Source organism: Leucoraja erinacea, chromosome 8 (assembly GCF_028641065.1).
Source record: "Leucoraja erinacea ecotype New England chromosome 8, Leri_hhj_1, whole genome shotgun sequence".
Lineage (NCBI taxonomy): Eukaryota > Metazoa > Chordata > Chondrichthyes > Rajiformes > Rajidae > Leucoraja > Leucoraja erinaceus.
In genome coordinates this window covers 36,317,543-36,591,450 of record NC_073384.1, presented here as the reverse complement: position 1 = coordinate 36,591,450, position 273,908 = coordinate 36,317,543, and the positions used below count along the sequence as shown (strand labels likewise).

The 273,908-nt window shown below is 43.8% G+C and overlaps 4 protein-coding genes and 1 non-coding gene across 9 annotated transcripts; 4 read left to right on the top strand and 1 right to left on the bottom strand.

Annotated features, from left to right (window-relative positions):
* The first annotated feature begins 5,119 nt into the window (after nucleotides 1-5,119).
* Nucleotides 5,120-26,050, top strand: LOC129699558 (zinc finger protein 664-like). Of its 3 annotated transcripts, none has more exons than XM_055639468.1 (2): nucleotides 5,120-5,340; nucleotides 21,833-26,050. In XM_055639468.1, exons 1-2 carry the CDS (start codon nucleotides 5,328-5,330, stop codon nucleotides 23,098-23,100), a joined length of 1,281 nt encoding a protein of 426 aa, XP_055495443.1. In that variant the 5' UTR covers nucleotides 5,120-5,327; the 3' UTR covers nucleotides 23,101-26,050. The 3 variants fall into 3 exon arrangements, with proteins under 3 accessions (XP_055495443.1, XP_055495442.1, XP_055495441.1); XM_055639467.1 differs by having other exon boundaries at nucleotides 5,168-5,379; XM_055639466.1 differs by lacking the exon at nucleotides 5,120-5,340 and adding an exon at nucleotides 15,425-15,689.
* A 23,782-nt stretch (nucleotides 26,051-49,832) lies between these two features.
* Nucleotides 49,833-187,790, top strand: LOC129699557 (filamin-A-interacting protein 1-like). Of its 3 annotated transcripts, none has more exons than XM_055639463.1 (7): nucleotides 49,833-50,374; nucleotides 91,761-92,024; nucleotides 116,413-116,586; nucleotides 122,994-123,172; nucleotides 156,445-159,043; nucleotides 167,833-168,056; nucleotides 175,978-187,790. In XM_055639463.1, exons 2-6 carry the CDS (start codon nucleotides 91,767-91,769, stop codon nucleotides 168,037-168,039), a joined length of 3,417 nt encoding a protein of 1,138 aa, XP_055495438.1. In that variant the 5' UTR covers nucleotides 49,833-50,374; nucleotides 91,761-91,766; the 3' UTR covers nucleotides 168,040-168,056; nucleotides 175,978-187,790. The 3 variants fall into 3 exon arrangements, with proteins under 3 accessions (XP_055495438.1, XP_055495439.1, XP_055495440.1); XM_055639464.1 differs by having other exon boundaries at nucleotides 49,834-50,374; nucleotides 167,833-167,890; XM_055639465.1 differs by lacking the exons at nucleotides 49,833-50,374; nucleotides 91,761-92,024; nucleotides 116,413-116,586; nucleotides 122,994-123,172 and adding an exon at nucleotides 141,100-141,471.
* Nucleotides 88,005-88,118, bottom strand: LOC129699910 (U5 spliceosomal RNA). The gene has a single exon (XR_008723950.1). It is a non-coding gene; the product is annotated as a U5 spliceosomal RNA (small nuclear RNA).
* A 6,790-nt stretch (nucleotides 187,791-194,580) lies between the features above and the next one.
* LOC129699556 (cell cycle control protein 50A-like) lies at nucleotides 194,581-216,910 on the top strand. Its single transcript, XM_055639461.1, has 7 exons — nucleotides 194,581-194,865; nucleotides 199,702-199,815; nucleotides 200,946-201,053; nucleotides 204,035-204,122; nucleotides 207,350-207,490; nucleotides 213,701-213,910; nucleotides 215,453-216,910. Exons 1-7 carry the CDS (start codon nucleotides 194,653-194,655, stop codon nucleotides 215,644-215,646), a joined length of 1,068 nt encoding a protein of 355 aa, XP_055495436.1. The 5' UTR covers nucleotides 194,581-194,652; the 3' UTR covers nucleotides 215,647-216,910.
* A 5,366-nt stretch (nucleotides 216,911-222,276) lies between these two features.
* cep43 (centrosomal protein 43) lies at nucleotides 222,277-271,959 on the top strand. Its single transcript, XM_055639460.1, is given in 18 exon segments — nucleotides 222,277-222,550; nucleotides 230,214-230,267; nucleotides 231,548-231,602; nucleotides 231,706-231,782; nucleotides 231,784-231,795; nucleotides 233,930-234,067; nucleotides 235,800-235,826; nucleotides 237,639-237,695; nucleotides 240,110-240,180; nucleotides 240,280-240,341; nucleotides 244,459-244,520; nucleotides 249,969-250,052; nucleotides 251,593-251,652; nucleotides 253,060-253,259; nucleotides 260,908-261,029; nucleotides 269,359-269,395; nucleotides 270,421-270,523; nucleotides 271,594-271,959. Coding segments are annotated over 18 exon segments (1,377 nt in total). The 5' UTR covers nucleotides 222,277-222,469; the 3' UTR covers nucleotides 271,669-271,959.
* The last annotated feature ends 1,949 nt before the right edge of the window (nucleotides 271,960-273,908 follow it).

The following is a 273,908-nucleotide window of genomic DNA, read 5'->3' as shown; positions in this document are numbered from 1 at the left end:
GGAGTGCTGGGGGATGAGGGGAAATGAGCCGTGCTTTCGCAGTTAGGGGCTATGGGTGAGTGCTGGAATATTGCCTTGGGGGAACGGGTTGCATTGGGGGAACAGGTGATTGATGGAATATTGCATTGGGGAATTGGGGGTTGCATTGGGGAACCAGGCCTCCTGTGTGACTGGGACCCAACTGGTCCCACTTAGTCTAGTATTTCTCCAAATCATTCCTTTCCATGTACCTATCCAATTGTCATTCAACTGCTTTCTCTGGCAGTTCAGTCCATATATCCACCACCCTCTGCGAGAAAAAGTTGTCCCTCAGGTTTGTATTAAATCTTGCTCCTCTCACCTGAAACCAATGCCATCTGGTCTTGTTTCCCCCACCCTGGGTAGAATACTCTGTGCGTCCACCATATCTATTCTTCTCATGATCTTATACACCTTGGTTTTATACACCAGGTTCTGAAAGTTTAGTTCAGTGTAGAAACAGGCACTGCGGGCTATCGGGTCTATGCTGACCACAATCACCCTTACTCCAGTTTTATCCTATACTAGACAAAGTGGGACCCGTTGGGTCCCATGTTCATACGGGAGGGCTGGTCCCCCGACACAATATTCCACCTCTCCACCAATTCCAATATTGGTGGCCAGTGGGGGGGGCTTTCTGGAGTGCTGGTATGGGTTCTTGGGGTGACATCTCAGTCCCTCAAGCCTGATCTGCTGGCAGCTCACTCACGGTTGGTGGGCTGGCAGTTGACTCATGGCTATTCCTTGAAATTCCATTTCAAGCAGGGTGCAAGGTCATCAAATTCAAATCCATTTTCCTACCATTTCAAGCAGAGTGCAAGGCCACCAAATTCAAGTGCAGTTTCTTACCACTTTGAGCAGGGTGCAAGGCCAAGACTGAGTAAGATGGCCAAAAATCACAACCGTAAGTAGTAGCGTTTTATCTAAAATCTATATACAGTGCAAACAGGAAATAAGTGCATTTGCAGTAGTGCCTTTTAACTTCAAGCCAACGCACCCAAACCACCATTTGCAGTAAGTAGTGCCTTTTAACTTCAAACCAAAGCACCCAAGCCACCATTTTCAGTAAGTAGTGCCTTTCAAGCCAAAGCACCCAAGCCACCATTTGCAGTAAGTAGTGCCTTTCAACTTCAAGCCAAAGCACCCAAGCCACCATTTGCAGTAAGTAGTGCCTTTCAACTTCAAGCCAAAGCACCCAAGCCACCATTTGCAGTAAGTAGTGCCTTTCAAATTCAAGCCAAAGCACCCAAGCCACCATTTGCAGTAAGTAGTGCCTTTCAACTTCAAGCTAAAGCACCCAAGCCACCATTTGCATTAAGTAGTGCCTATCAACTTCAAGCCAAAGCACCCAAGCCACCATTTGCAGTAAGTAATGCCTTTCAACTTCAAGCCAAAGCACCCAAGCCACCTTTTGCAGGTAGTGCCTTTCAACTTCAAGCCAAAGCACCCAAACAACCATTTGCAGGCAGTGCCTTTTTACTTCAAACAAACCATATTTTCATTTTCAAACCACATTAAGGGGACTCACAGTTGAGTAAACATGTGTTTAGTGTTATTCAGAGCACCCAAGCCACCATTTGCATTAAGTAGTGCCTATCAACTTCAAGCCAAAGCACCCAAGCCACCATTTGCAGTAAGTAATGCCTATCAACTTCAAGCCAAAGCACCCAAGCCACCATTTGCAGGTAGTGCCTTTCAACTTCAAGCCAAAGCACCCAAACAACCATTTGCAGGCAGTGCCTTTTTACTTCAAACAAACCATATTTTCATTTTCAAACCACATTAAGGGGACTCACAGTTGAGTAGACATGTGTTCAGTGTTATTCAGAGCTCAGAGAGACGTGACCCTTTGGCTTCATCCATCTTGCAGAGACTGAGTGAGGCACACCACTTCCTGGTTTTATAGTCCCTCCCCCTCCCTCCAGCAGGGGCAGCAGAGAGAATGGTGAATTTTAAAAAAACATTAATATCTCTCTGATTTGTCATCGATGGGAAAATCCTCTGGTCCAGGAAGGCAGAGGGGGCTCTGAGCGAGGTGGCCAAAAATGACGGCCGTAGGCGGCGGCGTTCTCTCGGAAATCGCAGCACAGTGGGCCAAAAGCAGTCAAGATCAGACTTTTAGTAATATAGACTCTAGGCACAATTTATAGAAGGCAATTAACCTACAAACCTCCACATCTTTGGAATGAGGGAGGAAACCGTAGCACCTGGAAAAAACCCATGCTGTCACAGGGAGAATGTACAATCTCCTTACGAACTGCACCCATAGTCAGGATTGAACCTGAGTCTTTGGTGCTGTAAGGCAGCAGCTCTACCGCTGCGCCCCTGTGCCGACCCAAGGGGATACTGAAATAGTGAGAGCAGGCAGTTGTCTTTGCAGCTGTAGGTATGATTCCAAGATGGTAAGAAAAACAGAAAATGCAGACGATCCAGAGCAGGTCAGGCGGCACATATGTTAAAAGAAACAGTGTTTAACATTTTAGGTCAAAATGAAAAACAAACTGCAGGAAGAACTCAATGGGTCAGAGCAGCATCATTTAAGTTTGGACTTTAAAGATACAGAATGGAAACAAGCCCTTCACCAAGTCCACACTGACCATCGATCACACTAGCTATCCCACTTTCTCATCCACTCCAACACATACTCGGGGCAATTTACAGAGGCCAATTAACCTACAAACTTGCATGTCTTTGAGATGTGGGAGGAAACTGAAGCACTTGGTAAAATCCACATGGTTACAGGGAGAACGTGCAAACTCCACTAGCTGCACCACTGTGCCACCCTGTGGAAGGAAATAGATAGGCAAAATTTTGGACCAGGACTCTTAGATAGATAGATAACCTTTTATTGTCATTCAGACCGAAGTCTGAACGAAATTGCAGCAGTCATACATATAATACAATACAATAAAACAACAATAAACACATATTAACATCCACCACAGTGAGTCCACCCAGCATCTCCTCACTGTGATGGAGGCAAAAGTCTTAGGTCTGCAGACTAAGAAAGTCCATGCTGGTATAATTTCACCAATGCCTCCTGACCCATCTTTTTCTGTATTAATTTCAAATTTTCAGCACCTGCAGTTGATTTTATTTCCGGGATGATATATTGCCTGGTAGACACAAAATGCTGGAGTAACTCAGCGGTGCAGGCAGCATCTCTGGAGAGAAGGCATGGGTGACGTTTCGGGTCGAGACCCTTCTTCAGACTGATATATTGCCTCACTGGTGCTAGACTTAAGGAACATTCTGCAGAAGAAAGTAAACAGTGATAGATCAATGTCCAGTGATATGTAGAAAAAGGCTTGAAGTGAGCATGGAAAGAAGCAAAGTGCTGGAATAACTCAGTGGATCAGGCCACCAGTATAATCAAGGACAAGTCGTACTGCAGCCACTCCTTTTTCTCCAATCTCCAATCAGGCAAAAGGTATAGATGTATGAAAATATACACCTCCAGATTCAGGGACAGTTGCTTCCCAGCTGTTATCAAGCAACTCAACCATTCTTCCGGCAACTAGAGAGCAGTCGTGAGCTACAATCTACCTCATTTGAAACCTTCGGATTATCTGATCGGAATTTACTAGACTTAATCTTGCTTAACGTTATTCATGTTATACCCTTTATCATATATCTGTGCAGTGGGGATGGCTTGATCGTAATCATGTATTATCTTTCCACTGACTGGTTATCATGCAACAAAGCGTTTCACAGTTCCTCAGTACACATGACAATAAACTAAACTCTAAACTCAGGCAGCATTTCTAGACTACATGGATAGGTGACAATTTGGGTTGGGACCCATCTTTTCAGTTGAGCATGAAGGTTTGAAGGAATGAAGGAGATTAAATATTATGACCTCAAAAGTAATAATTTCCAGGTTACTTTCAGGACCAAAAGTATAGAAATAAGGAGATAGTGCACATGAATTTATGGCAGAGAGATGGTGTAGGAGTAAGAGGTTTAGATCTAAGATCCTATGGTCTAGATATCTGGGGGAGTGGGATCAGTTCAGGGGATGATATAATTTATTCATGCTCAATGCCTTGCAAAATAATCGACCCCTTTATCCCCATTGTGGAACAAAAAACAGAACTTAGTGGGTCAATTGGTATCTGCAGAAGCAAAAGGTGTGAGTCAACATTTTGAGTTGAGAGCTTGCATCAGACGTTATATTTCTTTTTTCTAGGTCCCAGCATCTTCAGTCTCTTTTGTCTTCATCTTTTTGGATATATTTGTGAATGCTCAGGGAGGGACAGTTGCTGTTAAACACCAGTTGTCTAGCCCAGGATCTGCAAACCTCTCCAAGACAAACCTTGGGAGAATCCTCAGCTGGCTATCCAGTACTGCTTCAACAGATCTTCTGGTAGTCTATGGCACAGAGTTAAAATAATTGGCAGTATGATTAGAGGGGAGATAAAGAAAACGTTTCACCCAATACGTGGTAGGGATCTGAAACTCAGCTGAAAAGGCACAAGAGGCAGACATCATCACCATATTTGCTCAGTACTTTGGGGTGTACTTAAAAAGCCATGACCCTACAGTGCTACAACTAATGCTGAAAATTGAATTAGACAAGAGAGCTGGTATTCGAGCAACACAGACAAATTTTGAAAAATTAGTATACTTTAATATCACTCCTTGCTTTTGTTCTCTGTATTTCTGAAACTTGAATGTATTTGGTGGAAACTACATATAGTGTACCTGCAACAAATTAAATATACACTTGATGTAGTTTCTACCACATATATTGAAGTTTCAGAAATATGAAAAAAGAGCAAGGAAGTCCTGATATTAAAAAAACACAAATTTTGCTACGTTTGACCGTTTATGAGCCTTGTTGCAAAATTAATATGATTTTAATATCACGACTCGCCATCGCCATCATTCGTTCTATGGAAGTTTATAAACTCAGTCTTGAGCAGCATGACTGCGATCCGGGCCAGTATTGACATTTTGCTTGTCAACTTTGCCTTGCATGACAGTTGAAAATGGCGGAGATATTATCCGGAATGCACTGCGCGGCAGAAACCGGTCAGTCTGTTGCTGTCAGTGAGCGTCTGTGTGCGGCAAAGGTGACGACGTGAGGCGGGGACGCGGTGGTTGGGCCCAAAGATACTGGAGGAGCGCGAATATATCTTTGGTTGGGCCGGCGCAGTGCGCATGCGCGGGGTTCAGCAGCTGGGGGACGAGCGCCGGGGGTCGGCGGCTCTGAGGTTGTCAACAATGGCGGTTGCGCTGTCTGGAACAGCGGGCCCAGTCGCACGTCTGTGGACGTCGGTGCTTGCTGGTGCCGCGGAGAGAACGGGATGAGGGTTGACGGCAAGTAACGGACGTGGTTTGATGCTCGGCCGGGCTGTGGTGGGTGACATTGAGGCCGGGGGTGAGGGCAGCAGGCAGGCAACACTCGCTTCTCCATGACAGCGCCACTGTCCAGCCAGCCACCCCTCTCCTGCACTACTCACCCCCTGCACTACTCCACCACCCACCCTTTATAAAGCCACAGCATTACACCCCTGCTTTTATATTCTAGTCCTCTCGAAATAAATGTTATTCCCCCCTCCCCTTCTCCACTCCTCCCCAACCTCCACTCTCCCTACCCCACTGCCCCCACACCGCGCTCCCCTCATCTGCCTGTCAAGCCAGGACTGGAGGAGGGTTAATGAGAGAATCTGGTCCTGTGCAGCCGATGCTTTGAAGGGTATCTCCGACCCAGAAAATCTGATATAACGCCAAAACCTGCAGGAAACGGCAGTCTGTGACTTTGATGCGCCCTATCGCTTGCCAGGCTTTGTCCCGCTCACCCCTCTTTTCCAGCTTTCTTCCCCCCGCCCCCTACTACAATCAGTATAAAGAAGGGCCCCCCTCCCTCCCGAAACGTCACATATCCATGTCCTCCAGAGCTGCTGCCTGGCCTGCTGAGTTACTCCAGCAATTTGTACTCCATGATAGATTCCAGCACCTGCAGTTCCTTGTGTCACCCTTTCTGTTGCTGTTTTGATTCTGCTTTTTTGCACTTCTTTTCCCCCAGAGCTACGAGATATATCTTTACCCTCTTTCAGAAGCAATCTGCATTGCTGCATGTTCCCAAAATTTGCACAAAAAAAATAATCAAAATGCACATTGTTTTAGAAAAAAATACAGGTATTGGAAAGAGGGTTCTTAATTCAAAAAGAACAGAGTGCTGCAGTAACTCAGTGGGTCAGGTAACATCTCCGGAGGATATGGTAGGCAATACCTATCCATGTCCCTCAGCGATGCTGTCTGACCAGATGGATTACTCCAGCACTCTGTGTTCTATTCAAGCATTGGCAGTTGTTTGTGTTTCTACAGGTCCACCACTGATAATAAGCCTTGTCGTACTATCTGTTTTACCGGATCAAAGAGGTCACAGTGTGGGGGGGGGACGAGATACCAGCCCACAAGGTCGACCCCAGAATTCAGCTATGGGAATGGATCTGCCTGTTCCAGCCGGGCTGGAGTTCCAGAGCCCCAGCCGCAGGAGGCAAATTCAACCTGCCAATTGGTATGGAAGTCCCAATGAGGTCGAGTTCAGCCGCCTTACCCAGCCTAGGCCCCACATTTTCACAGGCTTCTGGGGAGGGGGGATTTCAAGTGTGCTGTTGTAATTTTGTCCAGATTAAAGGAGATGCTGGATCACCAGTAGCCGGAAATTCAGTGGTGGGCCAGCACTTATTTAAAAGCTGCTTGTGGTGTCAACCAGTGGTCCCCATGATGTAATTCATGAAGATTCTTAACTGGTTGAGGCAGTGGTTTTGAACATGTAGTTTAAATGCAGTTGTCCTTATTGGAAGAAAATGCTGACATGTGTTTTTCATTTTCCTGAATTCAACAGATAATTTGTTGTGAGCCTTTCCCAAATTTGGTTCAAGTGATAACATGAACAATTACAGTTTTATAAATGTTGATTACATAAGTTAAAAAGCATTTGAATGTTAGCTTTGTTGTGATCCAGTTGCACTACTGCAGCGTGTTAGCAGCAACTTTTCACACAGAGAGTGGTGGTATTTGGAACAAGCTGCCAGAGGAGGTAGTTGAGGCAAGTACTATAACAACTTTTAAAATGCAGTTGGACAGTCAATGGATAGGAAGATTTAGAGGTTCAATGGTTAATTGTATGGTACTTTATTGTCATCTAGGTACAGTGAAATTCCATTTGTGTACAGTTGAGTAAAGATCTTACTGTATGTAGACACAAATATACTTAAGTATAACAGTGTATTAAACATTACTAAAACTCTGATCTTGTGCTATCCCGGTTCGCACGTTCTTTTTCTATTTGCGCAGCAACGGTACGCGATAGCACTACGATTTTTCGCCAGGTCACTCACCATTCTCCTGTGCTGTGAGTGCAACAAGTTTTGTTCCGATCGGTGGTATATTGTAAAAGTTACGGAGCTTTAAAAATCTTAAAAAACACGCTTGTGCAGATTTCTTTTTTGTTTTAAATAATATTTTTATTAGAAGCAAACGCATTATGGTAAAAACATTTCATGTATATCAGTCGTACATTATTAATATTATCAATTGTGGATTGATTCTGCTTCTAGTTTTTGTTTTATAGATAGGGAGTAAGAAAGAAAGAGAAAAAAACCCACAAATGTCAAGATAAAAAAAGAATGGAATGATTTACTAATAATACATCATTGGAGATAGGTTTGTGGATTATAAAGTCTAACTTTTCATCTAATCCTGAGTTCAAGCTTCAGTTAGGTTTCCATGCTGAACCGATGTACCCCTTCAAATAGTCAATGAATGGAGACCATATTCTAACAAAAAGTTCTTGTTTGTCCAATAAGACAAGTCTGATTCTTTCCAGGTGTAGGTGCGTGCACAGATTTCTTCAGTCAGCGCCACGCATATTGGTCTCTCCTGTCAGTCAATGCCACGGCCGGGGTGGTGACACCCCTTCCTGTCCCACCTCACTCACAAATTCCTCTCTCTCCTCCTCACAGTAACTTGTCTATCGTCTCCCCCACCACTGGCAGCGACCCCGGGGTGGCTCAGTGGAGGCCCTGGTCCCGTCTCTCTCTCCCTCATCACTCAGCCCTCTTCCCTCGCCCACCCTCTGCGGCAATGGCGGTCCCGTCTACCCGTTCCCCCGGGTCTGTCTCCTCCGCCACCGCCGTTGCGGTAACACACCCTCACGGCCTTCTCCACGAAACTCGTGGTGGCCACCTTCTCCAACTCATCGAAACTTGAGGGTGAAGAGGAGAGGGTGGGAGTTCTGGGGGATGAGGGGAAATGAGCCGTGCCTGCGCAGTTGGGGGCTATGCGTGAGTGGTGCAATATTGCATTGGGGGACAGGTTGCATTGGGGGAACGGGTGAGTGGTGGAATATTGCGTTGGGGAACGTGTAACAGGGACCCAATGGGCCCCACTTAGTCTAGTAGTAGATTAAACTGAGACAGTACACAAGAATTGACACGTTTATGCCAAGGGATATGGGTCAAACCTGGGCAGGTGGGGCTTGCATAGATGGGTCATCTTGTTCGGCATGGACAAGTTGGGCTGAAGGGTCTTTTTTCATACATAGAATACGTATTATTACTCTTCCTTAATATCAGAATTATACGTGACAGAATTTGACAAGGAGTTCACCACAGGCTCCGAGCTCTTTTTTGTTTTCTGATATATTTAACAAATGGAATATAACATGGAGAGATGAGAAATTCTTCAGCAGGCAACTTAAAAAAATGTGCATATCATCTAAATGGTGAGAGGGAGCTGGGTATCCTAGCGAGAAACTAACGACAGATTTGGAAGTGGGTACAGTAAGTAATCATGAAAGCTGCAGATGTTGTTTATGGCTAGGAGAATTGAATACAAACGTGCGAGGTTAGGCTATTGGAGAACTGTGTATCACTCAATTCCTGTGTAGGAAGGAACTGCAGATGCTGATTTAAACCGAAGATAGACACAAAATGCTGGAGTAACTCAGCGGGACAGGCAGCATCTCTGGAGAGAAGGAATGGGTGACGTTTCGGGTTTAAACCCTTCTTCACGGGAAAGGGAAACGAGAGATGTAGACAATGATCTAGAAGTACATATAGAACAATAATGAAAGATATGCAAAAATGTAACAATGATAACAGAAGCAGGTCATTGTAGCTGTAGTGAGGTGAGAACAAAAAGTTGGTGTGATTTGGGTTGGGGAGGGATGGAGAGAGGGAATGCAGGGGTTACTTGAAGTTGGAGAAATCAATATTCATACCGCTGGGTTGTAAGCTGCCCAAGCAAAATATGAGATGCTGTTCCTTCAATTTGCGTTTGGCCTCACTCTGACAATGGAGGAGGCTGAGGACAGAAAGGTCAGTGTGGGAATGGGTAGGGAAATTAAAGTGTTTAGCAACCGGGAGATCAGGTACATCCAGGCAGATGTTCTGCAGTGTTCCGCAAAACGATCGCCAAGTCTACATTTGTTCTCGCCGATGTATAAGAGTCCACATCTAGAACAACGGATACAACGGTTGGAGAAGGTGCAAGTGAACCTCTGCTTAACCTGAAAGGACTGTCGGCTCGAGGGAGGAGGTATATAGTGACAGGTGTAGCATCTCTTGTGGCTGCAGGAGAAGGTACCTGGGGAGGGGGTGGTTTGGGTGGGAAGGGATGATTTAACCAGGGAGTTGCGGAGGGAACGGTGTCCGCGGAAGGCGGAAAGCGGTTGAGATGGAAAGATGTGACTGGTGGGATTCCGTTGTAGGTGGTAAAAATGTCGGAGGATTATATGTTGGATGCGATGGCTGATGGGTGAAAGGTAAGGACGAGGGGGACTCTCCTTGTGACGAAGGAGAGGGTGAGCAAGGGAGGTACAAGGGGTACCATGGAGACACACGTGACGGCCTCATCCATGATGCAAGAGGGGAACCTCCATTCCCCAAAGAATGAGGACATCTCGGATGTCCTGATATGGAACACCTCATCTTAGGCGCAGATGCGGCGTAGACGGAGGAATTGGGAGTATGGGATAGAGTCTTTGCAGGAAGCAGGGTGGGAAGAAGTGTAGTCGATAGTTGTGGACCAGTGGATTTCTAATAAACGTCCGTCCATAGTCTATCTCCTGTGATGTAGACAGTGAGATCAAGAAAGGGGAGGGAGATGCCAGAGATGGTCCAAGTGAATTTGGGTGCAGGATGGAAATAGGTGGTGAAGTTAATGAAGTCCATGAGTTCTGCATGGGTGCAGGAGGTAGCACCGATGCAGTCATCAATGTAACAGGGATAGAGTTCGGGGATAGGGCCAGTGTACGCCTGGAACACGGATTGTTCAACGTACCCTACAAAGAGGCAGGCATAGCTGGGGCCCATACAAGTGCTAATGGCTACGCCTTGGATTAGGAGGAAATGGGAGGAGACGAAGGAGACGTTGTTAAGGGTGAGGACCAGCTCTGCTAGGAGGAGGAGAGTGTTAGTAGAATGAAATTGGCTGGTCGTGGTCAAATCTGCGATCGAGGAGGAAACGGAGGGTTTCAAGACCTTCCTGCTGGGGGTTGGATGTGTAGAGTGACTGAACTTCCATGGTAAAGATGAGGGAGTGGCTCGGAAAGCGGGTCATTAAAAAGATGAAGGGTGTGTGAGTGTATTCCTGTAATTGATAGGTTGCCATCTGGACAGCTGGAGTTCAGAAGTGCAAATGAGGAACTTAATTGTGATATAAAGGATCCTGCAAAGTTTTGAAAGGGAGAAGATGTATTTCCTTTTGTCAGTGAATCACAGGGGTTCCAACAATGGGTCATTGTAAGGAGTCACCCGCTTAAAAGGATGAGATTCTTTGGAACTCTCTTCAGCATGGTTTGTTGGAAACAGTGCTGTTAAATATTTCTATATTTAAAAGGACATAAGATGAGAGAGGTAAAGTTTAAAGGAGATGTGGGGAGGGGAGCAGATACGACAGTAGTTATTGAGGCTTTAAATTAGACACATGCATATGCGGGGAATGGAGGGAAAAACAAGTTTCCTTGTATTTTATATCCCCCTATGATCATGTGTAGGCAGTGGAGATTAGTTTACCTTGGCATTATGATTGCCTTGATCCCACCCGAGCCTGTTATCACTCAACAGTTGTATCCCCATGGTACACAACCCTCCTATTAATGTGCTTTAAAATACTTTACAGCAGTTTTTATCATATTTATTTGAACAATGCTGAAAACAAAATATGCAATCATGGTTAATACTCTTTCCATCACATTTTTCCCCAGATTTCTTGCAGTGATGTCCAGGAAAATGTTTAATTAAAGAGACTCCAAGACATTTGCAGAGGACTAGTAAACTTTATTTTGTGCATTCAAAATGAACATGAGGAAATGTAAATTGTGGGGACATTTGTATGATAGGAATGCAATGAAATGTATAATGTGTGCAAATAGGGAGCAACGATGAATTAATGCCTTAACTGCAGGCTCTTGGATTCTGGCAGAATCAGGCAGCAACGTGAAGAGCTAACAAAGGAAGAAATCACTTCATGTGTTAAAAGAGAAAAGCTCAGCAGGAATTGGGGTCAGCTAACAAACCAGGCGTACAAAGTAATCACGAGGAAAATGTGATCTTCGGGTTCCCACAGGAAATTCAGTAGCAAAGGAGCACGAGGAAGAAAAAGGGAAGAGGGAAAGAAACTAGGAACAGAAAAGGCAGATATCCAACTAAATCTTTAGATTAGGCTAGATGCAAAGAGATTAGATAAATCAAAATAAAGAAGTGTTTGAGGTTGAGAGAGACGCAGATTGATAGAAGTTGTCAAGAGAACAAACTACATTGAATGTCAAAAGAAAATTGATATTTCCATTGTCTGAAGACTGCTATCATGCATTTAAAATGTAGAAACAAGGACTTTGTTTTGGTTTACAAAAAAGGCACAAAGTGCTGGAGTAACTCAGCGGGTTAGGCAGCATCTCTGGAGATCATGGGTAGGTGACGTTTTGGGTCTTTTTCGGACTCTCTTTAGTAGTTAAACATTTTCTGTAGACACAAAATGCTGGAGTAACACAGCGGGACAGGCAGCATCTCTGGAGAGAAGGAATGGGTGATGTTTCGGGTCTGGGGAGGGGGAGACAGAGACGAAGGATCTCGACCCAAAACGTCACCCATTCCTTCTCTCCAGAGATGCTGCCTATCCCACTGAGTTATTGTCCACCTTCGATTTAAACCAGCATCTGCAGTTCTTTCCTAAACATTTTCTGTGGCAAGTTTAGATGACCTCTGGGGGAAAAAAAGAGATAAAATTTAAGGAAAAGTCAGAAGAAAACAGTATTATAGTTGTATAGACAAAAATGCTGGAGAGACTCAGTGGGTGAGGCAGCATCTATGGAGCGAAGCAAATAGGCAACGTTTCGGGCCGAAACCCTTCTTGTGATGTGTGGGAAAGGAAATAGTCTGGACATGTGGGTGGGTGGCCTTCAGTGTTATTAATGTTTAAGATTATTCGATTAATGTGTTAAATTTGGATGCTCACTTCGGGAGTAGTTACTGTACTGTGAAGCTGTGAATAGAAATTCGATTGGGGTACGAAATGTTTGTACAAAAGAACAAGCAACTTGGAATTTAGAAAAATGAGTGAATCAGAGGAGTGATTAACAAATAGGATCCTGTAACATCTAATCTAATATTTTTAAAGGGGGGGGGGGAGGAATAGGTAACAATCTCTAACAATTATTTTATCTAAGTAAAAGACAGCTTCACGATTTAAAATGCTGTACAAAAATGACTTGGCATTAGAATGAAGGTTGTTTTGTAGAAATTGTAGTTACGAAGTATAACAAATATAAAGTGAAGGAGAATTCAAGATGGAACCAAGAAAGTAGTATGAGTGAATAACAGAAGTAAAGGGCCTGTCCCACTTTCACAACCTTATTCACGACCTCTGCCGAGTTTTCTCTTGACTCATACTTGCAGCATGGTCGTAGGAGGTCGTAGGCGGTCGTGATGCTAGTCGTAGGTACTCATGGCATCAAGTAGGCCGGGGCATTCTTCTAGCATGATGAAAAATGTCCACGAGTAAAAAAGGTCGTGAATTAGGTCGTGAAAGTGGGACAGGCCCTTAAGAATATAAAAGCATACAAAGATCTGTAACATATGATTGTTATATGTTGGACACTGTGGAGCAAAGGGAGATGATAATGGGAGGGGAAGGATTTAATAGGATCCTGAGGAGCAGCTTTTTCACATTGTGTGGTTATATTCTTGATCAGTAAGGATGCCAGGGGTTATGGAGAGCAGGCAAGAAAATGGGGTTGAGAGGCAAAGATAGATTGGCCATGATTGAATGGCGGAGTAGACATGCATTATTTCTCGAGTTATTAATGAAAATGTTCAAAAATCTCAAAAAACGTGGGGAAAAAAGAACTGTTTATTCCCTGTGCCTACAGGTGTGACGTCACAGTGGGATTGTAGCCCTGCTCGCAACATTGTTGCTATCCAAGTACACTGAGTCCTGCTAGCCCTAGCAAGTGCAAATGCATTTTTTTAAGTCATAGTACACTGAGTTCTGCTAGCTAGCAAGTGCAATTGCATTTTTTTTAAGTTTAAAAATGAGTGAGGGTGAATAAGGTGAAATGAGCAGCCTCTGCGCAGTTGTCTGCTATGGGTGAGTGGTGGAATATTGAGTTGGGGAACGGGTTGCATTGGGGGACCAGGCCTCCCGTGTGACAGGGACCCAACGGGTCCCCCTTGGTCTAGTAACCTTTAAAAAGAGTTATGATATAAATACTTTGTAGGCACTATAAGGCAATAAAAGCTGCAGAGTTGTGAGGAGTTGGGGAATGAAGGCATCACCTATTTAGTCTAGAATGATAAGGGATTTAAGGGTGTGTTCTCACTTCTGGAAGGGCAAGCTAGAAGAGAACTGCCTTGTTCATAGGGTGAGCTTCACCATTACGAATAAGCTACTTTGGCCTCTGGTTCACCTCATGGAATTCTGTGAAATCGGTTAAGGTGAGAGGGGAAGGATTTAACTGGAACTACGGAGCAACTTTTTCACACCGAGTGGGTATATGGAGCAAATTGCCAGCTTGAGGTGGTTGAGGCAGGTGCTATAACAACATTTGAAAGACATTTGGCCAGGTATATGGACAAGAAAGGCCCAGAGGGATATGGGACTAAAATTCTGTAGATGGGGTATCTTGGTTGGTGGGGCAAGTTGGGCAAAAGGGCTTGTTTCTGTGCTGTATAGCTCAATGCAATAGCTGTGTTGGTATGGAACATGAATGAGATGTTACTAAAAGAAATGCAAATCTACAGATTAGAGTTTTGATCTGTTTCTGAGTGACACAGATAAATATGAATGGTGGGGGGGGGGGGATGGAAGCATATGCTGATGTGAAAATATGAGAACATTCGATAAAGCAGGAATAAAGGAACAGAAAAAGATCAACAGAAAATTATTTTATAAATCTACCAACAATAAAAAAAAAACAAGAACTTCTGAGAAGAAAATAATGTGAAGAGGACAAGTAGAAATAACAAATATAGAATTTCCATATTTCCAGAAGGATTTGATTACTAGATTAATTAATGCTACGAGAGATGTGAAATGGAAAATAAATTGGAAAATGATGGAACTTCCTGAAATATTTCCATGAATTCTAAAGCACATTAAAGAAAAATAATGAAGAACCTGCAAATGTGTAGCACAATATTAATTAATTGCTAATAACTCACTTTTCAGAAGAAAGATAGCGAAACAGGATAATTATGGGACAGTTGGAATAACAAATCTAGCAATGTAAATTTTGGAAAATGTAATTAGGGGTTAAATTACCAAATGAGCAAATGAAGAAAAAATAACCAAAAACCAAGCATGTCGATTTTAAACAGAAAGATTATATTCACAGAATATTTGAGGTGGCGATAAATTTGGTGGATGTGCTTGACATATCAAAAATATGGTAGGGTTGAGAAAGGTGAATGGAATTAAAACGGGTAATGAATGAGAACAAATTAAATACTTTATTATCATATGCACAAGAATGGTAAGGCACAAGTTCAATGAAAATCTTGTTTGGAGCAGCATTACAATCACATAGATTCGGACAGCCACACAAAACCGTAAAATACGCACAAATCGAATGACGGATTAAAAAAAGAATGCAAAAAATAACACGTTAGTGCAAAATACAATTAGAAAACAAGTCCGTGATTGTGCCAAAGATGGTTGGTAGTGTTCTATTGTCAAGGTAAGATTACGGTTTTGCAGATCGGTTCAAGAACCTGATGGTTGTGAGAATGTGGCAATTTGTGAAACTGATGATGTAGTACTTCAAGCTTCTGTATCTCCTGTTCAATGCTGGCCGCCAGAAGAGAGCATGGCCCCCCGGATAGTGGGGATCCTTGATGATCGATACCACCACCTTAAGGCAGCACCTCAAACAGATGCTTTAAATGCATTTGATGGACTGGGCTGAGTCCACCACACCCTGCACCCTATTAGTTTGCTATGCATCAGAATTGCCATACTAGGCCATGTTGCAAACTGTTGTGATACATTCCACAGTACATGTTTGTTAGAGTATTTAGTGACGTGATCTCTTTAAACTTCCAAGAAAGTACAGGTAGACACAAAAAGCTGGAGTAACTCAGCGGGACAGGCAGCATCTCTGGAGAGAAGGAATGGGTGACGTTTTGGGTCAAGACCCTTCTTCAGGCAAGAAAGTACAGGTATGCCGCCTTTGCAATTACTGCAGCTGACACTAAAGTGGCATTGTAGACAGTGAAAATGATTATCAGAAATTACAGTAAGATCTTGGTCAGCTGTCCAAGTGGGCTGAGGAATGGCTAATGGAATTTAATGTGGACGTATGAGATGTTGCAGTATAGGGAGTCAAACCAGGGCTGGACCTTTGTGTTGAATGGTGGGTCCCTGTGGAGCAATGTATAGGAGAAGGATCTATGAGCACAGATATTTGGTTCTTTGAAAGTGGCGTTACAGGTGGATAGGGTGATTAAGAAAGCGTCTTCATATTGGCCTTCAGTCAAGGTATGAGTAAGAGACTGGGATGTTATGTTACGTTGTACAAGATGTTGGTGAGGCTGCATTTGGAATATTATGTTTGATCACCCTTCTCTAAGAAGAATGTCATTAAGCTGGAAAGAATGCAGAGAAAATTTATGGGGATGTTGCCAGGACTTGAAGACTATAGGAAGAGGTTGAACAGGCGAAGACTTTATTTCTTGGAGCGCAAGAGGATGAAGGCTGATCTTATAGAGGTGTATAAAATCAGGAGGGGAATGCAGTTACACAGAGTAGGGTAATCACTTGCCTGGTTTTGCCTTGAGTCTGATGACGAGTCAGACCCAAAAAGTTACCTGTTTGTTCCCTCCACAGATGCTATCTGACCAGCTGAATTCCTCCAGCACTTTATATTTGCTGAAAATTTCAGCATCTGCAGTTTTTTGTGTCTCAACTATATTTCGCAAAGCTGTTCACGATCCAGTCGACTTTTATCCATTTATAATCAGGTGGCCTCTCAGCAGAAGCTTAGTGATATTCTTAACAGCTACAATCCCTGTGAGAATGTTTAGAACATACTCAGCCTTAATGCTAAAATACCAAGATCGATTGTTGGTGAGAACTCACTTGGAGTACTGTGTACGATTCTGGAAACCCAGCTATAGGAAGAACTAGACTAAGTGGGACCCATTGGGTCACACGCACACACACACACACACACACACACACACACACACACACACACACACACACACACACACACACACACACGCAGACATACACACACACTCACTCGCGCACACACACATAGACTCACGCACATACACACACACACACACACACATACACACACACACAGTCACACATACACACACACAGACACACACATACGCTCACACACACACCATATATATGACAGTAAACCTTCTAGAATCTACTCGCATGGCTGAGCGGGGCCTCTCCACTGTGGGGCTTCCGTAGCCAGCGGCACTTCCGCAATCTGCGTGACCTCTGCACTTACCGGAAATTATGCAATCAGCTCGACCTCTGCACTCACCGGAAATTTACGCAATCAGCGTGACCTGTCCACTAAGCGGAAGTCACGAAATGAGCGGGACTTTTGGACTAAACGCAGTTGGACCTAATAAAGTATTTATTCCTTCTATACACAGTCGGACCTAATAAAGCATTTATTCATTCCCAACACAGTCGGACCTAATAAAGCATTTATTCCTTCCAAACACAGTCGGACCTAATAAAGCATTGCAGTTTCAAGCACAGGCAGGGCAGCAAGTCAAACAACTCACGGCATTGTCATTTAGTTTCATATAATTTCCAATTAAGCATTGCACTTTCAAGCACAGGCAGGGCAGCAGGCCAAACAACTCATGGCAATGTCATTAAGGGCTAACAAATCATTTATTGCAAGTACATTGCAGACTCACAGTTCAGTTGATTCACAGCGTAGAATGACAGTCGTGGCATCTTCCTTGCGATCTTGCAGAGTGACTGACACGTCCAGGCATCCGGGGTTTTATAGTCCAGCCCCCCCCCCACTGCCCCAGAAGGGAAGTTACCTTAATCGCAGTGATTGACAGGAGAGAGGACCAATCAGCTGATCTCAAAGTTTTTTCACTCCTAACCTTTTTATTTTTCAATGATGGGAAAATTCCTCAGGGCTGGCTCAGCGGAGGAGGACTGTGTAAGATGGCCAAAAATCACACTGATACAGGGTAGTGTTTTTTCTAAATTCATTAAACAGACAGGAAGTGGTCAAGATGAGACTTTTATTTATATAGATACTCGCGGGCACTTTTTAACATATTGAAAAAAAATGCTGCGACCTAGCTGAGGCCTCGAGTATGCGGAGACCACTCTCGAGCATGAAGGAGAGTTATGAAGACCTCCTACGACCTCGTGTCGACCGTGGTGCGAGTACGAATCGAGGGCAAACTCGCCAGAACTCGCGGATTAGGTCGCCCAAGTGGGACAGGCCCTCAACTTTTTGGGAATGCACCAGCACTCCCAAGTCAAGTCAAGTCAAGTTTATTTGTCACATACACATACGAGATGTGCAGTGAAATGAAAGTGGCAATGCTCGCGGACTTTTGTGCAAAAGACAAACAACCAAACAAACTATAAACACAATCATAACACACATATTATTTTACATATGTCCCTTTGCACCTACGATTTCTGGATTTAAACCCCATTTAGAAAATACGCCTTTATTCCTAAGATAGAAGGGTATTGAAATATATGGGCCAATTGCATGCAGCCCAGTTTACCAAATTGGTCATCATGAATAAGATAGACATAAAAAGCTGGAGTAACTCAGCGGGACAGGCAGCATCACTGGAGAGAAGGATTGGGTGACGTTTCGGGTCGAGACCCTTCTTCAGACTGGTTAGAGATAAGGGAAATGAGAGATTCCCACAACTATCTCGACTACAATTCTTACCACCCTGCTTCCTACAAAGACTCTATCCTCTACTCCCAATTCTTCCGTCTTCACCGCATCTGCACCCAAGATGAGGTGTTCTGTGCAAGATTTCCTCATTCTTTAGGGAACGGGGGTTCTTCTCTCCCATCATAAATGAGGCCCTGACTCGTGTCTCCTCGGTACCCCGCAGCTCCACCCTTGCTCCCCCATCTCCTTGTCGTAACAGAGACAGAATCCCCCTAGTCCTTACCTTCCACCCCATCAGCCGTCGCATACAACACATAATCCTTCAAAACTTCTGCCACCACCAACGGGATCCCACCACTAACCACATTTTCCCATCTCCACCCCTTTCCGTCTTCCGCAGAGACTGTTCCCCCCTCAACTCCCTGGTTAACTCATCCCTTCCCACCCAAACCATCCCCTCCCCAGGTACCTTCCCCAGCAACTGCAGAAGATGCAACACCTGTCGCTATACCTCCTCCCTCGATGTTGTCCAGGGACCCTGACAGTCATTTTAGGTTAGGCAGAGGTTCACTTGCATCTCCTCCAACCTCATCTACTGTATCCATTGTTCAAGATGTGGACTCTTATACATCGGCGAGACCAAACGCAGGCTGGGTGATTGTTTCGTGGAACACCTTCGCTCCGCCCGTGTGCACCAACCAGATCTCCCAGTGGCTGGACACTTTAATTCTCCTTCCCATTCTTACGCAGACATTTCTGTCCTCGGTCTACTCCATTGTCAGAGTGAGGCTAAACATAAATTAGAGGAACAGCATCTCATCTTTCGCTTGGGCCACTTAAAGCCCAGTGGTATGAAGATTGATAGAGGAAAAACATGTAAGCGGAATGAAATAAATAGTAGAGACATGACTAGTACACAAAGTAAAGACAGAATTCAATTCAAAACATAATATGAGGTAATTCAAGCACAGATGAAAAGGGAGGGGGACGTGGGGCTAAGGATAGGCAGAGGTGAAGAGATGGGTCTTGAGGCGGGACTGGAAGATGGTGAGGGACACAGAATTGCGGATCAGTTGGGGGAGGGAGTTCCAGAGCCTGGGAGCTGCCCTGGAGAAGGCGCTGTCCCCAAAACTGCGGAGGTTGGATTTGTGGATGGAGAGGAGACCAGCTGATGTGGATCTGAGGGACCGTGAGGGTTGGTAGGGGGAGAGGAGGTCAGTGAGATGTGGGGGGGCCAGATGGTGGAGGGCTTTGTAGGTGAGGACCAGGATTTTGTAGGTGATCCGGTGGGAGATGGGAAGCCAGTGAAGTTGTTTGAGGACTGGAGTGATGTGATGCCAGGATTTGGTGTGGGTGATGAGTTGGGCGGCTGCGTTCTGGACCAGTTGGAGTCGGTTGATGTAGGTGGAGCTGATGCCAAGGAGAAGTGAGTTGCAGTAGTCCAGTCGGGAGGAGATGAAGGCATGGATGAGTCTTTCAGCAGCGGGAGGTGTGAGAGAGGGTCTGATTTTGGCGATGTTGCGGAGGTGAAAGAAGGAGGTTTTAATGACATGGCGGATGTGAGGCTCAAGGGAGAGGGTGGAATCAAAGATCACGCCAAGGTTGCGGGCCTGGGGAGATGGGGAGACAGTGGTGCCATCGATGGTGAGAGTGGGGTTATTGATTTTAGAAACAGTAAGATTTTGTAAGAAACAGATAACAAAGAAGGAAGCCAATGTTAGGTATAGAAAGCTCAGATACTTCAAAACAAAAAGACCTGAGGTGAGAGACATTGAATGATGGAGCTTAAGAAGTGCAAAGCTAAAAAAAATAATCAAATTTTACAAAAGTAATAGAAGGCATCAGCGATTGTTAAAGTGAGGTCTAAATATACGATAGTCAGACAATGGTTATATGATGTGTTCAGCATCAGTGTGACGTAAATGGAGGCAATGTGATTAATGGTCTTCAACAGTTACACTGAGCCTTAAATATACAATAATCAGATCACGTTGTGGTGATATGATGCATTCAGTCTCATTGTGAAGTTTTAAGGAGGCAACGTGATACATTGTAAGATCCTGACCATTTGCAGAATATTCATGCAATCATTTTCTTCAGTGGGGAGGGGTATGAAACAACAGTGTGATGATGGATTTGCTGCAATTCCAGTGTTTTGATGCCTGTGTAGTGACCATTCTGTCATGGATTGGAACTGTACCTTCATATGCAAGATATCAATACCCAATATATATGACTGTTACTGCTTGTTCATCATTAAATGTTTATTTAACAAATGTAACATGAATATGACATTGTGCTCTGTTACTTAATTCCAATAAGCAAAAAAGATTGAGACACAAAGTGTCGAAGTAATTCAGTGGTACACAAAAATGCTGTAGAAACTCAGCGGGTGCAGCAGCATCTATGGAGCGAAGGAAATAGGTAACGTTTCGGGCCGAAACCCTTCTTCAGACTGATCGGGGGTGGCGGGGAGAAGGAAGGAGAAAGGAGGGAGAAAGGAGTCAGGCAGCATCTCTGGAGAACATGGATAGGTGACGTTTTGCGTCAGAAAGGGTCCCGACTCGAAATGTCATCTATCCATGTTCCCCAAAGATGCTGCCTAACCCGTTGAGTTAATCCAGCACTTTGTGTCCTTTTCTGCAAACCAGCATCTGCAGTTCCTTGTTTCTATAAGAAAAAATTATTGTTATTCTGGCTTTGTTACTCAACGTCCATTCAGAAATCAAGGCTTGTTTAAAAAAAATAATCTTGGACGGAGATGCAACTTGCCAATGAGCTGATTTAAAAATGAAATGGACAAAAAAGGTTGGAATACAGAGAGACAGGAACTGCAGATGCTGAGATCTCGAGCAAAACAAAGTTTTGGATTGGGTTAGGCAGCATCTGTGGAAGGAGTGGATAGGCAACATTTTAGGTCAGGTCTGAAGAAGGGTCCAGACCCGAGATGTCGGCTATTCATTCGTTCTGCAAATGCTGCCTGATCTGCTGAGTTACTCCAGCATTTTGTGTTTTCCAAGAGGTTGGAGTATAATGGGTGGGAAAGCTTTGGTGCAAATCTTGTTCGGCAAGGCAGATTGGAAATCCTAGTATTTTTTAAATGGAGTATTTCTTAAGGGATGTAAGAAAATAATCAAATTGTTCAGCTTTTGATTATTCTGAGGTGGTTGCTGTAGGATCTATGGCTGTGAGGATGATGCAGAAGAAAGGATATACGCCATTTGCTTGGCCTGCATATAAAAACAAAGAACTACGGATACTAGTTTATACCAAAGATGGACACAAAGTGCTGTGTCTCCGGAGATGTTACTTGACCCGCTGAGTTACTCCAGCACTCTGTGTCTATGCTTGGCCTGCAGACAGTTTCTATAGAACATATCCTAAAAAGAAATCAACACCTTATAGGAAACTGGGAGTAAACAAAATGATTTTATTTTCTAGGAGGATCATATTGCACAGAGCAGAGGGTGAGAATGGATGCCACGGTCAGAACAAAGTCATTCCCTGAAAAACAATTGTATGGTAGTAACTCGGGAATTATGACATCGATGACTGCCCAAAGTTACACTGAAAGTACTCGGGAAGATAAACCATATTCAATACATTTAAATGGTCAGCACACCAGTGCTACATCATCCGACCTTAACCCATTCAGCAGTGCTGAGAACTTCATCAGAAGGGGCATTTTGGAAGATGCAACTGCTGTAGGTTGTTCACGAGAGGAGATGCAAAGTCCTTCAATTGGTGTAGGTGGTGTGAACTTGGCCATAGACCGTGCCAGGAAGGAACAATTTAGATGTCCTCACTGTGGAAAGACCTTCGAAGAACTATCCTCCTTCACTGCTCATAAGCAGACCCACAGGGACGACAACCCATTGAAATGCAAGGTGTGCGATAAGATCTTCATGCACTTGTCCAGCCTCCTGAAGCACCACCGCATACACACTGGCGAGCGGCCCTTTAAGTGCGAGGTGTGCGGAAGGGCCTTCTCGGTTTCCTCCAGCCTCCTGCAACACCAGCGCATCCACACGGGGGAGAAGCCATTCAAATGCGACGTGTGTCAGAAGCGCTTCACCGAATCCACCTCCCTTAGGACGCACCAGCATATCCACACCGGCGAGAAGCCATTCAAGTGCACCGAGTGCGGCAAGGGCTACAGCAGGTCTTCGCAGCTACTGATCCACCATCTCACGCACACCGACGAGAAGCCATACCAATGCACCATCTGCCTGAAGGGCTTCATCCAGTTCACCCACCTGGCCAACCACCAGCGGGTACACACTGGGGAGAAGCCCTTCCAGTGCGACCTGTGCCAGAAGCGCTTTGTCTCCTTCTCCTCCCTCGCCTCGCACCAGCACATCCACACGGGCATGAAGCCCTTCAAGTGTGAGATGTGCGGCAAGACTTTCACGCAGTCGTCCAACCTCCTGAAGCACCGGCGTATCCACACGGGGGAGAAACCCTTCAAGTGCGAGGTCTGCGACAAGACCTTCACCGTGTCCTCCAGCCTTCTGAAGCACCAGCGCATCCACACAGGCGAGAAGCCGTTCAAATGCGACGTCTGCGCCAAGTGCTTCATTGAGTCCTCCTCCCTGACCAGGCACCAGCGCATCCACACAGGCGTGAAACCATTCAAATGTGAGGTATGCAATAAGGTGTTCACGCAGTCATCCAGCCTCCTAAAGCATCAATACATGCACACCAGGTAGAAGACCATGCACCATGACGCCTGGAAAAGCTTCACCTCCTCCTGTGGGGTCAGGTCCTGGAAGTACATCTACGCAGGACAAAGCCCTTCGCATTTCTGAAGGGCTCCAGTGTGTCGAGCTGATAAGTAATTCATCCCAGCACACCGGTTTAAATTATTTCACTGTCTCCTGGTGCAAGCAGCTCAGCTCAGAGATGTTATACGAGTGTGAGAGGTTAGCAATTAAGTTTTTATTTTGCACTCATAATTTCATCACAGTAAGCATGGAAACGGCTGAACTGTACATAAGGTCAGGCAGTGTTAAACTTGAGTTGTGACCAAAACGGTACACATTCATGCTTTTCACAATATTTTGTATCTAGCTTCATGATTCAGTAACCCAGGATCAAAACTTAATCCACCAATGCAATTATATGAAAGGACAGAAAGTACTGGATTAACTTGGCAGGTTCTCTGGAGAACATGGAAAGGTGCTGTTTCAGGTCGGGACCCTTCTTCAGACTCCAGTCACTTTGATTTGAAGAGACTGAAGTCTGAAGAAGGGTCCCGACCCGAAACGTTACCTATTCATGCCCTCCAGAGATGCTGCTTGGCCCATTAAGTTTGAAACATAGAAAATAGGTGCAGGAGTAGGCCATTCGGCCCTTCGATACAGCCAATCAATACGATCATGGCTGATCATCGAGAATCAGTATCCTGTTCCTGCGTTCTCCCCATATCCCTTGATTCTGTTAGCCCTAAGAGCTATATCTAACTCTCTTGAATGCATCTTGAATTGAGTTATTCCAGCACTTTGTGTCCTTTGTGTAAACCAGCATCTACACTTCCTTGTTTCCACTTCATGCTATTAAATGGTTGACTGTATACAGTGATAGAGAGCACAGCATGGAAATAAGCTCTTTGGCCTACTGAATTCACACCAACCATTGACCACCTATTTACTGTATACTAATGCTACATTAATCGCATTTTAAATTGATCCCCACATTCTTATCAACTTTATTTAGGAGATAGAGGAGTTGTGAATAAAATTACTTGGGGCATAGATAGGGTGAATATAGGGTGAATGCACACACTATTCCCCAGCACGATTGGGGAACCAAGAACTAAAGGGCAACGGTTAAGGTATCTATTAAATCTTTACAAACAGAAAGTTGCAAGTGGAAGGGGTTGAGACATTGTAGCCAAAATGAGAACATTTAAAAATAATTTGGATTGGTAAGTACACAGGAAAGGTTTAGAGGGATGTGAGCAAATTGCAGGCAAATGGGACAAATGGGCATCTTAGTTAGCATGGATGAGTTGGGTCAAAAAGCTTGTTTCAAAACTAGATGACTCTTGAACTCTGTAACTTATCTCAGATTCTACAATTCACCTTCAGAATAAGGGCAATTTTCAAAGATGGAAGCCACCCCATTACAGAAATGATATGGAGGCTTTGGAGAAGGTGCAGTAGAGGTTGACCAGATTGCTGCATCGATTAGAATGTATTAGTTATAAGGAGAGGTTAGACAACTTGGACATTGGAGTTTCAGGCAAGACCTGATAGAAGTATATACAATTATGAGAAGCATAGATAGGGTAGATCCCAGGGTGAAAAGGCATAGCTTTCTACTCATGCTGGCTCGAAAGGTCGAATGGCCTACTCCTACACCTATTGTCTTCAAGGTTAGTGGGGCAAAGTTTAAAGGAAATGTGCAGGGCAAGAGTGGTGGGTGCCTGGAATGTGCTGCCGAGGGTGGTAGTGGAGACTGATACGATAAGACATTTGAAATGCTTTTAGATAGGCACATAGATATCCAAAGAATGGAAGGATATGAATTTTGTGCAGGGAGAAGAGATTAGTTTAACCTGACATCGTAGTTGACATTGACATGTGGGTTGAAAGGCCAGTTCCTGTGATGTACTGGTCCATGTCCTTGGTATCAGGGGACAATTAATTTAAAATGTTTATTTTTACTGATCAATCTACTTTTAGCTGTATTAATGCAATTCCTGTCGCGTTAATGTGCAAGTCTTTTACACATAGATTGGCAGGTGGTAATAATGCACAGCCGAGAGAGGCAGTAGAAGCAGATATGTCTCGACTGGCACAAGAAAATGTAGGGGATAGAGACCATATGCAAGCAGATGGGACTAGTTAGATTAGTTGCCGTAAATCAGGTGGGCCAAATTCCCTGTGCTTGTATCGTGCTGTACTTTAGTTTAGAGATACAGCGTGGGAATAGGCCCTTCGAGCCACCAATTCCGCACTGACCAACGATCCCCACACACCAGCACTATTCTACGCACACAACGGACAATTTACAATTTTACCAAAGCCAATTAACCTACAAAGCAGTACGCCTTTGGAGGGTGGGAGGAAACCCGAATTCCCAGAGAAAACCCATGCAGGTCACGGGGAAAACGTACAAACGCCATACAGACAGAACCCAACGTCGGGATTGAACCCACGTCTCTGGCGCTATAATGCACCAGCGGTACCACTACCAGTAGGTACTTTTCCACATTTTTTTTAATCACTGAAAATTTCCCCTATTCTGTAGGTGAGTAGTAGAATGTTACTCTGCATTCTACAGTGCTGGTTTATCAAAACAAAAGACACAAAGCGCTTGAGTGATTTAGCGGGTCAGGCAGCATCTCTGGAGAACATGGATCGGTGATGTTTTAGGTCTGGACGCTTCAATCTGAAAAAGGTCACAACACAAAATATGACCTATTTAACCAGACTCTGGTGACCTTGAGAATTAGTGTGAGTGTCTTTAATTGATTTAGCCCATGTAAAAGATGGCCCACAATTTTGTAAAGGCAGAGAGTTCCGGGATTTCGATTTGGCAAGAATGAAGGATCAAGATTTTACTTTCAGCTGGAATGATATGACATGAAGGGAAATATGATGGTGGTGGCAGTCCCATGTACCTGCTACCTTCATGCTCCAAGACTGTAGAAACTGGGGATTTGAGCAGCATTTTTGAAGCTTTGACCTACAGAAGTGAAGGTTGTAGTTGGCACACACCTAAATATTAGTGTTCTAGCTAATGTGGTACAGCGTCACAACTGGTAGAGCTGTTCCCTTGCAGTGCCAGAGACCAGGGTTCGATCTTGACTTCAAGTGTTGTCTGAGTGGAGTTTGCACGTTCTCCCTGTGACCTGCATGGATTTTTTCCGGGTGCGCCGGTTTCCTCTCACATCCAAAAGATGTGCAGGCTTTGTAGGTTCATTGACTTCTGTAAAAATTGCCCCTAGTGTGTAGAGTGGATGAGAAAAAGGAATAGCATTGAATTAGTGTAAACGGGTGATCAATGATAGGAGGGGACTCTGGGTGTAAGGGCCAGTTTCAATGCCGAAATCTCTAAACAAAACTAAATGGGTAGCTTTCTCCTGTATATTCATAAGCATTTCCAGTGTTGCTGGGACTGCAGGTATCCAGGCAGGTGGAGAAGGATCCCTTATACGCCTAAGTTGTGTACACTGTTTGGTGGAAATTCAGGAAGTTTGTCATTTGCATTAAAATATACTGTGTGTTGTAGCTACATGTTTTCAAGCTTCACTCCCATACCTGACTCCTGAATGTTGATGTGGAATATAACAACAATAATTCCAATGAATGTTCAGAGTAAGTGATTAGCTGTTTTTTGTTGGGGAAGTCATAGCTGGGCCCTCTTGTGGATGAGTGTAACAGGTTTACAAAAGAGAGGTTATAGTTGGAGTCATACTGTATGAAAACAGGCCTTTTGGCCGAGCTCATCCATGCCGACCAAGATGCTCCATCTAAGCTAGATCTGCCCATGCCTGGCTGTTATCCCATCTCCCAATCCATAAACCTGTCCAAATGAACAATGACACTCCATCAAAAGTAGCTCTTAAGCTGGAAAGCACTTTGGAGCTTGTGAAAAACATTTCCTGAAAAACATTTTACGCAGTTGAAACTGAAAAAGGTGGGTAAACAGGATATGGGGATTTTAGTGACTTGTATGACAGTGGGGTGTTATTTTTTGTCATAGCTAAAATGAGAATGCTCCCACTTTTTAACCTGTGCCTGAATGTTGTCCAGGTCTAGCCGCATGAAGATATGGGTTGTTACGCTGTCAGTGGAATTGCAAATGGAGCTGAACCCTTCCATCATAAAACATGCCCACATCTACACTACTGTTGGAGCACAAGCCATAAAGTAGGCATAGGTAGTTGGGCATAGGGAACTAATTGGAGGAGCTCTTGGTGGGTCTGAGATTGGATCAGGTGCAGACAAAGGAGATTAGTTTATCTTGCCTGAAGAAGGGCCTCGACCCGAAACGTCACCCATTCCTTCTCTTCAGAGATGCTGCCTGTCCCGCTGAGTTACTCCAGCATTTTGTGTCTACCTTGGATTTAAACCAGCATCTGCAGTTTTTTCCTACATAGTTTATCTTGGCATTGTGTTGGGCATGGACATTGTGGGCCGAAGGCCTGTTTCCTGTGCTGTACTGTTCTAGGTTCTATGGTTGTGATTGTTATAATCCAACTATCTCCCTTTGTGCTGTCTATTACTCCGGCTGGCAGAGTGTTTCAACTTCAATTTCCATTGACAATTTTGCTGAGGCTCATTTGTAATTATGTTGAGGTCAAGGGCATACATGGCTCTCTTCAATGGCTCAAGCAATTAGAATTAGTTTTAGTTTGGATATACAGCATGGAAACATGCCCACTGGCCCACAGAGTCCAAGCTGACCATCAATCATCCATTCACATTAGTTCCATGTTATCCTACTCATCAGGGGCAATTTACAGAAGCTAATTAACATACAAACCTGATTGGAATGTGGGAGTCAAACGGAGCATCCCAAGAAAACCGACACGTCACAGGAAGAACGCCCAACTCCACAGAGACAACACCCGAGGTCAGAATTGAACCTGAATCTCTGGCGCTGTGAGGCAACAGCTCTACCAGCTGCGCTACTGTGCTACCACAGATCTTATAAGTATATCAGTATTATAATTTAGAGAACACTAAGCAATTAGCTCTACAAATAGTGATGAATACAAGTTAGAAACTCATCTGCTTTAGGATTGATTGAGCAATGAATAGATAGGCCTCGATAGAGTGGATGCAGAGAGGATGTTTCCAGTAGTGGGAGAGTCTCGGACCCGAGGGTACAACCTCAGAATAAAAGGACATACCTTTAGAATGGATAATAGGTTGTCAAGTCATGTTTTATTCGTCACTTGCACATAAAGTGCAGTGAAATGAATTTGCCTGCAGCGGTACAATAAAAAAAGAACAATCAAAGATATTCAACACAAACATCCACCACAGCATTCCTCACTGTGGTGGAAGGCACAAAGTTTGGTCAGTCCTCCATTTTCCCCCGTGGTCGGGACCACAACCCTCCGCAGTCTCTGCTGCCGGCGTCCAGATGTGCAGAGAAGGTAAGTCCAGGTAAGTCCCGAATCGGCGCCTCCCCACCGGAGACCGCGGCTTCAAGATGGTGTAGGCCGCAGGCCGGCGATCGAAGATCTAAAGTCCCCGCCGCAGCCAGAAGCACCGCAGACAACAGGGTCATCGGTCGGAGCTCCTCTCCAGGGATCCCCGTCGAGGGGTCCAGCTCCGGAAGGTAAGCCCCCGCCGCGCCCACCGAAGTTGGCGCCCGCGGTCGGAGCTCTTCTCCGGGGTCCCCAACGAGAGATCCCAGGCTCCGGACGCCACGGCAGCTGGAGCTCCCCAGACCATGGCTTCAGGCTGCCGCGGGTCAGCGAACGGAGCGCTTCCCTCCGGCAACCCCAGCATGGGCTCGCCCGCTCCGCGACGAAAGAGTCCTCGCTGCGCCCGCTGCTGAAGCCCCGGAGGAGGCGACCAAAGCGGTTTCCCCCTGAGCCCCCCCCACACCCCCCCCCCACACAAGACACACAGAGAAAACATTAAAAACACACATTATGACACACTAAAAAAACAAAAGTAGAAATAAATAACATGCTGCTGGCTGGGCTGCCAGCTCGCAGCGCCCCCACCCTCCACTGAGGAGTATTTTCTTTAGCCAGAGGGTGGCAAATCTGTGTAATTCATCTCCACGTACAGTGGTGGAGGCCAAGTCATTGGGTCTGTTTAAAGCAGAGCTTGATAGGTCCTTGATTAGTAAAGGCATCAATGGTTATGTTGAGAGGGCAGAAGAATGGGGTTGAGAGGAAAAAACAGTTCAACCATGATCGAATGACAGCAGATTCGATGGGCTGAATGGCCTAACTGTGCCAATGTCTTGTCATCTTCTGAATCTTGACGGGGAAGTTTACAAATCACTGAAGATAGACACAAAATGCTGGAGTAACTCAGAGGGACATGCAACATCCCTGGATAGAAGGATTGACTGATGTTTCTGATCAAGGCCCTTCTTCAGACTGAGAATCATGGGAGAGGGAGACACAGAGACAAGGAAGGATAAGCTGTGAAAACGAGATATCAAAGTGGATGAGAATAAAGAAAATGTAGAATAGACCATTGTTAGCGAGGAGAAGCTGACAACGAAGCATACAGAGATAAAATTTAATCGGGGACAGTCAGACTAGTTGGAGAACTATGAAGGGGAGGGATGGAGAGAGAGGAAAGCAAGGGTTACTTGAAGTTAGAGAAGTCAATATTCATACAGCTGGGGTGTAAGCTGCCCAAGCGAAATATGAGGTGCTGTTCCTACAATTTGTGTTGGGCCTCACTCTGACAGTGGAGGAGGCCCAGGACAGAAAGGTCAGCATGGGAATGGGAAGGGGAGTTAAAGTGTTAACTCATTGGCTGAACTTCTATACCTTTCTGTGCTAAGTAGTCCATGTAACTTTTTCTCTGTAACACATGACTTGTCAACACAGAGATATATAAGTGTATCTCCTAAGACCTGTACTTCATCAACAAATTGCCAGCTGCTGGTGTATTATAATTTAATTGTAGAATTTGTACGATGGAATTTCTAGAAGTAGGCCGAGTTCTCGCCAACATCCTGCTAAGATTCATATATGGAAACAGAAGAAATTGTGTTTCAGCACAGTCGGTGCTTTGGAGAAGATGATCGAGAAATTCCAATACAAACTTCATCACCAAGGACCTGAGCATTATGTTATGCGGAGAAGTGATGGCACGAAAAGTACTAGGTGATCAACTCTGTAGCTGATGCATGTCAAGTTCCTGAACCATTTGCTTGTTAGGAATAGAAAGTACATCTCTGAATTCTGATCAGATTACACTAAGTGAGGATGGCTGTGAATGAATGGAATGATATCTGATGCTAAAAAACTGTTTTGCTGATCAACTCTTGTATGTTATGAATTAAAGGAACAAAATGTGCTTAAGCTTCTTTCTGTTGTGGTGTTTTCTTTACCTGCATAAAATAAATCTATGAAATAATTGCCATGTGAAGTTGTTTCAGAAGAAGGATAAAGAGTTTATATTTTCGGAGAGGATCTTAGTATCTTTCTCCATTCACTGAACAGTAGAACCCCCCTCCCCTATACTTTTCCTAAACATGAGCAAATTGGTACAAATTTGTCATAGTAAAAAGATGGTTAGATTGAGTTAATTTGTGAAAAACAAGTATGCTGTTGAAACGGAGCCAAGCTTGAAATCAATACTTCAACGTAAGCCTCCCATCCCGGGTGAGTGCGTAGTTTAGAGTCCGACATTCATTGGCATAGTTAACTTGTTCTGGATAAAGCAATGGTGTGCACCGGCTTTAGCAGGATCCAAATGTTTCGATAGAATATAGATCCAAGCCAAGCTTGACCCAAGTAATCCAAGATCCAAGATCCAAGCAATGAGAATCCGAGCGCCGGGAAATGATGGCGGCCCATCTTACCCAGGATGCCGAGCGGTTGTGAAAGTTCCCTATTACTCAAGGCTGAACCAAAGATTATAGAGGAGCTCTGCTATAAGATCTTTGGACTGAACCATCTGCGCTTGGTGGGCGCGCGGTGCGGGTGGCGGTTGGCTGGGCAACGGCTGGAGAGGCCAGAGGCCGCTCGCCCTGACACACAGCGGCTCAATGTCGCTGCACCAACAAGGGTACTAACCACCTTCTCAACCTGTCTTCACGGACCACTCCCTCATCTGGGAATCAATCTAAAAGAACGGTATATTTGCCTTAAGAGAATTGGCAACAACTCTGTTGTCAAACTGGAAAAGGTGCAGAGGAGATTTACGAGGATAGACACGAAATGCTGGAGTAGCTCAGTGGGACTGGCAGCATCTATGGCGAGAAGGAATGGGCGACGTTTCAGGGTCGAGACCCTTCTTCAGACTGATGCCAGGGGTCGGGACAAAGATAAAATGTAGTCGGAGACCGGAAGACTAGTGGGAGAACTTTGAAGGGGATGGAGAGAGAAAGCAAGGGCTATCTGAAACATAGAAACATAGAAAATAGGTGCAGGAGTAGGCCATTCGGCCCTTCGAGCCTGCAGCATCATTCAATATGATCATGGCTGATCATCCAAGTCAGTATCCTGTACCTGCCTTCTCTCCATACCCCCTGATCCCTTTAGCCACAAGGGCCACATCTAACTCCCTCTTAAATATAGCCAATGAACTGGCCTCAACTACCCTCTGTGGCAGAGAATTCCAGAGATTCACCACTCTCTGTGTGAAGTTAGAGAAGTCAATGTTCATACCGCTGGGGTGTAAAATACCCAAGCGAAATATGAGGTGCTGTTCTTCCAATTTGCGCTGGGCATCACTCTGACAATGGAGGAGGCCCAGAACAAAAGGTCAGATTGGGGATGGGAGAAGTTGCAGTGCTGAGCCACCGAGTGATCAGGTACTGAGCGGAGTGTTCAGCAAAACGATCGCCGAGCCTGCGCTTGGTCCCGCCGATGTACGAGGATGTGGCGAGGACTCAAGGGCCTGAGCTATAGGGAGAGTTTGAGCAGGCTATGACTCTATGCCTTGGAGCGCAGAAAGATGAAGTGTGATCTTAAAGTGGAGTACAAAATCATGAGAGGAATAGATCGGGTAGATGCACAGAGTCTCTTGCTCAGAGTAGGGGAATCAAGAACCAGAGGAGGTTTAAGGTTTAATAGGAACCTGAAGGGTAACTTTTTCACACAAAGGGTGGTGGGTGTATGGAACGAGCTCCCAGAGGAGGTAGTTGAGGTCTGTACTATCGCACCATTTAAGAAACAGGCAGGTACATGGATAGAAGAGGTTTACAGGGATATGGGCCAAACGCAGGCAGGTATGACTACCATAGATGGGACATGTTGGTCGGAGTGGGCAAGTTAGGCCAAAAGGCCTGTTTCCACATTGTTTGACTCTATGACTGTAATAAGGGCTGATTACATTGATTCCTAGATGAGGGAGTGCACATTATTGGAACCTGATTTGGTGATGGAGTTGTAAATATGGTGGTGGCATAGAGCATAGAGCATCTGTTTTTCCCAAGGTTTTAATGTTCTGGCCCTTTTGGCCTGTTTGTAGCAGCTCCAGTTGTTTACAAATCCGGATGCAATAGTCAAGAGAGTTTATTGTCATATGTCCTGAAACAGCATCATGAAATTCTTACTTGTCAGTAAATTCTTACTTGTCAGTAAATGTCAGTATATTTATACTCTAAACTTTATGTATATATATACATAGAATATGTTATATATTTTGGTGAGATACTGAGGTTACTGTTAATTTATAAGGTTTCTACTCGGCAGTTCGCGCACAGTGCCTTTCCTCTTCAACTCTGTGCTGCCATCTACTGCAATGAAAACTAAGAACTTTAAACATTTCAGTGCATTTTTAGAACATAGAACAGTTGTTCAAAAACAGTATCAAATATGCAGAAAAACTTAAATGAAAAACAGAAAGTGCAAAAAAAACAGGTTTAGGCTGTGTTCATGTCCAGAGACACTGAGTTAGCACTGCGAGTCACTGCAGATGCTGGTTTATATCGATGATAGACGCAAAATGCTGGAATAATTCAGCGGATCGGCCAGCACCTTTGCAGAAAAGGAATAGATGACGTTTCAGGTCGAAATGAGTTGGATGATCAGCCATGATCATATTGAATGGCGGCGCAGGCTCGAAGGGCCGAATGGCCTACTCCTGCACCTATTTTCTATGTTTCTATGTTTCTATGAAACTCTTCTTCAGACTGAAAAATAGTAGGGGGGAGGGAGGGAGGTGTGACGGGGATGGGGGGGGGGGGGGGGGGGGCAGGACGACTGGAGGCAGGAAAGGCCAGAACAAATCAGGACCCGAAATAGTGACAGGAGCATCAAATATACTCTGCCATTTACTCATGGCTGATCTACCTCTCCCTCCGAACCCCATTCTCCTGCCTTCTCCCACTAACCCCTGACACTAATCAAAAATCTATCTTAAAACTTTAATGCCTTTAAAATACCCATTGACATGGCCAACACAGCCTTTTGTGGTAATGAATTCCACAGATTCACCAGCCAATTCCTCCTCATTTCCTTCCTAAAGGAACGTCCTTTAGTTCTGAGGCTATGACCATCGGTCCTAGACTCTCCGGTTAATGGAAACATCCTCTCCACATCACTCTATCCAGGCCTTTCACTATTCGGTAAGTTTCAATGAGGTTTCCCCCTCATCCTTGTAAATTCCTGTGAGTACAGGCCCAGTGCTGTCAAACGCTCATCTCATTCATTCCTGGAATAATTCTCGTAAATCTTCTCTGGACCCTCTCCGGAGCCAGCACATCCTTCCTCAGACATGGGGCCCAAAATTGCTCACAATACTCCAAATGCGGTCTGACCAGCATTTCGTGTCTATGTTCACTCATTAAATATATTTTTGTGGATAGACACAAAATGCTGAAGTAACTCAGTGGGACAGGGAGCATCTCTGGAGAGAAGGAATGAATGGGTGACGTTTTGTATCGAGATCTTTTGTCTGAGGAAGGGGTGACGTTTTGGGTCAAGACCCTTCGTCTGAAGAAGGGTCTCGACTCAAAACGTCACCCATTCCTTCTCTCCAGAGGTGCTGCCTATCCCGCTGAATTACTCCAGCATTTTGTGTCTATTTTCGGTTTAAACCAGCATCTGCAGTTCCTTTAGCGATATACACAAATATATTAATGTGATGTATCACTTTCCCGCAACACTGAGCAATAAGCAGAATCATTTTGCTCAGTAAGATGCAACTTGGCTGGTGAATGGAGATGAAACTCTTGTCATTTTTATAACTCCAGCATTTTTATAACTAAACAAGTTGAAATAAAATATTCCTAAAAAGTCAATTGTTTATTGGCCTATGACTTTTATCCTTAAATCATTTGCAGCGTTTACTTAGAGAATACTATTACATTCCTGACAATTCCAAGAGAACGGCGGAAAACTGGCAATCCAAAGTGGATCATTGTAAATCTAAATTATTATTTTTTTTAGTTCTTGTCAAATACTCTCCCATTTCTTAATGCCAGATTTATCCCTGCCCTCACTGTTCACATTTGATGATCTAGATATTGCACAAGCTTGATGTTCTTTTTAACTTTACGCTCCATTACTGGTAACTACAGAGACGCAGCTGGAAGAGCCAGAGACCCTGGTTCGATCCTGATATCAGGTGCTGTCTGTGTGGAGTTTGCACGTTCTCCCTGTGACCATGTGGGTTTTTCTCTGAGTGCTCCAGTTTCCTCCCACATCCCAAAGAGATGTGGGTTTGTTGGTTTATTGGCCTCTGTAAATTGCCCTCTAGTGTCTTCTTGTGTATGGCGTGCACAGCCTAAAGTTGTAGGACAACTTGTTCTATTTGATCTTATTTGATTGTGCACTTATTTGGTTGTTTGCATTCGTCGAAACACGTGAAGGTTGCAGTCTTCCGCCCCTCTAGTGTGTAGAGATTGGATGAGAAAATGGAATAAGATGGAAGTAGTGTGTATAGTTGATCAATGGTCAGCATGGACTTGGTCGGCCGAAGGGCCTGTTTCAATGCTGTATCTCTGCATTAAACTAAATTGATCATTGATGCTAGGTCACTTGTTGATTGTAAGCCTGTTAGTTTCTGATAACAAAAAGTCACAAGGGATGTGGTGAATATTGGTATGTGGAGTTAGGCCACACATCAGCTGTGGTCTCATTGAATGGTAGAAGTGTATAAATAAATGACTCCTAAACCAGAGTTCATGGATTTGCCCTGGAATTTGATTCCCCCCCCCCACCACCAACCCACCGCCAAACCTGATCTGTTTCTGCATTGCGCATCAGTTCTCATTATATCACGTTTGTCACAGACATTGCAGGCCGAAGGGCCTGTTATTGTGTTGTATTGTTCTATGTTCAATCATTTTAGTTTATGTGCAGCTCATTCCACAAATCTCATATTTGTGCCCATAATGATGGGGTGGCGCGCTGACACAGCGGTAGCGTTGCTGCCTTACAGTGCCAGTGACCCAGGTACGATCCTGACTACGGATGCGGTCTGTATGGAAATTGTACGTTCTCCCAATGACCGCGTGGGTTTTCCCCGGGTTCCCCGGTTTCTTCCGACAATCCAAAGACATATAGGTTTGTCGGTTAGTTGGCTTTGGTAAATTGATTGTAAATTGTTCCTAGTTTGTAGGATAGTGCTAGTGTATGGGGATCACTGGTCGGTGCGGACTTGGTGGACCAAAGGGCTTGTTTCACGCTGTATCTCTGAACAAAACTAAACATGCTCCTGGCCTCCTTGATGCGATCAGGTTATCCTGAGAGAATCTATCCTAGAGGATAGATGGCCACTAAATTCTATGCTGGCAAAGCACCAGGATAGATGTTAATAGTCAAATATCCTGGTGCATTGCCAGGATAGTTAGCCCCTAAAATGCACAGGGAAATGCCAAGCATTTCTTGAATGCAGATTTAACACCCACTGTAGTGGTTATGTATTGTCTTTGTGTACAACATCTATCACAGTTTTGCAGTATTTGGTTGGATACAGGTTCACCATTGAGTATCCTGCTGCAGGCGAGGTACCAGAGGACTGGAGAGTTGCTAATGTTGTTTATTTATTTGAGAAGAGAATTATTAAGTATCAAGGGAATCACAGGAGTTTGGTTTAGGCCACATTTGGGGTATTGTGTGCAGTTTTTAATCGCCCCATTGCAGGAAGGATGAGGAGGCTTTGGAAAGGGTGCAGAGGGATGATGCCTCTGGATTGGATGGTATTAGTTACGGGTGGGGTTGGGCAGATTTGAATTGTTTTTTCTGGAACGCTGGAGATTGTGGGGAAGACCTGATAGAAGTATATATAATTATGAGAGGCATAGAGAAGGCAAAGAGTCAGAACCTTTTTCCCAGGATGGAAAAATCAAACAGCAGAGGACCCAGCTTTAGGGTGAGAGGAGCAAAATGTAAAGATGTGTGGGGCAAGTTTTTTACACAGAGGGCGGTGAGTGCTTGGAACGCACTGCCGGGCGTGGTGATTGAGGCAGATATGATTTAGGAGACTTTTGGATAGACATATGGATATGCAGGGGTGGAAGAATATGGATTGTGTGCAGATGGTTTAAAATTTAGTCCTGGCATCATGTTCGGGTCAGCATAGTGGGCAATCATAATCACAATCACAATAATGCTTTATTAGCCAAGTATGTTTTTTCAACATATGAGGAATTTCATTTGCCAAGTCTGTCATACAAATAAAAAGCAATGGAACACACAAAATATAGATTAACATAAACATCCACCATAGTGACTCCTCCACATTCCTCACTGTGATGGAAGGCGAAAGAAGTTAAAATCTCTTCCCTTCTTTGCTCTCTCGTGGTCGGGGGCCTCGAGCCCTCCATTGACGGGACGATCTTGACTCCCATAGCCGGTGGCGTTTTGGCCCTCCGCATCGGGGCAATCAGCTCCTGCATCGGGGGGGATGTCAGCTCTCCGTGCCAGGCGATCGAACCCCGCGTCGGGGCTGGTCGAGCCTCTGCATCATTGGAGCTCCCGACTAGCCTCTCCGCAGTCTGCGAGCGCTCGATGTAAAGTCCGCAGGCCGCAGTTGGAGCGATCCCAGGCAATGGATCGACTCTGATGTTAAGTTCATGCCCCGCGGTGGGGCTCAAAGTCGGTTCGAGGAGGCCTCCAGCTTCATCGATGTTAGGCTGCAGAGCGACCAGAGATGCGACCTGGCTAGGTAAGAAACTGAAACAAAATTTTCCCCCGAACCCCTCCCACTCACCCCACATAAAACAAACTGGAGAACATGTACACAGACGCACTAAAAATGTAAAAACCGTTTAAAACGCACTAAAAATGTAAAATAAATATGAAAAAACAAACAGTTGGTGTGGTTGCCAACCATGTGGCACCCGGGATATGTTCTATTTAAAAAGATTTTTGTAATTGAAAATCCTGTAGGGAAAAATACCTTGGTTATTGTGAGTTTGTATCGCCCTGTCCCTACCCCACTTCCTCCATTGAAACGATTGGTTTTCTTATATATTTTCTATAACGTGGTCTTCTATAACCTGTCACGTTATAACAGACCTACCTATAGTTGAACCTTAAAATAGCTTTGACAACTGTTTAGTACAGCTGTAGACCATTTTGAATCACTTAGCTCCATAGCTGAGAGCTAGAATTTCATACTCCTTGATAGTCCTTTAATTTGGAAAATTTATTACGTTACACTGACAATAGATTGTGATATATCAGTGAATAAATAAGCAACATTGCATTCTAACTCACCAATTAGTCCATACAGCCATTCATTAGTTAAGGGTGACCTACTTTCCGTCAGTCAGGTATTTTTCTATCCACTTAAAGAGATCAGGAACACATGGTGGCATCTTATTATTTTTAGCACATTCCAATGGCTTGCTATCTCAGTTATTTAATGAATAGGAAGCTTGGGCTTAGTAATGGAAATTTGCTGGTGCCAAATTTCTAAGCTTTTGCTGCTGCTGATATTTTGCCTGCCAGCGTTGCTGCCTACATTTATTTTGCATGCAAAACCGCCTTCTGTCTGGCAAAACAATGGGAAATAATTAATGTTTAAGAAGGAACTGCAGAAGCTGGAAAATCGAAGGTAGACAAAAGTGCTGGAGAAACTCAGTGGGTGCGGCAGCATCTATGGAGCGAAGGAAATATGCAACGTTTCGGGCCGAAGAAGGGTTTCAGACTGAAGAAGGGTTTTGGCCCGAAACGTTGCCTATTTCCTTCACTACATAGATGCTGCCGCTCCCGCTGAGTTTCACCAGCACTTTTGTCTACCCAGGAAATAATTAACATTCAGTTTCTGCGTTTCCATTTGTTCAATGTCATCAACTAATTCATAATAAAAGCTAACTTTTTATTAAAAATGTTCTGTCATCTATGCTTGCTAAAATCCAACATAAAACAGTGCTCTAAACACCAACTTTGAGTTTAGTTTAGTTTAGTTTATCTTTGTCACGTATACAGTGAAAAAGTTTTTTGGTGCATGCTATCCAGTCAGCACGAAGGCTATACATGATTACAATTGAGCCGTCCACAGTGTACAGATACAGGAGAATATTGTTTTGAGTAACATAAGGTCTAATAAAGTCCAATTAAAGATAATCCGAAGGTCTCCAATGAGGTAGATGGTAGGTCAGGACTGCTCTCATGTTGGTGATAGGATGGTTCACTTGCCTAATAACAGCAGGGGAAAAACTGTCCCTGAATCTGGAGGCACACATTTTCAAACTTCTGTACCTCTTGCCTGATGGGAGAGGGGAGAAGAGGGAGTGACCGCGGTGAGACTCATCCTTGATTATGCTGTTAGCCTTGCTGAGGCAGCGTGATGTGTAGATGGAGTCAATGGAAGGGAGGTTGTTTTGCACAATGGTATGAGCTACATCCACAACTTTCTGCAATTTCTTGCGGTCTTGGATGGAGCTGTTCCTAAACCATGCTGCGATACATCCTGATAAAATGCTTTCTATGGCATATCTGCAGAAATTGGTGAGAGTTGGAGGGGGACATACCAAACTTCCTATAGAAGTAGAGGTGTTGGTGTGCTTTCTTGACCATTGCTTCGATATAGCTGGTCCTAAGAACTTGCAGCTTTCAACCATTTGGCACCATCAACCTATACCGGGTTATGTGAACCACTTCACTTCCTGAGGTTGATCACAATCTCCTTTGTCTTGCTGACATTGAGGGAAAGATTGTCTTTCTTTTGTAGTTTGAACATAGAATATGGAACAGTACACTGCAAGAACAGACCTTTCGGCCCACAATATCAATGCGGAGCATAATGCCACGACCATCTCTTACAGTATCTACCTACACATCACCCATATCCCTCCATTTCCTGCATTTCCATATGCCTATCCAAACGTTGTTTTAAATGTTTTGGTCTATGAGATACTTTGCATCAACTTGGTACAATACAAACTGTCTACTGCTGACAAATGGAAACTGTTACTTAAACAGAAATTACAAACTTCAACTCTCATCCCTTGTTTAGTTAATATTATAAACGGTATTTATTACATGGGAAACAAATTATTATTACAGTTATTGATTGTTCTTTATTTCATGTTATGTGTGGATATATTGAGATATAGATCATCTTCAGGCAGCTGAGATCAGTTCAGCACAAATATTGTGAGCCGAAGGACCTATATCTGTGCTGTACAGTTCTATGTTCTACGTGGGTGTTCTCTGAAACATCAGATGTTGAGGAGAGACTTGATCGAAGTAAAATTATCAGAGGCACAGAAAGGGTAGCCAGTAATAACCTTTTTCCCAGGGTAGAAATGCCTGACACCAGAGTGCATAGATATGAGGTGAGAGGGGGAAGGATTAACAAAGATGTGCATGGCAAGTTTTTGTACACTGGGAGTAGTAGGGGCCTGGAACATATTGCCAGGGTTGGCAGTGGAGGCTACGATGGTGACATTTAAGAAGCTTTTAGATAGGCACATGGAAGTGACAGGAATGGATGCATAGGCAGAGGGATCAGTTTAACTTGCATCATGTCCGGCACAAACATTGTGGGCCAAAGGGCCTTTTCCTATGCTGTATCGTTCTATGTTCTATGTGTGTTATTGTGTTTACAATCCCGTAAAGCTGCTCCAAGTACAAATGTCATTGTTCCATTGTCAGTACATAAAACATTCATGACTCTTGATATTTCTCTATAAATTTTGGTTGAAGAGAAATCTCAAAGTTATTTGAGAGAGTGGGTGTTTGTCATTGTGCAACATTCTCAAGTGTTTCTGTAAAGTTCTGGAGGTTGGCTGAAATGCTGCATCAGTGCGATGTGGGATTTTGAGAATACATCGACAAAGTCTGGGTTCAGAGCTGCTCACAGAAAGACGCTGACTGCGTTATGTTTCAATAACATTACGTTTCATAGCTTATGAGTTAGTATTAAGTACTTACCGTATTTCCCGGCAATGAAGACGCTATTTTCTTTCACAACGTGTGGGGAGTCTGGCCCGGGTCAGCACGGGCAGGAGCATTGAGAAGGAGGGGGTCGGGGATAATGCCAGCAACTCACTAACTCACAGGTGCCGCGACGCTCCGGGCACGGAGCCACCGTATTGTGGCCGGGGAGGGAAGTAGCTCGGGTGGCTGCGAGCGGCCACCGGGACCGGACAGTGGAACTGGCCGCCACCTCATGGCCATCTGCCAGCCAACCACGGTGTCCTTCGGCACAGGCGCAACCGGTGGAGGTGGTGGTTGGTGGGTAGCCATTGGACAGAAGGCTGGCTGTTCCATCCTGGGCTCGCTCTCTCTCTCTCTCTCTCTCTCTCTCTCTCTCTCTACACTAGTCCCAGGGCAGGCGACCTGGGCGCTACAGCCAGTCCTGAGGCTCGCAAGGGACCTGGGAACTGAAGCCAGTCCCGACGCACGCAGGTGATGTTGCCGACCCCTGGACTAAACCAAACCCTTGATCCTGTCCCGCCATCCTTTTCTCAAAATTTAGCAACTTAATTGGGGGTGCGTCTTTATTGCCAGGAAATACGGTATATAATACGTAGAAGAGTACAGCACAGGAACATTTCCTTGCACTTCATGTGCATATCGAAAAGTCTCTTAAATGCCACTATCGTAACAGCCTCCAACACTGCCCGTGACAATGCGTTCTAGGCCCCCATACTCTCTATGTAAAAAAACTTGCCCCGCACATCTCCATTAAACTTTCCCCCTCTCACCTTACAGCTATGCCCTGAGGTGTCAGACATTTCCTCCCAGCAAAATGTTCTGACTGTCTATCCTATCCATGCCTTTCATGATTTGATATACTTTATCAATCTCTGACATTTCAGAAAAAACAATCCAAGTCTATCCAACCTCTTCCTGTAGCTGAAACCCTCTAATCCAGGCAGCAGTCTGGTAAGCTTCCACTGCACCCTCTCCAAATTAAGTCTGAAAACGGGGTCTCAGTTGAAACGTCACATATTCATGTTCTCCAGAGACTTTGCCTGCCCCGCTGAATTACTCCAGCACAGCCTCAGAATAAAAGGTTGTGCTTTTAGAATGGAGATGAGGAGGAATTCCTTTAGCCAGAGGGTGGTGAATCTGTGGAATTCATTACCACAGATGGCTATGGAGGCCAAGTCATCGGGTATTTTTAAAGCGGAGATTGATAGGTTCTTGATTAGTGAGGGCATCAAAGGTTATGGGGAGAAGGCAGGAGAATGGGGTTGAGATGGTGAAATAAATCACCCATGATCGAATGACGGAGTGGACTCGATGGGCCAAATGGCGTAATTCTGCTCCTATGTCTTACCATCTTATACAGCATGGAAGCGGGCCCTTTGGCCCAACTTGCCTATGCAGATTAAGATGCCCCATCAAACCTACACATGTCCATGTACCTGTCTAAATGTCTTGTAAATATTGCTATAGTACCAGTCTCTCCACTGGCAGCTCATTCCATATACTCTAGCAGTGTCTTTCTTTGTAAACAAGCATCTGTAGTGAAAGGGATAGGTGACATTTTGGGTCGAGATTGATTCTTCAGACCGATTGTGGTGGAGAGGTAGAAAGGTGGAAGAGAGGTGCAGCAGGACAAAGCCTGGCTACGTGAGGATGGTTTTGATAGGCAGATGGTTGGACAAAGACCAGAAATGATATAAAACTAGAAGTTTGAGATAAGGATTGACGAAGTATGAATTGTGAAGCCAGAGGAAGGAATATAGCTGGAAGGGAAGGGGGAGGGGGAGAGGGTGAAATGGGTGTGAGTCCAGGTGGGATACAAGGAAGAGAGGGGAAGGAAAGGAAGGAAGGGAAAAAATAGTTTGTTTGTTGGTTAGTTACCTAAATTTGGAGAGAGAATATTCTTATACTTTTTTCCACCTTTTTCCTATATTTTCAGAATATTTAAAAATTTGTTCCAAAAGCAAAATAAGAATGTCTGAACCTCTAAAAGACTATTGTATGTATTGTTAAATGTGCTGTATCTATGCAATTGCATTTCAATGCTAAAAATATAAAGCGATATGTTTCTACTAAAGCTGTCGTTGAGTATGTCTTTCCTCATATTAGATTCATTCCACCGTAATATTACATCAAATCCACAAAGGAAAAGTCAGAAATACCACTATTAGCTTTCCCACAGACCTCCACGTTTTGAAACAACTGGTTTGCTCCATGGAATTTTTGTCCTTTACAATTACTGTTTTCTGGACAAAATGGTTTACAGGTGCAGTATATCTGCAAGTGAAAGAAAATATCTTGCTCATGCTCAAAATATTTTGTTGTAAATCATTGGCAATGTTTCCCACCACAGATTTCTTCAGAAATCTCTATGTTCTGTTGGAGATGTGGAGCATAGTATGTTTTGCAGTCTGTAATCTCCATTACAATATGTACTCTGCAGTAGATGTGCAGGGCATAGCTTTATGGTGAGAGGGGCAAACTAAAAAGGAGGTGTGCGGGCAAGTTTCTTTATACAGAGAGTGGTGAGTGCCTGGAACATGCTGCCGGGAGTGGTGGTTAAGGCAGATATGATAGTTTCATTTGAGAATTTTGGATAGGTACATGGTTATGAAGGGAACGGAGGGATATGTGCAGGCAGATAAGAGTTGGTCTTGGCATCCTTTTCGGCACAGACATTGTAGGATAAGTTCCTGTGCTGGACTGTTCTATGCTCTATTTAAGAGGGAGTTGGCCCTTGTGGCTAAAGGGATCAGGAGGTATGGAGGGAAGGCAGGTACAGGATACCGAGTTGGATGATCAGCCATGATCATATTGAATGGTGGTGCAGGCTCGAAGGGCTGAATGGCCTACTCCTGCACCTATTTTCTATGTTTCTAACCTTCCAAAACCAAAGGCTGTCCAATTAGCTGTTAATGGATTGACCCACCTACACCTTATCACCATCCTCTTCAAAAACCAAGACAGATCCAGCCAGGGGAGAGAAGGCGAAAACGAAAGCGGTCGAGAGACTGACTCCCCCACTAGCTGTGTTTCCCTTGTGCAGGCTTGGAGGAAGATGCTGTGAAAAGCTCTAAACAGCCAGCGTCTCCTTTGTGGCCAAGACTGAGCGACCAGGGCAATTTCAAGACTCCCAGTACCTCCTGGACACCTGCCCATAAACAACGAGGGACTATGCCCCATGTGGAGTGCAAAGACTGAACCACCAGGATGCCCGAGACTGCCAGCGTTTGTTTTGAGGCCAAGATCTAGCCATGGGGACAAACTCTATACAGCCAGCACCTCCTCTTCAAGGACAAGCCCGTATCTCTTATCAAGGCAAGGGAGAATGGTGGGGACAAGCCCGAGACTGCCTGTGCCCCCTTTTCGAGGTCAAGTCTGAGTTGTCGGGGCAAGCCTGAGACCGCCAGTGCCTACTCTTCAAGACCGAGACTGAGCTGCCAGGACAAGCCTGAGACCACCAGCGAGAGATCTCAAGGTAAGAGTGAGCTGCCGGGACAAACCCAAGATTGGCGGCAACTCCTCACATGCACACGGACGATGAGAGAACACCTCCCAATGTGGACCCCGACTCTCTTGTCACTATCGCCATTCACTCTAAATAAACCTTATCACGCGAGTTCACCCGTGAATGTCAACCCAGCATTTTCTCCAATGCCACATTAGATTAACGGCAGTTGTCGGAAAGATAATGAAAACACACGCACTCACAGGAAGAACGTACAAACTCTGTACTGACAACACCCGTAGTCAGGATTGAACCCGTGTCACTGGCGCTGTCAGGCAGCAACTCTACCATGGTGGCACTGTAGCTATTCCCCAGAAAGAAACTAGTAATACATTTTGCACTGAATGGGATCATTATAGCATTATATTTAGGGGGAGACCCTGAAATGACAACGTTGCTGTGTCGGGCGCCTGCTACAAAGCCTTGGCCTCTGCCCTTGAACCTGTGGTGGTATGTAGAGGCTGCCAATGAACGGTGATGTTGGAAGGGCTCAATGGGACCATGGTTCAATGGTATACTACAAACACCAACTACACTTCAAACTGTCTTGGTTGCACTAGGGACTCTGGGCTTTTGTTTTGCACTTATATTGGGGCTTTTTAAAAATTAATTGAACTTTCCTTTATTTATTGTGTTATCAATTAGTACGGTGTTTACGGACCTGTTATGCTGCTGTGAGTAAGAATTTCATTGTTCTGTTTTCAGTATATATGACAATTAAACACTCTTGACTTGACTCTTGAGACCGAATCTCCTCATTCTGAAGTAGTTCAAACTGCTGAAGCAATGCGCAGAGACACTGCACCAAATGTAGAGAAGATGGAAGAGGGCGTTGCTAGGATGAATGTGTAGGAAGGAACTGCGGATGCTGGCTTATACCAAGATGCTGGAGTGGTTGACCAAGCTGATTGCATTTTCTGAGGAGTAAAAGAGAAAGTAGATAATGGTAATGCAGTGAGGTAACATGTCTGCATTTTCCAATGGCAGTTGATAAGGTAGCCCACAATGGATTAAGTGGAGAATGCAGGGTCAGGGGACAGGTTACAGAATGCATTTCTGTTTGGCTTCAGGACAGAAAGTAGAGAGTGGAAGTGGAATGAAATATTTACAGTGGTAGAAGGTGGGTAATATTGTTCCACAGGGATTGGAGCGGAGACCAGAACTGCAAATCAATTCATGATTTAGATTCAGGAATCAAGTCATACAATATTTGTCAATTATGTCATATTGTGGGAATGATAATCAGTATTGAGGAAAGCTGCAACTAAAATCAGGAGGTATTTAATATCCTTGCAGCAGGGGCAAATAATTGGTAAATGAAGTCCAAAGAAGATAAACACAAAATGATGGTGTAACTCAGCGGGGCAGGCAGCATCTCTGGAGAGAAGGAAATGGGTGACTAGACCCTACTTCAGACTGAGAGTCATGGAGGAGGGAAACTAGAGATATGGAATGGTAAGATGTGAAAACGACAGATCAAAGCATACGATGATCAAGGAAATGTAGAATGGTTCATTGTTGGCCAAGGGGAAGCTGACAACGCGGCATACAAAATTAATCAGGAGGACAGTGAAACTGGTCTTGGATCTAGGGTGGGGGAGGGATATATCGGAGACCACACCTGGAACAGCGGATATAGTAGATGAAGTTGGAGAAGGTGCAAGTGAACCTCTGCCTCACCTGAAAGGACGGAGTCGAGGGAGGAAGTATAGGGACAGGTGTTGCATTTCTTGTAATTACAGAGGAAGGTACCTGGGGAGGGGGTGGTATGGATAGGAAGGGATGAGTCAACCAGGGAGTTACGGGGCAACGGTCTCTGTGGAAAGGGGTGGTGGTGGGAAGATGTGGATCTACTGATCTATGGTGAGATCTGTTGGAGTTGGCGAAAATGTCTGAGGATTATGTGCTGGAGGCGATGGCTGATGGGGTGAAAGGTGAGGACTAGGGGGACTCTGTCCCTGTTGCGACTGGGGAAATGGGGGAGAAAATACAGAACTGCGGGATGCCGAGGAGAACCATGTTAGGGCCTCATCTATGATGAAAGAGTGGACTCCGTTCCCTAAAGAATGAACACGTCAGATATCCTGGTATGGAACACATCATCTTGGGTGCAGATTTGGCATAGACGGAATTAGGAGTAGGGGATAGAGTCTTTGCAGGAGGCAGGGTGGAAAGAAGTGTAGTCTAGATAGTTGTGGGAGTCACTAGGTTTATAATAGATGAACATTTGACGGCACTAGGCCTGTACTCGCTGGAGCTTAGAAGAATGAGGGGTGACCTAATTGAAATGTACAGAATAGTGAAAGGCTTGGATAGCGTGGATGTGGACAGGATGTTTCTAATTGTGGGAGAGTCTAAGACTAGAAGTTACAGTGCATTCAGAAAGTATTCAGACCCCTTCACGTTTTCCATATTTTTTTACATTACAGCCTTATTTTAAAATGGATTAAATTCATTTTTTTAATCATCAATCTACACACAATACCCCAGAATGAAGAAGCGAAAACAGGTGTTTAGAAATTTTTGCAAAATAATTAAAAAGAAATAACTGAAATATCATATTTACATAAGTATTCAGACCCTTTGCAATGGCACTTAAAATTGAGCTTAGGTTCATTCTGTTTCCAGTGATTATCCTTGAGACGTTTCTACAACTTGATTGGAGTCCACCTGTGGCAAATTAAATTGATTGGACATGATTTGGAAAGGCACACACCTGTCAATATAAGGTCCCACAGTTGACAGTGCATGTCAGAGCAAAAACAAAGCATGAAGATGAAGGAATTGTCCGTAGACCTCCGAGATAGGATTGTGTCGAGACACAGATCTTGGGAAGGGTAGAAAACAATTTCTGCAGCATTGCAGGTCCCGAAGAGCACAGTGGCCTCCGTCATTCTTAAATGGAAGAACTTTGGAACCACCAAGACTCTTCATAGAGCTGGCCGCCCGGCCAACCTGAGCAATCGGGGGAGAAGGGCCTTGGTCAGGGAGGTGACCAAGAGCCTGATGGTCACTCTGACAGAGCTCCAGAGTTCCTCTGTGGAGATGGGAGAACCTTCCAGAAGGACAACTATATGTGCAGCACTCCACCAATCAGGCCTTTATGGTCGAGTGGCCAGACGGATGCCACTCCTCAGAAAAAGGCACATGACAGCCCGCTTGGGGTTTGCCAAAACGCATAAGAACCAAGATTATCTGGTCTGATGAAACCAAGATTGAACTCATTGGCCTGAATGCCAAGTGTTACGTCTGGAGGAAACCAGGCACCACTCATCACCTGGCCAATACCATACCTACGGTGAAGCATGGTGGTGGCAGCATCATGCCATGGGGATGTTTTTCAGTTGCAGGAACTGGGAGACTAGACAGGATCGAAAGAAAGATGAACGGAGCAAAGTACAGAGAGATCCTTGATGAAAACCTGCTCCAGGACCTCAGACTGGGGTGGAGGTTCACTTTCCAATAGGACAATGACCCTAGGCACACAGCCAAGACCACGCAGGAGTGGCTTCTTGACAAGTCTCTGATTGTCCTTGAGTTGCCCAGCCAGAGCCCGGACTGGAAACCGATCGAACATCTCTGGAGGGACCCCATCCAACCTGATGGAGCTTGAGAGGATCTGCAGAGAAGAATGGGAGAAATTACCCAAATACAGGTGTGCCAAGCTTGTAGCGTCATACCCAAGAAGACTTGAGGCTGTAATCGCTGCCAAAGTTGCCTCAACAAAGTACTGAGTAAATGGTCTGAATACTTATGTAAATGCGATATTTCAGTTATTTCTTTTTAATTACTTTGCAAAAATTTCTAAACACCCGTTTTCGTTTTTTTAATTATAGGGTATTGTGTGTAGATTGATGATAAAAAAAGAATGTAACCCATTTTAGAATAAGGCTGTAACATAGCAAAATGTGGAAAAGGTGAAGGGGTCTGAATACTTTCTGAATGCACTGTATAGCCTCAGAATTAAGGGACGTTCTTTTAGGAAGGAGATGAGGAGGAATTTCTTTAGTCAGAGGGTGATGAATCTGTGAAATTCTTTGCCACAGAAGGCTGTAGAGGCCAAGTCAGTGGATATATTTAAGACTTAGATGGATAGATTCTTGATTAGTACAGGTGTCGGAGGTTATGGGAAGAAGGCAGGAGAATGGGTTTAGGAGGGATGGCCATGATTGAATGGCTGAGGAGACTTGATGGGCCGAATGCACTAATTCTGCTCCAATCACTTATGTCAGTTGATAGTCTATTTCCTGTTATGGAGACGCTGAGATTAAGAAACAGAAGGGAAATGTCGGAAATAATCCAAGTGAATTTGCGTGCAGGATAGAAATTAGTAATGAAGTTCGTGAGTTCAGCTTGGGTGCAGGAGATTGCCCTGATGCAATCATCAATGTAGCGGAGATAGAGTTCGGGGATAGGGCCAGTGTACATCTGGAACAGGGATTGTTTGACGTACCTTACAAAGAGACAGGCATAGCTGGGGCCCATACGAGTGCTCATGGCTACGCCTTGGATTTGGAAGTGGGAGGAGTCAAAGGAGAAGTTGTTGAGAGTAAGGATTGAAAAATATGGAGAAGGAAAATATGTGGAAGAAAGAAGTACGAGTCTGAAAAAGAGTCCTGACCTGAAACATCACCTATCCATATGTTCGTAAAGGACATAAAATGCTGGAGTAACTCTTTCTTCTCCAGTCTCCAACATTCCCCCTCCTCTTGAATTCCTTCTGCCTACCCTCTCTAGTCTTCTTCCATCCCTATGGAAAGGAATCCAAGCCTACCGAGGTGTAGTGAAAAGCTTTAGTTGCATGCTAACCAGTCAGCGGAAAGACAATACATGATTACAATCCAGCCACCCACTGTATACAGATACAGGTACATGATAAAGGAAATAACGTGAATAATGTTTGGTGCAAGATAAAGTCCGATTAAAGATAATCCGAGGGTCCCCGATGAGGTAGATGGTAACTAAGAACTGCTCTCTGCTTGTTGGTAGGATGGTTCAGTTGCCTGATAACAGCTGTTCCTAAATCTGGAGGTGTGCATTTTCATACTGCTTTACCTCTTGCCTGATGGGGGGTGGCGAAGAGGGAGTGTCCAGGATGCGACTCGTCCATGATTATACTGGTGGCTTTGCCAAGGCAGCGTGAGATACAGCACAGAAACAGGCCGCTTGGCCCACCGAGTCCATGCCAACGATTGATCACTTGTCCACACTTGTTATCCCACTTCTGCATCCACTCCCTACACAGACGAGGGGCAATTTATAGAGGCCAGTTAACCTATAAACCTGCACTTCTTAGGGATGTGCCCAGAGGAAAGCCACGGAGAACGTACAAAACACAGGGAGAACATACAAACTCCACACATACAGCACCCGAGGTCAGGATCAAGCCCGGGTCTCTGGCGCTGCAAGGCAGCAGCTCTACCTCTACGCCATTGTATTTTGTGAACTAATCCTTAGTTGCCTAGATTAGTTGCCTTAAATAATAAAGAACCAACACCGCTTGAACGGTAGAACAAATACATAAAGTGGAAATAATTTGATCATTTCCTACTGAAAGCAGTCAAAAGTTCAGGGTGGGTAACTTTCAATGCTATTCATTTCTTTTGCTGTTTTTCTCTGTAGAAACGAGACACACGCAAGCGCACACACACACACACACACACACGCACACACACACACACACATACACACAGGCACACAAAAACACACACACATATACACGCACAAACACACATTGCACAGTGTCACTTGGTAAAAATGTTAATTCATTCAAATTGCTCAAACTTTATCCTTTTTGCTCAGATTTGTTACTGACTGTCAATTCCTCCTGCAATCATTTGTGGGCAGTGTGCATTTTTACTGATCAAATAGGTGCTGACATTAAAAGGAAGGCTGTGTAACCTAAAATAGTGCTTGTATGCAGATGAAATGTTTGGCAGAGGGCCACAGCAGGATTTGATAGTTTCGCTCATTCTTCCTCCAGCCTGTGTCCGTGGGTCTTCATAACTACAAACAGCTCAGCTGTTTGATGGCAAAGGGAACTGCTACAAAGTCTTCAGCTGTTGACAGACTTGACTTGCTGAGAACGCAGGATAAATATAACTCAGGGGAGCTGATTCTTACATAGCCACAACTGCCTGAGTATCCGAGAGCGGGACGTATTAGCATTGGCAGACACAGCAGTGAGACTTTACACAGGAGAGCAGCACATTTTATGCTCCAAACTCTGGCAGTGTGAAAGCGGGAGTCTGCGTGAACCTTTTATGGTAGTCAGCTTTATCTGAGCAAAGAAATACGCTCTCCTCTCTTCTCCACTACTTCCTGTATGATCTCAGCAGATGGACTAAGAGGAACGAGGAACTCATCTTCACTGGTTCTATACTGTGGGGGATGTTCGGCCAAACCAACTGTGGAACAACGACATTTCTCTCCACTGAGCCTTCCTACCCCGTTCTTGCCTTGATAACTCCAGTTCCAGGTAAGTGAGGCTTTTTCTCATCTCAGTAATCAAAACCAAAAATGAAACGATATGAAGCAACTTTTACATTATCTAGGTATGGATATCTTTTAAACCAGGAATGTTGATGCTGTTTTTCTCCCCAAATCCAAATGAGCAACAATAGATCTGTTTTTTCTTGTAGCGTTAATGAAAACTTTGTAAGCACACACAAACGATATCACGGTTTATCAGAGTCATTAGGCTGTTTGTTAGACTCAGTCTGTGTGAAAGTTTGGAATGGTTCTGATTATGACAAAAAAAAAGTCACAAAATAAGAATCATTATTTTCTATTTCTTAATGAGTTCCCAACACATTAAATTTATAGGTCACCTGTACTGCTGCAATATTTTCAGTAGTTTTGAGTGATTGCAATGTGTATTTCTGCCGGAAAGCCAAATAATGTAAACTAATTTGCAAATCTAGCCGAGTGAAATCTTCTTATGCCATCAAGCTCTTTGTAGTTTGGATATATCATGGTGTGTTATTGACATAATTGTGTTCTCCAGCTACCACCGTCTGTTGAATGTGTTATTTGCCTGGCAGTGAGTATGCAGGACAGAGGTTCTGGGTGTGATGGGCCACACAAGTTGCAGAAGTCTTTCTCCACAATCAAAGAGAAACACCAGCTTGAGCAGATTTAGCTTCCGTTAAAAGCTATCTCCCTAAGACCATCATTTTCAGCCTCAGAATTTATGTAAATTCGATCTGGAAAGAATCAACCTACATACATAGAAGTCATATTGCACAATTTAAAGTCAATTTATCATCTCAAAGATTCTTTCATGAGGCTGGGAATTGTTCATTATTCTGAAACAGTCAATGGCTCAGTATTCCCAGGATCCATTCTTTGCTTTCGACTGATTAATTTTTCTCTCTCTGTTGCTTACAAATATAATGCTGTGATGAATTGTGTCATTGTTGGCAATTTTGGAAAGTTGTTTGGCAGTAACATCTAATCTATTCTATTGAGATTTCTCTCATAAATATTAACCCTTATTAATGATCATTGCTCATTCACAGATATAGCTTGGAAACAGTCCATTCGGCCCACTGAGTCCACACCGTCCATCGATCATCCGTTTACACTAGTTCTGTTATCTGACTTTCTTATCCACTTCCTACACACTAGAGGCAATTTACAGAGGCCAGTTAAGATGAGGGCATGGTCATTGGATTCATATAGCAGGTTATGCAATGTTTCAGTAAATATGAAGCAACTGGTAAAAACTTAAAGCACAATGTGGGTGACTTATTGAAGCGTATATTCTCCAAATCTTTTTTGTTAAACCAAGTACATGTTAATTATCGAGACACAAGGAACTGCAGACGATGCAGTTACAAATGATGCAGGTCAGGCAGCATCTCTGAAGAAGATGGATAGGAGATCTTTCAGATCAGGGACCTTCTTCAGACTGAGTATTGAGTCTGAAGAAGGGTCCCGATCTGAAATGTCACCTACCATGTTCTTCAAAGATGCTGCCTGACCCGCTGAGATTTTCAGCTCTTTGTGTCGCATATCAATTATCCACTGGTTTGGTATTTAATCTGGCTACATACCAACATAAGTAGCATTATCAATAACCTACAATGTACGGATACACAGATCTCGCTGTGTTTTTAGTTTGGTTGATATCACAAATAAGGACCTGTTAAGGCGCATTTCCAATTCACCAAATGTATGAAAGTGATATTAAAGATGAAATGCAAACAACAGTTATCTGCGGAAAATAGATATTACGGTTGCAGCAGCAAAGCTTCTGCAGCATCAAAGAGATGTATGGGTGGTTCTGCCTCAAAGGCAGCCAGCATAATCAAGGACCCACACCTCCCTGGCCACGCTCTTATCTCGCTACTACCATCCAGAAGCAGGTACAGGAGCTGGAAAACAGTGGCCACCAGGTTCAAGAACAGCTTCAATATGATCAGCCATGACCATATTGAATGGCGGTGCAGGCTCGAAGGGCCGAATGGCCTACTCCTGCACCTATTTTCTATGTATTTATGTTTCTTCCTATTAACCATCAAGCTTTTGAACACTGTACAACACTAACCACAACCTTGCCTCAGCAACTATGCTCTACTATGGACTTTGAAATGAATAGTGCAATCAAAACTTAAGGGCCTGTCCAACTTGGCGATTTTTTCGGTGATTGCCGGCATCATTGACTGACGTTTCAGGTCACCAAAAATGACGTGGCGTGATAACATATTGACACGCGGTGTTTCCTCAGGTGTCTCAACATTTTTTTTGTCGCCGCTGGATTTTGAACATTTCAAAATCCAGCGGCGACTGCCGGCATCAATCAATGAAGCCGGCAGTCGCCGAAAAAATCGCCAAGTTGCACAGGCCCTTAAGTCCCTAGTGAATTGTATAATAAACTAGACTAAGTGGGACCCGTTGGGTCCCAGCATCACACGGGAGGGCTGGTCCCCCAACGCAATATTCCACCTCTCCACCAATTCCAATATTGGTGGCCAGTGTGGTGGCGGGGGGAGGAGGGGGGCTTTCTGGAGCGCTAGTATGGGTATTGTGGGCTGAATGGACTGGTTTCTAGAGGGCTACTATGGACGTGGGCCAAATGGATTCTTGGGCTGGCAGCTCAGTCACTCAAGCCTGTTGTGCTGGCAGCTCACTCACGGCTGGTGGGCTGGCAGTCGACTCATGGCTATTCCATTTCAAGCAGGGTGCAAGGCCACCAAATTCAAGTGCAGTTTCTTACGACTTCAAGCAGGGTGCAAGGCCACCAAATTCAAGTGCAACTTCATACCATTTCAAGCAGGGTGCAAGGTTACTAAAGACAGCGAGTCGTGACCTCTCCCTCCTCCATCTTGCAGAGACTGAGCCACGCCCACATTTCTGGGTTTTATAGCCCCTCCCCCTCGAAGAGGTGTGGCCTTCATGGCGTGATTGGCAGGAGACAGAATTTCAACATTTTTTAAACACTAATAACTCTTTTATTTGTCATTAATGGGAAAAATCCTTGGCATCTGGTGAGTGGAGGGGTAAGATGGCCAAAAATCACAGCCATACGTGGTAGCGTTTTTTCTAAAATAAATATAAATCGCAAACAGGAAGTGGTCAAAATTAGACTTTTAATTATATAGAAAGCAAGGCAACTTTCATTGGGCAAGGCAACTTTCATTGGGCAAGGCAACTTTCATTGGGCAAAGCAACTTTAATTAGGCAACACAGATTTAGCATTTCCAAACCAAAAGCTACACAGCTTTAGCATTTCAAAACCAAAGGCAACACAGCTTTAGCATTTCCAAACCAAAGGCAACACAGCTTTAGCATTTCCAAACTATATTTTCAAACCACATTAAGGGCACTGACAGGTCAGTAAAACCACTCACAGTTTAGTAGACATGTGTTCAGTGTTATTCACAGCGCAGACTAAGAGACTTGACCCTCTCACTCCCCCCATCTTGCAGAAACTGACTAAGGCACTCAACACTTCCGGGTTTTATAGTCCCTCCGGAAGGGGCGTGGCCTTCAGGAGAGAGAATCTCAACATTTTTTAAACACTAATAACCCTTTAATTTTTCATCAAGGGGAAAAATCCCCTTGTCCTGCGCAGCGGAGGGGGACTGAGTAAGATGACCAAAAATCACAGCCGTAAGTGGCAGCGTTTTTTCTAATATCATTATACAGGACAACAGGAAATGGTCAAGATCAGACTTTTAGTAATATAAGATTAGTAAACGGTAATACTCGGTAAACAGGCCGTCATAGTGCAAAACTGAAGTGTGGACATGCAATCAAAACAGTTTTGCACTAATATGGTCTGTTTATGGCGTACTACTGATTATTATTTTTTTGTATTATTGATTATTAGATAATTATTTGTATGTTATTGCATTAATTGACCAGTAAAGCTGCAGCAAGTAAGAATTTCATTGTTCTATTGCCGATACACATGACAATGAAACATTCAGATTCTCCACACAAAGTGCTGGAGTAACACGGGGGTCTGGCAGCACCTCTGGAAAAAAATGATGGCATCTCCAGAGATGCTGCCTGGCCCGCTGAGTTACTCCGGCACTTTGTGTCTATCCTTGTTATAAACCAGCATCTGCAGTTCCTTGTTTCTACATTGTCATGATTCAGTTGACTCCGATGGAGCAGGTCAAAAGGCAAAGCTAACTAGCCCCTTGATGGGCCTCCTGTTTATCAGTAATTGATCTTTACTCCGACTGGATCGTAAAGTCATAAATAGCAACAGCATCAGCTCTTTCGCATTCTTCTTGGTCAGTTTTTGGATACAAAACACATTGACCTGCATGCAGAGTTCCTGCTAGTATGACCTGCATAAATCTATGACCCTGAAACACATGTACATGTGTATCTATACGTATAGTGCAGTGTCCCAACCATGGGGTAGGGGTAAGTGAAGGTCAATTAGTTGAAATGCAAAGCTGTATAACCCATATTCTCAGCAAACTTATCGCATTCGAAAAAACTATCTTTTAGAGTTGAATTTATGGCTTGCCCATGAATAACAGGCTAAAAAAAACTTGCATTTAATTAGTACTTTCCATATCTTGTGGATGCCACAAAGCATAGGAAGGATGAGAAGAACTTTTTTCACGCAGAGAGTGGTGAATCTCTGGAACTCTCTGCCACAGAGGGTAGTTGAGGCCAGTTCATTGGCTATATTTAAGAGGGAGTTAGATGTGGCCCTTGTGGCTAAGGGGATCAGGGGGTATGGAGAGAAGGCAGGTACGGGATACTGAGTTGGATGATCAGCCATAATCATATTGAATGGCGGTGCAGGCTCGAAGGGCCGAATGGCCTACTCCTGCACCTAATTTATATGTTTCTATGATATGGAGGCGTTGGAAAGGGTATAGAGGAGCTTTTCAGGAATTATGTCTGGGTCAGAGGGAGAGATGGATTGCTTTCTCTATCTGAAATATTACCTCTGTTTCTCCCTCCACAGATGCAGCCAAATCTGATGAGTACCTTTAGCATTTTCTATTTTATTTCAGATTCTCAACATCTGCAGTTATTTTATTAGGGGTGCAGAGGAGGTTTACCAGAATGCTGCCTATAATTAGAGAGTATTGGTTAGAGGTTTGACAGACTTGGATTGTTTTCACATGAACTCCGGAGTATATGAACTAGAAGTATATAAAATGATGAGAGGTATCAACAGAATAGACAGCGAGAACCTTCTTCCCAGGAAAGAAAATTCTTTACTAGAGGGCATAACTTTAAGGTGAGTGGGGCAAAGTGTAAAGGAGACGTGCAGGGCAAGTGTTTACCCAGAGGGTGGTAAGTGCCTGGAATGTGCTGCTGGAGGTAATGATTGATGTAAATACGATAGTGGCATTTAAAAGACAGTGGGATAGGCACATGGATATGCAGGGAATGGAGGGATTTGGATTATGTGCAGGTAGATAAGAATGGTTCCTGGCATCAGGTTCAGCACTGACATTGCCGGCTGAAGGCCTGTTCATATGTTGTACTGTTCCATGTTCTATGTTTTGTGCAAATAGCTATTTTGAAATCTCATGTTTAATATTGCCAGTTAAAGCTTGTAAGTGTTTAGGAGTGATTGGCACTAAATTGGAAGTAGATCGATACCATTATACTAAATTTTAATCACTAAACCATTTTATTAATTCAATAAATAGGTTAAAACATTTGATCAGCACTTTACTGAATAATTAATTAGTTGCCTCACAGCGCCAGAGACCCAGGATTGAACTTGATCTCGGCTGCTGTCTTTGTGGAGTTTGCACTTTCTCTCTTCCACCGGGCGGGTTTCCCCACATCCCAAAGATGTGCAGGTTTGTAGGTTGTTTGACCTGTGTAAAATTGTCTGTAGTGTGTAGGGTGTGGATGAGACCGTGGGATTACATAGAACTAGCGTGATTGGTGGTTGGCACAGGCTGAAGGACCTATTCCCATGCTGTATCTCTAAATTAAACTACACTATGATAAATTTTAAAAATGGTGGGCAGGAATCGTGTACTTCAGTATGCAGTGGGTAACTTAAATCTACACGTATGTTGGTCAAATCAAGTTAACAATAGTATTATGAAGAATGAATTCCTGCAGTGTGAATATAATATTTTTTAAACTAGTGCATTGGGGGGGGGGGGGGGGGGGGGGGGGGGGGGAGATCATATGATAGAATTCAGATGGAAAGTGAAGCACTTCAAAACAAAACAAAGGAAACTTTGAAGGTACCAGGAGTGAGGACTGAGATGGTTATGACAGATTGGAGAACTTCACTGAAAGGCATGACCAACAATTAAGAAAGGAATGCAGGGATTGTAACTATTAGACATTTCGTTCTGGTGCAAAATCTCAAAAGGAAACATGACCCAAAGATTTATAGCAAAATAAGTTAAAGGAAATAAATTTAAAGGTAAGTAGTCAAAAAAGTAGGAAAATCTGAGGATTGAAAGCAGTTTGAAATTCTGTAAGGAAGACACAAAGTGCTGGAGTAATTCAGTGGGTCAAAGCAGCATCTCAAGAAACATAAAAACGTAGAAAAATAGGCGCAGGAGTAGGCCATTCGGCCCTTTGAGCCAGCACCGTCATTCAATATGATCATGGCTGATCATCTAACATCAGTACTCCGTTCCTGCTTTTTCCCCATATCCTATGATTCCTTTAGCCCTAAGAGGTAAATCTAACACTCTCTTGAAAACATCCAGTGATATGGTCGCCACTGCCTTCTGTGGCAGAGAATGCCACAGATTCACAACTCTCTGGGTGAAGAAGTTTTTCCTCATCTCAGCCATAAATGGCTTACCCTTATTCTTACACTTAAGAATTTTATATGTTTCTGTAAGATCCCCTCTGATCATTCTAAACTCCAGTGAATACAAGCCCAGTCTACCCATTCTTTCATCATATGTCAGACCCGCCTTCCCGGAAATTAACGTTGTGTACCTACACTGCACTCCCTCAATAGGAAGAATGTTCTTCCAAAATTGCACATTGCAATGAAGGCCAGCATGCCATTTGCTTTCTTCACTGCTTGCTGTACCTGCATGCTTACTTTCAGTGACTGATGTACAAGCACACCCAGGTCACATTGCACCTCCCCTTTTCCTAATCTGACACCATTCAGATAATAATCTGTTCTTGCCACCAAAGTTGATAACCTCACATTTATCCACATTATACTGGATCTGCCATGCATCTACCCACTCAACCAATCTATCCGTCACCCTGCAGCCTCATAGCATCCTCATCGCAGCTCACACTGCCTCCCAACTTTGTATCATCCGCAAACTTGGAGATGTCGCATTTAATTCCCTTGTGTAAATCGTTAATATACATTGTAAGTAACTGGGGTCCCAGCACCGAGCCTTGCGGCACCCCACTAGTCACTGCCTGCCATTTTGAAAAGGACCCATTATAAATTCACCTGTCTCTGATTGTAAGGGACGTACATTTGTCTTTGTTAATCTTTTCCTTTTTACATATCTAAAGAAGCTTTTAGAGTCCGTTTTTATATTCCCCGCAAGCTTTCTTTCATGCTCTTTTTTCCCCCCCTTTTAATAACCCCTTTGTCCTCCTCTGTTGAGTTCTAAATTTCTTCCAGTCCTCCAGTTTGCTGCTTCCTCTGGCCAATTTATATGCCTCTTCCTTGAATTTAACACTATCCTTGATTTCCTTCGTTAGCCACGGTTGAGCAGTCAAGAGAACAATGCTAGGTGACGTTTCGAGTCGAGAGCCTTCTTCAGACTCGAGACCCTTCTTCTGACTCACTTCAGACTTCTTCAATCTGATGAAGGGTCTCGACCCAAAACGTTACCCTTCTTTCCAGAGATGCTGCCTGTCCCGTTGAGACTCCAGCATTTTGTGTCTACCTTCGATTTAAACCAGCATCTGCAGTTCTTTCCCACACTGATAGGTGACGCATTGGGCCTCGACCTTTCTCCAGACTGAAGAAGTCTGAAGTGAGTAAGAAGAAGGGTCTCGAGTCTGAAGAAGTCTCCCTATCCAAAGCTTTAAGGGTAGAAGAGTAAAGTGTAAAGGAAATGTGCGGGGCAGGTATTTTAGCAGTTGACAGTGAATTCAGCGTAGTTCATGGCATCATGTTCAGCACAACCATTGTGGGCTGAAGGGCCTGCTCCTGTGTTGTACTGTTCTATGCTCTAAGAGAGTCTGGATAGGCTGAGAGTGGTTTCCCTTGCGCGTTTGTAAAATCATAACGGGCATAGATGTGATGGAGGTCACAGTCTGTTTCCCATTGTGGTTACAACTCAAGGGCATATATTTATGGAGAGAGAGAAATATTCAAAGGTGACGTGAGAAGTAAGAAGGGTGGTTTGCAGATAATTTGTCATGTGGGGGAAGGATGGCTGAAGATAGCGACTGAGATTGGGAGGTAGTAAGTGAAGAACAAAAGTTTGCTGCTTCTGGAGCTGCAGCCACCCATACATCCTTGATCCACTGCAATTTGTCTACTGCCTCCATAGGCCCACGGTCCATGGAGCCGCAAACTGAGAATAGACAACAAAACATCATCCAAGGAACTGCAGACGCTAGTTTACAAAAAGATAGACACATAGTGGTAGAATAATTCAGCAGGTCGGGCAGCATCTCTGGAGAAAATGGATAGATGACGATTCGGGTCGGGACCCTTCTTCAGACCTCCTCCATGATAATTCCCACCACCGGTGTGTAAAGTTTAGCTGAGAGGTACAGCATGGAAACAGGCCCTTCTGCCCGCAGAGTCCATGCCCACCAGTGATCATCCTGCATACTATGTTATCCCATTTTCATATCCCACACAATAGGGGCAATTTGTAGAAGCCAATTAACATACAAACCTGCACGTCTTTGGAATGTGGGAGGAAACCCGAGCACCCGGAGAAAACCCATGCGGTCACAGGGCGAATATACAATCACCGCACAGACAGCACCCAAAGTCAAGATCAAACCCGGGTGTCTGGCTCTGTGAGGCAGCAGTTCAATCAGCTGTGCACTGTGCCACCCAAAAGGTTGATGTATTTTAGTGAAAGTAAGGAGAGAGATTGTGACTGCTCAGATTAAGTTAGCCCATGCATTGGCAAACATATAGACATGTTATCATTCTGAGTTCCATTTAAACATCGTGTTCAAGTACGCTGAAAATGTTTCTCATTGCCAGAAGCCATTAGGTCATGTTTTTAAATAATGTTTTGAAACGTTTTGATGACGAAGTTAAATGCTTTGCAGAACAGGGAAGTAATTGCCAATCTTCCTAATTTGTCCCGAAGTTTCTCGAGAATAATCTGCATCCTACGCAACCCTTACATGCATTGCCAAATACTTCTTGCCCTTGCTTTCATCTCATTATTCTGGGCAGCGCTGCCATTACTTAGTGGAGATAGTGAAGTTCTGGTATCTAGCTTGCAGAGTGGAAAGGGGAACTGTAAAGAAAGCCTGTGCATTGTGATTGTTGAAACTTTTGTCCATGCTTCATGAAACAAAATGTGAGCTGGACAATTGCTGAGGGACATTACTCAATCTGTGTTATTTTGATTTTTAATAGATCAGCATAACCTTTTCTTACGTGCTCCTTAAACTAAATGGGCAGTGGCTGTGGGGTAATGGCGCAGTTGAGTGAACACTTGGAAAGAGGCATTAACATTGTATAGCACGGAGAGAGCTACGGCGGCAGGCGCGGGCACACCGCGACGCCCTGTGTCTCCCTTTCAAGGGAGATGCTAAAAATGCATTTCGTTGTCTCTGTACTGTACACTGACAATGACAATAAATTGAATCATTTCATTTCATTTCAGAGGCCCTTCAGCCCAACTCATCCATGCTGACAAAGTTGCCCCATTGAAACTCGACCATTTTGTCTATGTGGAAAGGAACTGCTGATGCTGCTTTGTACCAAGGATGGATGCAAGGTTCTGGAGTAGCACAGCGGGTCAGGCAGCGTCTCTGAAGAAACCTAAAACGTTGCCCATCCTTTTTTCTTCAGAGATACTGCCTGGCCCGCTGAGTTAATCCAGAACTTTATGTCTGTCTTCCCATTTGTCCATATTTGGATAGGAAACCATGCGCCTGTCCAAATGTCTTTTAAATGTTGATATTGCACTCAACTGGCATTGCGTTCCATTTACGTCTTGCTCTCTGTGTGAAAAGGCCGTCTCTTAGTTTCCAATTAAATCTTCCCCCTCCCTACCTTGGGAAAAGACAGGTGCATTCATCCTATCATAGTCATAGAGAGCCATAGAGTGTGGAAACGGGCCCTTTGGCCCAACTTGCCCACACCGGCCAACATGTCCCAGCAATACTAGTCACCCTGCCTGCTCTTGGTCCACATCCCTCCAAACCTGTCCTATCCATGTAGCTGTCGAACTGTTTCTTAAACGTTGGGATAGTCCCAGCCTCAACTACCTCCTCTAGCAGCTTGTTCCTTACACCCACCACCCTTTGTGTGGAAAAAGTTACCCCTCAGATTCCTATTAAATCTTTTCCCTTTCACCTTGAACCTATGTCCTCTAGTCCTGGATTCCCCTCATGAATTTATACATCTCTATAAGATCACCCCTCAGTTTATCGCACTTCAAGGAATAAAGTCCTAGCCTGCCAAACTTCTCCCTTTTGCTCAAGCACTTGAGTCCTGGCAACATCCCCGTAAATCGTCTCTGCACTCATGCCAATGAAATGACATCTTTTCTGTAGCAGGGTGACAAAAACTGAACACAAAACTCCATGTGTGGCCTCAGCAACGTCTTGTACAACTGGTGTTGCCTTGGTTTTAAATATTTTTGTAGTGTGTTATGTGCACATTAAAATCTATTGCAAAGTACGTAACATGGAAGCAGTATGGAAATTTACTTGGAAATATTTGTGGATTATCAACTTGAATTTGCCTTGAAGCTGTAACGATCTGTTTACATGAACATTGAATTGTGGGGGTTTTCCATTCTGACCCAACTCGATTGGTGAACATTTCTTGCTGGATGATGGATGGTGAGTCTGGCTTTTCTTTTGCTGAATCCAGTGCAGTCTAATGTGTTGTAGTACCTTTTGGTTGAAAAGATAGATAGGCATCATGTTCGGCATAGACATTGTGGGCTGTTCCTGTGTTGTGCCGTTCTATATTCTATGGTTTAATAAATTGTGGAAAGCAAAGAGATTTTTGTAATAGTAGTAGTGGTTAGTTTATTGTTACATGGAACTAGATACAATTAAATACATTTTTTGCATTTATTCCACTAAAATCATACCATACATAAACACAATCATATACAAGTAAAAGAGTGCAACGATTCCGTAAGTTTCTTCTGAGGCAATATTTCAGTTTAGTTTAATTTATTGTCACATGTGCCGAGGTGCAGTGAAAAGCTTTTGTTGCGTGCTAACCAATCAGCAGAAAGACTATACTGTATGTGATTAAAATCGAGCCATCCACAGTGCACAGATACATGATAAAGGGAATAACATTTAGTGCAAGATAAAGTCCAGTAAAAGTCCGGTTAAAGATAGTCCGAGGTCCTCCAGCGAAGTTGATAGTAGCTCTGGACCATTTGCTAGTTGTCTATAGGATGGTTTAGTTGCCTGATAACAACTGGGAAGAAAATACACAAAGAGTCGCCACTTTTCTAATGACATCTCATAGCTTTCAAGTATCAAATTCTTCAAAATATTGAGTCTTATCTTGACTCTAGAGGCCTATTGTCCTGGCTTTGGTGATGTAGGGACATTTTGTGCTTATGCAAAGTATTGGTGAATTGCCTGCAGTGCAGGGGGAGACTGAGGGTTGGTGTAATAAAGATGGTTGGAGGTGCAGTGTGTGTGACTGAAGAGATGGGAATGTGTGGAGCAGACTCCAAGGAACGTAGGATGGCTGTTTTGTAAGATGAGAGGTAAGGAGAATGAGATGGGAACACGCAGCACTCACAGGCAAGGTCCCTAGCTTGATAATAGCAGCTTGTATAATATAACTGCAAAATATCCCTGGATACTTCACGGCAGCATCTGACACAGAAGACGTTGGAGCAAGTACCCAGAAGCTTGATCCAAGTGAGATATAACTGGGGACGTGCGATGTGAAGCAAGGATGGGGACAGAGTCAATGCACAACTCAGGGCTTTGACTGTTGGTTCAGACAGGAAGCCAGAATTAAGGGAGGGCACAGGTTTTGGAGAGTTGTAGGGATTGATGCCAGTGGCGGCATGGTGGTGCAGTGGTAAAGTTGCTGCCTTACAGCGCCAGAGCCCGGGTTCAATCCTGACTACGGATGCTGTCTGTACGAAGTTTGTACGCTCTCTTCGTGATCCTGTGGATTTTCTCCAGGTGCTCCAATTTCCTCCCACATTCCAAAGACGTATAGGTTTGGAGATGAATTGGCTTGGTAAAAAAAAATGTCCCTGGTGTGTAGGATAGGACTAGTGTACTGGGACTGCTGGTCAGCATGGGCTGACGGGCCTGTTTCCGCATTGTATCTCTAAACTAAGGAGGTGCTTTCACAACATTTATATGACATTTGGACACATGGATAGGAAAGGTAGAGAAGGATATCGACCAAACGCAGGTAGGTGGGACTAGTGTCGGCCTGGGCAATTTGGACCGAAGGGCTTGTTTTCATACTGTATGATTCTATGAATAAATGACTATGACTTATCTTCAGATTGTCCTATTATTAATGTGCTATACAAGAACTGTGAATTACAAGTGCATTCATGCTGCTTAAAATAAAAGCTCCTTCATGTAGGAAAGTGGTTGTGTTTGCTAGCAACACGAAATAAAAATATTGGCTGACATTACACGAGTGCCTGTGGCTTCATGTGCAGTGTTATGACAGAGGCCTGCAGCTGCTGCCTCCCTGATCCTCAGCTGAAAGCTCCAGCTGTCAGGTTTAGTACTGGCTTCCTTTGAGACCAACGTTGTGTGTAAGTGGTACTTTGGAAGGCTTGATATATAGCTGGATCTGCTGCGCCATGCTGCTTGGTCTGCACTATACATACAACAATCAACAAAACAGCACACGGACAGTCTGAAGGCATTTGAACAGTCTGATGAGGGGTTCCAACCCGAAACATCACCCATCCATTTTCTCCAGTGATGCTGCCTGACCCGATGAATTACTGCAGAACTTTATGTTCATCTTCAGCACCGGAACAGACTCTTCGATCCTCAACGTCTGTGCCGATCTTGACGCCAAGTTCAAGTCTTATTTGCCCTCACATAATCCAATTCCTCCATTCCCTGCAAAACAAACTATGGACTTTAGAGGTACAGTGAGGAAACAGGCCCTATGGCACACTCCTCCACGCCCCCCCCCCCCCCCGGGTTATTCACGATCCCCCCCCCCCCCCCCCCCCCCCCCCCATCGGGGTTATTCACACCCCCCCCCCCCCCCCCCCCCCAAGTTATTCACACCTACCCACCCTCCCCCCCCCGCCGGCTGAATCCACCCCGCCCCCACTGCCAAAATCATCAAAGACCCACACCATCATGGCCACACACTAATTTCACCATTGCCATCAGGAAGAAGGTACAGATGCCTGAAAACTGTAACGTCCAGGTTCAGGAACAGCTTCTTCCCTACAGCCAAGCAAGCAAGAATGTCATTGTCATATCTGGGATATATGACAATAAAACACTCTTGACTCTTGACCCCTGCACCCCCCACCACCCCCCCCACCCCCTCCTCCCCCCTGACTCGCCTCCATAAATATGATTGCCTCCATAAATTCCATAATTTTCCTTGTGGGGGGGTGATTTGACTCCATGGGGCGCCTGTCTCTGGGTGAGTGCAGATGCCACGCCCCCCCCCCCCCCCCCCCCCCCCCCCCCACCTCTCCACATTGGGGGATGGGGCCTAACGGGTCCCACTTCATCTATCTATATTACTAAATATCTGATCTTGACCGCTTTTGGCCAACTGTGCTGCGATTTCCGAGAGAACGCCGCCACCTACGGCCGTCATATTTGGCCACCTCGCTCAGAGCCCCCCTCCGCCGTATGAGTGCGGAGGATTTTTTCCGTCGATGAAAAATTAGAGAGATATTAATGTTTTTACAAAATTCCCCATTCTCTCTGCTGCCCCCGCTGGCGGCAGGGGGAGGGACTATAAAACCAGGAGGTGTCGTGCCTCACTCAGTCTCTGCCAGACCAGGAAGCGAGAGGGTCACAGCTCTCAGAGCTGCGAATAACACTGAACGCACGTCTACTCCACGGTGAGTCCCCTCGATGCGGCTGTAAAGTGGCTGCAGCCCTTTTTAAAAAAGTTTGTGTTCACAAAATGAATTTTGGTTGTCGGGTGTCTGCAGCCCAATTGTTTGCCTCGCCCAAGCATCCATACGGCCCACAATGTCTATACTAGCCCTCTGGAAACCAGTACCTTCAGCCCGGAACACCCATACTAGCGCAACAGACAGCCCCCCCCCACTGGCGAGCAGTATTGGAATTGGTGGAGAGGTGGAATATTGTGTTGGTGACCAGCCCTCCCGTGTGATGCTGGGACCCAATGGGTCCCACTTAGTCTAGTATCTCTCTAAATCTCTCCTTGCCTCCCATGGGGGCTGTGAGTGAGTGGTGTAATATTGCGTTGGGGGGACCAGGCCTCCCGTGTGTGGGACCCAATGGGTCCCAGTTGGTCTAGTACGTATAAAAAGTCTCATCTTGTATGTGTGTATGTGTTATTCTACCTTCGTCAAAAGCGCCACTTTTCACAGATTATTAATCACATTAACCCCGTCTACAAAGTAAACTGCTCCCCGTCACATTTCATGTTATATTTCACAGGTTATAGCGTTTTATAAATAGCTAAAACCACGTTTTTAAATAGCAAACCTTCTTCAACCCGCTTCGAGTGACATTACAAAGAGGTGGTGGGCGGCCACCAAGGAGGAATGTGCAGCCACCAACTTTCAGTGACATCAGGGGGAGGGCTGCATTTAAATTAACATTCCGCTTTTTCCGACTCAGGCTTCTACCTGCTGGGGTTTTACGTTGCCATCAAGGAGGCATCGAGACCGCGGCGAAGGAGACATTGAGACCACAGCGGTGAGGCCTCGTGACGATGGGGCCACTGGGGAGGTCAGGAGGGAGAGTGGGGGGATTGAGTGAGAGGATGGGGTAAGGATCGTAGTTGTCACGTCTAGACTCCCCCTCTCGCCCCCTCCCTCTCTACCCTCACTCCCCCTCTCTACACCCTCCCTATCTACCCTCACTCCCACCCTCTTTACCCCCCTCCCTCTCTACCCCTCTTCTTTCCTCGCCCTCTTTCTCTCTTTACGCCCCCTCCCTCTGCCCCTCTCCCTCTCTACCCTCCCCTCCCTCTCCCTCTCTACCACCCCTCCCACTCTACCAGGGCCTCGAGATCTAGGGGGGCCTCCGGCCAAGGCGTTTTTTCCCAGAGTAAAAAAAAATCCAGAGAAAACAAAAATTGTAGCGCTATCAGCGTTTCCACTTTGACGGAAATTACCCGAAATTCTGGTTCCAGCCCGCTGGAAGTTTAGGGGAAAAGAATTGTGACCATCCACGCCTGCGCAGTTGGGGGAAGCCGGTGACGCAGTAGCGACGCAAAATGACACTGTCTCTCCACGTGTGCGCAGTGGGCTCGGGCGGGTTCAGATCTCCATTTGCACTCCACACAATCACTTCAATGCCTCGTGTCTACCAAAGATCCTAGGTGTCTACTCCAGTTAAGTAGTGGAATATTGCGTTGCGGGAATGCCTGTTTCTCCGGGCCGGGGGGGGGGGGGGGGGGGGGGGGGGGCTGCGGTGTCTGCGGCGTGGAGTTGGAGCCTTGCTGCATGGGAGGGAGGAGAGAGAGAGAGGGGGCGTTGAGGAGGGGAGGAGAGAGGGAGGGGAGGGGGTGAGAGAGGTGGAGGGAGAGAGGGAGAGAGGTGGAGGGAGAGGGAGGGGGAAGGAGGCGGGGGAGACAGAAAGGGGATTATCTTTAGTGATATTGCAAAATTAAGGTAGGTTTTAGAGCAATTATATTTTCTCCTCCATATGAATAATATCAAACAATTGGAACTGCTTTCTTTTCCTTGATAACAATACTGAAAAATATGTGTTCCATAGTTTGCAACTTTCATTTTGCATCATATTTCTAATGTGTACACATTAACACAGTCGAACAGTAACAGGCAATCAAATCAACACACAAAACATTTTCTTAAAAAATGTTTTATTTACTGCAAAAACGTACAGTATTTTTTTTTTTATTTACAATGTTTGCATGCTCCTTTATAACATTTTACATAACATTTTACAGTACAACTTGATTATTAAACAAGGACAGCTCCAATTCTTGATTTAAAAAAATGTACAACTTGATACAAGGACAGCTCCAATTCTTGATTTTAAAAAATGTATACAACAATGACTCCAATCATCCCATTCCAACCACTCATTATTCTTGACTCAACCAAAATTATTTCTGAAATATTGGTCTTAAATTTGGTGCAGAAATGCTCCAAAATAAGGCTCAGAATGCACCAGAGAGCATCTAAAGCTCCACAGCTTCCATGGTCCTTAAGCGGGCCCTGGACCCTGGCCCCCGGCCGCAAGGGTCTTTGAGCTTCGCGCTTGTGATATGCGCTGCGTGCACATATTTCACATAAAATTTTTGTAATCCTGCCATGCCACCCCCGTTTTGAAAAGCTTCGTAAGGGCCTGGTGTGTAATATTTTTGACACTGTCATAGGCCTTTCTTACATATGCTGTCACAACGCACTGTAGTCTCTAAACAACACTTCAGTAATTTTCCTTGCCCTCCGTTTCAGAATAATAGTGCTTTAAGCCGATAACTCAACACTAGCACTGGCAATAAATAAAAAGCGCAGCTTTCCAGCCCTTATCTCATTGGCCACGCTCGGCTGCACATCGGTGTCAATCTGGTGGACTTTTCCATCTTCCTCTCGTCGTGGGGGTGATGGATTGGGAGGGGCCTCACAAGTGGAATAGCCTAGGACCTCTCTTCGTCTAAATCTGGCCCTGCACTCTACCACCCCTCTCTCTCTACCACCCCTCTCTCTCTACCACCTCTCCCTCTCTACCTCCCTCTCTGCCTTCTCTACCTCCCTCCCTCTCTAGGGATGGAAGAGGAGGAGGAGGGAGTGCTGGGGATGAGGGGAAATGAGCCGTACCTGCGCAGTTGGGGGCTATGCATGAGTGGTGGAATATTGTGTTGGGGGAACGGGTTGCGTGGGAGGAGCAGGTGAGTGGTGGAATATTGCGTTGGGGAGCAGACCCAACGGGTCTGCACTTGGTCTAATATGACTATAAAACACTCTTGATTCATTGAGCGACAGCTTCAGTGAAGTTGAGGAAGCCCACATCATGTGGCTGATGCTGCTCCCTGTATTTCTTTTAGTTGTCCATCATGTAGTGTAGATCATGTCCACTGGTCGACCTCAAGATGTTCAGAATCCACTCTGAGATACAGGGAACACACCTTGGCTGCTGGTGGTTGAGAAGAAAATAAAGCAATGGCTTTCCCTGTGCTAACAGCAGGGGGACCCCAAAGTAATCTTCTTTCCTGAATGATCATGGTATCCCTGTGGTCCATTAGAATGTCCTTCTCTTTCCTGATGTAAATGATGATGTTGTGGACTGGCAAATGAAGTTCATCATCATTGGGTGTAAGACCTTTATCAGGTTAATTGCCTGCGCCCAAGCCCTTGTTATTTTTTGACTTGGTACATTACCCTTTTCAGTTTTGTTTCGGCCATGAATAGAAACACAGAAACATAGAAAATAGGTGCAGGAGAGGCCATTCGGCCCTTTGAGCCAGCACCACCATTCAATATGATCATGGCTGATCATCCAAAATCAGTACCCTGTTCTGGCTTTTCCCCCATATCCCTTGATTCCATTAGCCCTAAGAGCTAAATCTAACTCTCTCTTAGACGGGGCTATCCTGAATAACGTTGTAGGACTTAGTCAATGTTCAAGACAAGGACTGAGACATGGTTGAGGAGGTCTTCAAATTGTCTTCCTCCCTCTCCATGATGAGTTCACAACAGTTCTTGGTTCTCAGTTGGAGGAGGCTTTCGTGTTTGGGGCCATAGATAACATTTACAGCAGGGAAAACCCACATGAGCCATGGCCTTGATGTGTTTTGGAGCCTCCTGCTCTCTCTCCAGCCACAACCTGTTCTGTAGGTCGCTGGGTTTCATTGGACCTTTGCCTTCTGGTGACTGTCTAGTCGTTTCTTTTCACTTGATAAAAGGTAGAACTTCCAATTCACAAACACCATAGGTTTGTGGGTGATTAGCTCCTCAACCTACTTGTCAACTCAGTCCCACTTCTTCTTAAATAAAGAATTGCATTTACGTTAACTCAATGTGTTTTAAAACACTCACATGACTAGCAACCTGCATCTTCACCAAGGACCGATCCTCTTCATTGAACTGGATAGAGTTGCTGAATCTGTGCCACATCGAACATGCAGCAGCTTCAGTGGGCAAAACTACCCGTGTAACAGTTGGAACAACAAAGCTCTCAAACTGTGTTCTCCAATTCTGCGCTGGCATTTCCCATGTGTGTACCAGTGAGTTGAGACTTTTGGTCAGGCATGTCAAAAGGTGGCTGTTCCATACTTGCTCAGATGGGACCCCAGCACTTAGAAGTTGTTCTGAACTGCCATCATCAGGAATGGAATTCTCCTCACCTGACCTCACTGGAGAATATTGTGATTTGAATAAAATTGTCTTGGTATTCTTAGAGTTTTCCAGTTGCTTCAACTCGTAGAAATTGTTAAAACAGCAAAACACAAAGTAGGTGGCTCGGTGTCGCAGCGGCAGCGCCAGAGACCAGGGTTCAATCCTGACTGGTGCTGTTCTGCTTGTGACCGCATGTGTTTTCTCCAGATGCTGTGGTTTCCTCCCGCACTCCAAACACATACGGGTTTGTAGGCTAATTGACTTGATAACATGATTAATTGTCCCTAATGTGTGTAGGATAGTGTTAGTGTTCAGGGATCACTGGTCTTCACTCACTTCACCACCAGCAAACTGGGCAGCAGCTACAAAATGCATTTAACTTCCACGCCCCAGACCTGTGATTTCTACAACCTTAGAATGGTTCGGATTCTTGGCACTTGAAATCGTTAAGGCACTCCTTAAAGCCTCACACCATTCTGAGTTGGAAATATCTCACTGGTCCTTCAGTGACACCAGGTCCAACTCCTGGAACCCCCACCTCTTCAGCACTATGGGAAGACCTTCACTAAGTGGACTTCAGTGTTTCATTAAGGTGGCTCACCACTTACTTCTCGAGGGCAAATTGATTTCCAGTTCCTAGAAACATAGAACATACTGTCGATATGTATAGTACAGCAACAGTCCCAGCAGCATGGTGGTGCAGCGGTAGAGTTGCTGCCTTTACAGCGCTATAGATGCGGGTTCGAACCATGACTAAGGTGCTGTCTGTACGGAGTTTGTACATTCTCCCCATGACCATGTGCGTTTTCTCCGGGAGCTCCTGTTTTGTCAGACATTTCAAAGACGTACAGGTTTGTAGGTTAGTTGGCTAACGTAAGAATTGTAAATTATCCCTTGTGTGCAGGATATTGCAAATGTACGGGGATCACTGGTCAGCATGGACTCGGTGGGTCGAAGGGCCTGTTTCTGCGCTGCATCTCCAAACTAAACAAAAGTTCTTTAAGCCCACAACGTCCGTGCCGAACATGATGCCAAGATAAACTAGTCTCATCTGCTTGAATATGATCCATATCGCTCCATTCCCTGCATATCCATATGACTTTCTAAAAGCCTCTTAAATGCCACTATTATACCTGTCTCCACCATCACCCTTGGCAGTGCGTTCAAGGCACTCACCACCTTCTTTGCCGCTCTCACCTTAAAGTTAAGGAGATGAGGAGGAATTTATTTAGTCAGAGGGTGGTGAATCTGTGGAATTCTTTGCCACAGAAGGCTGTGGAGGCAAAGTCAGTGGATAAATTTAAAGCAGAGACAGGTGTCAGTGGCTCTGGGGAGAAGGCAGGAGAATGGGGTTAGGAGTGAGAGACAGATCAGCCATGATTGAATGGTTTGATGGGCCGAATGACCTAATTCTGCCCCCATCACATGATCTTATGATCATATGCCCTCCAGTCATTGACATTTCAACCCTTTTTAGTTTAGTTTACTTTCTGACTGTATACCCTCTCTTTGCTTCTCATAATTTTATATACTTCTATCAGGTTTCCCATCAGCCTCTGGCATTCCAGAGAAAACAAACCAAATCTGTCCAGCCTCTCCAGATACCTAACACCCTCCAATACAGTCAACATGATTTCTAAGAAAGATAATTCTGAACATGCCAATTGCAAAGCCACATTTTTTAGTGTTTTATAGCAGTTTCCAAAATTATATATTTCACTGGTTGGGCAGGCTAGGACTTTATTCCTTGGTGTGCAGAAGGCTGAAGGGTAATCTTAAAGAGCTGTATGAGGAGAAATCATGAGGGGAATAGATAGGGTGAATGCACACAATCTTTTACCCAGAGTAGGAGAATGAAATACCAGACGACTTGGTTTTAAGGTGAGAGGGAAAAGATTTAATTGGAACCTGAGGGACAACTTTCTCACACCGAGTGTGTGGATATACGGAACGAGCTGCCAGAGGAGGTAGTTGAGTCAGATACAATAACAATATTTCAAAGACATTTGTACAGGTACATGGATAGGAACGATTTAGAGGGATATGGGCCAAACGCGGGCAGGTGGGACCAGGATAGATGGGCATCTTGGTCGGCATGGACAAGTTGTGCAGAAGGACCTGTTTCCATGCTGTATGACTATTTGACTTCATCATCCTTAAGTCCAGGCCTCTGTTCCCACGTATCTATGCGCACATAGCATTTCAAAGCTCTCAAGCCAAAGCTATTTTTAACACTCCTCTTGACACTTAGTAATTACAGTTTTACTTGCAAATGATACACACTACCACTGAGAGAACAGACCTCCCATAACAATCCCTGAGGTACAACATCCAACTCTTTTGAAACATGAATATTGGCTTCCTATGATAGTCATGTAACACAATAGAAGGCATGTATATTTCTACAGCTGGATGTGTTCTAGACATTACTGTACTGGCTGAGCAGTGTGCCAATCAACTCATGGACCAGCCTCTTGACATTCCTAAGGAATGAAAGTTGTAATCCAAACCATACAAAACACTTCATTGGGTAGTAGATTGAATATCAGCTTCAGCAACAGGTTATGATGATCTTGCTTGTTTTAAAGTTGCATCATGTATTTGCAATTTATCATTGCCTTAGTTCCAGCTTTCTCACGCTGACCCTGTTTAGGTTTATTATTGTCACGAGTATCAAGGTACAGTGAAAAGCTCGGTACACATGACAATAATAAACATTAGACTTTCAAATTTAGATTTAAGAGATACTGTTTAGAAACGGGCTCTTCGGCCCATTGAGTCTGCACCAAGCAGTGATGACCCCATACACTAGCCTACTTACACACAAGACAATTTTACAACTTATCAAAGCCGATTAACCTACACACCTGTACATCTTTAGAGTGTGGGACGAAACCTGAGCACCCAGAGAAAACCCACAGGCCAAACCCGCCTTTCTGGCACCGTAAGGCAGCAAATCTACCGTTGCGCCACTGTGCCGCCCCAAACACTACAATAAAGTTAAAGCTAAACCTAAACCCTGGTAGCCTCCTTGCTGTAAGTGTTTGGCTGTAGATACTGAGGGGGGCCGTGGTCACCTTGCAGAAGGAACGTGTCTACTGTGGGCAATGCTCTTCACCAGCCTGTCCAGGTCTCTCTGACCACCCCTCCTTGGGAACACTCTCCCAATCCTCCCCTCCCCACCTTCCCCAACATTGCAGCACCCATTCTTAAACCAGTGTCACGTACAAGGGTTCTGGAAGGGTATCGTGCTCGTATTACTAGGCTGTGCCAACAGCTGTGCGAGCGTGCAATGGATGAGTGGAGTAGGTTGTGCTGTAATTGATACAGTGCATGTTATGCAGGGGAACCCAGTAACACTGCTCGGTGAACCATGCAAACAAAGTTCACAACATTTATGGGATGTTTAATGCACAATATTATTTTCACACCATTAAAAGTTAGTAAAGGAATTGCTGAGCCAAAATTTGCTCTCATTGACCTACATATGCTGAAGGTATTTGGTAAACCCACACGAGAGTTTGGAACAGAATACTTAGCTACCCAATGTTTTGTGATATGTTTAGCACTTTAACTCCCCTCCCTATTCTCACACTGGCCTCTCTGTCCTGGGCCTCCTCCATTGCCGCAGTGAGGCCACACACAAACTGGAGGATCAGCACCTCATATTCCGATTGGGTAGTTTTCAACTCAATGGTATGAATATTCGCCAATTTTGGGTACATTTCGGGTAAACCCCCCACCCCCCTCCCCCTTCCCTGTGCCCCACCTCAGTGCACACCTATTTCTCCTACTATCCTAATCACCTTTCCCCTTCCCCTCTCTCTATCCCCTTCCACCCATATCCCTCATTTACATTTACACTCTTCTTTCTCTCCTTCTCTGACACGCTTTTGTATCTTTTTCATCTCTAGCCTTTGTCCACCCATCTGCCAAGCATCCCTCTTCACACCTGTATCCACCTATCGCTTGTCAGGCTTTTTCCTGCTGCCCACCTCTCTTTTCTAGCTATCTCATGCCCCCCCCCCCCCCCACTACAATAATTATCAACCAACCAGAAACATCACCTATCCGTGTTAACCAGGTATGCTGCCTGACCTGCTGAGTTACTCCAGCACTGTTTTGTTTTTAACTTTACCATATGATGGGTTGTTCAGTTTTGTTTAGGGATATAGCATGGAAACAGGCCCGCCAGTTCTGGGCTGACCAAGGATTACCCATACACTAGTTCTATCCAACACACTGGGGACAATTTACGGAGGCCAATTAACCTAGAACCCTGCACGTCTTTAGAATGTGGGAGGAACCCGGAACACCCAGAGAAAGCCCACGTGGTCACAGGGAGAACGTGCAAACTCCGTAGTGATCCTCTGTGCTGCCCCCAGTGACAACAAAACAAAATCCCCCTGAAATAATTGTTACAACTAACAATAACATTTGGATGAAAAAATGTAAATTGTATGAAACTGTTTCAAACCTCCAAGAATTGCATCCACAAAGGCAGAAGTGAATTGTGTTCATTTGTCAGTTCCCCTTTGACAATAATTCAGGGAATGAGGACCAGCTATTTTCAAACTTGAGTAAAATTAGTTTACCTAATTGGTCAGGCTGCATATGTAACCAAGGTACTGCAATATGGTTTAAAATGATCACTTATATAGTAAATGGCCACCTTCAACATTGTTATAAAGCACTGTGGTGCAGCGGGTAGAGCTGCTGCCTCACAGCGCCAGAGACCTGGGTTTGATGCTAACCTGGTTGCTGTCTGCGTGGAGTTTGCATGTTCTTCCTGTGACCACGTGGGCTTTCTCCAAGTGCTCCAGTTTCCTCCCACATCCCAAAGGACATGTGGGCTTATAGATTAATTGGCCACTGTAAATTGCTCCTAATGTGTAGGGAATGAATAGGAAAGTAGGATAACGTGGAACTAGTGGGAACAGGTGATTGATAGTCAGCGTGGACTCAGTGGGCCAAAGGGCCTCTATTCTTTCAATCATTTCAAATTCAATCAACCATCTTTAGGTATTTGTCATAGACTAATATGACTTTTTGTTAAGTTTAGTTTAGAGATACCAAATGGAAACAAGCCTTTCAGCCCACCGAGCACGCCGACCAGCGATCCCCCGTACACTAACACTATCCTACACACCAGGTATGATTTACAATCTTTAGTAAAGCCAATTAACCTACAAACCTGTGTGTCTTTGGAGTGTGGAAAGAAATTGGTGTACCTGGGGAAAACCCACGCGGTCATTGGAAGATGTACAAACTCGTACAGACAGCACCCGTAGATAGGATTATACCCAGATCTCTGGTAGATAGATATAGATATGCCATTTATTGTCACTATACATGTACAGTGAAACTGAAAGCTGCTCGTACTCAGTGCATACATACAATTTTACACAAAAAACAAGAAACAGAAAAACAAAACAGAAGGGAGATGGGGGGGGGGAATAGGTGCACAAATTCTACGGCGCTACATACATATATACATATATACAGATGGAAGTCCGTGTTGGGCGGTGTAGTCTGTGCATGTGTGGATTTGAATTTATGGTAGATATAATTCTCGGGAAGCAGCTATTCCTGAGTGTTTGTCCTGGATTTGATGCACCTATAGCGCCTTCCAGAGGGCAGCAGGTCGAACAGTCCAAACGCAGGATGGGAGCTGTCTTTGGTGATCTTCTTTGCCCTGCTAAGGCAGCGGGAGGTGTAGATGTCCATCAGGGAGGGGAGAGGGCAACTGTAAGGCAGCAACTCTACCGCTGCACCTCCATTTGTTTCATCCTCCTCACAAGCTCTGATTTATCGAATAGTGCTCCATAGCAGACCTGGTACAAAGAATGTAGTTAGCACATGGAAGAGAGAGAGATTTGGGCTTCTTCCATTGCATGAAATTCTGCCTCTGCCTCACTGCCTCACCCGCCACCTCCCCTTCGATGATGTAATCATCATTGATTCACTGCTCAGGAATTAGGGTCACACAGCTAACATAGAATTACTTGTGGTTTATGATTCCTGTGGTTTGAAATCGTTTGCTTTAAATTATATCAGCGGTCCATTGGAAATACAAGATGAGTGTTTCAGGACTGCATGACATCATTGCAGCGGAGGTCCAGTTACTGAGCTTTCAGTAACTGCCTTGTTCCTCTTCAATGTCCCATCTCCCCGACATCCTCACTGTGTTGAAACTGAGAATTGGTGCATTGTCTCGTGTTTGAACCCAGAGCCCCAAACTCTGGTACTCATTACCATTTCTCCCTTCTGCAAATTGCTGCTTCTTAAAACTCAATCCTGCCGTCAACTACTCCAGTGGCCTCATGTTTTTTCTTTCTCTTTTCAATAATCGCTTTTATGTTTGCTTTTATTTCGAGAGGACTAGAATATAAAAACAGGGATGTAATGCTGAGGCTTTATAAGGTACAGGTCAGACTACATATGGAATTTTGTGAGCAGTTTTGGGCCCCAAATCTGAGGAAGGATGTGCTGGAGTGTGAGAGGGTCCAGGAGAGGTTTACGGGAATGATCCCAGGGATGATTGGGTTAACGAATGATGAGCATTTGACGGCACTGGACCTGCACTCGCTGGAAGAAGGATGAGGGGGTACCTCATTAAAACTTACCAAATAGTGAAAGGCTTGGATAGAGTGGAAGTGGAGAGGATCGCGGGAGAGTATAGGACCAGACACCATAGCCTCAGAATAGGACTACCTTTAGAAAGGAGATGGCGAGGAATTTCTTTAGATGGTGGTGAACCTGTGGAATTATTTGCCACAGAAGGCGGTGGAGGCCAAGTCAATATATATTTTTAATTGATGTGTAGGAAGGAACTGCAGATAGACACAAAATGCTGGAGTAACTCAGCGGGTGAGGCAGCATCTCTGGAGAGAAGGAATGGGCAACATTTTGGGTTGAGACCCTTCTTCAGACTGCTGCCTCACCCGCTGAGTTACTCCAGCATTTTGTGTCTACCTTCGATTTAAACCATCATCTGCATCTTCCTTACACAAAGGAACTGCAGATGCTGGTTTACACCACAGATCAGGCAGCATCTACGGAGCGAAGGCACGGGCGACATTTCGGGTTGAGACCCTTCTTCAGACTCAATGGATGGATGACACCACATGGATTGATGGCTGATTCTCCGCTTCAATCAATGCATCAGTGACAAAGACATGTTCCGCTTGGGTAGCTTACAACACAATGGAATGAACGTAACACCCCTCCCTCCCCCTCTCATTTCCTGGGCCCACCCCTCCTCCTACAGTGAGCTCACAACTGTGTTTTTTCTCTCTGTCTCTCTCTCACTCACGCGCTAACTGTAACTTTCAGTTTCTCACACTCAATCTTTCTCTCATTTCCCCTCTCTTATTGACTTTCTCTTCCTGTCTCTGTCCCTCTCCTTTCCTCTCTCATTTTCTCTGTACCATTTCTCTCACACTGGTTCAATCGCACGTGTGTGTGTGTGTGTGTGAGATCAGCAACCTCTAAAATAAACATCTGTGGTAGTTGTCACTCGGTGACCGCAGAGGCAGTGACTGAGGTCAGAGAATCCATCTTCCCCGTAATATTCCTTGAATTAAAAGAAAAAAAACATTGTGGCCAACTAATTTTCTTACCTCATCCGCCCTTGTTGCTTGGAGACATAAATGTTTCTCGGGTTGGTGTGACAGCACCAAAGACCTCTCAGGAAGTTTGGGAGAGCCACTCTTGCTTGAGCTAACTCTTAAATTTCCGAATCGTTAAGTGGGAAATATGGCTGGTGCTACATGCAGATCTGCCAGCTTTTCTAAACAAACAGGAGTCATTAACTTCCTCTAGTACAATGAGCCAGTTCAAGACCATTCGGAAGGCCAATGGAATGTTGGGCTTTCTTACAAAGAGCATGGAGAATAAGAGTGGAGAAGTTTTGATACTACTTTGCATGAAACTGGTGAGACCACACATGGAGCATTATGTATAGTTTTGATCTCCATGTTTAAGGAAAGATACACTGGCATTGAACATAATGCAGGCACGGTTCATCAGTCTGATTTCTGATTCCTGGATTGACACATATATAATCATAAGATCAAAATATATTATGATACAGAATTAGGTCATTCAGCCCATCGATTCTGCTCCATCATTTGATCATGGTCAATGTATGTTAATTTTAATGTAAAATAACATGGCAGTAGGAGTACCTTGAATGTGCTGTTAGGATGAACTATGAAACAGCTTTTTTACCCAAACGTAATAAGAACTACTTGTCCTGCACTGAACTAAAACCCTGCAAGTGTTGTGCCGTGAGATGATTAGAACTGAGACCAGAAGAAAAGAATGGCATCTTGCTTCACCCAACACCTGTTCCAATTTAGAAAAGTATGCAAAGGATGGACAATAGCTGAGACTTTATTTAAGGCCAGCGACATTCTTATGGCAGGCCCCTGCAGGGTATGTCGTTAACCCAGAAATAACTTCTGTCAAGTCACAAGCTTGTTCAAAATACCCAAAGCTTTTCCATTGTAACAGCTTATATACCGATGAGTAAGATAGACATGGAGCACTTTGATGCAAGATTAGCCAACTTCCCTTGATACTGCTCAATTTGTATCCCTTGGATCAGTACACCAGTTCACGCCACCATCCCGCTGAGTTACTCCAGCATTTTGTGTCTATCCTGCCTGATCCTTGGATTCCCCATAGTCCCCTCAGCCATGAATCGACAGTAATTCAACCTTCAGCTGAAGGGAAACAATCTCCAAGGACTCAATGCGCTGAGGGAAGGAATTCCTTCTCATCTCTGCATTCATGGGGGAGTTTTATTCAGAAGTTCACAAGTTATAGGAGCAGAATTAGGCCATTCGGCCCATCAAGTCTAATCCGCCATTCAATCATAGCTGATCTATCTTTCCCTCTCAGCCCCATTCTCCTGTCTTCTCCCCATAACCCCTAACACACTTACTAATCAAGAACCTATCAATCTCCGCCTTAAAAATATCCATTAACTTGGCCTCCATAGCTATCTGTAACAATTAATTCCATAGCTTCACCACCCTCTGACTAAAGAAATCCCTCCTTGTCTCCTTTCTAACGATACGTCCTTTTAGTCTGAGGCTGTGGCCTCTGGTCCTAGACTCTCCCACTAGTGGAGCCATCCTCTCCACATTCACTCTATCCAGGCCTTTGTTCTGAAACAAGGACAAGGGGTCACAGCTTAAGGATAAGGGGGAAATCCTTTAAAACCGAGATGAGGAGAACTTTTTTCACACAGAGAGTGGTGAATCTCTGGAACTCTCTGCCACAGAGGGTAGTTGAGGCCAGTTCATTGGCTATATTTAAGAGGGAGTTAGATGTGGCCCTTGTGGCCAAGGGGATCAGTGGGTATGGAGAGAAGGCAGGTACGGGATACTGAGTTGGATGATCAGCCATGATCATATTAAATGGCGGTGCAGGCTCGAAGGGCCGAATGTCCTACTCCTGCACCTAATTTCTATGTTTCTATGAAACTAGATTCCCTCATGCCAGACTCCCCCTGGGGGAAGGAATCATGTCAGCATTTACCCGGTCAAGCCCCCCCAGAATCTTGTATGCAATCATCTCTCATTCCTCTACACTCCAGAGAAGATAGACCAAACCTGCTCAACATATCCCCATCACAGGAATCAACCTCATGAACATTCATATCTCTGCACCAATTCCTTCCTCCAAATGTGATTTCACTAAAGTCCTGTTCTCATGTAATTTTTTTTATCATTTGGCACGCAGGCCAAGCTTCCATTTGCCTTCCTAATTGCTTTCTGCTTGCATGTTAACTATGTATGAAGGTATTTTATTTTATTTCATTATTGTCACATTATTGTATGGTGAAAAGCTTTTCTTTGCACGCTATCCGGTCAAGGAAAAGCCGATACGTGGACCGTTCTCTAGCTAGATTGCACTGAAGATATAGCACTCTTTAAGTTGAAAAGAGCGCAGAGAAGATTTACGAGGATGTTGCTAGGATTTGAGGGCCCGGGATAGATGAAGAGGTTGAGCAGACTAGGACTTTATTCCTTCGAGTGCAGGAGGCAGAGGGGTGATCTTATAGAAGTGTGTAAAACCGTGAGGGTGAAGAGATAGGGTGAATGCTCAGTCTTTTATCCAGATTACTCAGTCTTTTACCCAGATTAGTGAAATCAAAAACCAAAGGACATAGGTTTAAGGTGAGAGGGGAAAGATTTAATAGAAACCTGACAGGCAACTTTTGCACATACTGGGTAGTGGGTAGATGGAACGAGCTGCCAGAGGAGGTAGTGGAGGCAGGTACGATAACAACATTTGAAAGACATTTGGACAGGTACATGGATAGGAAAGGTTTAGTGGGATATGGGCCAAATGCAGGTTGGTGGGACTGGTGTAGATGGGCATCTTGGTAGATGTGGGCCCGGAAGAGGGGCAGACAGTCGGCCTAGGTGGTGATCTCGGCTTCTCTCACCACCCGTGGGGGACTGGCTCAACTGAAAGCAATTAACCCCAGTTCTTCCAGTGGTTTGCTGATGCTCTGGTTCATTTCCTTAGCCCTGTCCACACGTGGATACATTAGTTATCTAAAATTGGAGATATCAGTGTTCATACGGTGGAAACGGGGGTTCCTCTCTTCCATTATAGATGAGACTCTCACTAGGGTCTCCTCGATATCTCACAGCTCTGCTATTGCTCCCCCTCCCCCCATTCGTAACAAGGACAGAGTCCCCCTTGTTCTCACCTTCCGCCCCATCAGCCATCACATACAGTGTATAATCCCCCAACATTTTTGCCACCTCCAACGGGATCCCACTACTGGCCACGTCTACCCATCTCCACCCCTTTCTGCTTTCCGCAGAGACTGTTGCCTCCGCAACTCCCTGGTCAACTCGCCCCTTCCCACTCACACCACCCCCTCCCCAGGTACTTTCCCCTGCAACCGCAGGAGATGCAACACCTGTCCCTTTACCTCCCCCTCTTGACTCCATCCAAGGACCCCAACAGTCTTTCCAGGTGAGGTAGAGGTTCACTTGCACCTCCTCCAACCTCACCTACTGTATCCGCTGTTCCGGGTGTCAACTTGTGTACATCTGCGAGACCAAGCGCAGGCTCGGCGATCATTTCGCTGAACACCTCTGCTCAGTCCGCCTCAGTAAAGGGACTCTCCATCCTCTCCCCTTCCCAGTTCTCCCAGCAGTCTTACTGTTGCCGACTACATTCTATCTCTGTCCCACCCACTCCCCTGATATCAGTTTAAAGAAGTGTCTCGAGCGGAAACATCACCCATTCCTTCTCTCCAGAGATGCTGCCTGGCCCGCTGAGTCACTCCAGCATTTTGTGTCTACCTTCAGTGTTCATACCATTGGGTTGTAAGCTACCCAAGCGAAATATGAGGTGATGTTCCTCTGGTTTGCGAGTGGCTTCACTCTGGCAATAGAGGAGCCCAGGACAGAAAGGTCAGTATGGGAATGTGAAGGGGAGTTAAAATGCTTAGCAGCTGAGAGATGTTCAGTTGTCCTGTATGCAGTGTGATGGAGGTGAAGGCTCTTCTAACGCTTAAAATAATGTCCAGTCCAAGTTAATTGAAGCTAAATGGCAAAGGGATGGCAGTGCAGGTTACAAAAGGGTTCTGCTCCTGAGAACTGTTTGTGACCCAAACATTCAGATTTCGTCACAAGATGCAATGATATTACTGCAATGAACCGAGGTGGTGGACCACATGGCTATAAATGCCCGCACCTCAGCAAAGCCGGCAAATCCATCCTGCCGGTGTCCCCGGTGTTCATACGTAGCGGGCATTCATAAGTCGGGTGTTCATGAGCTGATGAGGACCTGTCCTGACATCAGCCTAAAGTAGTCAAAGACATCAAATAAATGTTTATTTCCAGGTTTTTTTTAAGAGGAAATGTATAAACAAGGATAGGCAAATGCTGGTTTACTGTATACCAAAGAAAGACACAAAGTGCTGGAGTAATTCAGCTGGTCAGGCAGTATCTCTGGAGGAAAAGGATGGGTGATGTTTTGGGGATGGACCCTTTCAGTCTGAAGAAGGGCCCTGGCTCGAAACATCACCCATTCTTTTCCTCCAGAGATGCTACCTGACCCGCTGAGTTCCTCCAGCACTCTGTGTCTTTCTTTCTTCTTAAGAGGATACTGGGACAAATGATCTGAAGGTTTGTCAAAAAGGTGTTGGAAAGAACATCTTGAAGAATGAAATAGAGGTGGCGATGGAGAGGTTTGGGAAATTTGGGAGACGAACATATTTTCTGTTGGGATGATTTTTAAAATATCAAGTAAAACATGCCAAGTCAGAGTTTCGGACAACACAAGAATAATGTTTGTAAGAAAATAATTACCTTGCGTTTGCACTTCGCCCATGTGACAATAAATCATTGAACCATAATGAGTAGGAATAACTCACTATAAGCAGGTGACAGAGACTATTTTAATACTGTGGTAAGAGATTTAAACAAAGTTGACCACATCAGGTTCCAGGATTGGGAGACTGGAGAGGGACCACAATTTGCAAAAGAGCAGCCGTCCTAAAATACTAAGCCCATAGCTTTCCCATGACAGCCACTGGTCTTGATGCCCTCCCCTCGTCACTTGTTGTCCACTGACAATCACATGATGTTCAAATAATTGGATGATGTGACCAGAATAGCTTCAGTGAGCCCATGTTGTCTAACTGAACTTTAACTTGGATCTGCCCAACTGCCGATGCCTTTTCATCAGACACCCGTGGAAGTTACCATTACCTGAGTAAGTAGCCAGAGCACGTTGGCAGTGAATCAGAGAGACCGCGTGACAGTGACACGTATGAATACGCACCTGTTGTTGTTCCAACCTCCAACTAAATCGTTGTCGGGATTTGTGTCAGGATATGGTCATCAGCATGTTCTCACAGCTAGGAACATTGTTTTCCTTACAAAAACATAATTACCTACAGTAATGCATTAGACTTTAGACTGCAGAGATACCGTGTAGAAACAGGCCCTTCGGCCCACCGTGTCAGCGCCAACCAGCGATCACCCCGCACACTAGCACTACCCCTACACACACTAGGGACAATTTACAATTTTACTAAACCAATCAACCTACAAATCCATACGTCTTTGGAATGTGGGTGGAAACCAGAGAAAACCCACGCGGTCAAAGGGAAAACGTCCAAACTCCGTACAGGCAGAACCCATTGTCGGGATCGAACCCAGGTCTCTGGCGCTGTAAGGCAGCAACTTTACGGCTGGGAGCCGGAGCACCTGGAAAAAACCCATGCGGCCACAGGGGAAGCATACAAACTCTGTACAGCTAGCACCCATAGTCAGGATCGAACCCGTGTCTCTAGCGCTGTAAGGCAGCAGCTCTACCGCTAAATCTCTTCGGCATTTCTTACTTTAGTTTAGATGAAGAGCCTCACCTGAAATGTCACCTGACCCACTGAGTTACTCCAGTACTGTGTGACCTTTTGTGTAAACCAACATCTGCATTTCCTTGTTTCTCCCTTAGTTTACTTTAGAGTTACAGCATGGAAACAGGCCCTTTGGCCCATCAGGATCACCTGTTAACACTAGTTCTATGTTGTCCCACTTTCGCATCCACTCCCTACTCACTAGGGGCAATTTACAGAGGGCTAATTAACCTGCAAACCCGCACGTCTTTGGAATGGGAAGAAACCGGAGCACCCGGAGGAAACCCACCCGGTCGCCGGGAGCACATGCAAACTTCACACTTCTGTCCAAAAACTTTGGAAGTAAAACAAAACAAACATCGCAAATGCTTGCGATCCAAAGCAGTAAAACATAGCAGTTTTGGTCAACATCTGCTACACATCATCAGCTCTGCTGAACACATCTGCTGCTGAAGATTTCCTCTTTCAGCCATTAACTTCCTTTTCTTTCTGTGCTGACAGGCAGCTATGCATTTACAAATAAAGTCCACTTCCACGTTAAGCTCTGCACTCCCTGATCACTGTTGGTGTGGCTGTCAATCTTAATCGGGAAATTAAGCTTGTGTGATCTTTGAGAGGGTTCTTCAGATATTTTTGCCATCTGTCTCCATTGTACCTTATTCAGATAATGAATCTGTGGGTGTAAAATGGTGCTTCTCACCAGCACTTGGTGATAGGTACTAATTTGTTTTCAGATTGTTTATTATCGTCATGTGTACCAAGATACAGTGAAACGCTTTGTTTGCCTGCTATCCAGTCAAATCATACTATACATGAGTATAATCAAGCCATACACGTACAGCAGGTAGTACAAAGATGTAAAAAAAATTAGAATGCAGAAGATAATGTTATAGCATTGCAGTTACAGAGAAAGTGCAGTTACGAAAAAATACAGGGGTAGAAATTAGGTAGGTTGGAAGATCATGACTATACCCCAGCTTGTGAGAGGACTGCTGAGCAATGTTATCACAGTGGGGAAGAAGTTGTTCCTGAATCTTGTGATTCATGCTTTTGAGCTTTTGTAGCTTCTGCTCGATGGGAGAAGTGACAAGAGGAAATGACCAGGGTGTGAGTGGTCCTTGAAAATGTTGCCAGTTTTTTCAATGTGTAGCTGCTGGTTTGACTTTAGATTTTGAGTTTGGGTTAAGTTTATTGGCACGTGTACTGAGGTACGATGAAAATATTTTGTTGCGTGATAACCAGTCAGCAGAAAGACTATACATGATTACAATCATGCCATCTGTAGTGTACAACTATATGATAAGATTCAGATTCAGATTCAATTTTAATTGTCATTGTCAGTGTACAGTACAGAGACAACGAAATGCATTTAGCATCTCCTTTGAAGAGCGACATAGATGAAAATTAAAAAAATAAATAATTGTCCGTGGGGGGGGGGGGGGGGTGATGGGCAGTCACCGAGGTACGTTGTTTAGTAGATTGACAGCGGCCGGAAAGAAGCTGTTCCTCGACCTGCTGGTTCGCAACGAAGAGACCTGTAGCGCCTCCCGGATGGTAGGAGGTAAACAGTCCACAGCAGTCCTTGCCATGCTGAGCGCCCTAGACAGCGCTTGCTTTGGACAGACTCATGGAGGGGAGCGTGGAAGTGATGCGTTGGGCAACACCCTCTAAAGACAGAGCAGTTTGCCATACCATACTGTGATGCAGTTGCAAGGATAAAGTCCACCAGGATCTGAGGAGACAGTCCGATCAGGAAGATGATGTCCAGAGTAGAGGTATCCAAGAGAGGTCATTGGATGTTGACTCCCAAACCTGAAGTAGAAACCCACCTCCGTCCCGTTAGTGGATGGGGGTGTGCGTGCCGCCTCTGGACTTCCTGAAGTCTACAATGAGCTCCTTGGTCTTCTTGGAGTTAAGTGAATAACGTAAAAAACGTTTAGTGCAATAAAGTCCAGTAAAGTCCGATCAAAGATAGTCCGAGTGTCTCCAATGTGGGTCTCCAAGTACCACTCCCTAGTTGTTGATCGAATGATTCAGTTGTCTGATAACAGCTGGGAAGAAACTGTCCCAGGATCTGATGAGTGCATTTTCACACTCCTGTACCTCTTGCCTGATGGGAGAGAGGAGAAGCGGGAGTAGCTGGGGTGCGACTTGTCCTTGATTATGCTGATGGCCTTGCCGAGGCAGTGTGTTGTGTAAATGGACTCAATGGAAGGGAGGTTCGTTTGTGTGATAATCTGGACTGTGTCCATAATTCTCTGCAAGAGACATTTAGACTAGAGATCAGTGCAGAAACAGGCACTCCGGCCCACCGAGTCCACGCCAACCAGTGATCACCCCATACACTAACACTATCCTACACACGAGGGGCAATTTACAATTCCTACTGAAGGTAATTAATCTACAAACCTGTACGTCATTGGATTGTGTGAGGAAACTGGAGAAAGCCCATGCGGTCAAAGGGAGAACGTACAAACTCTGTACAGGCAGAACCCATTGTCAGGATCAAACCCAGGTCTGTAAGGCAGCAACTCTACAGCTGCGCAATGCCTAATGATATTGAGAATGATATTGGTTAAAATAATTTAGAAACAATGGCTATTTCTCTCCGTTGATTTGATTGAAGTCAATGAATTTGCAGCAAGTCAAACTTGGCAGGCGTTTTTCCAGCTTAAGTGCTGAGATAATGGCAGCGGAATTAATCTAAGAGCTAACGAGTCTTCAAAATGAACACTCTGTTTCTCTATCAAAAATCTGAGCATCTTTTGCATGTGCTGATCGAAAAATGATCTCTCTATGCAGTTCCATCTGTAAACCATAGGTGGAGTCTGAGAGTAAAAGGCAGAAAGTTGTCCAAAGTTTTAACAGACCTGTTCCTTGAATGTGAGTGGAGGCAATTTTTAAAAGACACAACATTTTTCAACCATCGTTGCTGTTGTTTAGTTATTTGTAGGATTTTTTCCCCCAAAATAAACTTTGTTCAGAATATAAAATATATACTAAACAAAAACTGGGAGACCGACGTTTCGGAAAGACCAATAGACAATAGGTGCAAGAGTAGGGCATTTGGCCCTTCAAGTCAGCACCGCCATTCAATGTGATCATGGCTGATCATCCACAATCAGTACCCTGTTCCTGCCTTCTCCCCATAACCCTTGACTCCGCTATCTTTAAGAGCTCTATCTAACTCTCTCTTGAAAGAATCCAGAGAACTGGCCTCTGAGGCAGAGAATTCCACAAACCCACAACCCTGTGTGACAAAGTATTTCCACATTTCCGTTCAAAATGGCCTACCCCTCATTCTTAAACTGTGGCCCTGGTTCTGGACTTCCCCAACATTCCTGTCTCTGGCGTGTCAAAACCCTTAGTAATCATATATGTTTCAATAAGATCCCCTCTAATCCTTCTAAATTCTAGAATATACAAGCCCAGCCGCTCCATTCTATCAACATTTGGAGACCAAAACTACACACAATAATCCAGGTGTGGTGTCATTAGGGCCCTGTACAACTGCAGAAGGACCTCTTTGCTCCTATACTCAACTCCTCCTGTTATGAAGGCCAACATGCCATCAGCTTCCTTCACTGCCTGCTGCACCTGCATGCATCCTTTCAGTGACTGATGAACAAGGACCCCCAGATCACGTTGTACTTCCCCTTTTCCCACCTTGTCACCATTTAGATAATAATCTGCTTCCTGTTTTTGCCACCAAAGTGGATAATCCCAACATTTATCCACATTAATCTGCATCTGCCATGCATCTGCCCACTCACCCAACCTCTCCAAGTCACCCTGCATCCTCATAGCATTCTCCTCATAGTTCACACTGCCACCCAGCTTTGTGTCATTTGCAAATTTGCTAATGTTACTTTTAATCCCTTCATCTAAATCATTAATATATATCTATACATAACTAAAACTCTGATCTTGTGCTCTTGCGATTTGCGGGGTTTTTCTATTTGCGCAAAAACAGTATGCGATAGTGCTACAATTTTTCGCCAGGTTACTCACCATTCTCCTGCGCTGCAAGTGTAACAAGATTTGTTCCGATCGGTGGTATATTGTAAAAGTTCTCGAGGTTTAAAAATCATAAAAACCGCGCATGCGCAGATTCCTTCAGTCAGTGCCATGCAAATCGGTCTCTTCTCCTGTCAGTCAATGATAATAATAATAATAATACTTTATTGTCATTGTGAATACATACAACGAAACTTCACGTGTACTGTCCGAGCGGAGCTCCAACGTATCAGATAAATAATAAACAAATAACGAATAACAAAAACGGCAAGAAAATGTCAAGTCATAATGTGCAATATTTCACAGTATAGTGTTGTGGCGGTACAAAATATTGGCTATGGGGGCTGTGTGTTCAGTGCAGAGTTCAGAGTGGTGATGGTCTTGGGGTAGAAACTGTTCGTTAATCTTGTGGTGTGTGATTTGATGGACCTGTGACACTTTCCTGAGGTTTTATGATGGTGTTCGTGCAGAAGGGCAAACAAGTGATGTGGGGGATGAGATGAGTCCTTTAGTATGTGTGATGCCTTCCGAAGGCAACAAGAGCTATAGATCTCTTCCAGGGCAGGCAGGTGTGTGTTGGTGATCTTCTGGGCTGTATTGATAACTCTCTGCAGAGCCTTCTTGTCAGCCATAGAACTGTTGCCATACCATACCATGTGGCAGGACACTCTCTATGGAGCAACGGTAGAATGACACTAGCAGCTGTTGACTTTCCTGAGTGATCTTAGGAAGTAAAGCCGTTGTTGTGCCTTCTTTACCAGGGAGTTTGTGTTAGTCGACCACCTGAGATGTGGATGCCCAGGAAACTGAAACTGGAGACACTGCCCATTCTTTCTCCGTTTATGTTCGTTATCTCCGTTAAGTGGGGGATGGTCACCCTGTTCTTCCTGAAGTCAATGATGAGCTCTTTTGTTTTTTTTTGTATTGAGTTCGGTAGTTCTCTGAACACCAGCCTATTAACGTCTATACCTCCTCCCTGTAAACTGACTCATCGCCCTCAGTGATCAGCCCTGCCACTGTCATGTCGTCTGCAACTTTTATGATGGTGTTCGTGCTGTGGGTCGGTATGCAGTCATAGGTATAGAGGGAGTAGAGGAGGGGGCTCAGCACACAGCCTTGTGCTGAGTGTCAGAATGAGGGAGTGGTGGGGTCCCTATAGCGAGCAAGATAGTCCACTCGACAAAAAAGACGTAGTACAGTCATGGACAGATTCATGGGTAATTTCCGTAACCGGCTTCCGTCTCCGCACCAAAGATCCCATAGGATAATAGTGCAGAGACGGAAGCCCGTTACGAAAACATCCTCGTAAAAATAGAAGTTATTTGGTAAAAATCTCCTCATTTTCACAAATTGTTCCCCCGCAACGTTGATTACACTGCGAGTCGGGTCCGGTTACGGAAATGGAGAAAAAAAGGCCCACATTCTGCTCCGTTGCTACACGGCAGCCCATTGCATTTAGCAGGAGTGGTCTTCGATCCGCCTGCTGATTTACTGCAGCACTTTGCACCAAAGATCCAACAGTTCAATACTTAATGTAAAATTCAGTATCTGCGATCTTTGCAAGTTCATTGAATAATTTTTCTATTCTTTGTTTAATGACAAGCCCCACAAACGCAGGGCATCAAAAAATTAGTGAAAACTCTGAGTGTTCCTCTCCACGGAAATCTTTAGTAAAAGGCGAAAGATTTATACGATCTGAAGAGAAACCAGAGTGTACTGAATATGTCGCGTCCACAGCTCTCACCTCACTCTGAACCTACCCTCCTTCGGCAACGGTGAGCTGACTCATTAATAATCAAAACCCCAATAGCGACAATAACCCTCTTTCATTTAATTAGTTTAATGGTAAAAGGTTAATCTCCACTTCCTAACGTGGATGGACCACAGAAAAAGGAATTACAATTAATAGCCATCTGCGCAAAGCATTCTGGTATGTTAATGAATGGGCGGGGATGCGTTTGCAGCACCAACCAAATGCAAGCACTGACGTTGTGACTTTTAATACCAAAATAAACTTATTAACAATAACAAAAAGCTGAAATAGGGCACAGTGTAAAGCTTAATATTCTGTATATTCAGTGTTGGTGCTTTTTTCTACCCAGTAATGTTAGCACCTCCCTTTTTCGCAGCACATCGCATCCTGGCCACACATGTTGCCCCCTGGGGTGATCTCCCTACCCTTGTTTCAGGTAGGGAGATCACTCCGCTGGTAGGGACATTGAGGAGCAGTCTGTCCCTACCAGACTCTGCTCCTCAATGTCAGTCCAGCAGAGGAAGGACCCTGGTCTGCAGTTCTCCCCCACAGAGCCGCGTTTGCTGCACCGAGCTTCAGTGCTTCCCTCAGCACGTACTCCTGCAGTCTGTGATATGAGCCAGTCGGCAACATTCCTTGACGGATATCTCGCTCTGCTGGGAGACCGATAAGTTTCAGGAAGACCAACGAGCTTCGGATTACATATCTAATACCTGTTTCACAACATGGCAGAGATTAAGGGAAATCTACGTGAGACATTTCAGCAAGGAATGTATCTTGGTTGGCAAAGATGACACAGTGGTGCAGTGGTAGAGTTGCTGCCTTACAGCACCAGAGACCTGGGTTTGATCCAGACTAAGGGTGATGTCTGTACGGAGTTTGTACATTCTCCATGTGAACGCATGGGTTTTCTCCGGGTGCTCCAGTTCCCTCCCACACTGCAAAGTAGGTTGATTGGCTTCTGTAAATTGTAAGTTGTCCCTAGTGTGTAGGATAGTGCTGGTGTATGGGGCGATACCGATTTGTGTTCGTCGCGGACTCGGTGGGCCAAAGAGACAGTTTCCCATTCCTTCTCTCCAGAGATGCTGCCTCACCTGCTGAGTTACTCCACCATTTTGTGACTACCTTTGATTTAAATCAGCTTCTGCAGTTCTTTCATACACACTGTTTCCACACTGTATCTCTAAAGTCTAAAGGACGAATTGGGTTGAGGGGCCTATTTCCGCGCTGGCCAGTAAATCTTTGCAATAACGGACCATTGGGGGGGTGCGGGGTTATTGCCGATTGTCTGCTATAACTGAAGGGATAAAATTTAAATCAAGGCTGAGAGGGAAAGAACACAGCATTGGGGTGGGGGGTTAAACCAGGGTGAATTCACAGACCGGTGAGCATCAGAAGCCCCAGCACCACACACAGTGTGCCGGAGATGGGCCCGGTACCCTTGCCACGTTCATGCTGCTTGCTCTCTCCGCTACCACAACTGGAACCCCCACCACTCAGTGGGGAACCGGCGGATGTGGGGTGGGCGGTGCAATGATGAACTGGGCAGGCAGGACTAGCAGGTATGTAGTGAACTGAAAGAGGCATTGCAGGTAGATGAAGAAAGTTTTTGACATGCTGGCCTTCATCAGTCAGGGAATTGAGTATAGAAGTCGTGTCATGTAGGAAGGAACATCAGATGCTGGGCTACACAAAAGATAGACACAAAATGTTGGAATAACTCAGCAGGTCAGACAGCATCTCTGGAGGAAAAGGATGGGTAACGTTTCGGATCGGAACCCTTCTTCAGACTAAAGTGGAGGTGGGTGGGGGGTGGGTGTGGGGGGTGGGGGGGGGGGGGGAGTAAGAAAAGGCCAAAGCAAATCAGGAGCAGCATTAAATGACCAAGGAATGGGTGGAGTCCATAACGGTCCATTGTTGGCTGGGGAATTTACATATAATAAAGGTATACTGGGATGTGAACTGTGGCCGATAATGTGGTGGCGGTGGGGGGGGAGGGGTGAGGGGGGGGGGGGGGGGGGGGGGGGGGGAGGAAGTACAGGGATTACTTGATATTAGAGAAATCATAATTCATAATGCTGGGTTATAAACTGCCCAAGCAAAATATGTGGTGCTGTTCCTCCAATTTGCCAAGTTGGTACGTTTTATTACAGTTGTGTAAATCAGTTGGTGAAGCCACATTTGGAATGCTGTGTTTTGATCACCCTGCTAATGGGAAGATCCCAATAAGTTGGAAAGGGTAAAGAGAAGATTCACAACGACGTTGCCAGGACTCGAGGATTTGAGTTATAGGGAGAGGTTAAACAGGCTAGAACTTTATTCCTTGGACGGGGAGTGATCTTATAGGAGTGTATAAAATAATGAGGGAAATAGATAGGGTGAATGCGTAGTCTGGTTCCCAGGATAGGGGAATCAAGAACCAGAGGACATAGGTTTAAGGTGAGAGGAGAAAGATTTAATAGGAACCTGAAGGAACTTTCACTCAGAGGGTGGTGGGTTTATAGAACGAGCTGCCAGAGGAGGTAGTTGAGGAGTATAATAACACCATTTAAAAGACACTTGGACAGGTATGTGGATAGGAAAAGTTTGGAGGGATGTGGGTCAAACACAGGTAGTGTAGATGGGGCACCTTGGTTGGCAAGGGCAAGTTAGACCAAAGGGCGGTTTCAGTGCTGTTTGACTCTGGTGTTATATTTAATTTTTGCATATTTGATTTTGGTGAGTGGATTCATGGAGAAGAAAGATTATATTTGAAGTTTCAGTCTGCGGTAGAGTTGTCCAGGTTGGCCAAGGGCTGAAGTTACATCTTGTGAGTCAGTGCACTGAGCCATGTGCTTCTGTCTGTGCAGGAGGGAGGTAGCGAGATTGCGCCTGCTGTTTCTGGCCAGCGCACAAATTTAATGAAAAGAATAAATATAAACTCGCTGGCTTAACTAGTAGAAGCTTCACTTACCAAGGTGTACAAATATTGCAGCTACTACAGGGTCTGACTGAGTAAATGTCCTGTGATTAACACAATGAAGGCTTCTGTTGTATTTTCTTATTGTCCAAAGTAGAATTTGGGTCTGTATAGTTCCTGGAAATCTGGAAATCGTGAATCTTGATTCTGAAAATAGACACAATTTGGGCGGCATTGTGACGCAGCTGGTAGAGTTGCTGCCTTTCAGCGCCAGAGACCAGGGTTCATTTCCAACCTTGGATGCTGCCTGTGTTGAGTTTGCACGTCCTCCCTGTGACTGCATGGGATTCTTCTGGGTGCCCTGGTTTCTTCCCATATCCCAAAGATGTGCGGGTTTGTAGATTAATTGGACCTCTGTAAATTGCCCCCAGTGTGTAGGAAGTAGATTAGAAAGTGGGATAACATGGAAGTAGTGTGAACGGGTAGTCGATGGTTGGCGTAGACTCGGTAGGCTCAAGGGCCTGTGTCCATGCTGTATTTCTAAACTATTGTCTACTTATAAAATGTCACACAACCATTACTATAACATTTAAAAGGCATTTGGACAGATACATGGTTAAGAAAGGTTTGGTGGTAAAGGCCTGTTTCCATGGTGTATGACTCAAAGACTATAACACATATCCCCGTGTATTTCCTCCAACATAGGTCGGGATGAGATCCCGCAGCAGTGGTGGCGAATCCCCATCCCGCGGTCACACTTCCTGCAATAACAGCCATGAGGATGAGAAAGGCAGCAAAAAGAAGAACAAAACCCAACAGCAAAGTAATGGAGAAAAGACGTTGGGGTTGACAGGTCCTGCAAAGAAACCGCAGAAGCCTTTGGAAGAAGGTGAACGAAGGAAGAAGTTGCTGGAACTCTCCAAGGATGATCTTCTGCGCTTACTCAGTGTAATGGAAGGAGAAATAGAGGTGAGAAGCATGCACAGCACTCCTTTAATATTTGCAAACCCGTATAATAAATTGAGAACCGCTGTCAAATGAACTTGAACCAGCGTGTCCTGGTGTTGTGCTGCTGATTTCAACATGCTTGGTAGGACCATTGTGAGTTAATAGTAGAACACAAAGTGCTGGAGTATGTCAGCGGGTCAGACAGCATCTCTACACAACATGAACACATAGATACATAGAAAATAGGCCAGTCAGCACCGCCATTCAATGTGATCATGGCTGATCATCCACAATTAGTACCCCGTTCCTGCCTTCTCCCCATGTCCCTTGATTCCACAAATTCACAACTTTCTGGGTGAAAGTTTTTCCTCATCTAGGTTCTAAATGGCCTAACCCATATTCTCAAACTGTGGCCCCTGGTTCTGGACTCCCCCAACATCGGGAACATGTTTCCTGCATCTAGCGCAGGGATCGGCAACCTATGGGACCCGGGCCAAATGTGGTCCATAACCCAAAATCATCCGGCCCGCAGGTGTAATTTTTTTGCATAATCATCCGGCCCGCAGACGTCCGTCATCTCCAGTACCTCCCGGGCCCGAGGCTGCGGCTCCCAGGTGCTGTGATGCAAGGACGCAAGGAGGCCTGGGCTGGCGGTCGCAGTGGTGGAGCCACCGAGTGCTGAGCGGATGTTAATCTTAAATTGTGTTTCAGATTAACATAATTTAAGTGGAGTGGAGTTGGCCTAGCAATGTCACTCTTGTAGCTGCTCCACGGAACCTGCGATGCCTTTGACCCTGGAACTGTGTGAAGTGGGAAGCAGCTGTAAAAGGACAGCGACACTTGGGGGGGGAGAGTTCCTTTCCACAGTGTGTAGGGAGTCTGGCCTGGGTCAGCACAGCTTGGGCTGCACAAAGTAGCAAACTTGGCTGGGCCGCCAGGGGTAAAGTTGCGAGGAGGGCAGGAGCGTTGAGAAGGAGGGGGTCGGGGATCATGCCATCAACTCATTCACTCACTCAGTTGCTCGGGCGGGTGTTAGCGGCCGCCGGGACCAGACAGCGGAACAGGCCGCCACCGCAGCGCCTTCTGCCGGCCGGCCCGCCAGCCAGCCACGGGGTCCTTCGGCACAGGCGCAACCGGTGGAGGTGGTGGTTGGCGGGTAGCTACTGGGCGGAAGGCTGGCTGCTCCTTCCCGGGCTCTCTCTCTCTCTCTCTCTCCCCCTGTTATGTGACCTCCCTGAGCCAGGAAGTCCCTGTGACCAGAACCACACAGTGCATAGAGGGACAGGCAAAGATGGAGGCTGCCCGGTCCACATTGCCTCCTTGAAGGTGTTTCACATCTTCCTTTCTACTGACTAAACCAAACCCTTGATCCTGTCCCGCCAACCTTTTTTCAAAATTTAGCAACTCAAATTGGGGGTGCGTCTTCGACGCAGGGAAATCCGGAACTCAAATTTCACTGGTTAAGTGCAATAAACGCAAAGTTGATCTTGAGGGTTGTTTCAATACCAGTATCTCAAACTAATCCCTATGTTTAGTAGACATAATATTTCTTAAATATATAACTATGTCAAAGTTTATTAACTATGGCGATAGATGTGGCCCTCCAACCACTCACAGACATGGGACCCGGCTCCTATGCACAACAAGGTTGCCGACCCCTGATCTAGCGTGTCCAATCCCTTAAAAAATGTATATGTTTCTATAAGATCCCTCTCATCCTTCTAAATTCCAATGCATACATGCCCAGTCCCCCAATCCCGGGAATTAACCTCGTAAACCTGCGCTGCATTCCTTCAAAAGCAAGAATGTCCTTTCTCAAATTAGGAGACCAAAACTGCACACAATATTCAAGGTGTGGTCTCACCAGGGTGCTGTACAACTGCAGAAGGACCTCTTTACTCCTATACTCAAATCCTCTCATTATGAATGCCAACATGCCATTTGCTTTCTTCACTGCCTATTGTACCTGCACGCTTACTATCAGTGACTGATGCACAAGGATACCCAGGTCTCGTTGTACTTCCCCTTTTCCTAATCTGACGCCATTGAGATAATAATCTGCCTATTTGTTCTTGCCACCAAAGTGGATAACCTCACATTTATCCACATTATACTGCATCTGCCATGCATCTGCCCACTCACCCAACTTATTCAAATCACCCTGCATCCTCATAGCATCCTCTTCACAGTTCACACTGCCACCCAGCTTTGTGTCGTCTGCAAATTGCTAATGTTACTTTTAATTCCTTCATCTAAATCATTAATATATATTGTAAATAGCTGTGGTCCCAGCACCGAGCCTTGCGGCACCCCACTAGTCACTACCTGCTATTCAGAAAGGGAACCATTAATTCCTACATTTTGTTTCCTGTCTGCCAACCAATTTTCTATCCATGTCAATACCCTACCACCCAATACCATGTGCTCTAATTTTGTGCTCTAATCTTCTGTGTGGGACATTATCAAATACTTTCTGAAAGTCCAGATACACTACATCCACTGGCTCTCTCTTATCCATTTTAATTGTTACATCCTCAAAAAATCCCAGAAGATTAGTCAAGCAAGATTTCCCCTTCGTAAATCATTGCTGACTTGGACTGATCCTGTTACTGCTATCCAAATGCGCCGTTATTACATCTTTAATAATTGACTCCAGCATCTTCCCCACCACCGATGTCAGGCTAACTGGTCTATAATTCCCTGCTTTCTCTCTCTCTCCTTTCTTAAAAAGTGGGATAACATTAGCTACCCTCCAATCCACAGGAACTGATCCAGAATCTATAGAACTGGAAAATGATCACCAATACATCCATGATTTCTAGAGCCTCCTCCTTGAGTACCCTGGGATGCAGACCATCGGGCCCTGGAGATTTATCTGCCTTCAGTCCTATCAGTCTACCCAACAACATTTTCTGACTATTGTGAATTTCCTTCAGTTCCTCCATTCCCTAGTACATCAGGGAGATTGTTTGTGTCTTCCTTAGTGAATAACCTGTTCAACTCGTCTGCCATTTCCTAGTTTCCCATAATAAATTCACCTCTTTCTGTCCAAGGGGCCCACATTTGTCTTAACTAATCTTTTCTATCCTCCTTTATATTCTTTGGCTAGTACCACATCTTTCCTTCTCGTATTGCTTTTTTAGTTACCTTCTGTTGTTCTTTAAATGTTTCCAAATTCTCTGGCTTCCTGCTCATCTTTGCTATGTTATATGTCTTCTCTTTTCATTTTATACTGTCCTTGACTTTTCTTGTCAGACATGGGTGCCTCTTACTCCCCTTAGAACCTTTCCTTCTCTTTGGAATGAAATGATCCTAGATTATTCCCAGAAATACCTGCCATTGCTGTTCCACCGTCATCCCTGCTAGGGTCCCTTTCCAGTCAACTTTGGCCAGCTCTTCCCTCCTCCCTCCCACACGTGACGCTTCGGGTTGGGACCCTTCTTTAGACTACTGGAGATGGGGGAGAAAGCTGGAAAAGAGAGGTGGGGGCAGGATAAGGCATGGCAAGTACATGGCAGGTAAATGGATAGGAAAGGTTCAGAGGGATATGGGCCAAACGTGGGCAGATGAGACAATTGTAGATGGGGCATCTTGATCAGCGTGGGCAAGTTGGGCTGAAGGACCTGTTTCCATGCCATATAACTCTTTGATTCTATAACTCTAAGTGATAGGTGGATACTGTGGAGGGGGACTTTGATTGGCAGATGGGTGAAAGGCTAAAGATGATAAGAAGCCAAAAGGGTGACAGAGGGAGACAAAAAGGAGACAAAGAGACAAAAAGGAATCAGAGAAGAATCAGTGAAATGTAAAGTTAGAGGTAGGGATATGGATGGAAGGAGGTGGGGGAGGGAATGGAGGGGGGGGGGGGGGGGGGGGGGGGTTAGTGGGGGAAATGGTTGTGCATTGAAGTGGTGGGCACAGGAAAGAGAGGTGAAAAATAGAGTGCTACCTAAAGTTGGAGAATTCACTGTAGCTTATGCTGGGTTGTAAGACACCCAAGTGGAATATGAGGTGCTCATCCTCCAGTTTATGTGTGGCTTCACTCTGGCTATGGAGGAGGCCCAGGACAGGAAGGACTGTTCAAATGATTTGCAATCGGGAGATCCAGCAGCCTTGACGAACAGGGCGCATATGTTGGATGAAACGGTCGCCTCGACTCAGTTTAACCGTGCTGGCTAGATCCTGCATGTTCTAACAGCCACTTTGGGAAGCTCGGGAATACTGAGCCATCTGTTTCCTCTGGAGGCGATGAGTGGCTTGGATTCAGAAGACTGGAAAAGTGTGAAGGAGAAAATAATTTGGAACAAAAGAGAAAGATATGCCCTCACTGGCAAACAAGCTGCAATTGATTCAGTTTACCATAAAAAAATCTTTCCCATTACCGTGCTGAAAGCAAATCTCAGCCAAGAGAGTAAAAGTGTGAAAGGCTTGTGTTTACATTGACTGAAGTATGGTGAGTTCCCTCTGAGAGATTTGAACAGGACTCTGGTCACAGATGGAGATTCACAGTTGAGGTAGGTGTTCCACTGGGTCCATTTTGACTAAAACACAGTGGATTTGTTAACAGTCCCACAGTGGCTTAGTTTAGAGATACAGCGTTCGATTCTGACTGCGGGTACTGTCTGTACAGAGTTGGTACGTTCTCGCTATGACCGCGTGGGTGTCCTCTGGGTGCTCCGGTTTCCTCCCACACTTCAAAGATGTACAGGTTTGTAGATTGATTGGCTTCCGTATATTGTCCCAGTGTTTAGGATGGTGCTAGAGTGTGGGGATATCGCTGGTTGACGTGGACTTGGTGGGTGAAAGGGCCTGTTTTCACGCTGTAGCTCTAAAGTCTAAAGTAAAGTCTTAGATGGAGCATCTTGGTCGGCATGGATATGGTGCTATGACATTTGTACAGGTGCATGGAGAAAAAAGATTTAGATGGATATAGGCCAAATGAACCATCCTACCGCAACTAGAGAGCTGTCCTGAACTACTATCTATCTCATTGGTGACCCACGGACTATCTTTCAACAGACTTTACTGGCTTTATCTTGCACTAAACGTAATTCCCTTATCGTGTATCTGTACACTGTGAATTGGCTCGATTGTAATCATATATTGTCTATCTGCTGACTGGTTAGCACGCAACAAAAGGTTTTGACTGTACTTCGGTACACATGACAATAAACTAAACTAAAACTGGGCGAGCTTAGAGGGGGCTTCTTGGTCGGCATTCCGTGCTCTATGACTATGTCATTGCTCTTGAAGTTGCCAGCAAAGCAATTATGGATGAATGATTAAAATCTTTCTGTGTTATTGACTAGTTTATGAAATAACTAGGCTTAGAATTATTCCATTTCAGTCAGGGAGCCAGTTGAGGGACAATTTAATTTTTGTGAAAGATCTTATCTTGATAACGGCGTTGGCCAAGTCATGCTATAACTAAATATGTGACCAGCTATAAAATGCCAAGAGGATTTGTTTTCAGTGAAGAAGAATGATAGGGATGTAATGATGAGGCATTATAAGGCACAGGTCAGACCCGTTTTTGGTGTATTTTGAGCAGTTTTGGGCCCCATATCTGAGGAAGGTTGTACTGGCATTGGAGAGGTTCCAGAGGAGGTTGATGAGTATGATCCCAGGAATGATTGGGTTAACATTTGATGAGTGTTTGATGGCACTGGGCCTGTACTCGCTGGAGTTTAGAAGGGTGAGGGGGGACCTCATTGAAACTTACCGAATAGTGAGAGGCCTGGATAGAGAGGATGTGGAGAGGATGCTTACACTAGTGGGAGAGTCTAGGACCAGAGACCATAGCCTCAGAATAAAAGGACATACATTTAGAAAAGAGATGATGAGGAATTTCTTTAGTCAGATGGTGGCAAATTTTGGAATTCATTGCCACAGAAGGCTGTGGAGGCCAGGTCATTGGGTATTTTTACGGCAGAGATTGGCAGGATTAGTACAGATGTTATGGCCTATGGGGAGAAGGCAGGAGAATGGGGTTGAGAGGAAACGATAGTCAGCCATGATTGAATGGCGGAATAGACTTGATGGGCCGAATGGTCTAAATTCTGCTCCTATAACATGAATTTATGAGAGTACCACAAAATCCGATTGGAACCAAACTCTATCTACAGTTTCATGTTTTAATGTTCCCAGTGAAATGTGGGATTGGACTGGCCAGCCTCAGTTTGAAGAGAACTCTGAGAGATTGCAGGAACAGCAGATTTTCATTTTGATTTGTCTGAATTGAGCCCAGGGGTGAAAGAATAAAATGAAGTGGAATGATTTATTGTGTCATTAAGTTAAATGTTGCAGACTAGCTCCCCAACTGTGAAAAGCTCATCCAGTAATCTGAAAGTCAGCCTGCTGCCAACATTTTCAGCCCATTAAGTTTAGTGCACAGGAAACCCTGTGGGAACTGCTGCTTTCCACAGGAAAAGACCTTCAGCCCAGACCACCAGACACTTTAGACTTTAGAGCTCCAGTCTAGAAACAGGCCCTTCGGCCCACCAAGTCCTTGCCATCCTGCGATCACCTCGTACACTAACCTACACACACTAGGGATAATTTTACAACTTACCAAAGCCAATTAACCTACAAACCTGTATGTCCTTGGAGTATGGGAGGAAGCCTGAGCACCCACATGGTCACAAGGAGAACGTACAAACTCCATACATCCGTAGTCAGGATGAAACGCAGGTCTCTGGCGCTGTAAGGGAGCAACTCCACCGCTGCGCCACTGTGCCGACACATCGAGCAAATAGCGTGGAATGCATTCAGCGTTGCACTGTTTGTTAGGTTCAGGTTTATTATTGTCACGAGCACTGAGGAACAGTGAAAAGCTTTGCCTTGTATGCTATCTAAACAGATCAGATAATACTATACATCAATTCAATCAAGCCTAACTCAAGTACAATAGGTAGAGCAAAGGAAAAAATCCAGAGTGCAGAATATAGTTCTCAGCATTGTAGCACAACAGGTCCAGAGACAAAATCCAATGTCCTCAATGGGGTAGAGGTTAATTGGAACAGTTCCCTAGCTTATACAATGACCATTCAGAAGCATAACTCAGAGAGTCAGGCAGCATCTTTGGTGAACATCGATAATGATGCTTCAGATCGGAACTCTTCTTCAGATGAAGGGTCCAGAACCAACATTTCACCTATCCATGTTCACCAGGGATGCTGCCTGACCTGCTGTGTTACTCCAGCACTTTGGGCCTGTTTGGGATGCTGCATCTATAAACTAACTTAAACAGATTGGTTATTTCATGCAGGAATGCACGTGGCTACTCCCACAAACTGTTCGACTGTCATTATCCTTCCAAGAGGAGGGAAGGATCTTTAGTATAGTTTATAGGTAGACACAAAATGCTGGAGTCACTCAGCGGGACAGGCAGCATCTCTGGAGAGAAGGAATGGGTGACATTTTGGGTGGAGACCCTTCTTCGGACTGATGTTTGAATTAGTTTAGTTTATTGTCATGTGTACTGAGGTAGTGAAAAGCTTTTTGTTGCGAGCTAACATGCAGTGGAAAGTCTATACATGATTACAATCAAGCCATGCACAGTGTACAGATACAGGATAAAGGGAATAATGTTTAGTGCAAGGTGAAGTCCAGTAAAGTCCGATTAAAGATAGTCCGAGGGACTCCAATGAGGTAGATGGGAGGTCAGGACAGCTCTCTCATTGGTGATAGGATGGTTCAGGTGGCAGAGCATAAGCTTTAGGCCACCAGTCCCCTTGTTGACATGACAGTCTGGTCTCAGCCTTGAATCTTTTCCGTGAAGGTCACACACTATCAGCAGATCACAGGCCCAAGGCCGACAAAATATATGCTTTCGTTGGCAAGGAAACTATCCTAATCAGATCCACAAACAACAGACATTAATCCACAGAAATACCGGCACTAATCTTAAACATTTCCTGATCTGAGGCCTGAACGGAAACAGGAAGAAATGTGTAACAATTACACCAGACCCGTCTGACACTTATTGTTTGGAATGGAGGGTCAATTGCAATCACTCGCCTTCCCTGAGAAATGAGCCTTTATCATGCTGTATTGTACCATGCTATCGCTGGCAGAGTCCGAGTGAAGATCACTGGAAGTGTCCACTTCATAATCACCACCTTTAGACTTTCAAATGCATCGATGCCAGAGATAAATGATGGTGACATGCTGGAGTCACTCGGGGAGACAGGCAGCATCTCTGGAGAGAAGGAATGGGTGACGTTTCGGGTCGAGACCTTTCTTCGGACTGATGTAGATGCTGGAACCTTGCGTAGAACTCAAGAGTGCTGGAGTAACTTAGCAGGTCAGGCAGCACCTCTGGAAGATGTGAATAAGCGATCATTTGGGTCTGAAGAAGAGTCCCAACTCGAAACATCCTAAGGCTGGGATTATTCCTCCCACATTCCAAAGACATGCAGGTTTGTTGATTAATTGGCTTCTGTAAATTGTCCCTAGTGTGTAGGTTAGAACTAGTGTGTGGGTGATCCTTGGTCGGCATGGACTCAGTGGGCCGAAGGCCTGTTTCCACGCTGTATCTCTAAACTAAATTAAACACCAAACTTAGGAAAGGTTTCACCCTCTCTATGTTATTGTAGGCCTTGGTCTTCTTCTCTGTAACTGTGATGCCACAGTGCTGACAATTACATTCTGCACTCTGGTATTTTTCTCTTTGCTCTACCTATTTCACCAGTGCATGGCTTGATTGTTTTTATTTATAGTAAGTGATTTAATTGAATAGCATGCAAACAAAAGCTTTTCACTGTATCTTGTTAGGCGTGACATTGATAAACAAATAACCAATACCAATTATTCAAATTAGATTTAGAAACATAGAAACATAAAAAATAGGTGCAGGAGCAGGCCATTTGGCCCTTCGAGCCAGTACTGCCATTCATTTCGCCTACAGAGCCAACAGAAGTACAGATGATGCAGTGTCCCTCTGTGCGCACTCCGTCCTCCAACACCTGGAATCCAGATCCACATATGCTCGCATTCTTTTTGTGGATTTCAGCTCCGCTTTCAATACCATCGTTCCTGTAAAGTTGATACACACTTTACAGGAACTGGGGGTCAACTCATCTCTATGTAAATGGATCTATAGCTTTCTATGTGACAGGAAACAGGTGGTAAAAATTGGTAACCATGTCTCACTGGCTAGGTTCCTGAACATTGGCGCCCCCCAGGGTTGCATTTTATCACCTCTTCTGTACTCTGTATACACACATTTTTGCTGTTCACACTCTGACTCTGTCTTGTTATTTAAGTTTGCAGATGACACATCTGTGGCAGGTCTTATTACTAATAACATCAAAACCGTTTACCGTAGTGAAGTGGAGGAGCTAGTAAGGTGGTGTGAGAACAACAACCTCATACTTAACATCTCAAAAACTAAGGAGCTGGTTGTTGATTTCCGAAAGAGGGCCACCCCCCGACCCCCTCTCTTCATCAATGGAGAGGTGGTTGAGAGGGTCACCTCCTTTAAGTTCCTCGGGACCACCATGCATCAATCCCTATCATGGGAGCTCAACACCAGTCTCATAATCAGTAAGTGCCATCAGCGACTCTACTTCCTGCGGCAGCTTAAAAAATTCAGGGTCGGTCGACCAGCCATGACCCACTTCTATAGGTCTACCATAGAAAGCATACTCACATTCTCTATGCTTGTCTGGTATGGCCACACAACCTCGCAGGATAAGATTCGGCTGGAGAGAATAGTGCGCCGAGCTTCTAAGATCATCGGTTGCAGCAGACTTCCCTCAGTGACATCACTTTACTTAACAAGACTCACCAGAAAGGCCAGGAAAATCATAGCAGATCACTTTCACCCAGCACATTACCTCTTTAATCTCCTCCCATCAGGAGGGAGATATAGAAGCATTAAAAGTAAAACATCTCGCTTCAGAGACAGCACCTACCTCCAAGCCATCAGATATTTGAATTTGCACTAATCACTTTGCACTTTCTTTTGCACTTGCACTTACGCTTAGTATGACGCTGCTGGGTACTGTCCTTCCTGTATATATTGTCCTTTGTACGGTATTGTCTGTATTATTTAGTGGTGTATGTGGTGGTTGTATTGCTCTGTATTGTGTTTGTCTGAGAGCGAACACATTCCTATCAACTTGTTGACATGGCAATAAAATGTCTTGAATCTTGAATCTTGAATATGATCATGGCTGATTATACAAATATCCTGCTTTCTCCCCATATCCCTTGATTACGTTAGCCCTAAGAGTTATATTTAACTCTCTCTTGAAAACATTTGTCCTGCATTTTGTGAACACGACGTATCTGGGCAATCTTCCTCATTGTCAGTTAGATCCCAGTGTTGTTGTTGTTCCTGTCACAGCTCATCTGGTTCTGAAGCATATATCCCAGTGTAGCATTTGCACAGCCCCCCATTAGCACACTGACCTTTCTGTCCTGGGCCTTCTCCATTGCCAGAGTGAGGCCACATGCAAAGTGGAGAAACAGCACCTCATATTCTGCTTGGGCAATTTGAGCCGTCAAATTGATTGTACGATACAGCATGAAATTAGGCCCTTTGGCCCATCGAGTCTATATCGACCATCGATCACCCATTCACACTAGTTCTTTGTTATCCCACTTTTGCACCCACGCCTACAGTAGGTCAATTAACCTGCAAACTCACACGTCTTTTGGGATGTGCCCCGGTAAAACAGCAAACTTAATCAAAGGTAATCCCTTCTTCTCTCTGCTCCCAGCATGCAGAAATTTGAAAGTACGCACCACCAGACTCAGGAATAGTCTCTCCCGCTCTATTATCAGGCCCTTTGGCCCACCGAGTCCATGCCGACCATCGATCACCCATTCACAGTAGTTCTATGTTAAACCATGTTCCTGAGTCTGGTGTTGCACACTTTCAAGCCTCTGCACCTTCCCATAAATGAGGGCACTGTCCGACTTACATCTGCACCTTTGCAGTCATTGGACTTTGTCAATGGAACTGATGCACTGCAATGCTCAGCTTTATATTCTTCACTCAGTATCTTCCCCTTTGCTCTACCTTGTGCAAACTCCACACAGACAGCATATGAGGTCAGAATTCAACTTGGGTCTCTGACATTGTGAGGAAGCTTATTGTACCAACGCCAATACCACAGGACTTTCTTTGTACTACCTGAGTCCCAGCCTAGACTAGGTAATTAGTTCTTCTGGTTTGCATCTTGAGTCCACAACCTTCAGACTCAGAGGAGGGAGAGTTGCCAGACTGAGCCACCCGCACATCTCCTTATCTACTGATGTCGAATCACTTTCACATATGGTCAGTCACGCACTGAGGCAGACCATGTAAATTAGTCTTTGATGTCAGTTGTGTGCTCAGCATGTGGTATATTTACTGGGAAGTAAGGTCTGTAGTTTAGTTTATTGTCATGTGTACTGAGGTACAGCTTATAGTGAAAAGCTGCTGTTGCGTGCTAACCAGTCAATGGAAAGACAATGTATGATTACAATCGAGCCATCCACAGTGTACAGATACATGATAAAGGGAATAACTTGAATAACGTTTAGTGCAAGACAAAGTCCAGTAAAGTTCGTTCGCCAGTAGTCGTTGCGGAAGGTCTTCTGGTCCCGGGAGTCGGAGAATGGATAGATGTGAGAGGAGATTTAGAAGAGTATAGTTAAAGTAAGTCGGTGTAGAGAGCAAGTGAGAGCGGAGCGATTGTAATGAGTGATCGCAGATCCACTTCTGTGACTTTCACACGAAGAGTCGCCTGGCTTGGGCACAATCTTAGATCTGATGAAGGACTCCAGATTACCATTTTATCCCAGTCCTATTAAAATCAAAGAAATATTCCAAGGAATTTTAAATTCTATGCAAAGTTTCAGCAGATATTGTGAGAGGTGAGAGTCTGAACCTTTTTCCCCGGGTGGAAATGTTGAACACTAGAGGGCATAGCTATTAGGTGAGAGGAGTAAAGTTTAATGGAGACATATGCCAGGCAGGTTTTTTTACAGAGTGGTGGGGGCCTGCAACGCATTGCCGGGGGTGGTGGCGGAAGCAGAACGATGGGGGCATTTAAGAGGCTTTTAGATAGGCACAGTGAATACTGATCATGCATAGGCAGATGAGATCAGTTTAACTTGGCATCATCTTTGGCACAAAGTTTTATTTTTAGTTTTAGAGATACAGCAAGAAAACATCAGGTCCTTTGGCCCATGAGGGCTATGCCAATCATCGATCACCTGTACACTGGTTTTATGGCCTACATATGTAGAGTAATTTACAGAAGCCAATTAACCTACAAACCTGCACGTCTTTGGAATGTGGGAGGAAACTGGAGCACCCGTAGAAAATATATGTGGTCGCAGGTAGAACTACAATCTCTGCACAGACAGCACCCACAATCAGGATTGAACCCGGATCTCTGGCGGTGTGAAGCAGCAACTCTACCATTGCCCCACTGTGCTGCCCCCTCATTGTGGGCCAAAGGGCCAGTTCCTATGCTGTACCGTTCTATGTTCTATGTTTTATGTAGCTTTCAAAGTTTGTTACTGAGAAATATTTCCCCCATTACTATGAATGTCATAATCTATATTTACTGGAGAATGTTAACCTTTGTTGATTCAGTGATTCTTTGCCGATTGGTTTAATAACTAGCTGTTTCAGTAATGTTCCCAGGCCACTATTCTTGCTGGGGTGATCTCATTCGTTCAAGAATGCACTGGGCTGATTCAATAATAACTCCCTTGAGAATAACAGAAGCGCCTCTCTTTCAAAACAGAAGAAGATTGAAACCACACTGTGACAGATTAGTAACGAATATGTCACCACAATTCACTTCCACTTACGCTAATAGATCAGCTCTTCATTAAACAATTGAAGAAGGAATTTTGTTCCGACTGGGTAGCACTTTTCAATCCTTCCCTGCTCGTGAGGATTGTGGATATGAATGTATTTGTGTGTGAGGTAGATCTGTATCCGACAAACAACAGCAACTTTTATCGATGAACCTTCATAGTCTGCATGTGCTACATTGATGTACATAGGGATCTTGGGGTCCAAGTCCATAGCTCCCTGACAGTGACAACATGTAGAAAGAGAAGGCATGTGGTATGTGTGCCCTCATTGATCAGGGCATCAGGTAGTTATGGTGCAGCTTTAGAGGATGGTTAGACCGCAATTGATGTATTGTGTGCAGTTCCGGCCGCCCCTTTACAAGATGGATGTGGAGGCTTTGGAGAGGGTGCAGCCAGGTTTTACAAGAATGCTGCCAATAGTGGAGGGTATTCGTTATAAGGAGAGGTTGGACAAACTTGGGTTATTTTCTTGGGGACATCGGAGGCTGGGGGAAGACCTGATAGAAGTACAGTTCTACCACTGATTTTCTGGCAACCTTTGTTCCAGAGCCTTTCTGGATGATCTGTTTAGCCAGACCAACAAAGGTCACGGCCTGGGGGGGGGAGGGGGGGTTAAGGTTAGATTAGTTTAGTTCAGCCTATCACTTCCCATTTTCTATCTCATTTCTTTGTTCCCTCATGTTTCATGGGATCATGTTTTGCCCAATGATTTTTTCTGTGAAGTATCTTGACTCATAACAAAACTCCAATAATCCAGCGTCCAATGATTTGGAAATCCTGATGATCACACTTCTATAGGAAAAATGACGTTAAGCTGGATAGAGTGCAGAGATTTATGAGGATATTGCCAGGACTTGAGGGCCTGAGCTCCAGGGAGAGGTTAGGCAGGCCAAGACTATATTCCTTGGAGTGCAGGAGACTAATCCTATAGAGGCGTTTAAATTCATGAGGGAAATAGACAGAGTGAATGCACAGTCTTTAACACAGGGTAGGGGAATCAAGAACCAGAGGACATAGGTTTAAGTTGAAAAGGGAGAGATTTAGTAGCAACCAGGGGGCAACATTTCCACCCAGAAGGTGGTGGGTCTATGGAATGAGTTCCCAGAGGAGGTAATTGAGGCAAGTACTATAACAACATTTTTGGACAGGTACATGGTTAGGAAAGGTTCAGGGGGATATGGGCCAAATGCAGGCAGGCAGGACTAGTGTAGGGCAGCTTGGTCTTTAGACTTCAGATTTTAGGCTTTAGAGATTCAGCCCTTTGTCCCACCAAGTCCGAAGCCAATTAACCTACAAACCTGTACATCTTTGGAGTGTGGAAGGAAACTGGAGCACCCAGGGGAAAACCCATGCCGTCACAGGGGGAATGTACAAACTCTGTACAGGCAGCACCCATAGCCAGGATCAAACCCGGGTGTCTGGCTCTGTAAGGCAGCAACTCTACTGCTGTGCCGCTGTGCACCATCCATGGTCAGCACGGATGGGGTGGGCCATGGGACCTGTTTCCGTGCTGCATGACGCCGTGACTGCCGCATCCTCCAACCGCTCCCGTATCACAGTCAGAATGAGTAGTACAGTGGTCGGCCCTGTAGAGGAATGTCATTTTCTCTTAGCCCTGCCTCTACATAATCCTTGTGGATCAGTTGGATTCGACGCGGATTTGAGCAATTTTCACACCTGTCTGTAATTTGCTGAGAAGCACCGTTTAGCAAAACGGCACAGAGAGGAAGGAGGTGAATGATTTACAGCTGAGCCACTACTGACCAGGAAACTGTCAGGCTGAGAAAGACCAAGCAGAGGCCAGCTAAGAATTTGAAGTCATAAAATTAAGATCGTATATTGTTCAAAACATCTGCCTGTTACGGATGTAAGTGGCAGGCTGGATATTAAAGGAACAATTGCATCTCAGTCTGGTGCCAGCAAGTAACATATCTTTCTGCTACTTCTCCTAGTCTGGGCCATGTTGATCCTGTCCCCGTGTGTGGACACTGCCTATGGCCCAGACACTTACCTGGGCCAGATGTGAAGGGGCTTTATCATTTACAGTGGTCTGCAGACAAACAGAGCTTTTGGTGGATAGACACAAATGCTGGAGTAACTCAGCCAGTCAAGCAGGATTCTTGGAGAAAAGGAATAGGTGACGTTTTGGGTCGGAACCCTTCTTCACACTCAGCTTTTGGTGGAATAGTCAGCTGGCCTAGAAAAACCTTACAGCCTTCGACAGCTGGTAAAGCTGGGAACAAGGCTTTGTTGGCTGTCAGTGGATAATTAAAAACACATAGACAAAAATCAAAACTGAACAAAACTAAGTAATTGAAGTCTTAAGTCACTTACCTCCCCCATTGTGCCCAAAATGTTTGCCCAGAGATCTTCTCTAGTAACAAGGGGGATTCAGATCGGCTCTGGGTAGTGTACGTGAACCTTGTTCTTTTTCTTTCCCTTGCTCTCCCATTCTCTCTTTAGCCCTCTCTCTTTCTCTCATTCCACAATCTCCTCTCTCTTTTTCTTTCTTTCACCCTCACTCCTCTCTCTTTTCTAGCTTTGTCCCTCTCCCCTTCTTTTTCCCCTTCTCTCTCTTTCTCTCTCCTGCACTTCCTGTATCGCAATCTTCTCTCCTCCTTTCTTTTTTCTCTTTCTCCTCCCTCCTCTCTCTTCCTCTCACATTCTTTTTCCCCTTCTCTCTCTCTCTCTCTCTTTCTCTCTCCTGCTGTCACTATTTCTCTCTTTCTCTCCCCTCTCTGTTTCCCGTTGTTTCTATCTTTCTCTCTTCTCTCCTTTCTCTCTTTTGCTCTCACTTTCTTTCTCCCTTTCTTTCCCTCTCTTTTTCTCCTGCTCTCTTTTTCTCTCTCACCTCCCTCCTTTCTCCCTCTCTCCATCCATCCTTTGTTCTCTCTCCTACAGAAGTCTCCTTCATCAAACCCAAAATACTTCCATACCTGTGTTAGAGTGTATCAGCAAAAAGGAGAGGTTGGACAAACTTGGATTCTTTTCTCTGGCGTGTAGGAGGTTGAGAGGAGACCTGATAGAGGTATAGCACAGGAACAGGTCCCTCAGCCCAGCATGACTATGCCGAGCATGATGCCAAGCTATAATATTCTCACCTGCCTGCACATGACCCATATCCCTCAAAAATTATGGGAGGTAGACAGTGAGAAGCTTTCACCCAGGGTGGAAATGTCAAAACTAGAGGGCATAGTTTTAAGGTGAAGGGGCAAAGTTTAAAGAAGATGTGTGGGGCAAGTTTTTTTGCACAGAGAATGCTGGGTATGGATCATGCTAGCAGGGGAGGTGGTGGAAGCGGATGCAATAGGGGGTTTTATGAGACTTTTAGATGGGCGCATGGATATGCAGGAAATGGAGGGATATGGATCATGTGCAAGCGGATGAGATTAATTTATCTTGACATCATGTTTGTTTGGCACAGACATTGTGGGCTGAAAGGCCTGTTCCTGTGCTGTACTGTTCTATGTTCTAGGTTTTGTGTTTAGACATGCAAGGACTTATGAAAAAAAAATCTAAAAATCGAGCGAGGAAATGGACGCTAGAGCGGAGGGAAGAAACGTGTGGTGCGTGGGATCCAAGAGACCCACAGAGCATTTCACTTGGTTTCAGCTTCTGGGGCCAAGCACATGTTCATGCCCCTTGTGCTTCATGCAAAGCTTTCAGCCAATTCGATAAAATTAGTGAACAATCTGAATGATATATTTCCTCAATAATTGAATCTGATGCAGAGATTTTGCAATGAATATTTTCTTACAGCTTCACATTTGCTATTTGTTAAATTGTCCTGAAAGGTTATTTTTTATAAAAATTACACCCGGTCTGCATTTTCCACACGGTCACTGGCTGCTCCCCAACTGATGGTGACATGAATGTTTGTGGTGTATTATTGTCACGTGCATCGAGGTACAGTGAAAAGCTTTGTTTTGCATGCTATCCAAACAGATCAGATAATACTACACATAAATTCAATCTGGTCTGAAGTTCGAGTCTTCACCCGAAACGTCAGCAATTCCTTTTCTCCAGAGATGCTGCCTGACCCGCTGAGTTACTCCAGCATTTTGTGTCTATCTTCCAACTCTTATTGACAATAGACAATATGTGCAGGAATAGGCCATTCGGCCCTTCGAGCCAGCACCGCCATTCACTGTGGTCATGGCTGATCATCCACAATCAGTAACCCGTTCCTGCCTTCTCCTCATATTCCATGACTCCGTTATCTTTAAGAGCTCTATCTAACTCTCTCTTGAAAGCATCCAGAGAATTAGCCTCCACTGCCTTCTGAGGCAGAAAATTCCACAGATTCACAACTCTCTGGGTGAAAAAGTTTTTCCTCATCTCTGTTCTAAATGGCCTACCCCTTATTCTTAAACTGTGGCCCCTGGTTCTGGACTCCCCCAACATTGGGAACATGTTTCCTGCCTCTGGCGTGTCCAATCCCTTAAGAATCTTATATGTTTCAGTAAGATTCCCTCTCATCCTTCTAAATTCCAGTGTATACAAGCCCAGTCGCTCCATTCTATCAACATATGATAGTCCTGCCATTCCGGGAATTAACCTTGTGAACCTACACTGCATTCCCTCGATAGCAAGACTGTCCTTCCTCAAATTTGGAGACCAAAATTGCACACAAAACTCCAGGTGTGGTCTCACTAGAGCCCTGTGCAACTGCAGAAGGACCTCTTTGCTCCTATACTCAACTCATTGTTATGAAGGCCAACATGCCATTCGCTTTCTTCACTGCCTGCTGTACCTGCATGCTTACTTTCATAGACTGATGAACAAGGACATCCAGATCTCATTGTACGTCCCCTTTTCCCAACTTGACACCATTTAGATTATAATCTGCCTTCCTGTTCTTGCCACTAAAGTGGATAACCTCACATTTATACACACTAAACTGCATCTGCCATGAATCTGCCCACTTACCCAACCTGTCCAAGTCACCCTGCATCCTCATAGCATCCTCCTCACAGTTCACACTGCCACCCAGATTTGTGCCATCTGCAAATTTGCTAATGTTACTTTGAATCCCTTCATCAAATCATTAATGTATATTGTAAATAACTGCGGTCCCAGCACCGAACATTGCGGTACCCCACTAGTCACTGCCTGACATTCTGAAAGGAACCCTTTAATCCCTACTCTTTGTTTCCTGTCTGCCAACCAATTTTCTATCCATGTCAGTATCTAGTTTTGGTAGTTTAGTTCAGTTTATTATTGTCACGTGTACCGAGGTACAGTGAAAAGCTTTTATGTTGCATGCTATTCGGTCAGTGGAGAGACACTACATGATTACAATCAAGCCGTCCACAGAGTACAGGTACAGGATGAAGGCAATAATGTTTAGTGGAAGATAAAATCCAGTAAAGTCTGATTAAAGATAGTCCGAGGGTCTCCAATGACGTAGATGAGAAATTAGGACTGCTCTCTAGTTGGTGATAGGATAATCCATATCCCTCCATGCCCTGCATGTCCGTGTGCCTCTCAAAAGGTATGCATATCCAATAGATCTGTGAGAATACAAGGTATCCTGGGAACTTCCATCATTGCTCACGTCAGGTGGAAAGTGCTAAATGACTCTTGATAACACACAGCATGCAAACAGATTGTTGTGTTCAATGGACAGCTCTCATCTCTTTAACTTCTACAAGTGTGCAGTAGAAAGCATATTGGCTGGTTACATCACAGCCTGGTTTGTCAATATGAGCGCTCAGGAGCGAAGAAGATTGCAAAAAGTGGTAAACACTACCCCGTCCATCACAGGTACTGACCCCCTTCCCACCATCGAAGAGATCTACAAGAGTCGCTGCCTCAAAAAGACAGTCAGCATCAGCAGAGACCCACACCATCCTGGTCACATATTCAATTCACTCCTGCTTTCGGGAAGAAGGTACAGGAGCCTAAAACTGTAACATCTAGGTTCAGAAGTAGCTTCTTTCCTATAACCATCAGGCTATTAAACACTAGAACCATCAAATAAACACTGAACTACATAGACATGGAGGCATTGGTATTGTCTTTTTGCACTTTTATTGTTTGTTTATTTGTTTTATGTGTGTGTGTGTATATGCATACACACCTATATATATATACCTATATATATATATGGGTGTGTATGGATATATATAAACATTTATTATGTTTATGATATGGTTTACAGGGTACTATGTTTACATGTTCTGTGGTGCTGCTGCAAGTAAGAATGTCATTGTTCTGTTTGGAACATATGCTAGAACACTCTTGACTCGCGACTCTCATCGTGTCGATAAAGCAAGTGGTACTGTTGACCTTGTGTAGATCGGACCATTGTGATTGCTTACCAGACAAGTTCTATTTGTCAGTCATTTGGAAACGCCACATTGTTAGGGTTAATGTTCAGAGACCTGCACCGCAGTAGACTTTGGCTGAAAGCCTGTGTGGAGATAATTAATTACGTAAGCACCAAACTCCCTGCCTGACTGCTCTGTTCTCAGAAAAGTGACATCATCCCGTTGAATGTTTTGGCATTGGAGCAGAACAGGCTTGCGTGGGCAGGGTTTAAAAAAAATTAAACATCTCCGACTGCTTAACTGGAACCATGTGAAAAGGACAAAGCCATTAGTAGTCCAGCAGAAGTTTGACGGTGTTGTAAAGTTGTGAGGGAGTTGTGTTGTGGAGTGTCTGGTCTTTAAAATAAATTCTGGTCTACAGATTAGAAAAATGGATTCACTCTCCAATAAGTAACTACCATGCAGATTATCCTGGGTCGTTTAAGAGCCAGCACATGTGCACCGTGGGGCTTTTGATCTGTGAAGCCCCACAGCCCCAGCCACACAAGAAATAAAAATCCAAAAACCTTGAAGAGTTTTACTTTTAGTTTTCGAGATACAGCATGGAAACAGGCCGAGTCCACGCCGGCCATCGATCACCTGTTCACACTAGTTCTATCGACAATCAACACATCAGGGGCAATTTACAGAGGCCAGTTAACCTACAAACCCACACGTCTTTGAGATGTGGGAGGAAACCCACACGGTCACAGAGAATGTGCAAACTCCACACAGACAGCAGCTGAGGTCAAGATCGAACTCCATGCCACTGGTGCTATGCAGCAGCAGTTCTACCAGCTGCACCACTGTGCCACTCTGAAACGTTAAACTATTTCGCTGAACCCACTGGTGTTGCTTGACCTGCTGAGTTCTTCAAAGCACCAAGGCCCCTTATAAGAGTGTAGAAACAAGGAACTGCTGATGCGGGTTTACAAAAAAAGACATGAAATGCAGGAGTAATTCAGCGGGTCAGGCAGCATCTCTGGAGAATATGGATAGGTCACATCATGACCTGAAACATCAGTTATCCATGTTCTCCGAGGGATGCTGCCTGATCCACTATTCCAGCACTTTATGCATTTTTTCCATAATAAGAGTGTAATGTTTCACTTGCTCACAGGTTTAGGTTTGTCTTTGTCAAGTCTACTGAGGTACAGCAAAAACTTTTTTTTTCGTGCTATCCTGTCAAGTCAGATAGAACTACACATGAAAACAATCATGCCATACACAAGTACAAAAGGAACCTCTGGCAAATCTCATCTGGAGCCTCCCTGATGCCTCCACATCTTTCCTACAATGTGGCAGGCAGAATTGAACACAATCCTCAAGCTGAGGCCAAACCAGTATCTTATAAAGGTTCATCAAGTCTACTCCGCCATCCAATCATGGCTGATCCATCTCTCCCTCATAACCTCATTCTCCTGCCTCCTCCCCCTAACCCCTGACACCTGTTCAGCATGACTTCCTTGCTTTAACACTCTGTCTCTTCACTGATATAACCCAGAACTGTGTGTGTCATATGAACCATGCTTTCACCCTGCCTTGCTGCCTTCAGTGGTTAGATCACCAACTCTCCCAGGCCCCTTTGCTACGTCACCCCATTTAGAAGGGTATATTTTATAGAAGCAGAGACAAAATGCTGCAGTAACTCTGATGGACAGGCAGCATCTCTGGAGAACATAACTCCGGAGATCCTGCCTGACTGGCTGAGTTATTCGTGCAGCTTGTGTCCTTTTTGTAAACCAGCATCTGCAGTTACTTGTTTCTACACACTTATAATGGGTCTTGTTTGCTTTGGTGAACTCAGCAGATCGGGCAACACCAGTGGGTTCAGAGAAACAGTTTAATGTTTCAGGGTGTGTCTTCTGTAATTTCCTTGTTTCTCCTATCTTTTATAGGCTCATTCTTCCCATCAAAATGCATGACTAACATAATGGTGGTCAGCATGGACTCAGTGGGCTGAAGGGCCTGCTGCCATGCTATATCTCTAAACTAAATGAAAACTTATTAAAATCACAACCAAGTTTCCTTTTAGATACAGGATCTCCTGTACAATCCAGGATTGTTGCTAACCCTACTTTCCATGGGCATCTCATTTGAACTCATAGAGCTTGCACTGACTGCCAGGGCTAAAAACAAATATTCAGAGAGGAGATATAAACCTGTATAGCAAGAACATATGAATTTAAAGATACTAAATGGAAAGCTCAGTGAAAGGCATATTGTTAAAAACCGGCACAGTGGCATAGCTGCTGGCAGCTGGTAGAGCTGCTACCTCACAGCGCCAGAGACCCGGGTTCGATCCTGACTTTGGGTGCTATGGAGTTTGCAAGTTCTCCCTGTGACCGCATGGTTTTCTCTGGTTGCTCCGGTTTTCTCCCACACTCCAAAGATGTACTGGTTTTTAGGTTAATTGGTTTTGGTAAAATTGTAAATTATCCCTAGTATGTAGGATGATGTAGTGTACGGGGTGATCGTGGACCCGATGGGCCGAAGGGCCTGTTTCTGCGTGTATCTCTAAAGTCTTAAGCAAAGTCTAAGGACAACATTTAGCTTAAAGATTAGAAATGATTTTTGCTATCCCCCCCCGACTTTCCTTCCTCTGGCTTCACAATCTGCAACTCTTCAAACCTGTCCCACACCTTCTGTTCTTAACCCTGGCCTTTGTTGCAACCATTTGCCTTTCAAAATTCCCCGCCCCCTATCCTGTGTTGACCTATTACCTGCCAGGCTTTGTCCTGCCACTCCCCTTTTCCATCTTTCTTCTATCCCACCACCCCCCCTTCTCCCCACCCACCAATCTGTCAGAAGGAGGTTTTCGACCCGAAACGTCACTGATCTACATTCTCCAGAGAGAATGTGCCTGTCTTCTCTCTGGAGAATGTGGATAGGGGACGTTTTAGGTCGAGAACTTTTTTCGGACTCAGAGAGGCTGCCTGCCCCATTGAGTTACTGTAGCACTTTGTGTCCTTTTGAGGATTTTACTAACAGCCATTGGCCATGTTGAATTTGGTATCATAGGGACCACTGGCGTTGTCTTTGCCCAATAACTCCTTGTCATCCTGTTCCCTCATTGTGCAAGTGCAAAGTGCAACTTGGATTCCAAAGCTGAATGGGCTACTGTAAATAAACCCACAAATGACATACTTCCTGATCTCCCTCTGTTTATTTTTCAATACATCACCGCTCCCTTACACTTAGCCTTTATATAAACTCGAAAGAAGGGAGTATGGGAGGTAGAGACACATGAACAAGGGATGCTGTGACACTAACTCAACAGACGGCCATTCGAGTCTACGTGAAGACATTCCCATTTTTCCAATGATCTCATTTCAGCTCTGTTTTTAGTTGACACAAGGATTTCATACTGTAGACCACATAGTCTCCACGTGTGTTTAAAAAGTCTGGAAAGGAACGTCTTTGTCTGGTCTGCTTTGAGTTAAAATGAGAATTGATTTTTTCAACCACACAATCATTTACAGCTGCTCTAGTTTAGGTTCTTTACCCAGAACATGGAAGTTGTACAGAACAGTGTCGAAAGTTGGGTTTGGAAATGAAAACAATGGGAGCATCAAATGAAGCAGAGCAACTGTGGGAAATATCCGAGACTGTTGCAAAGAGCTATAGTAACTCACACATCTCTCGTGTCATTTCTTGTGAACCAGCATCTCCAGTTCCTTGTGTTCCAGATTCAGGGACAGTTTCTTCCCAGCTGTTATCAGGCAACTGAATCGTCCTATCACCAATTAGAGAGCGGTCCTGACCTACCAAATACCTCATTGGAGACCATTGATCCATCTTTAATCAGACTTTATTGGACTTTATCTTGCAATTAATGTTATTCTTTTTATCCTGTATCTGTACATAGAAACATAGAAAATAGGTGCAGGAGTAGGCCATTCGGCCCTTCGAGCCTGCACCGCCATTCAATATGATCATGGCTGATCATCCAACTCAGTATCCTGTACACTGTGGACGGCTTGATTGTATTTATGTATAAGATAGACACAAAAAGCTTGAATAACTCGGCAGGACGGGCAGCATCTCTAGAGAGAAGGAATGGGTGACAATTTGGGTCGAGACTCTTCTAACGTATTGCCTTTTTACTAACTGGATAGCAAGCAACATAAAAGCCTTTCACTGTTCCTCGGTGCACGTAACATAATAATAAAGTAAACTAAACTACAAATATCCAAGATGTTGGTCAAGGTTTTCAAGTCCACAACTAATTGCATCCTCTATATTATTTCACCTCTGGGACCTAGATATGTAATCAGCTCAAATACTGTCACAAAAGAATGTGCCCTGTGGTGCGCTTGGTGAGATGGCTGCTTCTGAAGTGTAGGTTGTGGATTCAAGACTGAAGTGTAGGCCGGGCAGACACATCGATGATGTGCAGGGAAGTGATGATACTGGAGTCAGATACTGTTGCACCCAATCTGACTTAAACATATCCCATTCTAAATTGCCCTGTGTCGGCCCCATGGGGCAACTCCCTGCCCTTATTGAGGTGTACAAGATCACGAGGGGTGTGGGTTGAGTAAACGTTCACAGTCTTTTTCCCCAAGGTAGAAGATTCTACAGTTAAAGGGCATGGGCGTAAGATGAGTGAAGAGACATTTAAGATGGACGTCAGGAACAACTTTTTCATTCTGCGAGTAGTGCGTATCTGAAATAAGGACGGCACACACAACCCAACACACACGCACCCCAACACACACATACACACACAGATACACACACACACAAACTACACACACTCAATCGCGCACACACACACTACACACACACTCAATCACACACACACACACACACACACACACACACACACACACACACACACACACACACACACACACACACACACACACACACACACACACACACACACACACACACACACACACACACACACACACACAATCATGATTGTGCAGGCTGTCAGTTTTTGCCGTTAGATGAAGCACAGGATAGAGAACCCTTACTGTAAATTAACATGCTGGACTTCACAAGAGTTGTATTATCTCATTAGATATCTCATTTAGATAGGAACATGGATAGGTTAGGTTTAGAGGGATATGAATAAACACAGGCAGGTGGGACAAGTGTAGATGGGACATGTTGGTCGGTGTGGGCAGGTTGGGCTGATGGGCCTGTTTCCATGCTGGATGACTCTATAACACATGACATTGGGTTACTTTGTTTTCATTTATCTTCATATCAAGTGTTAGCTTTGGAATTCAACGTAAGCATGTTTTAATCGATCTTTGCAGGCCCGGGAGGATGTCATTCTGCTGCTGAAGTCAGATAATATTAAGCCGGAGTCCCTTGAAGCTTATTATGGCCTGGCCGTTCCTGAGAAGATTTTGCGGACTTTATCCAGAGATGCCAGTCACTTCCAGGAGAAGTCTCCGGGGGAGGATGTATATGAGAAGCCCATGGCAGAGGTATGGATTCATCCCTACATCATATACCCACCTTACATGAAGTTAATGTCTTGAAGCTTGCCTCGTAAACCCTTGGTGCTGGGTGTGGCTGGCGGTGGGAGCTGGCAGGGACAATGGGTCAGATTGCAATGTTTTCCCGGGTGTTATATTGGCAGTGAAAATGCACTCTTAGCATCCCAGTGAACGGCAAGAGACAGACATCTCAAGAGTTTCCACCCTCACTCCAAAGACGTACAGGTTTGTAGGTTAATTGGCTTTGGTAAAGATTGCAAATTGTCTGTGGTGTGTAGGATGTGCTGGGTGATCGCAGGTTGGCATGGACCCAGTGGGCCGAAGAGCCTGTTTCCGCGCTATATCTCTAAACTCTAAATTATTTAAATTGCTCACTTGTTTCAGCTTTACGGGCCCATTAATGCAACAGGGTGGCAGAGACCAGCAGAGGCAGCAGCTGGGAGTGGTGCTGGGACGAGGATGCCCAGAGCCCGCTGCAGCCCACACCCATGAATGGTTGCAAGTACGTTTGTTGGGGGTTGGGGAGCGTTTGTCACAGTCCACAGTGAGGACAAAGACACAGTGTTGGCCCCTTACGCAGCACAGTTTCATTGGAACTGAGATTAGTAAAGCTTAGCAAAAAAAAATGCTGAAGTAACTGAGCAAGCAGGCAGCATCTGTAGAGGCAATGGACAGATGATGTGCTGAATTACAATTGGCCCCTAGAGCAGCACAGTTACAACGCTCCCCAACCCCCAACAAACATAGTTGTAACCAATGCATGTGCTGAACATGATGCCAAGACCAACTCTTAACTGTAGAAACAAGTACCTGCAGATGCTGGATGCATATAATCTGCCTGCACATGACCCATATCCCTCCATTCCCCTCATATCCATGTGCCTATCCAAAAGCCTCTTAAACGCCACTATCATATCTGCTTCCCCCGCCACCCCTGGCAGCGCGTTCCAGGTATTCAGTACCGTGTGTGTAATAAAATTGCCCCGTGCATCTCTTTTAAACTGAATGAATTGTTAGGCCAGTGTATGGAACACCAGGATTAAATTGGGAAAATGGGCGGCACGGTGGCACAGCGGTAAAGTTGCTGCCTTACAGCGCTTGCAGCACCGGAGACCCAGGTTCGATCCTGACTGGGTGCTGTCTGTATGGAATTTGTACGTTCTCCCCGTGATTGCGTGGGTTTTCTCAGAGATCTTTGGTTTCTTCCCACACTCCAAAGACATACAGGTTTGTAGGTTGTTTAACTGCAGATGCTGGAAAACTGAAGAAGGGTTTCGGCCCGAAATGTTGCCTATTTCCTTCGCTCCATAGATGCTGCTGCACCCGCTGAGTTTCTCCAGCGCTTTTGTCTAACAGGTTCGTAGGTTAATTGGCGTGGTATGTGTAAATTGTCCCCAGTGTGTGTAGGGTAGTGTGTAGTGTTAATGTGCAGGGATCGCTGGTCGGTGCGGACTCGGTGGGCCGAAGGGCCTGTTTCCACTCTGTATCTCTAAAACTAAAACTAAAAATGGATGGGCGACGTTTTTGGTTGGGACCCTTCTTCACATTGATTACAGTAGGGGAGATAAAGCTGCAAAAGAGTAGAGGGGATAGACACAAAATGCTGGAGTAACTCAGTGTGACAGGCAGTATCTCTGGAGAGAAGGAATGGGTGACGTTTTGGGTCAAGACACCTCTTCAGAAGTGGGGCTTTGTCCAAAATGTCTTCTGTCTAGTTCCCTCTCCTGATGCTGCCTGACCCGCTGAGTTGTTCCAGCACTTGGTGTCTATCTTTGGTAAAAACCAGCATCTGCAGTTCCTTGTTTCTACCATGATTAAATCACGGATTTCAAATTAATTGTGAATGCACACACAACTCACACCGGTGAAGTGTTTGATTCCACAAATAGAAGCAGTTCTGCAGTGGTGGGAAATGGCGCTGTAGTCATTTGATTGGCAGTGACAGCCATTGAATGATATCACACCACCACGTTTCAGTTGCGATCAGCAGGGGTTGGCAAAGATGCATCATTTCAGAGCACAACAAGTGGCACCAGGAGCAGGCAGATTAAACCCCATCTGCTGATGGGCTCAACAGGCTGTGCTGTAGAGAGAGGTTGGACAGGCTAGGACTCTACTACCTGTACTTGGAGAGCAGGAGGCTGAGGGGTGATCGTACAGAGATGGACAAAATTACGAGGAGTGTAGATAAGGTGAATGCACCAAGTCTACGACATGTAATCAGTGTGGCACCCACTGTTCTGGTGTTGGATTGGGAAGAAGGTAAGCTGTCAGCCAGACGTGGGTGATCTCTGCCCATGTTACGAGGATGTTGCCATGTTTTAAGGATGTTGTCAGGGCTTGAAGACCTGAGCTATAGGGAAAGGTCGGCCAGGAGAGGACTTTATTCTTGGAGCACAGGAGGCTTAGACAATAGACAATAGACAATAGTGCAGGAGTAGGCCATTCGGCCCTTCGAGCCAGCACCCCCATTCAATGTGATCATGGCTGATCATCCCCAATCAGTATCCCGTTCCTGCCTTCTCCCCATATCCCCTGACTCCGCTATCTTTAAGAGCCCTATCCAGCTCTCTCTTGAAAGTATCCAGAGAACCGGTCTCCACCGCCCTCTGAGGCAGAGAATTCCACAGACTCACCACTCTCTGTGAGAAAAAGTGTTTCCTCGTCTCCGTTCTAAATGGCTTACCCCTTAGGGGTGATCGAGGCGTGTAAAACCATGAGGGGAGTAGATGAGATGAATGCAGTCTTTTACCCAGGGTTAGGGAATCAAGAACCGGTGGACATAGCTTTAATGTGAGAGTGGAAAGATTTAAAAGGAACCTGAGGGGCAATTTCTTCACACAGAGGGTGGCAGGTATATGGAACAAGCAGCCAGAGGAGGTAATTGAGGCAGGTACTATAACAATATTTCAAAGACATTTGGACATGTACATAGATAGGAAAGGTTTAGAGGGATATGGGCCAAATGCAGGCAGCCGGTTCTAGCGTAGATGGGGCATCTTGGTCAGCATGAGCATGACAGGCTGAAGGGCCTGTTTCCGTGCTGTATGATTTCATGACTTTATGGTTCTATGCTGTGGTTTGCCCAGTGTACAAAAGGGATGTGAGTGAGTTGAGGGGCACAGTTGGTGAGATCTCAATAATGCATGGTGGGCATCAGTAGTGTGGAATGCAGCTGCAGATTGCGTTGTGTCAGTGGTGTCAGGAAGTTGGAATCGCTGTTGTAAACTAGGTTCATACAAACAGATGAGCACATCAACCAAAGCTAGGCTAACACTCATATAGACATAGTCATAGAATCATAGAGAACGGAAACAGCCCCTTCAGCCCAACTTGCCCAAGCTGACCAAGATACCCCATCTACAATAGTCCCAACTGCCTGTATTTGGCTCATAGAAACATAGAAACATAGAAATTAGGTGTAGGAGTAGGCCATTCGGCCCTTCGAACATGCACCGCCATTCAATATGATCATGGCTGATCATCCGACTCAGTATCCAGTACCTGCCTTCTCTCAATACCGTCTGATCCCCTTAGCCACAATAGCCACATCATATAACTCCCTTAAAATATAGCCAATGAACTGGCCTCAACTACCCTCTGTGAAAGTGGCGAGAGTTTTAGAGATTCACCACTCTCTGTGTGAAAAAGGTTCCTCTCATCTCGGTTTTAGAGGATTTCCCCCTTATCCTTAAGCTGTGACCCCTTGTCCTGGACTTCCCAACATCGGGAACAATCTTCTTGCACCTAGCCTGTCCAACCCCTTAAGTATTTTGTAAGTTTCTATAAGATCCCCTCTCAATCTCCTAAATTCTAAAGAGTATAAACCAAGTCTATCCAGTCTTTCTTCATAGAGACAGTCCTGACATCCCAGGAATCAGTCTGGTGAACCTTCTCTGCACTCCCTCTATGGCAATAATGTCCTTCCTCAGATTTGGAGACCAAAACTGTACGCAATACTCCAGGTGTGGTCTCACCAAGACCCTGTACAACTGCAGTAGAACCTCCCTGCTCCTATACTATCCCTCTATAATCCTTTCCTGTCTATGTAACACTCCAAATGTCTTTTAAATCGTCGAATGCAATGTTACCTAAGTGTGTGAGGGTAATATTGGGACATAATAATATTAGATTAACAGAGATCCTTATTGACAGAGAGTACTACACTGGTATGCTCTAGTTACCCAGTATAACTGGTCATTTATTATATTATAGTTATTGTATATTTATTTCAAAACACATAGTGCTGGAGGAATTCAGCAAGCCAGACACCATCTGTGAAAGAAATGGACAGGCGACGTTTTAATTGTATATTTGTTGTGTCATTGCGATAATGTGCCTACAAAGCTGCAGCAAGTAAGAATTTCATTGTTCTGGTCCTGGTGCCTATGACAATTAAACTCTATTGACTTGACTCATTGTTAATTAATTGAACAGATATTTTGTGGTTCATGAAAGGATTGATATGGTGGTTGAGAAATATCGTGTGAAGATATCTTCACCAACGTTGACCATACATGTAAGATATTGAGATGTTTGTAACATAAATAGGTTACAAAGAAAATTACTGGCCAGGCTAGGACGTTATTCCCTGTAGCACAGGAGGCTGAGGCATGATATTGTAGAGATGTATAGAATCATGAGGGTAATAGATAGTATGAATGCACAATCTTTTTCCCAGTATCGGCGAACCGCAAAGAAGAGGACATATGTTTAAGGTGAGAGGAGCAGGGTTTTAATCGAAAAAGAACACACTAAGTGCTGAAGTGATTTAACGGTTCAGGCTGTATATCTGGAGAATATGCATAGGCCACGTTTTGGTCCGAAGACCCAAAATGTCACCTATCAATGTTCTCCCGAGATGCTGCTTGGCCTGTCAAGATACCCAGCACTTTGTGTCCTGCAAAGATGCAGCACCTCACACTTATCAGCATTAAACTCCCATCTGCCATCTTTCTGCCCACTCTTCCAACTGGCATAAATCTCTCTGTAGACTTTGAAAATCTACTTCATTATCCACAACCCCACCTATCTTAATATTATCTGCATACTTACTAATCCAATTTACCACACCATCATCCAGATCATTGATGTACATGACAAACAACAGTGGACCCAACACAGATCCCTGTGGCACCCCACTAGTCACTGGCCTCCAACCTGACAAACAACCATCCACCATTACTCTCTGGCATCTCCCATTCAGCCACTGTTGAATCCATCTTGCTACTCCACCATTAATACCCAACAATTGAACCTTCTTAACCAACCTTCCGTGAGGAACCTTGTCAAAGGCCTTACTGAAGTCCATATATACAACATCCACTGCTTTACCCTCATCAATTTCCCAAGTAACCTCTTCAAAAAATTCAAGAAGATTAGTCAAACATGACCTTCCAGGCACAAATCCATGTTGACTGTTCCTAATCAGACCCTGTTTATCCAGATGCTTATATATATTATCTCTAAGTATCCTTTCCATTAATTTGTTCACCACTGACGTCAAACTAACTGGTCTATAATTGCTAGGTTTACTCTTAGACCCCTTTTTAAACAATGGAACAACATGTGCAGTACGCCAATCCTCCGGGACTATTCCCGTTTCTAATGACATTTGAAATATTTCTGTCATAGTCCGTGCTATTTCTACACTAACTTCCCTCAATGTCCTAGGGAATATCCTGTCCGGACCTGGAGACTTATCCACTTTTATATTTCTCAAAAGTGTCAGTACTTCCTCTTCTTTGATAGTTGATAGTTTGATATTTAATAGGAACCTGAGGGGCAACTCTTTCACTCAGAACGTGTTGGATGTATGGATATATGGAACAAGCTGCCTGGTGGAAACAGGTACTATAACAGCATTTATAAGTTCATACGTTCATAACATATAGGAGCAGAATTAGGCCATTTGGCCCATCAAGTCTACTCTGCCATTCAATCATGGCTGATCTATCTTTCCTTCTCAGCCCCATTCTCCTACCTTTTTCCCATAACATCTGACACTCATACTAATGAAGAATCTGTCAATCTCCGCCATAAAAATATCATTGACTTGGCTTCAAAGCCGTGGCAATGAATTCCACAGATTCACCACCCCTGACTAAAAAAAGTCCACCTCATCTCCTTTCTAAAGGTACATTCTTTTATTCTAAGGCTATAGCCTCTGGTTCTAGACTCTCCCATGAGTGGAAACATCCTCTCTGCATCCACTCTATCCAGGCCTTTCACCATTAGGTACGTTTCAATGAGGTCCCCCTCACCTAAACGCCGGCAGGTACAAGCTCAGTGTCGTCAAACGCTCCTCACATGTTAACCCAATTGTTTGCAATTTCTTGCGGTCTTGGATGGAGCTGTTCCCAAACCAAAGTTGCTTTTCCTTTCCCCCGCCACAGTTGGAGATGTTGGTGGCGAAGCACAGGGAAACGTACCGGCGAATGCTGGAGCAGCTGCTCCTGGCTGAGAAGTGCCACCGGCGAACCGTGTACGAGCTGGAGAATGAGAAGCACAAGCACACCGACTACATGAACAAGAGTGACGATTTCACTAACCTCCTGGAGCAGGATCGAGAGAGGTAAGAGCATGGACAGACATGTCGCTTCACTGCGTTTGCTGACCGCAAATACAGTGGCGGCACAGTGGTGCAGCGGCAGAGCTGCTGCCTTACTGGTACAATAACAACATTTAAAGACATTTGTACAGGTGTGTGGATATAAAGGGCCTGTCCCATTTCGGCGATTGTTTTGGAGACTACCGGCGACTGTCACAGTCATATTAGGTTGCTGAAAAAGCGTCGACTGGGACCCCCCCCACGACAATGTCTATGACAAGCTACAACAACCTATCACCTAGTCGACGCCAAGCTACGGCAAGCTACCGACAACCGGCGACCCAATCATCGCGACTTAGGACGTCCACCTACGACCACACCTACGACAATCTACGACCACACAGGCGACAACCTACGACAACCGAAGTCATCTGACGTCCACCCGCAACAAGCTATGACAAGCGACGACCCTGTCAGCGACAACTGAAGGCAACTGAAGACAATTCTGTCGCTGGTTGACGTAGGTAGTCGCCAATGGAGTTCACCGGTCAACACCCCGCGACAACCAACGTCGCCTGGCGACAACCTCCATCATCCTGGCGACAACCCACGACAGCACCTACGACAGGAGAAGACAAGCTACATGAAGCCCACAGTCGCCGAAAAGTTTCAAATATTTCAAAATCCAGCGGCGACCAGAAAAACATTATGATTCTTTAGGCGACTTGAGGAGCCAACTCACGACCAGACAGGCATCACCCCGCAACCATGTGGCGGCAGCCTGGTCGCCTGTAGTTGCTGAAAATATCACCTAAATGGGACAAGGAGTTTAGTTCATAAGTACATAAATGATAGGAGAATTAGGCCATTCAGCACCAGTCTACTCCACCATTCATTCATGGCTGATAGAAACATAGAAACATAGAAATTAGGTGCAGGAGTAGGCCATTCGGCCCTTCGAGCCTGCACCGCCATTCAATATGATCATGGCTGATCATCTAACTCAGTATCCCGTACATGCCTTCTCTCATAAATTATCCCCTTAGCCCCACAACCCCTGACAACCCCTCTGTGGCTTAATCACCACTCTCTGCGTGAAAAAAGTCTATCAAAGGATTTCTTCTTAAGCCCCCTTGTCCTGGAAACATCGGGAACAATCTCATGTCCAACCCCTTAAGAATTCTATTCCTCTCAACCACATTCTCCTGCCTTCTCCCCACAACCCGTACTTAATCAAGAATCTATCAAACTCTGCCTTAAAAATATCCATTGATTTGGCCTCCATAGCCTTCTGGATAGGAAAGGTCCAGAGGATGTTGGTCAAACGCAGGCAAAGGGAGCTCAAATAGGGTGGCACGGTGGTGCAATGGTAGAGTTGCTGCCTTACAGCGCGAGAGACCCGGGTTCGATCCTGAGTACGGGTGCAGTCTGTACAGAGTTTGCACATTCGCCCTGTGACTGCGTGGGTTTTCTCCGGGTGCTCCGGTTTCCTCCCACATTCCAAAGACATGTGAGTTTGTAGGTTTATTTACTTCTGTAAATTGTTCCTAGTGAGTAGGAAAGAACATGTATAGGTGATCGCTGATCGGTGGGCCAAAGGGCCTGTTTCCACACTGCATCTCTAAAACTGAAACTAAATATAAAACACAATTCATTCGACTGATCTCAGTAATTAATAGTTGAAACTAAATAACATAACAAACTATTAATGATGTGAATGGATAGATTGCCAGAGAAACATCATAGGTTTATCACGGAACAAATTATTTAGTATGTGTGTAGGAAGGAGCTGCAGATGCTGGTTTAAACCAAAGATAGACACAAAATGCTGAACGTCACCCGAAACGTCACCCATTCTTTCTCTCCAGAGATGCTGCCTGTCCCGCTGAGTTACTCCAGCATTTTGTATCTATTAAAGGATTTAATACTATACCCTATGATGGTTCAACTGAAATAGTTTAGTTTAGAAAGACGTCATGGAAACAAGTCCTTCTGCCAGGCTGAGCATCCATCACCTGTTCACACTAGTTCAATGTAATCCCACTTTCTCATCCACTCCCTACACATTCAGGGCAATTTTACAGAGGGCCAATTAACCTACAAACCCGCAGTTCTTTGGAATGTGGGAGGAAACCGGAGCACCCAGGTTTGTAGGTTAATTGGCCTCTGTAAATTACCGAGAGTGACGGGAGTGGATCTGAAAGTGCGATAATATAGAACAAGTGTGAATGGGTGATCAAAGAGTTAACTCGATAGGCCGAAGGGCCTGTTTCCACACTGTATCTTTAAGTACTAAATGCATATTCTGTTAGTTCTATAGGCTGTATTGCATAAAACATAAATTCCTTCTGATGTGTGCAATTCCTTTGTGGTTTCTTTATGAACTTACTCATAAAGCTTCAACGTTACACTTTATGGGCCAATAAAAATGCTCTCACTCATTTATCCTGGTCACATTTTCTATGCAATAGCCAATAAAAAATAGCTAATAAAAAAAATAAACAAAAGATCAGAGGATGTTCACTATGGAAATATATATGACATGCATTTCATACCATTAAAAGCCCTATTTGTGCACAGTGTCCTTTCTGGTGGTTTTAGTGTGATTGCGTTAGGTTCTATTAGATGCTGTGGTTTAGTTTAGTTTAGAGATACAGTGTGGAAACAATCCTTTTGGCCCACCAAGTCCACGCCGACCAGGGATCCCTACACATTAACACTATCCTACACACTAGGGACAATTTGCAATTTTTACTGAAGCTAATTAACCTACGAACCTGTATGTCTTTGGAGTGTGGGAGGAAACCGGAGCACCCAGAGAATACCCATGCAGTCACGGGGAGAATTCCTTACAGACGGCACCCATTGTCAGGGTCGAACCCGTGTTTCTGCCACTGTGTGGCAGCAGCAGATCTATTGCTGCGTCACCGTGCCGCCCCTGAAGTTTGAATCCAAAACGATGTCTACTTGTGTTGAAAGTCCAGGACCACAGGCAGATGCTCTTTCCCCTCAGGAATGTACAAGCAATGCATGATTGCAAATTCCTTCTTGCTGTTGTCATTGTAGCTGCTCTCCTGATGGGGTAATGTTAGGACCCAATCCCTGTGACAGGAAATACTCCCCTGTAAGCAATAAAAGAAAGCTTCCCCTGCCCTTTCACGTCACACCTTTCTCAGTCATTAATCATCTCAAGCCTTTTTTTAAAACAAAGGGTTTATTCTGTAGTGTTTCCTGATGTACCAGGTATCATTTTTTTCTCTATCTATTTTTTAAATTCATACTGAGAGAAACTTGGCACGTTGTGGCAAAATAAAAGTCATGGGCCAAAATTTGTTTATAAAATAATGGCGCTCTTTGTGATTTATGCAGTAGTTTAGCAGCTACAAGTGACGAGTGGATAGGATATTAAATGTGAACACATCAAATTTTGAAAAGTACGGCACAAGAACAGGCCCTTTGTTCCACAATGTCGGTGCCGAACATTGATGCCAGATCCATGTTATCTATCTACCTGCACATAACCCATATCCCTCCATTCCCTGCATATCCATGTGCCTATCCAAAAGCCTCTTAAATGCCAATGTTGTATCTGCCTCAACCACAAACCCTGGCAGCACATTCTAGGCACTCACTATCATCCGTGTAATAATATTGCGCCGTGCATCTCTTTTAGACTTTACCCCTCTCACCTTAAAGCTATGCCATAGAATGTCTAAGAGTTATACAGATTTCGCATCCTTTGGGATAATTTTGAAAATCTTAGATAGTTACATTGAACAGCATATCCGCTCCTCTTAGATATAGGTGTTTCCGTAAATAAAGGCACCAACCTGTGACATGGATGGCCAAATTTGGAAGTTATTAAATCATAATGAAATACCACAGCATTAAACATGGGCCTAACTACGATCCCTTTGAGTTAATTTGTGATCAAAATCAACCAAAATTTGATCAAAATTTGATACTTTAAAAATTTGAAAGAAAGATTTTTTTTACTGATTTCTAAGCTCCCTTACAAAATGTCAGCACGTCAAAGTCAAAGTCAAAAGTCAAAGTCAAAGCTAATTTTATTCGTCACATACACCCGAAGGTGCAGTGAAATTAATTTGCCAGCAGCGATACAATTAAAAAGAACACACAATACACAATAAGATTTAACACAAACATCCACCACTTTGTAGGTTAACTTGTCTCTGTAAAATTGCCCCTAATGTGTAGGGAGTGGGTGAGGACAGTGGGATAACAGAACTTGTGTGAATGGGTAGACAAAAATGCTGGAGAAACTCAGCATGGTGAAGCAGCATCTATGGAGCGAAGGAAATAGGCGATGTTTCGGGTCGAGACCCTTCTTCAGACTGATGTGAGGGTGGGGTCGGATTTGGAATGGGAGGGGGAATTGAAGTGTTGAGCCACCGGGAGATCAGGTTGGTTATTGCGAACTGAGTGGAGGTGTTGTGCGAAGCGATCGCCAAGCCTGTGCTTGGTCTCACCGAGGTTGATCATACGCTGAATAATCCAACCACATTTTTGTTTGGAAGTGGAAAGAAATAATAGAAATTGCATTCATTGCAACGTGTAAAAAGAGTTGAGATACTGTATTATAATTTTGCTGCATGTCATTGTGGTATATATCATGTCTTGATTGGTGAATATGTTTAGTTTGTGACTTTAATTTGAAGCAGAAATAATATGTGAATGCTTCATTGAGCATAATTCCGACTGGTAACTACGCACTTCATCCAAGCACATTATCGCACGCGTCATGCAAGCCGTCTTAAATGATCACCTAAACTGCCATATGGCAGCCTACAAAACTGCCAAGGTTGACCGGCTGACAACAGAGAAAAAAAGTTAAGTGAGAGCCCTGCAAGGTGTATAATATTTTTGACACTGTAATAGGCCTTTCTTACATATGCTGTCACAACGCACTGTAGTCTCTAAACAACCCTTCAGTAATTTTCCTTGCCCTCCATTTCAGAATAATAGTGTTTTAAGCCGATAACTCGACACTAGCACTGGCAATAAATAAATAAATAAAAAGCGCGGCTTTCCAGCCCCTTATCTCATTGGCCACGCTCGGCTGCAAATCGGTATGAATCTGGTGGACCATCTTCCTCTAGTTGTGGGGGTGGGGGATTTGGAGGGGCTTCACAAGTGGAACAGCCTAGGGTCTCTCTTCATCTAAATCCGGCACTACCCGTAGATCATGCCAGGGTCATTATAATCGCGTTGTTTGAAAAAAAAATTTTAATCGCGACAAGTGCAAAAAAAACAATTATAGCATTGACGGCGTTCGACAATGGGTGGGACTATAGAATGAGACATCGATAAAATAGGTGAGCTAGATTTTTATTTCATGATTTTAAGTTCTATTCACTATTACGTATTTCAATGGAAAGCTTAAACACAAAATATTCACAATAAAAAAGAAACAATTATTATAAAAACGGTTACTCTGCTTTTAATTCACACATTTCACACGTGACCAAATGGACACTGCTAAACACGTGTGCCGCAAAAACCTGGGGCATCAGAAAACAATCCAATTGGGTGATAAAACATAAAAATCATAAGCATAATCAGAATTTGTCATATAGTTATTTACAGTAATTGCAAAATGACTGTACTCTTTCTGGTATAAATTAGCCGAAGGATTTGTAAGATCGTGCTTGAAAACACCGGGACATATCTGATATTTTTCATTGTAAAAACAAATGTATTTATTTTTGCTGCATCTCATTATTTTAGCTGTACACCGTGATCTACACTACTTAAAATACAGGATATGAAACAGTGGGAATATTACATAAAAAACAAGAAAATAACTTCTAAGTTTGGAGACTTTCAGTTTCACTACTGAGTGCTGTATTTACAGAAACACCCATATTCACATCTGCATCTCTTTGAAATTAGAAACGAGGAACTGCAGATGCTGGTTTACAACAAAAAAATACAAAGTGCTTGAGTCACAGGCAGAATCTCTGGAGAAAATGAATAGGTGAGGTTTGGGGTTGAGACCCTTCTTCAGTCTGATTGCACTTGGGAGGGAGAAGAAAACTGGAAGAGGGGTAGGATAAAGCTTGGCAAGTGATAGGTGGATACAGGTGAGGGGAGGGAGGTTGATAGGACGATTGTTGGACAAAGGCCATGGATGTGGAGAGGATGTTTCCACAAGTGGGAGAGTCTAAGACCAGAGGGCACAGCCTCAGAATAAAAAGACGTATCTTTAGAATGTAGATGAGGAATTTCTTTAGTCAGAAGGTGGCGAATCTATGGAATTCATTGCCACAGACGGCTATGGAGACAAAGTCATTGGGTATTTTTAAGGTGGAGATTGACAGGTTCAGGGAGTCGGGGAGTATGGGAAGAATGCAGGAGAATGGGATTGAGGTCCATGGGGACGAGGTTCTCTCCACATCCACTCTATCCTGGCCTTTCAATTTCAATTAATTGAATGTTTTGAGACAGGAGAAGATGGTGATGAGGTTTGATATAAAGTCAGAGTATTCCTCTAATTTACTCAAGACTCATAAAAGATAATCTGATTACAACCAGCAGGGGATTCCAGACATTGTATATAAACATATTGTGATTTGACAAAGGTAACTCGATGCTCTCTGATCCAAGAAATTGGTGCATTTTAGCACTCATTAAAATAATTAGATCCTTAGAGACCATGTTCTCAGAGAAAGAGGTTCAGATTGCAAACTGTACAATCCAAATTCAATTGTTTTTTTTTCTCAAAAACTAATCACGCTGTTCTGGTTGTGTGCTGCTGTGCCAAACATTACATCAGGTTGTGCGTTGTGTGTGCATATATGTATTTATAAGTTCCCACATGATCATGGGACATTTCTGCCTGTTGCAGCTTTAATTAAAGAGGTCTGAAGGATGTGGGGAGAATGGGCTGCGGAACAGTGTGTGATGGAGAAAGGTCACAAACGCTGAACAAAATGGAACCGAAGGGCCCATTACAGCACCAGGAAAATTATAATTCAAAAAAAACTTTTATTTGCTTGAGAGCAGAAACAGCATGCATCATCGGGTTATGGTTTTTTGTTAATATATATTTTCATCCCCGGAATGTGGCCGTTGTGAATAAAAGACACATTTATTATTGATCCCTAATCGCCCTACGAAGGTGAAGGAGGACAGCTGGAATCACTCGAATGTGTATAAAGTGTAGATGCAGGAACACCATTTAATGTAAAGGTATACCAGTGAAGTCCGATTAAAGATGGTTCAAAGAAGTAGATGGAAGGTCAGGACCACACTCTAGCTGATGAGAGGAGCGTTCAGATACCTGATAACAGCTGGGATGAAACTGTCCCTGAATCAGGAGGTATGCATTTTCATACATATGACATATAGACACATACGATTAATTTATTTATAAATATTGTTTATGACACTTTATAAATATTCTTGTTTTGTTTTTTTGTACGCTTTCATACTTGCTTTTTATTTTTTATTCTGTTCGAAATAAAGAATTAAATAAATAAATAAATAAATAAATAGATAAATAGATAAATAAATAGGCATTTGTGCCTCTTGCCTAATGGGGGAGGGGAGAAGAGTGAGACTGGTTCTTGATTATGTTAACAACTTTGCTGAAGCAGCATGAAGTGTAGATGGAGTCAATGGAAGGACGGTTAGTTTGTGTGATGGTCTGGTCTGCGGGTCTCACAATTCTCTGCTATTTCTTGCGGTCTTGGTTGGAGCTGTGATGCATCCCGATAAAAATGCTTTCTCCAGTGCATCTGTCGAAGTTGGTGAGGTTGTTGGGGACATGCCAAACTTCCTAAGCCTTCTGAGGAAGTAGAGGGGTTGGTATGCTTGCTGGGCTATGCTTCCATGTGGCTGGTCCAGGACAAATTGCGGGTGATATTTATTTCTAAGAACTGAATGCTTCAACCTGCAAAGAATAGTCGCTGCACCGTTCAGAGTCCACTCCGCTCAGTTTACACCGTCACTATGACCCGGCAGTATTCAGAATGTAATCATTGCTTCACAGATGCTGTTGGGTCCATACACGGTCAAAATTGTATCAATGAACAGTGTGTGTCAGTTAATTCACAAAATAATCTTACCCGGAAACTGTCTCCAGAGAATTTAATTACACTACAAGAATGATAATGATCTGTGAAAGGTATTCAGTGTTCCGCAGAGTGCAAGGATCGGAAATGGCAGGCACTCATCTCCACTCTGTCTGGCAGGTATTGGAATGTGTTGAAAAAGTCCTTTCATCCCTGACTTTTAAATCAAACACAGCCCATACTCAGGGATGAAGGCTCACTGCCTTCCCTCCTGCACTGCAAGAGTTTAATGATTGAACCTTCTAAAAACTCACAGCACTAGTGACCCGGGCTCGATCCTGACCTGCTGTCTGTGTGTGAAATTTGCACCTTCTCCCTGTGACCATATGGGTTTTCTCCAGGTGCTCCAGTTTCCGCCCTCTTCCCAAATACGTGCGGGTTTGAAGGTAAAATGTCCTCTGTTAATTGAATGGCTGAGAAACTGTAATTAGCTGTAAACATAGAACTATTGTGAATGGGTAATCGATAGTCGGTGTGGACTTGGTGGGGCGAAGGGCCTGTTTCCATATTGTATTTCTAAACTAAGCTAAATTGTGAGCATTTTCCGAGTGGAAAACTCAATGTTCAGTGGTTCAATGGTACTTTATTGTCATGTGTAACTAAGTACAATGAAATTCCTGTTTTGCACACAGTTCAGTGACAATCCTACTATGCACTAGGCACAGTCATACTATGTACAAGAGTGTAATGATTTAGATGAGAACATACAGGGCAAGATTAGCAAGTTTGCTGATGTTACAAAAGTTAGTGGTTTAGCAGATAGTGAAGATGGTTGTGAACGATTGCATTAGGATCTGGATCGATTGGCCTGGTGGGTGGAGGAATTGTTGATGGAATTTAATACAGAAAAGTGTGAGGTGTTGCATTTTGAGACGTCGAACAAGGGCAGGACCTACACAGAAAATGGTACGTCTCTAGGTAGTGTTGTAGAGCAGAGGGATCTAGGAGTACAGGTGCATGATTCCTAGAAGGTTGAGTCGCAGGTAGATAAGGTAGTCAAAAAAGCTTTTGGCACTATGGCCTTCATCAGTCAGAGTATTGAGTACAGAAGTTGGGAGGTCATGTTGTAGTTGTATAAGACATTGGTGAGACCGCATTTAGAATACTGTGTTCAGTTCTGGACAACATGTTATAGGAAAGATATTGTCAAGCTTGAAAGGGTTCAGAAAAGATTTAAGAGGATGTTACTAGGGCTAGAGGGTGTGAGCTATAGGGAGAGGTTGAGTAGGCTAGGTCTCTATTCCATGGAGCACAGGAGGATAGGGGGTGATCTTATAGAGGTGTATAAGATCATGAGAGGAATAGATCGGGTAGATGCACAGTTTTCTTCTCAGAGTCGAGGACCAGAGGACCTCAAAGGTGAAGGGGAAAAGATTTAATAGGAATCTGAAGGGTAACTTTTTCTTCTATGACATTCTTGCCATAGAGGGAGTGCAGAGAAGGTTCACCAGACTGATTCCTGGGATGTCAGGACATTCATATGAAGAAAGACTGGATAGACTCGGCTTGTGCTCGCTAGAATTTAGAAGATTGAGGGGGGATCTTATAGAAACTTACTAAATTCTTAAGGGGTTGGACAGGCTAGATGCAGGAAGATTGTTCCCAATGTTGTGGAAGTCCAGAACAAGGGGTCACAGTTTAAGGATAGAAGGGAAATCTTTCAGGACTGAGATGAGAAAAACATTTTTTACACAGAGAGTGGTGAATCTCTGGAATTCTCTGCCACAGAATGTAGTTAAGGCCAGTTCATTGGCTATATTTAAGAGGGAGTTAGATGTGGCCCTTGTGGCTAAAGGGATCAGGGGGTATGGAGAGAAGGCCGGTACAGGATACTGAGTTGGATGACCAGCATGATCATATTGAATGGCAGTGCAGGCTCGAAGGGCCGAATGGCCTACTCCTGCACATAATTTCTATGTTTCTATGTTTCACACAAAGGGTGGTGGGTGTATGGAACAAGCTGCCAGGGGAGGCAGTTGAGGCTGGGACTATCCCAATGTTCAAGAAACAGTTAGACAGGTACATGGATAGGACAGATTTGGAGGGATATGGACCAAGCGCAGGCAAGTGGGACTAGTGTAGCTGGGACATTGTTGGCTGGTTTGGGTGAGTTGGGCCAAAGGGCCTGTTTCCACACTGTATCACTCTATGAACACACTGAGTCAGTACATAAGAGTCGCCAAGATTTAGGTGCCATCTTGTACCCTTCGAGTCTGAAATAATAGTCTTAATTTGGCCATAAGGCCCGTTGTCCTGGCGACGGCACTGGGTTGGAGTTCAGGGGTCGGCTTGGCCAATCGATTTAGTCAATGTCCTCCATCGCAGCTCCGCAACTCTTTACCACTGCAGGCCACGTCCATTTTGTGTGCTTGGCCACTTGGAGTGGTGCCTGATCTAATGGAGCCCCAAGCTGCCGCCCATTCAACCCACTCCCACACCTCCCTCCTCGACATCGGCCCACGAACACGGCCCCCCCTCGCCTCCCATGGCCATTGCTCAGCCTCCGTGCCCTGGGGCGCCTCCTGCAGTCGACCCGGAGCGCCACCTAGGGTGTGGGAGGTGAGCCCCCAGTCTCTCACCAGTATCGATCTTTTCTTCCACCCACCACTGCCGCCATCTTGGACTCTCCAGAATCTGACCTTTTCTTCAGGAAGACAAGTGCGGGAAATAGCCCGTGAACTAATTCTGTTCTGAAGGTGGAAGGTTGTGAAATCTGTACAGATGGAGGTATAGAATTCCCAACATTCCATAAGCTTTGTCTCCAGGGAAGCTTTACCCATGTTTTCAGAACAATTTTATGGTTTGGGTCTTTAGTTTGCAAATGGCTTTTGAGTTCCAAAGGGATTACAACATTTAAAATTATTTTTGATGCCAGATAAGTACTCATTAATCTGGTTCATTTTCATATTAATTCTGCATTAAAATTGGTAGTTGGGTGACAAATCATCGACATTGTAAATTGTGGATTGTTGTCCAAGTACTGAAACCCAGCTGCGTGACAATGTTCTGTAGCCACGTTCAAAGGTGATCTGGCACGAAACAGCTCCACACCTGTAAAAGATCACAGACATAAAGGAAATTCCATATGTCACTCTCTCTCTACACAAGGAAGCATTATGTAACGTTATAGCCTAGACCGTGATTAAATGGAAGGTGTATTTCATTAAATTTATTGCAGATCAAATAATGAGGAAAATACAAAACATTTTCATTGAATCATAGAACCTTACAACGCAGAAGCAGACTCTTCGGCCCTTCATTGAATTGCCTGTTCTTATGCTGTGCTGTTTTATGTTTTATTTTCTATCCATGCCAACCTTATTTTGCCTATCCACACGAATCCCATTTGCCTAAATTATGTTTGTTTCCTTCACTGCTTTGCGAATATAAGTACCTGTCGAAATGCCTCTTAAATGTATTGATTGTTTAGAGATCAAAACAAGCCCTTTGTCCCGCCGAGTCCATGACAACCACCTCCTACACACCAGGGAGCCAATTCATCTATAAACCTGCATGTCTTTATAGTGTAGGAAGAACACGACACCCGGAGAAAACCCAAGCAGGTTACAGAGAGAACATGCGAACTCCACACAGACAGCACCCGAGGTCAGGTTTGAATTCAGGTCTCTGGCGCTGTGAGGCAGAGGCTGTATCCACCACATCCTCTGGCTGCTCATTCCAGATATCAACCACTCTCTGCGTAGAGAACTTACTCAATCAGGTCACTTTAAATCCCTACCTCCTGCCTTAGACCAATGCCCTCTTGTTTTATTATATCCCTGCAATGGGCAAATGATTTTGACTATCTACGCTATAATCTTGTATACCTCTAGGTCACTCCTCAACCTCCTTTGCTCCTGGGAAAACAAGCCAGCTTATCCAATCTCTCCCCATTATTAAAGGCCTCTGACCCAGGAAATATCCTGATGTATCTCCTCAGTATTTCCTGTGGAGCCACCACATTCTTCCTGTAGTGTGGTGACCAGAAATATACACAATACTCCAAGTGAAGCCTATCCCGTATTTAAAGTTGCAACATAACGTCCCAACTCCATGCCCCGACCTATGAAGGCAAGTGGCTCAAGCAGCATCTCTGGAGAACATGGATTGATGACGTTTTGGGTCGGGACCTTTAGAGAGGAGATAAGGAGGTATTTCTTTAGTCAGAGGTTGGTGAATATGTGGAATTTATTGCCACAGAAGGCTGAGGCCAAGTCAATTGATAATTTTATGGCAGAGATTGACAGATTCTTGATTAGTAAGGGTGTCATGGGTTATAGCGAGAAGGCAGGAGAATGGGGTTGAGAGGGAAAGATAGATCAGCCATGATTAAATGGTGTGGACTTGATGGGCTGAATAACATAATTCTGTTCCTATAACTTATGAACTTATGACTCTTCAGACCTTCCAAAGAAGATGGGTCCCAACCCAAAACATCACCTATCATTCTCCAGAGATGCTGCTTGACCTGCTGAATTACTTCAGCACATTGTGTCTTGTTTTTGTGAACCAGCAGATGCAGTTCTTTGTGTTTCAACAACAAATGGCTGAAGTCGGCTCACAGAAAGAAGTGGAGAATTGAATTTGTAGCGGGAGAGGATGTGGATTGTGCAGGTAGACAGGTGATAGTCTTGGCATCATGTTCAGCACAGGCACTGTGGGCCAAAGGGCCTGTTCCTACGCTGTACTGTTCTATGGTCTATGATTTAATAGATCCTTCTCTGCTTTATCTGGGGATCAGGGTGTGTAGCACAGTTAACAAAGCAAAGTCAAACCCAACGTGAGTACTGCCTGCACTGTTGAACCCTGACTACAGTAACATCAGTAACAATTGATCATTAAGTAGCTGGCAAAAGTTACATTTCCCAACAAATACTTCCTGAATATTTTTTTCTTAATCTTTGTGAGCGACTGGGGATAAAATGTACCCTGTGACAATGAGGGAGTGGTAATTTACACTCATGTCAGATCAAATATACCTCGGTGAAGATATGAATCACGCCGACACTGAATCTGACATCATTACCTCATTTCTCAGGTGTTTAAAAATGAAACGATTGTCTCCTTCCCAGAGCCAGCTTTTGATTTATTAGTGTATGAGGTAATGCTCTGTAAATATATAACATTGATGTCAGTTTGTTCAGCGCCTTGTTTCTATGATTGAGCTGCACCTTTTACAATATGCAACTAAACCCTTTACCTCATACAAATCCGCACTTAGAAAAATTAAAGAGACTTTTCTAAAACAAAACTAAAAGACCCATCTCCTCAGATGGTAATGTCCAGTTTCCTATTGAAATAATTTCCGCAATTTTTACACAACACTAGGTGCACTTTTACACAACACTAGGTACACTTGTGTGGAAAGGAACTGCAGATGGTGGTCTGGATCGACTCCATGTCTCTGGCACAGTGAGGCAGCATATCTACGGCTGCACCACTGTGCAGTTCTGAATTTGCTAGCTATCACTTTGCTTTCTAAGGTGCATCTGCAGAAATTTGTAGGAGTAATTGGAGACAGGCCAAATTTCCTCATTCTCCTCTAAACGACTCATCGACTGATGGAGCATTAAAATGGATGATGGAAACAAGGTGGACAAATGTAAGTAGAGCAACTGATTGGGAGATGATAGCCTAGTGTTCGTCTGTCAGGTCATGGTCAAGGGGTAGGTTTGAAGAGGTGTCCAAGAACTAGAAGACTGGCCTCTGAAGAAGGGGCCCGTCCAAAAACGTCCCGCGGAGTTACTCCAGCACTTTGTGTCTTTTTTTTTAAATTAAAAGAGAAGGAGCAAGAAAGAGAAAAAGTGAGATGTGGAAAGTTAGGACCCCTAGACTAACAAAGTAGTGGAGCCAAAGATTGGATAAAAGAATGAAAGAAGAGAGGAATAGAAAAAAAAGGACAAAAAGAAAAAGAGAAAGAAAAGTGGTGGTATACCTGCCTCTCGTCCCTCCCCACCCACCTCACCCTTTGTGCCTTTTTTTTGACATATGTGATTTCTCCTTCACAGTACCATGAAGTACCATGAGCTTCTTATTCAAAGTCACACCACAGATTTCAGGACAAACTGAATGAGTTAAGGAGAAACTCAACAGTCCTATCACATTACAGTCAAACATGAACAGTCTGCTTCCCTTTTCAGCTGGAAACATTTGGACAAACATCCCTTTCTTTTATTAATGTACTGTAATTTCTGGCTTCAACTGAACCATATTTCAGAAATGGAGTCCATAAGTAGCTTCCATCATGATGTCAGTTCAGCATACATGTGACATTAATATCACCAAACATCTGTCGTGGACCAACCACACTGATGCAACAGCCAGGAAGTAAAACCAATGTCTCTACTTCATGAGTCTGAGGAAATTCAGCATGTCTCCAATCCTCTTCTTATCGAGCCCACATCAAGATTATAAACTGTTCAGCCAGAGCTGAACACACTTCTCGGCATCAGCATACAATAGTGTTGGTCTTGCACTTGTGCGTGGTAGTGGAAAGATTGGTGGAAACAGGGCCGCGACGTGAAAGCTCTTTCCTTGACCCCATGTCTCCAATGACTCTTTCAAACTTCTACAGGTGCACCATAGAAAAGCACACTGTGGTTTCACAGCTGGGTTTGGGTACAGCTGGGTTTGGGACCAGCTCATCCCAAGACCACGAGAAATTGCAGAGTTGTGGATGTAGCCTAGTCCACTCGGAGAATAAGAAAAAATATCCAGGAAGTATTTGTTGGGAAATTCAGCCAACATAATCAAGGACTTGTCCCACCCTGGTCATTCCTTCTTCTCCTTGCTCCCATCAGCCAGAAGATACAGAAGCTTGAAAGCGCACACCACCAGACTCAGTAACAGCTTCTTCCCCTCCACTATCAGGCTTCTGAATGGCCCTTCCATAAGCTAGGATACTGTCCGATTCACAGCTACCGCATTCAAGACAGTGGTCTCTGTCTGTCCTGGGCATCCTCCACTGTCAGTGAGGCTACACTCAAATTGGAGGAACAGAATCTCACATTTCGCTTGTGCAGCTTACAAACACAGCGGTATAAACTGATTTTTCTAATTTCCTGCATTGCCTTCCCCCTTTCCCCACCCAAGTTGTCCAACTAGTTCCACTGTTCGCATCCTTGTATCCCTGTCGTTACCTATTTCTTTTCTTCAGATATGCTGCCTGATCCAAAATGTGGGTCTGTCTTCTTGTCTCAGGAAAAGATGCACTGCAATGCAGGAACAGCATGTTGAAGGAAGTATCTTATTTTGGATAAGATATTATAGCAAATCCCATCTGGCTGTTGTAATTAGAGGTGGGAGGTGGTGTGGAACTGTTGAAGGAGACTGTTCCAAGTATCCTTGTTGACCTTCCCCTCTCCACCGGCACTGTATAAACAAGTTAATCGGCCACTTGCTCAAGTAGCTGTTGGATTACATTGAAAGGTTTGCTTGCCCACAAAACACAGTAGTTATAATTGAAAAGCCCTGTTCAATCCTGACCTTGGGTGCTGTCCATGTGGAGTTTGCATGTTATCCCTATGACTGCATCGGTTTCCTCCGGGTGCTCCGGTTTCCTCCCCGACACCCCATAAACGTGTGGGGTTGTAGGTAAATTAGCCTCTGTAAATTGTCCCTAGTGTGTCCTCAACGTGAGTACTAGTGTGCCCCATGTCTTACACTGAACATTGCACCCATTATCCTGTATCTGTACACTGTGTAATCGTACTGTATTTAACTGTGCTTGATTTTAATCATGTATAGTCTTTTCGCTGACTGGACAGCATGCACCAAAAAAGCTTTTCACTGTATCACAGTACATGTGACAATAATAAACTAAACTAAGCTAAACTAAGGAGTGGATCAGAAAGTGGGGTAACACAAAACTAGTGAGAAGGGTCCCGACTCAACCTATCTATGTTCTCCAAAAATGCTGCCTAACCCGCTGAGTTACTCCAGCACTTTGTCTTTTTATGTAAACCGGCATTTGCAGATCTTTATTTCTAGAATTAGTGTGAACAAGTGATCAGTGGCTGGTGCCGACTCGGTGGGCCGAAGGGCCTGTTTCCATGTGGTATCGCTAAAACTAAATAATTAATTCATTAAAACTAAGCAATCGTTTTTTGAAAAAGCAAGTGCTAAAAATCTGAGATAAAATCAGGGAATGCTGGAAATACTCATCAGGTCGGGCGACGCCAGCGGAGAGAGGAACAGAGTTCACGTTTCCGATCGAGAACTTTGTTTTATCATTCACTCGTGCAATTTGAGCCTTTATTGCCTCTTCCTATCTGCTCGTGAGGTTTGTGGCAGGTCATTCATAGAGTCATACAGCGTGGAAACAAGCCCTTCGGCCCAACTTGCCCACACCGACCAAAACGTCCCATCTACACTAGTCCCACCTGCCTGCGTTTGGCCCATATCCCTCTAAACGTGTCCTATCAATGTACCTGTCTAAATGTTTCTTAAACATTGCAATAGTACCTGCCTCAACGACCTCTTCTGGAAGCTCTCCATACACCTATCACCCTTTATGTGACTAATTTCAGGAAATGTAGACCATACCCAGTAAAAACAGCAGAACCCCACCTGGAATAATTGGCCACTCAGTCTGGTTCTCTTGTAGTTTTATTGTCACTGTAAATAATTTACAATGGTCTGTAAATTATTTCTAATCTAAACACATAACTGCCACCTTACCATACCTTTTGCGCTCTTAAAAGGCTTATATTATGCTATTACTCTCATTGATTATAAACTACTTGTTTTTTTCCCCAAACCTAAACTTTATTCAGAATAAAATATATATATAAATACAAAACAAAAACTGTGCAAAACTGGTTCATACATTCTTAGTGTCTATACATTTAATAGTGTCATACTCAGTAGTGTTCGCACAATGGAGTTGCTGCCTTACAGCGCCAGAGACCCAGGTTCGATCCTGACTACGGGTGCTGTCTGTACAGAGTTTGTACATTCTCTCCATGACTGCGTGAGTTTTCTCCCGGTGCTCCAGTTTGCTTCTACATTCCAAAGATGTGCAGGTTTGCTTCTGTAAATGTTCCCTAGTGTGTAGGATACAAAAGTGGGATAACATGGAACTAGTATACAGGTGATCGTTGGTTGGCACAGACTCGGTGGGCTGAAAGGCCTGATTCCCCACTGTATCTCCAAACTAAATTAAAACTAATTACAACTAATTAACTAAATTGAAACTAATTACAAACTAGCTAAAACAAAACACCCTTGCTACTCATGTTGTCCCCGAGGGTATTATCCCTTCCCTTGTTTGAGGGGTGTTCCCACCGGACTCTGCCCCTCAATGTCCAGCAGCGGAAGTACCCGAGACTGTGGGCCTCCTCCCTTGCAGGTTTACAGTGGCATGGGATCCATGGTTTTAGTTTTGTGCTTTGAAATCTGAGTGAAACAACTATGACATAAGCTGTCCTTCGAAACATAGCATGGTGAGGTCAAGCAAACATTGGGATGAAAGCAGCAGCAGTGCCAAAGATTACACAACAGGTTCAATAAAGAGAAAAGTGGTGCTTGTTAACAATAATTAAACTACATCAAGCAGCTGAAACAGCTACTTTTGTCTGCACCAAGGCTTGTTTTGCTTTGTTTTAAGTATGCTTTCTTACACACACAGAACTGTACAGGAACGGATTATAGAAAGATAATGCTCACATTGAAAGGTCCACTCTCCCTCTCCCCCTCCTCCTCCTCCTCCCTCTCTCCCCTCCCCCTTCTCTCTCCCCCCTCCTCCTTCCCTCTCCTCCTCTCCTCTCCCCCCTCCCTCCCCCCTCTCTCCTCCCCCCCCTCCCTCCTCTCTTCCTTCCCTCTCTCCCCCACTCCCTCTCTCTCCCATCTCCCCTCTCCCTCCTATCTCCCCTCTCCCTCGAAAGCCTGTCTGCTTCTACAAGGGCAGCCTAGTCTGGGAGTTAAACTTGGTTCCAGCTGGATTCCTCTCTTAATTCAAGCTGCTTGCCCTCAGTTGAAAGCTCCGCCTTCTCACTGACCAAAGTTAATCTGCACAATGCTGCCCCATTTAAGGAAAGGATGACATCATTAGTTTTTGGTTCAGGACTTCTTCATGCTGTAAAATTCACCTTTCATTGTCTAATGACAGAGCTGGAATGTAATGGTTGATTCCCAGTGGGGTAGAAACCACTGCTTGCTTGTTCTGCAAACACAGTTGAAAGCAGCAGAGTTCTCTGACGTTCAATTAACTGTATCCTACCTCAAAAGGTAAGAAAGAGTTTTTTTCTCTCTCTCTACAATCAGCTGAGAGTTGTTCACAGATGAACCAATCTCACCCTCGATCTTATTTTAGAAAGTTGAGATGTTACAGATTGAAATGCTGTCTAAATAGAGCTTGTTGTTTGAGCTGAATGTGCTTGTGTTGTGCTTTGCTTAGAGAGATTAAATAAATGTCCTCAGCTGAGCTGCCGGTGTGTTCTGTGACTCTGGATATTCGCTTCCCTTCCTTCAGCTCTGTGTTCATACAAGCAAAGTGATTGTGACAACACATTTGTTTAATCTAAGTCTCCTTTGCTCTCTTATTTATTCCCTCCTTTTTGACACTGTGTTCTAATGTTTGCTGTTATTTTTTAGTTCTCTTCCGTTTGTTGTCTTGTTTGTATTGCCACCAAACCCATCCCCACAATTGTTGGCAGTTTATCCTTTGGGGTGGGGGTGGTGGTAGTCAGGAGCCGAGGTGGTGGGTACTGGTAATGTTGATAATCAAAGTGCTCCAAAGCTGGGACACTAACTGGAAACGTAAGGTTATGTGAACATGAATAGATGGAGCATTTATCTTGCACAATTCTTCTCTAGCATGTGGTTACGTGTTAATATATGATTGTGTGGGATTGCTTTCCCGGAGTGTGTGATGTAATTTCTAAATATTAGTATGAAGCATTAAAATATGGATTTGCTTGGCTTATCCGCAGAGATGAAATCAACTGCTCTCCTATTTAGATAGACACAAAGTGCTGGAGTAACTCAGCGGGTCAGGCAGCATCCCGACCCAAAACGTCACCCATCCTTTTCCTCCAGAGATGCAGCCTGACCCACTGAGTTACTCCAGCACTTTGTGTCTAAATTTGGTATATACCAGCATCTGCAGTTCTTTGTTTCTGCACTCCTCTCTTTAGTTTGGGGTGCTGACTGGACTAATTGTGGATAAATGTGAGATTATCCACTTTGGTGGCAAGAACAGGAAGGTAGATTTTGATCTGAATGGTGTCAAGTTGGGAAAAGGGGAAGTACAACGAGATCTGGGTGTCCTTGTACATCAGTCAATGAAAGTAAGCATGCAGGTACAGCAGGCAGTGAAGAAAGCTAATGGCCTTCATAACAAGAGGGAGTTGAGTATAGGAGCAAAGAGGTCCTTCTGCAGTTGTATAGGGCCCTGGTGAGACCATACCTGGAGTATTGTGTGCAGTTTTGGTCTCCAAATTTGAGGAAGGACATTCTTGCTATTGAGGTAGTGCAGCGTAGGTTCATGAGGTTAATTCCTGGGATGGTGGGACTGTCATATGTTGAAAGAATGGAGCGACTGGGCTTGTATACATTGGAATTTAGAAGGATGAGAAGAGATCTTATTGAAACATATAAGATTATTAAGGGATAGTGGCAGGAAACATGTTTACGATGTTGGGGGAGTCCAGAGCCAGGAGCCACAGTTTAAGATGAAGGGGTAGGCCATTTAGAACGGAGATGAGGAAAACCATTTTCACCTAGAGAGTTGTGAATCTGTGGAATTCGGCATAACATTGTGGGCCGAAGGGCCTGTTCCTGTGCTGTACTGTTCAAAGTTCTAATGTATCCATTAGGATGGGTGTTCAGGAAGGACTTTGTTTTAGTGGGACAATTCTACTTGCAGTTTAATCATCCAAGATACTCTTTCGGTTTAGGCTTTAGAGATATACGGTGCGGAAACATGCCCTTTAGCCTGCCGTCTGTGCTGACTATCGATCACCCTGTACATTAACAATATCCTACATGAGGACAATTTACATAATTTACAGGTCAATTAACACAAACCTAGCACTAGCACTATCCTAAACAATCGGGACAATTTACAATTTTACCAAAGCCGATTAACCAACAAACATCTTGGGAGTGGGAGGAAACCGGAGCAGTAAGGTCATGGAAAGTGCACAAACCCCGTACAGACAGCACCCATAGTCAGGATTTGTAATATGGGTGCAATGCTGATTGCCCCATTATAAGAAGGATGTGGAGGCTTTGGAAGGGGTGCAGAAGTGGTTTACCAGAATGCTGCTTGAATTAGAGGAGATTAATTATAAGGAGAGGTTGGACAGACTGTATTGTTTTCTCTATAATGCTGGAAGCTGAGGGGAAATTTGATAGAAGTATATCAAATTATGAGTGGTCTAGATAGGCCAGATGGTCAGGGGACTAGAGGCTATAGGCGTAAGATGAGAGGGCCAAAGTTAAAGGCGATGTGCGGGACACGTTTTTAAATTAATGAATGGTAAAAGCCTGGGACGTGCTGTCAGGGTAGGGGATTGGTGGTGGAGGCAGATATGATAGCGACATTTAAGAGGCTTTTAAAAAAGCACGTGGATATGCAGGGACTAGAGGGATATGGATCATGTACCGGCAAGGAGGGTAGTTCAAGTTAGCATCATGTTTAGCATGGATATTGTAGACTAAAGGGCCTGTTTCTCTAGTGTTCTGGTCTATGTTATAGAACCTAGAAATGGTTTAGTTCAAACTGTTTCCTTTCATCCATTCTTTCACCCCCTCTTTTTATCTGTATAGTCAGCTCTGCTGCATTAAATGGTTTTTATTAATAATAATAATAAGCTTTATTTCGGACACAAGGTCGAGACAAGGGACGACATTACATAAAAATACATTGCATATAAAAACATCATAAAATACATATAAAATCTTAGTATATCACATAAACGTATATCACATAATATGATAATATTATGGATCTTATAGAAACTTACAAAATGCTTAAGGGGGTGGACAGGCTAGATGCAGGAAGATTGTTCCCGATGTTGGGGAAGTCCAGGACAAGGGGTCACAGCTTAAGGATAAAGGGGAAATACTTTAAAACCGAGATGAGAAGAATTTTTTTTCACGCAGAGAGTGGTGAATCTCTGGAACTCTCTGCCACAGAGGGTAGTTGAGGCCAGTTCATTGGCTATATTTAAGAGGGAGTTAGATGTGGCCCTTGTGGCTAAGGGGATCAGGGGGTATGGAGAGAAGGCAGGTACGGGATACTGAGTTGGATGATCAGCCATGATCATATAGAATGGCGGTGCAGGCTCGAAGGGCCGAATGGCCTACCCCTGCACCTAATTTCTATGTTTCTATAATATTATATATTAAAAAAACACAATACATGAATTAAAATCCAGAATAAAGAAGAAAGTTAGTTATGCAATGCACGAAGGTGCCTCATTTGGTCATCCAGTCTCACCCTGCCAGAAACATTCCCTTACTCCATCAATTCATCTCTCCCATCTTGTACTTAAACTAACAGTGAGAGGTTGACTTTGTTCTTCTGCTGCTTTCTCAATCCTTTGTTGTAGAGCTACCTTCAATCCAAAAGTAAACGTGTCCCAGTAAGGACATTCTCATAGAAACTAACAAACTGCAGATGCTGGCTTACCCCAGCACTTTGTGAGTTGTTTTGTAATTCAGCGGGTCAAGCCATCTTTGGAGAACATGGATAGGTCACGTTTTGGGTTGGGACCATTTTTCAGATTGATTCTGCTGCTGTGTTTCATATTGTTGATTTCTGTCTTGATTAAGTTTTTTTGTCCAATCTATATTTGCATGAAATTAACATTGTGGAACAGTAGGGAGTTGCTATTTTTTTTTATGGGGCTGTCCCACTGTACGAGCCAATTCAGAGTTCTTCCTAGTTTCCTGATACGAACTCGGAGAATTACTGTAATAGCCGCTCGTAGGTACTCGGGGCTCTCGTGGACATTTTTCAACATGTTGAAAAACATGTTGAAAAACATGTTGAAAAATCTTCACGAGTCTTCATGAGATTCCCGAGTACCTGCCGTTAGTGTTACGAGCCGCTAAGAGACGTCCCGAGCTCCGACATACCCGCAACGTACATTCTACGTGCTTACCATGAGTTTGTTTTTTTTTAACTCGGGACAGCTCTTGAATTACCTCGTACAATGGGACAGGCCCTTTACTTTCCAGGCCATGAAACCCAGCTGAGCTGGCTCCAGCGCCTTATTCAACGGGAGACTTTCTGTCTTTCTGACTTTCTTGCCATCGTATTAAAACCCTTTCTAGTTGTTTGTTTAGATAACAGGTCTACCCTCCTACATTTTGATGATCAACTTGACTGGGTGAATTTGGGATGTTGGATTGCCATTGATGCTGGTACTTGCAATCTGTACATCAATGCTCAGTTCTAACCTGTCTTTTCCTGGATTCTACAGGGGCATCTGGAGGGGTGGGAAGGGGGGAACGTGATGATCTTGCTTTCCTTCCTCACGGTTACTGAGCCCTGTTCCCAACTCCTCTTTGCTGCCCAGTCCAAATTGGTACAGAGTGGAGGTTTGAACTTTCTGCACATATGAACTCTGTTCTATATTAATCATTGTTGGTACTAACTGAGGAATCATTCTGTTTATTGCTATCTTTTTGAAGGAGCTTGATTGCATTTCAAGTTAATACACAACTCGTTCCTGATAATTTAGTTAGTTTGATTAGTTTCATACTACCTAGAAAGCTGGAGTGAATGATGAGAACATGGAACATGCTCTTCAGCCTACAATGGTCTGTGCTCAATGTGATGTTAAACTAATCTCCTCCGTCTCGGGTCTGCTTCCACCACCAGCCCTGGCAGTGTGTTTCAGGCACCGTGTAAAAAGGACTTGCTCCACACATCTCTGTCTGTGTGCGGAGTTTGCACGTTCTCCCTGTGACCGCGTGGGTTTTCTCTGGGTGCTCTGGTTTTCTCCCACATCCCAAAGATGTGCGGGTTTGTAGGTTGATTGTCCTCTGTATATTTCCCTTCAGTATATAGGGAGTAGATGAGAAAGTGGGATAACATAGAACTAGTGTGAACAGGTGATGGATGGTCTGTGCAGACTCAGTGGGGCGAAGGGCCTGTTTCCATGTTGTATCTTTAAAAATAGGAACGTAGTGGACCAAGGCAGAGCACCCACGCCAAAATGTAGTCTGCAATCTCTGGAACCAATTATGTTATTGTGAGATAGTGAAGCAATACGGAAGGGAAAGGAAATGTGCCCTACACCACCCTCCCTCCCACTTCTACAAAGGCCTGAAGATGTTTAGTATTATGATTAAGCACTGGTCCCACTTATTGAGCAGAATTAAACACGTTGGACTTACTAGCTCCTGATTATCATTAACGTTTGTGATGCAGATGGGGATGTGTACTCTACCCGACTTCCTGAAGTCTATGACCAGTTCCTTTGCTTTGCTGACATTGAGGGAGAGGTTGATGGTTTGACACCATCCTGCTAAGCTCTCAATCTCCTTCCGTTAACGCCCGAAACGTTGCCTATTTCCTTCGCTCCATAGATGCTGCTGCACCCGCTGAGTTTCTCCAGCTTTTTTGTGTAACCTCCTTCCGTCATTGTTGTTCCAGATCAGGCTCACCACAGTGGTGTCATCTGCAAACTTGTAAATGGAGTTAGAGCTGAATTTGGCTGCACAGTCGTGAGTGTACAACGGGCTGAGAAAGCACCAGTGTCGAGAATTGTGGTGTAGGAAGGAACTGCAGATGCTGGTTTATACCAAATCAGTCTTGGAGAGCACCAATATCGAGAACCATGGTGGAGAATGTTTAGTTGCCTCTCCTTACTGATTAGCGTCTATAGGTCATGGACTATTGGAATTTGTGGATTTTGAATTGATCCTTTGGAATTATTTACACCAGGGTGATCATGTATTGCCTTGGTCCAACATCTCATCTGGGGGAAAAAGGCACCTCTAACTTCTGCTGCACTCCCTCAGTAGTGCAGTGAAGTGCCGTTGTAGATTCTGCCTTCATCTTCCATAATATTTGTATGATTGTCTCAGCAACTTTCTAAAACAAAAACGATTTTTCTAATCCGTGGCTGCTCCTCACTATTCCCTTGAAACTTGAATGTTCTACATTTCTTTGTACAACACAATCCATATTTTCCTGAATAAATATAAATATTGGAAAATAATGCTGATGTTGTTAAAATGAGTAATTCTAAAAGGGTACTCATAAATCTGTTTAGCACTGAAGGGAAGCAAATTACAAATTACATCAGCTCATCATGAGATACAAGTATGACAGTTAATATACTTTCAGCACAAAGACAGTAGTGTTTCCCTAAAAAGAGACTATACCTTTGCTAATGGCAATTTGATTCTCTCGCCTCATAATCTGGATGCTCTTTAAAACTTGCTCACTGCTTCAACAGAGGTAGAATTTAATGACAAGGAAATTAAATTTCTCTGCATATCTGACTCCCTTTGGTCTCTGTTTCATCTCCAACTTTTATCCACCCATCTGTCAATCAACCACCCCTTCTCGCCTTAATCCACCTATCACTTTCCAGGGTTTATACCACCTCAACTTCTTTCCCAGTTTTTTCCCTGCCTACTCCAATCAGTCTGAAGGGTCCCAACCCAAAACATCGCCTGTCCGTTCCTTCCACAGATGCTACCTGACCCGCTGAGTTACTCCAGCACTTTGTGTTTTGCTCAATTTGCATTTAACCTATATACAATTGTGTTTAGACCATTTTTGCCATACAGAATTCCGATCTTTCTGTTTTAGACAATAGACAATAGGTGCAGGAGTAGGCCATTCGGCCCTTCGAGCCGACCGCCATTCAATGTGATCATGGCTGATCATCCCCAAACAGTACCCTGTTCCTCCCTTCTCCCCATATCGCCCAGGAGCGGAAAGACTAAAAAAAGTAGTAAACACTGCCCAGTCCATCATTGGCTCTGACCTCCCTACCATCGAGGGGATCTATCGCAGTCGCTGCCTCAAAAAGGCTGGCAGCATCATCAAGGACCCACACCATCCTGGCCACACATTCATCTCCCCGCTACCTTCAGGTAGAAGGTACAGGAGCCTGAAGACTGCAATGTCCAGGTTCAGGAATAGCTACTTCCCCACAGCCATCAGCCTATTAAACTCAACTCAAACAAAACTCTGAACATTAATAGATCATTATCTGTTTATTTGCACTTTATCTGTTTATTTATTCATGTGTGTATACATTTATATAATGGTATATGGACACACTGATCTGTTCTGTATTCAAGCCTACTATATTCTGTTGTGCTGAAGAAAAATCAAGAATTCATTGTCCTATCTGGGACACATGACAATTAACTCTTGAATATCCCCTGACTCCGCTATCTTTAAGAGACCGATCTAGCTCTCTCTTGAAAGTATCCAGAGAACCAGCTACCACCGCCCTCTGAGGCAGAGAATTCCACAGACTCCCAACTCTCTGTGAGGAAAAAGTGTTTCCTCATCTCTGTTCTAAATGGCTACCCCTTATTCTTAAACGGTGGCCCCTGGTTCTGGACTCCACCAACATTGGGAACATGTTTCCTGCCTCTAGCGTGTCCAAGTCCTTAATAATCTTACATGTCTCAATATAACCACCTCTCATCCTTCTAAATTCCAGAGTATACAAGCCTAGCAGCTCCACTCTCTGAGCATATGATAGTCCCGCCATCCCGGGAATTAACCTTGTGAACACTCCCTCAATAGCAAGAATGTCCTTCCTCAAATTTGTGGACCAAAACTGCACACAATACTCCAGGTGAGGTCTCACTAGGGCCCTGTACAACTACAGAAGGAGCTCTTTGCTCCTATACTCGACTCCTCTTTATGAAGGCCTTTCGCTTTCTTCACTGCCTGCTGTACCTGCATGCTTACTTTAATTGACTTATGAACAAGGACCCTTGGGGTGGAAGATTGCAACCTTCACGTGGTCCGCCCTGTTTCGACGAATGCAATCAACCTGGCGTGCACAATCAAATAAGATCAAATGGAACAAGTTGTCCTACAACTTTAGGCTGTGCACGCTATATGCAAGAAGATGAACAAGGACCCCCAGATCCCGTTGTACTCCCCCTTTTCCCAACTTGACACCATTTAGATAATAATCTGCCTTCCTGTTTTTGCAACCAAAGTGGATAACCTCACATTTATCCAAATTAATTCATGCATCTGCCCACTCACCCAACCTGTCCAAGTCACCCTGCATTCTCATAGCATCCTCCTCACAGTTCACACTGCCACCCAGCTTTGTGTCATCTGCAAATTTGCTAATGTTACTTTGAATCCCTTCATCTAAATCATTGATGCATATTGTAAATAGTTGTGGTCCCAGCACTGAGTCTTGCGTTACCCCACTAGTCTCTGCCTGCCATTCTGAAAGGGACCCGTTTATCTCTAATCTTTGTTTCAGTCTGCCAACCACTTCTCTATCCATGTCAGCACTCTACCCCCAATACCTTGTGCCCTAATTATGCCCACTAATCTCCGATGTGGGACCATATCAAATGCTCAGGGCTCTTGCTTAACTTTTTTTCCCTGTTGCCAGCCGGGCAACCTTGGCAGCTTTTTAGGTTGCCAAATGACAGTTTAGGTGGTCATTTAAGATGGCTTGCATGACACGTGCGATAATGTGCTCGGACAAAGTGCGTAGTTACCAGTCGGAATTATACTCAATTAAGCATTCGCATATTATTTCTGCTTCAAATAAAGTCACAAACTAAACACTCACCAATCAAGACATGATATATCCCACAATGACATGCAGCAAAATTATAAGACAATATCTCAACTCTTTTTACACATTGCAATTAATGCAATTTCTATTAGTTCTTTCCACTTCTAAACAAAAATGTGGTTGGATTATGATCGCGTATGATCAACCTGTGTCAATAAATCGTGGGCCATGGTAACATATATGCGTACGTATAGTTGTGAATGTTGCTCATTAAATAACTACAGTGCTGATACATATAACGTGTCAATGGTAGCAGTGACAATTGAACACTATGGTTTTAATGTTTCACGTGTTCACAATTTAATTAAAACAACTAATAACATTGGGAATTAAAACACATTTGATTGCATTCCATTATCAAACATACTCAATATTCGCTCAGCGGGTGAGGTAGCATCTATGGAGCGAAGGAAATGGGCAACGTTTCAGGTCAAGACCCTTCTCCAGACTGTTCCCCCCCATTCTTCTTGAATGGGAGGATCAGTACAGGATGGATGAGGGGAAGGTGCAGGGTAAATGGAGGGTGGGTCAGTACGGGATGAATGCATGGATTTGTACAGGATGGATGTGGGAATCAGTACAGGATGGATGGAGGAGGTGCAGGATGGATGGGAAAGGGGTAAGTACAGGGTGAATTGGGGAACCAGTGTATGATGGATGGAGGGGGGGTATGGCGGCAGGAGAATTAATGCGAGGTGGATAGGGTGATCAGCGCAGGATGAATAGATTGGGGGAGGGGGGGGGGGGAGATGGGGAAGGGAGCACAGGGGATGTCAGTGAGGACTGAATAGAGGCGGGAATGGGTATCAGTGCGGGATGTAGAGGAGGGGGTCCCAGGATAAAGGGGGGGGGGGGGGGGGGAGGGGGGGGTGGAGGGGGCGTACAAGAGAGAAAGAGAGAAGGGGGGGGCGAGGTGGGGAGGAAGGAAGGTCAGCGCTCCTCGGACAACATCACCCGTTGCCTTGGCCGTTGGGAATTCCTCGCCACCGCCTCCCTCCTCCGCCAGCCAACGGGGCCGTGCGGTGCAGCTCAAAGATCCTATAGTTATAGTATCTTTGGTGCAGTTGCTTCAGAAGTGTCGGAGCGAATGACGGGTCCTGCACAGCAGCCGCAGCAGCCGCGCCAGCGGCTCCATCACCACCTCCTCCCTGATAGCGGCCGCTGCTTGCAAACCCGCTAACGGGATAACCGCTTTCAAAACAAACCCTCCCGCATGCCGAGGCCTCCCCCTCCCTCCCCCTCCCGGCCTCGGCGTGCGGGAGGGTTTTTTTTTAAGCGCCAGGTAGTGGATTTGCAGGCAGCGGCCCTTGTCAGGGCGGGCGAGGTGCGGGGGGAGGAGGAGATGGAGCCGCTTCCGCGGCCGCTGCTGCCGCTGTGCGGGACCAGTCATTCGCTGCGACCCTTCATCACCCCGCACCTAGTATCTTTCTCACGCAATACAGCCGTCACCGCCGACACAAAACGCCGCATTCCTTTTCTCCATAGATGCTGCCTGACCCGCGGAGTTACTCCAGTTTTTGTGTCTAGCTTCGGTACAAACCAGTATCTGGTTGCCAAGCCGGGCAAAATGACTCGGTGTTTAGTTGCCCGGCGGTGCTTTGAGTGGTCAATGGCACCCGGGCAACCGTTAATTTCGAGCCCTGATGTTTTCTGGAAGTCCAGGTACACTACATCCACTAGCTCCCCCTTGTCCATTTTCCTAGTTACATCCTCAAAAAATTCCAGAAGATTAGTCAAGCATGATTTCCTCTTCGTAAATCCATGCTCACTCAGACCGATCCTGTTACTGCTATCCAAATGTGCCACTATTTCATCTGTTATGATTGACTCCAGCATCTTCCCCACCACCGATGCCAGGCTAACTGGTCTATAATTCTCTCCCGCCTTTCTTAAAAAGTGGGATAACATTAGCTACCCTCCAATCCACAGGAACTGATCCTGAATATATAGAACATTGGAAAATTATCACCAATGTGTCCACGATTTCTAAAGCCATTTCCTTAAGAACCCTGGGATGCGGACCATCAGGCCGTGGGGATTTATCAGCCTTCAGTCCCATCAGTCTACCCAACACCATTTCCTGCCTAATGTGGATTTCCTTCAGTTCCTCCATCACCCTAGATCCTCTGGGCACTAGTACAATAGGAAGATTATTTGTGTCATCCTTAGTGAAGACAGATCCAAAGTACCTGTTCAACTCGTCTGCCATTTCCTTGTTCCCCATAATAAATTCACCCTTTTCAGTTTTCAAAGGTCCAACTTTGGTCTTAACTATTTTTTTTACCTCTTCACATACCTAAAGAAGCTTTTACTATCCTCCTTTATATTCTTGGCTAGCGTACCTTCGTACCTCATCTTTTCTCCCCATATTGCCTTTTAGCTATCATCTGTTGCTCTTTAAACATTGCCTAATCCTCCTGCTTCCCGCTCATCTTTGCTACATTGTATTTTTTTTTTAAATTCTGTCCCTGACTTCCCTTGTCATTCCCTTCCTTTGATTTCCCTTATTCCAAACATGTGAGGAAATTGAAGAAGAAACTGCAAAATATTAAGAATGATGATGTTGGAATGACTACAGAACATGGACTAATTTCTCCTCAAAAACTGGTGAGGCCAAGTGTAGGTGTGAAGGAAGCTGCCTCTGGGGGGAAACACGGCAATGTTCATTGTTTAGAAACCAGTGGCAAATCGTAATGTGGTTGCCAATCAATCCGATCGGGAATTTTAGCGAGACCCAGAGTGATTGGAAGTGTGAAACCTTTTACCACTACACTATTCTGGTAACTATCATCTGGTGGATTTAATATGAGGTATGAAAAATAAACATGAGAGGGAATTAGTTACAGGAAAGTAATGGGGACCAGAACTGTTAGAAATGCTCAGCTGGGAGCCGGCATGGACAATAGCTGAATTACCACTTCCTTCTGGGATGATTTCAGTAGAAAGCTGGAAAAGAGAAGTTGGGTTGGGACAAAGCCTGGCAAGTGATAGCCCCCCCCCCCCCCACCCCCGAAAACGCGAGCGGGTTGGACTAACAGAGATTGGGCATCTTGGTTAACACGGATAAATTGGGACAGACGGCCTGTTTCCTTGCTGTATGATTCTACTCCAATTGATCTGAAGAAGGGTCCTGACCTGAAATGTCACCTATTCATTTCTATACCTTTTCATACCCCTAGTTTCCCTCTCCCCAACTCTCAGTCTGAAGAAGGGTCTCGATCTGAAACATCACCTATTCCTACCCAGAGATGCTGCCTGTCTCGCTGAGTTACTCCAGCAATTTGTGTCTATCTTCTATACTCAATATTTTGACTGATGAAAGCCAATGTGCTGAAAACCTTCTTGACCACCCTATCTACCTGTGACGCCACTTTCATGGAATATGTACCTGCACTCCTATATCCCTCTGCTCAACATTTTCCCAGAGTTCTGCTATTCAAAGTATGTAGGGAGTAGATGTGAAAATGGGACAACATGGAACTCGAGTAAATAGATAGGTAGATAGACACAAAATGCTGGAGTAACTCAGCGGGACAGACAGCATCTCTGGGTAGAAAGAAGGAATGGGTGATGTTTTGGGTCTCGACCTGAAATGTCACCCATTCCTTTTATCCAGAGATGCTGCCTATCCCACTGAGTTACTCCAGCATTTTGTGTCTATCAACGGTGTAAACCAGCATTTGCAGTTCCTTCCTACACGTAGTGTAAAAGGGTAAGATTCGTCCCAAGGCATGTTTCCACGTATCTTTCAATCAATCAAAGTAAAAACTCCCTCCTTGTATTTTCTACCATCTCCAACCAATGAAAACATAATTGCATTTGTCGTGTGTAAATTTTATCTTGCATCAGTCCCCTTTTGTCCATGAGTTCATTTTGTCCTGTTTACTGGCTCAAGCAGCCCCAGTGAGGTAAACTCAACGACCTGTGGCTGCTGGGCTTGTTCTTGCTGCCTTTACTGAATTGTAAATGCATATAACCAGTATTTATCTGCTACGCAGTTGAAAGATCCAGATTTTGTGAAGAAATTATGTAGGTTACATTTTTACTAGGCGGTATCTTTCTAAAAAAAATTGGCTTAATATTTTTTCATACAATAAACATGCCTGTATCAAAGAGATGAAAATAATTCTTCAATTTTTCTCTTGGATTCTTTACTGCTATTTAAATTACTGCAACATTCAAACAATTCATATAGACTGAAAGGTTAAAACAGCATTTTCTTGGCAAATATTTGATGTTGATACCCTGAGCCTTTTTGTGTGTGCATGTCTGTGCGATGGCTGAGCTACAAAATAGATCGATGTCTGATCGTAGAGCAGATGGCATTTTCGAATATCTCCAATACAAGTTTTACCAAAGTGCAGACTTGTATTAGAGATATTCACAGTCATTAATCTGTTGTCTCCAAGATACTAGGCCTGAGATTCAATGATCTGGCAGAGATCAGATGAGATTTTGTTGGCAAAGTATTTGCATGATCTGTCAGCCTGCTATGAGCTGCCCACACATCATGATGCCTTTAACACTTCATAAAGAATCCAAAAGCCAAAAGTCGGAGTAATTCTTTTATTAACCCGGTTTTTCACTTTGGCTCTTACAAATATTCTCTTTAAAACCATATTCAGGAGACCTTTGGGAGTGAGTGTAAACTCATTTAAATGAAAACCTGTGTGTTTAAAAAGAGGAAAAAGTTTGACAGTTAATTTACACGTTTAATGTTAGTCTTGAATTTATTCTGTATGAACTACAATCTTCCAAGTGCATTGGGGTTGGTTAAAATTATTCAAACTTTTGAAAGTTGATTCATTTTGTGTGCTGGGGCGAATGTTTCAGTATGTTTGCGTTGGTTAGGTGTAAATATCCTGCTTCCCCTGTTAGTGAAATCCTTACCTTGGCCACACCACTTTAAGGAACTGAGTAGTTGAGACCAGATGCAGTTTCTCCTGCCTTGTACCCTGGCCCTGGGCAATGGCATACTTTACTCGTAATGCACAAAGGTATTTGAGAAGGGCCTGCACACCAATATTATGCATGGCCCAGAAACTGGAAGCGAAGGGTGAAAGAACAGTAAATTAATTCTCCAATCTGAAGAAGGGTCCCGACCTGAAATGTCGCCTATCCATGTCCTCCAGATATGCTACCTGACCCGCTGTGTTCTACGCAAGATTCCAGCATCTGCAGTTCTTAGTGTCTACATTCTTCAACTTCAATCTCCCTGCTGGGCAATGTATTTGCACTTTGCTGTAAGAGTTAACCCTGTAAGATGATAATTTCCACTATGTTTGCAGTAAGAATCCAGCAAGTTAAGTTTATATAATAACCATATAACCATATAACAATTACAGCACGGAAACAGGCCATCTCGACCCTTCTAGTCCGTGCCGAACACATAATTTAGGGTAGAAAAAAATCCAATAAATACCGAGGCAAAGTTGACTATTTTGATTTTTTAATCTATTTTAACCTAAAATGTTAGCTTTAACAACCAAATGAGTGAGATGTTAGTAACCTCCCCCCCCCCCCCCAGTGTAAGTACGTTGCAGCCATGGCAGTAATGGGTGGCATGAATTCTGTTGAGTTATTTGAAGAGGCAGCAGGGATGCATTAGAAAAGGGCTTTGATCTTTGGAAGTCTGTTTGCAGATTTTAAGACACTGTAACACTGTTATAGAGCTATACAGTCCAGGAACAAACCTTTCTGGATTAGCAAAAAACAAATGTTGGAGGACCTCCAGCTGAAGAATGGACCAAAATGCCATTATCCATTCTCTCCATAGTTGCTGCCTGACCCATTGAGTTCCTCCAACACTGTCTTTTGCTCAAGATCCCAGCATCTTCTGTCTTGCTTCTATCAGTAGTTGGTATAAAAATCATGAGGGGAATAGATAGGGTGAATGGATTTTTATTTTCTCCCCCGGGAAGGGGAAAACAAAAACTAGGGGATGTAGGTTTAGGGTGAGAGGGAAAAGAGAATCTGAGGGGCAACTTTTTCATATGTATGGAACAAGCAAACTGTCAGGAGATGTAGCTGAGGCAGGTCAAATTAAAAGGTTTAAAATACATTTGGATAGGTACCTGGATAAGGAAGGTTTAGAGGGACAAATGCTAGCAAACGGGACAAGGGTTTATGGGATATCTTGGTTGGCATGGACAAGTTGGGCTGAGAAGCCTGTTTCTACCCTGTATTACTCTTACTCTATGTTCACCAGCCACTGAGTGTAGGAATTTATCTTCCATTCAGTCCTGCATGTTTAATACTAAAGCGTGTTCAATTTGTACTTTCAACACCACAATGCTGTAGCAGGACTGTGACTTGGAGCAAACATCCAGATGACCTTGCTGCAATGTTAATCCTCTGGTCGCAATAGTCATCCTAAACTGCAAGAAGCCACAATCAATGTATTTTGATCCCTTTCTCATGAGACCTCTTATTCTGCCCCCAGGTTGAAGAAACTGCTGGAACAAGAAAAGTGCTACCAAGCTCGAAAGGAGAAGGAGAACAACAGACGGTTAGGCCGGGTGCGAGAGGAGCTGGTGAAGCTGAAGTCATTTGCACTCATGCTGGTGGATGAGAGGCAGATTCACATTGAGCAGCTCGGCCAACAAGCCCACAAAGTGCAGGAGCTCGGACAGAAGCTCCGGGAAGAGGAAGAGAAGGTGCAAAGCAGCGAGGAGAAGGCCAGGGAGGAGGCACAGAAGGTCTTTCGACTGGAGGCGGAACTCGAACACACATCTGCCAAGTCCGTGCAGGACCTCGACGAGATGACGACAAAACTATCCGATCAGGAGTGTCAGAACCGCCAGTTGCGCCAGAAGCTACCTGCTCTAGTCCACCGGGTTGAGGAGTTGGAGGAAGCCAATAGGGGTCTCCAAAAGGCTGAGGAAGAATTGCAGGAGCTGCGGGATAAAATCAGGCGGGGGGAGTGTGGCAACTCAAGCCTCATGACCGAGGTGGAGAGCCTACGCAAGCGGCTGCTGGAGATGGAGGGGAAAGACGAGGAGATCACCAAGGCGGAGGACCAGGGCAGGGAGCTGAAGAAGAAACTGCAGCATGAAGAGGTCCATAGCAGCAGCTTGAAGCTGGAGGTGGAGAAATTGCAGAAGAGGATGGTGGAGCTGGAGAAGCTGGAAGGTGCTTTTAACAAGAGCAAATCCGAATGCTCCCAATTGCACGTCAGCCTGGATAAAGAGAAGGCTCTAAGCAAGGATCTCTTCAATGAATTGGAAACGGTGAAAGCTCATGTGAAAGACCTGGAATCTTCAGAGACAAGGCTGGGAAAGAGCGAATTCAGCTTGAAAGACGATCTGACAAAGCTGAAATCCTTCACGGTGATGCTGGTGGACCAGAGGAGAGGAGTGGCCGAGAAGCTGAGTCAGGAAGAACAGAAAGTCAACGACCTCAACCATAAGCTCAAAGAGGAACAAAGCAAAACCACGGAGGTGACTGAGAAGCTGATTGAAGAGAGCAAGAAGCTTCTGAAATTGAAGTCGGAGATGGAAGAGAGGGTGTCCACCTTGCTGGGCGAGAGGCAGGAACTGGTGATGAAGCTCAAGGGTGAAGAGCAGAGATCCATCAAGCTGGATGTACAGATGGGCCTGTTGAAGAAGAGGCTTGAGCGAGTGGAGGAGGTTGAGAACGAGTGTCCTGAGGAAGCCCAGCTGGACGGTCCCAAAATGAAGGAGCTGGCGCTGGAAGTGGAGCGTTTGAGGTCCCGGCTTCAGCAGCTGGAGGTAGTGGAGGGCGACCTGCTGAAGACCGAGGACGAATATGACCAGCTGGAGCAGAGGTTCAGGAGCGAGCGGGACAAGGCCAACCTGCTGAGCCAGCAGCTAGATGAGACGAGGGAGCAGGTGGAGCAAGGCGAGGCCGAGTCCCGCAACCGGCTGCGCTTGGAGGAAGGCCGCAGCCGGGAACTGGTGGCTGAGGTACGGGCCCTGAATGAAAAGATCCAGGAGCTCATGGAGAAAGAGGACCAGTTGTCCCAGCTGCAGGCTGACTACGTCAGACTGAGGAAGAGGTTCCAGCAGGAGGAAGGCCGCAACCAAGACCTTTGCTTGGAAGTAGCCGGCATGGCCCGGGAACTGGAGCTGTCCAAGCGTTGCAGCCGGGCGCTGAGGCCCAGCATGGATGGCCGGCGGATGGTGGAGGTGCCGCTGACCTCCACGGCCGTGCAGACGGATGGAGGGATGGCGGCAGAGCAGGATAATGCGGCCGTCTTCATTCGTCAGTCGGTGCAGGAGGAGAACCACCTGATGAGCCACCTCCGGCAGGAGGGTGTCCTGAAGCGGCCCCCGGCTGTGCTGGAGCGTTACCCACCGGCTGCCGGTGAACTGGGAGGCCCGCGGCGCTCCTGGATCCCGTGGGCCAAGAGGAGGGAGGGAGGCCCGGTCTCTGACTCACCGCTGGTGGTCTCTGGTAAACAAGGGCAGCCGCTCCGCATCCGTGTCACCCCCGACCAGGCTGGCGGAGGCACGGCCACGCTGGAGATCAGCAGCCCGGCGGCTGACGAGTTTGTGCCCACCCTGGGGCCTCAGCAACCCCGCATTACCATCATCCCCACCTCCAAGGCCTCACCCGAACCCGTCACCCTCACCACCTTCTCTGGGCTTGGCACTCCGCCCGCCCGGCCCAAGCCTTGGCCTCAGGGCCCACCAGACGCTTGCTCGTCCCCCATCCAGATAGTCACGGTGAGTGCGGTGAGTGGCTCTGAGGCGCAGGAGCTGGCGGCCCGGGCCGTGTTCAGGGTGAGCCCGGACAAGCTGCAGGGAGTCGGGGCCGGAGCCGGGTCAGGCACGGCCGGCCGGCGCTACAGCCCCAACATCATCACCACCACCGAGGACAACAAGATCCACATCCACCTGGGTTCTCTGTACAAGCGACCCGCCGAGCCCCTAATCACCGTGCGCCCACTGCCCGGCCCGGCCGACGGCATGGCCACCGTGCTCCGCTCACCCCGCACCTGCGCTTCACCCAGCAAGATGACCAGCAGCATCGTGATCACCCCCGCCAGCACCTCGCCCACCAGGACCACACCAGCAGCGGTGAGTGGCAGCATCGCCTCTGCAACCTCAGGTCAACGGGGGGGGGGTGGGGATAGAGGGATGTAAAGCGAAATTCCCACCCGCTACAAGTCCCATAGTCCACTAAATTCTGACTCTCTCTCCACCAATTCCACCTGACCTATTGAATTTCTTATTTATCATACATTTTTTTTTATTTCATTGCAATTTACTTTTTTTCCGCAGTAGACTGCATTGCAGCAGCGGAGGCATTTTACACTTCTAAGTGTGAATTGTTCTTCCTACTGAACATGTAGACCACGTTCTCTTATACTGTTGTGTGCTCCAGCACTCGTCGTTTTTGTTCCTGAGTTTCTTGGGAAGAGCATAACATGGTGATCATAGATCATAGCATAGCAGCAGAATTACGCCATTTGGCCCATCGTGTGCTCCGTTCTTCGCTCATGGGATGGGGCAGAATAGTGAGAGAAATAGGTGCACACCTGGATGAGGTTTCAGGAAATAGGGGGTAATGGGGAGCTTGTTACCTAAAAATGGAGAATTCAATATTCATACCGTTGGGTTATGATACTCGAGGAATATGAGGTGCTGTTCTCCAGTTTGCGTGTTCCCTCACTCTGACAATGGAGAAGGCTCAGGACATAGATAGTTATGGGAATGGTTAGCAATCAGGAGATCCAGGCGTCCTGGTGTATCGAGCGCACGTGTTCAGCGAAACAATTGCCTAATCTATGCTTGGTCTCGCTGATGTAAAGGAAGCCACAGATAAGACACAAAATGCTGGAGTAACTCAGCGGGTCAGGCAGCATCTCTGGAGTAAAAAGGTAGGTGACGTTTTGGGTCGGAACCCTTCTTCAGACTGAAAGTAGAAGGAAGCCACATCGGGTTCACCGGATACAGTAGATGAGGTTAGAGAAGTTGCACTACGTGAACCTTAATCTCGCATGGAAGGGCAGCTGGGACAGGAGGTGTAAGGACAGGGGTTGCATCTCCTGCGGTTGCAGTGGAAAGTATCTGGAGAGGGAGCAGTTTGGGTGGGAAGAGATGAGTAACCAAAGGAGTTGCGGAAGGAGTGGTCCCCAGATAAGGGGGTAGGATGGGAAAGATGGGTGGTGGGGTGGGGAAGGGGGGAAATGTCAGGGAATAGTGTGTTAGATATGGTAGCTGCCGTAACATTTCACAGGCCAACCATCATCACTGCCACACCTTGTCCATACCTGGTCCGGCCACGCTCAGGTTACTTTTCACATTGCATATATCTGATCTTAAAACCGAGGTGCTGATAAAATTGCATTATCCTAATAAGCTAATATTGTTCTTCAACTAATCTAAATCTAAAATCTAATCTAATGCCCCAATCCTCTGATGTGGCGTCTAAGTAAGTAAGTAAGTTTATTGGCCAAGTATTCACATACAAGGAATTTGCCTTGGTGCTCCGCCCACAAGTAACAACATGACATACAGTGACAGTTACAAATGACTCAGAAAACAGTAAACATTAATAATAAAACATTAATGATAAAACACCATTGATCAAGCATGTGAACCAACAGAATACCAGATCAAAGGGAGGCTACAGATTTTTGGCTGTTGAGTAAAGCAACTACTCATGGATAAAAACTGTTTTTATGTCTGGCTGTGGCAGCTGTGACAATCCGGAGTCGCCTTCCAGAGGGAAGTGATTCAAAGAGTTTGTGGCCAGGGTGAGAGGGGTCAAAGATGATCTTGCCCGCTCGCTTCCTGGCCCTTGCAGTGTACAGTTCATCAATGGAGGGAAGGTTGCAGCCAATAACCTTCTCTGCTGATCGGACGATTCGCTGCAGCCTCTGGATGTCATGCTTGGTGGCTGAGCCAAACCAGACCATGATGGAAAAGGTGAGAACAGACTCTACGATGGCGGTGTAGAATTGGACCATCATTGCTTGTGGCAGATTGTGCTTCCTCAGCTGTCGTAGGAAGTACATCCTCTGTTGTGCCCCACTTAAGATCCTTGGAGATGATGGTTCCCAGGAACTTAAAAGACTCCACAGATGTGAATGTGGTGTTGTTGATGGTGAGGGGGAGCTCTCCTAAAGTCTACAATCAATTCCACTGTCTTAAGAGCATTGAGTTCTAGGTTGTTGCGACGTCACCAGGATGCCAGCTGTGACACTTCCTGTCTGTAGGCAGATTCCTTCCCATCCTGGATCAGCCCAATCGGGGTTGTGTCGTCCGCAAACTTGAGAAGCTTGACAGAGGTGTCTGTGGAGGTGCAGTCATTGGTGTAGAGAGAGTAGAGGAGAGGAGACAGTACGCAGCCTTGCGGTGCTCCTATGCTGAGCGTTTGCGGGTCCGAGATGTGCTTTCCCAGCCTCACATGCTGCTTCTTGTCTGTCAGGAAGCTGGTGATCCACCGACAGAAGGGTTCAGACACAGTCAACTCGGAAAGTTTGGAGTGTAGTAGCTCTGGCACAATGGTGTTGAATGCAGAGCTAAAATCAACAAACAAAATCCTCGCATAGGTCCCCTGGCGGTCTAGGTGCTGTAGGATGAAGTGCAGGCCCAGGTTGACTGCATCATCCACAGATCCATTGGCCCCGGTCTATCTAGGCCCCGGAATCAAACTTCCTGCCTCTCTAGTCATTGAAATTCCTATCAAAGCCTTTTCCATCTGGAACAACTAATTTACCATTATTATCTAGCACTCTTCCCATGCCAATATATTATTTGTTTTATTTCATAATTACATTTTTTTAATTTAACATCTGCATGCTGACATGAGAGTGGGCCCAGGTTATCACTGGCCTGTTTTTTTTTTGTTTTAAATCCCCCCCCCTCCTTATTGCGAAGGGGATATGGAACTCCAGCTTGGAGATCCATATTCATTTCAGACCACCATCTCTCACATGAGCAGAAACACTTCTTAATGCAACTCCTGAAAGCCTCATTTAACAAGGTATCTCGAGATCCTTGCTGAAGTAAATATTTAATTGCTCCATGTTTGTACATATCACAATGAAACACACCTGACTCTCTCTTGATTATTTATGGTAGAGAATATTAAAAACAAGCTGTATACCAATTTTTTCCTGATCTTGCCTTCAGTGAGTTCAGAGACCAACCCTCTAACTTTAGGTTAGATTTATTATTGTTGCATTTATTATTTATTCACATTTATTTTCATGTATTGAGGTACAGTGAAAAGCTTTGTTTTGCATGTTATTCACTCGTCAGATAATACTATACATAAATACAATCAAGCCAAATATGAGTACAATAGCTAGAGCCAAGGGAATGAAATATAGCTCTCGGCATTGAAGTGTCTAGAAACAGTGCTAGATTTACAGGTAGGAAAGAGATTTTAAAGATCATGGTGATTGTATCGGATGATAGTAGATCCTCCTCTGGCACAGCATGCAAAACATCGCCAAGCTCCAGCACCATCTTACACACCTTAACTATCCAGTCACCATTCATGCATCCTTCCTATACCCCGAAAATACTTTCAAAATTGTCCAGAGCAATAAAATTCAGTTCTTCACTGTTGATCAACTATTTCTTGATGGTATTGAAAATAAAAATCATAGTCCTTGATGTCATATAAAACACATGCCATTTTATTCCCATTAATCATAAGACCAGTCTTAAAATAACATTACTGAAAGAGCTTGAGTTTTGGCTTGACAGGAATCCAATTGAACTCCACGAGCCTTCCTTTCTTAAGAAAATAACATAACAAAGTGCTCATTCTATCTATCTCTCTCACTTTCTCTCTCTATATATATATATAGGTATATGTGTATATGTATATATGTGTATATATATATATATATATGAGTGTATATAAATGTGTGTGTGTGTGTATGTGTATATATATCATTGTTATATGTATATATTGTTTGTGCCTATAAGTAGCTATAAATATATATTTGTACCGATATTTGCACAAAAATGTCACACAATAGCGCAACAAATTTAGGCCAACCTTACTCAGCATGGTCCTGGGATGTGTAGTATCAATTTTCGTTCAGAATTTACAAGTTATTGATGATCAAGTAAAACTTAACAAAAATTACAACAGCACCCCCATTTGCCGTCTTTACTTGACTGCAGTCACAAAGAGCACCCAACGGGTCCTCAGCTGCGCCTGCGCAGGGTTGGGGCCTTTCCCCATTTTCAGATCGCCATCTTTTTTCTTCGCGTCTACTTGCCTGGCCTCACAATGGGTACCCAATGGCCTCAGGTGGTAAGCTTCTATTTTACAAATGCCTCCATGGGTCCTTTCTGCCCCCTGGGGTTGGAGCTGGTCAGGGGGCAGGGAAAGGCCACGCCGGTGACCCAGGACCAGGGCGCTGGGGCTGGGCTGGGGGCAGCGACGCTGCTGCTCCAGGCCTGTGCAGCGGGGTCCGGGGGTGAGTAGAGGCCACGCTGGGGTCTTGGGGCTGGGTCTGGGGGTGGCGGCACTGCTGCTCCGGGCCCTCGGAGAGGGAGAGGAGCGGGACCCGGGCAAAGACTAGGTCGTAGCCTCAGCCTCTCCCTCCCCCTCCCCCGGCTCCATGCCGCTCGCCCCCCCACCTCAAGTACAACTTCATCGCCGGCGTGGTGGAGAAAACGGGGCCGGCAGTTTTCCTGGGGAGGTCCTGGGGAGGTGAGTGGGGGGATTGAGGGAGAGGAGGGGGTAGGGAAGGAGAGGGAGGGGAAAGTGGGGGAGGAAGGGGGGGGGTGGAGTGAGGGAGGAAGGGGGGGGGGGGGAGGGAGAGGAGGGGGGGGGGGGAGGGGGGTGGGGAGGGGTGGGATAGGGATAGTGGGAGAGGATGCGGGGGGTAGGGAGGGGAGATGGAGTAGGTTGTTGAGGCAGGGACAATAATAACATTTAAAAGACATTTTGACAGGCACATGGATAGGAAAGGCTTAGAGGCATCTTGGATGGTGCGGAAAAGCTGGGCCATTTTGTGTAAGATTAATGTATGAGCATTGTGTGCTGGGCATGTGAGCCTTCCCAGCAGAATTGACCAGGTGTAATTTGTGCCTCGTTCTATGATGTTGACCTGGACATGGACCCACATTGTTTTGCACATCCTGCCAGTGATTGTGGAGGATTTTGAAGGTGGGTGGCATTTACCCGGTACCTTGTGGTGCCTGCAGTGGGTGGCCCACATTTCAGAAGCATTCAGAAGGGTGAGGATCATTGCTGCTCAATAGACTGAGTTTTGTGCTACTTTGAGGTCCTCCTTTTTCAGTACTCTTTGCCTCTGCTGGCTAACAGTAGTGATGGCACACTCGAAGTGGGTTCCATCATCAATGTCTGCCTTCAATAAGATGTGAAACATGCAATTTTAAAATATTACTAAAATTCTCATCTTGTTTGTGTGTGTGTGTGTGTGTGTGTTCTGGAAACTCTGCCAAAACGGTACACAATAGTGTTACAACTTTTGTCCCACCTTACCATTGTCCTGCGGTGTGCATTAGCCAAGTTTTGAACAGATTGATGGTATATTTTACGTTATTAATATTTTAAGCTTTATAAAATCACTTTTCCACTTGCCTTGCACGTCAATCGTGATTTTCATTTACATTGATTTTATTCTTAAATCTCAAATTTATTCTTCAATCAAATTCTTCCATTTTCATCAGCAGCTAACATTGTATTTAGGTTATTTTTAAGAAAAAACGTGATTTTTATTGAGAATTTTAAAAAAAAATCTTTGTGGGGGGTGGGATAAGGGGGAGGTGAGGAGTGGGGGGGAGCAGGTGGATAGAGGGAGAGGAGGGGGTAGGGAGGGGATAGGGGTTAGGGAGGGAGGGAGTAACCGGGTAGGGGGAAAGGGAGGGAGAGATGAGGGAGGCGGAGAGGGGAAAGAAGTGGGAGGGTGAAGAGGAGGGGGAGGGAGTGCTGGGGAATGGAGGAGGATAAGGGTAGGAAGAGGGATGGTGAGGTAATGGAGGGGGGGATAGGAGGGGGGGAGGGGGGGAGGGGCAGAAGCAGAGGACGGTTGGTGGAGGGTGGGGAGAGGGAGGATCATGGAGGGGGAGAATATGGGACTGAAGAGGGCGAGTGAGATGCGTTCACATCGATCTTGTATTTTACAGGTTATTGCCATTGTAAACTTTAAAAACATCGCAGTTGCGCTCCCACTTGCCGGCCGTTCCTGTGCAGTTTGGGGAGAGCTGCTGTGACTCGCGTCACAACGGGGATCTCTGGCGTCACAATGGGATCCCGTCAGCCGTGCCTGCGCAGTTGGGGGCTATGGGTCAGTGGTGGAATATTGCCTTGGGGGACGGCCCCAACGGGTCCACACCTGATCTAGTTGTTCCCTAAAGGGCTGTCCCACTTACGCAATTTTTTTCGGGGACTGCCGGCACCCGTCATAGTCGTAGCAGGTCACTGAAAATTTTCAACGTGTTGAAAATCCAACGGCGACCAGAAAAAGGTACGACTCTTTGGGCTACTCATGACCACACAGGGGTTACCCCACGACCATGTGGCGACAACCTAGATACCTGGATTAGCCAAATAAATTGTGTAAGTGGGACAGGCCCTTAACACTGTGGACTATCATTGTCACAGGCCAGTGCTGTGGAGGATCTTTGTGTTGCTTTTAACGCATTAGACCTTTCGATGAACCTCTTCTCATCCATATCATTCATTGGTGAGTTCGAAGTACAAGATAGTGCAAGTGCTGGCAGGAAAAGGATGAATCACAAGAAGTGCAAGTGCTGGCAGGAAAAGGATGAATCACATTATGTAGCAGCCAAGGGTTAGCTTGAGTGCTGAGCAGGGAAATCCCAATCCCTTTTGAAATAGTTATTTCTGCTTAGAAAATATTTTCACTGGGATTCTGTGCAATATACTATGTGCATGGAGCAATATTTCCTATAAACAGCAAACTGGAATACTTTCTGTGCCTTTCTATGGGGGAAAATGTATGCCTCGCGCATCTATAAATTTTGACCTGGATTTGCTCTGCTACCTTTTTCAATGTTCTTAGTTCTACTTGGGTATGGCTTGATTGTATTCGTGTAAAGTATTTGATTTAATTGTATAGCATGCAAACAAAAGCTCTTTACTGTATCTTGGTACTCATGACAATAATATACTTTAAACTTTAGCGATACAGCGTGGAATCAAGCCCTTCAGTCCACCCTTACCAACGATCACCCCACACACTAGCACTATCCCACAAACTAGGCACTATTTACACTTTACAGAAGCCAATTAAACTACAAACCTGTACGTCTTTGGAGTGTGGGAGCAAACCAGAGCGCCCAGAGAAAAACTATGCGATCACAGGGAGAACGTACAAACTGCGTACAGGTAGCACCCGTAGTCGGGATCTAACAGGGGTCTCTGGCGCTGTAAGGCAGTAACTTTACTGCTGCACCACTCTGCCACCCTGTAATGGCGATGATAGCCCAATACCAATGACAACACACCAGAACTAAGTTGCTGCTGTCTTTGCATGAACATCTACATGACAAAATCATTGAAATTCCTTGTACTCGATGCATAGGAACAGCAGTTTAAAGGCAAATCATTTACTGTCGTAAAAGGGCTCAGCACATTTTTGCAATATCTAATTTATCTTCCTTTAAAAAGTCATCAGCAACAGTGGTAAAAATATTGGTTTGATAATTCTCAAATGAAAGCAGACAGACGGAATGGTTTTGTGCTGTGAGGGTACACTATTCTGCACCCTGTATCTTTCTCTTTGCTCTACCTATTGCATTTGAAGGACACAAAGTGCTTGAGTAACCCAGTAGGTCAGGTAGCATTTCTGGAGAAAATGGAGTGGTGATGTTTAGGGTTGAGTCCCTCTTGACTATGAGTTACTCTGCTGCCTGACCTGTTGTGTCTCTCTCACACTTTGTGCTCTACAATCAGTCTGCAGAAGGGTCTTGACCTTAAACGTTACCTATCCATGTTCTCCTGAGATGGTGCCTAACCTGCTGAGTTATTCCAGCATTTTGTGTCCATTTGTGTATTAACCAGCATCTGCGTTCCTTGTTTCTGCAGTATTGCCTCATTCATATTGCCATAGAAGGATGCAATACCCTATCTATTCAGTTCATGATCTTGTACACCTCTATAAAATCACCCCTCATCCTCCTGTGCTCTGAGGAATAAAGTTCTACCTAGCCTGCCCTGCCTCTCCCTATAGTTAGCCTCTCAAGTCATATATTTTAGGTTTTAGAGGTATATCCTTTCTGGATGTTTTATACCTAATGGGTAACTGGTCCTGGAAAATTTGGTTTGAAGACTCTTATTTAAAACGATGAGAGCTAATTAAAGGAGATACAGGAACTGCAGATGCTGGTTTACAAAGTGCTGAAGTTTTCTCCCTCCACCCCTCGCAGAAGGGTGGCGCAGTGGTAGAGATGCTGTCTTACAGCGCCAGAGACCCAGGTTCGATCCTGACTACGGATGGGCTGTCTGTAGGGAGTTTATACGTTCTCCTCGTGACCTGCGTAAAGTTTCGCTGGGATCTCCGGTTTACTCCCACACTGCAAATACGTACAGGTAATTGTAGGTAATTAGCTTGGTAAAATTGTAAATTGTCCCTAGTGTATGTAAGATAATAGTGTGCGGGGATCACTGGTCGAAATAGACTCAGTCGCCTGAAGGGCCTGTTTCCACGCTGTATCTCTAAACTAAACTGAACAAGGGTTGCGAGCCGAAACATCACCTATCTGTGGTCTCCAGAGATGCTGCCTGACCCGCTGAGTTACTCCAGCAGTTTGTGACTTTTTAATGCTAATTAAAATTTTGCTTTGTAAAATAATTGATATGGACAGCATGTTTATATAATTGCTTTTTCTTCCTTTCCATACAGACAGCACAGGAGGGGTCAGCACCTCGACCTGCACCTACTCGCATCCCCATGTCAAAAGGTATGAAAGCAGGAAAACCGGTAGTGCCAGCCATGGCAGCAGGAGGTGTGGCAAAGTATGAATCTCGTGCTGAAAGCCAGTCAATGAGAATTGAACTGAAGAAGTCTCCAGTCAGCAGTTCTGCCCCTCAAGCTGTGGGGAAGGGCTGAGCACGGAGGCCTTAGGGGTAGGTGGAGGCGTTACTGCTCCCATGGAGATCACCCCTTGTTGGTAAACTTCGCCTTCCCTTGCACAAACTAACTTGCAAGTCTGCTCCGAGCTTGTCGAATAACATACTAACTTTGTGTTCAGTGATCATTAAAACTACTATTACCATAACACTGACATTGCATTGGCCCAGTGGTGAAAGTGAGAAAGTTATGCTTTTTTACACAGAGGGTGGTGAGTGATTGGAATGCGCTGCTGGGGATGTTGGTTGGAGCAGCTATGATAGTGGTATTTAAGAGACTTTTGCATAGGCATCTGGCGAGAAAAGTAAAACTGGGAAAGCGGCTCAACGTGGCTGACGAGGGAAGTCAAGGATTGTGTTAAATCCAAGGAAGAGGCCAGATTGGCCAGAAGAAGCAGCAAACTAGAGGACTGGGAGAAATTTAGAACTCAACAGAGGATGACAAAGGGGTTAATTAAGAGGGGGGGGGGGGAAAGAGTGTGAAAGAAAGCTTGCAAGGAACATAAAAACTGACTAAAAGTTTCTTAAGGTATATAAAAAGGAAAAGATTAGTGAAGACAAATTTAGGTCCCTTACAGTAAGAGACAGGTGAATTTATAATGGGGAAACAAGGAAATGGCAGAACAATTAAACGAGTACTTTGGTTCTGTCTTCACTAAGGAAGACAAAAATCTCCTGGAAATACTAGGACTGATTATGAAGTGGGAGGAACTGAAGGGAATTTACATTAGTCAGAAAATGATGTTAGGTAAACTATTTGGACTGGGTCAGATAAATCCCCAGGACCTGATGGTCTGCATCCCAGAGTACTCGAGGAGGAGGCTCTAGAAATCATGGATGCATTGGTGATCATTTTCCAATGTTCTCTTGACTCTGGATCGGTTCCTGTGGACTGGAGGGTAGCTAATGTAACCCCACTTTGTAAGAAAGGAGGGAGAGAGAAAACGGGGAATTTATGGACCAGTTAGCCATATATTGGTCGTGGGGAAGGTGCTGGAGTCGATTATTAAAGATGTTATAGCAGTCGCATTTGGAAAGCAGTGATGGGATTGGTCAAAGTCAGCATGGATTTATGATGAGGAAATCATGCTTGACTGATCGTTTGGAATTTTTTGAGGATGTAACAAGTAGAATAGATAAGGGAGAGCCAGTGGATGTGATGTATCTGAACTTTCAAAAAGCCTTTGACAAGGACCCACACAAGAGATTAGTGTGCAAAATTAGAGCACATGGTATTGGGGGTAGGGTATTGACATGGATAGAGAACTGGTTGGCAGATAGAAAGCAAAGAGTAGGAATTAACTGGTCCTTTTCAGAATGGCAGGCAGTGACTAGTGGGGCGCCGCAAGGCTCAGTGCTGGAATCCCAGATGTTTACAATATATTTTAACGATTTAGACAAGTTAAATATGACATCTCTAAGTTTGCGAATGACACAAAGCTGGATGGCAGTGTGAGCTACGAGGAGGATGCTATGAGGCTGCAAGGTGGCTTGGATAGGTTAGGTGAGTGGGCAGAAGCATGGCAGATGCAGAAGAATGTGGATAAATGTGAGGTTATCCACTTTGGTGGCAAGAACAGAAAGGCAGATTATTATCTGAATCGTGTCAGTTTAGTAGAAAGGGGAGGTGCAACGAGACCTGGATGTGCTTGTACATCAGTCACTGAAAGTAAACATGTAGGTCCAGCAGGCAGTGAAAAAAGCTTATGGCATATTGGCCTTCATTGCAAGAGGATTTGAGTTTAGGAGCAAGGAGTGCCCTGGTGCGACCACACCTGGAGTATTGTGTGCAATTTTGGTCTCCTGATTCGAGGAAGGACATTATTGCTATTGAGGGAGTCCAGCGTAAGTTTACCAGGTTAATTCCCGGGATGGCGGGACTGACACATAATGAAAGAATGGGTCGACTGGGCTTGTATTCGCTGGAATTTAGTAGGATGAGAGGGAAACTTATAGAAAAATATAAAATTATTCGAGGAATGGACATTCTTCGAGGTTTTGGCAGGGTAGATCCAGGAAATTTGTTCCCAATGTTGGGAGAGTCCAGAACCAGGGGGTCACAGCTTAAAAATAAGGGTAGGCCACTTAGGACTGAGATGAGGAAAAACGTTTTCACCCAGAGAGTTGTGAATCTGTGGAATTCTTTGCCACAAAAGGCAGTGGAGCCGAATTCACTGGATGTTTTCAAGAAACAGTTATATTTAGCTCTTGGGGCTAAGGGAATCGAGGGATGTGGGGGGGAAAGCCAGGACGGGGTACTGATGTTGGATGATCAGCCATGATCATATTGAATGGCGGTGCCGTCTCGAAGGACTGAATGGCCCACTCCTGCACCTATTTTCTATGTTTCTATGATATGCAAGGATATGGATTATGTGCAGGGAGATAAGAATTGGTCTTGGCATCATGTGTGGTGTAGATATTGTGGGCCAATGTGCCAGTTCTTGAGCTATACTGTTCTATGTAATACTTAAATCTAATTCTAAATTCAACCATAATCATTCTCACTGCTCTTTCAACATTGTCCTACATGTAAAAGGTTATTTAGAATTGCATTTGCAGAAGAGGATGGAAAGGGATGGGATATAATAAAAAGTATATATTAACTAAATTGGCTAAAGTGGTAATTTGAAGCACGCTATTGTGCTTTGTCTGTGTTGTGTTAATAGCAGGCCTGTTGGACATGACTTGTGGGCCAGGCTATTGTAGTAGTGTATTAGGTGCTGCTGGATGTTGGACTGACCATGTCTGAGCAGTAAAAGTCAAACTCTGGGAACTTGCTATAATATAAAGTTCTGTTTGAAGTGAAATTTTCAGTAATCTCGGTCACATCGCAAGTTAATGGAAAATGAAGGGGAATTCATCAAAATGTTACTGTTATAGAGCACATTGTCTTTCTGTCAGCTTGTGGTTTTGCTCCTATGCTTTTCTTTACATGAGAAATTTGGTTTTACATCTAATGTTTTAATCATGTTTCCATTATTGAAATTCTATCAACAGATTTAACTATGATGCCTGTGACCTGTCAAGTTGAGCATGACGTCTCTTTGGACATCATAACTCATTTTAGTGTTTGCATTAGAATTGGTTTTGATGAAATGAAATTTCTTTATAAGTTGTGCTTTATTCAAGTGAGCTGTTTTGTCACACTTTGAAAGCCGCTTTGAAAGAATGTTTTGGGTTGGGATTGAACCAGAACAACAACCTTGCTCTCAATGTTAGTAAAACCGAGGAGTTGATTGATCTCTTTATAAGAGGAAAGCCGAGGATCCACAGACCTGCCTTCATCGATGGGTCTGTGGTGGATAGAGTCAACAATTGGGTAGATGCTGTTGCACCCGCTGAGTTTCTCCAGCATTTTTGTGTACCTTTGATTTTCCAGCATCTGCAGTTTCTTCTTAAACACTTCTCTAAACCTATCCGGGAGTACAGTAGAGGGCATAATGATCAGTTGCATCACGGCCTGGTTCAGCAACCTGTACCCAGGAATTAAAAAGATTACAAAAAGTGGTGGACACTGCCCATCCATTGTGGTTACTGACATCCCCACCATCAAAGGGATCTATAGAAGGCGCTGCCTCAAAATGGCAGCTGGCAGCATCAAAGACCCACACCATCCTGGCGACGCTCCCATTTCATTCTTGCCAATGGGAAGAAGATATAAGAGTTTGAAAACTAACTGCCAGGTTCAGGAGCAGTTTCTTCCCATCTAACCATCAGACTCTTGAATAGTACAAACTCCAATTGAACTACAAACTATCTTGGTTGCACTAGGGACTTCAGGCATCTTTTTGCACTAATAATGCTTTGAATTTATTAAACTTTTAAAAATTGTTTTACATTATCTATGAGTACTGTTTACAGACCTGTTATGCTACTGCAAGTAAGAATTTCAATCTGTTTTATTTTTCGGTACATGTAACTCTTGACTTGACTCTTCAGAGTGATTGTAGTAGTGGGGAGAAAGCTGGAAGAGAGGTGGGGGCAAGACTAAGCCTGGCAAATGGTAGCTGGACACAGGTTAGGATTTTTTGATTGGCAGATGGTTGGACAAAGGCCAGAGATGAAAAGACAAAGTGTGAGGTAGAATAGACTAAAGGGCCTGTCCCACTTGGCGATTTTTGTTGGCGACCTCCGGCATCATTGACCGACTTATTAGGTCACTGAAAAATTTGCCGCGTGATGCACAGTGTTTTACCAAGTGTTGCACCAATATTGTTTTTTTCGCCGCTAGATTTTGAAATGTTCAAAATCTTTTGGTGACACTGATATGACGCCGGCAGTCACAGAAAAAATCGCCAAGTGGGACAAGCCGTTAATAGTTGCTCTCCATCTCAGAATGGAGGCAATGGTGCCTTATACACTGGCATCGGCTCAGATCCTTTCTGAAATCTATCTTTCTTTTAAATTACTTGGTCTACAACACAGGCTTGCTGTAAAATACTTCCAATTGTTTTTATGTTGAACACGAAATTGATCGAATAAATAGAATTTGTCGGAAATATCAGAACATTTGATTTGCCACACTGACATGTTGAACAGTTCAACAATTTGGGTGTACATTTTGAATCTCCAGCATCAATGCCAAACATTACTTTTCCTTTGGAACTTAAGTTTGAACCTGGCTTTAATTGGTTGATGTAACAAATGTACCACCTAGTGGCAGTTGGGCAATCATTCATCTTTAAGCAAGACCAGGAAATCATATTTTCCTGTTCTTTAGGGACATTCTGATGAGAAATTAATATCAAGGATTAAAAATGTACGGCTCTGTAGTCACAAGGAACTGCAGATGCTGGAATCTTGAGTAAAGCACAAAGTGCTGGAGTAACTCTGTGGGTCAGGCTGCCTGATCCACTGAGTTACTCCAGCACTTTGTGTCCTTTTGGATATTAACCAGCATCTGCAGTTCTTTGTTTCAATGCTATTTGGATGGCTCTGCCACAGGTACGAAGCTCCTTTTGTGCTCTAGGATTTCCTGATTAGGAAAGTCTATTTCAAAGTATTTTAATGTTAAAAAGTAAACCATCACATTGTTGCACTTTAGAACATTTTACATAAAAGTTTGCTTATGGCAAATCCCCTAATAATTGCTTATTTAGACATAAATAATTCACGGCAAATTTGAATTATTGTGCTTAAGAAGGAACTGCAGATGCCAGAGTGAGGCCCACCATGGCCAGAGTGAGGCCCACCATAAATTGGAGGAGCAGCACCTCATATTTCGCTTGGGCAGTTTGCACCCCAGCGGTATGAACATTGACTTCAGGTAGTCCCTACTTTCTCCTCGACTTCTCAGCTCTTCCTCAGCCCACTGGCTCCACCTCTTCCTTTCTTCTTCGGAACCCTCCACCCTCACATTAGTCTGAAGAAGGGTTTCGACCCGAAATGTTGCCTATTTCCTTCGCTCCATAGATGCTGCCTCACCCGCTGAGTTTCACCAGCATTTTTGTCCATCGTGAATTATTGTGCCCTGTGTTCTCAAATATTGACTCTTGGCTTGGGTATGTTACTACCTGGTGGCTGCTGCCACGGTGGTAGAGTTGCTGTCTTACAGTGGCAGAGACCCAGGTTTGATCCTGACTACCCATGACCTAAGTGTGTTTTCTCCAGGGTGCTCCAGTTTCCTCCCACATTCCAAAGACTTACAGCCTTTTGGCTAATTGTCTTGGTTAAATTGTCCCTAGTATGTGCAGGGTAGTGTTAGTGTGCAGGGATCATTGGTCGGTGGCTGAAGGGCCTGTTTCAGTGCTGTTTCTCTAACCCTTTGCCAAATGGTCATTCTTGTAGAACAAAGATATTTGTTCTACCTTTGATCATATAATTAGAAACAGATTGCACAAAGGTAGTGCAGTTAGCCCCTTCTGGCAGTGTCACCATTCATTGGGTTAGTGGCCAATTTGCGACCAAATTTAATTGACCATCGTATACTGCATTTTTTCCGGCACAAATCTATGAATCACTGATTAAAAATTAACAGTTAACCAAGCATCAATTGTTGTTTGCAGAAGAGTATACCAAATCTCCACAATCTTCTGCGCATAGAATTGTTTAGTTTGTTCTACAATGTGGAAACAGGTCCTTCGGCACACCAAGTCCATGCTGACCACGATCACCTGTACACTGGTTCTATCCTACATAAGTAATAGGAGCAGAATTAGGCTATTTGGACCATTACGTCTACTCTGCCATTCAATCATGGCTGATCTATCTTTCCCATCACAACCCCATCCCCTGCCTTCTCTCCATAACCCCTGACACTCTAGGGACAATTTACAGAGATCAAAATACTTACAGACATGCACGTCTTTTGAATATGGGAGAAAATCTAAATGGTGGCCAATTGGGAAAGGGGGAGATGCAGCGAGACCTGGGTGTCATGGTACACCAGTCACTGAAGGTAGGCATGCAGGTGCAGCAGGCAGTAAAGAAAGCGAATGGTATGTTAGCTTTCATTGCAAAAGGATTTGAGTATAGGAGCAGGGAGGTTCTACTGCAGTTGTACAGGGTCTTGGTGAGACCACACCTGGAGTATTGCGTACAGTTTTGGTCTCCAAATCTGAGGAAGGACATTATTGCCATAGAGGGAGTGCAGAGACTGTTCACCAGACTGATTCCTGGGATGTCAAGACTGTCTTATGAAGAAAGACTGGATAGACTTGGTTTATACTCTCTAGAATTTAGGAGATTGAGAGGGGATCTTATAGAAACTTACAAAATTCTTAAGGGGTTGGACAGGCTGCAGGAAGATTGTTCCCGATGTTAGGGAAGTCCAGGACAAGGGGTCACAGCTTAAGGATAAGGGGGAAATCCTTTAAAACCGAGATGAGAAGAACTTTTTTCACAGAGTGGTGAATCTCTGGAACTCTCTGCCACAGAGGGTCGTTGAGGCCAGTTCATTGGCTATATTTAAGAGGGAGTTAGATGTGGCCCTTGTGGCTAAGGGGATCAGGGGGTATGGAGAGAAAGGCAGGTACGGGATACTGAGTTGGATGATCAGCCATGATCATATTGAATGGCGGTGCAGGCTCGAAGGGCCGAATGGCCTACTCCTGCACCCAATTTCTATGTTTCTATGTTTCTAAAACTGGAACACTCCAAACAAACCAACGTGGTCGCAGGGTGAACATACAAACAGTACATAGTCAGGATCTAACCCAGATGTCTGGTGCTGTAAGGCAGCAACTCTACCGCTGTGCCGCTGTTCTCTAATTTTACAAAGATTTTAATAATTCAAAAGCCAAATGTTAAAAGTGTGCAAAATATTCAGTGATAATACAACATATTCCTTTTCAAATACTTGGAATTAAAAATAAATGTTGCAAAAGAATCTGTTCTTTAAGCGGGTGGCATGGTGGCGCAGTGGTAGAGTTGCTGCCTTGCAGCGCTTACAGGGACCCGGGTTTGATGCAGGCCACGGGTGTCTGTACTCGCCTAAATGGGTTTTCTCCGAGAACTTCGAGAACACTCCAGACGTACAGGTTTGTAGGTTAATTGGCTTGTTATAAATGTCCCTAGTTTAGGATAGTGTTAATGTGCGGGGATTGCTGGTCAATGTGGAAGGGCCTGTTTCCTCGCTCTAAACTAAAATAAATACAAACCGGATATAACTTTATAAAATCAATGTTCATATATTTATCAGTATCTTATTTGGAATGGATAGATTTTGATATGAGTATTGTTTACTTGTCAGTGAAGTGTGTTTCTGGTTTAGAATCTCGAGGCCTGCTGTACATTTTCAGTTATTGGCATTTACTTTTATGTGGTATGCCTGTGAAACAAAAATGTATTATGTTTTTCAGTTTGGGGCAATATTTACCTTTGCAATAGTTCTGTGTGATATAAAAAGGATACGCTGCATTTTTCCAGTTGCCACTTTTATGTTATTTTCAGACCTATTCCTCTTGTCCTTTTGCAGAGAGCATCGTCATTCATCAGGTGCGGATAACATCAACATGATGGACGTTCTAACTGGTGGAAGCCTCGCGCTGCTGCCTGGGATTTTTATTGCACTGTGTTACTACTGCTGGCTGAGTGAAACACCGCCCTGGGCTGCAGCCTCCAAGGTCTAGTTTTGTATGCTACTGATAACATTGGGAGTCACTGTAATCAAAACCTGTATTTTTTTTTTTTGAAGAAAATGTATTTTAGTTGATATTTAAACAAATAATCCATCATTACTCCCATGCTAGTAAGAAGAGCAATTGATGCACTGTGCCAGAATCTAGCTCTAGAAGTGATCCACCAAAGTGAAAGTGTATTTAAAAAATCTTTTAAATATTTGTCCATGGAAAATGATACCATGGCTTGAAATCAACATTGCACAATGTTCTCCTTTCACTGTGACAGGTTAGTATTGCTTTTAAACACAAAGATCTGTTATTCTAATATTATTTTACAATGGCCACGTAATGTGGTTTTTCACTTTCGACCAACCTTTATCTTCCAGGGCATCTTTTGCCAATTGATATGAATAACTTTGGTTCTGTAATGGCACCACAGCACCTTTTGTTTACTAAAACATTTGTCCACCTGCCCTGTAAATTCTGAAAGCCCTTTTGAATTTTTAATATGATGACAATCTATTGATTTTCATGAGCTTTATTTTTGTTTGAAGTGCACTTCCTAGTTGCAGTGATGTTTCTGGACTTGGAAGAGTGGTCAGATTGACTGGTTAACACTGTGCTGCCTGGTTTACTACTTGTAAAGTTATAATGTAAAATAATCTACAAGATGTGATTTTTATTTTGTAATTGGCTCCATCATGGCTAAAATATATCTTTCAATTACCAACCCATGGATGTGCCTTATCCTAAGGGATGGTTTTTAAATATGTTACCATCCTATCACTGTGGTTAAAAATCTGCAGTTAACTCTGTCTGACTCCAAGTGCAATTAATTTTAAACAATTAAAGTCTGTATATTTAATTGAGCACTTTCGCCTTTTTTCATGATTGTAGTTGGGTTTTGAATATAGAGCATTAATGGTTTTAATACATGCTTTCTTTCTCTCTTTTGTATTGTATCACGTGTCACTGCCAGGAAGATTTATACAAGTTTTATCAGCAGAAATGCAGGCCTTAATATGAAAGTATAATAGAACTAACTGTTTACACAATATCTGTTTGAGAAATAGGAGGGTAAAATAAATTCCAGTAAATTGATTAATTGGTTGGGTGGAAAATCCATAATTGTTGCCTTGCTGCTATGGTTCAGTTAAAATTAACGATTGGTTTAATTGGCTATTGACTAACTCTAGGCTACAGCCAGCCGGTGGTGCTTCTGTCTCACTGCCAGTGGTGCAGCTGGTAGAGCAGCTGGTTTACAGCACAAAAAAGGTTCCATCCTAACCTCAAGTGCTGTCTGTGTGAAGTTTGCACATTCTCTCTGTGACCACATGGGTTTCCTCCAGGTGCTCTGGTTTCCTTCTGCATCCCAAAGACTTTCGGGTTTGTAGGTTGTGTAGGAAAGAACTGCAGATGCTGGTTTAAATCCAAGGTAGACACAAAATGCTGGAGTAACTCAGTGGGACAGGCAGCATCTCTGGAGAGAAGGAATGGGGAAATGTTTCAATGGGGACATTCTGCTGCCTGTTCTGCTGAGTTACTCCAGCATTTTGTGTCCACCTTTGGGTTTGTAGGTTAATTGGCCTCTGTAAATTGCCCTTAATGCTGGAGTGGTGAATCTCTGGAACTCTCTGCCACAGAGGGTAGTTGAGGCCAGTTCATTGGCTATATTTAAGAGGGAGTTAGATGTGGCCCTTGTGGCTAAGGGGATCAGGGGGTATGGAGAGAAGGCAGGTACGGGATACTGAGTTGGATGATCAGCCATGATCATATTGAATGGCGGTGCAGGCTCGAAGGGCCGAATGGCCTACTCCTGCACCTAATTTCTATGTTTCTATGTTAATATGTAGGGAGTGGATGAGAGACTGGGCTAAGATAGTTAAAAAGGATAATTTATGGTCAGCATGGACTCGGTGACCGAAGGGCCTGGTTCTGTGCGGTATCTTTCAATCAAACAAAAGAGTCAACTTAACACCTACCTAATCATAAACATTGCATTGTAAAAATTGTGCAAAGTTTAAAAAAGCCAGATATTTTAACAATGGGGTATTGTTTAATCGTTAAGGCTTTCAATAACCTAGAGTAGGACCCTCTCACGGGTTTAATTTAGAGATGCAGCATGGAAACGGGCTCTTTGGACCAATGAGTCCACGTGAACTATTAATCACTCGCTCACACTAGTTCTGTTAACCCTCTTCCTCACCCACTCACTACACACTAGGGGAAATTTACAGAGGTAAATTAATCAACAAACCCACACATTTTTGGGATATGAAAGAAACCTACGCGATCACAGGGAGAACATGTAAATGACACAAATACGGCACCCGAGCTCAGGGTTAAAACTGGCTGTGAGGCAGCAGTTGCTAAACACAGAATGCTGCTGGGCCTTCATTTACCATTTTCCTAACCTTACCTACTGTGCGTATGGGATGTTGCTGAGAACTGTATGATTTTAAGCATTTTCTCTTGAGTAGTGGTAAGAAAGCTTTTGTAAAAATCTGTGGTGAGTTACTTCAGGCTTTAATGGAACAATTTTTATCAGGTCCCGGCTTTCACAATACTAATGGCAAAACAAGCAGTTGCCCCCCTTCTCATGGTGAGGGAAAACAACAACAACGGAAATGTGAACAGAACAAATGATAAGTTAGCGCACCATTTTCAAGGACATTCAATCTTAAATATTTTAGACTTTAGAGCTGCAGCCTGGAAGCAGGCCTTTTGGTTCACCGAGTCTGTGTCAACGAGCAATCACGCCGCACACTCGCACTATCCTACACACCAAGGACAATTTACATTTTCATCGAAGCCAATTAGTCTACAAACGTGCACGTCATTGGAGTGTGGAAGGAAACGGAATACTGGAGTAACCCACCCAGTCACAGGTAGAACTTACAAACTCCATACAGCCAGCACCCGTAGTCGGGATCGAACCTGGGTCTCTGGCACTGTAAAGCAGCAACTCTGCCGCTGTGCCACTTTGCTGCATGGTGCCGCCACTTCCTATTTTAACTGCCCACTTGCGCAGCTTTGCTTCCATTGTGTTTAAAATTGATATTCCTTATCTTTTTGCTAAAATGAGTAATTGACTGATGGAATAGGATCTGCAGAATGATGTAGACACAAGGAAATACAGTTTTACTAGTATAGTATAAAGATGATCCCTTTCTCTCGTGCACCTTCTCTCATTACTTCAGGCTTTTGTCTTCTTCCTATTTCTGGCCTTTGTCCATCCATCTGCCAATCAATTTGCCATCCATTTTCTTTCCCTTTCACCAATCAGTCTGAAGAAGGGTCTCCACCTAAAACATGTCCCCTGGAAATCATGGACGCATTGGTGATCATTGGAGCCAGGATTTTGCCATGTGCCTTTTCATGCCTTTTTTGATGATTTCACCAAGATAATGCCTTTTTCACGATCGAGTGCCTAAATCAGCCTTTTTTTGCCGTTTTGCTAAAATGTCGTGCTGTTTTCTCTAGTTGTATTGTGATTACAATGGTGTTTTCTATGTTAACACATTAATATTAATGTTATTATTAATGTGTTGACATGGTATAAATTACAATAAAATTTCCACAACCGGGGGCGCCACCGTCGGTCGTTCCATCGTTTGTGCAGCTGCCCGCTGGTTCAGTCTTCTCCAAAATCTATTTATTGCTTCCAATTTTGCAAACTTCCCACAAACTTCCCTTGAGAAATGTGGCGAAACATTAGTGAATAACTTGCAGGTTTTCAACAATGTAACTGACGATATTTGTAAAGTTCCTGGCGATGTAGGTAAAGACATACAAGGAAAATGTGTGAGAATGATTTTAGCTAACAAAGATCTTGAAGAAATACAAAACATAGCTAAAGTTCTCAAAGGTACAGGTACTTGTAATGCACAAGATATCGACATGAATATAGAGTCTGAAGCTTGTTTCAGGTATACACCAGTGACCTCAGCTGAGGTAGAAAGACGTTTTTCACAACTGAGGCATATTCTGTCTGGCCGACGGCATAGTTTAACACCAGATAATTTGAAAAAAATGCTATTAATTATGTGCAACCAGGCAACTTTGATCATTTAATGTAGTATACCTTTATATTGTAATTTCTAACCATATTTTGGTGGTGGAAATACATGCCTTTTTTGTCATTAAATGTCGTTTTCGTACCTTTTTGTAATTTTATTATGCCCTTTTGCCTGCCAATTTCAGAGTTGTTTAGTGCCTAAACATCCTGGCTCTAGTGATCATTTTCCAATGTTCTATAGATTCAGGATCAGTTCCTGCGGATTGGAGGGTAGCTAATGTTATCCCACTTTTTAAGAAAGGCAGGAGAAAGAAAACATGGAATCATAGACCAGTTTGCCTGACATCGGGGTGGGGAAGATACTGGAGTCAATTATAAAAGATGAATAACGGCACATTTGAATAGCAGTAACAGGATCGGTCCGAGTCAGCATGGATTTACGAAGGGGAAATCATGCTTGACTAATCTTCTGGAATTTTTTGAGGATGTAACTAGAAAAATGGACAAGGGAGAGCTAGTGGATGTAGTGTACCTGGATTTTCAGAAAACATTTGATAAGGTCCCACATAGGAGATTAGTGGGCAAAATTACAGCACATCTTTATTACAAAATTACAGCACAACACCTATTGGGTGTAGGGTACTGATATGGATAGAAAATTGGTTGGCAGACAGTAGGGATTAACTGGTCCCTTTCAGAATGGCAGGCAGTGACTAGTGGGGTATTGCAAGGCTTGGTGCTGGGACTGCAGCTATTTACAATATACCAATGATTTAGATGAAAGGATTCAAAGTAACATTAGCAAATTTGCAGATGACACAAAACTGGATGGCAGTGTGAACTGTGAGGAGGATGCTATGATGATGCAGGGTGACTTGGACAGGTTGGGTGAGTGGGCAGATACATGGTAGATACAGTTTAATGTGGATAAATGTGAGGTTATCCACTTTGGTGGCAAAAACAGGAAGGCAGATTATTACCTGAATGGTGTCCAGTTGGGGAAAAGGCGAAGTACAAAGAGATCTGGGGGTCCTTGTTCATCATTCACTGAAAGTAAGCATGCAGGTACAGCAGGTAGTTAATAAAGCTAATGGCATGTGGCCTTCATAACAAGAGGAGTTGAGTATAAGAGCAAAGAGGTCCTTCTGCAGTTGTACAGGGCCATAGTGAGACCACACCTGGAGTATTGTGTGCATTATGCATCACTAAATTTGAGGAAGGACATTCTTGCTATTGAGGGAGCGCAGCGTAGGTTCACAAGATTAATTTCCGGGATGGCAGGACTGTTGAAAGAATAGAGCGGCTGAGCTTGTATACACTGGAATTTAGAAGGATGAGAGGATATCTTATTGAAACATATAAAATTGTTAAGGAATTGGACACGCTAGAGGCAGGAAACATATCCCTGATGTTGGGGGAGTCTAGAACCAGGGGCCAGTTTAAGGATAAGGGGAAGGCCATTTAGAATGGAGATGAGGAAAAACTTTTTCACCCAAAGAGATATGAATCTGGAATTCTCTGCCTCGGAAGGCAGTGAAGGCCAAATCTCTGGATGCTTTCAAGAGAGAGTTAGATAGTGCTCTTAAAGACAGCGGAGCCAGGGGATATTGTGAGATGGCAGGAACGGGGTACTGAATGTGGATGATCAGTCATATTCACAGTGAATGGAGGTGCTGGCTCAAAGGGCCAAATGGCCTACTCCTGCACCTATTGTCTATTGTCTGCCTGCCTGCTGTTATTCCAACAGTATAATTGAAACCCAAGCACAACCACCATTTGTGACCAGTATATAGCTCACTCGTTTCTATTTAACAGTCCACTCATGCAGTTTGAAAAGTCTCTTTTGCCAGGTGAATGAGATTCTGTTGTTTTCCTATGAGGTTTTCCTGTTCCCCCAAAGAACAAGAATAGTGAAAGGGAAAGAAAAAAAAAAGTAAAATAAATTGGCGAAAGAAAGTGGAGAATGCAGAGATATGAGTGTATAGATGATAGAAACCTATGGGCAGCACAGTGGCGCAGCTTGTAGAGCTGCTGCCTCACAGTGCAGAGACCTGGGTTTGATCCTGACCTCGGGTGCTGTCTGTGCGGAATTCGCACATTCTCCTTGTAACCACATGGAATTCCTCTGGGTGTTCTGGTTTGCTCCCACATCCCAAATATGCACCAGGTTGTAGGTTAATTGCGCCAAGCGTGTTGCGAGTGGATGAGAAAGTGGGATCACGCAGAACTAGTGTGAATGAGTGATGGTCGGTATGGACTCGGTGGGCCGAAGGGTTTGTTTCCATTCCCTAAACTAAATTAAACTAAACTGCAATGGAAGTTTCTTGAACAGGATTAGTAGTACTTCTTTAAGTGGCTGAAGGATCTTGAGGAAAATAGATTGAGAAATGTAGAATTACAGTGGATAATTCTGACCAAACTTAGCCCAATTGAGCACTGAACATGTTGACAGGATGTATGTGTAGACAGTCCTTCTGGGTCCATTTCATCAGTTTCTCCTCAGAACAACTCTGGACTCGGATTCACTTTATATATTTGTGCAGACTGGCAGGTAGGCAAGTGACTGACTAATTTGAACAGTCTAGGTCCATCAGACAGGTTTATACACCTAAAAGAGAGATCCAAGCAAGTTAAGAGCAAGTAATTGCCTTAGTAGTAGAGATAATATAATTGTAGGTAGGAGGTAATCCAAGCAGGGTGACAAGTTTTAATTGGGGGCATGGGGGGGAATAAAACAGACAAGTGTAGTATTTTTATATTGTTGTCAATCAGCAATTCCAAAGGAATTAATCTGGAGGCTGGTGAGTTAGGGAGTGCATAGTGGATGATGATGTTACTGCAGGAGTGCATGCGGGGGTGAGAGGCGGTTCAGAAAGAGTTTTTGTTTCAGGCAGGGAGGGGAGTTCAGTTGTCACAAAGAACATATTCAGCATTAGCCCATTATCCACACTAAATACTGAAAGCTTTTAGTAGTAGAGTAAAACACAAACTGAGGGAGGAAGACAGCAGATCTGGCAACATTCATGGAGAGAATGGTTAGACAACATTTTGGTTCGAGACCCTTCTTCAGACTATGGGCTACGAGTCATTTAATGGGCTATTTGTCATCACGGGAATGAAAGAAGCTGCTTGTTTAACTCCCCAATTAAATATAAACCATTTAAGTAATAATGGTATGCTGAAATAATTAGGATCAGTTGAGTCTTATTGATCTTTTTTGACAATAAATGCATCTATTCAATTTGATGCTCGTAAACCATTGCCAGGCATATTAAAAATAATTAACCAACATTGACCAATGTCCCATGGAATGAAGCCACTGCAGGATTAAATGTTTTTCATATAAACAACCAAAATCCCAGCGATATCTCTGTACCTAATATAGTTCATTTTGAAATCTTCAAAACCTCTATTGGTTTGCGAAGGAATATATACCTTTTCATATATCATGAGAATTGGTCCTTTTTGGATCTTCTCATTTGAAGATAGACTACTTGAAGACAAAGTGAAACTGAGGTGCTCCATAGTTTGCATTGAATAAACCGGTCTCTGTAACACGGTTCCCCTGGTTCTTGGGTTGATTCACTGCTCTGATAATGTCATCAATTTGCAGTAAAGTTCAAGTAAAGGGCCTGTCCCACTTGGCGATTTTTTTTTTTTTGGTGACTGCTGGCTTTATATCAGTGTCGGCAAAAGATTTTAAACATTTCAAAATCCAGCCCGACAAAAAAAATGTTGCGACACTTGAAAAAACACCGCGCATCATATGTCATCACGCCATTGCGCCATACGTCATCACGCCTCATCACCCTACGTATTTTTCGGTGACCTGATATGTCTATCAATGATGCCGGCAGTCGCCAAAAAAATCGCCAAGTGCGACAGGCCATATAGGTGCCTGTACTCCCAGAAGTTTGGGATAGATCGCACAGATTAAATTTCACTTTTAAGCTGTGAAAAGTTCAAATCCTGAGAACTTCAAAGCTGCCTTGGTGTTAGCTTTTACAAAATTATATTGCCCTTTCAGCATCAAAATTCTAGTGCCTGGATGGTTTGCTAATGGTGCTTCACATTGTCAAATTCCATTAGTAGGACAAATAAAAGTTGGATAGAATTTCACTCTGTAATGTGTTAAGTTTAGATTTATTATTGTCACATGCACTGAGGTGCAATGAAAAGCTTTGTTTTTGCAGACTATCCAAACAGATCAGATATCATGCATAAATACACCTAATAATGCTTGGAACTTAATTTTATTAGCAGCATTTTAGTCTGCATACTTGCATACAAAAGATGGAGGATTTTCCTATGGGGTATTTTCCTTTGGGGTTTTTTTTACAATGAGGAATTATACTTTAACTCTGAAAACTGTTTCAGATCTGTTCAGAAGTCACAATTGGCATTATATAGGAGCATTACAGGAAAGATTGAAAAATATAGGTGGACAGAACTTTGAGAGAGAGAAAATATGTTTGAGAAGGGGGTATCTAACCTAGGTGACTCTTGTTCTTGCTAATGAAATTATAGAGGGAGGGAGGGAGGCTAATAAGTTGGATGGCATTTGTGTGCTGTTCCAATAGTTCAAACTTTGAATGTTAGCTCGGGTCAAAGTGATGCACCAGCTTACAAGTTTGAAAGTTCCAGAAGTAAGCAATGGAAAATGTTGATAACTGTGACAAAGATCCTAATACCCATTGCAACTGAAGTAAAGATACTATTCCCGGAAGACGGGAAGAAAGAGAGGAGGGTTCATTTTAACGAATATAGACAGAATAACAGTCATAAGAAAGAGGCATTGCCTATTTCCTTCGCTCCATAGATGCTGCTGCACCCACTGAGTTTCTCCAGCATTTTTGTATAGCGATGTAATACTTTGTTACTGTTTTTTAAAACGGAATTTTAAATGCTTTTGTTTATTCCTATTTCAATCTGATTTTAATATTTTGGAGTATAAAACTGAAAGAATCTTTTGGGAAACTAGCTTAAACATATTGCAAAACACTGCCTAATATCAGGTGGTAAATTGGCAGATGGAATTTTATCTGGTTAAGTGTGAAGTGATGCACTTTGGGAGGACTAATAAGGATAGGAAATGTACAAGGAATGGTAGGAGTTATTAAGGAATAGAAGGACTTTGGCATTCAATCCACAATTCCCCAAGGACCATAAGATACAGGAGCAGAATTAGGCCTTTTGGCCCATTGAGTCTGCTCTGCCATTTAATTATGGCTAATCTATTTTCCCCTGTCAATGAAGAGACAGCAAAGGTATATAGAGTGATGATGAAGGCTTATAGGATGTCTTTATTAGCCAGGGCATGATATGTAAGAGCAGAGAGATTCTGTTACGGCCTGTATTAAACATTGATCAGGCCACATCTGGAGTACTGTACCGTACGGTTCTGATCCTCGCATTATTGGAAGGATGTGATTACACTGGAAAGCTTGCAGAGGAGATTTGCCAAGATGTTGCCAGAGATGGAGATGGTGGTAGGATTGAAAAGACTGGGTTTATTTTCCTTGATGTGGAGGAGGCTGGGCGAAAGAAGATCTGATTTGAGGTGTCTTAATTTATTCATGGCATGTACAGGACAGATGGTTGGAAACATTTCCTCATAACAAAAATGCCAACAACTAGAGGCCTAGGTTTGGGGCAAGAGAGCATCTGATTTGGAGAGCATCTGAGGAAGAACTTTTCATCCAAATTATTGGAATCTGGAACAAATTGCCTGATGGGTGGTGGAAATAGGTACTCTTAATATTTAAAAAGTACCTGGATGAGCAATTGAACTATCAAGGCTTTGCACAAAGTGCTGGTCAATAGAAAAAGCATAAATAGATTATTGATGGTTGGTCTGGAGATGGTTGGCTGAAGGACCTGCTTCTGAGCTGTATCACTTTTATTAGCAAATACAATTTCTTATTCGTTAAAGGATGTGTGTGGCAGAGACATTGTTGTATATTCTTTGCATGAGGGAAATTGTGGGCATAATATTGCCCAACGATCTATTTCCACTCCTGGGAAGCCAATGACGGGTGGCCTTTGTGAATTGATGGTGGTCATGTGATGGTGTTTCATAGGAAGTTCTGTGAACTTTCTGTGTATTTCAGACAAAGTGGAAGAAACCAAGCATGGAGTGTAGGAGTTCTCACAGCCATGAGAGGTCAAGTTTGGGACAAAACCTTGGTCTTGTTAAGATGCCATAAAAATATTGAGATGTGGGTTAGTCAGAATAGTTGTTTTTTTTTGTCTGGCATGTATAAAATGGGCCAGTTACTAGCTCGGATCTGTTTGTCGATGGCCACTTCCAATATTCTTAATTAAATTTGTTCACAAACCTTAAAGTTTCAAGCTGCAAAATGTGTCCAAGATGAGAATTGTTGGCCGAGCATCATTGCCGAAGGATCAAAAGTTATTGAATAACTAATTAATCTCTAAACTAGTGCATGGTTATTGATAACAAGGGCTTTTTCTCTTAACTTGCTTTGTTTCCACTTGATGGGGTAATAGTGTTGCTACAGTCAACAAATAACTTCTGACCTTGGGTGCTGTCTGCGTGAAGTTTGCACGTTCTCCCTGCGACTGCGTGGGTTTCCTCTGGGTGCCCAAGTTTCATCCTACATCCCAAAGGCGTGTGAGTTTGTAGGCTAATTGTCCTCTGCTTATTGTCCTCTAGTGTGTAGAGAGTGGATGCAAAAGTGGAATAACATGGAACTAGTGTGAATGGGTGATGTTCGGTATGGACTTGGGTGACCGAAGGGCCTATTTCCATGCTGTACCTATAAACTAAACTAAATGTCTAAGTTGGAACAGTATAGAAGATTCACTTCACCCATCCCGAAACACTGCCTCTTTAAACCCTCTCCAAAGGTTCAGAAAATAGGCTTCTGTACTGGCTTTTACAGTATTTCATTTCTGCTGAGAAAAGAAACAAAATACATTGTAGTATTTTGAAACCCATGAAAAGAATGATGATGTAAACTTGTACTGATGTGTATAAATTTCATGTATTTACCATGTTGAATAAAACATTTCATTTGAATCTGAAAATATTGTAAGTAGATTTTATTAAAGCCATATGTATTTGACTATCTTTATCCTGTATAATATGAAAAAATGTTTTTGAAGTGATCTAATAGATAATACTACATCAAGGATACATTGTGATACAAACTTCCATTACAAACTGCCCTTGTAAATACACTTGTGAAATGGTTTAAGGACAGAATGCTTACAATATATATTCTCTAAGATGCTGCCTGGCCCGGTGTGTTCCTCCAGCAGCTCTCCTTTTTTTTTTGTACCAGATTCCAGCATTTGCACTCTTCTGTGATTCCATTGCATGGCTCCCTGACCCCTCCAGAGACCTTGGTGAAAGGCGCAGCATGGGTGAGGGTGATTGAGTAGAGAGTTGGTGCACTGTCCCAGTCTTGCTTGATCCCAGCTATTCTGGGATTTGCTCTGTCTGCATTTTCCACTGGCATCATTGCTACATTGTTGGACACAGGAAATAATCAATCAATGAAGCAATGAAGCAATGCTTTTCATCGAATAAGCCACGTTGGCACATTTTCCATTTAGGAAAATTATTCCATTTCATCGAATAAGCCACGTTGGCACATCACATTTTCCACATCCCTGTGGGGCGACAGATGGCACAATGGGCTAAGTGTTCCCGCTTGGAGTGCATACTGTCGTTGTGTCCTTGGGGCAAGACACTTCACCCACCTTTGCCTGTGTGTAATGTAATGTAATTGTGTGCAGCACTTTGGGGTCAATGCAAGTTGACTGAAAATGTGCTATATAAATAAGATTATTATTATTATTATTATTATTATTATGAGTGATAATGACCACAAATCATCTCTAGACTTTTCAGCAAATGATGTATCCTATCAGGTTATTGCATTCACATACCTGTCAACCTTTGAGCAGTCAAACTTGTATCGAGAACTTTCAAATCCATAAACTGCTTCTAATCCCTACACATAAGAGCAGAAAAAAATGTGATTTAAAAAAAAATTTAAATCAGCTATATTTACTAGCATTGTCTGAGTTGGCTTACATGGCAAATGCACACATCCCTGTAAATTTTGCAGATCTATTATACAGTAAATAACAGTATTCTTACAGTTCAATGCTATTAAATAACCTCACTCGGATGATGCAGATTTAATGTGGGGGGGGGGGGGGGGAGGAGGGGGGAGAGGCAGAGAAACGGAAACGATTACCTTATGAGCTAGGATTAGTTTAATGGAAGCACGTCTATGTTGATAATGGTGGGATTTTGTGTTAGCGGCTCATTGGGACAAAAATAAGAATTTAAGGCCACATCTTGCAGTTAAATATTAGCCCCCTCCCCTTCCCCCACCCCCTCTCAGCTGCTCCAGTTTCCTCCCACATCACACTAGTTAATTGGCTGCCTTAAATTACATTGCGTGTAAGTGGATGGGAAGTGAATCAGAGGGGAGCTAATGGGATCTGAAGGAGAATAGGCCACAGGAAAAATTGGACTGCTGAGAGCCAGCATGAACTCCCCCCAATTCAACCCCCCATGCCTGATGCTTTTTCCTCAGCCTCTCTGTACTAATCCCCCATCCCCCCAAAGTTCTGGAGTAACTCAGCAGGTTAAACTGCATCTCTGGAGAACTCAGTCTCCAATACATTCAAGGTCTGAGACTCCATGGTCGAATGAGATTCACTAACCCCTGGGTGTAAAAATGTCTTGCTCTGTCCGAAGCGAGCAAACCATTATTCTGAGAATGCGGGTCTAGCCGGAGGCTGCACCAACTCTGCATCCACCTGACTAACTCCAGTACTAATTTAGTACATTTTAAAATTATTATGGGGTTCTATGGTATGAAAATGCTTCAATACCTAGGAGACAAATACAGTAATAAATATGTGGATAGGAAAGGTTTAAAGGGTTGTGGGCCAAATGGGACTAGCATCGATGAGGCATCTTGGTCGCATGAATAAGTTAGACCAAAGGGCCTGTTTCCATACTTTGATTCCTTAAATACAGTGACAAATAAAAATGCGTTCAAGGTGAAATAAGATTAGCATTTAAGGACAAAATGAATTCAAGACTTTGATGATCCAGTTTTACGATGGTGACAAGATTGAAGCCAAGACACGTAGGTCTCCACCTAGATATGCACTTTTTATCTCATTCTACGAAGTCTGCACAGTTCTCTTGACCGGAGAATTCCAAAGGTACACTACTTTTAAGAAGGGTCATGACCCAAAACCGCATCTGTCCTTTCCCTCCACAGATGTTGCCTGCCCCTCTGTGTTCTTTCAACACTTTTGTCAATTGCTCAAGATTCTAGAATCCATAGTTTCTTGTGTCACCATTTTCTTGTACGTTTCAGCTTTGATTATTTTAATTTAGATTTATTATTATTGTCACATGTACTGAGGAACAGTGTAAAGCATTGGTTTGCATGCTATTCAAATAAATCAGATACTACTATAGATAAATACATGTACAGAAGGTAGAACAAAGGGGAGGATACAAAGTGCAGAATACGTAAAACCCGATGAGCACAAAAAGGAATAAATTTAAAGTTTTGCTTATCTAGTTTTATGATGGTGACAAGAGTGAAGCAAAGACACGTGGGGCAACCATCACAAGTGATAGAGAGTCAAGAGTCTAGTGAGTTTTATTGTCATGTCCTGAAAGGGAACAATGAAATTCTTACTTGCAGCAGCATAAGGGATGTAAACATAGTACTCTGTAAGCACCATGATAAACAACAAAAGAGTTCAGTATATAAAAAAATAAACAATAATGGTGCAAAGACAAAAACAATGCCCCCCAAGTCTATGTAGTTTGGCACTTAGTGGAGGGTGCAGTGTTTAATAACCTGATGGTTGTTGGAAAGAAGCTACTCCTGAACCTGGATTTTATAGTTTTCAGTCTCCTACAATATAAATCAATGATTTAGATGAAGGGATTACAAGTAACATTAGCAAATTTGCAGATGACACAAAGCTGGGTGGCAGTATGAACTGTGAGGAGGATGCTGCGAGAATGCAGGGTGACTTGGACAGGTTGGGTGGGCAGATGCATAGCAGATGCAGTTTAATGTGAATAAATGTGAGGTTATCCACTTTGGTAACAAAAACAGGAAGGCAGATTATTATATAACTGGTGTCAAGTTGGGAAAAGGGGTAGTACAACAGGATCTGGGGGTCCTTGTCCATCAGTCAATGAAAGTAAGCATGCAGGCAGTGAAGAAAGTGAATGGTATGTTAGCCTTCAAAGCAAGAGGAGTATAGGAGCAAAGAGGTCCTTCTGCAGTTGTACAGGGCCCTAGAGAGACCATACCTGGAATATTGTGTGCAGTTTTGGTCTCTGAGTTTGAGGAAGGACATTCTTGCTATTGAGGGAGTGCAGTGTAGGCTCACAAGGTTAATTCCCGGGATGGCGGGACTGTCATATGCTGAGAAAATAGAGCAGCTGGGCTTGTATATTCTGGAATTTAGAAGGATGAGAGGGGATCTTATTGAAACATATGAAGGGTTTAGACATGCTAGAGGCAGGAAACATGTTCCCGATGTTGTTTAAGAATAAGGTGCAAGCCAGTTAGAACGGAGATGAGGAAACAATTTTTCACACAGAGAGTTGTGAGTCTGTGGAATTCTCTGCCTCAAAGGGCGGTGGAGGCCGGTTCTCTGGGTACTTTCAAGAGAGCTATAAAGGGCTCTTAAAGATAGTGGCGTCAGGGGATATGGGGAGAAGCAGGAACAGAATACTGATTGTGGATGATCAGCCATGATCACATTGAATGGCAGTGCTGGCTCGAAGGGCCGAATGGCCTACTCCTGCACCTTTCTCCCAATAGCAGGAGTGAAATGAGAGCATAGTCAGACTGGTGTGGGTCTCGGATGCTGGTGGCCTTTTTGATGCAGCAACTCATGTAGATTCCTCCAATGGTGTGGGGTCAGCACCTTTGATGGACTGGGTAGTATTCATCACATTTTGCACTCTTCGCCGTTTCTGGTCATTTGAGTTGCTGAAACAGGCTGTGATGCAACCAGTCAATATGCTCTCAACTGCACATCTGTAGATGTCCACAAAGATATTTGTCGAAAGTAGAGGTGTTGATCTGCAATTTCAACTGTCATTCAACTGTCTATGTAGACTCTGGTGAGGCATTTCACATGGTCCGTCTTGGAAGACTGATCCAACGATGGTACCACAAACAGTTAGTTTAGTTTAGTTCAGGGGTCGGCAACCTTGTTCTGCATAGGGGCCAGGACGCATGTCTGTGAGCGGATGGCGGGTCACATCTATCACGTGTACATATGGATCCCGCCCCGGATAGCAGGCGACAAATCATGTGTCACATAGATCCCGCCCCTTTGAGGACGCCACCCGGAGAACTGGTCAAAGATCAACGAGCAAGATACTCCACTATGCAGTATATGCAGTATCAACAATGCCAACCATTTGCACGCATTTGTAACGGAAGGTGCTGGGTACAAAGGCAAGAAGGATGTGTTGAACTTTGTTAAAACATTGGTTTCATTAAGGCTGGGATATTGGGCACTGGACTATACAGTCGCAGACTACAGCACGTCGCAGAGCGCAGACAAGATTTACTAGAACAATGTAGAAAGGAACTGCAGATGCTGGTTTAAACCGAAGGTATACGCAAATTGCTGTAGTAACTCAGCGGGCCAGGCAGCATCTCTGGAGAGAAGGAATGGGTGACATTTCGGAATGAGCCCCTTCTTCGGTCTGAAGAAGGGTCTCGACCCGAAACATCACCCATTCCTTCTCTCCGGGGATGCTGCCTGCCCCACTGAATTACTCCAGCATTTTGTGTCTATTTCTTAGAAGAACCCTGCGACCTGGAACTTTGGTTACAATGCTGGAGAATGTCTTTAAGGAGGTGCGAAGGCTGAGAGGAGATTTGGTTCAAAATCATTGCGGGCAGAAGGATTAAGGTGGAACGGGTTGCACCAGAGTTTGGACTGTTTGATCTAATGTTTTGATTTCATTGCACAGTATTTTTCTTTTCACTGTCTTGTACAATTTATTTATAATTTATGTTTTGGTAAGCATCTGAACTGAAACAGGTTACGGGAGATACATGAACAATGGCAGTAAATCGACTGCTCTTACAGAATGCATATGACCAGCAGACACTCCACTTCTCCCATCCCACCATCTGTCCAAACCAGTTATATAATTCCATACAACGCCTCCACGGGGTTTATATTCCACAGAGATACAAAGAGTACTTGTGAATAGACACAAATTGCTGGAGTAACTCAGCGGGACTGGCAGCGACTCTGGAGAGAAGTAATGGGTGACGTTTCTGTCGGCGTTTGGCAGTGCTCGGCTCTCGGCGGCTCCTCCATTGCGGCCACCAGCGCAGGCCTCCTTGCGTCACCGCACGTGGGCGCCGTGGCCTCGGGCCCGGGAGGTACAGGAGACGAAGGAAGTCTGCGGGCTGGATGATCACGGGAAAAAAAATACGCCTGCGGGCCGGATGATTTCGGGTTACGGGCCGCATTCGGCCCGGGGGCCGTTGGTTGCCGACCCCTGGTTTAGTTTATTGTCACGTGTACAGTGAAAAGCTTTTATTGCTTGCTAAACAATCAGCGAAAACACAATACACAATTATAATTGGGCCATTCACAGTGTACAGATACATGATAAAGGGAATAACGTGAGGAGCCTTGAGGGGCCGGGCGCGGGATACTTTGTAATTTTGTCGGTGCCCTTTAGGGGGTGACTATTGCATTACCTTGGGTATGCAAGGTAATGTAATAGTCACTGTGACGTCACATGTGACAATAAAGCATTCATTCATAAAGCCAGTAAAGTCCAATCAAAGATAGACCGAGGGTCTCCAATGAAGTAGATAGTAGCTCAGAATTGCTCTCTCGTTATGGCAGTGTAGCAAGCCAAGCGAGTAGAGCAATATGGTTTTCATTGTCAAAACAACACATGAACTACACGAGCACTTAGTCGAGAGAAAACATTTTTAGCTCTTGTCGTTGTGAAGAGCACTAGCTACTGAACGCACGGAAAAGCCCGTGAACGAACCCTGTCACGTGACAGACCTGACCTATGACGAGGGTTCTACACTTACAGTTTAACCACTAGGTGCCACTACAGTAGGATGGTTCCGTTGCCTGATTGTAGCCTGGTCCGTCTTAACGCATGGGCACGCTGGGCAGTTGCCAGGGGCCCCACGAGCATAGAGGCCCCATGCTAATCTATGTATTGTAGAACATGAAAACAGAGAAGAAAATCGCAAGTGCATGAAGGCATATTTGATTCGGCATAAAAAAACTGGAAGTGTAAGGGCCCCAGTGCACTGCTTTGCCTGGGGGCCTATAATGCTGGTAAGACGGCCCTGATTGTAGCGATTCTTGTGTACTGTCTCAGTGTAATCTACTATTCTTACACACATGCTTAGGTATGATTGTGCTTATGTAGGGTACGATTTTACTGAATTGTATGCAAAAAAATAATAATTTCACTGTACATAAATATGTGTTACAAAAAGTACTGCTGAGTTTGAGTGTTTAAGAAGGAACTGCAGATGCTGGAAAATCGAAGGTGGACAAAAATGCTGGTGAAACTCAACGGGTGAGGGAGTTGAAGTGCTGAGCCACCGGGAGAACAGGTAGGTTAATGCGAACCGAGCGGAGGTGTTGGGCAAAGCGATCACCAAGCCTACGCTTGGTCTCACTGATATAGAGCAGCTGACTGCAGTGGATGCAGTAGATGAGGTTGGAGGAGATGCAGGTGAACCTCTGCCGCAGCTGGAAAGACTGTTTGGGTCCTTGAATGGAGTCAAAGGGGGAGGTAAAGCGACAAGTGTAGCATTTCCTGCCGTTGCAAGGGAAGGTGCTCGGAGAGGGGGTGGTTTGGGTGGGAAGGGACGAATTGACCAGAGTGTTACGGAGGGAGAGGTCTCTGCGGAAAGCAGACAGGGGAGGAGATGGGAAGATGTGGCCAGTGGTGGGATCCGTTGGCGGTGACGAAAATGACGGAGAATTAGTTGTTGTATGTGACGGCTGGTGGGGTGGAAGGTGAGGACTAGGGGGACTCTGCCCTTGTTACGAGTGGGGGGGATGGGGAGTGAGAGCGGAGTTACGAGGTATAGAAGAGACCCTGGTGAGAGCCTCATCTAAAGTAGAAGAGGGTTCCTTGAAGAATGAGTTTGAGTATGGTTCTCACCATTATAGCTCAATACTCACTTCAGTGTTAGATGTCGGTGTTTATTTGACCTGCTGAGTTACTGCAGCACTTTGTGTCCCTCTATCTGTGATTCCTGCCTGTAGCTTCCAAAGATCCGCTCTATGATCTTTAGTAGCATCTGCCTCGTCCCAACCTCGCCACCGTCGTCATGGTGACGATAGGGAACTCGCCACGGCGTGGATGTTGTGGCGGCGTGACGCAATTGGCAACGTCAGCGCGTCCCTGTGCGTGGGCTTGTGGGCTTCGCTTGTCGTCGCAGTCCCGGTAGCTGAGGGACGGAAAATGGCGACCAGTTACTCTCCGAAAGACGACGATGTGCACCAGCACCGGAGCCGGAAACCGGACAACACGGCGTTCAAACAGCAGCGCCTTCCCGCCTGGCAGCCCATCCTGACGGCCGGCACGGTGCTGCCCGCCTTCTTCATCATCGGCCTGGTCTTCATCCCCATCGGCATCGGCCTCTTCGTCACCTCCAACAACATCAAGGAGTTGGAGGTGAGGCCGCGGCCACGGTGGGCCTGGGACTGTGGGAGGAGGTGATTGGGCCTGGGAGCCGATACAGGGGGGCCCGTGGTCGGTGCCCGAGGCTTGGGGTGGGAAACGAAGGGCTTCAATTAGCTGTCATCCCAGGGCAACTCGCCACTCCCTGGGGTTGCCCAAGGGTAACTTGCCCTCGCTAGGCTTACTGGTCGGGGATGTCCAGAGAAGATGCAATGGATTGTTTAGGGTGTTTTGCTGCACCGTGCTTTTATCCAGTTCATGTCTGAATATGTTCAGGGAGATGCGCGCGATCCATTCGTGGTAAACTGCCGCATCCACGTCCTCCCACTCCTCATCCCCGTAAACGGCCCCAGGCGAAAAGGCGGCGACGCTTTGACAGACCAGAGCTGTCTTCATGCAAAGGCGGAACTGTCGTAGAGTTTCAAGAAGTCCCTTTGTTGTATGATCTAATAGTCCTGATGCAACAACCCAGCATCAAATCATTGAAATTTATTGTCTAATTAGTCCCATATTTTAACAGCGAATCATTTTAATCTATTGGGTTTTGTTTATGTAGAGTTTAAACTAAGTAGATTTTACAAAATATTGAAAGATTGTATGTAAATATTTGCACCCTGTATTAGGGAAGCTGCAAATTTCCGTTTATTTCAAGATGTTTGTATATCATTTAAGAAGACATTTCCCTTTTCTTGAATTTATTGACGTATAATTGGGCATCAGAAACGCTCATTCGCTCTCTCTGATCTGCAGTATTATGGACCCAGTTTGGAAGGTGTTTCAAATAGAACATGCATTGTGATAAATATAAGAACTCTGATACCTCTCACATGAAATATTAACATAGAGGTATCAATAACTTGTGGCATTGCTGATCTCTGCTATAACCCTGTATAGGCAAAGATTCCAGTCATATTAGTGTCATGATTGGGCGAAAACAATCCTGGCTCTGCCATGTATACCAGCAACTAGGACGCCTGTTTGCTTGGAATCATAGCAGCCATGAGTACAAAACAAACAGAGTGCAGAAAAAAATGTTACAGCTACAGAGAAAGTGCAGATTTAAAAAATGTGTAACGGTCGCAATGAGGTAGATTGAAATATGAGAGGTCAGTTCAAGAGATACCAATAGAAAAGAAACAGTTGTTGAATCTGGTGATACATGCTTTCAAGGTTTTGTATTTTCTGCCTGGTGGGAAAAGGGAATAACTGGTCTTTGATTGTGTTTGCTGCTTTCCCAAAGCAGTGTGAGATCAATGATGGGGAGGCTGGTTTGAGTGATAGACAAGGCTGCGTTCACAACCGTTTCTAGTGGTCTTGGGCGGAGCAGTTGCCGTATCTGTAGAAGTTTCTAATAATCATTAGATGTATGCCATATTTCCTTAGCCTTCTGAGGTGTTTGGTGCACTTTCTTGGGTGTATGGTGACATTTACAGTTGGTGATATTTATACCAAGGAGCTTGAAGCAGTTGACCACCTCCACTTCAGCACCACTGACACAGACTGGGGCATGTACTCCATTCTGCTTCCCGAAGTCGATGGCCAACTGCTTTCTATTGCTGATGTTGAAGGTTGTTGACTTGACATCAGGCTACTTAACTCTCTTTCCTTCCTGTACTCCGTTCAGTCATTGTTGTGACCCAGCTGACCACAGTGGTCCAATTGCTCTGGAGGATGTTTGTCACCTGTCCTTACTAATTGCGGTCTAAGGGTCAGGAAGTCAACATTTCAGTTGCAGTACTCTGTGCTGAGTGTTATGTCCAGTATTTGAAATGTTTTGGATCATTACACATCTTCATGGTAAGAGCTGCTTTCCAATAATTGTGTAAAATACCAAAGCTGTTTTTTAAAAATAATTTTCTCATCTTGTTTGTGTTGCACTATAGATTTTTCAGTATTGATTTATTTTCAAATATGTTAGGGACTAGTAAAGATTTCCATCTTGATTTATTTTTAAAATCAAATCGTGTGGTTCGGGCTTGGAATAATTCAGAAATGCAAATGAAAAGATTTTGTTTTTTGATTGTACTAAACAGAAGGCAAATACCTAAGTCAAAGACTTGACTTTCAGTCTTGACTTGACTAGAAAATAATCATCAAATTTATTTTCATGCAACAGGAAAGGGTAACTAAGAGGTCAGACAAGTAAATATTGGTAGGATGCAGAACAAATCCTTATATAGACACAAAATGCTGCAGTTACTCAGCGAGTCAGGCAGCATCTCTGAATAAAATAGAAGGGATCCTTCAGAAGAAATCCTTACCTGGATTGGTAAATTTCTCATCATACTAATAGAAAAATAAACGATAAACTAAACATGACATTAAACTCAACTCAAAGAACCATGACAAAAATAAATCCTGCAAATTATTATTTTCTCAAACAAGAGTGTCAATACACAAGGGTTTGTTTTTAAAAGTCACTAAACCATGAATGCCCATATGTTAAGTTGTAATTAAATGTAATTGCCACTTTAAAAAGAGATGCAGTGACCACAAGCCTAAAACTACTAATATGCTGCATGGCAGATGCTACATAAACCATCCAAACCTACCACTAAAAATAAAGGGACTGGATACGATTTGGAAGAACAAGGATACTTGTGTACAGTTGGTGGGGATTTAAAAAAATACATAATTAAAGGATTTTGGTGATTTTCAAAGCAGAGAATCAGTGTCCTAGACTTGTTGCCTTAATAAGAAGTTAATTAATGTTACTGTTACTGTAAAAACATCAGAGTTTAATTACTAGGGTGTGCAGATAAGCTAGGAATACTTTAATGACGAAATGCAACCGAATTTAAATACTACTTTAAAACAACTGAATGGTGTGTTTATTTTCAGGATCCAAGTCCATTCTATGATCGATTAACGTTAATAATTTTCTGATTTATTTAATCTCCCATGTAACTATTCTGTATATTTGCTTTTAGATGCACGCCTGGCACTTTGCATTCTGTACCATGCTCCAGGAACCTAACTTGTTTAACTTGTGCTGCATACCTATTGAATTTGTAGAAAAAGAATCTGAAGAAAATATCAGATTACTAGCCATTTGGCCGAGTTTAATGGAGTTGCTATTCATTTTTAATTGAATTTGCTGAAAATTTAGGGATTTCAAAGTTTGGATGCAAATGAATTTGCCATGAAAGAGAAACTATCAAAAACAGTCACATTTTATTTTGGATTTTTCACAACTGCTGATATGTTATTTGCAAATAAATCCCCTTTGTCAAATTCCCTTTGAAGCCTCCAAAATTTCATTTAGTGGCAACGTTTTTATTGGTAACAACAATTGGCTTGGCACACATTTTGGAAACATGGTGCTGTTGGAGGATAAACCACAATGATATTAATACCAGAAAAACAGATGGATTAACTGGTGTGCTGAAACTAGTTAACGGCTGCCAAAGCAACACAAACAACCAGTCAATAGGTGGACATAATAAGGGAAGCTCATTTGTCTGGGAAGTTGTACTTCCTCTTTAAGCTGTTCAATTTCAGAGAATAACATTTTGAATACAAGACTAAAGATATGCCATTTATTGTCACTATACATGTACAGTGAAACTGAAAGCTGCTCGTACTCAGTGCATACATACAATTTTACACAAAAAACAAGAAACAGAAAAACAAAACAGAAGGGAGATGGGTGGATAGGTGCACAGAAAACAAATTAGCTAAGAATGGGGATCAAACCCAGAACCTTGCTGCTGAAGGTTGCAGTTGTTACTACCATTTTCAATATCATGTTTCCATTGGAAATGTAATAAGGGAAGCTCATTTGGCTGGGAAGTTGTACTTCCTCTTTAAGCTGTTCAATTTCAGAGAATAACATTTTGAATACAAGACTAAAGCTTCCTAATGGAATTAAACCAATATAATACTGCATCAAGTTAAACAGCAAATAGGGGGGTTGCTTGTAAGGTCAAAGGGAGTGACGCACGGAGTAGCTCAAGCCTTTTGGAGTACAAGGCAGCACCAAAGTGTAAGCGGCCGAAGGAGAGGATCCCTCCGGACAGCCCCCACTCTACCCCCAGGGTCAGCGCAGTCCGTCCCACAACCGCCCTCCGTCCCTTCTCCCCTTGTGCGGCCGCACTGTCACTGATGGGCCTGCTGCACTGGCAGCCATAATAAGTGCTTACCTGACGTTCACTGCTTGTACTCCAGAAGGTATTGCTTGGCAACAGTAAGGGCAACAGTAAGGGTCACAGGTTGTGGCCTCCACTGCTGTGCAACCTCCCTATACAGTACAAGTAGATAACAGGACAAGTAGCCTTCATGGAAAAAGAAACAAAGTTAAAATTTCAGGTCAAAGAGATAAGTCTCAGAGAGTTTGTGACTTGAAATGGTATTTCAGTTTTTCTTTTCACAGATACTGCTGTTCGTAGCATTTTCTTTTTTATTTTGGATTTCAATCGCCTGGAGGTGTTTTTCTATTTTCATAACACTATATAATTTTCCGTATTATTCTATTAGATTACAGCTCTGTTAATAATTTGCTGAATGTTGTAACTTTAGGTCTGGTAATACATGTAAGTTTTTGTTCATTTAAAATGTGAATGTAATTATTCTGCCTTTGTGTGGTAATTTGCTTGACCGAAATACGATGTATAGCGTGACAATGATGGACGTTCAATAAGGCAATAAACATCAAGTTTCAAACGTCTCATTCAGTGAATCACTTGTTTTACCTGGTCAGTTTTGTAATCCTGATTTGGAGAGCACGTTTAATACAATTCATTTTGGAAATGTCCTCAATCTCTAAGTGGTATTTCAGACATTGTGTGTGGCCCTTCTTTACATTAACAAGCTTTCTTTAAATTTCATCAGATTGATTATACTGGCACCGAGACAGATTCCCCTTGTCATAAATGTGCAATGAATGGTACATGGAACATTACGTGTGAATGTGAAGTCCCATTCCAGCTGGAGCAACCATATGAGGTATGAATTTATTAATTGTGCATGGATGCTCACTTTTGAGAACATAGCTTACGCAGCAAAAATGTATTGTCTGCTATGATTAACTTATGGAGAGTCAATCGCTGCTGCATCTCACGACTGCTCCATGATGTGTGACCTCTGCATGAAGGTTTAGAACCAAGGCAGCATTACATGTGAGTTGTGTTGTTGTGCTATTTGGAGTGCCTCGCACTGACTAACCCTCGTATAAACTTCAACTTCCATTTGCCGGTAACAATTCCCACTCTTATTTCTCTGTAGCCTTACAATCTATTATCTCATGCATGTTCATCAATTCGTCTGCGATTATTTTTTTGCAATTAGCCTACACCAGTATTGTACAGTAGAGAATTGACCTGCCAGAGTCATACGGCACGGAAAAAGGCCCTTTGGCCCAACTTGTCCATGCTGACCAAGATGTTCCATCTAAACTAGTCCAATTTGCCCACTTTTGGTTCATATCCCTCTAAACCATATCCCTCTAAATGTCTTTAGGATATGGAGAGATAACCAGAGCACAGTCACTGGAATAACATGCAAACTGCCTACAGAAAGCACCCAAGGTCAGGATCAAAGTCAGGTCTCTACATCTGGGAGAGAGCAGTGCTAACTGCTGTGCCATAATGCCGCCATTTTAAGTAGCCTTCCAACTTTATTTGCAAGTGGCTCACATGGAGAGAATGAGCTTTTAATTGAGATATCCAAAGGACTGTAGCCTCCAACCGTGTCCAGCTACATCTAGCAAGATTTGGTGTCTTTGTGGCTGGAGAATGTTTGTAAATTAGGAGGATTATTTAGAAAGTAAATAAGGTCGTCCTTGTGCCTTTGTGACATCAATAATGCTAGATTTAGAAGGCAGATGGAAGAAGTCAGCACTTCCCTCGTCAGCATTGATTGTGGCCTGAGCACAAAGCTAACATAAGTGCAAAGTTGATTTTCGTATTAATTGAAATGGAGACATGAGTCATTAATGATGTAGAATACATGTACACTATTTAAATTAAATCTGAAGCGCAGATTAGACATAGCTAATATTACAGCATGTCTTTGTTAAATATTTTATTTTTGAAAAAATAAAGTATAGCAATTTTTTCATTTATTATATTTTGCAGGGAAATGTTTTCATGTATTATGGATTATCAAATTTCTACCAGAATCACAGGCGATACGTCAAATCAAGAGATGACAGTCAGCTTAATGGAGATAAAAGCTCCCTAACTGTACGTAATGTGGAATAGTCATTGTAAGATATTCAGATGTGTATATTTCATTCTCTACCAATCATTTACATGAGGCTGTAGCAACTTTGTCAGCACACAGGCAGGAAATGGAATGAACCTATTTTGCGGCATTGTCTTTTTAATTAAGATATTTTTTAACCTTTGCCAACAAATATTATTTTACCCAATGGATTTGTGATGTGACTTTGGAGTGAATACATTATACTTCGTTCATTTCGGTCTCTGTGCAAAACTGTTAACAACTGAAATTTCTGTCTTGTCATTCGCAGTCCACCAATTATTTTATGAAGTAGATTGAAATTATTAGGATTTTTATGGGGGTTTTTGGTCAATTGTCACTTAAATATAATGGCACTAATATAATAGCCACATTTTAGATTTTAGTTTTTTACCTGTTCACTCATTTTTTTTAAAAGAGATAACCATTTAAGATTAGGAATGGGATGTTTTCTCGGAGCCAACAAAATGCACAATGGATTCCACTGCTTAATGGATGTCTGTACTCCCAACCTTCCTTCCACTCTTAGAAACATAGAAAATAGGTGCAGGAGTAGGCCCTTCGAGCCTGCACCGCCATTCAATATGATCATGGCTGATCATCCAACTCAATATCCCGTACCTGCCTCTCTCCATACCCCCTGATCGCCTTAGCCACAAGGGCCACATCTAACTCCCTCTTGAATATAGCCAATTAACTGGTCTAAACTACCATCTGTGGCAGAGAATTTCAGAGATTCACCACTCTCTGTGAAAAATGTTTTTCTCATCTCGGTCCTAAAAGGCTTCCCGCTTATCCTTAAACTGTGACCCCATGTTCTGGACTCCCCAACCTCAGGAACAATCTTCCTGCATCTAGCCTGTCCAACCCCTTAAGAATTTTGTAAGTTTGTGGATTCCAATGGAATCCCACCACTTATAAGTTTCTATAAGACATCAATCATCTAAATTCTAGCGAGTACGAGCTGAGTCTACCCAGTCTTTCTTCATATGAAAGTCCTGCCATCCCAGGAATCAGTCTGGTGAACCTTCTCTGTACTCCCTCTATGGCAAGAATGTCTTTCCTCAGATTAGGAGACCAAAACAGCTAACACTGCCCGCCAGCTTCGTGTCATCCGCAAACTTGGAGATGTTGCATTCAATTCCCTCGTCCAAATCATTAATATATATTGTAAATAGCTGGGGTCCCAGCACCGAGCCTTGCGGTACCCCACTAGTCACTGCTCAACCCATTCCATGAGACAAAAAAAACTCTTAGCTGATCTCGTTTCAAAATTTTTATCCTTTCCCTCACCAGCCAAGGATCTATCAAAATGGTGTAAATGTTGAACTTCTCCTTTTCATTGCCTCAAGGAAATTATTTTCATAATTAAAGGATATTTAAACACAATAATGGAACTAATAGTTTACAACAGTTATTTGCAATGGTGGTTGTTGACTGTTAGCATGGAGACATCTCTAGGCTGGGTGAGATGTGCAGGAAAACAATGGTCAGCAGCTTCTATTAAAATCGACAAAGTGACGAAACTGTCTACAGATTTCAGGCAGTCTGTCAACATGTGCAGGTGTTGCCACCCCCATCAATGGCTGCACTCGCTGTGCCATCCAGGGAGCAACTCTTCTCTTCCAGCTTTCACCCCACCCTCACCATCACAATCAGTGTGACGAAGACTCATGTCCAATCGATGTTCTCCAGTGATGCTGCCTGATCTCCCATCTTCTACTTTAGATGAGGCTCTCACCAGGGTCTCTTCTATACCTCGTAACTCTGCTCTCACTCTCCATCCCCCCACTCGTAACAAGGCAGAGTCCCACTGGCCCTCACCTTTTACCCTACCAGCCTTCACATACAACAAATAATCCTCCGACATTTTCGCCGCCTCCAACGGAATCCGACCACTGGCCACATCTTCCCATCTCCTCCTCTTTCGGCTTTCCGCAGATACCCCTCCCTCCGTAACTCCCTGGTCAATTTGTCCCTTCCCACCCAAACCACCCCCTCTCATAGAAACATAGAAAATAGCTGCAGGAGGAGGCCATTCAGCCCTTCGAGCCAGCACCGCCATTCATTGTGATCATGGCTGATCGTCCCCTATCAATAACCCGTGCCTGCCTTCTCCCCATGTCCCTTGACTCCACTAGCCCCTAGAGCTCTATCTAACTCTCTCTTAATTCCATCCGGTGACTTAGCCTCCTGGCACTTTCCCTTGCAACTGCAGGAAATGCTACACTTGTTGCTTTACCTTCCCCCTTGACTCCATCCAAGGACCCAAACAGTCTTTCCAGGTGTGGCAGAGGATCACTTGCACCTCCTCCAACCTCCTCTATTGCATCCACTGCACTAGATGTCAGCTGCTCTACATCGGTGAGACCAAGCATAGGCTTGGCGATCGCTGCACCCAACACCTGTGCTCGGTTCGCAATAACCAACCTGATCTCCCGGTGGCTCAGCACTTCAACTCCCCCTCCGATTCTGAATCCGACCTTTCTGTCCTGGGCCTCCTCCATGACCAGAGTGAGGCCCACCGTAAATTGGAGGAGCAGCACCTCGTATTTCACTTGGGTGGTTTACACCCCAGCAGTGTGAACATTGACTTCTCCAATTTCAGGTAGTCCGTGCTTTCTCCTTCTTTCCTCTCCCCTTCCCAGCTCTCCCACTGCCCATTGTCTCCGCCTCTTCCTTTCTTCTTCCCCTCCCCCCACCCCCACATCAGTCTGAAGACGGGTCTCGACCCGAAACGTCACTTATTTCCTTCGCTCCATAGATGTTGCCTCTCCCGGTGAGTTTCTCCAGCATTTTTGTCTACTGAGTTACTCCTGTACTTTGTGTCTTTTTTTGTAACCAGGATCTATAGTTTCTTATTTCTCCAAAATAAATTTATTCTGGGTTATCAATTTATAGTTTAATTTGTGCTGAGATCTACAGTTCTATAAACTTAAATTGCACTTTCTCCTCGCCACAGAATCCCAGTAAGGAATGTGAACCATACCGCACATCTGACGGACTACCTATTGCCCCCTGTGGAGCTATTGCAAACAGTCTTTTTAATGGTACGTACAATCAGAGTACAGTAAAGCGTTGCTATAATATAGAAAAAGGAAGTTCCCCAGATTGTATCTAATAGGGTTAGTATTAATGAAATTGGTAATGTACTTCATTTTATTGCGTTATCTATCTATCTATAAACGTTATTTTTATTTTATATATATTTTAGGTTAGTCTGCAGTCTTACCTTGTCAATAAATATTATTCACATAACGTGTGAGTTTTTTAAAATGAAATCAATGTTGCAGACTGCCTTAGTTCTTCTGAAATGTTTCAATATGCAGTGTATTTCAGCAGTTTGTTTTGTGTTCCTGTGCACTCCAGGCCTCCCCTCTGGCAGATACCTAACCTCTAATTTCTTCTATTTTCAATACATATTGTTTCAAAAGATAATGGATATGAATATTCAGATAGACACAAAAAGCTGGAGTAACTCTGCTGGACAGGCAGCATCTCTTGAGAGAAGGAATGGGTGATGTTTCGGGTCGAGACTCTTCTTCAGACTGGTTAGGGATAAGGGAAACGAGATATAGACGGTGATGTGCAGAGGTAAAGAACAATTAATGAAAGATATGCAAAAAAGTTAAGATGGTAAACAGGCTATTGTAAGCTATTTGTAGGGTGAAAATGATAAGCTAGTGCGACTTGGATGGGGGAGGGATGGAGGGAGAGGAAATGCCGGGGTTACCTCAAGTGAGAGAAATCAATATTCATACCACTGGGCTGCAAGTTACCCAAGCGAAATATGAGATGCTGTTCCTCCAATTTGCGTTTAGCCTCACTCTGACAATGGAGGAGACGAAGGACAGAAAAGTCTGTGTAGGAATGGGAAGGAGAGTTAAGTGAGGATAGATGCCATTTGGGAGTTGCATGTTGCAACATGCAAAGATGCAAGACCACCTGGACTAAAATGTGATTTGGTTCGTGGTAGAAATGGACTAAGCACATTGCAGTGGGATGTCGGGCCCTTGTGGTAGAATATAGCCCTTGGACAGAATATGGAGGAAATAGCAAAGTAGATATCTTGTGGAACAAGATGAATTAGAACTGGCACACTTGGGTAAGCCTGGAAGGTTGAAGCAATTATATGGAGAGTTCTGAAAATGGTTTGCAAAAGAGAATCCAGCAATGAATGAACAACTGTATAGAGTACGAATAACAGGCACAGAGAAACTACCATGGTAGTTAGAAATTATGAGAAAGCTATCTGATGTAATCATTACTGAATGTGATTAGTCTGCATATCAGAGTGCAAAATTCCACACTAAACAGATTTAAACATTGGTCTAATTTGATTACTGCCATACTGAAAATGCTCCTCCTTCCTAGTATGTTGATGGATTGTTTAATTTATTTTTATTGATTCGTGAGGCAAAAAATGTTTGAAAAGCAACTTCGCAATAAGTCCAATCTTTACATTAATCCAATTGACCAACCTCCAGGGAGAGTTACATTGAAATGCCGCTAATCCTTAGCCAATTTATTCTTAATGCCTGGGGCAAAATCATAATGTTCCCAGCCACTGCCAATCCCTGAACCTCTGAATGACCCTGGTTGGCTGGTGTATTATAGAAAATAAGTGCAGGAGTAGGCCATTTGACCCTTCGAGCCAGCACCGCCATTCAATATGATCATGGCTGATCATCCAAAATTAGTACCCAGTTTCTGCTTTTTCCCCATATCCCTTGATTCCGTTAGCCCTAAGAGCTATATCTAACTCTCTCTTGAATTCATCCAGTGAATTGGCCTCGAATGTGGACAATAGACAATAGGTGCAGGAGTAGGCCATTTGGCCCTTCGAGCCAGCACCTCCACTCAATGTGATCATGGCTGATCATCCCCAATCAGTACCCTGTTCCTGCCTTCTCCCCATATCCCCTGACTCCGCTATTTTTAAGAGCCCTATCTAGCTCTCTCTTGAAAGCATCCATGAAAAGCTTTTGTGACAGAAAATTCCACAGATTCACAACTTTCTGGGTGGAAAAGTTTTTCCTCATCTCAGTCCTAAATGACCTACCTCTTATTCTTAAATTGTGACTCCTCGTTCTGGTCTCCCCCAACATCGGGAACATTTTTCTTGCATCTAGTCTGTTCAATCTCATCAGAATTTTAAAATATTTCTATAAGATATCCTCTCATCCTTCAAAATTCCAGTGAATATAAGCCTAGTCAATCCATTCTTTCATCATCAAAAATGCTGGAGAAACTCAGAGGGTGCAGCAGCAGCATCTATGGAGCGAAGGAAATAGGCAACGATTCGGGCCGAAACCCTTCTTCAGACTGATGGGTGGTGGGGGGGGGGGGGGAGAAAAAGGAAAAAGGAGGAGCCCGAGGGCTGAGGGAGAGATAGGAAGGGGAGGAGACAGCAAGGGCTAACAAAATTGGGAGAATTCAATGTTCATGCCACCAGGATGCAGACTCCCCTGGTGTCTATGAGGTGCGCTCATATTCAGCAGGACCTTTCATCATATGTCTGTCCCGCCATTCCGGGAATTAACCTAGTGAACCTTTGCTGCACTCCCTCAATAGCAAAAATGTAATTCCTCAAACTAGGAGACAAGGACATCCAGATTTAGTTGCACCTCCCCTTTTCATATAATCTGCCTTCTTGTTCTTGCCACCGAATTGGATAACCTCACATTTATCCACATTATACTGTATCTGCCATGCATCTGCCCACTCACCCAGCCAATCCAAGTCACTCTGCAGCCTCATAGCATCCTCCTCGCAGCTCACACTGCCACCCAGCTTTGTGTTATCCGCAAACTTGATGTTACATTTAATTTGTTCATCTAAATTGTTAATAGAAATTGAAAATAACTGGGGTCCCAGCACTGAGCCTTGCAGCACCCCACTGGTCACTGCCTGCCATTCTGAAAAGAACCCGTTAATTCCTACTCTTTGCTTCCTCTCTGCCAAACTGTTCTCTATCCATGTGAATACCCTATTCCCAATAATTTTGCACACTAATCTCTCATGAGATAAATTAGATATTGAGTGGCAAGTTATTTTACCCAGTTTCGATTCATGTTTTCCAAATTTCTTATCAATTAAATCCCAAAGCTAGGTATTTGCATTTGGTCTCCTCGCTAGATTGCATGGTTTAACTTGTTGCTAAAATTCTTTGATGCTTTTATGCTTGTCTTGATACTCTAAGCCAAAATAATAGCATTGGTAATCATGTGCTAGTTTTTCCTATATAATTCTCAGATCTTTGATTTTTCATTCTTAGATACTTTAAAGCTATACTACATGGACAATGGCACTAAAACAGAGATTATTTTGATCAAAAAAGGCATTGCGTGGTGGACAGACAAGAATGTTAAGTTCAGGAACCCAACTGGAGATTACAATTTATCTTATATCTTTACAGGTAATCAAACTTCAATGAATAATTTAAATGTGTTTATTATCCCTTGAACTCCTTCTACACTACCTTTCTCTCATGATCCTTGAATCCCATCCCTTTCCCTTATGTCTTCACTTCCTAAACACTTCCCTGATTCACAAACCTTGCATGTCAGAGAAAATGCCTCGTAGGTGAAGGATGTGGTCATGCTGCATTCTGAGACATATATTCACATCCTTGGACTGACGAGAGCACAGCAAAAGAGGGACAAGCTATGACTGTCAACCTCTGCCGTTACATCTAAATGTAATGTAATCTGTAATGCAGAGATCACCAGTAATTTAAAAATTACTCATGGAATTGAATGTTACAATGGGAAATCATGTTCAGTTGCCTTCAGAAAATATGAATGCTAAAATCCAACAATATGAGAAAAGTATGTCAGGCAGTATCAGTGGAAGAAGAAAAAGCTATTTAAGGTAACCACCTTGAGACAAATTATGTTTTTTAAGTGTGGTTAATATGTGAAACTAAACTTTCTATTCAAAAAAGACACGAAAATCTTTTTTCAAAAAAAGATACGAAAATAAATATAACAAAACCTATGCAATTTTTCAAAATGGAATAATTTAGATATTAGAAGGATTTCTTCAATGACGGGTATCATCTGCTATATAATTCAATATTTTCCTCATAAATGTGAAAATATTTTTCTATTTTGTTAGTATAAATCATATTTAGCATGGCACAATAGTGTAGCTGGTAGTGCAACTACCTCACAGCCCCAAACACCCGGGATCGATCCTGACTTCGGGTGGTGTCTGTGGAATTTGTACATTCTCCCTGTGACCACCTGGGTTTCCTCCAGGTGCTCAGGTTTCCTTCTACATCCCAAAAACCTGCAGGTTTGTTGGGTAATTGGCTTCTTAGGTGCCCCGACTGTGGAAGGAATGGATGCGGAAGTGAGATGATGTTGAACTCTGGTCAAATCTGTGGAGCCACAGCAAATGGGCTAGGTACTTAATGGAGAAAGAGAGGAGGACGGGGAAGCCTGTGGTAGTCACTAGAAGTGTCTTGGGAGCAGTCAGTATTATGATCGCAGATGTGCTGAATGCCCTGACGCATATGAAGTTAGACAAATCTCCCAGGACTGATCAGATATATCCGAGGACACTGTGGGAAACTATAGAGGAAATTGCAGGAGCTCTCGCTGAGATTTATGAGTTGTCGTTAAATCCAGGTGATGTGCTTGAAGACTGGAAGGAGATAAATGTTGTGCCTTTATTCAAGAAGGGCTTCGGGGAAATGGCTGGAAACTACATGCCAGTGACGTTAATATCTGTGGTCGCTAGGTTACTAGACTCCCCTTCTCAGCCTACTGTTTCTACCTCTTCCTTTCTTTCCCCCCTCTCGACCCGAAACGTCATCCATTCCTTCGCCCCATAGTTTTCTGATGCCTAATGTCTTTGCAGCGCAAGATGTTTAGCAGTGTCCCTTTGGTCACATGTGAATTGTGGGAATTAAAAGCAGAGTAACCGTTTTTATATTTATTGTTTCTTTTACATTGTTTATATTTTGTGTTTAAGGTTTCCATTGAAATAATTAATAATGAATAGAACTTAAAATCATGAAATAAAAATCTAGTTTGTTCATCTATTTTATCGATGTCTGACTATATTCCCTCCTGTTCTTTGACGTTGTAAATGCTATAACCTGAAACTACCTGAAATTGGCGGTCAATGTTCATACCTCTGGGCTGATTTCAGATAGTCCTTGCTTTCTCCCCTCTTTTCCCTCCCCTTCCCAGCTCTCTCACAACCTACTGTCACCGCTTCTTCCTTTCTTCTTCCCGCCCCCCCCCCATCCCCTCATCAGTCTGAAGAAGGGTCTTGACCCGAAACGTCACCCATTCCTTCGCTCCATCAAGTCAAGTCAAGTCAAGTTATTTGTCACATACACATACGAGATGTGCAGTGAAATGAAAGTGGCAATGCTCGCGGAACAACAAAACAACCAAACAAATTATAAACACAATCATAACACACATATTATTTTGCATAATAAATAATAGAAGGAAAAACGTTCTGTACAGTTAGTCCCTGGTGAGAAAGGCGTTTACAGTCCGAATTGCCTCTGGGAAGAAACTCCTTCTCAACCTCTCCGTTCTCACTGCATGGCAACGGAGGCGTTTGCCTGACCGTAGCGGCTGGAACAGTCCGTTGCAGGGGTGGAAGAGGTCTCTCATGATTTTGTTTGCTCTGGAGTTGCACCTCCTGTTGTATAGTTCCTGCAGGGGGGTGAGTGAAGTTCCCATAGTGCATTCGGCCGAACGCACTACTCTCTGCAGAGCCTTCTTGTCCTTGGCAGAGCAATTCCCGAACCAGATGGTAATGTTCCCGGACAAGATGCTTTCCACCGCCGCTGCGTGGAAGCACTGGAGGATCCTCGGAGACACTCTGAATTTCCTCAATTGCCTGAGGTGGTAAAGGCGCTGCCTTGCCTTACTCACCAGTGCTGAGGCGTGTGATGACCATGTCATATCCTCAGAGACGTGGACTCCCAGATATTTAAAACAGTTCACCCTATCCACAGGATCCCCATTTATACTCAATGGAGTGTACGTCCTCGGATGATGTGCCCTCCTAAAGTCCATGATCAGCTCCTTCGTTTTTTTGATGTTCAAGAGGAGGCTGTTCTCCTGGCACCAGAGTGCTAGATCAGCCACCTCCTCCCGGTAGGCCCTCTCATCATTGTCTGAGATCAGGCCCACCACCACAGTGTCATCAGCAAACTTAATTATTGAATTGGAGCTGAACCTAGCCACACAGTCATGTGTGTACAGGGAGTACAATAGGGGGCTGAGGACGCAACCCTGGGGCGATCCTGTGCTCAGGGTGAGGGACTTCGATGTATTCCCTCCCATCTTGACTACCTGGGGCCTGGCGGTGAGAAAGTCCAGGACCCAGGCACACAGGGAGGTGTTGAGCCCCAATTCCAGTAGCTTCCCGGCCAGTCTGGTGGGGACTATCGTGTTGAAGGCTGAACTGTAGTCTATGAACAGCATCCTCACGTAGCCCCCCTTCTGGCTGTCCAGATGGGACAGAGCGGTGTGCAAGACCTGGGAGACCGCATCATCCGTGGACCTGTTCGGACGGTATGCAAACTGCAACGGGTCCATGTTCCGAGGGAGGAAGGCGCAGATGTCATAGATGCTGCCTCACCCACTGAGTTTCTCCCAGATTTTTGTCTATCTTCACGAGTAGATATGATGGTCAAAAAGGTTTTTGGCATGCTGGTCTTCATCAGTCAGAGCATTAAGTATAGAAGTTGGGAGGTCATGTTGCAGTTGTATAAGACATTAGTGTGGCGGCATTTAGAATATTGTGTTACGTTTTGGATACTATGTGGTGGGAAAGATGTTGTCGAGCTGGAAAGGGTACAGAGAAGATTTACGAAGATGTTGCCAGGATTTGAGGGCCTGAGCTATAAGGAGCGGTTGAGCTGGATAGGATTATTCCTTGGAGTGTAGGAGGATGAGGGGTAATCTTATAGAGGTGTATAAAATCATGAGAGCTATAGATCGGGTAGACAGAGTCTCTTTCCCAGAGTAGGGGAATCGAGAACCAGAGGACATAGGTTTAAGTTGAGGGGGGGAAGATTTAACAGGAATCTGAGGCGTGACTTTTTCACACAAAGGGTGGTAGATATATGGAACGAGCAGCCACAGGAGGTAGTTGATACAGGTACTATCACAACCTTTAAGAAACATTTAGACAGGTACATGGATAGGACAGTTTTAGCAGGATATGGGCCAAATGCAGGCAGGTGGGACCAGTGTAGGTGGAACATGTTGGCCGGTGTGGGGTAGTTGGGCCGAAGGGCCTGTTTCCACCAAAGAAATGTGAAATCAAAGGCGTTAACGTCTGTTCTATATCTCTAAAATACGACCGGGACACTTTATTGAACATCTCCTACTACAAAATAGACACTAAAGCGACCAGGTCCTCAAGCTGTAGCACTACCTAAGGTGGCAGCGCTCTACAATGGAGCATCACATTCCAACAATAGCGGTGCCAATCCTTCCGGACAAACTAAATTGCTTTGAGGTGCTTAACACCATGTCTGGGAGGAAGTCCACCATCACCTCCGAAGAGCAGATAATAATCCTGGATTCAGCCAACGTGTGGGGAGCCCTAGCCAGGGTCGACCTACTGAAAGCCACAGGACCAGACAACATACCTGGTCGTGTGCTCAAGGAATATGCTAACCTACTGGCAGATGTCCTCACAGACATTTTCAACATCTCCCTGAGCCAGGCCACTGTCCCCACCTGCTTCAAAGCCGCCACTATCGTCCTGGTGCCAAAAAAATCAACTGTCTCCTGCCTCAATGACTATCGTCCTGTAGCAATGACCCCAATCGTGATGAAATACTTCGGACGGTTAATCATGGGGCACATCAAGAATAGCCTCCCCACCTCACTGGACCCCCACCACTTTGCATATCCCCCTAACAGCTCCATCTTCTTCACCGTCCACGCATTCCTCCCACATACACAAAAAAAAGACCTATGCTAGAATGGTATTTATTGACCAGCTTAGCATTCAACATGGTCAGCCCTCAGAAACTGGTGGGAAAGCTCTCCCTACTTGGCCTCAATACCCCCCTGTGCAACTGGATCCTGGACTTCTTAACACATTGACCACAGTCAGTCCGTGTTGGCAACACCTCAAACACCATCATCCTGAATACCGGAGCCCTCCAAGGCTGTGTGCTTAGTCCACTAATATTCACACTACTTACCCACGACTGTGCCTCTAAACACACCAACCAAATAATCAAATTCGCAGATGACACTACAGTGGTGCGCCTCATCAGAGACAACATTGAGGAGAGGAAGTGGCGCAGCTTGTGTGAAGACTATAATCTGTCTCTGGACGTCACCAAGACCAAAGAGATGATTGTAGACTTCAGGAGAACGCAGGCTGCCCACTCCCCTCCCCCCCCCCCCCCCCCCCCGCACATCAATGGCTCCATCGTGGAGAGGGTGAGCAACATCAAATTCCGAGGGATGCACCTCGCTGATGACCTCTCCTGGTTTCTCAATACTACACACCTGGCCGGGAGGGCTCAGCAGAGGCTGTACTTCCTCAGGAGGCTGAAAGGAGCGAGGCTTCCCCCACCCATCCTCTCTATGTTCTACAGAGGTACGATAGAGAGCGTCATGAACAACTGCATCACCATCTGGTACGGGAACTACACCGCATCAGGCAGGAAGACCTTGCAGCGATTAGTCAGGACAGTGGAGAACATCATCGGGGGGCTTTCCCATCCATTCTAGACATTTTCAACAAATAATGCCTCCGAAAAGCCTCCAATGTTATAAAGGACTCCTCCCACTCCTCCCATGGACTCTATGCCCCTTTGCCGTCTGGCATTAGGTACCGGAGCATCAAGGCTAGCACCACCAGGACGTGCAACAGCTTCTTCCCCCTGGCTGTTCGAATGATGAACTCCCTGCTGTCCCCCAACGCACACACACACACACACCACCTACAACACACACACGCGCTGCTCAGGCACTGTACATCAATATCAACCACTGTGCACCTTGCATAGCCCTGTGAGGTGAAGATTGAGCGGGGATCTTATAGAAACTTACAAAATTCTTAAGGGGTTGGACAGGCTAGATGCAGGAAGATTGTTCCCGATGTTGGGGAAGTCCAGAACAAGGGGTCACAGTTTAAGGATAAAGGGGAAATCTTTTAGGACTGAGATGAGAAAAAAAAATTATACTGAGAGTGGTGAATCTCTGGAATACTCTGCCACAGAATGTAGTTGAGGCCAGTTCATTGGCTATATTTAAGATGGAGTTAGATGTGGCCCTTGTGGCTCAAGGGATCAGGGGGTATGGAGAGAAAGCAGGTACAGGATACTGAGTTGGCTGATCAGCCATGATCATATTGAATGGCGGTGCAGACTCGAAGGGCCGAATGGCCTACTCCTGCACCTATTTTTCTATGTTTCTATGTGAGGAACGACATTTTGATCAAATGTATGTTCGACTGACAAGTACATCATTATTATTATTATTATTATTATTATGACTATAACTGGTAGGCCGAATGGCCTGTTTCTTTGCTGTATATTTCAATCAATTCAATCAAATGACCATGCTCAATATAGTATAACTGAATGTCAAATAAAACCTCTAAACTTGTTCTGGAATTACAGGTACTACAAAACCAGTGAACTGGCCTAAACCAGTGTATGAACTGGATCCAGATGAAAAAGACAACAATGGATTCATTAATGAGGATTTCATCGTGTGGATGCGCACAGCAGCTCTTCCCACTTTCCGCAAGCTATATAGACTTATTGAGAAAAAGGATTCACTTGCTCCAACGCTGCAACATGGAAATTATACTCTGCACGTTACCTACAGTATCCTTCATTTTGTGTATAAATAAAACTTTAAAAACATTTAATTTCTTCCCTTCCCCTAGTCCATCCCCTAGTCCATCAAGGATAGGCATATGGATGAAAGGGAATGGAGCATTCTTACGGACTAAGGGGAAAAAAATTTGTTCGGCATGGACTTGTAGGGCCGAGATGGCCTGTTTTCCGTGCTGTAATTGTTTATGATGGTTATATATGGACATAACAGTAATTTGTAGTTTATCCCAAAAGCAAAATTGTTGTTTGGTGTTTAGTGTTATTATATAGTGGTCTGATATGTCTTTCATTTCACTTATAGCATCAAATTGGTAAGATAAAGGAACAGGAAAGTTGTACCAAAGTTGTATTAGCCAAATTTTACAATGCCAACAATTGAAACTGAAACTCATTAAGTCACTAGGATGAATTCCTGGTCAAATTTGGCATTGTGGCTGTCTCACCAAACAATGGTAGGCCCATGCAGAATTGCACTAGACACATCCATTAAGATTAATGGTGATTTAAGATAACCTCATATTGAGGACAAGTATCAAGGCCGACAAATTGAGGGTGGCATAGTGGCGCAGCTGTAGAGTTGCTGCTTTACAGCGCCGAAGACCCGGGTTTGATCCTGACTATGGGTGCTGTCTGTACAGATTTTGTACGTTCTCCCTGTGACCGTATGGGTTTTTTTGGGGTGTTCCGGTTTCCTCCCACATTACAAAGATGTACAAGTTTGTAGGTTAATTGGCTTTTGTAAAATTGTAAATTGTCCCTAACGTGTCAGACAGGGCTAGTGTATGGGATGATCGCTGGTCAGTGCGGACTCGGTGGGCTGAAGGGCATGGTTCCATGCTGTATCTCTAAAGCCTAAATTTAAAATCATTCGCATGATCATATGGTGTTTTTTCCAGAAGTAATTTTCGTACCACACATTAAGGTGTAAATAAAATTTCCTTTCCCAGAGCTTTGAATCTTTAAGATATTTGCAAAATTTTTGGTGCAAGATCATTATTGTGGTAGGTTGTGTTCCATCTGGAAGATAACTTATGAAGCATTAAATGGCCTTTGAAATATTTATTGAACAGCTTCAATGCAGCAAATCGTTCAGGAGTCTGTGACAAAGGAGCTGCATCTTTATTTAATTTTCTGCTCATCGTTGCTGATTGCTTTATCACAATGTTTACCAATGATCAGTTTTCTGAGTGAAGGTAAGATTAATTTCTGTTTGACACCCAATTCCAATAGCAGAAGGGAAAGGCTGAAAGCAAAGTTTCATTTATAAAGCGCAGAGATGTGAGTATATTATAGAGATCTGAGCAGTTGCCTAAAGATCAACAGCATAGAAGTTTGATACAGAATAATGGAAATCAAGTTTTTTTTAATTTGATTTTTGTCTAAGGGAATTTCATTGTGCAAATATAAAATGAATGTATTCGTTCAGATTGGCAACTTTAAGAATACTCATTATAAATTAGATGAATAATTAATGTTCATGGGATGAAAATGTTGGTTAACCTCTTCGAAGTCTTCCTATACTATGTTCAGATTATCCGGTTGATAGCTTTCATGGCCGAAAAAGAATGATCTTGAGCACCATTTCGTGGATGGGAGGAAAGAATCCATTCCTGGGGATGGCGTACATCACTGTTGGTTCCATCTGCTTTGTTCTGGGAGTCGTATTGCTGTTCATCCACCACAAATATGGAAACCGCAACAGCAGCACTGATATTACTAATTAGTGGCTTTTGCATGTCCAGCAAGTCAAGAGTTTCTAAGGTTGATGAAGCCTCAGAAAACTAAGATGATTTGACTCTTGTCTTCAGTGCATTGTCAGTATCTGAACTCTTCCTGAATGTGTTCAGAATCTTTGATTTGCAAGTGAAACCTTGTAGTGCAGAATTGCTTCACCACTTTTCTTACAACTTAAGTTAATAACTATAGCTTGAAATCTGTGTATATGGATGTTAATAGTTTTGATGGTATAAATTACTTTTTATGTTTCTTCCGAAGACAGGTAAAATTAAGTCAGACCAAAAATTAAATATGAGAATACTGTGGATTGTTAGCCAATGAGATGGGCAGGTCATTTTGTTGTGCATTGGAAGATTATTTGTCACTCCTTGTTGCCTCTTTGCTCTCCAGCATTAATGCACTGTAGCTCACTCACGTTCATACTTAGTAAGACACATCCATGCTCAAATGTATAAATAATTGCCAACATGCCCTGTTAGTGTCTGTGCAGAACTTTTCTCCTTGTAAAAAATTTTTGCAATCATTTTGCTTGCATTCCTTATTATTATCCTTACTATATCCTCATTACATTCAAGAGTAAGCCACTAATGCAATATTGAAGTTTAAGAGGTCTGATAGGGGATGGATTCAATCGTCCAATGCAAAAATGTTACTGAATTAGTTTGCTATGGCATGAAGCGGATTCAAATTGTTCTGGTTTTCAGGAGAGGGAAAAGCATTCTGTGCTGAAGCGGAAGTTAGAATTTTGGGGACCAAAGTTTTCCTTAACTGTTGTAACCTGCAGTCTGTTATTACCCTTTGGTATTAAAGAGCATTTTGGGAAATAAATTCATGTCTTCTTAGAAGAATATCCGTGGTCAAATATTGGAGAGTGAATATAAACTGATTTGGTAGCCACTTGGATGTTTTCCCAGTTGTAATGTGTTATTTTTCAATTCAAATGACATTTACTAGTCTGATGTGCTTGCATTGCTTGTGCTGGAAATTAATTTTGTGCAGATAAGGGAAGAGGAGATTATATGTCTTTGTAGTTAGCAAATGAGTGTGCTTTCCAATTCCTCAATTTTCTTTTGGACAATATTAAGTGTGGAACTTTTTGTGGAGGTGATTGAACAAATATGAGGTACTCAAGGAAGTACGTGCCACCCCACAAGATAAATCAGTCAAGCAAAATTGATTCAGAGTATTGCCTCAGCTGCTGTTGGAAAAAAATGCATGTAAAATGAATGTAATTAAAGATTATTTATCACACTTCTGAAAATGACTGCATTTTGTTTTAAAATAATACTGGTGTGAGAATTTCCATTGATTTATTTCAGGTCTTTCTCAAACTCAGTTTTTATTAAAAACGCTGCTATTGTCCATGTACTCCTTGAAATTAATTAGCTTGGAGTACGGCACAGTGACTCAGCGATAGAGTTGCCTTCCAGCGTCAGAGATCTGGGTTCGATCCTGATTCCGGGTGCTTCAGTTTCCTCCCATACTCCAAAGACATACTGGTTTGGAGGTTAATTGGCTTGGTATAATTGTAAATTGTCCCTAGTGTGTGTAGGATAGTGTAAATGTGCAGGCATCGATGGTCGGCATGGACTTGGTGGGCCGAAGGGCCTGTATCTGCACTGTATTTCTGAACTAAACTACTCCATAGAATGCATGTGATCTGCCATCAGGGGGTTGGAAACTCTATGCAGTACTCATTTTAAGCAAACAAAATATTTATTTGTTAAACTAAAATGCAATTATAATCCATGTGTCAGAGGTTATGACGAGGAGGCAGGAGAATGGCGTTAGGAGGGAGAGATGGATCAGCAATGATTGATTAGCGGAGCAGACTTAATGGGCCGAATGGCCTAATTCTGCTCCTATCACTTATGTTTGCATTTTATGTTTGCTTTGCAATACCCAGTCATGGGTATTAAACGATCATGGCAGCAGGGTTGTAGCACAATCCTTAATGCCTCAATAATTCTTGCAAAGATATTAATGCTTTTTTTAAAGCAGTGCAGTCATGGCAATGAATGGACATTCTGTATCGTGATTTTAAGTACGATTCCCATTCTGGTTCTGATGATACATCTTGGACCAGAAACAGTAACTTTAATTCTCTTTTCATAGATACTGTATGACTTGCTCTGTGTGTTCACCATTTTCTGGTTTTATTTATTTCCAGCATTGACGGTGAATCTGATATTTCTACTCCCATTTAAAAATGCGGTATATTAGCTTTACTGAGTTGTACGGACCACTGCCAGACTCAATACCCGGCTTAAACATTTGTTGATCTCACGCAGCGAAGATCCATGTTCTAAATTTGTCTTTGCATATTTTTGTTAAAGAGGAAAGTTTTAGCATGTTTAATCGAGTTGCATCTGTATAAATCAGATATGCACATATATACACATGTACAGGGAGACAATTCAATTCAATGATACCTTGTTGTCACATGTGCCCAGGTACAGTGAAATTCTTTGTTTTTGCGTACAAGTACGCAACGAATCGCCACATATCTGGCACTGACAAAGTCACAAATTACTCATTATAATCCCGATGGTCCCTCTTTGTTCTCGCCCCCCCCCCCCCCCCCCCCACTGTCAGGAGTACAGCTTAATGTGGTTGAAAACAGCTTTAATTCATGACAATGTTGACGACAGTCATCCGACCTACACTTTCAATATATGACCATAGCAAAATTCTATAGATTCTACAACCGTACACAGATTGGAAGGTTGTAACAAAGGACACAAAGTGCTGGAGTAACTCAGTGGGTCAGAGAGCATCTCTGAAGAACATGGATAGGCGATGTTTCACCCATCAGGTCGGGACCCTTCTTCAGACTGATTGTGTGAGGGGAGAGGGGGAGAAGGTTGGGAGAGATGAGGGGCAAGATAAAGTATGGCAGGTAATAGGTGAACTCAGGCAAAGGGGGGGTGAGTTGATAAGCAGATGGTTGGACAAATGCCAGAGATTAAAACAAGGTATGGGACAAAAGGATTGAAGAGTTGCAAATTTTAGTGCAATGTTTAGTGAAAATGTTCATTATGTCTCCCCACCAAGAAAAACATCAATCTGCCTAAAAAAGAATGATTGATACCACTTTTAGGTAGTTTTCATGTGGACATGCGCACTTTATAAGAATTGCACAAAAGACATCACTAAGTTTGGTACACCAGCTGTTCTTTTTGTTGAGCACCAATAACAGAGCATTTTTCCTGGTAGCAGAAACGTAACACAATCGTGGCCGTGAAGGAGAGAGTTGTAAGTTCCCTCAGTTATATTAGTTCTGGTGATAAAAACTGAGATGGATGTTTTGTATGCCAAAGGGGACAGGACAATAGCTTGTGCCATCATGGGAAGATCTGGCAATGGTGGACATGATATTGAATCCCTAAAGTATGCAGCAGTGCTAGAGAAATGTTTGACCTCGTCGAGCATGTTAAGGTAAGCTCTAGGTCTACTGAAATGCTTGCCTTTTTAGTCACTGAGTGACATCCTGCATGGAAACAGCTCACTGAGTCCATGCTGACCATCAACAATCTATTTACACAAATTCTACATTAATCCCCTTGTTCTTTGTTTCATGCAGCTGCTCTAAATGTTGCAGGCTAACTCTAAAACAACCAATCACAACATCAGGCCACTTGCAGATGATAGCTGTCAATAAAGCGTGTTTCATAATGATTAATTGTTAGAGTTGGAGATACGAGGAACTGCAGATACTGAAATCTTGATGGAATAACTTGATGGGTCAGGCAGCATCTGTGGAAGAAATAGATGTGTAACTGTTTGTGTCGGAACCCTTCAGACCTGTGTAACTTCTAATAGTGAGTAAGCGCTTCAAAGTTGTAGGCTTATTACATCATGATTGCTTCACCTATGGTTGGGTTCTATCAAATTTAGCACCTAGTAATTCTAACTTAAAGTCTGTGTTTTTCTAATTCAAGACCAATCCAAATGTCTGGTAAACGACTGTTATGGGCAGCTAGCTATCGCAACAGAACTGCATTTTTTAAATACAAAACAAAATTTACTCGATCACTAGGGAATCAATAGTCTGCTGATCAATAGGGAATAAAATTAAAATTTGCTTTTTCAGCATTTATTATGCAGTATGGCGGGTCGAATAAGCAAGCCACGCCTGGTGAATCAAAGAGATCTTTATTGATGAAGTAAAGAGAACACGCAAATGGGGGAAGGCTGACCCAGGGCTCTATACTTATACAAGGGCACACCCCTAAACCCCGTGACAACTCCTTCCCGCCATTCACAGTCATGTGACCCTGCCCCCGACCGCTGAGGGTTTGCATAATGAGTGGCCTAAACACCGGGTGGCGCCGCAGCAGATCCGGAGGCACCTAGACGAACGAGGCGTTGCCTCCATTCACTCCCTGAGGAAATCTGCGCCCTGAAACAGCTGGGAAAGTCAGCCACCGTAAAGGCCCAGGTAAAATGGCATGGACCAAAAATGAGCGGGATCGTGCAAATTCCATACGTCTGTATGGAGCTGCCGTTGACTGCAGTCAGTGAAGGCCCCCACTTGCCAGTCGGGTGTCCACCCCCGATTTTAAAACTAACCTCAGCCACCAGCTTTTTTAAGATCCAGTTTATACAACACTACTGTCCTTCCTATTAAAAGTCAGTTAGCCAGTCTACAGTTCGCAATGTTGCATCCATCTCGGGATCACACTGTCCCTAGTCAAAAATTGGACTATCAGATAACCACCGATTGCCCGCCCTGATTTGTCCTGGTCTTTTCTTGCTTCCAGTCACCCGTCTTATTCTGAAGAGTCCCAACCCAAATCTCATGCAGGGGAGCAGAGAGGATCATTGGCGTCTCCCTATCCTCGGTACAAGAACTGTTCCAGAGCCGCTGTCTGAAAAAAGCTCAGAGAATTGCTAAGGACAAACTGCACCCCCTCCACATACACCTGGATCTCCTGCCATCAGGCAAGAGATATCGAAGCATCAAAGCCCGGACTACAAGACTGCTAAACAGCTTCCTACCACAGGCTGTGAGGCTGCTAAACAGTCACTCTGTACTCACAGTCACTTGATTCTGCGGCTGGCACGGACACTTTAATAACTGGCACTGACCACTCAAATCAGCTGCCCCGGACATTTTTTATGATTGGTTTATTGTATTTTAACATTGTGTTTTTACCTGCTTTTAACTATTTATACTGTTCCATCAGGGACTGGATTGTTTTTAGTGTTATTATGTGTGAAATGTTTTAAATTTCATGTGCGATGCTCCGCTATTCACTGGGAAACATCTTTTCATTTTGCACTGTACAACTGTTGCTTGCAAGATGACAATAAAGGTTGATTGATTGATTGATTGAAGGAAAACTACCACCGAATGCCAACTTATAGGTTTAATTTACTGATTGATTGAAACATGGAAACAGGCCCTTTGGTCCATAAAATGCCCGCTGACCATTGATCACTCATTAACACAATTTGTCATTTCACTTTTTCATCCACTTCCTACACATTAGGGGCAATTTTACAGAGGCCAATTGACCTACAAACCCACATGTCTTTGGGATGTGCGAATGTATAAACTCCACAAAGGCAATGCCTTTGGTCAGGATTGAACATGGGTCTATGGCGCTATGAAGCAGCGGCTCTACCAGGTGCACCACTACGCTGCCCTTACTGACTTGAAAATGGCGGCACTAAATAAAAGCTGCGTTTCTCACATCTTCCAATCGAAATGTAACCAATTTGAAAAAAATGTCTAAATCCAGCTTACAAAATAAAAAGAGACAAAATGTGCTGGAGTAACTTAGCGTGTCCGGCAACATCTGGAGAAAAAAGATAGGTGGCGTTTTGGGATCGTTCTTAAGACTGATTGTGTTGTGGTGGGATGGAAGAATCCTAGAAGAGCCTGGTGAGTGTAGTGGATACAGGTGAGGGGAGAGGTGGATAAGGAGATGATTGGACAAATGTCAGAGATGAAAAGACTAGAGGTGTGAGATAAGGATAGAAGCGGTATGAACTGAAGCCAAATGGGGGGGGGGGAGAGAAATTAGTGCAAACCCAGGTGAGGGAGAGGGTTAAGTTGTTTGTATGTTAGTTACCTAAAATTGGAGACCTCAATGTTCATACTACTGGGTTATAAGCTACCCAAGCGAAATATGAGGTGCTGTTCCACCAGTATAGAAAATAAAACCTGGTGACAGCAGTACCCAGCTATTATCAGGCAACAGAATCATCCTATCACTAATTAAACCTGACCTCACATCCACCTCATCAGACTAGCTTTAATCGGACTTTCCTGAACTTTATCTTGCACTAAACATTATTTCCTTTATCCTGTATCGGTACGATGTGGATTGTAATCATGTACAGTCCTTCGGCTGCCTGGATAAGATTCAGATTCAGATTCAGATTCAATCAGATTCAGATTCAGATTCAATTCATAACACGCACCAAGAAAGCTTGTCATTGTACACCGGTACACGTGACAATAATCAACTAAACGACCCCAGCGCGCGTGCCCCCCCGGCCGCGCCGGCGAGTGTCGGGAGCGCGCTCGTCGGCCGCTCGCGTCCTAGTTCCCGCCGCCGCTCGCGCTCCTGCTGCGGGCCGACGGTTCGCGCTAGCGTTCGGCTCGCGGCCTCGCTTTCGTCACAGTGGCTTTAAAGTTTAACGGCTGTGGACGTGAGTTTTTTTTAAAACGTCAACGGCCGCCAGTGATGTGAATGGACGTCCTGTCTGGTCGTGACTTGCTCTGGTTTGCTGGGGGGGGGGAAGCAGACGGTTGCGAAAGCGCTGGCGGGCGGGGAGCGCTAGGTGAGGGAGGTGAAGATGTCGGCGGAGGAGGACACGGAGCTGCGGGACCTGTTGGTGCAGACACTGGAGAGCAGCGGCGTGTTGAACAAGATCAAGGTCAGTTCCCTCACGCTCCCGCTCGGCCGCTTCCCATCGGTGGTGGAGCCGCTGCTCGCCGGGACGCTGGTTGGAAGCAGCTCGGGTGTCGGCGAAGTTTGTGGCCGCAATGGATCAAGGATGGTGAAACCCAGTGACAGGCGAGGGGTGGGGGTTGTGAGCAAAAATCTTTTAGCAGAGCTCTGCTATAAGATCTTTGCTTGTGAGAGGGGTGGGTGAGAGAGGAGGGGGGGGGGGGGGGGGGTCTGAGGTTTGGGCGGTGAGGGGGGAAACCCGGTATGTGAGGGGAAGGGGGTGTGAGAGGAGTGGGGAGTTGGGGTGGGGTGAGAAGGGGGAAGAGGATGGTGAAAGAAAGAATGGGTGCTTGAGGGAGATGGAGATGTGGAACTCTGCCACAGAAGGTAGTTGAGGCCAGTTCATTGGCTATATTTAAGAGGGAGTTAGATGTGACCCTTGTGGCTAAAGGGATCAGGGGGTATAGAGAGAAGGCAGGGATGGGATACTGAGTTGGATGATCAGCCATGATCATATTGAATGGCGGTGCAGGCTCGAAGGGCCGAATGGCCTACTCCTGCACCTATTTTCTATGTTTCTATGTTGGATGGGTGCGAGAGGGTGAGGGTGGGGCACGCACAAACGAGGGGAGAGGATGGGGGCATATGCAAAGGGTGGGGGAGAGCGAAGGATTGCAAAGTAAAGGAGGGGGTAATGGGGGTAGTGGTGGCAAATGAACATATTAGAGAGGTGTAGGGGGAGCTGTGATCAGAGGGGAGCAGTAAGAGTGTGGGCGGCTGGACAGTCGAGGAAGAATGGGGATGGTCAAGGAGCGGCTGGGGCAGAGGGCTGGGTAATTAGTGCAGGGGACGAGGAACCAAAGGGAGAGCCAGCGAAGTTGTGTGTAGGAGTAGATTATGAGGGAATTGGACAGGCAGAGTTCTTGTAATGTCATCTTAATGTTCGCACAATCGGTGGGGAAAGGATTGCAGAATAAAGAAAATTGTACAAAAGTAAAATTTCAGATGCTACAAATATTCTCAGTATTAATTATAATGGCACTGGCACCTAGAGTAGCTTCATGATAGAGTAATTGGACAAAGTCATTTGGTGTCAAAGATTCAGCACTCCTCAGATTCAGATTCAGATTCAATTTTAATTGTCATTGTCAGTGTACAGTACAGAGACAACGAAATGCATTTAGCATCTCCCTTGAAGAGCGACATAGCAAACGATTTGAATAAAAAATAAATAATAAGTGTCCGGGGGGGGGGGGGGGGGGGGGGGGGGGGGGGAAGGGGGGGGGGGGATTGGCAGTCACCGAGTTACGTTGTTTAGTAGAGTGACAGCCGCCGGAAAGAAGCTGTTCCTCGACCTGCTGGTTCGGCAACGGAGAGACCTGTAGCGCCTCCCGGATGGTAGGAGGGTAAACAGTCCATGGTTGGGGTGAGAGCAGTCCTTGGCGATGCTGAGCGCCCTCCGCAGACAGCGCTTGCTTTGGACAGACTCAATGGAGGGGAATGTGGAACCGGTGATGCGTTGGGCAATTTTCACCACCCTCTGCAGTGCCTTCCGGTCGGAGACAGAGCAGTTGCCATACCATACTGTGATGCAGTTGGTAAGGATGCTCTCGATGGTGCAGCGGTAGAAGTTCACCAGGATCTGAGGAGACAGATGGACCTTCTTCAGTCTCCTCAGGAAGAAGAGACGCTGATGAGCCTTCTTGATCAGAGTAGAGGTATTGTGGGTCCAAGAGAGGTCATCGGAGATGTTGACTCCCAGGAACCTGAAGCTAGAAACACGTTCCACCTCCGTCCCGTTAATGTGGATGGGGGTGTGCGTGCCGCCTCTGGACTTCCTGAAGTCTACAATGAGCTTCTTGCAGTTAAGGGCCAGGTTGTTGTCAGCGCACCATGCTGCTAAGTGCTGGACCTCCTCCCTGTAGGCCAGCTCATCGTTGTTGCTGATGAGGCCAATCACCGTTGTATCATCTGCATACTTGATGATGGTGTTAGTACCATGTACAGGTGTGCAGTCATAGGTGAAGAGGGAGTAGAGGAGGGGGCTCAGCACACAGCCCTGAGGAACGCCGGTGTTTAGGGTGAGGCTTGTCTAACCTCACAGACTGGCGTCCTCCAAAGGTTTTCCCATTTGAAGTCTGATACAGCGTGATCAAACAGAATAACTGATTTGCTGAGAATAAGAAAGCCGTTCTTGCACTGAAATAGCCTGAAATGTTTTCCAGAATAAGGCAGATAGCGAGGTGGGATTTGTAGCTCCAAAAACGTATAATCCTGATATTTGTACTTAATTAAGCTCATTATTGTGCCAGTTGTTCACGTCTGCCTATTAAGCATAGGTTTATTATGTTTGTTTGAGAATGGGTGCCATGGTTACACTTTTCAGCTGCATACCTCCTTTATTGTTTTGCTGTGATAATCGGCTCCTGAAAGACTTTGGCCTCAATCTCAGAGTGTTCTCAGAGGCAAATCATTGCTAGGAATTTCCTACCACTCAGCTATTTAAATCTATTTGGATATCAAGGTTCAAGGGTTATAGACAAAAGGTGCAGGAGTAGGCCATTCGACCCTTCGAGCCAGCACCGCCAGGTTCAAGGTCTTTTATTGTCACGTATACCAATTAAGGTACATGATATTCAATTTACCATGCAGCCATACTAAAAAAAGCAACGAGTCACACAACTACACAGGGGTCTCACTTAACTTTTTTTCCCAGTTGCCAGCCGGGCAACCTAGGCAGCTTTTTAGGTTGCCAAATGACAGTTTAGGTGGTCATTTAAGACGGCTTGCATGACATATGTGATAATGTGCTCGGACGAAGTGCATAGTTACCAGTCAGAATTATGTTCAATGAAACATTCACATATTATTTCTGCTTCAAATAAAGTCACAAACTAAACATATTCACCAATCAAGACATGATATATACCACAATGACATGCAGCAAAATTCCAATACAGTATCTCATCTCCTTTTACATGTTCCAAAGAATGCAATTTCTATTATTTCTTTCCACTTCCAAACAAAATTCTGGTTGGATTATTCAGTGTTTGATCAACCTCAGTTGAGACCAAGTGCAGGCTTGGCGATTGCTTCGCACAACACCTACACTCAGTTTGCAATAACCAACCAGATCTCCTGGTGGCTCAGCACTTCAACTCCCCCTCCCATTCCGAATCCGACCTTTCTGTCCTGGGCCTCCTCCATGGCCAGAGTGAGGCCCACCACAAATTGCAGGAACAGCACCTCATATTTGGCTTGGGTAGTTTACACCCCAGCGGTATGAACATTGGGTTCTCCAATTTCAGGTAGTCCTTGCTTTCTCCCTCCTTCCCCTCCCATTCCCAGCTCTCCCACAGCCTACTGTCTCTGCCTCTTCCTTTCTTTTACCCGATATCCCCCCCCCCCCCCCCCCCCCCCCCCCCAAACATCAGTCTGAAGAAGGGTCCCGACCCAAATAGGCTGTGGGCCGAGCATCAAAAATGTGTCTAGAAATGGGATTTCGTGACCCAAGTCACCAAACTACATGAAATCTTCACATATTGTGTAAAAAAAAATTATATAAATCACCCCTGAAACTCGATATGAAGAAGACGTGCACATTTTTTTTATTAAATTAGCGAAAAACCTGAAAATTTTCCGTTTTTTCTCTAATTTAATAAAAATGTGCACGTCTTCTTCATATCGAGTTTCAGGGGTGATTTATATGAAATATTTTACACAATATGTGAAAATTTCATGTAGTTTGGTGACTTGGGTCATGAAACTGCAGAATAAAGCTCCTTGGCCCACAGCCTAGAAACGTCGCCTATTCCTTCGCTCCATAGATGCTGCCTTACCCGCTGATTTTCTCCAGCTTTGGCTACCAACGGATCCCACCACTGGCCACATCTTCCCATCTCCTCCCCTATCGGCTTTCCGCAGAGACAGCTCCTTCCGTAACTCACTGGTCATTTTGTCCCTTCCTTCCCAAACCACCCCCTCTTCTGGCACTTTCCCTTGCAACCGCAGGAAATGCTACACTTGTCGCTTTACCTCCCCTCTTGACTCCATTCAAGGACCCAAGCTGTCTTTCCAGATGCGGCAGAGGTTCACATGCACCTCCTCCAACTTAATCTATTGCATCCGCTGCTCTAGGTGTCAGCTGCTCTACATCAGTGAGACCAAGCATAGGCTTGGCAATCGCTTTGCCCAATACCTCCGCTTGGTTCGGAATAACCAACCTGATTTCCCAGTGGCTCAGCACTTCAACTCCCCCTCCCATTCCAAATCCAACTTCTCTGTCCTGGGCCTCCTCCATGGCCAGAGTGAGGCCCACCATAAATTCGAGGAGCAGCACCTCATATTTTGCTTGGACAGTTTACATTCCAGCGGCATGAGAATTGCCCTCCAATTTCAGGTAGTCCCTGCTTTCTCCTCCCAGGTCTCCCTCAGCCCACTATCTCCGCCTCTTCCTTTCTTCTTCCCACGCCCTGCACCCTCACATCAGTTTGAAGAATAGTCTTGACCCAAAACGTCACCTATTTCCTTCGCTCCTTAGATGCTGTCTCACCCGCTAAGTTTCTCCAGCATTTTTGTCTTCCCATTCACACAAGTTCTGTTATCCCACTTTCTTCACCCACTCCCTACACATTAGGGGCAATTGTACAGCGACAAGTTAACCTACAAAGCCAATGCATCTTTGGGATGTGGGGGGAAACCTACATGCTTGCAGGGAGAATGTGCAAATTCAACACAGACAGTACCCGAGGACAGGATCGAACACACATCCCTGGCGTGTGAGGCAACAAGTCCACCAGCTGTGCCACTATATTTTATTTTACAACACACAAAAAATTATACGTTGATAACTTTGGTTACTAAAAAGAAAGAAACTATCCATTTTCAGTCTTGAATCTCTAAGTGATGCTACTGTAGGTTTTAATTCAGTTCAAGACTATGGGGCAGTAGACTAGCCATAAAGTTGCTGCCTAAAATTGCCAGAGACCCGGAAGTGATGCTCAGGTCTTGCTGCACCTCCCCCTTGCCTAACCTAACCCCGTTGAGATAATAATCTGCCCCCTTGTTTTTGCCGCCAAAGTGGATAACCTCACATTTATCTATATTATACTGCATCAGCCCACTCATTCAACCTGTCCTGGTCACCCTGCAACCTTTTAACATCCTCTTCACAGTTCACACTGCCACCCAGCTTTGTGTAATCCGGAAACCTGATAGTGTTGCTCCTAATTCCCTCTGCCAAATCATTAATAAATATGGTAAACAGTTGCGGCCCCAGCACTGAGCCCTGCGGCACTCCACTCGCCACTGCCTGCCATTCTGAAAAGGACCCGTTCACTCCTACTCTTTGCTTCCTGTTTGCCAACCAATTTTCTATCCATGTCAACACCCTACCCCCAATACCATGTGCCTAATTTTAGTCACCAGTGTCCCATGCTGGACCTTATCAAAGGCTTTCTGAAAGTCTAGATACATTACATCCACTGGCACCCCTTCATCCATTTTACTTGTCTGCCTGTCTGTCTCATCTTCGCCTGTGCCACAGTCTCCTGCTTCAACCCCAGAGGCGTTGGTCCACTCCTTCACGGTGCTGAAATCACCAACTCTGTCCCCGGGATAGAGGAATGGAGATGGTCTCTATCGGACACGTGCCAGTCGTGTTAGCAGGCCGGTTGTAAAGTATCCGGACTATGTGTGACTTTACATATGTCTGTCATCGGTTGTGATTTTTGCTTTGCTTAGTTATGGGTATAGTGCTATTGATTCTTTAAGAGGGGGGGAAGTAGATCAGTGGCTCATGTTATGAGTTATGCTTTTGTAGTTACGCCCACTAGCTTATTAGCATCGCAAGCTACTGCACTCCTCAGTATGAAGTTAACTCTCAAGTGAGAGCTTGTAGTCGTCTATTCTAAATAAACAATGTATAACCTGCCAGGGTGTGAGGTCTTTATTATTACAAGGACTCAAAACAAACTCCTTATCAAAGGCTTTCGGAAAGTCTAGATACGCTACATCCACTGGCACCCCTTCATCCATTTTACTTGTCACATCCTCAAAAAATAGAGCCTGAATCTATTGAACATTGGAAAATGATCACTGATGCGTCCACTATTTCTAGAGCCACTTCCCTGATTTATAGAGCCACCTCTTGCATTTATCTTGCATTTATTTGCAGTTTCTGGTTTCCTGTTGGTTTATAGGTAATCAAGTTGTGTGTATCTTGCTTTTAATGGTGATAATTTGAAGCAGTAGTGATGGAGGGGAAACTGACTTCAAATTGATTTGAGGGAATTAAAATCTGAACTCTTTTAATTGGAATGCTTGTCAAAAGCATCTGACCATTTTGATAAGTTTTCTGATTACAATGGGAGCTGGCATCTGCACCTTTTTTTTTTTTTTGCTTTTTGGTGCCATGACAATCCTTGTTCTTCTCCTTTCTGTAGGGTTTGGGCAACATCCTTGGATGTTTGTAAGTTATTTTAGAGTCATGTTGTATTCATCAGTAATCCATGTGTTTTCTGACAGACATTAGGTCTCCATTGAGCAATGCAGTGATTTTAAGTTTGTTACCTCTCACTTACTGATTTCTTTTGAAAGTCATGTGTTATCTGCAGCTTTGTCACCTTCTAGGTAGATCTATGCTCCTCCAATTCTGGACTTCCAGTCATCATCAAATGTTGTTACTCCATCAATGTGACCATGCCAGCAGCTAATCAGGTTTTAACTTCTGAAATTCCCTCCCAGCACTTCTATTTTGCCTTCCTTTTAATTTGCTCATTAATAATCTCTTTGACAAAGCCTTTAGTCATCAATCTATTTGATATGTAATACTTATGGTGAAGCTCTTTCGGGTTTTTGGATACTTTTACCACATTACAGAAGCTGTATATATTGTCATGTGTCCATCAATATTTAGGGGTGTCATATTCACTGATGCTGATTTTAAAAACTGCATTTATAAAATAAAAACTTTTCAAAACTGAATGGGTAGGAAGGCCAGATGTTGAAGTGGTGTTAAAAGCCAGTATTTTCTGCTGATATTTTTACTGGTGTCTCTGGGACAATGAATGGAATTTACTTGCAGTTCATTTCAGAATACATAACAGGAGCATTTCCACACATGGTGTACTGTCCTATGCTACTTTGATAAATGCATTTAATATAACACCACTTCAAGCAATTGTTTTTTTCTAATTGTGTAGGAAAGAACTACAGATGCTGGTTTAAATCGAAGACAGACACAGAATGCTGGAGTAACTCAGATGGACAGGCAGCATCTAATTGTGTTTTGCATAAATAAATTGTTTTTTTGTCGTCTTTATTCTTTTCACTGCCTTGCAGAACTTGTGTCATTTAATTTTTGGATGTTGTCTGAGACCATGTGCCTATGATGCCACTGGAAGTAAGATTTCATTGTATCCATTTCTCTCTGTACATCAAAGATGCTCCTCTAGTATCTTTGTTGTACATGCATATGTCAAACTCAAATTGCCTTGTCTTTAGAGGGGGTAGTCTCTTTATTTTGGTTAATAAAAGGCTATGAAGTTGTGCTGCTTCTCTCAATGTCATTAATTATGTATAAGCAGCACTTTTATATATTGTTTCAGCAGCAGAAAAGGGGAATGAAATCAAACTATTTTCTGTTTCAGGCTGAATTACGGGCAGCTGTATTCCTAGCACTTGAAGAACAGGAGAGAATTGAAGTAAGTATTGATCAAAGCTTTGATCTGTTTGAACTAATAGTATTTACTGAAAATAATCGCATTGGATGTAGAATATAAAAGTGAGTAATTTGGGTCAACAGATGCATGCTGATGTTTATGTTTCATGTGACAACAGACACACAAGTATATATGCACACACAAACACACATCACAAACTATTGCACATGAGGCCCAAAAGAAAGTGCTGGGTGGGTAATCAAAAACTGGGAAAATTCCAACAGTAACTGGAATTACGCTGTGATTCAGCCCTGGAAATAAATAAATTAAAACACATTATTTATTGTGCAGTTCTTGATGGTATCATTGTATTAATCACCCTCAGAGCTGCGATTTTTCTTGTGGAAGAAAGTAGTGCATGTCTTTATACATAATAGTTCTCTGCAGTAGTTAGGCATTCTATCCAGTTAATCTGCAGTAGGGGGAGCAGTTTAAACTGAAGTGCAAGTAGGATGTCTCGGATGTAGGTCGGGAAGGGAACTGGACAAGGAGTATAGGATGGAATTACGGTATGTAGAGATGAGTTCTGTAAGGTAGGAGTAGGTGGAAGAGATGGGTCTACCAGGACAGTTCTGTTTGTGGTTAAATTGAAGGGTTTATGATCAGTGTGAAGACGGGTCCCGACCAGAAATGCTGCCTATCCATGTTCTCCAGGGATGCAGCCTGACCCCCTAAGTTACACCAGCACTTTTTTTTAATCCAGTTAATCCGTTGCGCTGGTTGAAGGCAGATGTGCTTTAAAAAAATTCAAAGTGTGTTGCACCAATGAAATGTACATTGGTGTGCTTATTTACTCAATGTTATAGACCTGAAAGCAATAGCAGTAACCTAATGCTAGCCACTTGCCAAGTTAAAAGATTTGCCAAATTGTCAAGATTAATTTGAATGATGGACTGAAAGCTTTTAAAAGTCACCATCGAACTTTGTTCTATGTTTCTTAACATCACCTCTCCACACAAATAAACCGTACGCAATTTATACTTGCATTTTTTTAAATATTGCTTTGCAATATATTTGTGCAATATATGCTGTCTCTGCTGTGATAGGATTTTGCATAGTTTTGAACTTTGGAAATAAAATTTGTGAAAAGAAAATAAAGTTGACGAGACAACTTGGAAAGGAAACCTAGAACCAAAAAAATTGGAAAGCAAAGTGAAAAAAAAATGGTGTGTAAAAACATACACAACTGGCCAAAAATATTAGGAGGAACTGTGATGAGTTATAAACTAGATGCAAGCGATCAATATTCATTTATTTTACAGAACAAAACACCATTGGTTAATGAGAGCTTGAAAATGTTTTTGAATACAGAGGATGGTAAGTGTTGCTTTTATTTTTCAATGTAAAAAAAAAACAAAGCCACAACTTGAAGCAAACTAATATAAATATGTTGAAATTGAAATTCAGCCTTCTTTCACAGGGCGCTTGGTGGCTGGTCTTGTTACTGAGTTTCTCCAGTTTTTCAACCTTGATTTTACTTTGGCAGTATTCCAGCCAGGAAACAAACACGGCAAGTTAATATCAATATTTTTAAATTCTGTTTTACAATATATCTTTATAGATATCCAGGCGGGAAAACCAGTACTTTATTTATTTCACCCTTTAACATTCCCTCACAAGCATATGGTCTATGCCAGCTCTCAGAGCAATCTTATTGATCACATTCTTCCTCTTATTACTGAGCAACCTAAGTTCTCAAACATGCCCATGTTCCTTTTTGATTCTCTTACCACTCACCTATGCTTGGGGCAATTTAGTGTGGCCAATTAACCTATCAGAGTAGCTTTGGAATGTGAGCGTGCGTTTTAAGTTTATTTTTGTCACATGTACCAAGGCACAGTGAAAAACTTTTGTTTGCATGCTTGTAAGGTCATGTGATAGCTGAATTAGGCCATTTGGCCCATCAAGTCTACTCGCCATTCAATGTTGATCTATCTATTCCTCCTAACCCCATTCTTCTGCCTTCTCCCTGTAACCATGCTATCCAAACAGATCACATATACCATCTATAGATACGATTTGATATACCATACATAGATACAATCAGTTCAAACTACAGTACAAGCACAACTAAGCCACAACAGGGAGAACGTGCATATTCCACACAGACCAGGTGTGATGGAACTGTGACACAGCAGCACCATCTCGTAGTACTCTGCCACAGACCCTTTATCGTTTATACTTTCATATAGCTTTATCATCTTGGGACTTTACTGCAATATTGCTCTCCCTACCTTCGGCTTCCATAGATAATTACATTTCTACTTATCTATTTTTCTGAAACTTTTACCCCTCTGACTTGTGTTAGCCACCTGTCATCAAATTACTTTTATATCCTGATTATGGTTTTAAATGTCTTCATGGCCATGTCCCATCCTATTGTTGCAATCAGTACATCTATGTTGTCCACCCATGTAACATCTTCCAAGCACTTTTGTTTCTTTGAGAAAGCACATATCGCACACTCTTTACTCCTACTGCTTTATTCATAAATAACAAGATTCCATTTCTTGTTTCATTAAACCGCTTGAGCACAAATCTGTTGATAAAAATCTATATTTCATCTGACATCAGACTCTTTGAGTGCTAAATCTGAATCATCTCAATACCTATGTGAAAGGAGCCTTATGAGTGCATGTTTGTAATCTGTTTACAGTCACACCTTGAGTTTAGTATATTTGTTGAAGCAAAATTATGTAAAGAAAATACAGGTGCACAACCTTTTATCCGGAGTTCCGGAAACCGAAAAACTCCGAAAACCGGCCATTTTTTTCCAGATGTCGTCTGCGCACCAAAGCTCGCATTTGGCGCCAAACTTGACCCGAAACGACCCACGGTCAACCCAGGTCTGTACTACTGTAGCGGTTGCCTCCTCCCCGGAGACCGGGAGACGCTTAAACATCTGTAAATCATTGCTTAAATGTTAGTCAGTTAGTTTGGAGGGCTTTTATGTGAAGGGGGGGTGAAGGGGTAAACTTTAATTCTTAGTCCCCTACCTGGTCGGAGAGGCGGGGAGCGGTCAATGCCTTACTGGGTCGCCGTGCAGTAAGCTCCGCAGCGCTGTGGCCGGTGGGGCTGCGGGCGGCGCCGGTTGTAGCTCCGACCCTGGCAACTCTACCCCTGGCTGCGAGGCGCTCCAAATCCAGCGCGGTCCGCGGCCGCTCCAGACCAAAGATCTTATAGCAGAGCTCTTTGCTCCAGACTTTTCAAGCCGCCCGCGCTACCTACCTAATCTACGCTAAAAATCTTCCATTCGGAAATCCGAAAATGTCTGAAATCCGACAAGTGTCTGGTCCCAAGGCTTTCGGATAAAAGGTTGTGCACCTGTACTTACCGCCATAGCAGGTAGAAACCTAACACTAGGTGCCATCTTATACGGTTGGGTTACTATTAACATAAACAGAAGTACTCCTTGATTTTATACAACTACAAATTGCCATTATAAGCTCCATAAAACTATTAGCATGTTTACTTTATAACAGAATGATTAGCAATGTGATGCAGTTATTAGGCAGGAGTAAGACAGGCATATGTAGCTGAGAAATTTTCGCAGAACTTGCACATTTGCAATCCCTGTTCAGATCATTATAATTCTTGAGAAATAAACTTAACATCTTCATTTATTTTTTGGGATTTATACACAGTTCAGTGGACTTGATGGACGAGATAATTTGGCAAGGGAGCTAGGACTCCGTGAGGGAGACTGCTTGAAGGGAGCACCTATATTGTTGGAGGTGATGCGAAGAAATCGACAAAAAGAGAAAGATCACATTTTTTCCGAAGTATGTTACTTGTAAAAAGTTGATATCTTTGAATATTATATTGTTTAAGTAATTATCTTCTGTCATTTGTGCTCATTTTCAAAATGTGATATTAGCTATATGAAGTTATATTATTTATAAAGTATATAAACACCAGAAGCTTTGATTCTGCAATGCTTTCATCTGTACTTCCGGTGGCGCTGGTGCCAGCAGCTTCCACCTACAGCCCTGGTATCTTTTTGTTTTTTTGCTTATTTAGTTATGTAAAAGTGTTTTTTTTTTGTGGTTTGTTTTTGTGTCTTTATGTGCGGGAAGAGGGCACGGTGCGGGGGATACCGTCCTTCAGCCGCTTCCTGGTGAGGACGCGACTATTATTCGAGTCGCGTCCTCGCCCCTCCCCCCCACAGCGGCCTACCTACCTGGATTGGCGCGGCCTTTCCTGCCGGGATCGACCGGAGCTCCAGCAGCGGCGGGACAGCGCTGAAACATCGCGGGGCTGGCGATGCCTTACCGGGGGTCACCGTCTGGAGCCCGGAGTGCTGGACCTGCTGCATCAACATCCTGGAGCTGCGGTTTGCGGAGCTCCCAACGCGGGCGGCGCTGATGGACAGCGCGGGGTCCTGCGACTCTGCCCAGCTCGGCCTGTGGACTCAGGAGCTGCAGACTCCGGCAGCGGGAGGCGGCTGATCAGGAGGTCCGGGCCGCTGAGGAGGAGGATGCTCACCGTCGGGGTTTGGCCAGCCCGGCGTGAGGGCCTGAACATCGGGCCACCCGGGGCGGCAACTGCGGGTGCTCGGAAGGCCCTGAACACGGAGGGGAGGCTGGCTGGACTATGGTGCCTTCCTCACCTTGGTGCCATTTATGTTATGTTGTGTCGTGGACTTTCTGTGTTTGTGATTTTTTTTAAATTCAATTTCAATTTTATTTTTAATATGTTTTATCATTTATTTATTATTTATTTATTTATAATTTATTTATTTTTTGTGATTTTTTCTTTTATGATACTGCTTGTAAGGGAAATTCATTTTGTTGTCTCAAATTGAGACAATGACAATAAATTTGAATACAATACAAGAATACAATTGTGAAGCATCACGAGATTTCATAATTGCTTTGATACTTGTTATGGAAATTAGGTTGATAGATTTCTGGGGTGTTTATATTACTGGTTTGAAAGCTAAGGTAAAATTGTATTTTTAATTATTTCTAATATATTAAAAGTAACACGGCTCGCTCTGATATCTTGTGTAGTTAAGTGAGAATCAGCTGAGGTATGAATGGATTATAAACTCTTTAACTTCATTATCAAATTATCGTTTAATTGCAGTTTTCAGAATTGATCTATGACCAATACTTTCAATTGACTTTGGCTGGATTGGGGGGGTGAATCACTATTATCAATTTGTTTATACTTGGTCAGTCAATGCCTTCAAACGAATGCTAAAGCAGAGCAAACTCTGGCACAGTGGTGTGGAGATTGCATGTTCTCCCTGTGACCACGTATGTACCCTGTGGGAGTTCCGTTTTCCTCCCACATTCCAAAGAAGGGTGGATATACTTTGCAATGGAGCCACAAGAATGAATTAGTAATTCTGGTTCAACTAAATTAATTTACAAATAAATGCAATTGAAATATGAACAATGAATGTGTTTGCTATTTAAAATAATGAAATCAGTAATCTGAATGCATATTTCTGTCAGTAAGATTGTTCATAATCTTAATATCACACAATAATAATTTGTCTTGTTGCAGGGAGACCAAGTTACCTGTATTCCAAAGGTACTAAATCATTTCTTTCTGATTTCATTTAGTAATTTTATGATGGCATTAATGATTTCTAGTACAAATTGATTTCCACTGCAATCTAGTTTGCTTTTTATTTCACAATTATGATTGATTTTACAAGTGTTGTTTTTTCAGTGACCCAGCATTAATTTCTGTGGCACACCGTTGGTTACCAGCCTCCAATCTGAAAAACAACCCTGCACACCTACTCTCTGGCTCCTAGAACCAAGCCTGTTTTCTATGTAGGGAGGAACTGCAGATGCTGGTTTAAATCAAAGATAGACACAAAAAGCTGAAGTAACTCATCGGGTCAGGCATCTCCGGAGAAAAAGAATGGGTGACGTTTTGGGTCAAGACCCTTCTTCAGGCTGAGAGTCGGGGGGGGAAAGGAAACCAGAGATATAGACTGTGATATAGGGGGATATGGAACAAATGAATGACAGATATACAAAAAAGTAACAAAATAACAATGATCAAGGAAAGGTATAGCCCACAATGGTTCATTGATGACTGTAGACCAGGTAATAACAAGTTATACATTGAAAATCAACATCAACATTGAAACTAGTATGACAGCTAGGGTGGGGAGGGATGGAGAGAGAAGGGATGCAAGGTTTACTTGATGTTAGAGAAATCATTATTCATACCATTGGGTTGTAAGATGCCCTCGTGAAATTTGAGGTGCTGTTCCTCCAATTTGTGTTTGGCCTCACTCTGATAATAGAGACACCCAGGACAATGGTCAGAATGGGAAAAAGAGTTAAAGTGTTTGGCAACTTGGAGATCACGTTGGCCACTTAGTCTCACTGATATATATGTATCCACACCTGGAACAACGGATATAGTAGATGAGGTTGGAGGAGGTGCAAATGAACCTTTACCTAATCTGAAAGGGGGTCATGGACCCCGGACAGAGTTGAGGGAGGAGGCATAGAGACGGGTGTTGCATCTCCTGGATGCGACGGCTGATGAGGTAAAATATGAGGACCAGGGGACTCAGTTCCTGTTGCGACTGGGGGGAGGGGGAGACACGTGTGAGGGCTTCATCTATGATAGAAGAGGGGAACCCCCATTCCCTAAAAAATGAGTACATCTTGGATGTCCTGGTATGGAACCTCTCATCTTGGGAGCAAATGCGGCATAGATGGAGGAATTCTGAGTAGGGGATAGTCTTTGCAGGAGGCAGGGTGGGAAGAAGTGTAGTCTAGATAGTTGTGCGAGTCAGTAGGATTATAATAGACCTCTATCGATAGACTATCTCCTGTGATGGAGACGGTAAATATAGTAGATCTTGTAAATCTAGCAGGAATAGTAGATTACACTGAGGCAGTACACAAGTTGCCAGGTTGCCAGCGCCACCTGCATTTGTGAAGTTTCTAAGTTGTTAAAAATGAAGGGTCTTAACTTGGTCTTAAAGGCACGTTGTCCTGGTAGCAGCAATGGGTTGAATTTGCAGGGTCTACCTTATCCAAGTTTCACATCCCATACACTAAGGGCAATTTACAGAAGCCAATTAACATCCAAACGTGCATGTCCTAACCCTAATGTCAATGGAGTAGACCCCCTTGCTTGGTTAAAGAGGGCAATTGGCAATAATGGACACCATTCCCTCCCCCCACCCCCCACCACACACAATGCTCCATTATAACAAGGGTTCACTGTATATGATATGAAGTATCAATGTAGAGTCAAAGAGGATAATTGATAAAGGTCACAAATATCCAACCATCTTTTATGAATTCCTACTTGGTAATTGTATTATTCCTCTCTTTAGGCTTATTGCTAATGTGTTTATTTTAATTCCAGGAATTACCAGCAAAGCACATAGCAGAAGCCAAGAAAATGTTTGAATTTTATGATAAAGTAAGTTTAAACTATTCACCAATTGATAAGGCTGAATGATATTAATAATATAAGAAATATATTCAATGGATTCCTGGACTAAGATTACACTCATATTTAGTCTCAAAGCAGGCTTTTCCCCAGTACAGTAAGACAAGCCCAGATTTACCCAGGTTGCTGCATATTGAAATAATTACCGATGACTTTGAAATGCGTCTACCATTTGAGAGAGGAATCCTAGATTAATCCCACTAAGAGGTATTGAGACAATGTCTGGTGCCTTTGAGGTATGCAGTGACTGTTGATTTTGATATCCAAGTACCTTGTACCAATGTCCAATGCTTTTGATATTAAATTCCTTGTACCAATGTCCGATGCCTTTGAAATGTAAGTGCCTTGTACCACATGACAAGATGCCTTTGATGCAACTGATGATTGACGAGACAAACTCAGACACATCCTGTAGTAATGTGTATTCTCTGTACCTCTGACCATAATGTCTTTAGATTGTGCTTAGATGACAAAAGAACAAGATATAATACCATGTAATTCTGTGTCCAGGGAAGTGGCGAGAGGACAGCCAAAGGGTTTGTGTTGCTCCCTTGGCTGGGGTTCTCCTTGCCACTTCCATCGGCCGATAATTAGTATAGTTTTGAACTGGTCTACCAAACCGCTTTGTGAGTTGTCTGTGTATTAAGAAGTGAACATGTTTGTTTAACCTTTTTCACAATGGCCCTGCAATGTATATGAAAATAAATGTAAAATTAAACTTGATACATGTTTTGATGTGCCTAAATAATAATCAGATTTGCGGCTTAAGCCAAACACATTAGGTTATAAAAGGATTTTTTTTTTTAGTGATTAGGGTAAGGATATCCTAAGGATACTTAAGGATTTCCTAAGCATATCTATATCCTTAAATATCATAAGGATACTTAAGGATATAGATATACTTAAGGATATTAAGGATATATACAAGTTTATACTTGAGGATTTGGTGACACAAATTTTAAAGAATGGATAATTGTGCACTATGAAATAGTAGCCCTTTTAAGTGAAAATCAAAAAGGGGTTGATTTTGTAATTGTAATTGATTTTATTAGTCAAGTATGAAAACAAAACAAGTATGTAAATCGCACGAGGATTTTGATTTGCCATACAGGCAGACCAAAAAAGCAACAAAATACGCAACCACATAAAAATTTAACATAAACATCCATCATTGCGGCTCCTCCACATTCCTCACTGTGATGGAAGGCAATAAAGTCTTATCTTCTTTACTCCATTTTCTCCCGCGGTCGGGGGAGTCGAACCATCTGCAGTTGGGGCGATTGAAGCTCCTGCAGCCAGCGACTGAAGCTCCCATGTCGGGGCGATCAAAGCTCCCGTGATTGGGGTGGTCGAAGCTCCTGCGGCTTGGAGCTCCCAAAGCCAGCCCCTAACCGAGCTCCACGATGTTAAAGTCGCGCGTGGTTGGAGCTCCCAAGGTCGATCCCTGGAAAATCCACAGTGCAGACGGAGATATGATAAGGAAAAAGTCACATCTCCATCGAGGAAAGAGATTATTTTAAATTCCTCCACCCCCCCACATAATATAAAACTAAAGATACACTAAAACATTTAACTGTAGACTAAAAATCAAGAAAGAGAGAAAGGGACGAGACAGACTGTTGGTGAGGCAGCCATTGTACGGCGCCACCCGGTGGAAGTGCAGATACTAGAAACCTACAATATGAACAGTAAATGCTGGAAATATTCACCTCAAGAACATCTTTGGGCAGAAAGACTTCTGTGTTCATTTTTTGTGTCACTGTTCTGAATTGGTGTCCAATTCTTCATAATTTGGTTCTCTGACACTTATTCTTATGGTTTGAATTTCTTCCATATGCCAATGACTAGAGCCAGACGATAGCATTTGCGTTGCCTATCTCCTTTGCTCCATAGATGCTGCTGCACCCCCTGAGTTTCTCCAGCATTTTTGTGTACCTTCGATTTTCCAGCATCTGCAGTTCCTTCTTAAGCATTTGATCTTACAGTCTGTGCATCATTTGCCCAATACAGTACTCACACAGCATATTTTTGATTATTACCCTCAATAAATGTTTACACAAAAAAAAATTGTTAACAGGTATCAATAGCTACAAGCTTTTCATGGCTTTTCCGAATGAAAGTCTTGTAGTAAAGTACGTTTTGATATTTTTGTTTAATTGGCAGTAGATTTTTAGTTGCCATAAGAAATCATGTGTCCATTCTATCCATTTCACTGGATAACTAGAGATTTCGTATTGGTATCAGCTATTTTAATGCTGCTCAGGGGCAGATATCTTTGAATTGCATAGTTGTTCCTTTGTTGTTCTTTTTTTTTAAAGCCCTTGTATGATTTTTATGCCAATGTTTTCATTAAAAAATATCTTCATGATCTAACTTGATTTTAGGACAAGAATGGTGAACTAAATAAAGAAGAAGTGAAGGAACTATTTGTAGATCTCTTCCCTCATTTCCCCAAGTAAGCAAGCTTCAACTATAAAAAAAGTTTATACTTTTAAATTACTTTCACTGGAAACCTTTTTAAACATCTAATCATTACAAATTGTTTCACTGATAGGAATATGCTGGACAGATATGTAAATGATGAATTTAGAGCAGTGGATAAAGATTTTAGTAATGGTAAGTGTGTTTTGTAGTAGAGTTTTACAAATATAGAGGCAATTAAAGAATGTTTATGTCTAATCACCTGAGGGGTAGTGGTAGAATTTATTATTAATTATTTTAATTCTAATAAAAATAAACATATTTTAACAAAAAAGGATCTTTATGTCATGGTAGTCATCAGAACTTGATTGTGTCTGGTGGGTCATGCTGGTTGGCGCAGGCAAGTTGGGCGGAAGGGCCTGTTTCCACGCTGCATGACTAACTCTGACTCTATTTTCATAAGAAACAGTAGCAGAGGCAAGCCATGTCATCCCTCAAGCCAGCTGAGCCACTCAGGATCGTAGCTCAAAATCAGCAGTGTACCTCTTTTCCATGATTTTATTCATTGAAAGGATGATGATTTCACAGGCTGAACCAGAATTTTTGTGCCCTATCCGTAATTGCCCTTGCAATGGTGGTAGTGGTGAGTTGCTGCCTTGAATCTTGACGTGTGGGTACATCCTCCATGCTTTTAGGGAAGGAGTTAAGGATTCTGACCCAGTGACAATAAAGGAATGGTGATATATTTCCAGGTCAAATACTATGTGGATTGGAGCAACTTCAAACTGGTGGTGTTCCCATGCTTTTGCTGCTCTTGCCCTTCTAGCTGAGGTAGACATCATGAGTTTCATAAGTTTGAAGAGCAGAATTAGGCCATTCGGCCCATCAAGTCTACACAGCCATTCCGTCCTGGCTGATCTATCTTTCCATCTCGGACCCATTCTCCTGCCGTCACCCCAAAACCTCTAACTCCCTTACTAATCATGAATCGCCTTAAAAAAATCCATTGGCTTGGCCTCTACAACCGTCTGTGGCAATGAAAGATGCTGTCTGAGAAATGTTGTTGCTGCAGTGCATCCTGCAGATGGTACAAACTGTTGCGACTGTGTTTTGGTGAAGTGAGCAAATGATTATGTATGGGTGCCTATGAAAGGACAGCTCTGTTCTGTACGATTTAAGTGTTTGAATCAACAGAATATCTATAGCCCATATTGGTACTAATTTCAAAGGTTCAGTTTGTGGCAAACATTCCAGCTCAATCCAGTCCCAAATGACTGATCTCCACCTTGAGGCTCTAGAGGGTAAATTGTTCTGCGCTTGAAATCATTAGTCTATCTAATAGTATCCATCTGATCAATTGGGCGGCACGGTGGCGCAACAGTAGAGTTGTTCGTTTGCAGCGCCAGAGACCCGGGTCCGATCCCGAGTACGGATGCTGTCTGCACAGAGTTTGTACGTTCTCCCTATGACCACGTGGGTTTTCTCCGAGATCTTCGGTTTCCTCCCACATTTCAAAGATGTACAGGTATGTAGGTAAATTGGCTTGGTATAAGTGTAAATTGTCCAAGGTGTGTGTAGGATAGTGTTAATGTGTGTGGATCGCTGGTCAGTGCAGTCTAGATGGGCCTAAGGGCCTATTTCTGTGCTTTATATCTAAAATAAACTGATCAGGTGTAGAAGCATACAGGATACATGGTGTAATCATTAACATGGTTTCAACTATTACCCATCAAGAGTTGAGCTCTTCATTGTCTTGGTGCACATCTCTGCATACCAGCAAGAAGCAGTTGAAACTAATTTGCAATGTTTGAAGCATTGTTTGCAATTCTTTGTGATGTTTTGCAGTTACAACTAGCAGTGGGATCATTTCACTCTTCAGTGCAGTTTTGCTGTAAGACATACCTGATCATTGGATCTTGATTTATTTTTTAATGTGGATTTGGAGTATTGGTTTTTGTATTGTATTGTATTAAGTTGGTTGAAAAAGTATAGATGTTTTCATCCTTGCGGGGGTGCAGGGAATGAATGGTAGCAAGTTGGAGGAACTGGGCAAATGAAGTGAGTGCAAGGAGTCTGACTTCTGGGATATAGATACAGTGCTGCAGGTTTGATAGCTGAAGGGGGCCAAGTTCAGTGAAAAATAATCACATCTCCATCAAACGCATTATTTACCCTCAAACTGACTGTGCACTGAATCCCTGTTAATCATAACTCCTAACACTTGCAAATCCTTCAAACTCATTTCATAACGTTAAATTGAACTACTACAAGCCTCACACATAGTGAAATGATCGATATACTGGCAGTCAGAACACCCGTGTGAAATGACAAGGAACGTGGGGTGATTGATGGGGAGTCCAGTTCATATGGTGAATAACATACCATTGCGAATGGTATGTTAGCTTTCATAGCAAAAGGATTTGAGTATAGGAGCAGGGAGGTTCTACTGCAGTTGTACAGGGTCTTGGTGAGACCACACCTGGAGTATTGCGTACAGTTTTGGTCTCCAAATCTGAGGAAGGACATTATTGCCATAGAGGGAGTGCAGAGAAGGTTCACCAGACTGATTCCTGGGATGTCAGGACTGTCTTATGAAGAAAGACTGGATAGACTTGGTTTATACTCTCTAGAATTTAGGAGATTGAGAGGGGATCTTATAGAAACTTACAAAATTCTTAAGTGGTTGGACAGGCTAGATGCAGGAAGATTGCTCCCGATGTTGGGGAAGTCCAGGACAAGGCGTCACAGCTTAAGGATAAGGGGGTAATCCTTTAAAACCGAGATGAGAAGAAGTTTTTTCACACAGAGAGTGGTGAATCTCTGGAACTCTCTGCCACAGAGGGTAGTCGAGGCCAGTTCATTGGCTATATTTAAGAGGGAGTTAGATGTGGCCCTTGCGGCTAAGGGGGTCAGAGGGTATGGAGAGAAGGCAGATACGGGATACTGAGTTGGATGATCAGCCATGATCATATTGAATGGCGGTGCAGGCTCGAAGGGCCGAATGACCTACTCCTGCACCTAATTTCTATGTTTCTATATCTTGATCGGAGAGCTTGGAGCCGAGTTTTACTCGAGTAGAAATGATTGTCAGCTCAGTATGGCCCCAAATGTCATTCAGAAGTGACATTTGTGTCATTGGCTCGTTGTACCATTTGAAGAAAAAAGACTCTTAAATTCCGAAGCGTCCTGAGCTGAAATATCACCTATCTACGTTCTCCAGAGATGCTGCAGACCCGTTGAGTTACTCCAGCATTTTGTGTCTTTTTTGTTGTTGTAAACCAAAGTCTGCAATTCCTTGTTCCTATATTCCTCTGCTTACTTTGAATGGAGTTTTGTAGCTCTGCTGGAACAATGAGCATTTCTTACATCCTGAATACAACCATATGCTACAAATTGTAAGATGTTAAAAGTTTTCAACATCAACATAAGAGAGAGGCAGAGACATAGAATCTCTATTCAACATGAGTTGTCCTTAGCAGGAAATACTGTCCCTGGTTTGTCTGAATGCATACATGTAGAAGTGAATATCCTCAAGTATAATGCCTGTATCAGAAAACTTTCCAACAGAGCTTGTAATGAATAAGAACTCCTCTTCAAAGCCCTTCCATTCTCCATCGGGTTGGCATCCGTGCTCTGTTAGCACTCTCCTCCTCATCCTAAACAGAGGGTGGTGGGTATCTGAAACAAGCTGTCAGAAGAGGTAGTTGAGGCAAGAAATATAACAACATTTAGAAGATATTTGGACAGGTAAGTGGATAAGACGGGGTTAGAGGGATATGGGCCAAACACAGGCAGATGGGACGTGTAAATGGGACATGGGTTGACATGGGCAAGTTGAGGTGCAGGGCCTGTTTCCCTGCTTTGAATCTAAAGGCCTGTACCTGGATACACTGAAATCACCTAGTCTGAATGCAACAGGCTGAGTATGGTAAGCTGCAGAGAACTGTCATGACTTGGAAATCCCAAGTTGTGTTAAGGCGTCATCATATCTTCACAGCAGAAAAAAGGGACGGGAGATGGGGTGTGAGAGTTGCGGGGGGGGGGGGGGGGGGGGGGGGAAAGAAATGTGACACATGAAATATCTTTGCAGCAATTAAGTTATAAGTAAGGTAGATTTTAGCAAGGTAACTGAGAGTTGAACGTAAGAGTGAAGAATACACAAAGTGGTTATCTTGCTATTATAACGTTATCCCTTCAATAATATGGTACAATATTAAAATACCTTTCAGCAAATCAGTTAACAAAAAATAGCATTTTGTTTATTCGGATAAAGGTTCAAAGTAACTTTTCTTTTTCTTCCTTGTTTAATTAGCAATTGATTATGATGAATTTCTGGGAATGTATAAAAAGCTATTCATCCAATGCAGAAGTGTGGTAAGTACATTTTTGTGATTAAAAATAATAGTGATTCATTTCTAAAACTATTCACGCCACTATCTTCCTCATACAGGTGCACAACCTTTTATCCGACAGCCTTGGGACCAGACACTTTTCGTAATTCGGAATTTGTCGGCCTTCGGAATGGAATTTATTTAGCGTAGATTTTAATGGCTGGCTCAGTGGTAGAGTGCTCGGCTCATATCCGCAAGGTCGCGAGTTTGTGCCTTGATCCCGGCAGTTACTCGGTCGCAAGTTTGATTCTTCAATGTAGTTTTTTCTTGCAGAATAAATGTCTGTATGAAATGCAGTGTGTTGAATGAATTCCTGAATTTGTAAATGTGACCGCAGCATTGAATCACCTCTCGCACTCATGTCACCCTAGCGGGGTTACATGCCCTTAGGCGGCCTAAGGCGACATTTTCACTCTTATATCCGTGTGCAGCAGAGGCGACGTGCGTTTGGCGCCAAACGTGAGCTTTGGTGTGCAGACGACATCCTGGAAAAAATGTCCGGTTTCTTCCAGGTAGGCGATATACCCTCCCGGGCAATATACCCTCCACTTCTCTTTTATGAAGGAGATTTAGTTCCCTTTTCTTCCAGGACCGACCAGAGGTTCTGCTGTCACCTCTGCGGGCCACCATCGGTGAACGCTTACTCAACTTTGTCTTGGGATTCCTACTCTCCCGCGCAATGTACCCTCACCTTCTCTTTTATGAATGGGCATTTAGTTCCCCTTTCGTCGAGGACCGACCAGAGGTTCCGCTGTCACCTCTGTGGGCCGCCCTCGGTGAACGTCCTGTCTCCCTGTCCCTGGGATAGCAGGGGGCGATCAAACAGCACAATACCCCCCTCCCCTCCAACTCCAGAGGAATCCGCTCCCCGATGGGCCGCTACGGCGACAAGTGGCAGTTCGCCCACAGCCCGAGCTGCGCGACCCCAAGAACAAGACGTACCTTGCACACCATCAACTTCTGCCCCTACGGGGAGCGTGTTCCTCTGGAGTTGGAGCGGGGCTGGGCTGGAGTTGCTGATCTGGGATCTCCATGCTTGCAGTGGGCCTGGGGGTCGGTGTCCCGATGAGGGGGCACAGCTCGGGCTGTGGGCGAACTGCCACTTGTCGCCGTAGCGGCCCATCGGGGAGCGGCTTCTGGTGGTCTTGATGTCTCCCGCTAGTTTGCAGTTTTCCTCTGGAGTTGGAACGGGGCTGGGCTGCTGCTGGCTGTGGGTCTCTGGGATCTCCGTGCTTGCAGTGGGCCTGGGGGTCGGTGTCCCGTTGGTCCTGACGTCTCCGGTGACTGGCATTGTATGCTGTCATCGCCGACATGAAGACAGTGCAAAGCCCCCACGCCGGTGCAATGGGCGGGGAGCTGGAGAGGGGAGGGAAGGGGTCACACACATGGCCGGGAAGCAGAGGGGTGTAGGTGGGGTGAAACTGAAGGGAGCGACAATCTGCTGCTCCCTGCCCGCTGAGTTAAAAAGTTCCCACGCAAGACTCACGATACACTGTGTATCGTGAGTCTACCGTGGGAACTTTTTAACTCAGCGGGCAGACAGCAGCATATTGTCAATTATTAACCCTCCCGCGCAATATACCCTCATCTTCTCTTTTATGAATGGGGATTTAGTTCCCCTTTCTTCGAGGACCGAGCGGAGGTTCCGCTGTCACCTCTGCGGGCCGCCCTCTGTGAACGTTTTCAAGGACCTTTCTTCAAGGACTGAAAAAAATGTCCGCTATTCGGAGGTTTTCGTTATTTGGATCTTCGGATAAAAGGTTGTGCACCTGTACTGAGAAATGCAACCGGCCACTCCTTTTAATCATCTGGCTCTGCTGAATTATCATTGGCTACTAGATCTTTTCTCAAAGCTTTTCAGCTGGAGGTGCACTTGGGCTCATTCAAGTTATTCTGATCTTATTGTATCACAGGATACTGAATTATGCCATCAAGATGAATAGTTCTTTATCTGGGGTGAGAGGAGTTTGCCTGTTTGTAGTTTCTAGTTTATAACATCTTGACTATAGAGATTGGGAATGGTTGTAAGTGTTTATGATTGAGTTGACATTTTTTTTAAAGATATTTATATCTCTGGACAGCAACACTGAACAGCTTGGGTCATCTGTCAACAAACTGTTCTGTTTTCTGATTGCTATTGAGGAATGTTTAGAAACCTAGCTGCAGTCATGAATTATGACTAAGACAATGTACATGTGCAGTTCTAATGATACATATAAATTGTGCAGTTTATATGGTAATCAGGACTCGGTGACAGTGTTACAGAATCATAGAATTTTATCGCACATAAAACCCATCTATTTGATTTTTTTAAACAGATTTACAAAAGTGTGTTAAATAAAAGCATTCAGCCTTGGGTTTCTACACAATTTAAATGTCCATATTTATTTTCCCTCCTCACTCCACCCAATACCCATCCACCAGATGAAACTTTATTGTACAGGTGCACAAACTTTTATCCGAAAGCCTTGGGACCAGACACTTGTCGGATTTCGGACATTTTCGGATTTCCGAATGGAAGATTTTTAGCGTAGATTAGGAAGATAGCGCGGGCGGCTTAAAGTCTGGAGCGGCTGCCTCCTCCACGGAGACCGGGGAATCATTGTAAATCATTGCATAAATGTTAGTCAGTTCGTTTGGAGGGATTGTATGTGGTGGTGGGGGGGGGTGGGGGGTAAAGGGGGAAACTTTGATTCTTAGTCCCCTACCTGGTCGGCGACTCCCTACATCGCGGAGCTGGGGGCTCTGTCCAGCCGTGGGCGGCGCCGGTTGGAGCTCCGACCCCGGCAACTCTACCCCTGGCTGCGAGGCGCTCCAAATCCAGCGCCGCCCGCGGCCGGACGCCGACAGCCCCAGCTCCGCGAATGTTGGGAGTCGGTGGCCACAGCGCTCCGGAGCTTACCGCGGTGACCCGGTAAGGCATTGCCCACTCCCCGCTGGTATCCCAGCGCTGCGACGCCGCCGACTCCCAACATTCGCGGAGCTGGTGCTGCGGGCGTCCGGCCGCGGGCGGCGGTGGATTTGGAGCGCCTCGCAGCCAGGGGTAGAGTTGCCGGGGTCGGAGCTACAACCGGCGCCGCCCGCGGCCGGACGCCTGCAGCCCCAGCGCTGCGGAGCTTACTGCACGGCGACCCGGTAAGGCATTGACCGCTCCCCGCCTCTTCGACCAGGTAGGGGACTAAGAATTAAAGTTTACCCCTTCCCCCCCCCCTTCACATAAAAACCCTCCAAACTAACTGTCTAACATTTAAGCAATGATTTACAGATGTTTAAGTGTCTCCCCGGTCTCCGGGGAGGAGGCAGCCGCTACAGTAGTACAGACCTGGGTTGACCGTGGGTCGTTTCGGGTAAAGTTTGGCGCCAAACGCGAGCTTTGGTGTGCAGACGACATCCTGGAAAAAATGGCCGGTTTTCGGAGTTTTTCGGTTTCCGGAACTCCGGATAAAAGGTTGTGCACCTGTAGCATCTATTTTGTGAAGACCCCCACAAACATTGCATGTTTTAATATTATTTCTTCCTCTGAACAGAGAAAGGGCTCCCTTTGCTCAATAAGTATTATTCCGCAATCTTTTCCCCTATTTTTTTAAATTTAATTATTTATAGTTTGCCTTTATAAAAGCTATTATTAGTTTTACTTCTACACCAAATGTCATAATCATCAATGTAGTGGCACAATCTTCCATACAAGTGAATTTCTCCCAATATTTTCCCTCCTTCATTTTCAGTAATGGTGTTAAACTTTATTATTTCACCTGCCAATCAACTGACTAGGGGAAATACTGAACTTCTCAAAGTCTTCTGACTTTTCAACAGATCAGTCAAAGTTTCCACTTAAGATGTTTAAGCCTGGTGATATTTCAGTGTGTCACAATAACGGCATTTTATTTTACAACATTAATCGCTCAAATCCTGAGATGCCAATATCCATAAGAGCAAAAACAAATGTTAGAGTTAAGGTGGGTTGATGTCAAATATAAACAGAATAATAAATCATGTTTTTTCTGGTTATTGGAGGCACCTCAGGAGCCTGGAGATGAATATTATACCAAGAGTAATGGATTTCTATCCTACCAGCTCTTTGTTGTCTGATTTATCACCACCTAGCCTCTGTCACTATCTCCACGCTTTCCTCTCCTTTCCTATCACCTGCCAATCAACTTCTTGATACTTTGATCCACCTATCTCTTGCCTCGCCTCACCCCGACTCCTTTTTATACTGGCCATCCCCGCTCTACGTATTAAGTCCAGATGAAAGGTTTTAACTCAAAACATCAACTGTCATTCCACCCCATGGATACTGCCTGACCCGCTGATTCCTCCAAGAGTTTGTTTTTAGTTGTTTCAACACTAATCATTTTTTCCTGGAGTTCTGTATATGGGTTTGGTCCCCTTACTAGAACATGGATGTGTTTATGTTGGAGAGTTTAAAGAAGATTCATTGGACTGATTCTAAGGAAGGCAAGTTCATCATGAGATCGAGAAGTGGGCTAGTATTCTCTAGACTTTAGATTAAATTACTAGGGTTTGAATAAGCCAACATAAAACTCTTTAAAACAAATCCCTGTAAAGTGCACAACTATTTTTTTTCATGGTGCCATAGAACTACTTAACTTGCTATAGGAGGTTATAATGTTTGTGCTGGCTGCTTGTGAAACAGCGAATCAATTCGGAGAGTAGATTATCTGGTGAACAGAGCATAGATTCAAGATGTGTTTAAAGCTTCCTTGAAAATGTGCAGCAGCTCCTGGCAATCGCAGGCCCATGACACTCAAAATAGAAACATAGAAAATAGGTGCAGGAGTAGACCATTCGGCCCTTCAAGCCTGCACCGCCATTCGATATGATCATGGCTGATCATCCAACTCGGTATCCCATCCCTGCCTTCTCTCCATACCCCCTGATCCCTTTAGCCACAAGGGCCACATCTAACTCCCTCTTAAATATAGCCAATGAACTGGCCTCAACTACCTTCTGTGGCAGAGAATTCCACAGATTCACCACTCTCTGTGGAAGAGGGCGAGTAGGCATGGTATTATGGCCACTCATCAGGATCACACATTAGGCCTGTGTAATTAGTGGCAGCAGCACACCACCATGGGTCTCATCGGCCATTGCTTGCCCCATCCGTGGAAGTATCTATGTTTTCCCACATTGCCCTCATCAGCCACCTCAAAACTCAAAGATCCAGAGGGGAAGCAGATCACCTTCGATCCTGAGGGATTACCCAAGAAGAAGCTACAATAATCAAACACTCATTGTTCTCCTCTCTCTCCTGGCTTGTCTTTTGCTGTAGTTTCAGTATTTCAGTATTTTCAAAAGTTATGCTAAGATTCTGATGAAAACAGAAATGATGTGCTTGTGATATACAGTTAGCACAATGCTTTATTTAAAAAAAATAATTTGCAACCAGTGTCATCTGCTTTAATGATAGGTGGCTCAAGATATTTCTGGCAGGGCACAATCTGCATGCAAGGTTCCAGAAGGGAGGCAAACAACTTCGAACCTAGGCAGCAAGGTAAGAATGTGGAGCTTGCTGTGGTTTCCATACAGTGGAGATCATTAAATTAATGTTCGCAGTCATGTGTAAAATATTTTACGCTTTCCCGAGTTGCAGCGGTCCTATACAAGCACTGTTGTACTTTTGTGTGAAAGACTAAAGATGGCACAACTTCAAATTTTCAGGTTAAAGCTCTGCGACCTGACAACACACATTGCCTGAAGAGTTTTGAATCTAGTACACATTAGTGCTAAATAACTTATTCTAACTATTACCTAAAATTAACTAAGATCTGTACTAATGTATAACTGATTAACCTACCTATACACCTTCAGCGAACATAGCAATTCTAGGTGGGCAAGGATAGAGGAAAACATGATTCTAGTTCATTGTGTTATTAAGAATGTAAGTCATTGATTTTGTTATTTTTGATCCTGATAGGAGAGAGGCCTAGAAATTGTAATGTGGCTCTATTGGTACACTACAGGCACCAGATGTTTTACGCAGGGGTTACTCCTAAAAAAAACAGCATGTAATACAAAAATTAATTAATTCAACATATACATTTAAGCAGGTGTAAATTTGAGCGTGTTATTTCAAAACCACAAATTAGATGTGCGTAAAATGCTAGGTGCCTGTATATGGTCGCAATATGGCATGGCCAAAGCTGTTTGGTTACCCTGTTTCTCTAAGTGTCTGGTCATAATATCAGGCCCTATTGAATAGTGTGTGAAAAGAAAACATGGCATCTAACACTGAATCAGATTTGAGAGTCAGATTGGTGGTAATTGAGAGGAAACTATCTAAAATTATAAACGATTAGAGAAGTTTTTATATTCGTAAATCAGGATTAATTCTGAATTCTCTTGTCTGATGGAGTCCTCTTTGCTGTTGGTTTATTAGTATCAATAGTCATCATTATTTACATTTAAAGACTTTTCGCTGACTTTCCAAATTTATTTTCCTGCATTCTTGTGGAGGATGAGGATGAAGAGGTCAGTATTTAATTCCTTGCTTTATTTGCAGTGTGACTACTTTGGAAACGGAATATGTCCTCTAATGTTCATCCTATTTTTAAACTGAAGATACTCTTGGCATGGCTGTTGGTGTGCTTACTAACCAACCCACTGGGCATATGTTGTTGTTTTTTACTTTGTATTTTGGTTTAATGTGCATTGATTGCTGTCTGTGTTCATATCTGGAGTAATAATCTAGCTACATATGTATTCTGAAAATAAAAAATTCTGCAGATGCTGTAAATCTGAAAATGCTGGAAGCACTTGGCAGCATCTGTGGAAAAATAAATGTATGGCTTGTCACTTTGCAGTAGATTCTGTATGACATTTGGTGTATAAATATTAGATTCACAATGTACAATTCATACCCTTTTTAATTAGTTTTTGACCTTTTTTTGATGTGAACACATTCCTTAGAAAGAAATTTCAATGAGGTTCGAATGTACTGCCGAAGCCTTCATCTTTCCGCTAATGAATTGAAGTTACTGGATCCACGCCAGATGTAGCACTAGTTAAATTATTGTTTTTATGTTCATGTTCAGATACCTAGATACAAAGGAACTGGTAAAGTTAAAGAGAGCGGTGAGAAAGCTGGTGAGAAGGTAACTGCATGATGGCACAAGCCTGTATTGGTGCAAGCATTGCCCTTAGCACAGATACGGCACATAGATTCCCAAAATACTTTGAAAATGCCTCTTAATAAGTAGGAAATGAATAAAAATCACACAGCAATCTCTATAAAGATTTTATTTGATTGCTATGACTTTTGGAAATCCCAATAATGCATCATTGAAATCAGGAATTTCAATTTTTGTGTTTTATTTTATGTTATAAATTACTTTAATATTGATCTGATGCAGCATCATATATTTGTGAAAATATTACTCTCTCCTGCTAAGTGTAGTATCATTTTATACTATAAAATTATTGTTATAATCCTCATAAGTCTAAACACTTGTTAGAGGTTGCTTTGCGGTGGAGTTACTGAGTTACTTTTGTTTAGTATCCGTGCCACTTTGATATTGCCTTGGTCTGTGCTAATGGTTAATGCACTACTGTAGACCAATAGCCAGCTATTGATGATTGTACGTAGCATCAATAGTCATCATTATCTACATGTAAAGACTCTTCACTGACTTTCCAAAGTTATTTATTACCCTACAGCCTCGTCCGCACTAATTTTGCAGATATTATCTATGTCTCACCTTTTCCAAAGCTCAATCTTTTGCAGAAAATAATAAATTTATTTGTGCTTCTTGACTCTGACAAGGAAGTCATTTCTAAGCTAGCAAGTCTGTGTGACATATGCTATTGTACATTATATTGGTGCTGAAATGATGCTATAGTTATGTAGGGCAGCAATAGCGAAATGTATAGTGTGCCACTGTACTCCTTCCTCACTTACAATTTTTTTTTTATTGAGATAATACAGCACTGCCTTCAGCCATAATAATACTGGATTAAATTATAGTTGATCTTTATTTTTGAACTGATAAGTGCTCTAAATTTTATATAGCTATTTGAAGGTAAGGAAAAGCTATCATTCATGCAGATATAATTGTATTAATCATATGCTCAATTCAGTAATGATCCTTATTCTATTCGTTAAAGTTTAATCCATAAAAGCTTAAGTTCAGTAGGTTGTATGAAAATTTATTTGTGCACTCACTAACATTCTCTCTGTACTTGTGTATGTTTATTTAATTATCTCTAACAAGGTTAAAATATGTAGTATTTTATTACTGGATATGTGTAGCAATAATCTAACATTTGGAACGTTTACACTATTTTTAATTTACCTGCTAATGCATTACCTTGTTATCCTGGAGTGATAAAGCATAGGACATTTGATAAATTAATGCTATTTACTGATTCAGATGAATTAATTCCATCTGATCATTAATTCACACCATTCCTTTTTGTTTTAATAATACTATACATTTGATCAAATTCATTCAATGCTTGATCGATTTAAAAAAATTATAACACTTGTATTTGCTTTTCCAAAGGTCATTGACACCGGTCATGGAGATACCACTATAGACCTATGTGATATAAAAACTGCAGCTAATCAGTCTTCCAGTGAGCCAAAACAAGATTTGTTGCCTAACACATCCACCAGCCTCCCAGAGAAAGATGGCAATTTTGGTGAAGATGAAGATTCATTCTTTGATGACCCATTCCCTGAACAAATCAAAACCTATGGATGGTAAGATGAGAGATAGCATATCATATCTATATACTTTTAAAACTGTGTGTGTGTGTGTGTGTGACGTATCTCGTCGAAAACCACATGCCGAAAGGGGGGAATTTTTACATATTTCAGTAGAGATGTTCCTTGTGAGTTCAGAAATCCACTCCTCTGTACTTTGGAACATTATTTTACTGACTTTTCAATTAAAATTGTTGACCAATCTGACCTTTCTTTAAAAAATCGGACCGCTGCCCACCTGTGACGTTGCAATAACTGACATTTTTACATCTTCTGATAGAAAATTTCCATATGATTTCAAAAATCCAATTCTCTATAAATTTTGTCTATTATTTCCAGAGAAATTTACAAAATGTTATCATCAAACTGACATTTAAAAATATATATTACGTTTGCCCAGCTGTTGACCTCACAATGCCTTTCCTGGTTGCCATGCTTCCCCCCCCCCCCCCCGTCGCTCTGGATTCATGCAGCTGCCGTCCCACCTCGCTCTCCCGCTCCTCTCGCTGTCTCGCTCTCTCGCTGTCTCGCTCGCTCGCTGTCTCGCTCTCTCGCTCTGAGATAATACCAAGGGGGGTAGTTAGTGTGTGTGTGGGGGTGGTTAGTGTGTGTGATGCCACCCCCCTCCACCCCCCCCCCCCCCCCCCCCTCCCCCCGCAAGCGCGCATTGGAACAGACCCTATGGGTCTGCACGGTCTAAAGTACATTAAATATAGCAACATTTTGAATTTACCTACAATGTCCAAATACACTCTTTGGAACATTATCAGATTAAGTCTTCTGATTAAACTTGGGATTTGGACAACTGAAGACGCAACAGCAAAAGTTGTGAGAGGTTGTGTAGGTGATGATGTATAAACTATAATCAGAGGTGTGGAGGGATAAGAAATGGGGCAGAATGGTTAGAGTGGCTGAAGCAGAATGTAGAGAGGAGATATAATGGATAATAGAAAGCTTTGACCATCAAAAATGAATTTGGATGCTGAGGCATTGCCAAATCGAGTAACAATATAAATCTGCAAGCATCTAGGTGATGGATCAATGGACCTGTAATGTAAGGGTTAAACAGACTGTCAGCTAAAATGGAAGGTACACAAAAAAGCTGGAGAAACTCAGCGGGTGCAGCAGCATCTATGGAGCGAGGGAAATAGGCAACGTTTCGGGCCGAAAACCCTTCAGACTGATCGGGGGCGGGGGTGGGCGGGGACAAGAAAGGACAAAGGAGGAGGAGCCCGAAGGCTGGGGGATGGGAGGAGACAGCAGGGGGACTGAGGAAGGGGAGGAGACAGCAAGGACTAACAAAATTGGGAGAATTCGATGTTCATGCCCCCAGGATGCAGACTCCCCAAACGGAATATGAGGTGCTGTTCCTCCAATTTCCAGTGCTGCTCGCTGTGGCCATGGAGGAGACCCAGGACAGAGAGGTCGGAGACGGAGTGGGAGGGGGAGTTGAAGTGCTGAGCCACCAGGAGGTCAGCTACAAAATCTCATAGCACTGCTGTGGAATCTAACAGACTGTTTTTGAACAGGCTTTCAGAATGACAAAAGGAAATTAGCTTGCATGAAATTTCTCTATTTTCTTGCTCTTTGAATATATTTGCTAGGTATTGCAATATTTATCACAAGGTGGAACAAGAAGATTTAGAAACATAGAAATGGGTGCAGGAGGAGGTCATTCGGCCCTTTGAGCCAGCACCGCCATTCATTGTGATCATGGCTGATCGTCCCTTATCAATAACCCGTGCCTGCCTTCTCCCCATATCCCTAGACTCCACTAGACCCTAGAGCTCTATCTAACTCTCTCTTAAATCCATCCAGTGACTTGGCCCCCACTGTCCTCTGTGGCAGGGAATTCCACAAATTCACAACTCTAGGTGAAAAAGTTTTTTCTCACCTCAGTCTTAAATGACCTCCATTTATTCTAAGAGATTAATTTCTGATTAATCCATTAATTACTGGGGTGATCTATTAAACGGATGAATGACATCTGAAGCAATCAGAAAGGTAGACAGCATTTGTGAAGAAAGTAAGGCGAGGTTGATATTTCAGGGCCAGTTGGAAACGGATCTAATAAATAATTGGAACTGGAAAATATCACAAATACAGACAAAAACAAGGGAGTTGAAGTTGGAATAAGAATGATGATTGTCATGTGAGAGGTTTGAAGATGGTTATAAGATGGTGGTATTTGGTGATGGCACTAGGCAAATAAAATGAGCATGAGAGTTATAATGAGCCCGTGAAGACCCAGTGATGCATGTGACTTGTTACAGTAGAAAAAAGGTGTATGGAGAGGAAGTACATTTTCATGAGGTAGTTTGGTTGCGGAATCCTTTCAACTTTTTTTCTCATGATGTCTGAGTTTCCTCCATCTTCAGGAACTGATAGGTACAAGGAGATGAGAAAGGCAAAACGGGTGTGGGTCATGGGAGCAAGAGTTTTTCCTTCAGTCCTATTGAATAGATCCCAGAGGTTCTCTCTCCTCACGCCATTAACCTTTTCACTCTGCATTTCTGCTCGACATAACTCCACAGTGTTATCTATATATCTGACACCCCAGTCAGCAACCGTTACCTCTGCAAGTTCATGTAACATTGCTTTTGACTGGTGAAAAAGTGGAGGGGGAAATTGCTTCCGAGATCGGAAATCCTAACATGTTTGGGGCGATGTGTAGCTGATCATAACTGCACAGCACCACCTCCAGCTCGTGTTATACTCTGAGACTTCAACTTGGTAGAATCATAAAGTAATACAGCGTGGAACAGGCCCTTCGGCTCAACTTGCCCACACAGACCAACATGTCCCATTTGCACTAGTACCACCTGCTTGCGTATGGCCCATATCCCTCTAAACCTGTCCTATCCAAGTACCTGTCTAAATGTTTCTTAAACATTGCGATAGTACCTGTAGTAAAAGTTCTGATGGGAAATGCTATGTATTCCTGTGAAAAGATTACCTTTTCTTCTTTGGTACTACGTATTTCAGAATTATTCTGGTTTTATTGGATTCTAGACCAAGTGCAGACCCATCACACACGCTAACTACCCCCCTTGGCGCGTCTAGAGTGGGGGGCAGAGAGATAATGGGGAGAGACAGAGAGAAAGGGGTAGAGACAGAGGGAGAGGGGGGAGGGTGGGGGAGAAGGGGGGAGAGATGGGAGGAGAGAGGGGGGGCTGAGACGGGGGGGGGGGGGGGAGGGGATGGGGGTGGGGGGAGGGGAAGGGTGGAGGGGAGGGGATGGGGGTTAGGTGGGGGAGGGCAAGGGGGGGAGAGAGAGTGGAGAGAGATGACCTGGGGGCGGGGCCAGGATGCAGGTGGGAGGGCAAGGTCGGGCGGGGCCAGGAAGCAGTTGGACCAGGTGCAAAGGCATTGTGAGGTCAGCAGCTGCACACATGCACACACACATACATCTAAGGTGTCAATGAAGACAGCAAATTTATTTTTCAAAAACTGTCTTTGAAATTAAAAGTTAATGTTAAGAATTAGTGATGTTTTTTTTTTGTTTTTGTTTATTTTATTAGAAGTTAATACAGTACAAAACAGTACAGTGGAACCTAATTTTAGGTGCCAACTATGTAATACCGTAATCCATTCTATGTACAACCTCTAGTTTTATGTTATGAGAAGGAAGTAAGCAAGACAAGAAAAAGAAAACAATAGAAAGAGGAAAAAGTAGAAAAATAGATGGTAGAGAGTAGAAAAACGTGAAGTGTGTATATAAAAAATAAAAAAGAAAGAGAAAGTGGAAAGTAAAAATAGCAGAGAAGGCCCCTTAAAAGAAAAATTTTCAAATCTGTATTCGGAGATGTATATCTATCCACGTCATGAACTGAAATCAGCAATCTTTACGGTACTGCTGCATCACATGATTCCAAAAAGTCGATGAAAGGAGACCAACTCCTTAAGAATTGGTCATATTTATCTATTAGTCGGAGTCTCATTTCTTCAAGGCGTGCTATGTCCATCATATTCCTAATCCACATTTTAACGGTTGGTATGGTTGTATTTTTCCAAAATTTAAGTATCAATTTCTTTCCAATTATTAACCCATAATTTAAAAAAACATTTTGATCTTTATTTAAATTGGTATCTTCTCCTATTATTCCAAATATAATCCATTCCGTTTTGGGTTCTATTCTTGACTTGAAAAGCTTTGAAAAGCTTAGTGATGCTAAGTGAGAAATAATTAAATTCAATTCAATGATAAACAATGGAATCAACAACCTGGCAGGCTGGGAGGCGGGGCCCGGAGGCAGGTGTGTGGCGCAGGGCCGGGCGGGGCCAGGAGGCAATTGGGCCAGGTGCAAAGGCATTGTGAGGTCAGCAGCTGAGCAACCTTAATATTTAAAAAAAATATCAGTTTGGCTATAAATTTTAGTAAATATCTCGGGAAATAATTGACCAAATCGGTAGAGGATTGGATTTTTGAAATCATAAGGAAAATTTCTACCAGAAGATGTAAGAATTTTTTTTTTTTAATGTCAGATTGGTCAACAATTTTAATTAAAAAAAGTCAGGAAAATAATGTCTCAAATGTACAGAGAAGTGGATTTCTAAATTCACGAGGAAAATCTCTACTGAAATACGTAAACATTTTCCTGTTTTCGGCGTCTGGTTTTTGAGGAGTTGCGTTTCACATGCAAAATCACACACACACACACACACACACACACACACACACACACACACACACACACACACACACACACACACACACACACACACACACACACACACACACACACACACACACACACACAAACACACACACACACACACATAAGACACACTTTTAAAAGTATATAAGATGTTAAAATAAGTGATAAACTCTTAAATTTGAAAGCAGTAGCCTATTTTTATACTGCAAATCTTCAAGCCTTTACAAGGGGGAATTGGAAAATCTATTTCCAACAATTTAGTTCTGATTAGTAGGGTGTTTTTTTTTTTGTAGTTTACAAAGCTTAACTGCTGCTGTAGATATCTTGAAGTAATTGACTCATTATGTGTAAGAATGAACTGCAAATGCTGGTTTAAATCGAAGGTAGACACAAAATGCTGGAGTAACTCAGCTGGCCAGGCAGTATCTCTGGAGAGAAGGAATGGGTGACGTTTTGGGTCGAGTCCCTTCTTCAAACTGACTCATCATGAATGTTTTATTTTCTCCTCCATTTCACTGTCATTTGCTCTGTTAATTAACTACTGTGGTGTCAGTCCTTCCCAGAGAAATAATGTTTCAGGGTTGCATGCGTCAGATAGTAAAAAACATAGCAAACAGCGTAAGTACCATCTGATTCATATTTGTACAATAACTCGATCAAGGTAAAGAATTGTGTAATCTGAAAGTGGAAAGTAAAAAGGAATAACATATCTTTGTACTAACTACTGAAAATCAGGTCACACAACATTTGCAGATAGGATGATATTTGAACTTCATGAATCCTAAGCAAATTGGAATCATTCTTGACTCCTCAATTTTCACTATTTTGCTATAGTTAGTAAAAAAAAAAAAAACACGAATGAAAAGGACTCCTAATTAAACTAAATTGGTAAACTACCTGTGGTCAGCACAGTGGCGCAACTGACAGAGCTGCTGCCTTTCAGTGACGGGGCCGGGTTTGATCCTGACCTTGGGTGATCTGTGTGGAGTTTCCACATTCTCCCTGTGACCGTGTGGATGACCTCGGGGTGCTCCAGTTTCCTCCCACATCCCAAAGACCCAGGTATTTATGTTAATTCACCTTTGTAAATGTGAAGGGAGTAGGAAATTGGGATAACTAGTGTGAAATGGTAATAGATGGTCTGCGTGGATTCAGTGGGCCGAATGGCCTTTGCCCATGGTGTATCTCTAAATTAAAATTTAGGATAGTCAAGTCTAATGCGTGCTATTTGGTTTGTGCATGTGAGATCACAGAAGACCCATATAGTGGAAAAGCAAATTCGCAACCATTAACCTTTTTGTTTGGTTTAAATTATTTCAAGTTTAAAATTCAAAAAATTCGCAAATGTTATTACTTCAAATGACTGTTATAATTTTGGAAGTGATATGATTGTCTATGATATCTTTATAATGTTTTTCCCCTGCTTCCCCATGCCGATAAGGTGCCTCATCAACATTAGTCCCACTTGCTCATGTTTGGCCTATATCTTTCCTATCCATGTATCAGTCCTAATAGCTTTTAAATGTTGTTATAGTACCTGCCTCAACTACCTTCTCTGGCACCTTGTTCCATATACCACCACCATCTGTTTGAAAAAGTTGCCCCTCTGGTTTCTATTAATTCTTTCCCCTCTCTTAAAACTAAGTCCTTTGGTTCCTGATTCTTCTGCCCTGGGTTAAAGACTGTGCATTCACCCAATCTATTCCCCTCACGGTTTTATACACCTCTAAAATTAACCCATCAGCCTCTTGCACTCCAGGAAAAAGTCCCAGCCTACCCAACCTTTCCCTGGAGCTCAGGCCCTCAAGTTCTGGCAATATCTGCGTAAATCCTACAGCAATAATAACTGGATTAGACGCACCTGCAACTGGCCTTGTTGAGGTTGTTGAAGTCTGTTTAGCTCTTGCATTTCATTTCTCACAGCTTGTTGCAGGTGGTCCGTGAGCTCTTTTATCAAGACTTAGATTGCTGGGTAAGTAGTGGTACTGGGCAACCTATCCAGGATTTGTGGTTGAGGGGTCTGGGACGAGTCTGAGAGTAAGAATTTGTGTCATGTGATCAGTCCAATGGAGAATCTTCCACTTTTTGGGTCAGTCGGGATGTTCACGTGAACTTTACTTGGTTGTCTGGGCTGGAACTGCTCTTGTTGTGTCCAAATCCCTTGTGCTTGGGGCCATGCAGCATGATCTATCTCATCTCATTCATATCGTGGTTTTTGAACAGCATGTTGATAAAAATGAATGCTTTCCATGTCTAATTCAGAGACCAGTTAACCAGTGATGTCACACAATGGGGTAAATGCAACAGATTGAAGAATGTTAGTGAGAAAATTGTTATTTTTCAGCATATTTTTAATTTAACAATCGTTATTCCAGAAAATAGCTTTACATTTCAAATAATCCAATTAATTAGTTTTAAATTTGCCAGCTATGCAGTGAGCTTTGAACGTCCCTTTGAATCATTCATCCTGGCCTTGAATTTAACCATTATACCACAATTCCTTTCAATGTACTCTTTCAACTACAAACCTTGAGATTAACCAACTATTTGTTTAGAACTATAATGAGATGTCGACACAAAATGCTGGAGTATCTCAGCGGGTGAGGCAACATCTCTGGAGAGAAGGAATGGGTGATGTTTCGGGTCGACCCGAAACGTCGCCTATTTCTTCTCCCGAGATACTGCCTCACCCGCTGAGTTACTCCAGCATTTTGTGTCTACCTTCGATTTAAACCAGCATCTACAGTTCTTTCTTTACATATAATGAGTTGTAAATGGATTATGCAGTTGGTTCAGATTACATTTTAAGTTAATCATGACCTGGTCTTGATATCTAGTCTGGTCCATTTACAGATTAATTTGTATAGGTGTTGTGTGGAACTTTATTATGAAATAAGACTTTCTAATTTCTGCATTTATTATACATTTTGTGATGGCCTAAGATTCTCCAACACCCAAGTTTTTTAAAGTGTTTTTTAAACATGTAGGCGGACTGATCTGAAAAGTAAATCAGTGAGTGGCCTGACGTCGCTTTCAGATGCCCCTCCTCTCACAGCATGCCTGGGGACGCTGGCAAAAGAACCTACGTTAAAAGAAGCAGATTTAAAAGGTTAGTTAAAAATCCATTATTTGCCCTAGCTGAATAATTTTAAACATACACGCATGCTTTCTTGTGAAAGGTGACTTTACTGAATAAACTGAACGTGTTTTAGTTTATTTTATGTAACATCCTTTGATTCATTTTATTTATCCCAAAAATTTGGATTGTTTGCACTCTCGTTCTGGAGAAGGGGATAGAGTCTGATTACTGCAGGCAAACTTTTTTTTCCCCCATAATGGGCCTGTCCCACTTAGGCGATTTTTTTGGTGACTGCAGGAGCCTATGCGGTCGCCACATGTTCGTGGGTGATTGCCGGGGAGTCGCCTCCATGCTCGTGAGGAGTTCCCGCATTCTGGGAACTAATCGCGGCATCATTATGGCCGCCGTAATTTTTTTAACATGTTGAAAAATTAGCGGCGACTAGAATGAGGCCGCCATGGAGAGTAGCGAGAATTCTCGTGCCATAGGTGGGTCGCCAGGAGCTTCTAGTGGGTTGCCAGGAGGTCAAAGGTTCTCTTAGGTTCTCGTAGGTTGTGGCCGGTGCTGACTGGTGAATTTCATTGGCTCATTGGGGGAAAAAAACGTAAGCCGTAGTTTTCAGAACCAAGGATAACTGGTAATGTTAATGTCCGCCGAGCATTACAGCCATGTATCTGGCTTCTTAAAAGCTGTCTGCGCTCCTTCTCTCCCTCCTTCCCCCCCCCTCCCCCCCCCCCTTTTTAAAGGACTCACTGTAAGCTGTGTGTAGATTGGCTATTGCATGCTAGCCAATTATAGTGCTTGTTAGTAGTAGTTCCGCCTAGTATGTACTTTATAATATCAAGAGCTCGCCTACGCCAGCCAGTAGATGTAGCAGCTCGGAGCTGTAAGTGATTTAATAAACATGTTGTATCTTAACGTGTTCGGGTCACATCATTTAACAGTAAGTCTTACCCACTCTGTTCAAGTTTATTGGGTTTTATCTTTTGATTAGTTTGTGCCTTTATTATCTCCGTTATGACTTATTTGTGTCGCCGCCCAAGCCCTTTGATCTTTGATTCAGACATTGCTGACGAATGGCGTCTTTTCGCATTCATTATGACTACACTCATTATGTTTGCATCGTTCATCGGAATGACCCCCCAGAAGTGTGTGCATCTGTTTTTTCTCAATCTTGCGGGACCTGAGCCAATGAATCGTGCCGACAACTTCACTTTTGCTCCTTCTGTTTTGGATGACAACGGTCGGGTCCGTATACCTGCAGACGCAATTGACGACCCCGTGGTTTTGCTAAGAAAGTTCAGAGACCTGTATAATATGCCTTCAAACCATATTATTGAAAGAACCAAGTTCTATGCTCGTTTACAACAGGTCGATGAGCCTATTGAACAATTTTTATCAGCGAACCTGAAGCACATAGCAGCACGCTGTTGATTTTGTGATTTTCATGATGAGCTCGTACGTGACAAACTGGTAGGTGGAATGCTTGATAGCAAGCTGAGAACTGAGCTTTTTCGAAACACTGAATTATCCCTTGACCAAGCTGAATATGCCTGCCATATTTCCGAGATAAAGTCTCCCCACACTGATCCAGTGCCTTTCAGTCCCCACGAGCAACACAGCGTTAATCTTCCAAACCTCTCCTCTCGCAAACCCCCTTCCGGGTCTGCTGTTCGCTGTCAGAATTGTAACTATTTTCATGCTAAAGGTTGTCAGTTCTGTGTTGCCTACGGAAAAGCTTGCAATTTCTGTAAGAAATTAAACCATTTTGCTTGATGCTGTCGTCCCCGTGTGACTCCTAATGCTTCAAGGACAAGCCTGCACCTGCTTCAACTGGAGTTCACCGATACTGACTCCCATGAGCCTGGGTTGTCAGCCCCCGCTTCGCTCTCAGAAGGTGTAGATAACAGTTCTGCTATCCACTTCCTCCCCTCGTCTACTGAGCTACTTGATCCTGAAGTCACTATGTTCGTGAATAACAGGCCTCTTCTCGCCAAGGTAGACACTGGCGCAAAAGTCAATGTTATCTCATTAAGGGAGTTCAAGAAAATTCGCAATGCTGAACGTATAGATAAGGCCTCCACAACGCTTTGGGCTTACAGGGGAGAGGTCTACGCCCACTCGGTTTAAAGTGCACTGTTGATGAACAGACCCAAACCTTGCAGTTTTACATTGTGAAAGCAAATTCGGTACTTTGGACGCGCTGTCCACAAACTTTACCTCACTGATGAGCCCACTCAGCAACTACTCTCTCAATACAAAGACCTGTTTAATGATGAGCTTGGCAAGTTGCCTAGCAAATATCTCATTACTGTTGATCCTAAAGTCACACCCGTGGTCCGAACACCACATCATGTCCCACGAGCCATGTGGGACAGAATACATGCTGAACTCAAACGCATGGTCTCAATGGGTGTTATTGCTGAAGTAATTGACCCGTCCGACTGGGTTTCCACCATGGTCGTTGCAACTAAAAAAAACAAAGAGGAGATCCGTATCTGCATCAACCCGAGAGATCTTAACACTGCCATCAAGCGTCCACATTACCCAATGCGAACCACAGAAGATGTCGCTGCACAGATTGGCAACGCAGCAGTATTAACCATATAACCATATAACAATTACAGCACGGAAACAGGCCATCTCGGCCCTACAAGTCCGTGCCGAACAACTTTTTTTTCCATTAGTCCCACCTGCCTGCACTCATACCATAACCCTCCATTCCCTTCTCATCCATATGCCTATCCAATTTATTTTTAAATTATACCAATGAACCTGCCTCCACCACTTCCACTGGAAGCTCATTCCACACCGCTACCACTCTGAGTAAAGAAGTTCCCCCTCATATTACCCCTAAACTTCTGTCCCTTAATTCTGAAGTCATGTCCTCTTGTTTGAATCTTCCCTATTCTCAAAGGGAAAAGCTTGTCCACATCAACTCTGTCTATCCCTCTCATCATTTTAAAGACCTCTATCAAGTCCACCCTTATCCTTCTGCACTCCAGAGAATAAAGACCTAACTTATTCAACCTATCTCTGTAACTTAGTTGTTGAAACCCAGGCAACATTCTAGTAAATCTCCTCTGTACTCTCTCTATTTTGTTGACATCCTTCCTATAATTGGGCGACCAAAATTGTACACCATACTCCAGATTTGGTCTCACCAATGCCTTGTACAATTTTAACATTACATCCCAGCTTCTATATTCAATGCTCTGATTTATAAAGGCTAGCATACCAAAAGCTTTCTTTACCACCCTATCTATATGAGATTCCACCTTCAAGGAACTATGCACGGTTATACCCAGATCCCTCTGTTCAACTGTATTCTTCAATTCCCTACCATTTACCATGTACGTCCTATTTTGATTTGTCCTGCCAAGGTGTAGCACCTCACATTTATCAGCATTAAACTCCATCTGCCATCTTTCAGCCCATTCTTCCAAATGGCCTAAATCACTCTGTAGACTTTGGAAATCCTCTTCATTATCCACAACACCCCCTATCTTGGTATCATCTGCATACTTACTAATCCAATTTACCACACCTTCATCCAGATCATTGATGTACATGACAAACAACAAAGGACCCAACACAGATCCCTGAGGCACCCCACTAGTCACCTGCCTCCAACCCGATAAACAGCCATCCACCATTACCCTCTGGCTTCTCCCATTCAGCCACTGTTGAATCCATCTTGCTATTCCTGCATTTATACCCAACAGTTGAACCTTCTTAACCAACCTTCCATGAGGAACCTTGTCAAAGGCCTTACTAAAGTCCATATAGACAACATCCACTGCTTTACCCTCGTCAATTTCCCTAGTAACCTCTTCAAAAAATTCAAGAAGATTAGTCAAACATGACCTTCCAGGCACAAATCCATGTTGACTGTTCCTAATCAGACCCTGTTTATCCAGATGCTTATATATATTATCTCTAAGTATCTTTTCCATTAATTTGCCCACCACTGAAGTCAAACTAACAGGTCTATAATTGCTAGGTTTACTCTTAGAACCCTTTTTAAACAATGGAACAACATGCGCAGTACGCCAATCCTCGGGGACTATTCCCGTTTCTAATGACATTTGAAATATTTCTGTCATAGCCCCGGCTATTTCTACACTAACTTCCCTCAATGTCCTAGGGAATATCCTGTCAGGACCTGGAGACTTATCCACTTTTATATTTTTCAAAAGTGTCAGTACGTCTTTTACTTTGAACCTCATAGTATCCATAGCTACTCTACTAGTTTCCCTTACCTCACATAATTCAATATCCTTCTCCTTGGTGAATATCGAGGAAAAAAAATTGTTCAATATCTCCCCCATTTCTCAGTCCTGGATGCCAAAAGCTCCTTTTGGCAGATTCAACTAAACCCAGACTTGCCCAACCTCACTACATTCAGCACACACTTTGGCCGCTTCAAATTTCTAAGTATGCCTTTCGGCATCAACTCCGCCAGTGAAGTCTTCCAGCGCACTATGGAACAATTGTTTGCAGAGTACCCGTGCGCTATCATTGTAGCAATGTTACAAAATTTTGAGATTTTAAAAATCAAGTCTGCAATTTATCCCATCAGATAAAGCATAAAAATAAGTTTAATTTGACACCTAATTCACTTTAATGTCTCAAGTATTTAAAAAGTTATGGCCATTTTCATACTCTGAAATTAGCATCTTGATTTTCTATGGACATAACAAAAAAGCTGTGATCGTGGACAGTCAAAAGCCCATAGCTTTCTTAAAAATTAAGAGAACTGAATGAAATTTTCAGTTATCATAGATTGAAGCATTCTGAAACAAATATAAAGTAATCTTACTTGGATGACCTGAAATTAAAGCATATAATTAGTTAGTTACCTAATTGTAGCTAATTTCAAACTTCAATTACTAGATCTAAACATCTATCCATTTCTTAATAAATGATTAACATTTTTAAATAGCCGAAGTGTCCAAATAATATTCACAAATAATTCACAGTAAAACATGATTTTAAAATCTCATTTACATTAATTTATAGGCCAAATGGAAGGAATTTAGTGTTTAATTACTGTAAATTAAAGTCCATTTAAATCGGCTTTCTAGTGGGATCCTGTGAACGCGCTGGTTTAGAACGTTCACATTGCGGTAGATTTGTACCCTCAAATGCCCAGAAAAAATACTGCGGGATATAATGGGCCCAAAATTAGCTACTCGCAATATTAAACTTTGTATAAAGGAATCTTAAGAAGCCCTTTTTAACATAAAAATAAACAGCCTACCTTCCATTTTCCCCTGTATGAGATCCGGCCGGTTGCCGGCGGTCGGGGGTTTAGAGGTTAATTTTTAACCTACTATAACAATTTAATAAAGCCCTTAAAACTAATAATAGCTCAAGCGAGGGAATCTTCCAGCGATTTTTCGTTAATAATTAACTAGGCTAAAAAACCTCGATTTGAACAACCTAGGGAAAATCGCGTTTTAAACCCGCCACCCTCTAAACGGCGCCAAAATCGCACACACGGGCTGGGACAGATTTTCAGCGATGCTTCAGGTACGTTTTGCAACATACCTAATCATTGTTGATGATATTCTCGTCTATGGTCGTGACCTGGCTGAACATGACGCCAATCTGAAGAAACTACTCGACCGTGCCAAAGACATTCAGCTTAAACTCAATCCACTAAAGTGCAGGTTTCGAGTTCCTGAGGTCACTTACGTCGGACATGTTTTTCACAGCGACGGTCTCAGACCAGATCCGCTGAAAACTGCGGCTATCAACGAACTGCCGGTTCCTACTGATGTCGTGAGTTTACAACGATTCCTCAGCATGGTTAACTACCTGGGTAAATTTATTCCCAACCTCAGCGACATCGGCCCTCCTGTGAGAACTGACACGCAAGGACGCGGCATGGTCCTGGTACCCGCAGCACCAAAGGACTTTCAACGCTCCCAAACAGCAGCTGGCTAGCGCACCTACACTCTCCTATTTCGATCTGGAGTTACCAGTAATGCTCACCTGCGATGCATCCCAGTACGGGCTAGGCGCAGTGTACCTGCAGGCCACAACTGACAGCAATTCCAAGCCCGTGTGATATGCATCCCGTACACTAACTGACACCGAACAGCGCTACGCCCAGAAAAGGAACTGCTCGCAGTGGTTTTCGCCTGCATTAAATTCAAGGACTTCATATTTGGTAAAACCGTGACCATCGAGACTGACCACCAGCCGCTGGTCACCATTTTGAAAAAACGGATCCACACTGCCCCAGCCCGTCTACAGCGAATGATGATGCAACTGCAGCGCTTTGATTTCAACATCGTCTATAAGAAAGGTAAAGACATGTACATAGCTGACACGCTGTCCAGAGCCCCGCACAGAACCAACGAACAACAACTCTCCCAACAGGATGAATTCTCAGTCATGAAGTTTCTTGTTTATGCCAACAGATCGTTTAAGCAGCCTAGCTGAACACACGGCTGTTGATGAGACTTTACAATTGCTGTATACAGTCATCTGACGCAGTTGGCCCGACAAACAGTCCAACACCCCGCTCGAAATACGCCCCTACTTCCTGGTTCGTGACGAACTAGTGCTACAGGACGGAATCATAGTCAAGGGCCACAAGGCAGTGGTCCTGCTGCCCTCCGGGTCAAATACTATAACGACAACCTCGGGGGCCACCCCGGCATGGAGGCAACCACCCAAAGGGCGCAAAGCATGTTTTACTGGCCCGGTATGACCAAATACATATGCGAAAGAACCGAAACGTGCACTGTTTGCAAAAGCCTGACGCCTCATCAGCAGAAGCAGCCTTTACTGCTGCAACCAGACCGTCCTCTCCCGTGGTCCTCGTTAGCCACCGACATCTTAGAGTGGCATGGGAAACACTATCCGGTTCTTGTTGGCTCTTACTCGGGCTGGTTCGAAATAGACCTACTGCAAACCATTTCTTCGGAGGCAGTGATTGAGAAGCTGCAATGGCACCTCTCCATGCATGGCTCCCCTGCACGTATTCAGTCTGACAACGGCAGACAGTTCACCAGCCAAGCCTTTAAAAACTTTGCTAAACGATGGGACTTTCAACACGTTACCAGCAGTCCCGAGTTCCCGCAGTTCAACTGACTCGACTAACGCGCCGTTCGGAGTGCAAAACAACTCATGGAACGATCATACCTTGCCAAATCTGACGTATACCTGGACCTACTCAATCTACAGAACATTGCACGGGATCCCGTACTAGGTTCTCCAGCCCAACGACTGATGTCTCGCCAAACCTGTGCTCCCCAGCCTGTCTCCTAGCAGTTGTTGCAGCCACAAGTTCGTTCCCGACCTGTGGTTCAGAAACAGCTACAAATTAAACATGATACGCAAAAGCAGTTCTTCGACAAGTCCAGCAAGCCACTTAAACTCTTGCCGGTGGACAAGTGGTTCGTCTGCAAACCGACAAGGGCCATGCACGACTGGTCGTGCCAAAGAACCACATTCATATCTGGTCGAAGTGGACGGAGTCATCTACAGACGCAACCGTCAACACATCCTTCCGGTGAAGGAACCGCGTCCTGTGACTCCATATCCTGATGCCCCGCGTCTCGTGCTCACTCCCACAATCTGTCCACTCCCCCACCACCAATCGTCGTTCCTACTGCGGTTCCCCACGTCGTTTGGCGCCTGGCTCGCCTTTCTCGTCTCCTTCCATGCCTGTCGGGTCGCCTGTTGTTTCCCCACTCCCCCCCCCCCCCTGGTCTTTTCTCCCGCGAAAGGAGGTGAGGCGGTCTGGTATTGCACGAGGGCCAGACGGGTTTGTAGGCCGTTAGTTATGGCGATTTTGTGTAACTTTGCTGGTATATTCTTACCATTCCACTTGTATTGCTTAGCCGCCGATGTTTCTTTATTTCTACAAGAAGAGATGTAGATTGGCTATTGCATGCTAGCCAATTATAGTGCTTGTTAGTAGTAGCTCCGCCAAGTACGTGCTTTATAATATCAAGAGCTCGCCTACGCCAGCCTGTAGATGTAGCAGATCGGAGCTGTAACGTTCCTCCGATTGAATAAACATGTGTTGTATCTTAACGTGTGTCCGGGTCACATCATTACACTGCTTTTTAGCTTCTTAATTACAGCGCCAACCTTCCTATTTATCGCAGTGTGTGTCTGTATCACATTGGCTTTGCACTGTGTGAATTTCACTCAGACAGCGCTCCCCCCACTTACCCTGTCCCCCGCCTGCATAACGGGCTGGTGACGTAAGCGATGTGTGTGTGTCTGTGTCTGGCGACTGCCGGGTAACTTGACAGTCACTGGCAGTTGCCTGAAAAATCGCCTAAGTGGGACAGACCCAAAACTCACATTTTATTTTCTGATCTCTTTGGAACAGGCGATGAAGAAGAAGAATATGATGATGATTTCATCAGGTAAAGGAATTTTGATCATTGAAGCATAATTAAAATGCATGTTGATTTTTCACGTGATGATGAGTAAATAGTTTGATCAGTACTGAGCTTTTTTGCATCTTAAACATCTATGCTGCTTCTCCATTTTAAGCCCTTGCAGTTAGTCATGGAGTGATGCAGTGTGGAAACAGGCCCTTTGGCCCAACTTGCCTTTAAAAACGATACGATAGAACTGTATTTATCCCAGGAGGGAAATTGATCTGCCAACAGTCATAAAACATAAGATACACGAAACATAAAATTAAAGTGACAAGTGGAAAGGATTGGGGATGTGCAAATATTTTTTTTGGGGTGGGGGGGGGGGAAGTGGGGGGGGAGGGGGGGTCAGTCTACCCCATGACAGAAGGGGGAGGAATTGTACAGTTTGATAGCCATAGTTAAGAAGAATCTCCTGTGGTGTTCTGTACTGCATCTTTCGTCTGAACCAGTCTGTTGCTGAAGGTACTCCTCAGGTTGACTAGTGTCATGGAGGGGGTGAGCTGTATTGTTCAAGATGCTCCATAGCTTGAGGAGCATCCTCCCCTCCAAGACCATCTCCCATGAATCAAACTCCCCCCCCCCCCCCCCCCCCCCCCCCCCCCCCCCCCCCATCAGGAACCAGCCTTCCTGATAAGTTTGTTAATCCTGTTGACATCCGCGGCCTTCGCCCTGCTGCCCCAGCACACGACAGCGAAGAAAATGGCACTTGCTACCACCGATTGGTAGAACATCTACAGCTCTGTCCCTTCTTGATCAGGGCCTCAGCGTTCCTGGACCAGTCCAGTTTACTGTCCAGGTACACTCCAAGGTATTTGTACTCCTTGGTAATCTGCACATCCATACCATTGATGGAGACTGGGGACTCCTCTCCATCTAAAGTTCCTCTATTCCTATTTATTACGCACTGAATATTTATAATAAAAAAATATTATGCGAATGGTATCACATTTTGTAAAAAAAGTTTTGTGATGAGGTTTATGTCATGAATACAAATTTCTTTGTTTCAGTGGCAGTCAACGTTCAGATAAAACCAAGAGCGAATTGAGCATTGGTGAGGAGATTGAAGAGGACATTTCAGTAGAAGGGGAAGATTTTTGTACCGGTGATAAGGTTTGAACACCTTTTGAAGTTTTAATATGTTATAAACCACTGTTTTACAGAAAATGGTAAAAACAGTCAACAGTCGGGCAACTTTAATTGTCAATCCTGTTGAGGGGCCTTTTGTAAGTTCATATGTCATAAGATTAGAATTGTGTCATTCGGACCATCGAGTCTACTCCAGCATTTAATCATGCCTTCTCTTCCCCTCTCAACTCCATTCTCCATAACCATTGACAACCTTACTAATCAAGTATTTGTCAATCTCAGTCTTAAAATTGAAATGTTGATTCTGTTTCTCTTTCCACAAATGCTGCCTGACCTGTTGTGTATTTTCAGCATTTTTTGCTTCAGATATTCAGAATGGAAAAGGGCTTGTTTCCAAGCTGTATCTTTAAACAAAACTAAATATGAATGATCAGTTTGTGTTCTTGGGTGGTGCAAAGAGAAGAAATAACTCTGAAGAAAGGTCTTGACCTGAAACGTCACCCATTCCTTCTCTCCAGAGTTGCTGCCTGTCAGAAGAAATACCAGGCTGGGTGTTGCATCAGTCAAGTTACAGTTGGCGGAGATGTGGGAATGAACAAAAGGAACTATTTCTCAGTAATGCTCAAAAGGCAGAGAAATATTTGTGGTGGAATCTTGTTGAAAGTGGTAGAATGGTCTTTTGAATGTGGAAGATGGTGGTGCGACAAAGAAGGACCTCTTGCGGATACTAGGAAGTGCAGATGCTGGTTTACAAAAAAAGATAAAGTACTGAAGTAACTCAGCATGTCAGCTGCATCTCCCAATAACACGGATAGATGACGTTTTGGGTTGGGACCCTTCTTCAGACAGGTTAAAGAAGGATCCTGACTCGAACGTCACCTATCCATGTTCTCCAGAGATGCTGCCTGATCCGCTGAGTTACTCCAGCACTTGTTTTATCTCTACCCTTGCTCTCTGCAGGAGAGCAGCAAATGAGACCAGATGTACAGGAAATCAATATGATGCTGTCAAAGGTTCCATCAACTGTGGGTATCTGTATTTTGCTTTGCATTGATTTTTCATTTTTATAACTCTTATTTCTTGCTTTCTTGCAGCTTGACGACTTTACACAGGACCACACCATATCACACAGCAGCGATATGGCAGATTATATAGAGGAAGTACCATAGTATTGTGTACTTCATTGTACAGATGAGTGGATTTTGCTGCTTCTGATGTGCTGAAGAGTGATGAAGGAATTGGCCTGTCGGAACCATTTGTTTAACGTGATATTAAATTATAGACCACGTTCACACTAAGAAATTAAGCAATCAAAATGGTACTGACTTGGGCAGTGGAAAGTCGGCAAGTCCAAGACCTTCATTCAGTATTCATTAGAAAAAAATATTTTAGAATTACTAAGTTTGGTCCTTAAGTTGTAAAGGTAAAATCTTTTGATTAAAAATTATTTTTAATATTAATTTGCTGTTTCAAATATTTGTATTGCATAGTGTTGTAAAAAACCTGTAAAAGTCTCTTTTAGAACTGGTTAAGAAGTTTTAAATATTTATTTGAATTATATAAATATATTTGAATTCAATCAATCAATATTATTAGGAAGTCACTGGAAATTTTCAAAATGTGAGGCACAAGCAAACGGCATTTAATTGATGGTGGGGCGAGGAGCTGGTGAGAGGGTAAGGGAAATTCGAGAGGATCAGGTATAGTCTTTGCTGCTAGTCAATGTCCAGTGATCTCTTGGGAAAGTTATCATGAGTGTATTGAATGGAAAATAAATTGACCTGGCTTCACATGAAGAGCCTGCTGTGTACATTGAGCTAACACACACAACACAAAGTTGTGGAGGACATCAGCGGGTCAGGCATTTCCTTAAATACTTTTATTACCACAGAAGTTAGTGCCACCGGTCAATAGTCATTGAGGCATGTCACCTTGCTCTTCTTGGACACTGGTATTATGAAGAATGTCCTTTTAAAGCAGTATGACCTTTTAAACGTTTGATTGTGAGAGGATAAAGATGTCTGCAAAAACCAGCTGTGTGGGTTTCCCGAACGCAGTTAGTGCACTGTCAGAGCCAGGTGTTTTCTGAGGATTGACCCACTTGTAGGACCTTCCAACAATATTCTCAGTGACTGATATTACAGAGTTGTCAGGAGGCTCTGAGGACTTGAAAAGGAAAATTTTTGAGTTGTATGTGAAACAATGGGGACCAAATGTGCTATTGGGTGGGGGAGGGAGGGGGAAGAGACCTTGCCCCCCCCCCCTCAAGATAATGACCCCCACATTATCTTGAGGGGGTCAATATCTTCCCCACTGACCGAAGTGGTTAAAGGAGTCAACCGGTAAATGGAGGCTGCAGCTGATGATTAACTGATGGTATTTCACCTTGAACTTGTGTATCTACCTGTAGGAAATCTATATGGTAGGACTGAACACTTTCTATGGAAGCAAAGTCCCACCTTCACCTCAAAGATTCAGTCTGAGGAAGGGTCTTGACCCGAAACGTCACCTATTCCTTCGCACCACCTTTACTAAAATGCAGATGCTAGAAATCTGAAATAAAAAGGGTTCCTCGTCCTCAAATGTTAACTTCCCTGTTTTCACATGTTTTGTGTTTATGGGCCAAGAATGTTTTGTAATTGTCATTGTACCGAAAACAGAGCCAATGAAATTCTTTGCTGCTGCTTAACTTGGACATAACCAGTGATAATATATAATCGCAATATAATAAATGAATATCTGTAACACTAGGTATCCACAACAGTGCAAAACCAAAGTCAATAGTGTACAAATTAAAGAGTCAAGAGTGTTAACTGTTACGATATCTATTGAGACTCAATAGATAACAAAAAAAGTTTAATAATTAAAAAAAAAAAACCAATATTGGACAAAACAAAGTCCCTAGTGGAACCAAGACAGTTTGGAGTTTAGTTGGCATTTGTAGTGTTCAATAACCTGATGAATGTTAGGAAGAAGTCGTTCCTGAACCTGGATGTCAAGGTTTTCAGACTCCTATAGCTTCTTCCCAATGGTGTGGTCATTAATGATACCGTCTACATTTTTTTAAAACAGCGTTGCCTTTGATGGTGGGGATGCCAATACCCATGATGGAACGAGAAACATGTTAACATGCAAGAGGCAGCCATGAGTTATCCCCCAACCAGTGAATCAGATGAAACCTCTGGCCTTGGCTCCTCCAGATATGAATGGTGATGGACTGATACACAATTTGACTGCGGAGGAACCTCCAAGAACATTCCCAATATTGGCGGACTCAGCGTGTGCTTCCCAAGTAAAGAATTAATCTTAGAAAATGTAATGAGTAGAGTCGTGCACACGTCAAGGTACAACACATGTTTATTAAAGTACTCTTACTAGCAATGTTACAAAATTTTGAGATTTTAAAAAT

What these genes read in the sequence shown, in the direction of transcription:
- LOC129699557 (XM_055639463.1), top strand. Translation starts at nt 91,767, where the DNA reads ATGAGATCCCGCAGCAGTGGTGGCGAATCCCCATCCCGCGGTCACACT. An exon ending in ATGAGAAGCCCATGGCAGAG is followed by an intron (nt 116,587 to 122,993) that starts GTATGGATTCAT and finishes CCCCCGCCACAG; the next exon opens with TTGGAGATGTTGGTGGCGAA. An exon ending in CCAGGACCACACCAGCAGCG is followed by an intron (nt 159,044 to 167,832) that starts GTGAGTGGCAGC and finishes CTTTCCATACAG; the next exon opens with ACAGCACAGGAGGGGTCAGC.
- LOC129699556 (XM_055639461.1), top strand. Translation starts at nt 194,653, where the DNA reads ATGGCGACCAGTTACTCTCCGAAAGACGACGATGTGCACCAGCACCGG. An exon ending in AGCTGGAGCAACCATATGAG is followed by an intron (nt 199,816 to 200,945) that starts GTATGAATTTAT and finishes TATATTTTGCAG; the next exon opens with GGAAATGTTTTCATGTATTA. An exon ending in GAGATAAAAGCTCCCTAACT is followed by an intron (nt 201,054 to 204,034) that starts GTACGTAATGTG and finishes TCCTCGCCACAG; the next exon opens with AATCCCAGTAAGGAATGTGA.